This window comes from Heteronotia binoei, chromosome 5 (assembly GCF_032191835.1).
Source record: "Heteronotia binoei isolate CCM8104 ecotype False Entrance Well chromosome 5, APGP_CSIRO_Hbin_v1, whole genome shotgun sequence".
Taxonomy (NCBI): Eukaryota; Metazoa; Chordata; class Lepidosauria; order Squamata; family Gekkonidae; genus Heteronotia; species Heteronotia binoei.
Window position 1 is genome coordinate 159483804 of NC_083227.1, and position 288358 is coordinate 159772161.

Below are 288358 nucleotides of genomic sequence, written 5' to 3' on the forward strand. Positions count from 1 at the left end.
CTTTCAAGGACAACCTCTGCCAGAGCTATGGCTGACCCAAGGCCATTCCAGCAGCTGCAAGTGGAGGAGTGGGGAATCAAACCCAGTTCTCCCAGATAAGAGTCCGCCCTTTCAAGGACAACCTCTGCCAGAGCTATGGCTGACCCAAGGCCATTCCAGCAGCTGCAAGTGGAGAAGTGGGGAATCGAACCTGGTTCTCCCAGATAAGAGTCCGCACACTTAACCAGTACACCAAACCAGCTCTCCTAATGTATAACATAATTGTATCTAGAAATACTCTTTGGTTATACTATCCCATCAATATATAAGTAGCTGACTGACTGACATCCTAAATAGAGTTATGTCCTTCTAAGATTTGAAGTTAGATATTTTATTTTGGTTTTAACTGAAAATATCTTTTCATTATCCTTGAACTGTGAAGAAAGGAGGGTGTAAATGTTTTAATGAAGAACGAAATTTTCAACCGTATGTCAGATTTCAGTCTGAATCATCTGATGTGTAAGAAAAAAAGAATTCCAAGCAAATAACATGTACATACACAGACACACGTGGCTTTTTCAAATAATATCCATACAGGAAATCATTTTATTTTATGGTAGCCTTCAGAAAAGTAAAAACTAAGATGGACTTAGTAGTTTCTGATATCTTATACAGAAATACGCTTTTTAAAAAAACCCAAACAACAACAAAAGTGAAAAAAAAAGCTAAACCAGCATTTACTAGGTTAGTATCTTCGTCTAGACACTAAAACAATTGTAGCGAATTACTATTAGAATCTATATTTGGGGGAAAACGAGACTCAATTCAAATGTGCTACTAATGCCTGATGATACAACTCATTAAAAAAAACCTTATTTTAGTGTGCTTAGGGAGAGAACTATTGAAAATAAATTTGTCATTTCCATAAGCGATGACAACTAGGAGCACGCGATTTGGATCACATGCAGAAAAAGAATTCATTTTAATGCAAAAACATTGTACAAATCAATCAACACAATGCATTAGCTGCATGGTAATATATTCAGTGCATTTGACATTTTACATTAATTGGAGGTAATGAAGAAAATATTTTTGTTGTTTCTTGGATGAAGGTAAATGGGCTGGAAATTCCGATGAATTAAACAATGAGTACATTCACTGTACACCTGTTCAGACTGCCAATGACAGCTTGAGATTTTTATTAGGCACATGCCTGGCAACGCAACAAGAACAAACAGCGTTTTTTACCTTCCCAGGATAAAAGTAAACAGTACATGCATTGTCCGCGGCGTCCAGAATGACGGCAAATGCTTAACTAGCCCTCAAACACCTCTACTTAGTCATGACTTCTAGTTTTATTAATTATTTACACTTTGCTAGGTGCAAAGCGGGTGGAAATGCCTCCCTTAGCCGTTTGATCGACAATATAATTATACTGTGTTTGTGTTTTAAGCACCGTTATGTAGAATCCTAATGCCATAAGAAGGAAAATAGAAATTTTATGAGCTTTTAGCTTTGACAAGGTCATGCTGAAGCACGCCAGAGAGGTGGCATGAAAAACCATAGCCATTATCATCTGTGTCCTGTAAGTGCTGCAGCACCTCCCATTGCATTTAGATAAGGATGCAGGATTGCGTGGTAATTTTCCCTATGAGGGAATTGCTGTGAGCTCCTAATACCAGAACACATACGCACATATTGGTCAGACAAATCCAACTGATGCATCTGTTATGAATCTTCCTCTGCCTTTGCTTAGTCCCATAATCAAATTGGGGTTGGGAGACTAAGAGAGCAAGATTGTAAGCCAAAATGCCATCAAAAGAGGTTGGAGAATTGACAGGTGGGCACCTATGGCTTAAAAAGGATCTAGGACCGATGTATACAGGATTCCACTTCCAGAAATTATTGCTAAATTTACCAAAAACACTAATGGAGTAAAACAATTACACTTTTATTACAGGAAAATATAGAACACACGCATCCAAGATAATAAACTCATAAAACATACATACAGTCCTAATAAAAAATAGAGAGAAATGCATAGAGGTAACATAAGGATGGACAAGCAGGGTGATAATTACTGATCATAGTCTTCAAGGAAGGCTCCAATGGTGACAAATGAGGAAGATGGGGGAGGGGACCCTCAACTGATCAGGAATCGGGGATGTATCTAAACAGCTGGAATGGGGTACTGCTAGATGCACACCTGTGGGGAGTCAGGTCACAGGTTATAAGGACTACCTTGAGCCCTTAGGGGATGGGAGGTACAGGGGTGGATAAACAGTGATCAGCTGGTACATGACCTCAGAAAAAGGGGAGGTTCTGCAATGAACATAAGGGCTGGCCTTATGCGGTAGCCAATAGCCGGTTTATTGGGGGCACCTGATTGGATGCCCGTACCTGGCCAATGAGCAGACTTGGCCCTAGTTACCTGATTGGACTTCCAGGTAACAATGGGCCAAAGGGGGAGGCTCCAGGATGACCATTAAGGGAAAGAATGGGAGAAATTATTGGGGTGGGGGTGATTAAAGCTATCAAAACTTATCTAAAAAGGTGACAATAGGTGGCTAAATTACTACCTCAGGTAACACCCGATCCATACAAAGAATCTTGGCTCTAGGTGAAGATGTTCTTCCTCTTCTTCATTCCTCTACTGGCACCAGCCTTTGTCTTGGGTTCTGTTGGACAAAGGCTTAGGCAGCCTGACAGGATCCATGCCTAAGATAAGCTTGATGGCCTTATGCATAGATGACATCTGTTGAGTATGTGAGCCTCCTGCTTCGCTGTAATGGAGTCTGGCACTGCAGGAAGATAGCTGCTGGTGATGTTAGCCTTCGCTTATGGATTCTATGGTCAAGGCTGGAAACTGCTTGCCTGGGCAGTTCCTGGCGGCGCAACTTCTTCTGCTGCAACGGACGAGATGGTGATCGCACGGAGCGACTGGAAACCCATCTATTCTCCTGGTTAGCACTCTTCCAGAGACACGGAGTGCTGCTGCAACATTGTGGCTATTAGTACTCACATAAGTCCCTTACAGTCTGGTATACAAAACCCACATTTTCCTGGCAGATGTGTGTGAGTTGAGTCTCCAGGCACCCTGGCAACCAAACGGTTGATTACGATGTTCTGAAATTAGGGGTCTTTTTCTCACACGATGCTGAATGAAACGACTGCTGAGTGTAGAATATGTCACTTTCTGTTGTCTTAGAATAATAGAATCATAGAGTTGGAAGGGACCTCCAGGGTAATCTAGTCCAACCCCCTGCACACTGCAGGAAACTCACAAACACCTCCCCCTAAATTCACAGGATCTTCATTGTTGTCAGATGGCCATCTAGCTTCTGTTTAAAAACCTCCAAGGAAGGAGAGCCCATCACCTCCTGAGGAAGCCTGTTCCACTGAGGAACCGCTCTAACGGTCAGGAAGTTCTTCCTAATATTGAGCTGGAAACTCTTTTGATTTAATTTCAACCCACTGGTTCTGGTTCTACCTTCTGGGGCCACAGAAAACAATTCCACACCATTCTCTATATGGCAGCCCTTCACCTTCTGCAAGTACTTGAAGGGCTGCCATATAGAGAAGCTCAGCTTGGCCATCTTGTGTCTTATTTGGAAGTGGTTCCAGGGACAGAAACCTTTGTTTTAAATTATGGATTTTAAATTATGAGTATATGGCCATACTTTTATTGCCTCCAGGTGTTTTATGCAGTGCTTCCAAAATTGGGGGAGGGGCATTTATCCATTACAAATATAAATTGGTTCATACTGTGAGGCCCCCACCCCCTTCTCCAGCTAAGACACTCTTTGTTAGTGGGACCCCTCTCTTATTTTGGACTTAGTTGTTTTAATAGGCACTCCTTTTTAAAACCTAAGTGCAAGAGGATCTAAAACTTGGGAAGTCTCATAAAGTCTCCTTACAGTCGTGACATTGGAAAATACTAGAGAAGAAGGGTGTGCTGAATTATAAACTGTTTGTGCAATCTCCCCCAGGTCAGTGGCATACTGTTCTCAATAACAAAAGACTTTTCAACACTGGAGACATCATCCAATATCCTGACATGCCCAAGAAGTGTCATGCCAGCTCAAGAAAACTGCTATTTCATTAACCAGTGCTTGTTTTCTCTTGTTGCTTTTTTTTTTAACTCAGTCCAGAAAGTCATTCATTAATTTACAGTCCATTCTATTTCACGAGCTATCTTGACTCACCCAATCTCTTGTATACTTGCAGATCTGGCTCATTTCAACCTAATTAAAATTATGTAAATCAAGTAGAGGTTTTGGAGCAGCAGAGGGGTGCTGCAGGGGCTCCTACGTGGGAGGGGTGCCACAGGACAACGGGACGGTCAGCCAGGTTGACTTTTGAGAAGAAGGTTCTGGCCCGTCTTTCTGCTTTACAGGGCGGGGCTGTCGGTGCGCACATGAGGCAGGAATTGGACCAGGAGGATGCAGCTGATATAGGAGAGTTGCCTGGTGGGGAGCCCGTGGCCCATGGAGCAGTGGAGGAAGTCGGGCAGACGGTCCCGGCTGTGGCAGTGGCGATCACCCCCTCGGTGGATGTTGGTAAGCCCCCATTTCAACACCAGCCTCAGACTAGGCCTTGGAGTCCTTGGGGCCACTCACAATTGACAGTGCCCCTGAGTACATCGGGTGTGGCAGCGGCAATGCCAGGGCAGTTGGGGTCTGGGGTACAACAGTGTCAAGCTGGGCTGTCATGGGCTTGGGGTGCACCTTTTGTATCGCTGCAAGGCCAGAGTTGTGCAGGTTCCGCCGCACAGGCTTCTTTGCAATCAGCTGCTACAGTGACTTCGCAAAGGGCCTCTGCTTCACAGGCAGCACCAGGGGTGCTTCCATGGGGGGGAAGCAATGACAGTTGCTGCAGCATGGAGGGTAACCGGGTTATCCATGGGGTATGTGGAGCTATCCCCCACATCCTTATGGGTCCATACCTTTTCAAGTGCTTCCATATGGTGACACTGCATTGCCCTTGGGTGATCACCTGTTGGTGGCTACCCGGGATAAGATTTTGAGGGGTGACTACATGGACATCTTCAGTCTCCTCTTTAGAGAACTGGAAAAGAAGGATAAGGAGGACCTAGACGACAAGGAGAAGGCAAAACTAAAGCAGAGAAAGGTAGACAAGACCTGGGCAAATTGGCTGCCAGGTTTCTTGATATATGTGAGTGTGATAGCAAGGGCACAGCCTTTTCGGGCAGCAGCACTTTTCAGTATTGCGACATAGTGTACTGTGCATATATGGATTTTGTCCGTGCGGCTTGGTTGCAATACGATGAGGCCTTCAGGATGAGGGCCTCAGTCAAACCAGGGCTTCCTTGGGATCAGATTAATCAGCAGCTCTGGCTGCAGTTGATATCCCCAGCGAAGCCCAATACGGGTGATAGGGCAGATAGTGGGCATCTGGTGCATAAACAACAGAGTAGTGTAGGTGCCCGGAGTGCGACGGGCCAGTCGGTTCAACCCCGGCTGCTATGTTGGCAATTCACATCCAAGGGCGTGTGTTCCAGAAAGGCCTGTAAATTTAAACATGAGCGCCCATCATGCTGGGGGTCACACGCCTTTTCAGCCTGCAGTAAATCTAAAACCAAGGCGGGTGCCAAACGCCCCAGGGGGGGCGTAACCAGCAACTGCCTGGAAAAGGGACCCAGTCCCATACGACTGAAGGTACTTAGGCAGTTGCTGGGAAATTATCCCCTGGCAGCTGATAGGGCTTATTTACTGGAGGGCTTTACCTATGGATTTTGGATTCCATACCAGGGACCTAGAGTACCTTGTTTGGCCTCTAACCTCTGTTCAGTAGTAGGGATGAAACATACGGTGAGGGCAAAAATAGCCAAGGAGTGTGTGGAGGGGAGGGTCCTCGATCCCTTTGAGGATCCACTAGTATCCACTTTACAGGTATCCCCCTTGGGGGTGGTGCCTAAAAAAGTGCCAGGGGAATACCGTTTGATACACCACTTGTCCTACCCCAGGGGCGGATCAGTGAACGATTCCATTCCGGACGTTCTCTGTTCGGTCAGGTACACTTCATTTGACCAAGCAGTCAAAGTGGGTCGGGGTTGTAGTGTGGGGGCTGAAATGGCAAAATGTGACATTGTCAGCATTTTGCCTTTTGCCAGTACACCCAGAGGATTTTGATCTGCTGGGCTTTACCTTTGAAGGGAAGCATTATATGGACAGGGCCCTGCCCATGGGAGGCTCAGTGTCTTGTGCTGCTTTTGAGCGGTTTAGTTCCTTTATGGAATGGGCGCTTTGGGCCAGATCGGGGTTAAGTGATACTGTTCACTATCTGGATGACTACCTTTTCATTGGCCATGCGGGGTCCGGGCAATGTACCAGGCTATTGCAGTCATTTGAGGGCCTGGTGTGGGAGCTCGGGGTGCCACTGGCACACAAAAAGACAGAGGGCTCCAGCTCGGTGCTTACGTTTTTAGGCATTGAGCTGAATACCACACAGCAAGCTTCACGGCTGCCTGTGGATAAAGTGGGGTGTCTTAGAGTTCGATTAGCTTCTCTTAAGAGGCAGCGCAAGGTGTCACTACTTGAGCTCCAGCAGTTGGTGGGGCATCTCAACTTTGCGTGCAAAGTTATGGCTCTGGGGAGGGCCTTCTTGAGGTGGCTATGTGATGCCATGGGGCCCCTGCGTCTCCCTCACCATAGAGTGCAAATGACCGCAGGCATGCGGAGGGACCTAGAGGTGTGGGAAGAATTTTTGGAATCCTTCAATGGGATTTCATTTTGGCGTGATGACTTAAAGATAGAAGCGGAGCTCCAGATATCTTTGGATGCAGCGGCGCCACCGGATTCAGAGTATATTTTCGGGGACACTGGTGCGCGGAGCAGTGGCCCACAGCGTGGTTGGCTAGTGGGCTGTGTTGTGACCTCACCTTTTTGGAGTTCTTTCCCATTGTAGTAGTCATTTGGCTTTGGAGGGAGCAGCTGGCCAATCACGCGGTCCATTTCTGGTATGATAACATGGCTGTTGTACATGTTATCAACTCCTTATCATCCAAATCAGTATTGGTTATTAATTTGGTGTGAGCATTTACATTGCGATGCCTCCGGTTTGAACATTCTATTTCTTGCAAAGCATGTTCCTGGAGTGTGCAACGGGGTGGCAGACACTCTATCTCGCCAACTGATCGAGCGTTTTTGCCAGCTTGCTCCGGAAGCGGATCCGCAGCCAGTGCGAATGTCACAGGAACTTTGGCAGCTTGGAAGGCTGAAGCCAGTAGGGCAATTTGATTAGCATTGGCACCGAGTACTCGAAAAGCCTACAAAAGGGCAGACCTGCAGTTTTGGGTTTTTAGGAGTGCTGCTGGGCTTCCGGACAGCTGGCTGGTCCCTGTGGCACACATCATACAGTTTTGTATTCACCAGAAAGACAGAGGGTTAGGGCTTAAGTCAATTAGGGGTCAATTGGCAGCACTTGCCTTTATTAGTAAAGCGCAGGGCCTTTCTGAGGGCACTGGTGATTTTAGAGTTAGGAAGGTGCTGGAGGGTTGGGCAAGAGAACGGGGGCTGTGGGTGGATGCCCGGCAGCCCATATCTCCTTCAGTGCTGAAAGGGCTTTATAGGGTTGGCCTGACGTATGATCATTTTCCTCTGAGACCACTCTTTTTCACATGGCCTCTTTGGTTGCCTTTTTCAGTGCACTTTGGATCAGCGAGTTGGTGGTGCAATCGAAAAAGGACAATTCTGAATGGGCGCTGCGCGCCAGTGACATTAAATTTGTCAGGGGGCAGGTTTGGCTGATGGTACGGCAGTCCAAAACGGACCAGCATCAGAGGGGCACAGTCATTACGATCAGCCAATGTGTATCTGCAGAGTTGTGCCCAGTCAAGGCCCTGGAGCAGTATATACCGCTCAGGGGGGAGGACGATGGCCCCTTGTTTTGCCATAGTGAGGGTTCCCCTTTGGGTGGTGACAGGCAGGGCACTTGCTGAGTTGGGGTTAGGGGGTGTCAAATTTGGAACACATTTGTTCCGAATTGGAGCCGCATCCACGGCAGCAGCGATGGGTTAACCCCCCCACTGCTATACAGTGGATGGGCCGATGGCTGTCAGCAGCCTAAAAATCATATGGGCACCCGTTGGTCTTTCAGTGAGTGCGTGAGGGCAGGTTAGCAGTTATGTTGCCCATTGGCATGTTTTTTCCGGGTTGTGACTGTTTTCTGTTTTTCAGGTGCTGTGGCTCGTAGGGAGAAGCGTCGGATCCTCATCTGCAGGCACAGTATGGTGTTCTGGGCTGCCCACCAGGCCAGGAGATCACCAATTGGCACCCAGCTGGGTCTCAGCGAGTGGGCGACGGTGGAGTGGCTGGGTTGCCGTGGCCTGCATTGGCCGGGGATCATGCCACTGTTGTTCTGTAGGAGGAGGGCGCCTCCTCCGCACATCCCGGTTATCCACCTTGGTGGTAATGACCTTGGATTTATGAAAGGGAAGGCCCTTTCGTTGCAGGTGCAGGAGGATCTTCAGGCCATTAAGCGGAGATGGCCAGGGGTTATTTTGGTTTGGTCAGCAATTCCGCCACACAGGGTCTGGCGGTCCACCCTGTACCCTGGGAGGATAGAACGCGCCAGACGCAAGGCCAACTGGGCCTTGCAGAAGGCCATGGAGGGGGGCTTAAGCATATTCCTTCCTCATCTGGCCATACGGGTCGAGAATGCCGACTTGTATAGGCCGGATGGGGTTCATTTATTGGAGTTGGGCAACCGGGCCTTTTTGGACGATCTAAGGCAGGGGCTGCGGTTGGCTCTGGGCCGTCCGGTGGGCGCTAATGCTTAAGCAGTAGGCTTGGCATTGGCGGTGCCAGGATGAGGTATGGGCTACAATGTTTTCAGGGGAGCACCTATGGCTCAGCACCAGTTGGTGTGGGTGGTCTGTATGAACAGCAAATGGGCTTTATAGCTCAATGCTGGGAGCGCAGATCACGACAAAGCCTCATCGGGCCGGATCTTTCCAGAGGGATTGATGCTAGCCTAGGTGGAGGTGGAGCTTGGGCCTGGCTGGCTCAGCACCAGCCATAATATATTGGGCTCATGCTGGGGGCAGGGTGGCTCGCCCTCCCAGGACAAGGTGGGGTCATAGGGCTGACCCCAGGGCTTGTCCTGTTAGGCCTATACCCCTTGCCATTCTAGTTCGTTCAAGTTATGTTCAATAAAGTGGCCTGGTTTATCCAACACACTGTGTCAGCCTCTTCATTCTGACTGGGGCGGGGGGGGGGGGCAACTGGTTTCCTGCTGAGAACCCCTGCTGCACTTTGCAGGCTTTTCTTCCTTTCTTAGCTGACTTCTAGTTTTTTGGACCTCAGCTGCATTTGTCCCTGGAATTCCCAAGACCTCAAGCCTAGGATTTCAGGTCATATGTTCCTTCCCAATTTCTAAAACTTCCCAATTTCCTCCCTCCTGCCTTTTATGAGTGTACCCTCTTGGTGTGTGTGTATGGTTACTTAGCAAATTAATTCTCAGGTGCCTACTTTATTTTATTTTATTTACTTTATCTATTTTGTATACAATATAGCTATTTGTGTTTTTTTTTAAGTTTCTTTTTAGCTTCATAATTTTATTTTGAAGTATCCCCATTGAGACCTACCCTGGTATACCTAGATTTACAGGCCCTGTGTTATTCCTTTCTGGAACCATTTTAAAGCTAATTTCCCTAATTTCTGTAGATGAAGGATCTACAGATCTGTGCTCCTGCAAAAAGCCAAAGTTCACAGGATTCTTTGGAGGAGGAGAGGAAGAAGATTTATACTTGGTGTCTCGGAGTGACTAACAATCTCCTTCCCTTCCTCTCCTCACAAAAGACACTCTTGAGGTAGGTGGGGCTGATAGAGGTCTCCAAGAGGACAGCCTCTGCTCTTGAGAGGACAGCTGTGAGAAAACTGTGACTGACCTAAAGTTACCCAGCAGCTACATGTGGAGGAGTGGGGAATCAAACCTAGTTCTCCAGATTAGAGTCAGCCACTCTTAACTACTACACCAGATTGGCTCCTGTTGTATCTGGTACAACAGAAAATTTAAGTTATACTATAATTTACCATTAAGTATATAGATATTTTCATTCACTGAGAAAGGGAAAAGGCCATTTTAAATATTTGATTGCCTACTATACACTCAGGAACAACATGGTATTTTTTTTTAAAAAAAATTAACAAGTATGCTCTTAATGCACAGCTATCCAATTAAAAGTTGCCCTCACTGATTAGAACTGACCCTCTCTTTAATTAACTACAGCTTTAATTGGTTAATCTACCAATTAAGCTGATTAAAGATTGCAGCCCTAGACACAATTTTAGAAAAACACCTTTTCTCACATCCACCAGACCTATTCATAGCTGAAGTATTTCCATTTTTAATATCCTCAGACAAGAAACTCATTGCGCCAGGCTTCTATCTTTTGAAGACCAGCTAACAGTTCAAAATGTGAATCCATATAAACATACATACACACAAATTGAATAAAAATGCTGTGTTTACTTCAAATATTTTGGAAGAAGAGCAAAGAGAGAATAAAATATTGTTTCCCTGTGCCCACCCCTTCATTTCAGCCAAGTTGAGGGGGCTTTTCGTGTGTGTTTTTAGCGTCAAGAAAAATGCAGTCTGTGCATCCATAGCAGAACGAAGGTCAGGAGGCCATTCGGTTTACTGTTTCCAGCACTGCTGATATGAATCGCACTTGTGTGAACAGCAGCACTCACACAACAGGGTGAACCCAAAGTGGAAGGGAGGATTGTTTAGTCACAAAAGCAGTGTTGGGTTGCTTCTATTTCTACTTTGAAATAGCTTTCCAACTTGGAGGGAGCCCTACAGCTCTGCTCCCTTTATAGTGTTAATGTACTGCACTGCCAAGAAAAATAAAATACCCAGAAATGACTCGGGTTGCATCTTTGAGCATTGGGAGGCGAGGTATAACAGACTTGTGGAGCAGGAGCCCTCCATGTTTCTGCTAATAAGTCAGACTACAAAGAGCTATAGTGTTGACCTTAGGTCCTGTGAAGCTCTAGGTGATGGGAATTCCATCTATCTACAACAAGGACTGGGACCAATGGATGCACATACCAGGGCCCGTCTTTGCTTTGTTGCTGCATAAATTTATTACAGTAGTTTATTTCCTTCACAAACTTGTTGCTAAAAAAAGGAGAAAGAATGAAAATTAAACTTGTTTTCTTCCGTCTTGGCTTCCGGTTATAAAAAGACATCATTTTGAAGCTAATTGTCATTTTTGTTCTGAATTTGGTTTTCAGTTTGTGACTGGTCTTACGATAAAGGTTCTTGCAAAAATGTTGCCCTCCATTTGCTTTCTTTAAGGATTTTTACCTCACTTTCCCATAAAAAATAGCTTTGAGTCATTTCTTCAGAATGTGCATAAAAGGGGTTGGGGGGAAGGTTTAGCTTTAAAACCATAGCCTGAAAATGTACATAACCATTTTTTGTGGAACTCTCTTTTTTGGGGGGTGGGGGGATATACCTCCATTTTACCATGAAAATAAGACATTTGGGCTGATAACAGAAAGGCATTTGGGGGCGATTGGGAAGTGTCTCAAATCAGGATGGCGGAAGTCTCCACGCTGCAAGCCATCCCCATCCCATCCATGGGGCGACGCGGGCATGTTCAGATGCTTGTTGTGCACCATTCCTGTCCCCATATATTTTCAGTAGTCATGTGCATGCATGCGCTCATACGCCCATGTGCTCATGCATGCTGAACAGTTTTAATTTTTTAAAAGATGGCTGTGACTTGCTAGCTAATATTGGCCATTGTTTCACAATGAATTGCTTTTTCATGAGCCGACAATTCAAAGGTTTGCTGTGGTGTCCAAAGACCCCCACAACATCCTTTGGACACCACAGCAAGCCTTTGAATTGTCAGTTTTTATTTGGTATTCATACAGTTGTTTTTGTATTCCATACCCTACAAAAAAATGGCAGCTTTGGAAGGTGGGCATTGTGATATCACATCCCCTCTAAGCTCCTTCCCCTTCTCATACTTTGGTTTCCTCAAATGCTACTCCCAAATTCCCAGGAATTTCTCAAGCCAGAGCTAGCATCCCCAGTTCGGGACCCAATGTCAGCGCATTGAAGTTTCAACAATGAACCGCCTTGATTTTGTTTAAAACAAAGTTTCCATTTATTGATTACAGCAATGCTATTCACTACGCAGGTTCATTGATACTAATAACGAGAGGGGTGCAAGCATGAGCATTTATGGATACACATCAAAGCACAGGGGTTTTAAATCACTTCCCATAATAAAACTGGGGCTCCTCTGTGGAGAATAGCCAGTGCGCCTATCTGTTATCTCCCACCTACGTACTCTGTCTGTCCTCCCCTGCTGTGGCCTCGCTTGTCTCTGCCAGGTGCCTGAGAACCGGCTAGATGTTTTGCACTTCAAAAGACCTTTGGCATCTCCGTTCCCTCCTCCCAGCCATCCTTCACATTCCTCTACAACCCTGGGGTTAGTACAGCAAAAAGTTATAGGGTTAGTTAGCAGTAAATAAACATTTCAGGCAATAAAGTAAACTTCAATGTCGACAAGCTCACACCCAAGGACTTAACTTAAATATCCTAAATACATTCTGTTGTTTAAATTACTTGTCATGAATTACAGATGCTATCATTACTATCACAGGAACATAGGTCATTATGACATAGTGTTAACGAGACATTTAAGCTCAGCAAGCAGCACAATTTGAAGGAACATGGGCTTCACATTGCATGGACAACATTGCCAATTCTGAATGAACCTAAATTCATATATTCCCTTTCTACTATGAGACCAGGATATGTTGTTGGTTTTTTTTTAAAGGGCTCATTACCCATGCAGATCTTACCGGAGATTTTCAGAGCAGTACACCTTTAATCTTTACTTTAGATTCGGTGTCCACCTTACCCACCATTCTTTTTTTTTTCTCTTTTGTATTTATTCTGCAACTACATTTCAGCCAGTGCAGTTTTCTAGATCAGGGTGGGCTGTCACTTCTGATGCGTTGGGGTGGTGCCCTATCACAGCTGTGAGGTAGCATCCAGCAAGCGCCTTCCATTGAAATCCTTGCGGTTTGTGCATGCATTTTAGTATTCGTTCATTGAATTAAAAGGAAGAGAAAGGAATGTAGGCATGGGTATGGGGGGGGGGGACTGGGGAGAAAACTGATGTTGAAATTGATACTTTTATTTATTTATTTTTTTTGAAACTGACAAGCAGCTGCAAAGCTCCATTCCCCATACGGTTGAGAACAAGGGGATTCTCTGGCGTGTTATCAGCTACTGTGAAAAATGGGAAAGAGTCACATGATCTCAAAATAGGGGGGAACGTGTCGATTGTGCAGAATGCACAATAGAACACACTGACACTGGCATTACAAGCTGTGATCACCGGCAACGTGTGCATGTATGCATGCATGCCTGTGCAAAGTTGACTGCAACTCCACATGCTCTGCACAGAGTTGCAATTTGTGTAGGGGAGAAAACTCTGGCAGAAACTCTGGAGACCTTTTTAGATTTGTGCCAATAAATTGAAAATACAGGGGAGGAATTTTTGTGAATGCCCTTGCACAGCTGCATAGTAACGCAAATTTCCGGCACTTCCTTGCAAATTTGTGCTGTTTTCTCTTTGAGATTCTCTAATTGGATCCTGCACAGTGATCATGATCTTGACAGTTGTTTAAAGCCAGTCCTGTGCCAATTGCACTCTGTTCTCCAAGTGGATTGATCTCACGTGATTCCTAAATTCAGTGGTTTGCAGAAGGTCCATGCGGCTCAGCTGCCATTTTAATGTTATGCTTCCAGATTCTGCCCAAATGCTCCCCCCCAACTTTGTTCACTGAAGCATTAAAGGAATTTTTTCTCCCCCAAAGCTTTAGGCTTCCAGTCCCAATGGCTCTCTCTCTTTACATCTCATGTCAATTTCATTCCGCACTGACAATCCTCCCTTTTATTTGTTTGCATGAAGCACTGAAATCCTTTGTGCATGTGTGCACTAGGAATGCTGCCATTTACCTCTGTGATACCAGCAGGAAACGAAACCTCATGCAGCTCCTTTACAATGTACCTCCCTTCTTTAATTTTTCATACAGCAATCTTAGCAATAGTCTCTTATTGCTAGACTCATGTGGCATGTCAAAAATAAGAATTTAAAACAATGAGGGAAGAATGGGACCTGTACGATGATGAAGGGGGGAGGATGGTGGAAGGTGCAGAGTGGATGGAAAAATCTCAGTGTGGGTGGGGGAGTGACCTTCGAGGGATGGCAAAAGGGTGGAGGAGAAATTCAAGGGAGCCTGTACACATTTGAATCACCTTCAGCTTGGAAGCAAAACAAGAGGAAAATTGGCACAAAAATACTCTAAGAAAAGATGAGGAAACAGTAACCAGAAAGCAAACGGAGCACTGAAGGGAGGAAAATCAATGTAAAATGACAAAGAAAACCTGACAGACATGCACAGTGAAACTGAGGGAAAATGCACATGCATAATGGGCCAAGGTTGGGTGCTAAAATTCAAAGTATAATCTGGTTTCTCTGTTCGACACTAGTTGCGTATAGCATTAATCCAGCTTGCAAGTGTGTACCTGATGTGTGCAAATGTTCTAGAAATCGAGACAGTGGATGTGTCCTCATACACTGCCTAAATCAGTATTCACATATTGCTGAAGTGTATCCTCTAAGCTGAGTTCGTGTGAACTTGCTCACAGTTTTTTTAGCCTCCAGCCCACATATTTTTGTCTTGGCTCAGGAAAAACGGCCCAGAGCAAACTAATTTATGCAGTCGCTCAAAACTTTAATGCCAGTAGCTCACGAAGTAGAATTTTTGTTCACGGCTTAGAGGGAGTATTGATTGCTGGATGTCACCCAGTTATCTTTCACCTCCTGAATTTTTCTCTTTGGTCTGAGAAATACAAGAGGTATATGATTACAGTAGAACAATATCCCACTGTGTCCAGATCCACCCTAAGAGGGAGATGTGAACTCTGCCACTGCTGTTCAACTGTATGTAGCGAAGTAGCTATTGTATACTAAAAGATTAGTAAATATCATTGTCAACCAGCACACATTCTACTGAGGAGGAAGAAATAACTTTCACAGTAGAGATGTTAAATATATCAGCACTATGGACTTAAGCAACAGTACTCTCTATTTCTTAAATCCTGAAACTGTACTTTTGAAATCTTAAACAGTGAAATTACAGCACCTAACCAGCTAAAATTCCTAAGATTCCCAAATAGGTCTGAAGCAATAGAAAATCAATATAGCATTACAGTGTAGAAACAGTGTGTTTATGACTACGACACAAGGTGAAGAGAAGATGTAACAGTTGCTCGAGCCTGGATATCTGACTCAATGTTTTCTTGAGATCTTGAGATTAATAATAATAATAATAATAATAATAATAATAATAATAATAATAATAATTTTTATTTGTATCCCGCCCTCCCCGCCGAAGCAGGCTCAGGGCGGCTAACAAGACATGGTATCCCATGATTTACATAAAACAATTTTAAAATACAGTTGATACATACATTTAAAAACAGTTACATAAAAAGTTAAAACTACAATAAATTAAGGTGCTATGTTCAGTCGATATGTTTCGATGGCTAGATATCGTTCAGGGCTCCTTATATGCTTGCATAAAGAGGGTGGTTTTGCACTGGCTTCAACAAAGAAATAACTTGTCGGTACACAGATAGTTGAAATCAATCAAGATTATTTTTATGTTAGTGGGTTTTACTGCCGTATTTCATGAGTTACTTTATTAACCTTCCAATGCAACATATTTAAGGAAATATATAGCAATAACTTTAAAAACAAAATCTGAATAAATTAAAGCAGACTTGTGCAGCAGCAAAGAATGGCACATGAATCCCAGGGAACAAGATTAATGCAATCTGTAACTGAAGAGAAATTTTCAATCCCAAATGAGCATTCATAAAGGCAAATTTATACATCAGCTGATAAAGAAGAGAATAACATCAAGGACAACTGTGATTGTCTTCGTACTGACTAAAATGACATTAGCCCCAATGGAAAGCACTTCCAACTGGCATTATTTTACAGAAGTTACCTGTTTCTTTGGATATGGCTGGCATAAGAAATAAACCAAGCAACGTTCTTCCCCGCCTCCTTGCCATCTTGAACATTTTGCTTAACAGAACCAGGACCTTTTACACAACTAGAAATGCACATTTTTTTTGTTTGAGACACAACAATGGAATTTATGAATTTTTGCATTATTCAAATCTCATTGGAAAATACATCCGTTGCGTACATCAATCCAAGACCTAAAAGAAACATTTTGTTATAGCAACTTTTCAAAAGCAGTTTTCAGATAGGTTAAGAAAAGCCAGTACTGCATTGAAAGGCCAATAACTTAAGCAAATGACATTGCTGTATAAGATGGGTATTATTTCCCTTGTGACAATTTGCATAATCATGAGGTTAAGGGAATAAATTGCTGTTTATTTGTATTTAGACCATCTTGAAATTCTTTTGTGTGTGTTAGGCAGACAAAATAAAAAGTCCACCTCATTGACCTTTATTGAAGGTTTTCATACTGCCACAATTCACATGGCATTTGAGATACATTTCCATGCCTCAGGAACTGTTTTCAGAGTTCTGCAATTATTATTTCAGAATGTAACATTTTTAGCAGTTGAAACTGAGATCACTTCATTGTTATTTTATTATCTGGTTTCTAGGCAGCCCAAACTATTATCAATATAAAGATAAAAGGGGGGAAATCATAGACTTTCTAAACAGGTCAATTGGCTCAATGCTTTCGGGACTCTTCTCCGTTCTCACAGTAAATGTGCTAAAAATAGAAGAGGATGTGCATTGTATGGCAATGCAGCAAAAGGTCTGCCATTTTCATCTATGGATGCAAAAACCACACCATTCTTTTGGTGTCTGTACTGATTATATGATTATAAACTGATTATATGTAAGGGGCACATGCATAACTGCTTCTGTATAAAAAACGGTGCAGAAAACTTTCTTCTAGCATATTCACACAATAATTTCTGTTGCTCACAGAATTTGCCCACTGGGGTTTTGTTTTCTGAGTCACGCTCCTCTTATATACCATATTAACTGGCTCTCAGTCAAAGAAGTGGTCCAACTGATTCTAATACAAATACTACTATGAGTGAAAATTCCTGGATCAAATTCTGACAGTATTTCCACTACCTCTCTCTTTAGCGGTGCATTTTTTCCCTCCTGCATATTTGTTACATATTGATTTTTTCTTCCATCTCCATTTGCATTTGACTTCCAACAGCTGTCTGATGTGAGCTGAGCAAGAGTGACATCTCTGCCTCAGAGTTCACAGAGAACCAAATTACTATACCTCATGCAGATCTAAACACTGCACTGGTATATCTCCCCAATAAAATTGTAAATCAGTTTCTCCATGCCGAAAACTCCCAAATTCTTGTTAGGCTGTCAGTGGGTGAATGGATTCTCACGTTTCCTGTATATTTAATGCGATGCAACTCTGCTGTAACTAATGGCGGTCTTCTTCTTGGAAACTGAGCGGAGAAGGCATTCGTGTACATTAGGGTTTGTAGAATCTTTCGGGCTCAAGTGCCGTGTCCTACTGGAGAAAGTTTCCCTTCCAGACGTTTCGTTCTTGGCTGCGGAGAACATCCTCAGTGGCGTTGCAGCCGGAGCAGGCGCTCAGACCTTCTTGGCTGCTGTGCATTGAGTGGGGCCAGGGCTGCTGGAGAGCTGCTATTTCTAGGCTGGAGGGGGTGTGGTGAAAGGGCAATTGGCTTGTGGATGTGCCCATTGTTTGGTGGGGCTTCCTGGAAGGGTAGTGATAAGGAAACTGGCTGTTGAATGTGACCATTGTTCTGGGTTGGAAGGGGTGTGAAGATAAGGAAGATGGTTGTTGACTGTGCTGATTGTTCTGTGGAATTTGCTGGTTGTTCTGTGACTTTCTGTAATTCATGTACAGTGTGTCTTTTCCAGACAATGTTGTCTTATTAACTATTAGTTTGATTTAAAATTGCTGTGATGGTTTCTTTTTATCTATCCCATTTCAGAATATGTTCCTTGTGAATATAGGGGGCAAGGTGATGGAAAGAGTGGTGGTGAAACAACTCCAAGCTTTCTTGGATGCCACTGCTATCCTGGACCCATTCCAGTCTGGCTTTCACTTGGGCCAAATGATGACCTTGCTGGTTGCCCTCACGGATGACTTCCAGTGACATCTGAATCAAGGTGGGTCGGCACTGTTATTTCTTCTCAACCTAACAGTGGCGTTCAACACAGTCAATTACAATCTTTTGACCTACTTTCTTGCCAACATTGGAATATGGAGAATTGCTGTGAAATGGCTTTCCTCCTTCCATTATGGTCAGGGACAAAGGATCGCACTGGGGGATGAGTTGTCCCAACAACATCCACTTGAGTGTGGTGTGCTATAGGGGGAAATCCTCTCCCTGATGTTATTCAACATCTACATGCATCTCCTTGTCCAGTTGGTCCAGAGGTATGGGCTGGGTTGTCATCAGTATGCTGATGATACCCAGCTCTACCTGTTGATGGATGGCCAGCTGGACTCCATCCCAGATGCGTTGGCCAGGGTGTTACAAGCTGTGGCAGATTGGCTAAAACAGAGCTGACTGAACCTCAATACAACAAAGATGGAGGTCCTGTACCTGGGTCATGGGGATCTGTGATTGGGTGTCTGGCTCCCACTCCCACCTTTGGTGCTGGCAGTGAGGGTGAAGAGCCTATGGGTTATCTTGGATCCCTCCCTTTCTATGGAGACCCAGGTTGCCCCAGTTGTGAGTCAGTCTTTTATCATCTCAGGGACTGTCTCTTCTCATAGTGTTACACTCAACCAATCAACACTTCCTGGTTATCCCTAGTCTGAAGGACATCCAACTAGCCTCAACTAGGACCAGGGCTTTTTCAGTCCTGGCCTCAGCCTGGTGGAACAAGCTCCCTTCTGACATCAGGGCCCTGTGGGGCTTGTACAATGGAGCTGTCGTGCCAGGCTTTCAGCTGAGGCAGTGGGGGCACCCAAACTTCCATGTTCTGGCCTCCCCTGATGTCAGCTCAGCCCAGTAGCTGAGGGTCCTACACTCTATGATACTGCTCAGAAGGGTGTTTTTTTTTAAAACATGTATACCAGTATTATGGCAACTCTATTTTGGATTTTAAATATAACATTTTAAATCTTGACACTTGGATTTTAAACCTTTAGGAGAGCCAGTTTGGTGTAGTGGTTAAGTGCGCGGACTCTTATCTGGGAGAACCGGGTTTGATTCCCCACTCCTCCACTTGCACCTGCTAGCATGGCCTTGGGTCAGCCATAGCTCTGGCAGAGGTTGTCCTTGAAAGGGCAGCTGTTGGGAGAGCCCTCTCCAGCCCCACCCACCTCACAGGGTGTCTGTTGTGGGGGAGGAAGGGAAAGGAGATTGTGAGCCGCTCTGAGACTCTTTGGAGTGGAGGATGGGATATAAATCCAATATCTTCATCTACCTCATAGGGTGTCTGTTGTGGAGGAGGAAGGTAAAGGAGATTGTGAACCACTCTGAGACTCTTGGGAGTGGAGGGCGGGATAGAAATCAAATATCTTCATCTACCTCACAGGGTGTCTGTTGTGGAGGAGGAAGGTAAAGGAGATTGTGAGCCGCTCTGAGACTCTTCGGAGTGGAGGGCGGGATATAAATCCAATATCTTCATCTACCTCACAGGGTGTCTGTTGTGGGGGAGGAAGGTAAAGGAGATTGTGAGCCGCTCTGAGACTCTTCAGAGTGGAGGGCGGGATATAAATCCAATATCTTCATCTACCTCACAGGGTGTCTGTTGTGGGGGTGGAAGGGAAAGGAGATTGTGAACCACTCTGAGACTCTTGGGAGTGGAGGGCGGGATAGAAATCCAATATCTTCATCTACCTCACAGGGTGTCTGTTGTGGGGGAGGAAGGTAAAGGAGATTGTGAGCCGCTCTGAGACTCTTTGGAGCGGAGGGCGGGATATAAATCCAATATCATTATCATCATCATTATTCCGTTCCATCATGATATCATGTGATTTGCAAGCCACCTTGAAAGGAGTGCAGGATATAAATGAAAGAGAATAAATAAAACGATGTAATCCGTTGAGAAACTCTTTGCCTTGCATTTTTTTTAAAAAAATCACCATGATACACACAGCAGAATAAAGCTACAACTATTTGCATAAATCTTAAACTATAGGTGCTACGTTAGAAAAGCCTCATCCAACTCCCTCAACTCACGCAGAGGACATCTTTGCATCCGAGGGCAAGTTTGTCTCTCTGTGTTTTTGGAAGTATAATTGATTTATGCTACGTTTTCGTTTATGTCGTTCAGCAACTGCCGACTGAAAGTTACTGCGGAGCAGCCACCGGTAGTTGTGTCTCTGGCCTTTTCTTATTATCAGTCATCCTAAGTGGCGACACTATTCACAGAAGATTTACAAAGCCTATCAAGGAGTGATTACAAATCTGAAGCCTGATATGCTGCTTCTTGATGCTGGTAGAGATTTTGTTATTGATTGTAGTAAGACTTGGATAAGCCCACAGTCAATTACATGATAACCCACCAAGATTTAAGAGAGTTTAATTTAGTTTCTCCATTTTTTTTTTTTTCCATTTTGACCATTTTAGGGCTTAAGCCAATGTGGAAAATGTCTAATTGGAAACTTGTGTGAGTAATCACATGAGTTCATTGAGCTCATTGTCCCCTCTTCCTCTCAAACTACTGTAAATACCCAAAGTGTCAAGTTATATCGGTCGCATCACTGCAAAATATGCTAATCTTTGTACAGTGAGATAAATTTGAAGAACATTGTGTGGATGTGTTGTAGGAAAAGCGGAGATGAATATTATTCACTTTATCTGAATTCCATGTGTTCCTTCCTTGGTGTTATAAAAAAAATGGGTTCTTCTCTTGATTACAGAAAAAGCTTATTCATGGCTGTGTTAGAAAAAGAATTTTTCTGTAATCAAGAGAAGCCATGTTTTGATGAGATCTTATTTTATGTTCGATTTGTGGACAATATCTTTTCAGTGATCAGGAGGGAAAGGTTTGTAGATGATCTAGTGGAATGGATGGGTTTCTGCCATGAGGATATAAAATTTACCTTTAAAAAAGATTCTGACATGGTGGTCTTTCTTGACACTGTGGTTTTTCATACTGAAGTAGATACTTTGGCAATAAAGAATTATAGAAAGCCAGCTGCAAAAAAATGGATACCTACACTATGATTCATTCCACCTGCCTCATTTACGCAATAATCTGCCCTATGGGCAGCTTTTGCATTTAAAACGTAATTGCACCCTAAAGGAAGACTACTCTAGGGCAAGTAACCCACTGTCAGCTCAATCAAGTGAACATGGCTACCCGGAGGGTGTAGTACGACAAGCAAGATCAAGGGCGTTAAGACAAAACAGAGGAGAGATGTTATAAAAGCATAATAAGCAGGTAGGATAATAATAAGCAGAAGGTGTGGCTATTAGCCATAGTGTGTGTATATGTGTGTGTGTGTGTGTGTGTGTGTATATATATATATATATATATATATATATATATATATATATAATTTTTTTGGCCACTGTGTGACACAGAATGTTGGACTGGAGGGGCCATTGGCCTGATCCAACATGGCTTCCCTTATGTTCTTATGTGACACAGAGTGTTGGACTGGAGGGGCCATTGGCCTGATCCAACATGGCTTCCCTTATGTTCTTATGTGACACAGAGTGTTGGACCGGAGGGGCCACTGGCCTGATCTAACAAGGCTTCCCTTATGTTCTTATGTGACACAGAGTGTTGGACTGGATAGGCCATTGGCCTGATCCAACATGGCTTCTCTTATGTTCTTATGTGACACAGAGTGTTGGACTGGATGGGCCACTGGCCCGATCTAACATGGCTTCTCTTATGTTCTTATGTAACACAGAGTGTTGGACCGGATGGGCCACTGGCCTGATCTAACATGGCTGCTCTTATGTTCTTATGTGACACAGAGTGTTGGACTGGATGGGCCACTGGCCTGATCCAACATGGCTTCTCTTATGTTCTTATGTGACACAGAGTATTGGACTGGATGGGCCATTGGCCTGATCCAACATGGCTTCCCTTATGTTCTTATGTGACACAGAGTGTTGGACTGGATGGGCCATTGGCCTGATCCAACATGGCTTCTCTTATGTTCTTATGTGACACAGAGTGTTGGACTGGAGGGGCCACTGGCCTGATCCAACATGGCTTCCCTTATGTTCTTATGTGACACAGAGTGTTGGACTGGGTGGGCCATTGGCCTGATCCAACATGGCTTCTCTATGTTCTTAGGAAGAATGCAAAAAGTTTTTTGTTCCTTTCAGTATATAACGAGAGCATTAGAAATTAAAAAGATAGTGCTCCGACATTGCAGGCTGCTCACTTCCCCCAAAGGTTGGTTTTCGTAGGTCTCAGAACATACAAGACATTTTAGTTAAGACTCACAAGATACCCCAGAGCTGTCATGTTTGCCCTCAGGGCATTTTCGCTGTAAAGGCTGTAAAGCATGTAAATATTCCTTACCTCTAAAGTCATATACGGATCCAATTAGTAATGTGGCAATAAAAATGACTAGTTTTACAAATTGTGATTCAAAAGGAGTTATTTATGCTTTAATTTGTGGGGAATGCTCAAAAATGTATATTGGATGTTCATGTAGAGCTGTGAAAACGAGGGTCTTGGAACATATTTCCAGGGTCCGTCATCAAATTTCTGGTTTTCCTCTTTCTGGTGTTTCGCCGTTCTGCTGAGACAGGCCATGATATAGAAACATTGAGATTTTTTGTAATTCAGAAAATAGTGTTCTGTATAAAGGTGGTAATATTCAACAAACTTTATTCCAGTGTGAAGCTAGGTGGATCCATCGTTTGAATACAATTGTACCATTTGGTTTAAATCAGTGCAATGAATTGTCATGTTTTATTTAAAAACCATTTAAATATCTGTTGGCTCTGCGAGTGAAATTATGTATGCTTAGTGGAGGTCCCCTTTAAGTTGTCTGATGGGCAACAGCTGTCCTCTGCCTTTTTATAGCAGACGGTAGGATGCTTTGGTAAGCCATCTTTAAGAAGTTAAGAATGGGCATTGATAAGAGTGTGATAGAATGATACGTTAAGGTATTTGTTTTAGCTCGTGTATTTTGTTAGAAGGGGTGTTGTTTGTATGTTATTTGCTGTCATATTGTATCTTTCAGGTTTATCATTCGGCTTTCGAAAAAGCTATCCATAGTGGAACGTGGTTCAAGCTAGCGATCACGTGAGGTGACTTTTACCTCAGAAGCCGACATCGTTGGTTGGACTCCTTGTGTGTTGTAAGGAAGAAGGAGGTTTTTTGACCCATCGGGAGATGCGAATTTCTTCAGGAGTCGACATATCAGAATGGATTTTTGTGGACTGTATCTGTGTGGGATTTCCTTTGTGATGGATTTTTTATCACACGATTTGAGAGCTTTTGATACATTTGTAAATTTCCTAAGACTTGGTTTTTGTTCTTTCTGGCATAGTTGATTTTTGTCTCATCCTCTAACTGTGCAGCCACTGTTGGACTTTACCCTTCTTAGTGGTGTAGAGGCAGGAAGGGCTTCATCATTTCCCCCTCCCTTCCACCCTGTGCATTTTGCTAGAAAAAATGACCATAGGGAGTGGACTGTTTGTTCCACTTGTCTCTACAAGAGTCACATGGAACTGGCAGTGGGACAAACAGTCCACTCCCCGTGATAATTTTCATCTAGCAGGGTGGAGGTACTACTGAAGCCTCTCCTGATGTAGCACCACACTTGGGAACTAATCCCCATTTTTAAGGTGAGTCCCAGGTCACACATTAAACATGAATTCTTTGGGTTTCCTTCAATCCGACTCATGTTTACTTTGCAACCAAGATTGCATCTGCAAATTCGCGCCCAGCACAATTATTTAGAATAATTGGGGACCTGATAACATTGCCACAAGGCAAACCAAACATTAGAGAATTGGAGATTGGCTGTGAGGCATTTGCGAAATATTTTGCAGATAAAATCTCATTGCTCCGCCAAGACCTGCCTACCACCTTGGATACAGTGAGCGAAATTGAGGCTCCGGGCCTGTCTTCGGATTTGGTGCTGGACCATTTCGACCCACTCAACCTGGAGGAAGTCGATAGGATCCTCTCTGCTGCTCGCCCAACAACATGCGATCTGGATCCTTGCCCCTCTTGGCTGATTAAATCCTGCCAGAGGGAGCTTAGATGTCCTCTACGGGACATCATAAATAGATCCCTCACCGAGGGGCACTTTCCAACGCCCTTGAAAGAGGCGCTGGTTCGCCCTCTTTTAAAAAAATGTACAGCAGACCCGGCCGAATTGGCGAACTACCGGCCGGTGTCCAATTTACCATTTTTAGGTAAAATCATTGAGAGGGCAGTGGCGTTGCAGCTTCAGAGGTTCCTAGATGACGCTTCCGTCCTTGACCCGTGCCAGTCTGGGTTCCGACCGGGCCATGGGACGGAGACGGTGCTGGTCACCTTGGTAGATGACCTCCAGCGACATCTGGATCGGGGCGGCACTGCGGTACTGATGTTACTAGACCTGTCGGCGGCATTTGATACAGTCGACCATCAGTTACTAAAGTGCCGCCTCGCCGACATAGGGGTTGGGGGGTTGGCCTTGCAATGGCTTTCCTCCTTCCTCTCCGGTCGGGGACAAAGGGTGGCTATTGGGGGGGAGCGATCCCAGAGGCGCACACTTGATTGTGGGGTGCCTCAGGGGGCAGTTCTCTCCCCAATGTTATTTAACATTTATATGCGCCCCCTTGCCCAGATTGTCCGGAGGTTTGGGCTGGGTTGCCATCAATATGCTGATGACACCCAGCTCTATCTGCTAATGGACGGCCGGCCCGACTCCGCCCCGGGGAATCTGGATCGGGCTTTACAGGCTGTAGCGACGTGGCTCAGGTTGAGTGGGCTGAAATTGAATCCAGCGAAGACAGAGGTCCTTTGCGTGGATCGCGGCGCTCTAGGAGGGGAAATAGCTCTCCCAACCTTCGACGGCGCGCTATTGAAACCCGCGCGCCAGGTAAAGAGTTTGGGCATTTTACTGGAGCCTTCATTGTCAATGGAGGCCCAGATAGCAGCCACTGCCAAGTCAGCATTCTTCCATCTGAAACGGGCAAGGCAGTTGCCCCCTTCCTGGAGCGTCGCGACCTCGCAACAGTGATCCATGCAACGGTCACCTCAAGACTTGACTACTGTAATGCCCTCTACTTGGGGCTACCTCTGTGCCGGACTCGGAAGCTGCAGCTGGTGCAGAACGCGTCGGCCAGGCTATTATTGGGGTTCTCAAAATGGGAGCACATACGGCCGGGACTGCGCGAACTGCACTGGCTGCCAATTACCTACCGAGTCCAGTACAAAGTGTTGGTTATTACCTTTAAAGCCCTATATGGCCGAGGACCAGCCTACCTAAGGGACCGTCTCTCCCCATATGAACCCCAGAGGGCACTGAGGTCGATGGGCAAAAATAAATTGACTATCCCTGGGCCGAGAGAGGTCAAACTTCAAAACATCAGAACTCGGGCCTTCTCAGCCGCGGCTCCTGTACTGTGGAATCAGCTCCCGGAGGAAGTGCGGGCCCTGCGGAACCTTGACCGTTCCGCGGGGCCTGCAAGACCGCTCTTTTTAGGCAAGCCTATGCTGATATCTGCTGAGTTGCTAAGAATAAGGAGCCGCCATCTACTATACGACTATGGAACCATCTAAACTGGCAGAACCAGCGCCAAACAAGTTTACTGCTGCCAGATTTATTCTATGTAATGAATCATGTATTTTAAATATTTTAACTTAATTAACTGGTTTTTATGTTTAATTTCTTTAATTGTTAAATTTTAAAGTTTTATCCTTTGTTAAATATGTGAAATGTTGTTAGCCGCCCTGAGCCGCCTAGGCGGGGAGGGCGGGATATAAATGTAAATATAAATAAAAATAAAATAAAATAAATGTTTACCATATTGTCTAATCAGACCCTTAGAGTGTTTAAGACAGTACATAGCACATCAAAGACAGACATCTAGTCTTCTTCTTAAGTTTATCATAATGACTAAACTTATCTCATATTCATGAGCCCCAACACATTTGTGTGCAAAAATCCAGTCATTTATTTGAGGGTCTTATTTGGCCCACAACTAATCGGCACAGAACACTGAGTACTGAACATCGAACACGGAACATCGAATATTGAACATGCAACCGATGAGTGTAGCTGTAGGTCCGCTTTGTGATTTTAATGTCTATGTATATAACAAATGTTTAGATTTTTAACCATAACTTATGAAATGCTGATTTTAATGCTTAATTTTAGATTTTATGTTAGTTTTATATGTTGTAAGCCGCCCTGAGCCACCTAGTGGGAAGGGCGGGATATAAATCTTAGATAAATAAATAAATAATATCAGGATCATCTCATGTCCCAGTTATCTTTTACTATAAACAGATATTAGTAAGGGAAATAATTTTCTTTGAAGCCTGAAATGAAAAGATAAGGTAATTTAACTCAACTCCAAGAATTGTCACAAGACTTCTCCCAAAGGTACGGGAATTAAGGTAGAGATTTTACCATTCAAGTCAGTTCTTTCCATCTAAGAATTCCTCCACCTCTAAGAAGATGACGATATTGGATTTATATCCTGCCCTCCACTCCGAAGAGTCTTAGAGCGGCTCACAATCTCCTTTACCTTCCTCCCCCACAACAGACACCTTGTGAGGTGGGTGGGGCTGGAGAGGGCTCTCCCAGCAGCTGCCCTTTCAAGGACAACCTCTGCCAGAGCTATGGCTGACCCAAGGCCATGCTAACAGGTGCAAGTGGAGGAGTGGGGAATCAAACCCGGTTCTCCCAGATAAGAGACCGCACACTTAACCACTACACCAAACTGGCATGTAGGAGACAGCATGCACTCTTCGAGACTGGTATGTATAATCTAACATCTCCTTTTTCTAAATTTCCCCCTCTTTCTCTCACTACAGCCCATGTCCCACACCATCTTCCTCTCTATTGCTCTGATAAACCTCCTGCTTCTTACTATGACACCTCCCTTTGTCTCTTTCAAAATCCCTCCCAGTTCCCCTGATTCTTTGGCTCCTGCAGCCACAATCCCTCCACATTGGCTTATGTCTCCAGCACAATGCTTCCCTCTCAGATCCCCAAGTCTCTTCCTCGATCTCTCTTTTATTCTCTTTCCCTCCCTCATACAGTCCTTCCCATGTTCTTCAGAGAAATGCAAACAAACACAAAGCTCTGGTTTCAACTAGCCATGAATGAAACATAGTTGAGTGTCTTAATTATCAAAGATTTTAGAAACTGTTGAATTAGGACTAGTGTTTCCAATTTACTCACTATGACAAGCTTCTTCAGCCTCCCTTTGCTGCTCAAATGAGCGAGTCAGTGCGAAATGCAGGGTTGGGGGGAGATGTTGCTGGCAATCAACATCACTTCCAGCTAGTACGCAGAAGTGACATCACAGATGCTCTTGTATTTTACCAATTTCTATAATAAAGCTCCATGGTTTTACCATAGAGATCTTCAAAATCCTTGAGCATCCATGACATCATTTCTGGATTTAATCAGGCATGTGTCTGCCATCCCTAATTACAGTATGTCACAGAAGTGAGTACACCCCATCACATTTTGTAAATATTTAAGTATATATTTTCATGTGACAACACTGAAGAAATGACACTTGGCTACAATGTAAAGTAGTGAGTCTACAGCTTGTATAACAGTGTAAATGTACTGTCCCCTCAAAATTACGCAACGCACAGCCATTAATGTCTAAACTGCTGGCAACAAAAGTGAGTACACCCCTAAGTGATAATGTCCAAATGGGGCCCAAAGTGTCAATATTTTGTGTGGCCACCATAATTTTCCAGCACTGCCTTAACCCTCTTGGGCATAGAGTTCACCAGAGCTTCACAGGTTGCCACTGCAGTCCTCTTCCACTCCTCCATGATGACGTCACGTAGCTGGTGGATGTTAGAGACCTTGCACTTCCGTTTCAGGATGCCCCACAGATGCTCAATAGGGTTTAGGTCTGGAGACATGCTTGGCCAGTCCATCCCCTTTACCCTCAGCTTCTTTAGCTTGGCAATTTTGGAGGTTTGTTTGGGGTCGTTATCATGTTGGAATACTGCCCTGCGGCCCAGTCTCTGAAGGGAGGGGATCATGCTCTGCTAGAGTATGTCACAGTACATGTTGGCATTCATGGTTCCATCAATGAACTGTAGCTCCCCAGTGCCGGCAGCACTCACGCAGCCCCAGACCAGGACATTCCCACCACCATGCTTCACTGTAGGCAAGACACACTTGTCTTTGTACTCCTCACCTGGTTGCCGCCAAACACGCTTGACACCATCTGAACCAAATAAATTTATCTTGGTCTTATCGGATCATAGGACATGGTTCCAGAAATTCATGTCCTTAGTCTGCTTGTCTGCAGCGAACTGTTTGCAGGCTTTCTTGTGCATCATCTTTAGAAGAGGCTTCCTTCTGGGATGACAGCCCTGCAGACCAATTTGATGCAGCATGCGGTGTATGATCTGAGCACTGACAGGCTGACCCCCCCACCCCTTCAACCTCTGTAGCAATGCTGGCAGCACTGATACGTTTATTTCCCAAAGCCAACCTCTGGATATGACGCTGAGCACGGGCACTCAACTTCTTTGGTCAACCATGGCGAGGCCTGTTCTGAGTGGAACCTGCCCTGTTAAACCTCTGTATGGTCTTGGTCACCTTGCTGCAGCTCAGTTTCAGGGTCTTGGCAGTCTTCTTATAGCCTAGGCCAACTTTATGTAGAGCAACAATTTGTTTTTTCAGATCCTCAGAGAGTTCATTGCCATGAGGTGCCATGTGGAACTTCCAGTGACCAGCATGAGGGATTGAGAGCGATAAACTGCTCCCCCTTACACCTAATACCTTGTACCACTAGCGAGTCACATTACACCAGGGAGGGAAAATGGCTACTTGGGCCCCATTGGGACATTATCACTTAGGGGTGTACTCACTTTTGTTGTCAGCAGTTTAGACATTAATGGCTGTGTGTTGCGTAATTTTGAGGGGACAGCACATTTACACTGTTATACAATCTGTAGACTTATTACTTAACATTGTAGTCAAGTGTCATTTCTTCAGTGTTCTCACATGAAAAGATATACTTAAATATTTACAAAATGTGAGGAGGTGTACTTACTTCTGTAACATACTGTAGGTCATGGATTGCTGCCTTGATGTGGCGAGAAGGCTTGTGTGGTTCAGTGAGGCTGTGGGCTATGGCATGCAGGCCACCGAAGATGGACAGGCCACAGCTGAGACCCCAGAGAAAATGCGATCCACTGGAGAAGGAAATGGCAACCCACTCCAGTATCCTTGCCAAGAAAACCCCATGGACAGTAACAAAAGGCTAAAAGTATGGCACTGGAAGATGAGCCCCTCAGGTCGGAAGGTGCACAGTATGCTACTGCGGAAGGGCAGAGGTCAAGTACAAGTAACCACAAAAAGAATAAAGCGTCTGGGCCAAAGCTGAAAGGACGCTCAGCTGTGGATGTGTCTGATGGTGAAAGAACAGTCTGATGCTGCAAAGAACAATACTGCATTGGAACATGGAATGTAAGATCATAAATCAAGGTAAACTGAATGCGGTCAAACAAGAGATGGCAAGACTGAACATCGACATGTTGGGAATCAGTGAACTAAAATGGACAGGAATGGCTGAATTTAACTCAGAGGATCACTATATCTATTACTGTGGGCAAGAGTCCTGTAGAAGAAATGGTGTGGCCTTTATAGTTAACAAGAAAATGAGGAAAGCAGTAATGGGATACAATCTCAAAAATGACAGAATGATCTCGGTCTGTATCCAAGGCAAACCATTCAATACCACAGTAATCCAAGTCTATGCCCCAACCACTGACACTGAAGAGGCTGAAGTGGACCAGTTCTATGAAGATCTACAACACCTTCTAGAATTAACACCAAAAAAAAGATGTCCTCCTTATCGCAGGGGACTGGAATGTCAAAGTAGGAAGTCAAAAGGTAACCGGAACAACTGACAAGTTTGGCCTTGGAGAACAAAATGAAGCCGGGCAAAGGCTAATAGAGTTTTGTCAAGAGAACAAGCTGGACATAGCAAACACTCTCTTCCAACAAGCTAAAAGGCGACTCTATACATGGACATCACCTGATGAGCAACACAGAAATCAGATTGATTATATACTCTGCAGTCAAAAGATGGAGAAGCTCCTTACAGTCAGCAAAAACAAGGCCTGGTGCTGATGCGGCTCAGATCATGAGCTACTCATTGCAAAATTCAGGCTTAAACTGAAGAAAACTGGGGAAGCCATTAGGGCATTCAGGTTTGACCTTGATCACATCCCTTATGAATATACAGTGGAGGTGAAGAATAGGTTTAAGGAACTAGAGTTGATAGACAGAGTGCCTGAAGAACTATGGACGGAGGTTCGTGACATTGTACAGAAGGCAGCAACCAGCACCATCCCAAAGAAAAAGAAATGCAAGAAAGCAAAGTGGCTGTTTGATGTGGCTTTACAAATAGCTGAGGAAAGAAGGAAAGCGAAAGACAAAGGTGAAAAGGAAAGATTCACCCAACTGAACGCAGATTTCCAGAGAACAGCAAAGAGAGATAAGGAGGCCTCCCTGAAGGAACAGTGCAAAGCAATAGAGGAAAATAATAGAATGGGAAGGACAAGAGATCTTTTCAAGAAAATTGGAGAAATCAAGGGAATGTTTTGTGCAGATGGCCATGATAAAGGACAAAAACAGTAGGGACCTAGCAGAAGCAGAAGAGATCAGGAAGAGGTGGCAAGAATACACAGAAGAATTATACAAGAAGGATCTCAATGTTCTTGACAACCATGAAGGTGAAATCACTGGCCTCGAGCCAGATATCCTGCAGTGTGAAGATAAATGGACCTTAGAAAGCATTACTAATAACAAAGCGAGCGGAGATGACTGTATCCCAGTTGAGCTATTCAAAGTCCTAAAAGATGATGCTGTTAAAGTGATGCACACATTATGTCAACAAATTAGGAAAACAAACAGTGGCCACAGAATTGGAAAAGGTCAGTTTATATTCCAATCCCAAAGAAGGGTAATGCCAAAGAATGTTCAAACTATCGCACCATTGCACTCATTTCACATGCCAGCAAGGTCATGTTAAAGATCCTATGAGCTAGGCTTCAGCAGTATGTAGATTGGAAACTACCAGAAGTTCAAGCTGGGTTTCAGAGGAACTAAGATCAAATTGCCAACATTCGCTGGATTATGGAGAAAACACAGGAGTATCAGAAAAACGTCTATTTCTGTTTCTTTGACTACGCTAAAGCCTTTAATTGTGTGGATCACAACAAACTGTGGCAAGTCCTTAAAGAGATGGGAGTACCAGCTTGCCTCACATGTCTCCCGAGAAACCTATATAAGGATCAAGAAGCAACCGTCAGAATGGAATATGGAGCAACTGATTGGTTTAGAATAGGAAAGGGGGTTCGACAAGGATGTATATTGTCACCCTGCTTATTTAATTTATATGCAGAGTATATCATGCAAAATGCTGGCCTGGATGAAGCAGAAGCCGGAATTAAGATTGCCGGGAAAAACATCAACAACCTCAGATATGCAGATGACACCACTCTAATGGCATAAAGTGAGGAGGACCTAAAGAATCTCTTGTTGAGGGTGAAAGAGGAGAGCACAAAAGTAGGCTTGAAACTCAACATCAAAAAAACCTAAGATCATGGCATCCAGCCCCATCACATCAGCAAATAGAAGGGGAAGACATGGAAGTAGTGACAGACTTCTCATTTCTGGGATCCAAGATCACTGCGCATGGTGACTGTAGTCATGAAATTAAAAGACGTTTGCTCCTTGGGAGGACAGCTATGGCAAACCTAGGCAGTATAATAAAAAGTAGAGACATTACCCTGCCAACAAAAGTCCGTATAGTCAAAGCAATGGTATTCCCAGTAGTAAAGTATGGCTGTGAGAGTTGGACCATAAGGAAGGCCGAGCGCAGAAGAATAGATGCTTTCGAGCTGTGGTGCTGGAGAAAAATCTTGAGAGTCCCTTGGACTGCAAGAAGATCAAATCAGTCAGTCCTAAGGGAAATCAACCCAGACTGTTTCCTGGAAGGTCAGATGCTGAAGCTGAAGCTGAAATACTTTGGCCACGAAATGAGAAGGGAGCACTCAGTGGAGAAGATCCTGATGCTGGGAAAGCAGAAGGCAAAAGAAGAAGGGGACGGCAAAAAATGAGATGGCTGGACAGCCTTACTGATGTAACTAACACAAATTTGAGCAGGCTTCGGGGGATGGTGGAAGACAGGAGGGCCTGGCGTGACTTTGTCCATGGGGTCACAAAGAGTTGGACTCGACCGTATGACTGAACAACAACAAAAGTAGTTTTGAAGCACATTATTTTTTAACTTGCCAAATATTTCAAAGGCCAGTTGCTTTTTAAATTTCCTTTTGTCTTGAAGTTCATCTGTCTATGGTTGTGAACAGACGGGCACTTGATCCATAGTCACGGCTCCTGCCGCCTAGATTTAAAGTGCTCAACCACACAACAACATATGGCTCCCATCCAGCAACCAGCAGCCTAGTTTTCCTGAACCCACAGAAATTCTGGAATTTTCTGGACCTACTAGCATTATTGCAGATCAACAGATGTCTGGTTGATCTCCTGCACAATCAAGCTATCACGGAAGGTCCCTTCTGTTTCAGTGCCATTTCCCCCCACTTAGCGATATGTGCATAACTGCATGATTGCCAAGTGATCTTTTCAAATGTGTGAGTATTCTCGTGCCGAAATTCTTTTTGGGGACTGTGAGTGCAAGGGAGAGTTTCTTGCAACTGTTACAGTGATAGCCAGGCAACGTTTCACTTTTATTAAGGTTAGGTTTAGATCAAATAGTCCCTGGGCAAATAACTAAGGCAGCTATTTTGAGAAACCAGAACTACATTAAGTCAGGTGGAAAAGCCACAAAATGGTCAGAGTTAGAGGCCTCTCATGGTGGCGTGAAGAAACCTTGAGGCAGAACCACTGCAATATTAGCCCCTATTAGAAGACTGCAAAAGGTATGGCTGAAAAGGGTCAATGCCCTGGAGTGCAAAACAAAAACCAAGGGCCTACGCCTAGAATACAAGCAGGTGATGGCATATGTTATTAAATTTGGCAATGGCAGGGCCACTTGCTTCTTCTTTGATGAACTTTATCAGATCCTGAGGGGAAATGCTACCATCAAGTTCAGGCAGATGAGCCAGAGCCTTTATCAGGATTTTGCAGCGAAGAGTAGAGAGGGACTCGCAACCACCACCACTCTCCACCGTACGTGGCCACCCTGGATCTATTCTCCTTGTGTGCGGAAAATACCCCTAATTCCAGAACATCGTAATCACTCGTTTGGTTGCCAGGGTGACTGGAGATCTGACTGCCTAAACTTTTGCCCATGGAACCCAAAACAAAGGATGGTGCCAGCAGAGGAGTAACGTCTTCACCTAGAGCCAAGTATCTTTGTGTAGATCGGGTGTCACCTTAGGTAGCAATTTGGCCATCCATTGCCACCTTTTAGATATGTTTAACCCTCACCCTCACCCCAGGAGCTTCCCCCCATTCTTTCCCTTAGTGGTCATTCTGGAGCCTCCCCCTTGGCCCATTGTTACCTGGAGGTCCAATCAGGTAACCAGGGCCCAGTTCCAGTTTGGTGTAGTGGTTAAGTGTGCGGACTCTTATCTGGGAGAACCGGGTTTGATTCCCCACTCCTCCACTTGCAGCTGCTGGAATGGCCTTGGGTCAGCCATAGCTCTGGCAGAGGCTGTCCTTGAAAGGGCAGCTGCTGTGAGAGCCCTCTCCAGCCCCACCCACCTCAGGGAATGACTGACCATGATGCCTCTTACTCTTGCTCTCTGAATGGTCAGGCACCATCACATGTAAGCAGCATGCCTGGATCTAGTATCTGCCACTCTGTGCTGGTGATGCCTCGATAATAGGAGGCACATGTTCAGGCCCAGCGACAGCATTCCAAAAGCGCTCTCCATATCCATCTCACTCTCTATAACGGCTCATGAGCAGGGGAGTGAATTGAATCCAGTGGGTCTCGTTGCTTTATGGGAAAATATCACACCTATCTGCAAGCTATGTATACAAAGACTCAGGTTCCAAAAGGCCAGATCTGGGATGAATGTGCGAATGCCCACACATGTGTACTTCCCCCTAGTCTCTGGGAAACAGCCAACGGCTATAATAATGTACACTGGCAGCAATCTCCACAATTTAATTACTCATGGAGTCTAGTATTTCCTTTTTTTTTTTTTTTGTTCTGAATCTAACCCATAAACTTAACCGGGAGCTCCCAAGTTCCAATATTTCGGGACAGGGAGAAAATGTCCTCTCTGTCCACTTTCTCCACACTACACGTAATTGTATAAACCCTGTCATACCCCCGCTCTTGGTTTTCTTGTTTACAACCCTCGAAGTCCCAGCATTTTTAGCCTTTCTTCATAGGAAAAGTGCTCTTGAGTTCAGTCCATGTAGGATCGCAAGCTGAGTCACAAACACCAAACCTACTCTGGTGATACGGCAGACATCTTCCACTTCATATTATGACTCCATCAGTGAAATCCTAAGCGGAGTTACATCCTTCTTGGTCCAACGGCCAACAGCTTTAGAAGGCGATGGCTCTGTCTTGCGTTTGCACTGCATGTCACTTACCTGCAGCATGTTAATGGTTAGAATGGAAGGCAAGGTAATTTTTGCTAGCAAAACAAATGAACTTGCTACCAAACCGATGCTTCCTGAAAGACACATTCTCTTTGCATGTGCGGCTATTCACACATGCGCCCCTATGTACAAAAACGTACAGAGATTATTATCACTGCTGGTTTAGCGACAAAATCTCTGCCTTGATTTTTTTTTCTTCTATTTGCGTGTCAGCGGTGCATCGATAGAACATGACATAGAAATGAAATTAAAGAAGTAAATTACAATCAGGAACGCGAGCAATAAAATTGAATGGGGCAAGAGGCTCACGAAGGCAACGCAAAAAATGCAAAAAGTAGCACAGATTTGTAAACTGCTAGAGTTTTTGCAGAGCCGCTACGGAGCTCATAGTGAAGGTGCCACACTTTTGCATTTAGGGTTCAGGGCTTGTGTTTAAACCAATATAATGGCTATAGAAACATTTCCCAGATCAATATGGATTCCTTGCAGCCACATGTCTATTAAAAATAAAAAGGAACAGAATGCCAGCAAAGGGGGGGGGGCTTGTCCTCCACAGCTATTTCCCTGTGTCTAAATGGGGGTGGTGGGGGTGGGGGTATTTCCCCATTTTTGCTGCTCTGTGTGAAATATTCTGTTGACACGGAGCAGCAAAAAACAGGGAAATAACTCTCCTTAAATGCTGTTTCAGCATGGAAAAGCAATAGGGGGGAGAGGCAGGAAGCCTTAGTTTTCCTTCTGTAATGTACTACTACTACTACTACTACTAATAATAATAATACTTTTTATTTGTATCCCGCCCTCCCCGCCAGGGCAGGCTCAGGGCGGCTCACAGCATAAAAATATAATATACATCAACAATTATAATTATAAAATCATCATTAAAACAATTTACAAGTTATATTAAAATTAACATTAACATAGTGGTGCTATAACATTAGGTCTTCAGTAAGGTTCAGTAGCTAAAAAACATATCCGGCGGCACTTTCTTGGCTCAGCATTAGTTGAAGGCTATTTTGAAGAGGTAGGTCTTACAGGCCCTGCGGAATTGATCTAAACATCACAGGGCCCGTACCTCTTCTGGGAGTTGATTCCACAGCAGTGGAGCTGCAATGGAGAAGGCCCAATCCCGGGTGGCCTTCAATATGGCCTCCCTTGGCCCAGGGATATTCAGCTGGTTCTTTCCAGCTGACCTCAGCGCTCTCTGGGGTTCATATGGGGAGAGACGGTCCCTCAGGTAGGCAGGTCCTCAGCCATATAGACACCAAAGGGCTCCTTTTTTAAAAAAAGTCATTCCCTGTAGGTGTGGAAAGCATCTAGTTTGGCCCACAGTGACAGTGTTTTTGGTTCAATCGAAAGGTCCAACCATCTTGCATTTTTTCCCCCCTAATTAAATTTCTTGTTTCTTGTGTGCCAAAATATTACTATATTAGTATGCTTGTTCTAGTCTACTGTTTTGTTTGTGGATCTACTAGTGTGGATCTACTGTTTTCTTTGTATCATTCTTCTTTCCTGCCATGGCAAATATCAACGCAAATGTATCTTGACATGCCTCCCGTTTAAAACTACTAGAGAAGGTTTCAAACATGCAGACTCAGTTTATCGCTTTAATCTGAAATTTAAAGTTCAAAGCATTAATCTCTAATCCCCAACACACGGCCTAGTACATACCCAATTTAGCAACATACTACCAGTATTTTAGGGTAAATCCCAACAAAGCAAACAGATACTTCTCGAGTTGAAGAAGAAGAAGATATTGGATTTATATCCCGCCCTCCACTCCAAAGAGTCTCAGAGCGGCTCACAATCTCCTTTACCTTCCTCCCCCACAACAGACACCCTGTGAGGTAGATAAAGATATTGGATTTATATCCCGCTTCCACTCTGAAGAGTCTCAGAGCGGCTCACAATCTCCTTTACCTTCCTCCCCCACAACAGACACCCTGTGAGGTAGATGAAGATGTTGGATTTATATCCCGCCCTCCACTCCAAAGAGTCTCAGAGCGGCTCACAATCTCCTTTACCTTCCTCCCCCACAACAGACACCCTGTGAGGTAGATGAAGACATTGGATTTATATCCCGCCCTCCACTCCAAAGAGTCTCAGAGCGGCTCACAGTCTCCTTTACCTTCCTCCCTCACAACAGACACCCTGTGAGGTGGGTGGGGCTGAGAGGGCTCTCACAGCAGCTGCCCTTTCAAGGACAACCTCTGCCAGAGTTATGGCTGACCCAAGGCCATGCCAGCAGATGCAAGTGGAGGAGTGGGGAATCAAACCCGGTTCTCCCAGATAAGAGTCCGCACACTTAACCACTACACCAAACTGGCTCTATTCATTCTTTTCACTGGAAGATTTTGCTGCATGTCTAGGTTATACGCATCACAGGGATAAAAACGGCATTTGGATAGCTGGTACATATGATTGCCCTGATAAAATAGGAAGTTGTTGTTCAGGGCAAGAGCTTTGGGTTACCCCCGATGTTTTAGCATTCCCTTTAAAAGCAGGCGCCCATAGTGTGTAGGCTTTCTTTAAAGATTTAACAAAACAAACATTGCTTCCGATAACATGATGGCTTATATCTTCTGACAATAACGCCGCCAAACTCTCACCTTCCATTTTCATGCCGGCTTCCTTTGTTACACCAGTATTGGAAACAATTCCACATATCAATTTAACGTGGCGACACCTTCTTTTTTTTTATCAGATACGAGAGACAAGAACATGACAAAGTATAGTTCTTAGGAGACAAAGGAGCTTTTAGAAAATACTCCGTTTGGAAGCAATTACTGACTTGTTTGCTGCAGCTTAATTCCAGAGCAGGGCTGACAGCACTTATTAATTAAAGGTGTCCTTTCATCACCAACTCTTTTGTAAGGAAAGTGAGAATTAGCCCACTGTGTCTCGGGAATTACAGTTTTCTCTCATTTTGAAAACAAGGGTAATCAGTATTGCCACTTGCCTGGCTCTAAAAAAAACACCTTGTTTCCTATGCGCACTGGGAATTGTGTTGGGGCATATATACAGGGAGGTGAATATTTATGCATAGATCCCGATCCTTTTTCTGCTTCTGCATCAAGTGAACTACTGTGGCTCTTTTAAAGTGACTTTGCTCGGAGTTTTCAAAAGGACATGTTGTTTCACTCCCCCCCTCCAAACCTTGGCACATCAAGGAAAATAACATCAAGTGACGCAGGGTTCAAACGTCTTTCTAATCTTTATACAGTTCTTCAGTAATATTAAAAAGGAAGCCATAATTTATTTCGGATGAAACGGAGTTGCTCCGCTTTCTAGTAATAGGATCCTCAGGGCAAGAAAAAGGGTGGGGGAAAGGCAAGGATAAAAAGAAGAAAGGAGTACCCTTTTCTCTTACAGGGGAAACAATAAATAAATAATAGTGTTTACTCTGATTATGGTCTATTTATGATACATTGACTTATTTAGTAAATGGTGAAATGAAACTCAGCAGCCCGAGGGATTTTGAATGCGTCTGAATGCACAGCGATGTCTAAAGTTACAGTTGCAGATAATTTGAAAATTCTTGGATTCATTCCAATCACTGTTGCCCAGAGATGACAGCAAAGATTTTTTCTTTGGCACTGGATTGGCTCAATAATACAAGCTTGTATTTCTCTGGGCTCCTACCTCTTTCTCTGTCCCCCACCCCCACCCCACCAGCCTCTTCATGCCTATAATTTCCTCTGGTTTGATTCTGAAAGGCTCGCCAGCTTTCAGTAAACCTCCCCTGAAGAGACAGCTCTTTGCATATGCATACAGCTTGAAAGAAGGTCATAGCGGGTTAGGCAACAGAACCGAAATGGAAAAGTAACAGCCTTAAACTGACAGCACTTTCGATAGAATTAAACAAGAGAGCATTGTTTAGAAGTACTATCAATGGGGGAAAAATGGTCTTGCATATACACCAGCCAAGAATAGCTATATGTATGAAGGGATTGGATTGTTCTCCCAGTCCATGGAAAACCCTCCACATACGCATGCATGAACTGCACTACTCACTCTTTTTCGTTTGTTTGTTTATTATTATTTATTTATTACATTATATTTCTATCCCGCCCTCTCCGCAAGCGGACTCAGGGCGGCTCACAACATTCATTTACACAATTAAAATCAATCAATAAATAAAATCAATAAAACATCATTACAATTAAATTTTTTTTAAAGCTATTTCATGGTGAACATATGAACATATGAAGCTGCCTTATACTGAATCAGACCCTCGGTCCATCAAAGCCAGTATTGTCTTCTCAGACTGGCAGCGGCTCTCCAGGGTCTCAAGCTGAGGATTTTCACACCTATTTGCCTGGACCCTTTTTAGTTGGCGATGCCGGGGATTGAACCTGGGACCTTCTGCTTACCAAGCAGATGCTCTACCACTGAGCCACCGTCCCTCCCCTAATGCTGTATCATTACTATATTGGCGGTTCTGTTTTTCAGATGGTGATCACTGAGGACTCTAACTGATGTCAGGTGGCAGCTCTCTCTCAGTTAAATATCGAAGGCCCGTCGAAACAATTCGGTCTTACAGGCCCTGCGGAACATAGAGAGGTCCCGCAGGGCCCTTATGGTCTCCGGGAGAGCATTCCATAATTCTGGTGCTGCCACCGAGAAGGCCCTGGCTCGTGTCGAACGCAACCTGGCCTCCTTTGGTCCAGGGATGGACAGTAGATTTTTTTGTCCCTGAACGCAGTGCTCTCTGGGGAATATATGAGGAAAGGCGGTCCCGCAGATAGATAGGTTTAGGGTTGCATCCTTTCCCACATCTAGTCATTGTCAGAGCTGGCAGCAGCAATCATGCCACTAGGAAAGAACTTTATGACCTGAGACACCTGCATCATTTTTATGCATTTCTAGAGACTTTCAGATTTTTGAGAAGGGACATTTCACAGAATTTGCAGCCATGGATTTGCCTTGGCCCCTATTGTTTGCCTTGGCTCCTACTGTCCAATGAAGTCTGGGGCAGCATTGGTTAGGGCTGGAAACGTTCCGGCTGAGAGGGGTGGCAGTGTAGCTACTTCTACCGACTATAAATGCCTCTTAAGCAGGCATTTGCTGTGTGCTGCTGACCCACCCACCCTCTTTTAGTTTGGTGTAGAGTGGTGTAGAGCCAGTTTGGTGTAGTAGTTAGGAGTGATGGACCCTGTTTGATTCCACACTCCCGCACATGCAGCTGCTGGAGTGACCTTTGGTCAGACAATTCTCTCAGAGCAGTTCCCTCAAGAGCAGTTTTCTCAGTGCTCTCTCAGCCCCACCTATCTCACAGGGTATCTGTTGTGATAAGAGGGACAGAAGGAAATTGTAAGCTGCTCTGAGACTCTGAGTGCCGGGCAGGGTATAAATGCAATTCTTCTTCTTCTTCTTTGGTTGCTTATAAAAGGCCAAGCAGGAATTTTGGAGAGTTCCTCCAGATTGGGGGGATCTTTTCACAAGCTTTACTACGTTACCAAAGAAGGATATTACATTAGGGTTTGTAGAATCTTTCGAGCTCAAGTGCCGTGTTCTACTGGAGAAAGTTTTCCTTCCAGACGTTTCGTTCTCAGCTGCGGAGAACATCCTCAGTGGCGTTGCTGCTGGAGCAGGCGCTCTGACCTTCTTGGCTGCTGTATTTCTAGGCTGGAGAGGGTGTGAAATAGCAGCTCTCCAGCAGCCCTGGCCCCACTCAATGCACAGCAGCCAAGAAGGTCTGAGCGCCTGCTCCGGCTGCAACGCCACTGAGGATGTTCTCCGCAGCTGAGAACGAAACGTCTGGAAGGAAAACTTTCTCCAGTAGAACATGGCACTTGAGCCCGAAAGATTCTACAAACCCTAATGATGTTACCAGCCATGAAAACCTGAAATCTTTGATAAGGATATTACAATTTATTAGGTTTGGTCTTTGATTGTGCCATAACTAGCTAGTAGGAATAGGGTGGGTGGCTTATGATAGGTAAGGATAATTAGCAAGCACCATGAGTTATCAGGTGTGATAGAAAGTTGTACCCTGAAGAGCCCATCACACCCCTTACATCTGGGTGGGTTGGGATGGGGTGCCATTGGTGCTGAGCTTTATCGTGCATTGAGGCAGAGGTGGATGACATGATTCCTCTCACCACATTGCATGGGCTGGTGAGAATAAACAAGCCTGTAGAACGGCTGGCCAAGTTTGGAGCCGGGGTGGATCTGTCTGATAAAGGCAGCCATTGGCGGGTTGCCTACCGCAGCCCACTCTTCAGCTACACGATCATAATTTAATATGCTACAACTGGAATCAGCCATTAAATAAACTCAATAAACTAACAATGTTACTGTCTCATGCCTGTACTGTGCATGGGGTAGCATGTGCCTGAGCAAATGTTCAAGCATGTTAAAAAAGGCCCTTATTTGCAATCGACTGAAATGCGTAACTGTTCGAGTGGGTAAGCTGCAATTTTCTTCACAGGTCTAATAATACTCACAAACTGGTTCCCACATGGGAGAACCGCACAAGAGATACTAGGCAGTTCTAATTTGGGCATTGAAAATACATGTGGCTTCCACAGTCCTGAATTCTCAAGCAGTAATGCCAATAAGGACATGTCGGCTGGTTACAGACGGGCAGCTTAAGCCACCCCATGGATGGCAGGCAAGCAGATCTAAAAAGCACATCTGTCTGCCATCCACATCCTGTACTCACCCTGCCCTGGTCTGAATGGGAGCCGCCTCAGAAAGATACCACTTCTGGCGAGACGTGCATCTGGGTTTGGGCCCTCTGGTGCACGCCTCCCTGCTGGAAGGCTGGGTCTCTCGCCCATTAATGGCAGGGGAGCGGTCGCGGTGACCCCTAGCCCTAGCCAGGCCGCTGGTGGGGTACCCTTGCTGTTTATTAGAATATTGAATAAAGTGGCCCAATACTCTGTGTCTGACTCTTTATTCCGTCCTTGGGGAGCAAATATCTGAGGTGTCTCTGAGGTGCCTCCCCAGCTGTATGGACAGCCAGAAAGCACCCTAGGAGCACCTCGGGAGTGGCAGACTGGCACAAAAGTGCTCTGGATGCTCCTCCAAGACACCCGCAGCCTGGGGGTAGACTGCACACTATCTGCATGCTCCCGGGTGCTCCTTTTCCGGCCAGCTCACTTCCAGGTCGGCTTGATGACACCCTGAGCCGGCAGTGTAGACACAGCCAGTGATTCACTATTAGCCCAATACTGAAACTATTTATTTAAGGGCATTTCTGCCTTGTCTTTCTGTAACTGAGAACTCAAGGTGACTTGCGATGAACACTAAATACAATGGCAGCAAGAACTAAAAGCCATGTGACTGATGATTAAAAATAGCAATCAAAAATCAACAACTGGATTGATTATACCACTATAACCCATAAGCACCTACAAACAATTCTACGTTACAGAGCTTTCTAAATCGACAAAGTTTGTGACTTCCTGATAAACTTTGGAAGCCATATCTTGGGTGACAATTTACCCAACCTACAAAAAGTATGGATAAAATATTGTTTTGAAAGTTGAAGGTGACATACAAGTTTATATTAGAAGAGATGCTCCTTCACTTGGGGAGTAGGAGTTGATTTATACCCCGCCTTTCTCTACCTTAAGGAGTCTCAAAGTGGCTTATAATTGCCTTCCTTTCCTCTCCCCACAACCGTCATCTCGTGAGATAGATGGGGCTGAGAGAGTCACCCACAGGTTTCCAGTGGAGGAGGAGTGGGGAATCAGACCCAATTCTCCAGATGAGAGTCTCTGCTCTTAACCATTACACCACACTGGCTGCTATGAAGGGCTTTAACCATCACCTTAAATTAAACTTGGAAACAAATAGGTAGCTAACAAAATGCTCTCAAAATCAGAAAACCAATGTGAAGTGTGCAGGAGAGCCAGTTTGGTGTAGTGGTTAAGTGTGCGGACTCTTATCTGGGAGAACCGGGTTTGATTCCCCACTCCTCCACTGGCACCTGCTAGCATGGCCTTGGGTCAGCCATAGCTCTGGCAGAGGTTGTCCTTGAAAGGGCAGCTGCTGAGAGAGCCCTCTCCAGCCCCACCCACCTCACAGGGTGTCTGTTGTGGGGGAGGAAGGTAAAGGAGATTTTGAGCCGCTCTGAGACTCTTCGGAGTGGAGGGCGGGATATAAATCCAATATCTTCATCTACCTCACAGGGTGTCTGTTGTGGGGGAGGAAGGTAAAGGAGATTGTGAGCCGCTCTGAGACTCTTCGGAGTGGAGGGCGGGATATAAATCCAATATCTTCTTCTTCTTGTTTGGTAATAAATCAAACATATGAATTTTGCAGTATATGAAGTTTCTGGGTTTCAAGGGCAGCCCACCACATAGCATATCACAGTAGTCCAGCCTTGAGGTTACTGTAGTACATATCAATGTGGACATTAACCTCTGCACTAGATGTAGTTCCCATAAACAATTTTTTGTTACTACATATGGCTGTTTTTCAGTTTGTGTCTATGAGAACAAGCAGATTTTTATTTGACTCCAACAAGGACTGGCCAGCTGCATTTAAAGATGATAGTACAATATTATTCAGATCGTTTCTTTTTAGCAACCAGTGCTACTTCCATCACTTCTGGCTTTCAGTTTGGATTTGTCTTCTAAGCAGAGGCTTAGATCAGAGTTGGCTGCTTGTGGGAGCTTTAAGAAAAACATAGCTGCATGCCGCATACTGATGACACTCCACTCCGAAACTTTGGATGACTATCTCATTCAGTGGTTTCACATGTATATAAAAAACCCCACAGGTAATAGAAGTGAACTATGTAAGATCCTACGAAGTAGATCTAGAACTCCCCAAAGCAGAGGCTTTTATCTATAGCGCATGAGGAAAATAAATAAATAAACCATTCGAATACTGCTCCTTTGCCCATATTACAGGCACAACAGCAATGCTGGGTGGTCAATTGTGGCTAAGGAAGCCAAGAGAGAACCCTCAGAATAGGTTTTGAAGTACTTCCGTTATCAGTCTACAAATCTTTCACCAAAGCATCCAGGGTCATCTCTGTTCCAAAGCCAAGCATGACACCAGATTGAAAATGGTCAATAGAGTGCTGACGTTGCTCAGCAACAAGGACTCTCCTGTGGAGTAACAGCCAAAGTAACTTTAAGCTTTCATCCCAGTGCTATTGAGGCAGATAAGATTAAGAATGAAAACTACCGTATGCCTTGAATGCGCTTTTGCAAATCCTTTTTTTTTTTTTTTTGTAGTTAACTCAGATAAAATAAGCAGATATTCATTGCCTTTTATATGCAAAAGAGAGAACTATCAGGTAGTGGATCGAGCTGCTCTGGTGTGCGCCCAGGGGTCTGAAAGCACATGGACATCAGAGTACAAAGAATCTTGCCTGCTATGTTGCGTGAATTGAGAAATTTTTCTTGTGTGCAACGTATGAGGATCCTCATGAATCCACACAGCGTTTCCTACCATAAATAACAACGGAGAGCTCCTGTTTCAGCAAAGCTCCATATACAAATCTGAGTTGCTGCGGAGCACTGGATTGTGCTGCAATAATGACAATTTTAAAAAAACCAAAAGAAAACAAAGAAGATAATAGCTGAGGCAAGGGGAGGGACGGTGGCTCAGTGGTAGAGCATCTGCTTGGGAAGCAGAAGGTCCCAGGTTCAATCCCTGGCATCTCCAACTAAAAAGGGTCCAGGCAAATAGGTGTGAAAAACCTCAGCTTGAGACCCTGGAGAGCCGCTGCCAGTCTGAGGAGACAATACTGACTTTGATGGACCGAGGGTCTGATTCAGTATAAGGCAGCTTCATATGTTCATATATGAGAGCAAGTTTGGTGTAGTGGTGAAGTGTGCGGACTCTTATCTGGGAGAACCGGGTTTGATTCCCCACTCCTCCACTTGCACCTGCTAGCATGGCCTTGGGTCAGCCATAACTCTGGCAGAGGTTGTCCTTGAAAGGGCAGCTGCTGTGAGAGCCCTCTCCAGCCCCACCCACCTCACAGGGTGTTTGTTGTGAGGAAGGAAGGTAAAGGAGATTGTCAGCCACTCTGAGACTCTTCGGAGTGGAGGGTGGGATATAAATCCAATATCTTCTTCTTCTATAAGAAAGATATTTTTGTCCCTCACTGTTCCAGCAGTGATAGGGGTTGTACATCTCTACTTAGAGTTCTATATAATAGTGAGCAGTTCTATATACATGCATTTCTCCTTAGTGCTCTATTTTACTGGGCACTTTGCATGCTTTTAAAAATGAAATAGTGTGTGTGTGTGTGTGGGGGGGACATCTTCCAGTGGGTTGATTGCTGAACTTATCAGAAAATGAAAACAAAGTTGGCCCAAAACGTTGAGCAAATTGCTGAATATTGCTCTATTTCTGCTGGAAGCAAAAATGAACAAAATTGCAGGAAGAATACATGGGGGGGGGTGGGATCTTAGAAGCTCAACAATTGCCAAGATGTTTCCATTTCATCCAATATTTTATTTATTATTGTTTTCTTTAAGTGTGACATGCAGTGCACCTGGCCACTGTGCAATGGTTCCATTGCACTGTTAGCAAGTCTAAATTCTGCTTTCGGCTTTGCTCTTTGATCCTTATGCAGGCTCTGTGCGATTGATGTCAGAGGATTTTAGAAGTCAGGATGAGGGGACTGGAGCAACAAAACAGCATAGATGAAAAGTAACCTGGATCTTCAATATGAACAAATACATCTCCAGTTCCTAGGAGACTGAAAATATATGTTCTTATCGAAAATAGCCCACCACTGAAGATAAGTGCCCTCCCTGGCTCACTAACCTGCTGTGACTAGCGTTTTTTTTTTAAATAATAGTGAAGTGCACCTAGAGAAAGACAACTTGCCCAAGAAAATAGGAAAGGAGAAAAACAGAATTTTAAAACACAGGGAACTCTGCCCCCCACAGACGGAAGGAAGAGACGGACACAAGGGTTTGGGTAACTAAGGGCCACTTTCTTTATTATTAAATTAACAGCAAGGGCTATAAACATAACAGGCAGCACGGCAGGGCCAGGGGACAGAATACCCCTCCCCTGCCGCATGACGGACGAGCCACCCTGCCCCTAGGTATAGCCAAAATGCATGGCTCGTACCCGGCCAGCCTAGCAAAGGTTATGCCCTGGACTTCCAGCCCCTTCCGCATGGCTGAAGGGCGGATCAATCGATGCAAACCCGAGGCAGTCCACTTCATCACTCACCTAGACAGCACAGGCCAGGAATGATTTAGCTAGACCCCGTGCCCCAAAACTGGGGTGATATTGGTGCTCACTGAGCTGCATAACGGAAATTAGGCAAAAAACCCAGCCAACCTGAAAGTGACCAGCCTACTTAAACCAGCCACACCCTAGCCAATTCCACAATCCCTTCTACAAGCAGTGTGAGGTAGGCAAAAAAACCCACCACTTCCAACAGCCAAACAGGAAGAGATGAAAAAATTCCTACCCGGTCCCCTATAAATTAAGAGCAGCTATCGCCCACACTGCCTCAAGGGCGGGAGGGTGGGCCGAGCTGGGAGGCAGAAGCGAAGACGGCCGTTAAGGTGTGCCTGCTCCACCCTCACCACCCATAATGCCCTGCCCACTCCTCCTCCTTACGAAGGGGCAAAACGGCCCCCGGAGACAAGGCTGTGCAGCCTGCCTCTGGTTGGGAGCTGCAGTAGGATATCAAAATCCTTGGTATAGATAATAAACATGGCATACCCTTAGGACAGATGTGAATAGATGGACGTTAAAATCAGTTGAAGCGATACATTTATGAGACACAGAAATGCATTCCCATTCCATCAGAAGAACAAAGATTGTAATAAGCATGCTGTGGTCAGCGTCCATCATTAGACTTTTGGGCAAGCCTTTATACATCATCTTGTATGTTAGCCTTAATTTCATAAGGCTAGAAATTTTTGTGCTGTTGTTACTATTATAGAATTGTACTTACCTTTAAAAATACGTTTATGCATAACCAGTCATAGTCACTTCACTCTTTGAAACACAACAGGGTTGCCTTTGTGATATTGCACTTCCCTGCTATATCTGTTTTGTAACTGGCGCATTTTCCTGATATATTCAGTGTACAAGTCCTGTTCCTGCTGTAAAACCTGGACACCAGCATTTATCTGCTCCCTCTGTCAAGCAAGCAGATTTCAAAGTAACCAGTCCTTGAGTTGAAACAAAGTATGGTTTATTGATAATCCATGTGCTTCTATTGAGCCAGGTATTGGAACTGATACAGAGTAGCAGTAGAATGCATACTTAAAGGTGGCACATCAAAGGTTCTCTAAACATTGCTACAATTTCTAAACAATCCTGTATTCACGTGTGAAAATTCACACAGTAACTTCTTTATCTCCCTGCGGTTATTCTTCCTGGGCCCAGGCCTGGCCTGGGAAACTGTCCCCGGAGGCTTTATCTTCAAAGAACAAATTCCTGCATTTGTTAGTAAAAGTGAAAGGGGCGCGAAAGAGGCGCCGGCTAATTCTCTACTTTGATGTGCCTCAGCTTAGTTCAGGGTTAGTAACATTTTAAAGCATGGCAGTTATATTCAGATAAACATAGACAGTCATGGAAAGATAAAACATTGCTTGACACCCTCCACATCATTGAGAAGCGCAAGGGGAAAAGGAGCCAACTTGAGCTCACCTCTAGAAGGCTGGACAATGGGAGGCACACCAGCATAGTCCAGTGGCCACCCCCCTTTCCTTAGTCTGATGCTGCACAAATTTGGAGGCAGGAGCTGCATCACTCAGGGGGTCCCAGGCTAGGCAGCCCGGATTGAGGCCATGGAGAGGGCCAGGGGAAGGCTATTTGGTTCTCTAATCAGTCTGATTGCAGAAAGACCCTTTGGGCAGAGGAGGCAGTGAACTGTGGTGGAGGTCTCTTGGCTATGGAAATGTGATGTGGCAGCAAGGGCCTGCTGTGGAGACAGGTGGGCCTCCTCCTCTTCATCATCATTGGCCTTCTGGAGAGGCAGTGGGAATGCACATCAGTGGGCTCATGCTAGTGCCATGGTGGCAGTGACCACCCGATCCCTCTCGGAGAGAGAGAGGATTGGAGTTTGTGAATGGTGGAGGTGAGGTATGTGGATGGGTTTGGTGGCCAGGCTTGGCTTGTCAGCAGCAGTGCTGGGGGACAGGCTAAGGGAGATCTTAGTGACAGATGGGTGGCAGTAGCGTTTGACCCCTTGGTGGAATGAGGTTGCCCACCCCCTCTCAGTCAGGTGAGCACTGTGGCTATGGCCCAGCAGCAAGGGGCCAGAGGATAGTCTGCAGCAGCCAGTGGGGGCTGCAGACACTTGTCCAATTACTGTTCAAGGGTTGAGAGGCTCGTAGCTATGAGGGGGCCTGTGGGGGTATAGCCCCCTGACTTCTGGGTGAGCCCCCCTGACTGGATGCCCAAACCAGTCCCCGGGGCCTCTGCCATAGCTCCGGGGGCTGCCGCTGGCCCCACCAGCAATTTGGCCGGCTGGGGGGCAGAAGCAGTCTCAGCCTCCCCCTGGAGTTAAAGGACCAGCAGATCAGCTGTTTCGCGGGCCCTTCAACTCCAGGGGGTGTCAGCGTAGTGTTCATTGAGATTCCAGAACAAAAGAACTCTTTCTTCAGAAATAAGTTTCTTTATTGGATACACAATGTTTCTACTGGAGAAGACCATTGAAAGTGATAACATACATTGGATGGGTGCTAGCATATATTGGGGTACATCAAAGGCAGGCCTCTTTAAATCATTCTTAAAACAAAAGTTGCTTTCTCCCTCAGAGGTGTTTGATTCACACGCCTGCTATCTGTCTTTCCTGAGTCTACCCACACTCCCCCTTTCGCCTGGCGGCCTTGCCTGGCCTGGGAAACAGCGCGGTGTCTCTCTATGTGCTGCCAGCCGTTTATTGCCCCTGGCGCCCAAGGCCTCCCTCCCTTCCACTGCCTCCCTCTGACATACCTTGCATTCTACTAAAGGGTGAAGAGGTTAGTCCTGAACAAATAAACAGTATAGGCAATATGGTTAGTATCGATAGGAAGCGATTGAACACAAGCTGACAGGGGGGAGCTGGGGATTGCTTTTGCTGCAGCTCCACTGGCTGTTTTAGTGGCTGGGAAGGAAGGGAGGGTTGTGATCAGAGTAACAGGAAGAGAAAAGAAGAGTCTTCTCTTACCTCCCTGCTGCTCTTGCGGCTGCCCTCCCTTCCTCGTCATTAAAATAGCTGTGCCAGCGGGGCAGAAGCAGTGACCCACCTCCCTCCCAGTTAAAGGACCTGATGATCAGCTGTTTCATGGGCCCTTTAACTAGCAGGGGAGGGGGGTAGGGCTGCTTCTGCCTCCACCCCACGCTATTTTAATGGCAGGGAAAGAAGGGAGGGTGTTGGCAGGGGCAGGCGAGGAAGAGCTTCCCTTCCCTCCTCTCCCTGCTGCTTTCCCCGCCACCACCCTCCCTTCCTTTACAGCCGCTTGCCCCTTCCCCTCCCACCTAGCCCCCATCGCAGCAGCTTCTCCTCGCCCCTTCCGCTCCCATCCAGCCCTGATCGGCACCGCTTCTCCCCACCTCCTTTCCCGCCCTCCCAGCTCTGATCACTGCCCCTTCTCCTCGCTTCTTCCCCTCCCTTCCAGCCCCGATCGCAGCCACTTCTCCTGCCCCTTCCCCTCCCTCCCAGCCCCAGCTTCTTCCCTGACCATGGGATGGAGACTGTGTTAGTTGCCCTCATGGATGATCTCCATAGGCATCTGAATTGAGGCAAGTTGGCACTGCTGATTCTATTATATCTTAAAAGTGTTTGACACAGATGACCATCACCTATTGACTCACCACCTTGCCGATCTGGAGATTCATGGGGTAGTCTTGCAATGGTTTACCTCATTTCTCCATGGCCGGGGACAGAGGGTAGCATTGGGATGGTCAGTGCCCACAAGATACCCACTTGAATGCAGGTTCCCCAGGGGGCACTTCCTCTCCCCAATGTTATTTAACATCTATATGCCCAGATAGCACAAAGTTTTGGGCTGGGATGTCATCAATATGCCCAGATCATTGCCATCCATTTGGGCAAGAACCTGGGCAATAGGTTGGCAGTCCCCTTGCTCAGTCGAAATTGAATCTGGGCAAGTTCTCTGGCTGGGGCGGGGGGGGGCTATGGTCGGGTAATCAACTCCCAGCTCTTGATGGGGTGCCCTTAACTCTTGCTTTGGCCATCAAGAGTCTGGTTGTGATTCTGAATACTGTCTTGTCTATGAAGATCAAGAAGGTTGCCAAGCTGGTGTTTTTCCAAGTGAGCCAAGTTAGGCAACTGGCTTCCTCCCTGCTTCATCCCAACCTAGTCACAATAATCCATGCAATGGTCACTTCCAGGATAGATTACTGTAATTCACTCTACACTGGTCTACCCTTGTGCCTGACCCGGAAGCTCCAGCTGATCCAGAATGCAGTTGAGCAGGTCCTTACAGGGACCCGTCAGATGGCGTATATCCAGCTACTGCTGCATAAGCTTCACTGGTTCCCTGTGGAGCACCAGATCAGGTTCAAGTTTCTGTTTTTGACCTTTAAGGCTGTTAGCCGTCAGGGATTTCCATATCTTTGGGGTCACCTCTTTCTATATGCCCCTGGATGAGCATTACACTCTAGTAATAAGAACTTTCTGGTGGTCCCTGGCCTGAGAGAGATCTTGCTGTCCTTGACCAGGGCCAGTGGCATTTTGGCCCTGGTTCCCAACTGGGGGAACTCTCTGCCAGAGAGCATCCATGTCCTACAAGATTTGTTACCTTTCTTTAGGGCTTGCAAAGGCAGAGATATTCCACCAGGCATTTGGTTGAGAACAGCAATGGTCTGGCACTCTCATACTCCCACCTCCCCCTTTTCTCCATATCCCTTCCTCCCAGGGGGTTGGTAACCACTGAAATTATCCATCAACTTGGAGATAGTATTGTTTAGAACTGGTTTTAATATATTTTAATAGTATGTTGTGTATTTTAGCAAACTGATGTAAGCCGCCCTAAGCCCCGTTTGTAGAGAATAGGTGGTCCAGTTAAATGAAATAAGTAAAATAAATAGTGCTGTTCACCAAGGAGAATGCACCAATCAGCAACCCATTAACGTGTTGCATTGCATGCTCAGTCGCTTTGACTGGTAACAGAAACTTGGAAACAACTTCATAATTGTTCAATACAAGGGGATTAAGGGTCATTTTTTAAGCTCTTTTTCCTCCTATAACCTGTTGGCTATTGACTAATCCAGAGTTATGGCTTGCCCATACATTTCACTAATCGAGATGGACAGAATTTGGGATTCTAAAAAACCACTTCCTACACTCTGTCCATTTCCATTATAGTCAACAATTTAATCATATTATAGAGAAGAAAAGGAGGCTTTAGATGCCTCTGCTATGTTTTTTTTTTTTCCTTTAAAGTGGCGTCCAAACAGCAAAAGATGCAAGCAATTTATCCTCAAAATCTTGAGCCAAAATATTACAGTGTACTACTTACTGAGTGAGGACTTGAAAAGCTTACCCAAAATGTTGCCATAAATATGTATGTAGTTTTTATTGTTCACACTTGAATCACTAAGTAGATGCAATACTGAAAGATCTCTTAATGGATCTTCCCAGCATTTTTTTTTAAAGCAAATAGCCACAAGTTTTAAAATAACCATCATGTAAATGTAAAATAGCACTGAGGTTAAAGGAAATGGGGTTTTAACACTCTGCACACAATTGAAACCTACCCCCAATGTGGGTATTATCCCTGGAGTGGGAGGCAAAAAGGCAGGTAAAGTATGATGTATATCCCTCCCACCTTGCAGGATAAACAGCTCAGGGGGATAAATGGTTATGTTAACGTCCCTGCACAGCAGCTTATTTCCTTTAAAATTGCTGCGACTATTTGCTCAGAGATCTCCCAGCATCATGTCCAGTAATAAACATTTCCTAATAAGCATTGCTAAGTAACTGCTTGCAACTAATTTAAATGCTTCTGTTCTGTGGCGCTTTTAGGGAGGAACAATGTTCTAGCATGATTCTTAGATAATTTGGGCATAATTGCTTCCATATATATAGAATATATTTTAAAATCCAAAATTTCTGACATCCCATCTTCATTACTGTTCTTCTCTATTTTTTATGTGCTTTTAAACTCTCAACAAAATCTATGCATACAAGCAGGTTCTTTTTCAACTAGGCTATCCCTATGACCAAGAAAGGGAATTGGAGTATTATAATCTGTACAACAGAAACAAAATGTCCTTTAAGATGCAGTTTGCAAATTCACCCTTGTTTGCTGTTGGCTGTCTGTTTTTAAATAATGCACAAATCTACTTCAATACCATGGAAATTATCAACAGAGGATCAAAACCTGACGCTTCTACTAGAGCACAAATCAAAAGCTGTTGGAATCCAACAGCTGGAGTCGGTCTCATTATTTCAGTGGGCTTTGATGTGCTTTTCAGGCAGCTATCTTAGAGAATTACTTCTAGATTTGTCTATCTGCAAATTTGACATTGCTTACATATTACGGTTTCCAACAGAGATAAATACTGTAACTGAGTTCTCATTTTCATTCCACCCCCCCCCCCCCCAATATTGAAAATATCTTCTGTTAGGCACAAAAATCATATAAAAAGCAGAAGTGAAAATCAGCTCTATTTAGTAAAGGAATGTAGTGTGTTATTGACTTTTAACTGTTTATTTCAATCAGCTTATCAATCACACTTTTATGATGTGATCAGCTACCTAATTAATTTTGTACTGGTGTATTTAAGCAGAATACTGCATGTTTCAATGGGTTTTGCTCTAATCCTACACCTGCAGTCTCAGAGATTTATAAAGCTTTCTATCATAAGTTTGCACTATGCTTATAATCACTTCAGATGCTCCATTTCAGCTCTTTAGTCAGTCGAAATATAGGAGTTTTTAATTTCCAAGCACTAGAAATCTACATCTGTGGATATGTTTCTTTGGACTTTAATCAGATCAAAGTCAGTTAGAGAGTTAGATACAATATTTTGCTCAGACAGTTCTAGAGGCTAAATAAAACATGGGTCTGATATTCCTGGATTATCTGTTAACATGAACAGACGCGATCATGCTATTGTGTAATAACTACAGGCTGCCAACACTATTTTACTTTGTATCCACTATACAGTGTTAATTAGACCTAATATAGTATTCTGTACAGTTCTAATTAAATATTGCTTTTATTGTATCAATTCTTATTCATTACAAATAGAATCTGTACAGCCCATCATACACTACAACACAAGCAGTGGCTAGATGACCAGTGTTGCAACTTATAATCGTTTGTGCAGTTTGTCTTTTAAAAAAAGCTGATGCCCTCTGACATATGGACAGCAATCAAATTTCACAAAAAATATGGAAACATCAAATTCTTGTTTCATTCAATAACTATCCTGTAGTTATTGTTGTTCATTCAATAACATTCTGCAGAATGCCTGCCTTGTGTGTGTGTGTGGGGGGGGAATTGCATGTTTGAGACAAACTTTCCAGGGTAATTTCCCCCCTGAATTGTTTTATTTTATTTTATTTTTTTTATCAGAAACCCAGGCTGAAGACTCTCTTTGCAATAAACTGCAATGTGGTGCCCATGGACACATGACTGGTGTGTGGGAGTAGGCAAACTAGGCAACTGTAATAATAATAATAATAATAATAATAATAATAATAATAATAATAATAATAATAATAATAATAATAATAATAATAATAATAATAACAAGCCCCCTCCCTGCTTGTACCATCCCCGAGCCTTGGACTCGCTTCCCATCCTCAGTGCCTGCTGAACGTGGCAAGCGCTGTGGAGGGGAAGTGCTGAATATTTTTTCTTGGCTTTAAGGGGAGGGACGGTGGCTCAGTGGTAGAGCATCTGCTGGGGAAGCAGAAGGTCCCAGGTTCAATCCCTGGCATCTCCAAAAAAGGGTCCAGGCAAAGAGGTGTGAAAAAAACTCAGCTTGAGACCCTGGAGAGCCGCTGCCAGTCTGAATAGACAATACTGACTTTGATGGACCCAGGGTCTGATTCAGTATAAGGCAGCTTCATATGTAGGAGGGGTGGCGGCTCAGTGGTAGAGCATCTGCTTGGGAAGCAGAAGGTCCCAGGTTCAATCCCTGGCATCTCCAACTAAAAAGGGTCCAGGCAAATAGGTGTGAAAAACATCAGCTTGAGACCCTGGAGAGCCGCTGCCAGTCTGAATAAACAATACTGACTTTGATGGACCGAGGGTCTGATTCAGTATAAGGCAGCTTCATATGTCCATCTGTCCAAGGTGTCAGGGGAGCTTCCCCGACCCCTTAAAGCCAAGAAAGAACAGTGCTTCCAGTCTGCAACACCCACCGAACTCAGCGAGCTCTGTGGAGGGGAAGGGCTGAGTGTTTTTTCTTGGCTTTAAGGGGTCTTGGGAGCTCCCCCGACCCCTTAAAGTCAAGAAAGAACAGCACTTCCAGTCTGCAATGCCCTCCAAACTCGGTGAGTGCTGCAGAGGGGAAGTGCCAAGTGCCCGGCATGATGACATCATCTGTGGGTGATGTCATCATGCCATGTGAGTGCTGTGCATGCACACAAAACTTTTACTCAAAGGGGGTGGGATGCACATTCGGGTTCTGCCTTGGGCGACAGAACCCCATGCGCTAGGCCTGTATGGACATCATGGAACCTACTGCTGTTTCCTTCTGCCAGTCTCCACCTTCTTCTGCTTTTTCTCTATCTCACTAGTGCAACAGTTGCTTCAGAAGAGGCCAGAAAACTACAGCTTTGTGTCTGCAAAGAACATGCATTTGGAAACAACTTCCTCACTCATCTGACAATGCTTGGTCCAGAATTTCCCAGCATCTTGTGACTAGCCGCAGTCTTCAGGGCAGCTATTTTGCAGTTTGGTACATACCCTCTGACCTTTGCAGCCTATTTATGGTAGTGCCCACAGCCCAATTGCTAAGAGACAGGGGAAGGGGGCCACAGGGGGGCCATAGGAGGGGAGGCATGAGGGTGAGAGCAAGAAGCTAGAGAGGATGGGGGCCACCCTTCTCTCTCTCCCCTCCTGTGTGATTTAAACTGCATGCAAATTCCAATCCCTTTCTACCTTCCTGGAGCTCAGCCTGCAGTGATCAACTTCCAGTTCCGAAGTTCAAAAGAAGGCTGATTTGTATCTCTGTGTTCCCTCCCCATTTCCCTGCTTTCCTGTGCCCTTCCCCAACTGGGAGCATCAGGGAATGCACGTGACTTGTACACGCTGGCTGGGGGGAGACATGTCCTAGCCACCTTCCTCTCTCCTTCCTCACCCTGAAAGGACTCTCTAGCTGCCCTTGCAGCCTGTGCAATCTAGGGGCCTCTCCTCCCACCCATCCAAGAACTTACAGTTCAGGCTCATGACAGTGGAAAACAAGGCAGCATATGGAGCCCCCAGCTCTTCATGGCCAGATTAAGGGCTGCTGGGAGCAGGGGGTGGGGCTGGCTTCTTGCCTACCCACCCAACGTTTGGAATCTGCCTACCCAGCCACCCAACTTTGCTCAGAGTGCTTCAGGAGAGAGCTTGCTGGTGCCGCTATCTGCTTCATGTGCTGAGGCGATCTGATGAGGGGTTCCAGAGGGGCAGAGGGAGCCATGGCTTGTGGAGGGGGCCTGTAAAATCCACAGGGAGGCTGGACCCCCTGGGCCCAATGGGCTGCTACAGACGTGGGTGCCCACAACTTGCACAGTCCAAAAATGCTCACAGGCTCAACAAAGTTGGAAACCTCTGATGTACAGACGTTAAAGGAAGAAACTGACCCGACTACTGATCCTTCTTGATCAGGAAGGATGGGACACAAAAAAAAAAAAAAAAAAAAATAGGGAGAATCCAACCGGACCTGGCACTTATTTTGTTAATGGTGGAGGTAAGAGAAAAGGAAATGTTGCTTGCTGCTCTGAGGGCAAAGCTACAAAATAATTTTTTTCAACAAATGTGGTGTTTTCCCAATGCATATTCATCTCAGCCACACAGCAGCAGCTGCAGGGCACGTGGCTTTTAAAGCCTGCAGGAGCCCGATTTTACTCAGGACAGTGGTGTGGTTCCAACGTTCCGAGGAGGTTCCAACGTTCCCCATGGTGTTTTCCTGAGCCAACATATTCTGAGCATGTATGGCTTGAATGTTATGCAAATAACTCACCTCAGGGACTGTTTCAGCTCAGGGGAAATGTGTGTGAAAGAGAAGGGGTGCCTCTCCATGCCTTTATCCTAAGTCAAATCAACACCAGCAGGCTTTACTAGCAACAATCCCTGCAGTGTTCTATGACTGAGGTGAAAGTGGGTTGTCAAAAAACACGTGGCATAGTTTGGATCTTCATTGTTTATGCTTGGAGATTTAGAGATTTTTCCCTCTGTGCTGTTCAAGGACAAGGGAAACAGGGCTGAATGAGGAGCAGCAGGAACTTTTACAATATGGTACTTCCAACTCTCTCTGGCCGTTTTCGCACTCACGTTTTACTGGCGCCACGACCCTCCTGACGCTGGCGAATCTGCATGGATTTCGCACCAGAAGCGCCGGCGCTCCCAGAAGCGCCGGCTACTTCCGTCGCTAAGCCAGCGCAAACGGAAATCGCAAAGATGCAGGAAAACGTTTGCGCTGGCTTAGCGACGGAAGTAGCCGGCGCTTCTGGGAGCGCCGGCGCTTCTGGTGCGAAATCCATGCAGATTCGCCGGCGTCAGGATGGTCGTGGCGCCAGTAAAACGTGAGTGCGAAAACACCCTCTCTGAATTTAAGTGTATGTGAGAAGAAGAAGATGATGATAATATTGGATTTATATCCCGCCCTCCACTTTGAAGAGTCTTATAGCGGCTCACAATCTCCTTTCCCTTCCTCCCCCACAACAGACACCCTGTGAGGTAGATGAAGATATTGGATTTATATACCGCCCTCCACTCCGAAGAGTCTCAGAGCGGCTCACAATCTCCTTTACCTTCCTCCCCCACAACAGACACCCTGTGAGTAGATGAAGATATTGGATTTATATCCTGCCCTCCACTCCGAAGAGTCTCAGAGCGGCTCACAATCTCCTTTCCCTTCCTCCCACACAACAGACACCCTGTGAGATAGATGAAGATATTGGATTTATAATCCGCCCTCCACTCTGAAGAGTCTCAGAGCGGCTCACAATCTCCTTTCCCTTCCTCCCCCACAACAGACACCCTGTGAGGTAAATAAAGATATTGGATTTATATCCCGCCCTCCACTCCGAAGAGTCTCACAGTGGCTCACAATCTCCTTTACCTTCCTCCCCCACAACAGACACCCTGTGAGGTAGATGAAGATATTGGATTTATATCCTGCCCTCCACTCCGAAGAGTCTCAGAGCGGCTCACAATCTCCTTTACCTTCCTCCCCCACAACAGACACCCTGTGAGGTAGATGAAGATATTGGGTTTATATCCCGCCCTCCACTCCGAAGAGTCTCAGAGCGGCTCACAATCTCCTTTCCCTTCCTCCCCCACAACAGACACCCTGTGAGGTAGATGAAGATATTGGATTTATATCCCGCCCTCCACTCCGAAGAGTCTCAGAGCAGCTCACAATTTGACCACCCCTGTTATAGGAGATCAAATTGTCGGCTGGAGTGCGTGCAGAGTGCTCCCAGACCACACCGTGAAGTCTCCTATTGGTAGGAACGCCAGCAAGGAGAGCCAACGCACCAGTTTCTTTCAGAACAAACGGTGTATTATACAGACTATTTACGGAAGTGATGATATATACAAACACAGTCCTGAGTAACAGAATGCTTTGCCAGTCCTTCATCCACATCGAGAGAGATAAGCATGCTGACTACTCAGCTGTTATACAGTCCAGTCAGCCAATCAGCTAATTCTGCTGACTCACTGTGACTCCCTTAGAAAGTCCAGCTGTTACCAGTTCTGGTTGCATCAGCCACAGCAGTCCTGTGACTCCTGTCATGTGACACCTGTCATGTGACACCTGTCATTCTGACAGCTCATAATCTAAACATGCTTTCACAGAAGACTTCATAATAAGGTACTGACAGTTGCAGCGTTAAGAAGAATTAGGTGATGCTTATTACCTATATCAATCCTTTACCAAAGGCAATGGAGACAAAAGACAAAAAAAGAAAAGAAAAGGCACAAAGGAAAACAAGAATGAACGACTGAGAAAGTAACGTAAGTAACGCTGCTTTTTGGTGCCAATGCTGAAATTGCGAAATTTTCTGGCCAGGAGAGATTAATAGCAGATAGTTATTACGGCTGGTCACAGTTCTTTCAGCTCAATTGTAAATACTGTAAATAGCACCACTTGTTTAAATAATGTATTAAAAGCATTCAGAGCGCTTCGTCTGCATCATGCCGGTAATTCTAACAACGTCAGGCGGTTACTGATGCTGTTGTAATCAAATTCAGGCACTCATATCTGATCCGTGTCACAATTTTAAAAAAATTAGATCATCTGATCAAAGATCTTTTGTGTAATACATAGCTTGTAAAGATCATTTCTAGGCAAAATGTCTGAGCACCGCGGAGGGGCTGCACGCCAGCCAGGCATCATCCCTCCACCTCCCTTTTGGAATTTCTGAAAGGGAGGCAGAGCGATGCTGGCCAGCTGGCACACTGCCTTAGAGAGTGCCGCAGAGGCCACACATTGGCCAGGCACCCTTCCCACGCTCCTCCAGCTTTGCCTGTGTGTGTGGGGGTGGGGGGGGGTGGAAGGGTGTGGGCAGTGGGATGGGCACCATGGAGGAGGGCAGCAGGGAGCGGGGTTTTGCCTAGGGTTCCACATGCCTTAGGGCCACCCCTGTTCATTTTTAATCATAAGGCTATTTGTATGCAATTTTTTCCACTTGGATTTTACCCTTTATAGTATGAGAACTTCATAAATTCCTGCAAGACCATCTTGGGATGGGATGCTGGGGAAGCATTTCATCCTCTGTGTACATTGTCATTGGTTTGTCATCTGTTGCTATGAATTGTTTTAACCCTCTGTAGGTGTTCGGAGATACAGTCTTGCTGGTATTCCTCTTTGCATATGATTATATGAGGTTATTTTATGCTTTCCATTGTACTTTCATAACCTTATGCAATATTAATTTTGGTCAATATAGCTGTCTCAAGTCTACTTTCCCTTACAGATTACAACCAGGTAATTCCCCGATTTGTCTTTTGAGACAATGGGGGAAGCTGGAGAAAGCTGGCTGAAGAAGCATGTATCACTGAGGTGGGAGAACAGGAAAGAGACGCAATGTTGCAAGAGCCATCCAGAAACAGATGAGTTAACACTCAAGACTAAGCCAAAAGGTTGCTCCTTTCACAAGCTCACGTATCTTGATAAGGCAAAAGAGGAGGAAGCTGGGGAATCTCCGCAGTCAGATTATACATCTCTCCTAAAAATCAGTCAACACCAAGGGGAAAAAGTGAAAACAGCTGCTAGTCTCTGACCCCTTTGAACAATATTTTCTTTCTATCCTGCTGCCCAATCAACCTTTCCAGGGTCTTCAAAAGGAGAATCCAAAAATGGTTACACACCTTTGCAGCTATGAAAGTTGGCAGAGAGAGAAGAAAAAAAATAGACAACAGAGAACCTGAGCAACAAGGAAGTGGCTGCATAATTACTGACCTTCCCAACAGTTTCTGTATGAAAGAATCACAGGAGAGTAGGAAGCTTCAGAATTGCAGTGTTCAACGACACTGTTGCCATTCTACTGGCAAAGGTGCTGCAAAAAAAAGAAGAAGAAGAAATCAAAGAAAAAAAAAATCTCTAGTCACCTTGGAACACCCCTGACAAACAGAAAATGGTACCAAAGTTGATGATTGACCAGAAAAGATGAGAAAATGGGGAAAGAAGATAAGAGCAAAAAAGGTATACGTGCACCATCACATCAAAAGGATTCACAGGGAAATCCATAATTGTGGTTCACTAACCATAATGTAAGTGGACATGTGTTGGCACTCTGAAGATCTGGATGGCTGGGGAGGGGTGGGCATTGGTTCAGATAAAGGTTCAGCATTATGCCTGAACTGAAGCAGAAAGCGATGCATTCCCTTTTTTTAAAAAAAAAGAATCTCAGCTATTTCTAACTTCTACTTATCCTTCCTAGTTTATATGGCAACTCACTCACTGTCCACTCATGGGAGAGGGGGGGGGGGTTCACTATTTTTACTTACTTTGAAAGATTTAAATAAGATCCACAATGGTCAGAAGTTGTAAAATCTGGCTGAGAGAGCCCAGTATGTGACACTGCTTTCAGTTGTCAGATGATTTCTCTTCCTCACTGGCACTATTTAATATGACACTGTCTCCAAATATTATACAAGAAATGCTAGACTGGCAAAACTTAACAGTAGATACCTCCATGTCACTATGAATAAGTACAACTCTGCAGCAGAATCTTAACATGATAAAAATTGTTAAAATTTTGGTGGATGTTGCTGCTTGACAAGTACCCATATGAACATACTATGGGAGCAATGCAGACACAGAAACAACTAGCTCAGAGGTGTTAAATTCATTTGTTACAAGGGCTGGATGAGACATAAATGTTACTTCAGGCGAGGACAGTGTGTGAAGATATACACTTTATAAAAAATGATTTCAGATGCTAAATGGGAATAGTAGGCTGGATTGAATTAGGTGTGATATGCAGACAGTTGTAGGTGTGAAGATACCAGCATTGGTAATGAGACAGGAATCCTAGGTCTCAATTCGGTCCAGGAGGATTCAATCCAAGAGGATGCTAAGAATAAATGGAAATAAGTCTGAAGAATTGAGGAATGATTCATGAAAGCTCATACCTTACCACAAATTCCGTTAGTCTTGAAGGTCCTACTGGATGCTTACTCTTTCTACTGCTATTGGAAACTACAGCATTCAAAAAACAGTGGGGGAACATTTTAACCTTCCAGGACATTCAGTTGCTGACCTGAGAGTAGCTGTTCTCTTACAAAGGAATTTCAAAGGGAGATCAGAAAGAGAGACTGCTGAATTGCAGCTGATAATGAAGATCAAGACAATGCACCCTCCTGGACTGAATTGAGACCTAGGTTTCTTCTCTCATTTGCAATGCCTGCTATTGTCATTTAGTGCCTGAAAACACTTCACTTTCCACGATATAAGAACAAATGGACTAACATTCTAGCTGTAACTGAAGAAGTGAGCAGTGACTCACAAAGCTCATGCCCTGCCACGAATTTTGTTAGTCATTAAAGTGCTACTGGACTCTTGCTCCCTTCTGCTAATAAAGATTGCAAGCTGTGCTGTTAGGTTTCTTCCCCTCCTCATCTATTAGAACTGGAAGGGTGATCTCTCCAAGTGAAATGATGTGTTAATTTCAGATTGGGCAAAATCAACTCAGTGCTAGTGATGATAATGAAACATGTAAAAAAAAGTGAAGAGAGGGTTAATGTGAAGAAAGACAGCCAGTGAAGTAGGGGAGGAGAGAGGGAGAGAGAGTTGACATGCTGAACTAGAATATATAGAACCATAAATATACTTAAAATGCTTAACCATCTATTTCTACTAATTAAATCATAGAATTCAATCCAAGTGTTGTAATTCCTAATCAGTCTTTTTGAAAGAAAATAACACCCCAAATAGGCACAGAGAAATCTGATCTTTCAAAAGAAAAAAAAAAACCCTTTTCAGAATAAGCCAAAATAAGTTCCTTTTAATTTCTTTATCCCAGATATATCTCTTTCCTGTGTGTGATCAGGTCTCAAGGTAAACAGCAGAGCAGGGCAATCTTAATGTAGATTGTGCTTGTCAGAAGAATCCCCTCCCTTCCTACCTCTGAAGAAGTATGTGCATACCCAAAAGCATATAGCTGAAATAAAAAACTTTGTGTCAGACTCTGTTCATTGATACTCTTCTTGAATACTGACCACTAACCATACTGATTAATAAAAGATATATGCTTATTAACTATGGCCGAGGACCTGCCTACCTCAGGGACCGCCTCTCTCCATATGTTCCCCAAAGGGCACTGTGTTCCAGTTCACAAAATCTTTTGGAAATCCCTGGGCCTAAGGAGGCCAAACTTAAAATGACCAGGGAGCTGGCCTTCTCCATAAAAGCCCCCTAATGGTGGAATCAGCTACCAGAGGAGGTGCGGGCCCTGCGGGACTTCAATCAGTTCCGCAGGGCCTGCAAAACTGCCCTCTTCCAAGAAGCCTTTAAGATGTAACCAGAATAAATACTATGCTGCTGGATAAATAGCGCCACTGTATTGTTTTAACTTTTTATAATAATTTATATTTGTACTTATACTGTTATTGATTTTATCTGTTATTATGACATCATGATTTCGTATCATCTCCTGTAAGCCGCCCTGAGCCTGCCTTGGCGGGGAGGGCGGGGTATAAATAAAAATTTACTTACTTACTAACTCGTATTAGTGTAATAGTAGAAGGGGGGGCCAAGTAGGGGCTAGCCCAAGAGTAGCTTCCCAGGAATATCAAAGGTTGTTAGCTGGTCTTTGAAGCAGAAAGTGCCTGGGCAGATTCTCACTTCCCCACTAGAGGCGGCAAGGACATTGCCGCCGGGAAATGTAACCACCAACTGTAGAAGATAAGGGGAAGCCGTGTGAAATGTATCACATGCAAAGATAGCCTTTGTTTTGGGAATTAGGGGTAGATGTGAATGCTTTGATGTATAATGTTAAATACCAGTGACTCCAACTGCTAGCCATCAGTTCCAATGTCTTTCATGCTGAAGTAACTTTGAAGAATACAATAAATGCAACTTTGTTTCAAATAACTAAGTCTGCTCATTTTGGGAACTTCAATGAACCTTCGCTGACACTTTGTTGGTCTTAAAGGTCCCTCCCTCCCTTCCTCTCCCTTCCCCTCTCTTCTTCCCCTAAGGAGAGGAGGGGGAGAAGCTCTCAGCCAATGGAGGAAAGAGAGGCTTGGCTTTTTTCCTCTCCTGTGAGAAGCAGGAAGCAGGAAAAAATGGTTGAGGGACCTGAGAAAAAAATTATTTGTGATGCAACGGCAACAACAAAATCAGAAAAGGAAGCAGGAAAGAGCCAGTTGCTTCTGGGCCAGATACAAACCCTGCAGGGGCCGCTTCCTTCCCACGGGCCATATGTTTGACACCCCTGAACTAGCTGATGATTTTGGAAATAAAAAGAAGAATATCTTGTTTTTTTTAAGACTGAGATTTGAGGATGATAATTTTCTTTACAAGCTGATGAGAGAAAAATCTTCCCAATGAGCAATTATAACATTGTGTGAGTGGGATTCTAAAACCTGAAGTTCATATCCCATCCTGAAAGCCATCCTCAAGTGGGGATGTGTGTATGTCACACTACTAGAATATAATCTGTTAATCTGTTAATTGTGTTGTGAAGGATCCAGAATGTATTTTTTCCCACCCATGGACAGAATTCCTTCCACCTTCAGCAATAAAACATTGTTGAACAGAGGATGGTAAGAATGCTTGAATTTGGTTATGAACCTGTTCAACAGCTGACTTTAACCCATTTGACTTTTACCATTAGACTGTGAACTGATAAGAGGTATGCTAGTGACTCAAACATCTGCCAGACAAGCTTGCAACCACCTATTGGAGAGAAGCCAACTCAAAGCTGACCTGGAAATAAAGTTCTGAAGTGGCAAAAGGGATAGGAGAAAAAAAACTTGTTTCTCTTTCACTCCACTCTCAGTTTCATGGGAAAAGAAACAATGCTTTTTATCTCTGCGTTGCAAAAGGGAAAGAAGAAAAAGCTTCTTTCCTTCCTTTTTATTTCAGCCGAAACTGACTGTTTGGAGTTGGAAAGCAGAGAAGAGAGTTAGTTAATTTAGGCATAACTCTCAGCTGCATCACCATCAAATCTACTGCATCTCAGTAGGTCTGGAATGCAGCAACATTTCCAAGATGAGAGATCAGAATAACCTGATTTACAGCTGATCAGCAGGGACTTGGTTCCTGATCCCTTGAAAAGTAAAAACAAGCAAGCAACCCCCCCCCCACCCTTTTCTAAGTAAAGAGAAAAAAAAATCTCCCCAACAGTAGTTGACTAATTCCATCTCTGATGGAAATGAAATGTGAAATAAATTCCTGACTTGTATTGCTGACAACTTCATTTTCCAGAAAGTGGAGAAGGAAACAAGGGATTTGCTATCTTTGACTTGATTCTCACCAACAGGGAAGAACTGGTTGATGAGGTGGGAGTACTGGACACCCTGGGTAGTAGGGGCCATATGATTTTGGAATTTACAGCCTTGGGGAAGGGAAAAGCTGTGCATAGTCAGAGATATTGGTTGGATATCGGTTGGATCGGTTGGTTAGCGATGCTGGGTAAAATCCCATGGTCAGAAATACTTAAGGAGAAGGGAGTTCAAGAGGGGTAGGAATTCCTTAAAAGCAAAATATTGAAAGCACGATCACGATGATTCCTAAGGAAAAATGGAAGGAGCCTAAAGAAGCAAAGGTGGCTCCATAAACAGCTCTCTAAAGACTTGAGAAATAAAAAAGAACTCGTTTAGAAAATGGAAGGAGGGCCTTATAACCAAGGATGACTCTAAACAAATCACCAGTGCTTGTAGAGAAAGAGTTAGAAATCTAAAGCTCAGTATAGGCTAGCGAGAGATGCTGAAGAACAACAAAAAATGGTTCTTTTCTTATGCACAAAGTAAAAAAAAAAAAAAAAGAACAAGGACATGGTAGGCCCATTGCGAGGACAGGAAAGTGAAATTGTAACGGGCGATGAAGAAAGGGCAGAACTACTCAATTCCTACTTTTCCTCAGTCTTCTCTTGTGAGGAAAATGGTGCTCAACTTGAGTAAAACAGGACATATGATAAGGAAAGGGAGTTGCAGCCTAGAATCAGCATAACTACCTAGTTTCTTTAAATGAAACTAAGTCCTTGGGGCCAGGTGGACTACATACAAGGGTACTAAAAGAACTTGCAGGCATAATTTCTGAGTCTCTGGCCATTATTTTTGAGAATACTTGGAGGACGTGTGAGGTGCCAGAAGATTGGAGGCGAGCAAATGTTGTCCCTTCAAGAAGAGGGAAAAGGAGAATCTGGGTAACTACAGACCCATCAGCTTGATGTCTATGCTTGGAAAAGTTTTAGAACAAATAATCAGTCAGTCAGTCTTTGAGCATTTAGAAAAGATGACTGTAATTACTAAGAGCCAATGTGGGTTTCTCAAGAACAAGTCATATCACACTAACCTTATCTCATTTTTTGAGAAAGTTACTACACGGCTGGATCAGGAGAATGTTGTAGACATAGTTTATCTTGATTTCTGTAAAGCTTTTGATAAGGTTCCACATATTATCCTTGTTGGCAAGTTGGTAAAATGTGATTTGTATCCTCTTACTGTCATGTGGATTTGTAACTGGTTGACTGATCTTACCCAAAGAGTTTTTGTGAATGGTTCCTCATCCTCTTGGAGAGGAGAGACAAGTGGGGTGCCCCAAGGACCTGTCATAGGACCTGTTTTGTTTAACACCTTCATAAATGATTTGGGTGAAGGACTAGAGGGAATGCTTCTTAAATTTGCAGGTGATACCAAATTAGGTGGTGTTGCAAATATAGTAAAAGACAGAGACAGGATACAGGATGATCTTGACAGGCTGGAAAACGGGGCTAAAAAAAAATGAATTTCAATGGGGATAAATGTAAACTTCCGCATTTAGGAGAAAAAACCAAATGCGTAATTATAGGATGGGGGAGACTTGCCTTGGCAGTAGTATGTGAAAAAAGAATCTGGAGTCTTAGTGGACCATACACCGAACATGAGTCAGCAGTGTGATGTTGTGGCTAAAAAGGCCAATGTGATTTGGGGCTGCATCAACAGTATATTTTCCAGATCCAGATGCTCTGCTCTGGTTAGACCTCACCTAGAGTATTGTGTTCAGTTTTGGGCACCACAATTTAAGAAGGATATAGACAAGCTGAAATGTGTCCAGAGGAGAGCAATGAAGATGATGACGGGTCTGGAGACCAAGTCTTATGAGGAAAGGTTGAAGGAGCTGAGTATGTTTAGTCTGGAGAGAAGACAACTGAGCGGTGATATGGTCACCATTTTCAAGTACTTGAAGGGCTGTCATATAGAGGCTGGTGCAGAATTGTTTTCTGTTGCCCCAGAAGGTTGGATCAGAACCAATGGGTTGAAATTAAATCAAAAGAATTTTTGGCTAGGAAGAACTTCCTGACAGAGCAGTTCCTCGCTGAAAAAGGTTTCCTTGTGAGGTGGTGGCCTCTCCTTCCTTGGAGGTTTTTAACAGAGGCAATGCTGATTCTGTGAATTAGACAGATCATGAGAAGGAGGGCAGGAAGGGTTGCATCAGTGCTTAGTTCTTCTGGCCCCTTACGCACTCAGGGAAATGCTGATTGACACTTTGGTGTCAGTCAGCATTTTTTCTCCAAGCCAGATTGGGAAGGGATCCTGGAGGCTTTTGCCATCTTCTGTGCATGGAGCAGGGGTTACTGGGGATGGGGGAGGGGAGATATTTGTGAATTTCCTACATTGTGCAGGGGTTGGATTAGATGACCCTGGAAATCCCTTCCAACTTTATGATTTTACAATGATGGCTTCAAGTTGCCTGTTCATGCAAATACGCACACAAAAAGTTGAAAACAGCCTTGTCTGATCACTAATGGCGAATGGAAAGTTACTCAAACGGGAAGGCATTCCTGCTCTGGGAAAAGTTTTAGTGGGCTGATGGTCTGGAGCACTTACCCACACTGGGACCACACAAAACCTGGGGCAAAGTAAACAGGAGCCACTATCACAAGCTTGGGGCTCTCACCTTGCGCTTAGAGGTGAAAGTTGTTACTATCACCACTGCTATCAGACAGCAACCTCTGCCTTATGGGAGACGCAAGTCCTCACCTCAAACAAAGTGGGCAAGTGCAAGTCAGGTGGGATCCACAGTGAACTTGGCCCTCCTCCTTCATTGGTGGGGTGGGACCCAGTCTCTTTCTGGGGCTCTTTCAACCTCCTAATCTGCTCTTGAATTTATTCCTTTATGTAGATGTGCACACATTAAAGTGTGAAAGAAATTTAAACTTAACAATCATCAACATTATTTTAGTTCCTCATACTTCTGAGCAATGTCCAGTGCTCACAATATTAATGCATAATTTGGAATTACATATTCCCGTTCAGAAGACACAGTGGCAAAATGCATTCATTCCAACGGATTAAGTGTTTTACTTGTGAATTCATTGATGGTCTCCCAAATCATGCCTACTTGGATTTAGCAATATAGATACCTGTTGGCATCTCTATAAACCTAATACTACCTTAGTTCACAGTGTTTGAGGATGTTCTGATGTCATACAATTGAGGCATATGTGAGAGGCAAAATTTGTCTTGGTTTTTTTTCTTAAGAACATAAGAGAAGTCATGTTGGATCAGGTCAATGGCCCATCCAATCCAACTCTCTGTGTCACACAGTGGTCAAAAAACCCAAGTGCCATCAGAAGGTCCACCAGAGAGGCCAGGACACTAGAAGCCCTCCCACTGTCCCCCACCAAGCACCAAGAATACAGAGCATCACTGCCCCAGACAGAGAGTTTCAACGATAAACTGAGGCTAATAGCCGCTGATGGACCTCTTCTCCATATGCTTACCCAATCCCCTCTTGAAGCTGTCTATGCTTGTAGCCACCATCAACTCCTGTGGCAGTGAATTCCATGTGCTTATCATGGAATCATTTTATCAGTTCCAACCCAACTGCTCAGCAATTTCATTGAATGTCCACGAGTTCTTGTATTGTGAGAAAGGGAGAAAAATACTTCTTTCCCTACCTTCTCTATGCCTATTTGCCTGCCTGATCATGTCACCACTCAGTTGATGTTTCTCCAAGCTAAAGAACCCCAAGCGTTTTAACCTTTCTTCATAGGGAAAGTGTTCCAAACCTTTAATCATTCTAGTTGCCCTTTTCTGCACTTTTTCCAATGCTATAATATCTTTTTTGAGGTGCGGTGACCAGAATTGTACACAGAATTCCAAATGTGGCCGCATCATTGATTTATACAGGGGCATTATGATACTAGCTGATTTGTTTTCAATTCCCTTCCTAATAATTCCCAGCATGGTGTTGGCCTTTTTTATTGCAGTCTCATACTGTCCCGACATTTTCAGTGAGTTATCTACCATGACCCCAAGATCTCTCTCTTGGTCAGTCTCCTTCAGTTCACACCCCAACAACTTGTATTTATAGTTAGGATTTTTGGTCCCAATGTGCATTACTTTGTACTTGGCCATGTTGAACCTAATTGGTCACATTGATGCCCATTCGCCCAGCCTCGACAGATCCCTTTGGAGTGTCTCACAATCCTCTCTTGTTCTCACCACCCTGAACAATTTAGTGTGATCCGCAAACTTCGCCACTTCACTGTTTACTCCCAACTCCAAATCATTAAGGAACAAGTTAAAAAAATCGGAACCAGTACTGAGCCCTGCGGCACCCCACTACTTACCATCCTCCACTGTGAAAATTGCCCATTTATACTCACTTTCTTTTCTATTAATTAGCCAGTTTTTGATCCACAAGAGGACTTGCCTTTTTACTCTATGACTCTCCAGCTTACTAAGGAGCCTTTGATGAGGAACTTTATCAAAAGCTTTCTGGAAGTCAAGGTAAACAACATCTATTGGGTCGCCTTTGTCCACGTGTTTGTTCACCTCCTCAGAGTTAGTGAGACAAGATCTTCCCTTACAGAACCCATGCTGAGTCTTCCTCAATAACTTTTGTTCATCAATGTTCTCTCTTTGATAATGGTTTCCACCAACTTTCCCAATATTGAAAAACTGACTGGCCTATAATTTCCTGGATCTCCTCTAGAACCCTTTTTTAAAATGGGGTGACATTTGCTACCTTCCAGTCCTCAGGAATGGAGGCAGATTTCAATGAAAGATTATATATTTTTGTCAGGAGATCCACAATTTCACCTTTGAGTTCTTTCAGAACTCTTGGATGTATGCCATCCGGGCCTGGTGACTTATCAGTTTTTAATTTGTCTACCAGTTGTAGAACCTCTTCTCTCGTCACCTCAATCTGACTCAGGTCTTTCAACACTCCTCCCAAAATTAGCAGTTCTGGAGGGGGCAAACACTTCTCATCTTCCACAGTGAAGACGGAGGCAAAAAATGCATTCAGCTTCTCAGCCATTTCCCTGTCCTCCTTCCGTAATCCTTTTACCCCTTGGTCATCCAAGGGTCCCACTGCCTCCCTGGATGTTTTCCTGCTTCTCATGTATTTGAATAAATTTTTATTGTTGATCTTTATGTTTTCTTCAATATGCTCCTCATGGTCCCTTTTTGCCTGCCTGATCACAGACTTGCATTTGATTTGCCACAGTCTGTGTTCCCTTTTATTAACCTCACTTGGACTAGCTTTCCACTGCTTAAAGGAATCCTTCTTACCTTTTACAGCTTCCATTACTTTGTTTGTTAACCATGCAGGTTTTTTTAAAATACCTATTTGTGCCTTTCCTGACTTGTGGTATATATTTTATCTGAGCTTCTAGGATTGTAGTTTTAAATAGCCTCCAAGCTTCCCCAAGGGTTTTGACCTCTCTTACCTTTTCTTTCAGTTTGCTCTTCACATGCCTCCTCATCTCAGAGAATTTACCCCTTTTAAAGTTAAAAGTGGTTGTGTTGGTCTTTTGGGGCAACTCACTATTTATACGAATGGTGAAATCAATAACATTATGGTCACTGCTCCCAAGCGATGCAATCACTTTTACATCTCTCACCAGGTCTTGGGCATTACTTAGGACCAAATCCAGGATCACCCCACCCCTAGTTTCTTCATTAGACCTTTTTAACTCTTTAATCCTGGAATAGCCACTTTCTCATTTGGTATGCCATAGGCAAGATAGAGCAGATTTGCTAGCCAATAGGATTATTTTGCAGTATTAAAAGTTCTACCTTTTCCCTTTGGTGGATCAGTAATAATACTGAGTGGTCAGTAATAATACTCAGTAGTCAGTAATAATAAAGAACAGTGTGCAAAGGTGGGGGAGATACAGCCATGTATACATTGTGGGATACCTCCGGCAATTGCATTGATAAGGGTTTTTTTCTCCAGTTTTGAACGTAGACTGAACTTGAATTTGTCTCAAGCTGCATTCTTTCTTCTGTGTCTTCTTCCTTCTCTTTGTCCTTCTATACTCAAAGCCTTCTCTGTTATCTTGTGCTATATTTTGCTTGAGTAACCTACATGCTTTTATGTGTTAGTCCTGCACCCTCTCTCCCACCATTTTATGGACTGTGTTCATTCAGGCCCAGTGCCAGTCATACAGAATTCGTAAACTAGCATGGACTTACGTTTGTGTAAGCACAAGCAAATATCATATCATATCATATCATATCATATCATATCATATCATATCATATCATATCAATTTTATTTATATCCCGCCCTCCCCACCGAAGCAGGCTCAGGGCGGCTAACAACACAATCAATACATTAGTTTTCAAGGTATTTAAACAAGCTAATTAACACATTAATTAAAATTCTGCTAAAACTCTAAAATCAATAAATTTAATAAAATTAACATATTGGTGCTATTGTACAGATGGCGAATTTCATTAGCAGTTTCCCCCTTAGTCGGTGAAGGCCAATCGAAAGAGGGTGGTCTTGCAGGCCCTGTGGAACTGTTCGAATTCCCTCAGGGCCCGCATTTCCTCCGGAAGCTGGTTCCATAGGCGTGGAGCCATAGCAGAGAAAGCCCGATCACGGGTGCTCTGCAGCTTTACCTCTCTCGGCCCGGGGATAGTTAGCAAGTTCTTCCTAGCTGATCTCAGTGCTCTCTGGGGTTCATATGGGGAGAGACTCAATAGACATTCAGTATTAAACATAAGGTATTGGGACGACTGGGGAAGGCAATGGCAAACCACCCTGTAAAAAGTCTGCCATGAAAACATTGTGAAAGCAACATCACCCAAAAGTCGGAAACGACTGGTGCTTGCACAGGGGACTACCTTTACCTTTTTATTAGGACTTGTGAAGTTAACCCAATATGGACATTTCACCCGGTGTGACCCTGAGAAGCACGCTCCCTAGCCAGGCTACAAGGATTTCCCTGCCTAACTCCATCATAGGATTAACTGGCTGAACTCCATTTGCAGTAATAGACCCTGGATCATGCTTCTACCATGAGCTGCTGAGCCCTGCAGACAGCAACTGTGTTCCTGTCCCAAGAAGACAGCATGAAAGACAGGCTAGGTGAGCCATGTTCCTGAGATGTTCAAAAAGGACAGCATTTCTTCCTACAAACTGCCATGCAGAGGAGATGTGCAGACCAAGCACTGCGTTCCAGAAGCCAGGCAGGTCTCTTGTATCCCCCTCCCCTTATCATCTTCACTACTGGACCGTTCCTTCTACAGTCTTCAAGACAGGCAAAGTATTTACCCGATCTGTGTTTTGTCCCAATGTGTTCTATCTGTTGATGAGCAGCCAGTTCAACTCCACCCAGGAAGATCTGTCCATGGCATTGCAAGCTGTGGCTGTACTCAGGCTGAGTAGACTGAAATTAAATCTGATGAAGACAGAGGTCCTGTAGCTGAGTTGCCACGGTTCAGGACTGGAGGTCCGTTTACTGACCTTTGATGGAGCACAGCTCACGCTGGTGCCCAAGGTTAAAAGCTTAGGGGTACTCTTGGATCCCTTTCTAACAATGGAGGGCCAAGTAGTGGCCACTGCTAAGTCAGCCTTTTACCATCTGTGGATGGTAAGGCAGTTGGTCTCCTTTCTTGAATGTGACAACTTGGCAATAGTGATCCATGCAACGGTCACCTTGAGATTGGATTACTGTAATGCCCCCTACATGGGGCTGCCCTTGTCCCAAATCCAGCAACTTCAGCTAGTGCAGAATGCTGCAGCCAGGCTGCTAATGGGAATTCCTTTACAGGAACACAATCAGCCTGTGCTGAAAGAGTTGCACTGGCTACTGATAGTGTACTGGATTCGCTTCAAGGTGCTGGTCATTACTTTTAAAGCCCTATATGGCCAGGCTCCTGCGAACCTTAGGGACCGCCTTTCCCTGCACATGCCCCAGCAAGCACTTCGGTCCGGGTTTCAAAACCTGCTGGCAGTTCCCAGCATTAGAGAAGTGAGGCTCAAATCAATGAGAGCTTTGGCTTTTTCTGTTCCTGCCCCTAGCTGGTGGAATGAGTTGCCGGAGGAGGTCAGGTCAGAGCTTCCACAGTTCCGCAGGGCCTGCAAAACGGCACTCTTCCACCATGCATTTTCATGATGCTAACACCTGCAGCAACGGGACTGGCCCATAAAAATACTACCAATGGTTCACCTCATCATACTGTGGTAATCCTGGGACTTCTCAGAACAACTAACCACCACTAGAATTTAATTGCTGTCTGAAGCCATGATATTAGCACATGTAGATGTTTTAGAAATTGTTTTTTTATGTTTTTATTGTTGTCTTATCTTATTTGGTCACACTAATGTGATTGTGTGACCCTTAATTTGTGAACCGCCCTGAGCCTGCTTTTGGTGGGGAGGGTGGGATATAAATTAAATTTAAAAATAAATTAATAAATTAATAATAATAATGTGTTTATCTATCCAGTTTTCCTGCTATTATTCCTATGACTGAATGTTTGTTGGCGTGATTTTTATTTTTCTGTATGCTTGAACTATTTTTTTTAATAAATACCCATTTTAGTTTACAATCTCCTCGTTATTTGGTTTGGGTGTTGGGAGATCCACTCTGGTATACACAGGTTGTTGATCCCACTAATTTTGCCATCTTTTGCCCAACCTAATTGATTCTCCTACCTCATTTGAGGGCAATTTGACTTACATATACCAGTTGGATGGGTTAGTGTGGGGAAAATGGTTGTTCAGGTATGTGATCCTAGTAGTCACATAAAAATAGAGATAATGATGAAACACTTAATAATAAAAAAAGATATTCAAGGATTGACAGAGTACTTTAGGCTAATGTTTAATCTTCCTTCTGATTTCTGAAACATTGAAAACATTTGGGAAATGATGAATCCAGTACTAGTTCTCCTCCACAGGTCACAAGCAGCAAGTACTCCCCTTCTCTGTTTTGTACCCCCTTCTCTGTTTTTCACCGCTCCTGGCATCCATTTTGTGAAAGTGCGGAACTCCAGATGGGCTAGAGATCCTTGCCAGAAGCATTGTTAGTTTAACTTAAAATAACAGGACAATTCCATGTCTTCAATGTCTTCTATCTAAACATTATGTGACAAATGTGACTTTTTAGTCAACATGCATTATGACATATTGTGCTGCTGCAATAAGATTGCCGTTTGGGATGAGAAATGATAAGGACCTTCCCCCACCCCAAACAGAAGGTTCTGTGGCTGCAACAAGTGCTAGAAAATGGACAGTGAGCACTAATGAGCCTTCAGTGAGAATGACCTATTCAAAATGGAAGTCTTGCCGTGTGACATTTTGCTTAAGTGGGCTAACCGATGTGATATCAGTCACAGGAGTTTAAAGGTCTGACGAGATGGCAAAACATTATTAATTCAGCATTGCTTTAAATGGAAAAAGTGTGGCCACAGGGGTCTTTTGACAATTTTTAAAGGATATCAGAATAGCTAATTGTGAATTAATCCCTGAAAACCCTTTTACACTATTCAGAAGCTCCACTGAAGTTAAAATGGGAAAGATACTACCAGTTGACTAAAGTATCATTTATGCTATTACCAAGGCAAAGAACCACAGAGCCTTCTGTGGAAGACAGAAAGAATAATTACAATCAGTTCATTTCCTGCCTCTAGTAAATTATCCAAATGGGAGAATGTCTAAGATTTAATTTACGCACCACGCAAAATAAAATAAAATAAAATTACTATTCTGCCATTTTAAAACCACTTCATTTTCAGAAGAGGCTGAGACAGGTCTGTAATTAAGTCGAAAATAGAAGCTGCTTAATGACCATTATGAACTAGGGTGTTAAATGGCCATGTAAAATGAAGACTTAAGGCATCGACTGCAGCCAAATATGTGTTTTACTGAAAATAAACTGGATCAGCTGTTGGTTTTTTATTTATAAAGATATGCCTCATCAATTGATTCAATTAAGCAGTTATACCAATACCAATATTGTTGGCCAAATTCAAGTCCTGGCAAAAACTTAGAGTTCCTCAGGTGAACTTTAACAACATTTTGGATGACCAAAAGGAACTGCCTGTTCATACAGGAGCACCCCATTGAGAGGGCTCCTATTCCTGGAAACAAAATGGAGTCTGATCAGAAACAGGCCAAGGAAATATTCCATTTAAAATGGAGTAGAACCAGCAGTGAGCTTGTTCTGGTCATCACCTAAGGCATCCTCTTGACATGGCCTTCTTCTCTGCCCAAACGGAATGCATGAGGACAATGGGGTCTGCTGGTAAGTATGACTCATAACTTAATCCTCAGCTACAGATCAATGGCCCATCCCTTAGGTCCATTACTTCTACTCAGCCTTTTCTATTTACTTCTATGCTAATGCCTACCACGCTGCTCAAGGTCTTTGTCTATTACTTATTTCCTTCCTGGGTGCCGAAACCAAACCAGTTTAAACACATCAACTGCATCCTGACCCATCCTTCTAGTAATTACTGTGTAAGCAGTATTGTTACCTGGAGATCCATTCAGGTGACCAGAGTCAGCTCTGCTCATTGGCTTGAGGTAAGCACCCAATCAGGTACCCAGAAAAACCCCATCACTGCCCACCACAAGCCAACCTCCTTTTTCTGGGAGGGCATCATCCTCTCCAAAGATTATGAACATGAGAGCAAGCCACACCTCCTTGTTCAGTCTGAACACATGTAACCAGATTGCCCCCCCACCAAGTAAGGGGGCCCCTCAGACGTGGTAGTGCATGTCTCCATCTTCAAATTGTAACTGGACCTAAGCACATCTAGACCAGGTAGTATAACCCTGTTTATGTTTCACCCTTGTGTTACCCCTATCAATTTCATCTCTATTTTTCTTAAGAACTGGGTGATTGTTGCATGAATAATACCTTGTTTGAATGTGTGATTGTATTTTTATTTTCATATATACTTTCCTGGAGGACACATCCGCCCTTGATCCCTTCCAGTCTGGCTTCCATCCTGGTCATGGGGTAGAGACTGCTTTGGTAGCCCTCACGGATGACCTTCAAAGGCATCTGGATCAAGGCGGGTCAGCGCTGCTGTTGCTCTTAGATCTTACAGCAGCGTTTGACACAGTCGATTACGATCTCATGACCCACCGCCTTGCCGACATTGGAGTTCAGGGAGTTTTCCCTTACAGTGGTTTTCCACCTTTCTCTGTGGTCAGGGACAAAGGGTGGCGATTGGTGAGAAGATCTCCCAGTGTTGCCCACTGGAATGTGGCGTTCTGCAGGGAGCTATTCTCTTGCCAATGATATTTAACATCTATATGCACTTCCTTGCCCAGATTGCCAGAGGTTTGGGGCTGGGTTGTCACCAGTATGCAGATGACACCCAGCTCTATCTGTTGATGGATGGATGGCCGGACTCCACCCCAATTCATCTGACCAGGGCATTGGAAGCAGTGGCTAGTTGGTTACAGCTGAAGCTTAATCCAGTGAAGATGGAGATCCTGTGTCTGAGTCATGGTGAGCTAAGAGCGAGTATCCAACTTCCCACCCTGGATGGTGTGCCTCTCGTGCCAGCTCAGAAGGTGAGGAGTTTGGGAGTGATGCTGGATGCCACCCTTTCTATAGAGGCCCAGGTCACAGCAGTTGCATGGTCTGCCTTTTTCCATCTTCAGCAGGTCAAGCAACTAGCGCCCTATCTGGCTCCCCAGGACCTAGCCACAGCAATCCATGCAACGGTCACTTCCAGGTTGGATTACTGTAACTCGCTCTATGCAGGCTTGCCCTTGGGACTGATCCAGAAACTCCAGCGAGTGCAGAATGCAGCAGCATGATTGCTGACTGAACTGCCTGCGTGGGCAGTCAGCCGTTGCTGCACAGCCTGCACTGGCTACCAATTGAGTACCGGATCCGTTTCAAGATTTTAGTATTAATTTTTAAAGCCTTACGCAGCCTGGGACCTACATACCTACGGGACCGTCTCTCCCCATATGAGCCCTGGAGGCCTCTACAATCAGCCAATCAACATCTTCTGACCATCCCTGGCCCAAAGGACTTCCGGCTTACCTCAACCAGGGCCTTTTCAGCCCTGGCCCCAACCTGGTGGAATCAGCTCCTCAAGGAGTTACAGGCCCTTCTGGATTTATTGCTATTCCGGAGGACCTGTAAAATGGAGCTGTTCCGCTAGGCTTTTGGCTGAGGCGGACGGGTGTCCTCATACCAGCTAATTGGTCTCCCTGCACTGACCGCATCCTGTGTTCAACCTGTGAAGGATGTACATATCTGTACAATGACGCTGCCTTATTTTAATTTATTTTAATGGTCTAACTGTTTAAATTTAATTGTTTTATGATGTGATTTTAATTATTTATTATGTTGCCCGACCTGGGAAAGGACGGATTAGAAATCAGCAAAAATAAATAAATAAATAAATTCTCTAAGTAAACATTTTTATTCTAAAATATATTTAGTCTGGAGTCTCCGTCATAAAAACTGCACTTCTGTAAATTCCTCCAAGTGTAAAACTGGGCCACAACTTTATCGAATGCAAAGAGATGTGCAACATGCAGAACAATTAGTCAAACAACTGTGATACAGTGTGGGTGATATCTAAGTGGGATTCAGGGATATTTGACCTCTTCTGTACAAGCATCCCTGAACATCTGGCCAAGTTTATTCTGGCTCCAAACCTCTGAACAGACTTCAGGAAAGTTCAGCCTCCTCCTCACAAAACACTAACAGGCATTTGAAAGGAGCATGATGGTTTCCTACTTCGAATCATGAGGTTTTAGGGTCAAGCACACTGACAGCCCCAAACAACAACAACAACAACAACAAATTTTATTTGTATCCCGCCCTCCCCGCCGGAGCAGGCTCAGGGCGGCTAACAACATGGTTCAGAGTTAAATTATACAAGTAAATAAACTACATTAAACATTATCAGCATTTAGTTAAAATCTGGTTAAGCTTTAAAATTAAATTAGTTAATTTTTAAAAGTGCTAGTGCTATGTTACTTTTTCTGATGGCGGTTTCCTTCGCAATTTCCATTTTCATCAGGGAAGGCCAGTCTGAAGAGGAAGGTCTTGCAGGCCCTGCGGAACTGTTCTAGGTCCCGCAGGGCCCGCATTTCCTCTGGAAGTTGGTTCCATAGGCTCGGGGCTATAGAGGAGAAGGCCCAGTTACGGGTGCTTTGCAGCTTCACCTCTCTCGGTCCCTGCGAATGCTTCCTGTCACAGCTCCCACAGCCACAGAAGCCCCACGATAATGGTCTGAATAATATCTCCCCCATCTGTGTCTCATGTGGTTTGAAATTGATTGAGCAGACTTAATTAACATTAATAAAGGGTGGGTTATGCTCAGATATTAACACCTGTACTGAATGGGGAAACTAGTTTTTTTTGTTCAAGAAAGAGGAGACATTCTGTTGATCAATTTCAACTCAGCGCTTTTTAATTGAATACCTCCCTCCCTCTCCTGCTCTCCCTCTCTCTCCCTCAGGTGAAACTTTACATCAGCAGCAGTCCGAAAAGATTATAACTGTATTTCCCATTTAAAACATAACCATGCTCCAAACTCCATTCCCCTACTCTGGCCCACCTCAAGATCACTCTCAAGATAGATTGCTCAAGCTCTTTTGCAGCTTTTAGAAATCCCACATTAGCTATTATTACAGTACACAGGACTTGAGCAGAGGATATCTTTTTTTTTTTTAAATCTTATTTATTAAAAAAAAAGGTATTCATTATAAACAGGCAAAAGCATTGAACTTAAAATGTTTAAAATCAAATGTACATGTTTTGATATGAACAATTTCTATATAGAAGAGGAGGAGGAGATTGGATTTATACCGTGCCCTTCACGACCTGAAAGAGTCTCAGAACAGCTTATAATCTCCTTTCCCCTCCCCTCCCCACAACAGACATCCTGTGAGGTAGGTGGAACTGAGAGAGCTCTCCCAGAACTGCTCTTGAGCAGAACAGTTTTGAGAGAACTTGTGGATGACCCAAAGTCACAGCAGCAGGTGCATGTGGAGGAGTGAGGAATCAAGCTTGGTTCTCCCAGAGAAGAGTCTGCTCACTCAGGGTCTTTCCTCCCACTAGGTAAATTAGGCATTTCCCTAGGGTGCCAGGCTGGGGAGGGCACCAAGTTGGGCCCTCCCAGCACAGTGCGATAGGCAAATTCCCAAATTTTGCCACCTGCAATGGCTTCTGGCCAGCGTGCAGTTTTTGTATCACTCTCTGAGCATCCTCGATGTGGAGGAGGCTCAGAGAGCACTACAAAGACTGAGCACCAGCCAGGTGCCCTCCCCACCTGCTCTCTGATAATTCTGATAATCAGAGAGCAGGTGGAGAGGGTGCCTGGCTGGCACGCAGTCTCTGTATTGCTCTCTGAGTGTCCTCCAGGCAGAAGATGCTCAGAGAGTGCTACAGTTGTCATTGTGGATGGTGTAGGGGGTGGAGCACAGTGCCACATTGTGGTGCTGCAGATAAAAGAAGAGGGGAGGGGGCAGCCTGGGGGCAGTGTCATGGAGGGGGCAGCAGGTGCTGGGGTGCTGTGCACTCCAAGGCTCGCCCTGCACTCACTTAACCACTACACCAAACTGGTTCTCTAAAAGACAGGCAGAAACTTGAACCAAATAACAGGGTCAGAGATATTCCTGTTATTATTTGGTGGTGGCAGGAGAGCATTCCACTGAATTCTTGGAAGAATAGTAGTGGCAGCAAAGGAAGAGAGCTAGCTACAGCCCTGTGTCTAGTTGGTATATTAGTCTTAAATCTAGGTAAGTTGTCAAATCAAGAAGCAGCAGAAGGGAAGTGTACCGGAAGAAGTGGTCATATCATTAATCAGAGCAGCTATCTGTAGCTGATTAATGAGTTCTTAAGGATCCTTGCAGATTGGTGAGAATTCAAGGTTTTACAGCTTTTTCCATTCCCAAATATACACATAATAATCCATATTCACAGCTGTTTCAAAAGTAAATGTTGAATTTTAATGACACAACTGGAGTTATTACTGGTTATAATTAGTGTGAGAATTGCTGATAATCAGTCATAAAGAGCACGGCCAAGCAGCAATCAGGATTGGCTTTGTAGACAGATGGGGAGCAACATCCCAGAATATTGAAGAGCTATTGCAAGTGAAATAAGCTATTTCATAAAATCTGTCATCTGGAGTGACAGGCTTGGCTCCCACAAAGAAAAGTCTGCAGACAAGTGTGACTTTCTTATGTTCCCCCTCCCACTACAGCCCAAATACTCCTGAAAGCAGGGCTTTTTAATAGTGGGTACTCCTTTCCATATTAGGCTACACCCCCCTGATGTAGCCAATCCTCCAAGAGCTTACAGGCTCTTAGTACAGGGCCTACTGTAAGCTCCAGGAGGATTGGCTACATCAGGAAGGTGTGGCTTAATATGCAAAGGAGTTCCTGCTACAAAAAAAAGCCCTGCCTGAAAGTATAGACCTGGGGAATAGGGGACCCAATCCAGACTCTGATACCACAAGTCTTGAAAACAAAAGAAACATTGTCAGATCAACTAAGCATAGCTGCATGGAGCAGAACTGATTGGCCTCTTTAATCTTTACTTTAAAAGTGTCATCTCTCCAGGGGTGGAATTCTAGCAGGAGCTCCTTTGCATATTAGGCCATAAATCCCGATGTAGTAAATCCTCCAAGAGCTTACAAAAAAAGAGCCTTGTAAGTTCTTGGAGGATTGGCTACATCAGGGGTGTATGGCCTAATATGCAAAGGAGTTTCTCCTAGAATTTCACCCCTGCATCTTTCTATATTAGGATCCCTGAAAAGGAGAAAAACCTTACACTTGAATGAATACCTCCCAATGACCATTGTATGAGATGATTAATTGCCCATAAAACAGAGAAAATCCTCCCATAGGCCCTGAAAATTCAGAGAGGATGCATTTTACAAATTTCACTATCCCTGAGAATCCCTTTCCAATTGGGTGGAAATACAGATGTGATTAGGTATTTGCATCCGAAAATTCCTAAACCAATAATATGCATGAAAATTGCAGTTTTGGATCATTACTGTGATTTCTGGAATGGTATACACAAATCCAGGATTCCTGGGCATTATGAAATATGAAAAAAGGATGTTTATTGTGTTTGGGTGCTTACCATCAGGGGTTGCTTTTCTATGATTCACCTGATTTCTTGGGCAATGACATTTCTCCCTTCCAATTGGAATCCCTGCAAGAAATCAGGAGCACTCCCAGTAAATCACCAATGGAGATAAGCCTCCCTCCGTCCCTCTCTTTCTTTCTCTCCCCTCCCCCCCCTCTCATCACTTTAAGATTACACAAAGACCTCTGGATAATATAAGTATAAATTTTTAAACCAATGAAAACTAATTTTAAAAAAGCTGAAAAAGAACTTATACTTGCTGGCCCAGTGTTACCCTAAGTGGTTGTGAGGGTCTCCTGAGTTTGTTGGGGGGAATTAGCTAGGAGACCCCTAGGCCGGCATTTCCCATTTACCAGGTCCTGACCCGGTACCGGGACATGGCTGCCCCTATTCTGGGCCATGGAAAAAGCCACACTGTCCACGCCCTCCCTCCATCCCGTTGCTGCATCTCTCTCCCCCTTGACCTTTGCCCCACCCCAGACTGACCCTCCTCCTGCTATCCTTCTGCATCACAACGTCCGGACGCAGGCTGCTGGGGACGTCAGGGCTGCTGCTGCTTCAGCACCATCGCGGAGACCATTGGGGCTGGCCCGGCGGTGCCGTCATTGGGTACTACAGAGCCTGGACAGGGAGGCTGCACCGGGAGGACATGGAAGATGGGACCGCCCTGCTGCTTCTCCTTGTTGCTGCATTGGGGCCCCACTGGGCGCACACCATCCCCGTCCCTCACTGTTGTTGGTGAGCCCAGTGGGGCCTCAACGCAGCAATGAGGAGCAGCAGTGGGGGCAGTTCTGTCCACCACGTCCTTCTGGCGCAGCCTCCCTGGCCGGGCTCCGCAGCGCCCGATGACAGCACTGCTGGGAGAGCTGCAGCTAGCCCCAATGGTCTCTACAATGGCAGGGAGGAAGAGCGACACCCAGGCCGAGCGGCTGAAGCAGCAGTAGCCCCAACGTCCCCCGCAGCCTGCGCCCAGCCGGAGCAAAGCAGAAGGATAGCAGGAGAAGGGTTGGGTTGGGGGTGGGGCAAAGGCCGAGGGGGAGAGGGGTGCAGCAGTGGGATGTGGGGAGGGCTGAGAGACAGGCAGAGGGGTGAATGGGGAAGGGAGAAGGCACATGGGACGGAGGTGTGAGGCAATAAAGGGGAAAATATGCTGGCCAGAGGGAAGCTTTATTTACCACTCCCCCCCTCTCTGTCAGTCAGTCTTTTCCCCACCTTCCTTCCTCCCCCCCTCTTTCTGTTAGTCTTTTCCCCATCTTCTCTCTCTCTCTTTCTGTCAGTCCCTCCCTTCCTTCCTTCCTTCCTTCCTTCCTTCCTTCCTTCCTTCCTTCCTTCCTTCCTTCCTTCCTTCCTTCCTTCCTTCCTTCCTTCCTTCCTTCCTTCCTTCCTTCCTTCCTTCCTTCCTTCCTATGCAAGCGGGGGCAACAAGCAGGATCTCCACATAAGTTTACAGGGATTTTTCCCTCAGTAGAACTCTCAAGTGAACCAGACCTTAATTAATGAAATAGTTTTTTATTAAAGAAAATTAAAAGAAATAATCTCAAATTTATTAATTTTTTTAAAAAATACTCCATAAACACTCATACAAGTTCAGAAAATAAAGGTAGTAGCTTTATAGAGATTAGAAAGGAACTTATTTTACATAGGACTATATTTACCTGTTCTAGAACAGAGATTCAAGGAGAAAGGTGAGCAGAATGAATCAGTATTCCACTCAAGGAAGAAGTTGTACCCAATTTTCTGTTGGGAGTATAATTTAGTGGCTGTACAGTTAATGCACACATGCACACACAAAGAGCGAGAAAGAGAGAGAGAGAGACTCAGTCACAACAAGAGAGCCCCAGAAGAGCCAGAGTTTGTATGCATATAGCCTTTGAGCTATGACGTGATTGTTCCTAGAACAATGTGATTGTGTGAATGAAACAATGTATTTGAACCAAGGAAGCTGCATAGCTTTTCCATGGGTTGTGAATGCAATGTAACGTTCATGTGAAAATGTCCATTGTGTTTGGTGACCTCTAATAGACATAACAAGAAAACTATTACAAAGGGGTGTTATGGGATTAAAATGGTCTTGACTATAGACTCACATAGGATAAACCAGCTAAGGAAAAGGCAAGATGGGGGGATGGGTTAGTTGTACTGCCATTTCTGGAAATTAATCTTTGGCATTGATGGATTTAAAAGAGGGAAGAGAACTCCCAAAAGCAAGACCTTTGCACCTTCAGGATCAGTTTTCCCAGACAAGCCTCTGGCCAGTATTTGATGACACACATTCCATGTTATTGTAGGACCTATTTTGATCCTATTTGCAGGCCAGGTAAAAGTCTAGAGGAATGACTCTGTGAGATGCTGAAGAAGTTTGCCTGCTTTCCCAAGGTACCAGACTAGACCTTTGAGGGAGGAGAGGTCCTGGCATAACACCAGTTCCATTACTCAGGGCTGCTACTAGCTACTGGCAAGCGTCTGAGGCATCCTTGCCTTCTTGTACCCTAGGCAATTGTCTAGGTCAACTAATAGGTGGGCCAGTTCTAATTGAAAACAATGCTTTTGTGTACTAGGACCACCTTCACTGGATGCTGAAGTGAAATCACACTAAACAGAAATATTGTTTTATGGTTTTATTCATTACGTATTTTTATATTTTTATGGTTTATATCGATAGTGGTTTTTATGACTCTGTGAATGTAAGCCGCCCTGAGCCTGCTTCAGCGGGGAGGGTGGGATAAAAGACGAATAAATAAGTAAATAAGTGGCGGGGTGGAGAGAACAGTAAATTTAAAGGCCATGGCTTGGATCTAATAGACTTCTTGTAAATGGAAGAAGGGAACTTTCCACTCATTCAGCCTTCCAGCTCCAGCTCTTCAACTCATCCCTCATGCTATTTCCAGGTTCCCCAGAAACAGCATTTGGGAATCATATTGAGTTGTAACATGAGGGAGGAGGTGAAGACAGCCGGATAGAAATCCCTTCAGTCTGTAGAGGTTTACCCCAGTATCCAGTTTCCTGAATGTATTTGTTTACTTCATTTATATCCCGTTTTTCACTCCAATGGGAACACAAAATGGCTAACAACAGTCTCCCTTCCTAAATTTTATCCACACTACCCTTTAAGGTTAGGCCAAGGATGCGTGACAGGCTCAGTGTCACCTAACAAGCTTTCACTGAAGTGTGGGGAATCAAATGTGGGTCTCTCAGTCCAACCACGATACCACAGATGAGTCTGTGATATTTTGTGCAATGTTAAAAGATAATCAAGATAAGCATAGTGACCATTTGTAATTAGTGATTGAGCACATAGTTTATATGATGCATACATAGCATGCAGATGCATTCTAAAATGTTCCAGTACAATAGACATTTGCTGACAAAAATGTTTTACAAGCTCGACAGTGCAATCGGAGAAATTTGTAAGTGGTTTGTTTATACCATTTGGTGCCCAAACTCAACACAATTGTAGCAACAGATGTACTGGCATGATAACAAGTTCAATTACATTATTGTGAGATATGCAATTCATTTCTAAAACGCACACATGTAAGCTAAGAGGGAAATGAGGTGATGTCATCTGTGGTTATTTTTCACTGCAACGGTGGTTGGTCCATCAGAAGATATTACTGTATTATGCTTGATTTTCTTGCCTGCCTGAGAACTAGATGTGCACATACAGAGCCAAAGGGCTCATGGCTGAAAATTATTGGCAAAAAAAATTAGATGTAAAGAATATAATTATTTTTAAAAAATTCTTTTAAAAGGTAAAGGATCAGTCGTTTTCAACTCTGGGGAGACATTGCTTTCACAACGTTTTCACAGCAGACTTTTTATGGGGTGGTTCGCCATTGCCTTCCCCGGTCATCTACACCTTCCTCCCAGCAAGCTGGATACTCATTTTACCGACCTCGGAAGGATGGAAGGCTGAGTCAACCTGGAGCAGGCAAGGAGGAAGCACACTGCCCTCTCCACAGCCGGCGCTCGCAAAGCACTGGGTTTGCAGAGGGGGCGGGTGCTTCCTCCTTGCCTGCCTGCCTGGCTCCAGCTCTGATGCTTAAAGCAAGCGCTGGGATCGGAGGGCAGAGGGAGCGATCCTGGCACTTGCTGTAAGCATCAGAGCTGGAGCCAGGCAGGCAGGCAAGAAGGAAGCACTTTGCCCTCTCCACAGCCGGCGCTCGCAAAGTGCTGGGTTTGCGGTGGGGCCATGTGGAGCGATCCCAGCGCTTTCTGGAAAAAGCTGGAGCCAGGCAGGCAGGCGCGGGGGAAGCACCGGGATCGGAGGCGGAGGTAGCGGATCGCCCCCCCAGGAGGAAGGTGCGTCCTATCGTCCGGAGCGCCTTATGGTGTGAAAAATACGTAAGTGTGTGGGTATAGGCCATTTAATCTTATTCCATGAAAGTTACAAGGATATTCTGTTCTGTGCCTATGATGTTTAAAGAGTTAGGTATCCCATCATTTTCTTTTAATAAAGAAGTTTTCTTTTAGTAAAGAAGTAGATATTTGTGAATACTTGCCAACGAGCCATTTGCAGTTAAGTCGATTGAATGGTGTATCACAAAACCACACATCTATTTTAATTTGTTGTCACAGCAGGATGTTCTAGTTTGTAGTCTGTGGTTTTCATGCATCTATTTATCTAACAGTATTCCTAGCAAATAAATGCATGCAATTCTAGGAAGAAATAATAGTTCTGGTTTGATAATTAATTTATAATCAGGTTAAAATTTCTTTAAGGATTCTGAAAGCACACAATCTTTGTTGTTATCCACTGTCTTATTTACTCATTTATTTACTATACGACAGCTTCTATCACAGAGACCTATTTCACTGAAGGAAGATGCTTCATCATTTGACTGATACAAATAGGCATATCAAATGCTCTCTGAAGAGACTTCTGTAGTTTTAAAAATCAATATTCATCCATGCAAACCCTTTAAACAAACAGTTGCTAGCTACTTTCAAAATATGCACATACTAAACCGACAGTGGATGAGTTCTTGATAGTCACCATTTGAATACCCTAAACAGGATTATATAATAATATTGATTCTTTGTCTCTCTTGGCCATCAGTTTCAATTTGTGAACTCTAGCCTCTGAGATCCGAAGTTATTATATGTACAAGACACGAATTCATCTTTGCGCAGAGCACAGTTAATATTAAATCTTGTTTTGTTTTGCAATAGGATATATGCTTGCTACTTACAGGAAGCCTAACATTGCTTGCCATCTTGTTCCTTATTGGTTGAAATGGATTTGCCCCCACAGATGGAAGGAAGAGACAGACACAAGGGTAACTAAAAGCCATTTTCTTTATTATTAAATTAACAACAAGGGCTATAAACATAACAGACAGCACGGCAGGGCCAGGGGACGAAATACCCCTCCCCTGCTGCATGACGGGTGAGCCACCCTGCCCCTAGGTATAGTCAAAATGCATGGCTCATACCTGGCCGGTCTAGCAAAGGTTATGCCCTGGAGTTCCAGCCCCCATTTGCACAGCTGAAGGGCAGATCAATCCTTGCAAACCCGATAAATCCTTGCAAACTTCATCACTCAACTAGTCCGCACGAGCCAGGAATGATTTAGCTTGACCCCATGCCCCAAAACTGGGGTGCTATTGGTGCTCATTGAGCTGCATAATGGAAGTTAGGCAAAAAACCCCAGCCACTGCGAGGCCAAGCCTCTGCTTAGGCAGGTGCACCCGCTAAACACCTAGCGCTTCCCAAAGCCCAAGTTTTAAGTCATCCAAAAAAGCGTCGTTTCCCTTATCAGAAAGAAGGACGCCATCAATCCTGTATAAATCCGTGCAATCAGCACAGATCCCAGTATGAGGGAGAAAGTGCCCCCTCCCCCTCCCACAAGGGCTTTTTTAATTTCTAAATTGGCTTTGTGATGAGCTCTCTCAATCGCCCGTGGATCCCATGCCCCACGCCATATCTGGCATGGGATCATGGCTGACCACACAATCAAAACCTGAAGCCAACGACTCCTAATGACTTGAAAGTCATCCTTGGCCTGCAGCACAAGGGCTTTACCCTTGAGCAAGCCTAGATCATTTCCTACCAAATGTATCACCACAGCATGTGGTGGCAAAACATGAACATTTTCAAAAAGCAAGGGCAACAGGCCTGATCAATGGAGACCCCGCCATCCACGCCACTCTATGGTAGCCCACTTGCTGAGCCCCAGCTGTGACCTGGCCAAAGTCCTCCTGGCCCTATGGACAGCCCAGAACACGAAGCTGTGCCTGCATATGAGGACGCGTCTTCTCTCCCCACGGACAACAGCACCTGAGAAAAGAAGAAAACAGTGAATAATCACACCCTCAATAACCTGATGCCAGTTACTGCAGTGCCAGAGGGCGGACATAGCCTTTATAGGTCGAGGAAAGCCACCTACCAAGCTTCTGAATGGACAATGGGGAGTACCCCAGAGCCGCCACCGTAGAAGCCACCCCTATGGGGAAAGAATGAGTGCCAAACTTAACCCCTGCCAGGCCAAGCCTGGCGAGAGCTTTGACAGTCAGAGACCAAAACTGATGCTTTGTCAGGGGACTACCGTCCCCATGCTGGAACAACAGACCAGCCCCAGAACCACGGGCAGCTAGATAGCACGTTAAAGCCGCTACATGACACAGTTCCCCCTCAGAACAGGTGCCCAAACTAATAGTGTTCCCCCGCTGCAACTGGTCAGTCTTAGAACGGCGCACTATGATATATGCCACTCCATCAGCAATGCAAATGTCTCGGGCCAAAAAGGCCCTTCCAGAAACATCCCCTCTGGACTGAGCTACCAGCTCACTCACCCGGAGAGCCCAAAAAAATGCCACCAGGGAGGCAGCATGAAAGAGAAGTGTTTCATACTCCAACCAACACACCTAGCCCCAGACTGACCGTAAACCCTTAAGAATTACAGGTGAAATAGGCTGCCTGGCATCCGACCTAACCCTGGCTTCTCTGGCCCACCCTTCGAGCTTCTTTCGAATGCAGAAATCGCTAGTTAGTTCCTGTAACCACATGGCTTTACTTGCAAAAGCCAAAGCAGACCACCGGCCCCAAATGGATCGAACTGCCAGGCCCCTGCGCTGCAATGATACGCAATAGTGGAGTAAATGCTCCACTGGAAGAGGCCATTCCATACTGTAACCTACGGTGCTCCTAAACTTCTCAAACTGGCTCACTGCCCTTGTGTATGATTTTCTAGTGCTAGGAGCAATAGCGATACTGATCGCTCTGCCGGCCTCGACTCGCTAATCGTCCAAATCTCCAGGGCCATCCTTGTAGGAAGAAGATCTACATCTGGGGTGAGCTGACGAAACCTCTGCATCTGTTTGCGAGAGAGAGCGTAAGTCACCCCATTATCCACCCCAGGCACATGCCTGACAAAAAATAAAATATTCCACCGCAGGCATTGCAGTGTGAAAGCCTGAACTAACCTCATAACCCTGGGTGATTTAGAAGTGAGGGGATTGATGACATGCACCACAGCTAAATTGTGACACCAAAAGTGGACTGTGTGGTCCGCCAATTCATTTCCCCACAACCAAACGGCCACCAAGATCAAGAAGAACTCTAAGAAGGTCAAGTCCCTGGTCCACCCAGCATCTACCCATTCCGTAGGCCAGTCCTCTGCACAACAGTGTCCATGAAAATAGACACCAAATCCCAAGGACCCTGCAGCATCGGATGTAATTTGAAGCTCGGCTTCCAACCTCCAATCCTCCCTCCAAAAGGAGACACCATTAAATGAGGTCAAAAACTCCTGCCATAAGAAGAGGTCCTCCCATATGCATCCGGAAATCCTAATTCTGTGATGCGGCTGGCGTAGACCAGCCACTGCACCACACAGCCTCCTCAAGAAAGGATGGCCGGGAGCGACCACCTTACAAGCAAAGTTTAGGTGTCCCACTAACTGCTGTAACTCCTTCAAGGTTGCCTTCTGCCACAACAAAAACTGGGCAACCAACCCCTGGAGCCTCAATTTTTTCTCCCTGGGAGGTGAGAGGTTTGCTGCAAGGAATCTAGTTCAACACCTAAGAATGCCAATTGCTGGGTAGGGCCCTCTGTCTTCTCATGGGCTAGGGGGACGCCCAACTCCTCAGACTGCAAGCAGGCACACTGGCAGAGCCCAAGGGGCCGGCAAACAAAAAATCATCAATGTAATGTACCACATTGCTTAAACTAGTCCTACAGCACACACCCCATTCTAAAAAAGAGCTAAAGCTCTCGAACGCAGCTCAAGAAACAGAGCACCCTATGGGCAAGGCCCTAGTCATGTAAAACTGCCCATCAAATTGGAAACCCAGCAATTCAAAATCCAAAGGATGAACAGGGAGAAGGTGAAAGGCAGACTTTATATCGCATTTCGCCAACTCAGCACCCACCCCACAGTGCCTCAGCATGTGAACCGCTGTATCAAAACATGTGTACCGCACAGTACACAATACCTCGGGTATGGCATCATTCACTGACTCCCCACAAGGGTAAGATAAATGGTGGATCAATCTAAACTCCCCTGGGGTCTTTTTAGGCACAATGCCCAAAGGAGAGACCCGCAGAAAACTCACAGGAGGTGCAGGAAATGGACCAATCACCCTGCCCTCAGCCAATTCTTTCCCTATTTTTTGTCGAACTATATGCTCCATACCTGTAACTGACTTCAGGTTATTGGCCATAAACGGCCTTCTGGGTCCCTGACAGGGAATTCTGAAGCCAAACTTAAAACTGTTGAACAAGTAAACTCTATCCTCAATCTTAGGATAATTATGGAGCCTGGCCTCAAGCACTGTCACCCTTATTGGGCTGGGGCCCTTTTCCAAAAGGCTTATTTGTCCCACCAGAGCCCTTCCTGCGCAGCCCCCTCCTGGGTTTACCCCGCAAACAATTCGTAAAGGAGTGAGACCCTCCATACAGAGAGCACTCGTGCTTAAATGGGCAGTTTTTCCTTCCGCACACACCCAACAACCCAAACTCCCAGCAGAGCAAGCGGGGTTGAACCGCCTGCCCCGCATTACTGCGGGAACCAGAAGCAGCGGCTGTGCGCTGCACAACATGGCCGCTGTCTGACCTATCTCCAAGATTAAGTCTCACTGGAGACATAACCTGCAGCCACAACTGGGGCTGAATTTGATCCCATTGAAGGGATAGGTTCAAAGCGGCCCTCATCCTGAATTCCTCATCGTACTGAAGCCAGGCAGGGCCACTAAAGCTGATGTAGCTCTTGTATATGATATCAAAATACTGGAAAAGGGAAGTGGCCCTCCATGGATGAGACCTGGAAATTATTCCAGCGTAAATAATGAAACCGAGCACCCAATTTACCAAGGTCCTATCAACTTTACGCTGTTTGATTTTCTCCTTTTCCCTATCATCATGGTCCTTCTTATCCTTTTTCTCAAGCTCCCTGTAGAGCAGAGAAAAAAGGTCCACAAATTCACCCTTTAATATTTTATCCTTGGTGGCTGGCAACAAGTGATCCCCTAAGGGAAGAGCCAGATCACCAAAAGGTAAGGCCTTAGCAGGCATTGAAGAGTAAGATGGGCCCCAGGAATAAGGAAAACCCCATCCACCACAAGGGGTCGAGGATAGTCCAGGAAACTGGCCAGGCAGGCCTCCCCAAGACGCTAGAGGGTTAGTCGAATTAAAACCCCAAGTCAAAGGCTGAGGATTAGTAAACACTGCAGACTGGCTATTGGCCACAGCCCCAAATGTATCTGTCTGCCCCACGGCCCCCGGGGCCAAGCTACATTAGTGCATTGTATAGACTCACCCCTACCAAGCTGCACACCTAGCCGGGTGTCCACATCAGGAACTTCCACCGGGAGAGGTGACGCTCCATCCATCTCAACAGGGCTGGACCTGCTCTCAAGAGAAGACAAGCGGTTAAGAATCTCTTTTTACAACTGTTTCCTATCAGCAGCCTCGACAGCTTTGGATGAAAAGCCCTTCTTAACCCCAACCTCTGTTATATGGGGCTTTCCACAAGAACCCTCCAAAGCAGCCAACCTAGCTAATACAGACTGCTCAAAGGAGTTAGCCTCGTCCTCAGATGACATAGGCTGAGGCGCCGGACGCTTATAAGAAACTGGCCGGCAAGGCTGGGATTTTGGTGCAGGGCTCTTGCCCTTTGATTTTCCTTGCCTCTTAGGCATGGCTATGTTGGATTTTTATATATATGATGTTTCTATATGACTGGCTATTGAAGGGCCTGTAATCTCTCTAAGTAAAAGAGAATATAGGGCCAATGGATGAATTCATCTGGGAAAATTCATTTGATACTAATTAGCAGCCGGATGTGTGTGGAAGTCAGTATCCTGGTATGTGGCTGCACAATTGTACAAAAATGCTGTAAACAAGTTGATGGTCTCGGGACATCTTCTCAGGACATTTTCCCAGGACATCTTCCTAGGACATCTTCCCAGAACATTTGGTGTTTTAACGCATGTCCTAATGAGGATCTGGGAGAGAAACATGTCTATTAATCTCGTTTCGGAAGAGGATTTTGACAATGCCCTTATATGGAGCAATGCGTCCAGTGTGAAGGAATGTTGCAAAGCAGCTTGGATTCTATAGAATAACATTATGGATGTTTGTTTATACCTGTTGGAGAGGGATGAGATTGATAAGGAAGCTGTAGTGATTTCCTATAGAGGGGCTTTAAAACAGTGTTCCCTCTAAGCTGAGTTAGTGAGCTAGCTCGCAGTTTTTAGCCTCTTGCTCATACATTTTTGCTCATTTCTTCACTCATCAAAGATGGCCCCAGAGCAAACAAATTTATGCAGTAGCTCACACCTTTAATGCCAGTAGCTCACAAAAAAGATTTTTTGTTCACAAGGTTCCACAGCTTAGAGGGAAAATAGATTTAAACCAGGGGAGGGAACCTTTTTTCTGCCAATGGCCATATAGATATTTATAACATAATTCACAGGCCATAAAAAAATTATCAACTTAAAAAAACAGTGCTCCACCAAGGAAGAACGATTCAGACTGGCAAAATTAATGCAAATAATTGTTTTTCTATTTGAAGTCTTGTGGGAAGAGCCTAATCTGGCACACACATACACACACCCAGCCCGCCGCCCTAGGCAAATGCATAGATCCAGGGCTTTTTTGTAGAAAAAGTGCAGCAGAAACTCATTAGCACATTAGACCACATCCCCTAAAAATAGCATATTAGGCCACACCATCTGGGATAATAATGCAAACTGAACTGTGACAGTAACTTTTCCAGGCCCTACAGCAATTCTAGCTGGCCAGCCAGGCCCCAGGGAGGCTGCTTCACAGTTCATCTGGGCCCTGTGATCCCTGCCAGGCCCTGGGGAGGCTGCTGCACAGAGCAGCTGAGCCCTACAATCCTCGCTGGCCAGCCAGGCCCCAAGGAGGCTGCCACATGGCTCAGTTTGGCCCAGCAATCCCCGAGGGCCACACCAAGTGACCTTGAGGGCCACAAAAGGCCCTCAGGACAGAGGTTCCCCACCCCTGATTTAAACCATCCTAAAAACCTAGCTATTGCCTTAATCATTTAGCAATTTCAAATGTGAGAGCAGATAGTAAAACATCATTATTACAATGTTTGAGATGAATTCTCTCATAAAATAATAAACAAGAACTTTCTTAGTTACAGTATTCTATTTTTAAAAGTATCACATTTTTTACAGTTAGGCAATTTTTTTACACCAAATTTAAATCATCCTAAAAATCTAAATATTATCTTAATCTTTTAACAATTTTAAGTCTTATTCTTGCAAAATGTTTAAATGCTAGTGGAATACTAAATACTGAATAATAAAAAGTTATTACTGTAATCAATATCTTCACTGCCTCTGATATAATATATAAATAGTTTCAATGATCAAGGTATTATCTATTGTCATCAGTAGTCAGCTTGCCATTTCTGCTGAAATTCTTTCTGTGGTATTCTTATATCATTAGTTAATTCAGCCGAATTTAATACCGCCTGAATTCAAAATTAACCCAGACTGGTAGGTAAAGATTTTTTACTGCTTTTATCACTGAAATAAACAAGATGGGAAGTATTGTTGGAACTCAGTCCTAAAATAACTGACTGACTCCATCTTAGCAATAGTAAATGTTGTTTCTGCAATGCCATGCTGAGTCATGCTGCATCATGGCCCAGCTGTTACCTGTTACTGGGTAAGGTGAAATGAGCTCACCTGTAATTAGGCTTTGTGCTGACTCACAGAGCTGATTCAACCTCTGGTGAGCTTGCATGATTGATATGTGTATTTAGGGAAGCTCAGTGAGCTTGCTCTGTCTGTCTGTAAGGATTGTGGGTACTGTGAGACTCACTGTCTGGGTGGCAGCAAACACTGCTGGTGTTGGATCCTATGCTACTGTGCTTGGATCGTGCTGTGTATACTTACTGGTGTATACTGTTATCTACTGAAGTGTGTACTGATTACTGTGTATGACCTTGGCCTGGCAACGACTCTGAATATTGGATGCTATCCTGGTAAATATATTCTACCATTGAATATAATTATCTCTCTTGTCTATTAATTCCTGTGTTTGCCTGTCCCTCTCCTTCAGCTCTTCTGCTGCGTGCAAAATTCTCTAACAAGTATGCCTGAAGTCTGGCATATAGCACAATAATTGTTCCAATCCATAAAAAGGGGGATCTGAATTACTGTCCAGTAAAAGCTTGCTGTCCACTATAGGAAAACTTTATGCTGCAGTGGTTCTTGAAAAGTTGGGATCTTGAGTTGAAAAAAATTACATTTTGGTAAATGAACAGGCTGGTTTTAGAAAAGGAGCAAGTACAATTGATCACTGCCATACCCTCCAGTTCTCGGTTGATAAATACATGAGTTCTGTAGAAGGCATCTTGGCAACTGCTTTTATGGACCTTCGTGCTGGCAACTGCCCTCAGCATTTGATACAATCTCTGGACCACAGCTATGCAAAAAGCTGAAGAAATCTGGCATTGAACCACATCTTCTTTACTTATTCAACAACTTTACAACCACCCTTCCACCCAGGTTAGATGTAGGGAGTTAGGACAGCTATCTGAGCTGTTTATCCTAGACAAAGGAATCAAGCAGGGACGTATACTTGCACCTGTGTTGTTCAGCTAATATACAAATGACCTCAGACCCTGTCTCTTGAAGGAAGCACGTCATCTTCAACATTTTTCCAAGTAAGAAGTTCCAATCCTTCTGCATGCTGATGATGCAGTGATAATGTCTAGATCAACAGTGGGCCTCCACAAGCTGATTTTTTTTTTAGTTTTACTGTTATCATGAGGGCTTGTCTATCAATGCGACAAAATCCCAAAGGAAAAAGGGAATAATCTTCAAATGAGACATAGTTGGCCAACCTATGGAACTGGTAAAATCAATTTAAATACCTGGGAATCCACTTTGAAACATCTTTTACATGGAAAACACACTTGGATCTAGCAAGGAACACAGCCTTGAGAGTAGGGAGGACAATTGTAAAATACTTCTACTCATCAGGAGGTGAATTTGTCCCCTTGACCCTGAAGGTATTTAATGCTAAGGCCCTGAACCAATTTCTGTACAGTGAGGAAATTTGGATTCAGGACACTTCTGGGAAAAAAAAAATGATTCCATCCAGTTTGACTTTTCCCAAAGTTTATTGACTATTTTCAGAAGCGTCTTGGGCATTGTACTGAGAGCAGAACTGGGCAAATTATCGATGGAAGCCAGGGCTTGTATTAAAGCATTTCTTGTCAAAGTAAAGGTTCTAAAATCTGAGGATCTACTCTGCTTGGGGAAGGGGGGGCGTTATCCAGACAAATAAACATTACCGACAAAGGGACTAGATACTGAAAAAGAAAATGAAATGCCTAGGAATAACAAACTATAAGAATACTGAAACTAAAGACATTATAAAACAAAAAAAAAGTGTGAAAGGAAGCTGGATGCTCCATTTGGGAATTACCTTCCTGATGCAACTGCCGAAATATTGACCGTCCAAAATCTAAGAGCTTTCACTTTGGCAAGAATGAACCCTCTTCCCTCTGTGGTCTTGAAGGGCAGACGTAATAGAGTATCATGTTTAATAGAACGTGCAGATGCTCATATAATAAAATCAAAACTATAACAAAATCAAAACATATTATCATGCCCTATATTTAACAAATTGAGGGCTATTTTGGTCACTGCTTTACTTAAAGATATGGAATTGCTGAGTGTGTGAGCCTACATGTCATGGCTGCTATTGCATACAAATGATTGTGTCACCCTCTCAGTGGCAAAATTCATAGGCACAATTATCAAGTGCTAGAGAAATAATACTAAGTAAGGTCTTTTAAAATATTTTTTGATTCTGACTTCTGCTTCAGGCAATAGCCATATAAGCAGTACTAGACAGAAAGACAATAAATATTCAGTTAGTTTTCCTTTCCAGATCTCTATTGTAGGAGAGCTTTCTTTCTTCCATCTCACTGCAAATATTACTCTGGTAGCTGTCAATGTATACATAAGTAAATATTATGATGTTCTATCTATATTGTCTGGCAAGATTGCCAATAGTACAGTCTATTATGTGGGGAGGAATAGGGGAAACGCTCAAAAAGGTTCTGGAACTGCACTCCTGTGAGCTTCTGCTGAATCTGAGGCCTGGTCATACTGAACAATAACTTGTAAATTTGTCCTAAGTATGGATATCATTTTTAAGTCTAGAAAAAAATTGAAAGTATGGCCACCATTTTATTTCCTTTCCTTCTTTGATCTCTTGCCACATCTTGCTCACACCTTGTGTTATCATAAGTTTTAAAATCATTGTTTCTCCTTGTTTGATTATGTATGTAATAAGCATCTATTGTATCATTATGTATGTTGCAAGCATATATTTGTGACATTATGGTAGGATTTTAAGACTTATTCTCTTCTGTAGCATTTCCCAGATTTTATAAATAGGCTATCTCTTATTGTTTACCGTTTTCCCACACAGCTTACTTCGCAGTGACATCCCTCTTCACTGCACAGCGTCTGCTTGGATTTCCCACCAACTGCTCCGCAGAAGCAGGAAGTGCCATGGCTTTTGCATCGCTAACGTAAACTGGGTTTTAGCGATTTACATTTGCGACGCAAAAGCCCCGGCACTTCCTGCTTCTGCGAAGCAGTTGCTGGGAAATCCGAGCAGACGCTGCACGGTGAAGAGGGACGTCACTCTGAAGTAAGCCGTGTGGGAAAACGGTATATATGTCTTTTATCTTGGGTTATGTTTTTGATATAGATTTTTTTAAAAAAATTCAGAGATAGCTATGTAGTCCATCGTCAAAAGAATTTGAAGATTCTAATTTTATCAGTATTTCATTGAGATTTTTGATCCAATCCAATATTCAGACTAGCCCAACAACTTGGTAGTATAATTCGATATCAGGTGTTGCCAGTAATTTAAATCTTATTCTTGACTTCTTGTCTTTCCAAATGAACTTTTTTTTTTTGCCACTAACACGAAGTCTTTTCAGAAATTGAAATTGAAATAATCTGAAACACAAAGTTTAGTTTTGGTAGTACATTCATTTTCATAGCAGAAATTCTTCCTAGCCAGGATAACTGCAAATTGGACAATCTTTCCAGATCTTTTGTATTCTAGACCAGGTTGTCATGTATTTGTCCTTAAAAAATTTATCATTCTGTCCTGTGATAAGATATATTCCTAACTATTTGATTGTTTTTGGGTTTTTTTTAAATGATGTATGCATATTGTAGAATACTGGCATAAAATAGGGGGATAAATAATGGGTGCAGTACTAGGTTTTACAAAAGCAACATCTGAAAGCTAAAGGAAATGAAGATACTTATTCCAACATTCCTAGTTGTAGGTTGTTGCAATGTATTTGGTACATTCTTTGCTTGCAAGAAACTGGATTATACTGTCATTATACTGTGTTTCTATTGATTTAGTTCCTCATATATGCTAAAAAATGTTTCTGTTACACTATTGTAGGTTTTTTTCCCCTCCATGAACATCAAGTAAATAATAGAAACCAGATTTTGAGATTTTGTTGTTGTTGTTCAGTTACAGTTGAGTCCGACTCTTTGTGACCCCATGGACATGCCAGGCCCTCCAGTCTTCCACCATCCTCCAAAGTCTGATCAAATTTATGTTAGTCACATTAGTAACGCTGTCCAGCAATCTCATCTTTTGCTGCCCCTTCTTCTTTCGCCTTCTGTCTTTCCCAGCATCAGGATCTTCTCCAGAGAGTGCTCCCTTCTCATTTGTTGGCCAAAGTATTTGAGCTTCAGCTTCAGCATCTGACTTTTCAGGGAACAGTCAGGGTTGATTTTCCTTAGGACTGACTGACTGGATCTTCTTGCAGTCCAAGGAACTCTCAAAATTCTTCTCCAGCACCACAACTCAAAAGCATCTATTCTTCTGTGCTTCACCTTCCTTATGGTCCAGCTCTCACAGCCATACATTACTACTGTGGATACCATTGCTGTAACTATATGGACTTTTGTTGGCAGAGTGATATCTCTGCTTTTTACTATACTGTCCAGGTTTGCCATAACTGTCCTCCCAAGGAGAAAATGTCTTTTAATTTCATGGCTACAGTCACCATCTGCAGTGATCTTGGATGCCAGAAATGTGAAGTCTGTCAGTACTTCCACATCTTCCCCCTCTATTTGCCAAAGACTGATGGGACCGGATGCCATGATCTTAGTTTTTTAATGTTGAATTTCAAGCTTACTTTTGTGCTCTTCTCTTTCACCCTCAACAAGAGGTTCTTTAGGTCTCTTCACTTTCTGCCATTGCAGTAGTGTTATTTACATATCTGAGGTTGTTGATATTTTTCCCGGCAATCTTAATTCCAGCTTCTGCTTCATCCAAGCTGGCATTCTGCATGATGTACTCTGCATATAAATTAAATAAGTAGGGCGACAATATACATTCTTGTCGAACTCCTTTTCTTATTCTAAACCAATCAGATGTTCCATATCCTGTTCTGACAGTTGCTTCTTGACCCTTATACAGGTTTCTCAGGAGACATGTGAGGTGGTCTGGTACTCCCATCTCTTGAAGGACTTTGAGATTAACATTCCCTAAAATGTACATTTCTAGAGGTACTTTTTAAAATGTTTATTAGACTTTATATGCCTTCCTTTTGGACTTGGGCAATATTATCAAATTTCAAAGAACTGCCTACCTTAACTAGATATCTTCCAGTAGCTCAAACTCTAACTTGCATTTCTATTGGTCCCTTGTTATAAGAGATGTGGGCAGTAAAATGCTTTAGTTAGGTATCTAACACATATGAGGGGGGATGACTAGAATTTAACACACTGCAGAGTAAAGGCACAGGCAGGGAAGACAGCCTTCATGCTAAAAGATGGGAGGCTGAAAATTTAGCTCCTTGGGAAATAAGCATACACTTTCAAAGGTGCTTTCTATACTCCCACTGAGGTTTCCAGCATTAACACAGTATGAGAAAGTTGCAACTCTAGGAGTAAGACTAATATATGCATTATGAAAGTGCTTCATGTTAATCACTCTTCTGTCCTTGTATTAATTTATGCATAGGTTTCCCCCCTCCCCATCCCAATGTGGATGAATACCTGATAACCTGAAAAATAGTACATGAAGATATATCCCTCACACAAAATGCTATTCCTGTATTTCAAGGCTCAAAAGAACTTTACATCAGTATAAATGGTAAAGTCCTCCTTATGGCCTTATGCCAGCACAAGGTGCCTAGTAACAAATGGTGTTTGTACAGGCCAATAGGTTTGAGAATTGGACAAAAAGAACCACTTACTGGGATTATCTACAGAGCAGTGCTGTTATCAATTAACTGGGGAACTTGCTTATGGTGATCAATGGAGGTTGGAAAAGGGTGACCACAGCATTAGCTTACTAATTGATCAAACAAAATCCTGAGAAGCAGTCTAAAGGCATCCCAGTCAGAATTACTTTGTAAAAAAAATGTTTTGTGCTTGTATATATAATTTTAAATAACAGATTATAAGAGATTATGGACTGTGGTATTGTGAGTAGTGTTAACAAAGACAGACTGATTTAAACTGTTTCAAGGAAAACAATAATTCATGGAGCATTTCAGAACATCAAAAAAGCACTCATCTGTAGAAATAAAATCAAAAGTACCATTTACCATCAGTGTAATCCTATTAGTTACTTCAGGTTAACCCCATTGATTTAAAGGCTTTAGACTGGAGTAGCTCTGTATAGACTTGTGCTGTTTTATTTGTGGCACCAAGGAATGAGGTAGATCTGGATAAATTAGAAATATTTTAGAATAGAGATAAGATATCAAAGATTTCAGGTTTTCATGGCTGGTAACGTCATTAGGGTTTGTAGAATCTTTCGGGCTCAAGTGCCGTGTTCTACTGGAGAAAGTTTTCCTTCCAGACGTTTCGTTCTCAGCTGCGGAGAACATCCTCAGTGGCGTTGCAGCTGGAGCAGGTGCTTCCGAGCAGGCAGCAGCCAAGAAGGTCAGAGCACCTGCTCCGGCTGCAATGCCACTGAGGCTGTTCTCCGCAGCTGAGAAGGAAATGTCTGGAAGGAAAACTTTCTTCAGTAGAACACGGCACTTGAGCCCGAAAGATTCTACAAACCCTAAGAGAGATAAGATACTTCAGAATGGAACTGTGATGGACTGCACTTTTAAAAGCTTGGAAGTACTGGGTATACCGATAAAGGACTGTGAAGGGTTAATTCTTCACAGGGCTAGAGAACCTTCAGTGAATTGTCAGATAGAACTAAGTTATTATCTTCATTTTGCTGACTAGAGATGAGCACGAACTGGGAAAATGTGGTTCTGTTCCCGGTTGTTAGCATGCCCGATTTGCAAACCATAAGTTGTCATGAATTTTTGGAGCCAAACAAACCAGTTTGGTTTGTGATGTGGTAGAGTGCCCCCCTCCATTTTGAGGCCTTGCATCTGTGTCTCCCACTGCCCAGTGCCTGGTCAGCATGGGGACAATTCACTGCCTCATGCACTCCTGGAAGAATAGCTACTTGCTAACTTGTAATGAAGATTTCTTTTAAAGGGTAGTGTGGATTTTAAAAATCTAATTATATACATATATCTGGTGTGTTTGGTTTCTGGGCTGCTTACCAATTTTTATTCTTCCAGCAGTGTTTTGGTTATGTGTGACCTTGAAAGGAGTTGTTTTAATCTCCTTCTAATTAATGGTTACTCTCAGCTGCACTAGGAGAGTCAGCTTGGGTTGATTGGTTCTTCCGGGATGCCCATTTTTGGTTGTCATTAGCCAGCTGAGGGGGATTTATACTGCTTCCCAAAACCGCTTATTTATTATTGTTTTTCTTGGCAAAAAGCCGTCCTGCTTACCGGCTGGTGATCACGAGACTGCGTTGTTATTTTGTTTTCACCAGTCTATTCTGAAACTGCCTGCCAGCTCAATAAAGTAATATTTTTGCTTATCTTTGAGTTGTGTTGCCTTGTCTGTCACTGTAAAGAAAACACCTTGCTCTGCCTCGGTGTGAGGGGAGTATAGGTTGTTACACAACTGCCTGCCTTTCCCTTAGCACTCCTCTTTAAAATCGTGTGCTCAATATGGTTGAGGTCTACATGGTACAGACCAGCTTCAAAATTATAAATAGGGTTGCCAATACCCAGGTGGCAAACAAACAAAGTGGCAACACAGTATATGACAGACCAACATCAACACCACTGGTTGTATACAAACACTAAAGGATTTATCAAAGATTTCAGGTTTTCACGGCTGGCATCATCATTAGGGTTTGTAGAATCTTTCGGGCTCAAGTGCCGTGTTCTACTGGAGAAAGTTTTTCTTCCAGCAATCAACACAGAACAATGGTCACATTCCACAGCCAGTTTCCTTATCACCACCCTTCCAGGAAGCCCCACCAAACAATGGGTACATTCACAAACCAATTGCCCTCTCACCACACCCCCTCCAGCCTAGAAATAGCAGCTCTCCAGCAGCCCTGGCCTCACTCAATGCACAGCAGCCAAGAAGGTCAGAGCGCCTGCTCCGGCTGCAACGCCACTGAGGATGTTCTCCGCAGCTGAGAAGGAAACATCTGGGAGAAAAACTTTCTCCAGTAGAACACGGCACTTGAGCCCGAAAGAGTCTACAAACCCTGATAATAAAGGATTTATAAATCCAAATTTGAAAAGTCTCTTCTTTCCCCCCAAAGATATCTTATACACGGTAGTACAAATATTTCCAAGGGGAGTGGATTCCACAGCACAAATTTCTAACCGATTTTTTCATCAATGTTCCATGCAATTTTTACAGGAAAGTTCCTTGTGGAAATTTTCATTTAGAGGATAAATTCATAGTCCTTTTCATTGTTGTGGCAAATCCAGTCCCCTAGAATAACAGCTCCAAAGGCTCCAGTCATCTCCTTACATGCCTGTCAACTTTACGGGTCACGTTTTGCAGAGATGCTTGATCACAGAGTTATTTTGTTTTTATAAAATGCAACACTACATATTAGACCTAATAATATACAGACATACAAAATGCAAAATACAGCATGTATAATTAATGGGGGTCTAATATTAGGTAGTCTTTCAGATTATTTAATCATGTCTTGAGATCATGATTACTGGTTTTCCTCCTTGTTGTTAGTCTATTTTGGTTTTAAATTATTTGTAATTTGTTTTGTATTTATTGCCTTGTTTTAACTTGAGTTTAAGACCATTGGTCAAAGAAGCTAACAAATGAAATGACCCGGGGGTCCAATTCGGCGAGCCCCCAAAGGAGGTGCATCTATCCTTCATTATTTCCAATAGATGGAAAGCTTTTAAAACAGGGGTGGGGAACCTTTTTTCTGCCAAGGGCCATATGGATATTTATAACATCATTCGCGGGCCATACAAAATGATCAACTTAAAAAACAGTGCTCCATCAAGGGAGAATGATTCAGGCCAGCAAAATTAATGCAAATAATTGTTTTTCTATTTGAAGTCATGTGGGAAGAATCTAATCCGGCACACACACACACACACAAACAGCCTGCCGCCCTAGGCAAATGCATAGGTCCAGGGCTTTTTTGTAGAAAAAGCCCAGCAGGAACTCAGTAGCATATTAGACCACGTCCCCTAATATTAGCATATTAGATCACACACTCATTAGCATATTGGGCCACATCATCTGAGATAATCAAGTGCAAACTGAACTGTGACAGTAACTTTTCCAGACTCTGCAGCAATTCTGGCCGGCCAGCCAGGCCCCAGGGAGGCTGCCACACAGTACCTCTGGGCCCTGTGATCCCTGCCGGGCCATGGGGAGGCTGCTGCACAGTGCAGCTGGGCCCCACAATCCTTGCTGGCCTGCCAGACCCCAAGGGGGCTGCCACATGGCTCAGCTTGGTCCAGCAATCCCCGAGGGAAACACCAAGTGATCTCGAGGGCCATATCTGGCCCTCGGGACAGAGGTTTCCCACCCCTGATTTAAAAGGTGTGTGATGGACACAATTATGCTTGTCACAACCTTGCTCCTGGCTCCGTCCCCAATGTCTCCTGGCTCCACCCCAAAAGTCCCCAGATATTTCTTGAATTGGACCTGGCAACCCTAGTTGTAAAGCATTTATTAAAAAGAAAATGTTTGCAAGCATACTTTCAGCACAGCACCAGATTGAGCAAGGGATTAAAAAAAAATGGGCAAAACACAAATCCTCTGTCCTTCTCTCTACACGTGCCCTATCAGATGTTAAAGTATAGGGCAGGCTCTTTAGCTTAAGGCTAAGTTACAGTTCTCTACAGAGTCTTCATTAAGAAGAAGAAGAAGAAGAATTGCAGATTTATATCCCGCCCTTCTCCCTGAATCAGAGACTCAGAGCGGCTTACAATCTCCTATGTCTTCTCCCCTCACAACAGACACCCTGTGAGATGGGTGGGGCTGGAGAGGGCTCTCACAGCAGCTGCCCTTTCAAGGACAACCTCTGCCAGAGCTATGGCTGACCCAAGGCCATTCCAGCAGGTGCAAGTGGAGGAGCTTAACTTGAAGCTTCCTGCAGCTGTTCAGGCCAACCACATGTTCAATGGCTGCCTCCTTAGTTGGGAGTTCTGTCTGCTCTCATGGCCTCAGCACCCAAGGAAAAGAGACCTCCTTCCTGCTTCAAGGGTTTTTAAATCACCTTTCTTTTCCCCACCCTCTGACCAGGTTAGGTCAGGTCAGAAAAGTGCCTCCTAGGGCTATTTCCTGGAGATTATTCCTGAATCTGTTCTAACTTAAAATCCTCCATATCGCTGTTGAATGAAGGGGAAGAGTTTGACCCACCCATTATTTCTCCTGCTAGATTTATTAGCATTTATATGAAGGTGAGCTGATATATCTGGGATGTGATTGAGTTGACTCCCTCCCCTTCCTACCTGTTCTCTGTCCAAAGGGGGGGGGGAGTTTCAAATGCATAGTGGAGGTTTTGCTAAGGTCAAACTACCCCCACCCTCCAAAAAGCCCTTGCCAATCATCTCTACCTAGTGTGAACAATCTACCCGATACTTGCCAAACTAGCTGTCAAGCTCGACTGATTCTGATCAATAACTGATGGGTTCCTGGCCTGGCACAAGCAGGCCTGGGTAAGATCACACTGAACCAAATGTTGCTAGTTTATTATCCTTTCCTGGCCCCTCTTTGTTTTATGACTAGTAATTACTGAGATCAAAGCAATCAGCACCTTCCCATGAATCCTCTTGCGGGAGGAAGCGCCATCTGGGTGATACAAGGCCGAATGCCTAATAACGCCTGGGAATGTATGTAGTTTTGTGGCTTATGTGTGAATGCTCCCCTAATTCCCCTCCCCGCAGGAATCCCTTTGAAGTGTACCTTAAAACTTATGTATCAATGTATTGGTTTCATTCTTCTCAAGCCAAGGCTTGAGCCAAAGTAACGGTCTATCAATAAATGTAGTCTTTGTAGCAACTTCGACTCGTCATTGAATCCGTTTGCTTGACACTAGCTATGGCCTAATCAGTCAAAGACCAGCCATATATAATCTAAACATTGAAAAGCAGGATTTAAAAAGACCCCAATAGGAACCCCCAAAAATTCCTGCTTGGCTTCAGAAACCAGCAACTGGTTATGCCCACAACATGTGTGTACTGAGTGCCAGAGGCCACACAAAATAAAAGGCTGGTATATTAATTTGTGTGCAAACCAAATCTTAATATGTACAGTGCAAAAAGTACATTGTGATTAGTGAAAATAGTTCCTATACACAGTGCATAATACAGTGAAGTATGACTATTCACATCTAAGCAACTTATCAACAGAAAAAAAACCTACACTCACTATTTATTAGCCAATCATAAATTAAGGAGTATATTTAAATCACATATCTGTAACACATAAAGTATAACCCAATTAGCAGAAACAATACAAAGGAAGGATGCAATGAAAAGAGGTGAAAGAGCTCACACTAAGAGATCCAAAAATACATGTGATCCAATTTCTCATGTATAATTCTAAAAATCTTGCATGTCGTGCTTGAAGAAGTTTTTGACTCTTTATAGTCAATTTACAACAACTTCCAAAGCCATTCTGCAATGGGACTATAACAGAAAGAATTCTGAAGAAGATACCAAAATGGTATCTTAAGTAGCTGGAACACGGTCAAATTGCTATGCCTTGCTAACAGTCCTAACTCGCTGTATTATGTATTGAAGTTATTATATTTGAATGGTCATACTTCACTGTATTGTGCACTGTATACAGAGACTGTTTTCACTAATCACACTGCACTTTTTGAACTGTGTATATTAATATTTGGTTTGCACACACAATTAGTATATCAGCCTTCTCTTTTGTGTGATCTCTGGTACGCAGTATTCTGGTTTCTTGAGGTCTCCCCTGCCTTTCTTGTGTTTGTGCTACTCTCACAATCCACAAGGAAGGGTGGGTAAGTCAGTATCCAGTCACAAAAGCCTGCCTGGAAGGGACCTGTTTTGCTTACACAGCCTTTCATTGTGTTCTCCCCACCAAAGTTGCCTTGTGCCTCATTTGAAAGAGGGGGCCAGGCAAAGGATCCCACAGCTATAGCGCTATGAGTAAAAGTTCAGTAGCACCTTAAAGACTAACACAAATCATGAAAGCTCATACCCTACTACAAATTTTGTTAGTTTTTAAGGTGCCACTGGTCTTGGACTCTTTTCTACTGCTGCAGACAGACTAACATGGCTACCTGTCAGACCTTGTAACTGCTAGATGGTATAATCCTTAGATATATGCTCTTGGCATGACTAACGCCATTTTGTTTGCTAATACTAACCCTTGGATTTAGAGATGTGCATTTCAAACAGAAAGAGACCGTTGTAAAACTCATGGGAGGAATTTCTCACTTGGCACTCTCAGGCGCCTTAAGCCTTTGAAGATGGCATGCCTCAAGGTAACCAGCAGGGATCCTTCCTGGGAATGAGATAAGGAGATATGGGAACAGACAACTGTCTCTCTGAGTGTGAGAATGATTTTATTGTTATGTTACATGTATCTACAAAAAGGGGCCACTGGCCTTGGAATGTACCAAACTCAATCTGCTTCTACTCGAGACCACTTGTTCTCAAATAAATGGATTAATTTTGAACCAGAATGATTCGTTCTTATTTGATGTTCCAAGGTCTGACACTACCCATCCCCATCTATAGTGCTATGAATTTTTGAGCATATCATACACCGTTTTAAAGTGATATCCCTGACATGACTGAATACGAACTTAAGATGTCAAGTTGTCAACGTTAGATTTAATATTTTTGCTCATTTGCAGAGCATGTCCATGCAAGTTGCGTATGTGTATGGAAGTATCTCCAAAGTGAATTGGTTATTATTATCATAAATACAATACTCACAGTGTGGTAAGGAACACATATTTTCTCCAAATATGATTGAGGATATTGAGCAATACCCTTCCAAATCCTTTTCAGTTTTTAGTAAATCCCTTCTTTCCAACCAGTTTCAACCTCATCTTTATCTACAGTTCCCTTCTTATCCACAAGACCCGCGACATTGTAGTGAATACTGCTTAGGCTCTCCAAAGTGTCAAATACAAATAGACTTTTGGTATCTCAGGAGGAGCTCTAAGATTAACAGCTACCTACTGGGTGAATTAAAGTCTTGGCTGTCGTTTCTAAGCGGGCTTCCTGCACTTCAACATTCTAAGGTACTTGTATTGGCAAAGAAAATCAAAACAATATTTACAACAGTCTCCAGCAGTTTACCCACAAAACAATCTGAAAGCAGGCCAAAATGTACTTCTCCTTTATTTTCTGATTTACTACAATCATAACCTGTTATCGGAACATCCATTCAAACATCGATATTATAGAATCACAGATATGGGAAGGAGCTTCATTACACATTCAGCTAGCAAGTAACAGCAGCTTTCTCACTAGATATGTTACTTTAGCCCTGTAAGGCAGAAAGACTCACAAGATGAAGTTTTCAATAAGCAATGGATGCTAGGATTAAAAAGCAAAGCAATTGTCTCCCTGTTCATAATAGGATACGGAAATATTTTCCTGCCATATCAGTGAATATTCTTGGTATTGGTAAATACATTGAACAGACTGAAGTTATTAAAAAAAAACCTTCATCAGCAATACAATACAAGTCTATGCAATGTGAATTGTAGATCTCATTTAATTTAGGCTCAGTAATTTTCTGTACAAAAGAAAGTGGAAAGCCTGCTAATGATGCCACGGGGCTATTTTAGTACTGCATAGGCTAATGAATCTGACACTATGTCAAGGTCTAACTGTTATCATTATGTGGTATTTAACGTGTAGATGTTTACCACATATAAATAAATATATAAAAGCAGTTTTATTGCAGATACTGCTTGAAAACTTATGGGAACAGTAAAGCTTCTAGCAAGTACTCTTTAATACAGCCCTGAAAAGTCAAGTACTCATTTTCTTTCTGCCATCACTTGCAAATGGACTGCATTTGACTTTTCCATTGAGTTAATATCAACTATCTAAGTCCTGCCATCTGTACCTCTTACATTTCATTCTGAAGCAGTAGGCCGGATTATCTGTCTATACTAAGGCTGTTTTCCCACTGACCTTACTCCGGAGCGATGTCCCTCTTCACCGTGCAGCGTCTGCGCTGATTTCCCACCAACTGCTGCGCACAACCAGGAAGAGCCGCGGTTTTTGCATCGCAGATGTAAACTGGTTTTTAGCGGTTTACATCTGCGACGCAAAAGCCGCGGCACTTCCTGGTTGTGCGCCGCAGTTGGTGGGAAATCCACGCAGACGCTGCGTGGTGAAGAGGGACGTCGCTCCGGAGTAAGGTCAGTGGGGAAATGGCCTAATTGTAACATAAAGTGATTACCTCAGAAACAATAAAACTGACATTTAAATGCAATGAATGTTTGAATGGCAGCGAAAATAATGGTTATTTCTAACAAATCGCTTGGTCTATAACGGGGGTGGCCAAACCATGGCTCTTTCACACATACTGTGTGGCTCTCAAAGCCCCCACCACCCTGCTTGCTGGCTTAGAGAGGCATTTCTCTCTTTAAATTACTTCTCTAAGCTAGCTGGCAGCTTGGAGAGTGCATTTAAAGTTAAAATTGCTTTCTTTTCACCTCTCCCTCCTCCCTGCCCACCACCTATTTTCCTTCCTTTCTTCCTTCCTTCCTTCCTTCCTTGCTTCCTTCCTTCCTTCCTTCTTGTGGCTCTCAAACACATAACATTCATGTTTTGCAGCTATCAAACATCTGACATTTATTCTATGTGGCTCTTACATTAAGGAAGTTTGGCAACCCCTGGTTTATAATATCTGACGGTGGTTGGTAAATAGTGATTCCCCCTTTCAAGTTTTGATCTCAAAACCATAACAGTGCAATTATTTTGTCTGCTTTTGTGCAAATTAGTTTATGCAACAATGAAATGTGACATAAAGAACATGAATGAATGTAATAATGATCTTACATAAAACTCTGGCAGAAGGGTGGGAAGGTTTATTCTGAATTCATCCAATGGAATGAAAACCTACATTAATTCTTAATCTTGATTGACACTAACCACAGCGTTATGCCTTAACCCTGATTAAGATCCCAAAACATAAGTAGGAAACACTGCCTTAATTTGTTGAGATAAGCTCTAGAAACAAGAAGGTTCTCTATAGATTTAGAGAAAAATCTGTTCACTATCCTATAAATAACAAGGCTGGAGAAAGGCTAGGAGACCTCTCTGGCAAAGGTTTACTCAATGAGAATATACTTCATCATAGTTTGCAAACTCATTTCATTCTACAACCTCACATTCTGGTTTGTGGTCAATCCTTATACATATTTAAAAAATCATATGTAGGCTTCCTGACTGGCATAACTTAATTAGGTCTGGCTGCTTGCTCCTGTTTAGTAGCAGCCCCCCCCCCCCATGACAGCCACTGTGGCATAGTAGTTAGCATTTCAGAGCAGGGTCTGCCAGACCCAGGTTCTTGCTGTGGGAGATGACTAGGTGATTTTGGACCAGTCACAGACTTTCAGCCTAACCTACCTAACAGGGTTGTTGTGCAGATCGTAAGGGGGAGAAGAGAATGATGTAAGCTGCTTTGGTCCTCATTTTAATTTAATTTTTCAATTTATACCCTGCCCTATCCTACAAGTGGGCTCACAAGAAGCAAGTGGGCTCACCGGGGATCACAAGAAGATGTTGTGTAGTCGACCTCAGAGCCTGGTGTGTGTGGGGGTGCTCATATGTGGAGAGGCAGTCTGTCAAGTCTGATGTTTCAATAACGAGTCCTTGTTGATAAAAGTTTCAAGTTTATTGTAACATGTTGTAAGACTGGTCGACAGAGATTGAGAGAACTGGCGAGCATATACAGAGGGCAAACATTTAAGGTACAGATCAGAGGAATTCCTGAGGGGGGGGCATTCTAAGCGAGCACATTCACACATAGTTGTTACTTTATCGTTCTCAGCCCTGGCTGGCCTTGGGCACTTCCTTGGTACCCATTATCTCTGAGAAGGCACAGTAATCTTTTTCTCATAGCTAGTTGCAGAGCCTGGCTACATAACAAAAGGGGAGGAGGGGGGAAGGGAGAGGTTGAGCTAGCAGCACTTGAATACAGTATGGTTTTTACCCAGGAGTCACTTCCTGAACCAAAGTTTGAACCAGAGTTTAAATCTATACTAACAAAGCATAACTCAGACTTGACATACTGCCCCCCCTAAGCTCCCTCCATGGCGAGGGGAGGGGCCCTGATCGGGGGGAGAGGTCCCAGGGCTCCTTGAGCGGTGAGGCAGCGGTCGGCCATGGTGGAAAGGAGCCGGGAGGAGAGAGGATGCCAGCTGGACGGCCCTGGGTCTCAACGGATCAAACTGCAATGAAACACAGGGTGGATTTTACCCAGGGCTGGTGGCAAGTCCAGTTCCACAGTCACCGCATTTATTACTCTTTTCACTTTGAAGGGCCCTAGAAATTTATAAGCCAATTTCCTAGAGGGTTGGGTTAGAGGAAAGTTCTTGGTTGAGACAAATACCGAGTCCCCTACTTTAAACTCTCCCGCCGGGACATGGGATTTGTCATACTGCTTCTTGTAGGACTCCTTTGCTGCCTCTAAGTTCTCTTTAATGATTGGCCAGCTGTTGCTCGGCCCCTTCCACCACTGTTCGAAAGAGGTGGGATTGTCGGGCGTCGCCCCCCCCTTGCAGTAGCGGGAGGGGTTTCCCTTCGTAGCTGAACACTGTGAAGAAGGGGGAAGCTTTGGTGGAACTTTGCATGGTGTTGTTGTAACAGTACTCAGCGAAGGGGAGCAGTTCCACCCAATCTGATTGTCGCTGATTAACGAAGCACCTTAGGTATTGTTCAAGCACCCCGTTAACCCTCTCCGTCTGCCCGTCCGTCTGCGGGTGGTAGGTGGAGCTCAGCCCCTGCTCCATCCCTACTAACTTACAGAACTCCCGCCAGAAGGTGGCAACGAACTGCGGCCCGCGGTCGCTAATGACCTTGTCTAGAAATGAGTGTAATTTTATCACGTGATCGAAGAACAGGGCCGCTAGTTTCTTTGCAGTGGGCAGTTGGGCGCATGGAATGAAGTGCGCCTGCTTAGAAAAAGTGTCTACCACCACTAGGATGACCGTTTTCCCCCGCGAGGGGGGAAGTTCCACTATGAAATCCATGGACACTATCGACCATGGCTGCTTGGCGGTTTCAAGTGGTTGTAGCAAGCCCGGTGGTTCCCCCCCCCCGTTTCTTGGCCATTATGCAGATGGGGCAGCTGGTAACAAATTTGGACACGTCTTTGCGGAGGGAGGGCCACCAGAATTGCCTATTTGCCAGGTGTAGCGTCTTGACGTAGCCAAAGTGCCCGGCTAGCTTGGAGGAGTGACATAGCTGTAGGATTTCCCCCCTCAAGGGCTTAGGCACATAGAGTTTTTCCCCTTTGTACCACAATCCGTCTTTGGCTTTTTGGACCCCCTCCGGTCTTTCGTCTCCCTCCCTCTCGGTCTCCAAGGCGATGAGTTCAGGATTAATCCCTCCCAACTCCCTCTTCTTTTTCTGGGAGCGGGTGGTAACCATGGCCGCCACTTGGGACGGGGAAATTAATGAGTCTACCACCTCTTCCCTTTGGCTCTCGTGCTGCGGAAGCCACGAGAGCGCGTCCGCCAAAAAGTTTTTTGTTCCCAGGATGTGTTTCAGGGTGAAATCGAACTTCGAGAAAAATCCTGCCCACCGGATTTGTTTTTCACTCAATTTTCTTTTCCCCGTCAGGGCCTCTAGGTTTTTATGGTAAGTCCATAGTTCGAAAGGGAGTTTTGCCCCCTCAAGCCAAGACCTCCACGTTTTTAGGGCAAACATCACTGCAAACACCTCCTGGTCGTCTGAAAACTTGTGGGAGATATAGGCGCAGGGTCTTAGCTTCCCCTCCCCGTCCTTTTGCATGAGAATGGCTCCTACGGCCACGTCGGAGGCGTCGCATTGGATCACGAAGGCCTTTTGCTCGTCCAGGTGGCTTAGGACCGGTTCACTGATGAACAGGCGCTTCAGGTGATCGAACGCGGTCTGGCACTCCTCCGTCCAATTTAGCTTGGCCCCGGGCCATTTGGCCTCTGGTCCCTTGCCCTTTGTCTTTAGGAGATCAGTCAGGGGCAGGGCGATTTGGGCGAACCCCTCTATGAATTGCCTGTAAAAATTCGCGAATCAGAGGAAAGATTGGAGCTGTCTATGTGTCCTCGGGGGAGCCCATTCCAAGACTGCTTGGACCTTCGCCGGGTCCATGGCCAGCCCACGTTCGGACACCCGGAAGCCCAAGTAATCTAGTTCCGTCTGGTGGAACTCGCATTTAGACAATTTAGCATACAGTTGATGCTTCAGCAGGGTGCTGAGCACCTCCCTCACCAATTTCTCATGCGATTTCTCATCTTGTGAATAAATAATGATGTCATCCAGGTAAACCACCACCCCCCTTGTACAGGTAGTCCCGCAACACATCATTGATAAAGTTCATGAACACTCCCGGGGCCCCCTGCAGTCCAAACGGCATCACTAAGTACTCAAACTGTCCCATGGGAGTGTTAAAGGCCATTTTCCACTCATCCCCTTCTTTAATGCGCACTCGGAAGTAAGCGTCCCGCAAGTCCAGTTTGGTGAATATTTTTCCCCCTGCTACCGTACTCAGCAAGTCCCGGATGAGGGGGATGGGGTAGGCATTTGACATGGAGATCGCGTTAATCCCGCGAAAATCAGTACAAAGTCTCAACGAGTTGTCTTTTTTCTTCCTGAACAGGACTGGGGCGGCGTGGGGGGCCGTGGCTGGCCGGATGAACCCCCTCGCCAAGTTCTGGTCTAGGAACTTGCGCAGCTCCTTCTTTTCCGCCCACCCCATCTGATAGAGCTTCGCCTTGGGTAGGGTCTCCCTCGGGATTAGTTCTATAGCACAGTCCGTGCTCCGGTGGGGGGGCAACTGGTTGGCCTCCTTCTCACTAAAGACTTCCATGAGGTCCCGGTAGGGCTCGGGGACCGAGTGCACTTCCTCCACTGTCACACAAGCCCTTTCCTTGGCGGCCGGAGCCTTTGGTCCCCATGCCGGGTTCCAGCTGTGGGATTTGCACCCCGGGTCCAGGAACCTGATGGTTTTGGCTCTCCACCTGATCAATGGCTCGTGCTTCTCCAGCCACCCCACCCCCAACACTACCGGGTATGAGCACGAGGGAGCGATCACAAAAAACTCCTGATCCCAGTGCTCCTCGATCCCCAACGGGCAAGGTTGCGTCTCGAGCGTGCAGGGCTCTCCACACATCACCGACCCGTCCATTTGTTCAAACAGCATGGGGTGGGGTAGCGGTGAGCTCTCTAGTCCCAAAGCCTCCACCACCCTAGGGGACATCAGCTCCCGGTTACACCCCGAGTCTACTAAGGCCCGTATCTGCATGAACCTCCGTAGCTTGGGGTTCAGCAGTTTCACAGTCACAAAGTATAATTTCCCAGTCACTCTCACCGTCAGTGGCTCCCCGTTACGATCGACCTGCTGCCGGGCAGCCTTCAGGGCAGTAGGTCGGCCTAGTTTCCTGCTGGCTCTTCGATGCAGGCCAGGTCTGCCAGCTCGGCCGAGAGGAGTACCTCCTCCTCCTGCAGCTCCTCTTGCACTGACGCAGCACTGCTCTTCGCCGCATCCTTAGGGCGGCTGGACGGCTTCTTCGGGGTCGGGGCGGCGGCTTTCGGCGGGGCCGGTGTTGCTCTCGGCGGCGGGGGGTGCGGGCAGTTGGAGGCCAAGTGGTTAGGGTCTCCGCATCGAAAGCATCTGCGCGGCCCCACCGGCACCGCCGCTGCTGGCCTCTTCCCTTTGGGCGGCTCCACTCTTGGGGTTCCCCCTTTCACCTGGGTCTTCCCGGACTGGTGCTGCCGGAGCATGGCCACTCTCTTGAGGTTGTTTTCCACCTCCACCGCCAACTGAATCCACCCCACCAGGGTGGCCGGGCGGGCTTAGGTGAGGGCCCGGTCTAGGATGCTCGCGTTCAGTCCATTCGTGAACTGCTCGATTTTCATCACCTCGTTCCAACCCTGGACTTTGGCTACGTTGGCCTGAAAGTCGGCGGCGTATTCTCGGATGGGTCGGGCCCCCTGTTGCATGTCACGGAGGGCCGCCAGCGCCCGAGTCTCTTGCAGCGGGTCCTCATGCTGGGTCAGCAAGGCTTGTAGGAAGGTGTGCACGTCGTCCAGGATCGGGCTCCTGGTCTCACACAGGCCCACATACCATCTCTTGGCCGACCCCCTCAGCTTCGACCCCAGGTAGTCGACCCGGCTGAACTCGTCCGGGAAGGAATGCCCCCAGTAATGCATGAAGCTGTTCGCCTGGATCGCGAAGTAGTTCACCTCCTCCGGGTCCCCATCGAAGGTGGCATCTAGCTCTCTTCCCACATGCCGGGGTCCCACCGGAGCCCCCGCGGCCAGAGGTGCCGGTGCTTGGCGGCCGCCACGGGTTGGCTGGGGCGGCCTCTGGTTGCCGTGGGGGCCCCGGCCGGGTGCCTGGAGGTCGCTCCTCCCATGGCCCTTCCGAGTTGGATCGTCAGGTCTCGAACCTCGTCCCGCAGCCCTCTGAGGGCTCCATCGATCTCCCTCCGGACCATCGAGCGGAACAGTTGATAATCCTCCTTGTCTTGCCCCTTGGGTCGGGGCTCTTCACACTCGGCCTTTCGGGCCCCAGCTCCATCGTCCCCACTTTCTCCCACGTGGACGACGATGATGCTGTCCGCTTCCCCCGTCTCCCCGGAGCTCGGGTTGGTGGCCTCGTTCTCAGCCATCTGGATCTGCCTGATGTGGCGGTTCAGGATGGCTTCTCTGCGCAGCGGGGCTTGCTCCATTATGGTGGTCGAGGTCCTCGGCTGATACTGCCTCGGGGACAGCACTAGTTGGAATTCGGGCGGAGATTCCGCGGCCCTCCGAGGGTCCAGGACGTGCCACGGGGTAGCTCCTTCCGAGCCCACTTCAAGTGGGAGTTCTCCGTTGCCTGGAATCTGGTCAGCCATCTGGCTTTTCAAGTTGCCGGCATGGTTGAAACCCCCCAAAGGGAGTTCTCTCAAAATGTCAAGTCTGATGTTTCAATAACGAGTCCTTGTTGATAAAAGTTTCAAGTTTATTGTAACATGTTGTAAGACTGGTCGACAGAGATTGAGAGAACTGGCGAGCATATACAGAGGGCAAACATTTAAGGTACAGATCAGAGGAATTCCTGAGGGGGGGGCATTCTAAGCGAGCACATTCACACATAGTTGTTACTTTATCGTTCTCAGCCCTGGCTGGCCTTGGGCACTTCCTTGGTACCCATTATCTCTGAGAAGGCACAGTAATCTTTTTCTCATAGCTAGTTGCAGAGCCTGGCTACATAACAAAAGGGGAGGAGGGGGGAAGGGAGAGGTTGAGCTAGCAGCACTTGAATACAGTATGGCTTTTACCCAGGAGTCACTTCCTGAACCAAAGTTTGAACCAGAGTTTAAATCTATACTAACAAAGCATAACTCAGACTTGACACAGTCCTGAAGATATGCAGGTCCCAGGCCGTAAAGGGCCTTTCTCCTCACTGCAGATAAAGACTGTCCTTTTCCTGAGTAGAGGCTGCAAGGAGGGGGAAAGAGTTGGAAAGCTGAGGGGCAGATAAAAGTAAGTTGATTGTAGGCTGGAAAGGAGATAGGGTTGCCAACTCTAGGTAGGGAAATTCATGGAGATTTGAGGATTGGAGCCTGGAGAGTAAGAGGTTTGAGGTGGGGTAGGACCTCAGACAGGTACAATGCCATAGATTCCACCCTCCAGACCAGCAATTTCTTCTTGGGGAACTATTCTTGCAATCTCCAGGTGAGGCCTGAAGATCACTCAGAATTACGACTGCTCTCCATATGGCAGAGATCACTTCCCCCAAGAGAAAATGGAATGAACTTTCCCAGGATTAGAAAAATCTATTGCTGGGAGGTGGGGGGGGGGGCAACAGATATGTTCATTATCCTTGTATCCACATTCAATGGATCCATCCTTACACACACACACACACATATTTTCCCACACTGCCTCATTGCATTAACCTATGATGTCCAATCCAATTTCTGAAACCACTTTTGCTTCATATTCCCTGGGAAAGAAAATCAATTATTTTTTCATATTCCACTTAATGGCTTTGATTTTTTTTCGTTGATGCTAGTGGCTGGGGTTCAGATCAAAAGTGGCAAAACCACACATGTTTTTCTAGAACCATGTAAATGCCACAATTGCCACACACAATTGGGGCCTATGATGCACCTGTCCACTTCCCATCCAAGATTTCCCCTCCATTTTTCTTTCCCTTTGGGACTGAGCCACCCTAATCTGTTTTCTTATTTCCTGAATAACTCTGGCTGTCCCATCATATCACAGATATTTTACTGCTGACTCAGCCCAGGAACCTGAGGAAAGGGTCAAGAGCTTCCTTTAACTTAAACTGAAATGGCACTCAAGGCTTTTGGAAGTTCAAAAATAACAAGATATTTTATTCAACATACAGGGGGAAAGATCAGGTGAAATTAAGGGTAAAATTTCTGAGGTCACTCGAATACATAACTCTGAGGTAAAATCTGTAAATGCACAGGCTATAGTTCATATATTTCAGGCTAATGAGAGTTTCTTAAGCTATTAACAGTGACAAAATCTTTATGAGTGACTTTTGTTCCAGTGTTTCTCAAACACTCCAGAATTTGATATTTACTGATTCTTTTGGTTTCCAGAAGTCTGGAACACTTTATCCAGTACCCAAACCCCTTCTCTAAACTCATCAGTGTGCTTCTTGACTTTTAACTAACTCTTAAGATTTCAAAAGGCAGTCTTTAATCACATCAGACCAGGGATCTCTTCACTCTTCAGAGCTATCTCCCTGTTTTAAATATAAATATGATACAAATAAATAAATTTTGATTATGTAGGGAAATTCTTTTCTCACTAGAAGATCTAACCACTTTCCTTGGCCTGAATGGGACCCTTCACCTAACTACCCACTCTTCTTTGCCAACCTCCCAGTATTAAACTGCTCCCAGTCAGGGCTGAATTCAGACTGAATTTCTTCTCGGCATTCAGCTCTCAATTTCTTCTTTACTCAGCTAATGCTAACCAATCAGATTCCTTGGAGCAGCCTGACACTCTAGCTTCTCTGGCTCTGTGAGAAATTAATTCTTCACAGCCCATTACTTGTTTACCCAGTACTTATAAGATTTTAAAGTGCTGTCTGTCACAAGGTCCAACTCATGCTACTAGTGAATACCATAATGACATTGTCCCAGTCTTAGGCTGGAAGAAGTTTGTCATAAAGAGCCTTTCACCAACTTGTGACTTGCTGGAAGTAAACTTCTTAAACTGGAGGAAAAAATTAACCTTTTGGTTTAGTGCAATAGTTAGGGTAGTGGTAGGTTCTGCAACTCTTTCTTACAGTGGGCTTCCTTACAAGGGTAATACAGAATTAATGGGCTCAGAATAACATAAAATAACCATTATAAAAATTAATTAGCTGAGATTTATGTTACATCTATTTTGCAAGTGGCATACCACAAAACCATGTGTGTTAAATCACTATATGACTCCTTTATGGCACAAACCAATTTTCTAACTAGCTCTTACTTGCTATTTAACTACAGATCATTCATTTGTAGGCATGTATTATATAAATCAACATGATACAGCAGCTTAACGTGCAATGGCTAGTGTCTTTTACAAATGTTTCATCTAAATGGTATGCCATCAAGAGAGGCGCTAACACCCTGTCCTTTAGTTTGAAAAATAAAAAGCTACAAATAGGGATGGCATAGTAATAGATATCCACTATTGAGACAATACTGCTGTTGGCGCAGGACAGTGTTATAGCCCCTCACCTTATGTACGGCCAGGCCTTGAATTCAGCAGGAGCTCATGGGAGCGCAGCTCCTGAACCTTTCTGATGGCCTCCCTCCTCCTCCCCAACTACCTTGTCCATTGAAAAGTAGGTGCAGCTGCATAGCATAGGAGAGCAGGCATCTAGCCAACCACCAGGGGCTTTGCCATGCCCCCAGCAGCCCTCATTAACCCCTGGAGAAGCCCGTGCCACCCTTTCTCCACTTGCTATGTGATTTTGGGTGGTGGGTGATTTCCTGATCTTTTGAATTTGGAGGGGGGGTGGCCAAGGAGAGCCCCTTGCTCACCCGGGACTCTCCTATCTTGTGTCAGGTTGCTTTTGGTTGGTGGGGAGGGCGGTATATGCTAATGAGTTATGCTAATGAGCTGCACCACCTATTTTCCTACAAAACGACCCCTTTGTATGGCTCTGTCCAGTTTAATTCCCACTAGAGTGAAGAATAATTGGTTGCTGGGTGCATAGACCCTTGCACAAGCTGTTCAAAATATTATTGGGTATGAATGCAGTTTACAGGGCCTCAGAGATATGTACACTAGGATTGCAGAGAACAGCAATGTAACTGATAAGCTTTCCCTCTATGGATGGTCCCGCAGTAGATGAATAAAATAAATGAAGAGCAATTACCATAATTTGTACATGGAGAAGCCATAAAAATTGCTGTCAATCCACTGTTCTCCTGTTCTTTTCCAGTTATGGCCCTATTGGTTTTAGAAGCATAGTCTCTGTGGTGCATAGATGGTCTCAGCATCATGCTATTTGGGCACGTGCTGTTCGGTGGAGCGATGGAAAAGCAAAGCTCTGGTTTTCAACCTGGCAATGGATAGGCAGTACTAATCAATGATGTCCTGTGGTGAACAGATGAGAACTCTTCACTGATGTGTGCTGGCATACAGGCAGGGATACAGAGAGTGCTGGAAACAGAGGCAAAGATTCATATTATTGCCACCCGACTACTACCCATAGACAGTCAGGTCAGTAACTATGGTGGCCCCCCACCCCAGGTCCTGGCCCCACCACTTTAACATGAAGTCAAGGGACCCGACCCCACTACTTACAACTTCCAAGTTGGCCCAGGTCAGAGAGCAAAGTAAATAAAGACAATTATGGCAAGAGAGAGTGTGTATGTGTTCATGTGGAGCGTACATGTGACTGGGCCCACACCGTTGCTAGGCAGCTGGCTGGGGCCAGAGCTACAGCTGCTGCTGCCACTATGGTTGACTCGAGTCATCAGCAGAGAGTGGTCAGCAGCCAGGTATGCCCTTGCCCAGGCCGTGCAAAGGGGTCAATGCAGGAGCAGCTGCAGTGGCTGCAGAGTGCAGACTTGGACCCGTGGTGTCTGCCAGACACCAGGAGCTGTTTGGGGGGCCATGCATGCCCTTGTACATTCTCTCCTAGTGGCAGCACCCCATTTTGCAGCCGCAGCCCTGGCTCAGCAAACAGGGAACATGGTCAGATTAAAACAATTTTATTGGGTAATATATGGTAATTATATCCAACACTAATAAAATATTAATAAGCACTTAATACCTTCCCCATACATTACTCTTTTCCCTCCTCCCCTCCCCCCAAATCTTGACTTCCGCTGGTGCCAATTCTAATATCAAAAAGTATCTTTAACAATAAAAGAATCTTAATTATATATATATATCGCTTTGTAGAGAAATAAAAAATACGTTTCTTATGTTTTATAAAATCTCACTCAGTTATGTAGAGAAATAAAAAATACATTTCTTATGTTTTATAAAATCCCACTCATTATAATTCATCTTCTTTCTTCTTCTAAAAACCTAATTGGTATTCTCAAAAATCACCCAACGTCCTTTCACTTTCCATTCTTTCTCTATATATCTTCTGAATTTATCCCAGTCCATTTTAAATCCCTCTAAATCATAGTCTTTCAAGATTCTATCAATTTCACTCCATGACATAACTTTTACAATCCAGTCCAATTTTTCTGGTATTTTATCTTGCTTCCATAACTGTGCATATAATGTCCTACCAGCTGAAAGCAAGTACCAGATTACAGTTCTTTCGGAAATTTCTCCATTTGTAATCCCAATAAGAAAGTCTTTGGAGTTCTCTTAAATTCATATCCCAAGATTCTACAAATTTCTTGTTGAATCATTTGCCAAAACTGTTTCACTCTTTCACAAGTCCACCACATATGGTAGAAAGAACCTTCATGTTTTTTACATTTCCAACATCTATCCGGCATCTTAGCAAAGAGGGAACATGGTGACAGAGAGAAGCACACCTGGGTGGCTCAGCTCTCCCCTCCACCAGCCACCTGGCCTGCGACCGCTATTGCTTGAGCTGCTGCTGCTGCTCCTGCTCCTTGCATGGAGCCCATGGCTGACACATGGAGGAGCCTGCTGTTCCACACTGCCTTCACCACCAGACCACAGGATCAGGGCTTCACAGCGCTGTAAGCACTGGCTCCAGATGGCATGGGGCAGCAGTTTCTGCGGCCACCACTAGCCAAGCAGCTGTGGAGGAAGAGGAGTGTTGAGCTGCTTCCGCAGGAGCCCGTGAAGATGTATGGCTAGGTTAGTTCAACTGGTGGAACGAAATTTGAACCTGAAGCCTGCCATTGTGGCTTCTGGGAGGGGTCCCTCTGCTCCAGTGGCCCCTGATGCACCCTCCCCTCCATTAAGCATTTTTATTAGGCATTTTCATTTTTTTTATTTTTGTGATGTTATTTTTGTGGTTCATTTGGGCCTCACAGCCCCCACCATTTGTTCTAGTTCCTCCCCTACTTAAAATGTCCTAGCTACAGGCCCGTAGGCAACCTTGCCTAAACTGCAAGGATAAGGGAAACATTTCACTCACAAGTAATTTCAGAATTACTACCAATTATTACAGGCTAAAAAGTACTAGATTTCAGCAAAATAAGAGGCAGGAGTTAGATCCCTTCACCAACATGCTTTATTGAAAAATATATTACCATTTACTCGAGTATTCCTCTCTTCTTTGGAATATGGGGGGAGGGTAAAGTGCAGATTTACATGAGAATAACTCCATTGACTTCAGTACATTTACCCTTGTGTCAGTTACGAGATGCTCTCTGTTACAGACAGCAAGCAATTGCAGGCTAAGCCATGCTGCTTGAGAAAGAGTGAGCTAGCTGAAAAAGGACTGACAGCTCACAGAGCCCATTGTTTGTGTGGGGGGTGGATGGGGTGGAATTAACTCATACTATGACAAAAGCATTAGCTTGTCTGCTGAAACTTTGGAAGGCGTGTACCATGCTTCAAAGGTACAATTACATTTTTTTTTAAAAAAAAACTAAAAATAAAATTTAAATGTACTCAAAAATTAAAACAGCGGTGCAACAACACCAATAAAACAGCAAAGGAGCTTAAATTGATGGGGGGCCCGGTCTGGCTGTGCCCCAGAAAATCTGGACCTGGCATTGCAAGCCATAGTGAAATGATTAGGGTTTGTAGAATCTTTCGGGCTCAAGTGCCGTGTTCTACTGGAGAAAGTTTTCCTTCCAGACGTTTCGTTCTCAGCTACGGAGAACATCCTCAGTGGCGTTGCAGCCGGAGCAGGCGCTCTGACCTTCTTGGCTGCTGTGCATTGAGTGAAATGGCTCAGGCAGAGTCGACTGAAATTGAATCCAGCGAAGACAGAGGTCCTGTGTTTTAGTTGCGGTGACCTGGGTAGAGAGATCCCTTTGCCAACCTTTGATGGGATGCCACTGGTGCCAGCATCCAGGGTTAAGAGCTTAGGGGTGCTCCTGGAGCCCTCATTAACAATGGCATATGCATGATCAAATATTGACCAGAATCTTGTTTGGGAAAACTGATCCTGAAGACTGTGACTTATGTGTGTGTGTGTCTGTGTTTGAATGAATTATCTGGGCATTCACTAAACTACACTCCCAACACAAAGTTGGGTAATTCTTTCTTGAGTGGAATGCTGGTTCATTTTGCTCACCTTTCTCCTTGAATCTCTGTTCTGGAATAGGTAGTCCCATGTAAAATAAGTTTCCTTCTGAACGTGTATGAGTGTTTATAGACTGCTCTGCAATTAATAGGTTTTGATTTGATGTCGTTGATTTTCTTTAATAAAAATAATTTCATTAATTAAAGTCTGGTTCATTTGAGAGTTTTACTGAGAGAAAAATCCTCGTATACATAAACAGAGATCCTGCTTGTTGCCCCATCTTGCATTGTCTGGGTCTCCTTGCTAATTCCCCCAACAAATTCAGGAGACCCTCATAACCACTAAGGGTAACACTGTCTATCTTCCGGAAGATCAGTCACTGTAAACTGGTTAATAAGCTTCCATACTAAGAATAACTAATTCTCCACTCGAGCAGTATTTCTGTTTTCCACACAACATTTCTTTCCACTTCTTGAACAAGTGAGGTTCTGACACTTCTTTGCCAGGCTCATCGTCTCCACCCCAAGTATGATTTGCAGAAGCCACAACACAATTGCTCTGCTGCAGACAGCGCTTATTAGGCACTTTTCTCTTCAGCATCTCTCACTAGTTTTCTGCCAACCCTGCTCCCTAGCTCCAACTCCAACTGCTTCACAGCAACTCCTTCCCACAAATATTTTTTAACAGCTTAGTGTTCTATTTCACAGTAAGCAGCCTTCACCCAATCACGATGGGCTCTGTGAGCTGTCAGTCCTTTTTCAGCTAGCTCACTCTTTCTCAAGCAGCGTGGCTTACAAGCCTGCAATTGCTTGCTGTCTGTAACAGAGAGCATCTCATAACTGACACAAGGGTAAATGTACTGAAGTCAATGGGGCTATTCTCATGTAAATCTGCACTTTACCCTCCCCCCCCATATTCCAAAGAAGAGAGGCTAAGGAAAGGAGGCTGAGAAGGGTATGAGGACTTGGCAGAAGGAGCCAGAGCTTCAGATATGTGCTTATGCACATGGGTGAAAGACAAAAAAAAAAAGGATACCGCAAAGATCTGAATGATCAATCATAGGACAAGTGTGCAGTGAAGCTGGTTCAGGGTGGAGTTTCTGGTTCAGTTTCAAGGGTTGACCAACATAAAGCGAGTTAGTCTGGAGGTGACCGTCACATGGGTCACTGTGGCTAGGTCTGAACGGGACAGGGGCGGAGCCAGTTGCCAACTTTGGCAAAGATGAAAAAATGTGTTCTTGGCAATGTGCATTTCCTGGACCTCCATAGAAAGGACATCACACCTAGGCTTTTGATGGATGGCACTGGTGTTAAAGGTGCCCCATCAAGGGCCTGTGCTCCAGCTCCAGTCCCAGCCCCGTTCCCCTAATCCAGGGGTAGGGAACGTTGGCTCTCCAAATGTTTTTTTGCCTACAATTCCCATCAGCCCCAGCCAGCATGGCCAATGGCTGGAGCTGATGGGAGTTGTAGGCAAAAAAACATCTGGAGAGCCAACGTTCCCTACCCCTGCCCTAGCCACAGGACCTCTGCCTTTGATGGGTTCAGCTTCAGTCTGCTCTTTCTTAGTCAGCCCACTACACAGGGTTGGTGCCAGGCTTTTTGTTGCCCTAGGTGCCCTTCAAGGGCTCCCCACCCCAGCTCCTGCCACCCACCGTGAGCCTTTTTTTCCCCAACACGTGTCCGGGATTCTCCCCCCAGCAGGCTGGACTTCTTCACAAAGAGGTGTGGGGAGACCCACACAAGCCTCTGGGGTGCCTCCGCATCTGATGAGACCTCGGCTCACCCCTTCCCTCCCTCCCTATCTCCCATTGGAGCTGTTTGAACCATCCCCACTTCTGCTCATGGTACCTCCCTGGCAAAGTTGCAGCCCGGGGCCTTCCACCATGATGCCACCCCAGCTCCAAGCCTCACCTTGTGGTGCTCAGCTGCCTCACTCACTCTCTGGGACATCTTGACTGAACTGGGAGCTGTGTGACAGGAAGGGCCCCATGCACCCATGCCGCCACCGCTTGACAGTTTCATTTTCAGGGAAATCATCTGGCTTCTCCTTGGTCCCAGGCTGCTGCCCTCCGCCCACCTCCATGTGGGCTTAGGAGTGCTGCATCAAGAGCTGAGCAGAGCGCTGAGCAAGGCATGGCCCAAGCTGCAGTGCACCAGTGGCAGCAGTGCACCAGTGGCAGCCCAGGAGGGAGACCTTGGCCATGCCCAACCTAGGTGAAGTCCTCCAGCTGTTGGGAAATATGCTGCAGCAGCCTCGCCCTTGCCAAGCAAGCAGCCCCCTCCCATGGGAAGGAGGTCAAGGCCAGACTACTTCCCTCCCTAAGCAAAACAAGGGGGTGTGGGGAAATTCTCCTCCAGCCACCCGCCACACTATTTGGAGAGCTGAGGTTAAGGGGCTGGGTCACACCAGCCGGGGATCCTGCTACAGTCCTCTGGGGAACCAGTCAGTCATCCAGCTGCACTGTCACTGCCAGGCTCAGCCTGGCTGCCCACCAAGCCACTGCCGCTGGGTGAGGGGAAGCCTCATAGGAAGGCAGGCTGAATGAGACCGCAGGCCAGGGTAGGCCAAGGCCAGCTGGTGGCATGGCTGCATTGTGCCCACCCCAGTGCCTCTCCTCCAGTTGCAGCTTCCCACCAGGCCTGTGCTTCTTCCTCTTCTTTTCAGTTATTCTGGCCTGCAGGATCCCACCCCGGCTGGCGCCCCTGTGGCAAGATGCCACTTTAGGCAGTGGCCTGCCTTGTCTGCTTGTTGACACCAGCCCTGCCATCACAGTCTGTAACCCCTTAGGCAGATCTTGTGGGACATTGCCTGATTGGTCATCCAAGAACAGATACCCAAGCCCAATATTCTGTACCAGCTGGGCAAGGGGTCACATATAGATGCTAAACAGCATTGAGGAGTGCCTCCTGAAGAACCCCACAAAAGTGGGGCATCTAGTGGATATTTCCTCACCCTGTAGCCCTTTGTCCCTGACAGTGGAGAAAGGAGGAAAGCCATTGTAAAGTTACCCTTATTCCCATATCAGTAAGGCGGTGAATCAACAGAGCATAGTCCACTGTGTCGAACGCTGCTATGAGATCCTACAGCAGCAGCAGTGCTGGATCCAGCTGTCTACGTAAATCATCTGTTAGAGCGACCCAGGTGAAAGCCTGACTGAAAGATGTCTTGCACTGACTTGTCCTCCAGGAAATCCTGTAGCTGCTCAGCTACCACTCTCTCAATTGTCTTGCCCAGAAATGGTAAATTCGAAACTGGTTGTAATTGACTGGGTCTAAAAGACCAAGAGATGGTTTTTCCAGGAGCAGTACAACCACTGCTTCCTTGATATCCTCAAGAAATTCTCCTGTCTCCAAAGAGAGGTTAATGATCTCCTTCATTTCATTTCATCTCATCACTGGCCTTAACCAGCCAAGAGGGACATGGGTCAAGTAAGTACATGGTTGGCCTATCAGAACCCAGAACCCTGTCAACATCAGAAGAAGAGACCATGTAGAAAGAATCACACACTTAACTCAAAGATGGTCAAGGTGTCAAGTCTGTCTGTAACTCTGGCTCAGTCAGAGAGCATTCTGGGTAGAACCAAAGTGTATTCAATTGCTGCTAGCTTGTACCTTCCCTACTCCTCCCTTTCTGTAGTAGTGTCCTTGCTTTGAAATGGAAAGATGTGAAAGCCTTATATGCGCCTTCTCAGGCCTGGCCCAGAAGGGAGTCAGGAGCCTGCTACGATCAAGGCCACTCAGGCCTGAGAACGAATTGGTAACATCAATGTGTGAATGTGCCCTGCATAATCCTCCCCCCTTAGGAATTCCTTTGAAGTGTACCATATATGCAATGCCTTTACAGATTATTCTTTAGTCTTTCAATGCTGGCTTAACCTCAAGTATCAGTATCAATAAACTAGTTTCTTTGTTTCAACAACGACTCGTTATTGAATCTGCCGACTTGACACAAGGGGCCCCCAATTCACTTACTGTATCAATGCTAACAAGCAATTCCTGGCGGAGTGACATGACTTTATATGCAAAACAGCTCCTGAATGCCACTGAACTAATATCTGAATTCCTATATCTGTTTGGGTCTCTCACAGAGAGGGACGTTAAAAGACTTAATCACCCTAAACAATTGTGCTTGACATGGACTGGGGGACATGATGGAGACTGAACAGAACTCCTTCTTTGCAGCCCTCACCACCACCTCATAGGTTTTCATAGTCAGGGGGAAATCTTGTCAATGGCTTCAGTGAGACGGGAGTTCCAATCTCCTGTCAGCTCATTTAATGAGGTGCTGGAAGGCAATGGATCCCACAAAGCATTCTGGAATCCATTGGGCTTCGTGGGCAAGCAAAAGTCTGCTCCCTGCCTAGACAGGGAGGAGTGGGAATGGTCCAATCAGGCCTTCAAAATCAGGTGGTCCAACCATGGCACCTCTTCTTTCAAGGTTAGGTCCACATTTATCCCTATGCCAAACAGCAAATCCAGGGCGTGACTGGCCTGATGTGTGGGGCCTGAAACAATCTGGCTAAGTCCCGGTGCTGCCATAGAAGACACCAGGTCCAAAGCCTGAACGAAGGTGGCAGATCCATCCACATGGATGTTGAAGTCCCCAAGAATTAGTAATCATGGGAACTCCAAAGCCCACCTAACAACCGCCTCCATTAGGCCCCAGAAGTCTGTCTGCTGGTGTGCTAGGTGGTCGGTACACCAAGCAGACAGCCATACTCACCTCAGAATCCCAACACTCTCAAGTCCAGTGATCCCACCCCCACCACCTATTTCAAGACTGATGGAGGACTGAGAAGCCTAGTGGGGTCAGTTCTTTCAGGGCAACTGTCTCGCCCTCCTGGACCCAGGTCTCAGTCATGCAAGCCAGGTCGATATTCTGGGCTGCAAGATAATCTTGCAGCATTCTGGTCTTATGATTTATGGACCTGGCGTTGTACAATAGTGTTGAAAAGGAGTCGATAATTCATGCCTTCTCAACCAACATTTCTTGGGATGGGATGAAGGTTGAAAAGGGACCAAACATGTCCATATCTCTGCCCCCTTTCATACCTAGACCTTCTCCAACCACCATAGCTCCCTTTGCCCTGGACAACTGGAAGCTCCAGCCCAGAACTGGCACCCAAGATGATCTCAAAATCCATCCCCCCCATACCTCCCACTTGCCACCAACATCTAGAGCATGCCATGCTCTCAGTCTAGCAGCCCAGGACCTGAAGCAGAAGACCCACAGCCACCAGCCTCATCTTTAGAGTCACCATTGCCCTTGGAATGCCAGAGAAGGCAGGCCCAGATATCGGTGCAGGACCAGTACCATAGTGCATGGCTGGCAGCTCAGCACTGTCAAGCATGGTGGAATTCCATTGATAATTGATTGTTATAGGGTCCTGCCTAACCCTGGTCTGTGAAGTATCATGGAGGACCCAGCTTTGTTAGCTCTGTTATTCTTTCCCTCCCCCCTTCTTGCTTTATTGCCTGAAAAGGAGAAGTGGTGAGAACTGAAACTAACTTGAGAAGAAGTAATCAGCACCTTCCCATACATTCCTAGTAGGGATTACGACACATCTGGGGAAAGCAAGGACAGAGTCCTGATAACACTATGAGAATGTAGACATTTATGATAGTTTATGTGTGAGAGCTACCCCGCACCCCCATCCTTTGGAATCCTTTTGAAGTAAGCCTTAAAAGTATTGTATCAATGTATCTGCAGCCTTACTCTCAAGAATCTGTTACACAGAAAGTATCGGTCTATCAATAAACGTAGTCTTTGTATCAACTTTGACTCATCATTGAACCTGCATGCTTGACAAGCACTGGTCAACCTTTTGAGTTTGAGTTAATCACAAGATCAGAGCTGACAGCCATGTAGGCTGCTCAGCCATTGATGAGTTGCATCTGTCCCTGGATGATTCTGCAGGCTTTTCCTGATAAATGTAGCCAGAAAAGCGTGGAAGCAATTTGTCCACAATCCTTGTGCACATGTAATTGTCTTTTGCCTTGTCCTGAACCTTGGTGCTTTTGACCTCCTGGACTGCGATGACTTTTGCCTTTTGGATTTGCCCTATTGTTGGACTACTGAATACCGGTGCTTTGACACCTATACTGTGTTTTGACTATACCCTATATTTTGCCTCTGTTACCTGCCTGAACCTGGATGCCACTCTGATGAGATGAAATGTTTTCAGCTCCCTTGCAGGTGAGGTTCTTTTTTTGGACTAGCTAAGACACATAAACTGCTGCAAATTGAGGACAAGCCAACATTTCCATTCTCCTTTTTGTTGTTGTTGTTGAAACTTTTGGTTTATTTTAGTTTATTTCACATCCCCCATTTATCTTTGCATGTTAAGTTCCTTTTATATATTCCATGGATGCCAAAATAGTGTTGAAAATATATTAATTTAACAGGAAAAAAATTAGTGTGGGAAAAGAGAACGGGAGCAACAAATTGAGATCAGGAGTATTTGAAGCAAACTAAACAGCTTTTGGATTTTATCTTCATATCTATGGTACAAGAAATCATGAAAGAAAAAAAACTGGTTTTTGGAAAGAGCAGAGAAACATATATGTACATATGTCGTTTGGAAAAATCTGTGGCTATCTAGCCTTATAGGTTGGAACAGCAGGAAACTCTGCAGAAGTAATGGGATATTCTTGCATAGAAACATTTTAGATTGGTGACTCCATCATAATATACAATCTTTTTCTTTCCTAGCTAGCATCAGTGGTGTCCATTTTTCTCCCTTTCGCACACGCTCGCTTGCCTTCTCTTGGGTTGCTGACACGTAACAAGGCATCTCTTTGTGTTGATGATTCTGACCTTTATTAATTCAAGCACATTCAATATTCACTGATCTGTCAAAGATGGCATATTGTCACACTGAAATTTTGCAGCGAGTGTTTTGAAATATTCCACCAAGTGTCATACAGATTCTGCCCGCCAGCAGAAAAACATGCTCGCTTTTCAGAGCTGTGCTATATCAGCTTCAGAATACCAAATTTGATTACTTACAAATGTAAATCTAGTAGTCCACTTAAAACATAATACAAAAAAAACAGCCAGTCTATTTATTTTCCTAAACAAGCTAGTTTTGAAAGCAGATTTCCTGCTTTGGAGTTTGTCTATAGGAAATCTGTCCTATTATACCGGGGTGTCAAACTCATTTAGTTATGAGGGCTGAATCTGACATAAATGAGACCTTGTCGGGCTAGGCCAGGTCAGGCCAGGTCATGTTGTACTTATTTAAGATCAGGTAGCAGAGATATAAACTTAATAAAGGACACAAGCACAATTAAAGAAGCTGGAAGCAGATTTATTGCATGTGGCCATTGGCTGTCACAATACACGGTTAATTAAACGCAGTATTATGAAAAGCAGTCAAACAGAAATAAAGAATGGTCCAATAAATATATGGAACAATGGGTTGAGTGGGTTACAACCTTAAATACATTGCTAAAATACTAAAGTAAAAGCAGTTAGGTTTAAGCTGCTAAAATATTAAAACACCATAATACACAGTTAAAGATTTTTTTTTAAAAAAACTTAAACCATGCTTAAATCATTAATACCCATTGATCTTAAAGGTGTTTTCTTTGTATTTCTCCCATGGGACCCAGGGAACTGGGCAAAGGAAGTTCTGGCTCTTTCCTTCCTTCCCCAGAGAAACCACAGCCAACAGAAGGAAGAGAGACTTGGCTCAGTAGCTCTGTTGTGCAATTGAGAGAACCCGGCAAAGCAAGCTCTTCCTCCCCCACTTCTTCCCTAAGGGAGGAGCCTCAGCAAATGGAGAAAATAGAGACTTTGCTCTGGAGCTCCTGCGAGATTGAGCAAGCCCGACGAAGCAAACTGTGATGAAGAAGAGAGGGAGAAGGAAGCAAATGACAGCCATTCACTCAGGGCCCGATAGGAGCCCTCTGGGGGCCTGATTCAGCCCCCCGGCTGCGTGTTCGACACCCCTGATATTATAGAATATAACAGAATGTGGGTTTTAAAAATAATCCACACAGATTCAAAACTCAACAAGCAGATGGATCTGTTTTCATATAACGGATCTAAGCAAATTTTATTTTTTTTAAAAAAAATTAATTACTTCAATAAACGGAGATGCTGAATGTAATATAAATATGGCACCCGGGGGGGGGGGGGACATTTGTTCATTCATTCATTCATTTCATTCATTACCATCCAAGAGTGGCCAATATAAGGACATAAGTTAAACACAAATAAAACATATAAAAGCAATTTTAAAAATCTTTTACAAATGTGTAAACATATTTTTTTTTAAAAAAAAAATAAAGTTAATATTGGATGGCTGTAAATTTGTGGTTCCTATGAGTGTTAAGCAATAAAACTGAAAATTAATTAGATGTGTTTACCAAAGTCAGCTAGATTAGATCAATTCCAACTTTCTACATTGAAATATAGAATTCTAAATGCGAACGTTGCAAAGATGATCTTTTTTCAAACTAATTCTGAACATCTGCTTGCCTATTCACAGATTAAAACAAATTTCCCCCCCTCTGAGTTCATTTGTATCCTCAACTTTACCAGGCAAACCCAAGAAAAAAAAAGTAGTTGAGACTACTCTTGGTAAAAAGTGTTTTTATCAGAAAAGAGGAAATTTGACGTTTTTACTTTCATGGACCTTGCCATTGATCTGCTATTTACTACAGATAATTCTCTGAGACATCTTTTTATTTACAAGTCCATCTCTGAGCTAAACTAGACATAATCCATAGGAGATCCATAAATGTGTCCCCCACAGGCTAGATAGATAGATAGATAGATAGATAGATAGATAGATAGATAGATAGATAGATAGATAGATAGATAGATAGATAGATAGATAGATAGATAGATAGATAGAAAATAAAACAGAGGAGTATCAATGGAGAGGGAAATTAAGAGTCATGGTGTTGGAAGAAACCATACACAAATTTGTAGTAAGCACACACATCCTGGAACGTGTATTATACCTTTCTCTGTCAAATAACACATCCAGTGGAAGCAATTCAGATCAGGAAAATGGCACAAAAGAAAGGTTTAAACAAACACTATGGGTGGGATCACACAAGAGATTTGGTGCAACAGTATCCTGGCACTGAAAAAGTCGGTTCTATTTGATTTGTGCCCCGGCATTCACAATGCCTTTTCTGCCCTGCTGCCAGGAAAGGCACCAAGCACCCATGTGCAAGAGGAGCATTCGTACTGCTCATGTGTGTGGATGGGGGCAAGCAGTGCCAGCCCATGGGTACGTAGTGCCACAGGCAGGCTTCCTGCCCACCCCCCCCACCATGGCTGCCCTCCTTCCCTTACTGTGCCCCCCCGCCTAGGCTAATCCTTACCCCCCCCCCGCTGCCCACCTTCCCTTCATGGCACTGCAAGCCAGCGCCGCACTCTGTCACTGCCCCCTCCAGCTGATACTTACTCCCCTGCCACCCTCCTTCCCTTAGTGGCGCTGCAAGCCAGTGCTGTGCTCCATCACCCCCTGCTGAATTGTTCAGGGTGGTGAGAACCAGAGAGGATTGTGAAGCACTCCAAAGGGATCTGTTGAGGCGGGTGAGTGGGCATCAACGTGGCAGATGAGGTTCAATGTGGCCAAATGCAAAGTAATGCACATTGGGGCCAAGAATTCCAGCTACAAATACAAGTTGATGGGGTGTGAACTGGAAGAGACTGACCAAGAGAGAGATCTTGGGGTCATGGTAGATAACTCACTGAAAATGTCAAGACAGTGTGCGTTTGCAATAAAAAAGGCCAACGCCATGCTGGGAATTATTAGGAAGGGTATTGAAAACAAATCAGCCAGTATCATACTGCCCCTGTATAAATTGATGCTGCAGTCTCATTTGGAATGCTGTGTACAATTCTGGTCACCGCACCTCAAAAAGGATATTATAGCATTGGGAAAAGTCCAGAAAAGGGCAACTAGAATGATTAAAGGGTCGGAACACTTTCCCTTTGAAGAAAGGTCAAAACCCTTGGGGCTCTTTAGCTTGGAGAAACGTCGACTGCGGATACAAGATAATGCATGGGATGGAGAAAGTAGAGAAAGAAGTACTTTTCTCCCTTTGTCACAATACAAGAACTCGTGGGCATTCGATGAAATTGCTGAGCAGTCAGGTTAAAATGGATAAAAGGAAGTACTTCTTCACCCAAAGGGTGATTAACATATGGAATTCACTGCCACAGGAGGTGGTGGTGGCTACAAGCATAGCCAGCTTCAAGAGGGGGTTAGATAAAAATATGGAGCAGAGGTCCATCAGTGGCTATTAGCCACAGTGTGTATATAGGAGAGCCAGTTTGGTGTAGTGGTTAAGTGTGTGGACTCTTATCTGGGAGAACTGGGTTTGATTCCCCACTCCTCCACTTGCACCTGTTGGAATGGCCTTGGGTCAACCATAGCTCTGGCAGAGGTTGTCCTTGAAAGGGCAGCTGCTGTGAGAGCCCTCTCAGCCCCACCCACCTCACAGGGTGTCTGTTGTGGGGGAGGAAGGTAAAGGAGATTGTGAGCCACTCTGAGACTCTTTGGAGTGGAGGGCGGGATATAAATCCAATATCTTCTTCTTCTTCTTCTATATATATGTGTGTGTGTTTATATATATATATATATATATATATATATATATATATATATATATATATATATATATATATATATATATATATATATATATATATATACATACTTTTTTTTGGCCACTGTGTGACACAGAGTGTTGGACTGGATTGGCCATTGGCCTGATCCAACATGGCTTCTCTTATGTTCTTATGATCCTTACCCCCCTCCCTCACTGCTATCCTCCTCCCCCGCTTCGCTCCTTCCTTCCGCTCTTTCCCCCTTCCCTTCAGCATCCTCCTTCTCTTCACTCTCCTTCCCTTCACTCCATCACCCCCCTGCTGATCCTTAACCCCCCCCCCCCATGCCGAGCCGAGCTACAGTTGGTCCTTACTGGCTTTGATGCAGGTGGTGCAGCCGCATCGAAGCCTGTAAGGACCGGCAGGGGGGGGGGGGCAGTGACGGAGCATGGCACTGGCTTGCAGCGCTGCAGAGGTAAGGAGGAAAGTGGTAGCGGCGGGGAAGAGGGAGGCAGGCAAGCAAACTAGGCATTTGCCATGGGCACCGGGAAAGGGGGGGGGCAATTTGGCACTCCCACCTCCCAGTGCCCTAGGTTTGCCTAGTGGGTGAGCCAGCCCTGGGGGCAGGTGTATAGCATGCCCAGCCATTCAGATGATCAGGAAACATGTCCTATATAATGTATGATTTAGAGCTTTGCTACTGGGAAGTTGCACCCTATGGCTCTTCCCAATACATTAAAAGAGCCAGTTTAGTGTAGTGGTTAAGTGTGCGGACTCTTATCTGGGAGAACCAGGTTTGATTCCCCACTCCTCCACTTGCACCTGCTGGAATGGCCTTGGGTCAGCCATAGATCTGGCAGAGGTTGTCCTTGAAAGGGCAGCTGCTGTGAGAGCCCTCTCAGCCCCACCCACCTCACAGGGTGTCTGTTGTGGGGGAGGGAGATAAAGGAGATTGTGAGCCGCTCTGATACTCTTGAGTGGAGGGCGGAATATAAATCCAATGTCTTCTTCTTCTTAAAAAAAAAAACAATTAGAAAGGCCTCTAGGACTTTCAGTATCCTATCTACCTTTGTATCAACCTATGACATTCTAGTTTCTTATGTCATAACTATTTTGATTATTTTCATTTGTTGGCTACTCTTTACATCGTTTGCTATGAACATCAATGGATAGCTTTAATCCTCTCTCTCTCTCTCTCTCGGCTTGGCTTCACGAACGAAGATTTAAGAAGGGTGCAATAGCCCACGTTTGCTGCAGGCTCGCTGGTGGCTGACAAGACCAATGTGGGACAGGCAGGTCCGGCCACAGCGGCTGCAGGGAAAAGTCTGATTTAGGGTTGGTCCTGTAGCAGTGCGTTCTCAAAGGAAGAGACAGCCTGGTGGATGGTGTGCCTCCATGCTTTGCGATCTGAGGCTAGGTCAGACCACTGGTGATGGTTGATGTGACAGGTGCTAAGGGATTTCTTCAAGGAGTCCTTGTACCTCTTCTTTGGTGCCCCTCTATTTCGATGGCCGGTGGAGAGTTCGCCATACAGGGCAATCTTGCGTCTTCAACAGCAGTGCCTCGATGCTGGTAACCTCCGCCCTCTTGAGGACTTCAGTGTTGGTCACAAAGTCACTCCAGTGGATGTTGAGGATGGTGCGAAGGCAGCGCTGATGAAAGCGCTCAAGGAGTTGCAGGTGATGACGGTATAAAACCCACGATTCGGAGCCGTAGATGAGGGTTGTCATCGCAACCGCTTTGTAAACATTGATCTTTGTGCCTTTTTTCAGATGCTTGTTGCTCCACACTCTTTTGTGCAGTCGGCCAAAGGCACGGTTTGCCTTTGCCAGCCTGTTGTCAATCTCCTTGTCGATCTTGGCATCTGAGGAGATGATGCACCCCAGGTAGCTGAACTGCTGGACTGTCTTCAGAACTGATTCACCCACAGTGATGCAGGGAGGGTGATAATCTTCCTGGGGTGCAGGCTGGTGGAGAACTTCTGTCTTCTTCAGACTAACTTCTAGGCCCAATAGCTTGGCAGCCTCTGCAAATAGCTTTAATTAAGCAGCAGGTTAATCAACACCAACTTTAAATGATGGGGAAACATTAATCAGTAAAGCTCAGAACGGAAGGAATTTTATTAATTAAACTCTGGAAATGTTATTTTAAGAGAAAGTATTAAAGATGGTCTTTCGTTCTAAAAACAGTTTCATTGGTCTATCAAGATCACAGATGTTTGTATTCTGTTTGGCAAAGATTCTTGGTGACATTGTCTTCCACTCACTGGTGTGAATGCCATTTAAATTTCTCACAGGCTACTTTTACGGAGGAGAAAACCTACCCTTTAATAAGCTGCGGAGGGGCTTGCCTCACTTGACGAACAAATGTAAAAGTGCACAGATTCTTAGGAGGCAGACAGACAACACCCTTGGGAGAATGTCCTGGGAATTAGTCTCAATACATTGGTTAGTCTGAAGTCCAACTGAAACTGCTCAGCATTAATCAATCAATAGGGAATCTGCCTTAGCAATCTGTCTGCTTTCAGCATATAAATATGCTGCTTTGTTTTGTTAGATTCTAATATTATATCTCCCATTTGCTTACTTATCTTGTCTTTTACTCCTGACATCTGTCCCCTTTTAGCTATGCCTGAGTTTAAAAAACAAACAAATTTGCAAATCAAATGTTTCCTCCCACAGATTTTTTTGTTTTTTTTGAATTGGGAAAAAATCGCGGCTCATGCTGATCAATATGTGTCATTCTGCATGTTGTGATCAAATAGTGATTAGGTGCAAATTGTTTAGTTTAATTTGCTTTGAAAAGCTGCATTTGCACTGATAAAGGGTGGAAACAGTTCAGAGATGAGGCACAGGGAATGTTTGGTATAAAATATTGATACTACAGTGGAGAGATAAGCTTGGTATTTAATTTGTCTTAATATTTCTATTAGAGAAAATTTAACAGCTTTTATCTAGTGGAGCAATTACAGCCTTTTCAAGGAAGAGATAAGATTTCTCTTTCAGCTGTGCCCTCTTTAAACTCTTCATATACTTGTTCCCCAGTGCATATATTCTCAGTAGATAAAGCCACTCCATCCTACCCAATGCAACTAGGGTTACCAAGTCTCCAGCTTCCTGGAGCGGGAGACTTTCGCGCGTGCAAAGCGCGGTGTGATGATGTCACCCGGAATTGACATCATCAAAATGGCAGCACCCCATGCGGGGCTGCTCTAGGCATTTCTGGGAAGTGATCAAGTTACTCGTTTTGTACACAGCTTACCTCGCAGTTACAATCCTGTTCCCTCCGCAGCGTCCAGCGTCCAATCCTGTTCCCTCCGCAGCGTCCAGTACGGAGTGATCAAGTTACTCGTTACCATTTTTATATCACTTTTGACTGGCTACATCAGGGGTGAACGGCATAACATACAAAGGAGTTGCTGCTACAAAAAAAGCCTTGATGCTCCCAATTCAATAAATATCTGGGGACTATGGGGGTGGAGTCCATAGCAAGGTTGTGACAAGCATAATTGAACTCAAAAGGGAGTTCTGGTAGGGTTCCCAAGTCTGACAGAAAATATCTGGGGACTTTGGAGGTAGAGCCAGGAGACTTTCACATTCCCTAAAATGAATAAGTAAAAAAACAGCAGTGCAGTTCCTCTGAATACAGTCTTCTACCGTTTTCGCTTACCTCGCAGTCACAATCCTGTTCCCTTCGCAGCATCCGGTCAGATTTCCCACCATCTGTGCTGGAGTTACAGGAAGTGCCATGGCTTTTGCATAGCAAACGTAAACCACTAAAACCCAGTTTACATTTGCTATGCAGAAGCTGCGGCACTTCCTGTAACTCCGGCGCAGATGGTGGGAAATCCGACTGGACGCTGCGGAGGGAACAGGATTGTAACTGCGAGGTAAGCTGTGTACAAAAATGGTATTCATTTCCTCACCCAACCAGCTGCACCTCCTCTGTTGAAAGAAGGTGCAATCCTGCACTTGTGTGGTCTCACTAGGGTAATTTACTCACAAGTTGCTGAAGTTCCAAGTTCTAAAGAATAACACAAGGAAACGAAAGGTTCTATTTTACCCTTTCTTGTGCAAACAGCCTCTGAGAAGATTATAAAACCAACAGTTTCTGGGCTCCTTCCCTTCCCCCAAGCATGTTGTTCAGCAGGCTTACCCCACCCCCAGCCTGGTCTAAGGTTTAAAGGCAAATGCACCTTTCTAGGAAAAAAAAGCTGTTCCCAGTGTCTTCTTAAGCCTTCAAGGTATGAAGGCACATGGGGTCTGTTGGGGCAGGACTTCCCCCCACCGGCCAGCTGACTGGGGGTGGGAAGGAGCCTGCAAAAGCAGGGGAATCCTTGCTGGGACCTGGGGATTGGCAAGCCTATGGGAACTGGATCCTGTAGACAACATTCTTTTTCTCCATTGAGAGAGATTAGGATTCCAACTAGCTGTCCCAAAACTGAAATAGAAATATGCTCACATATGTGGTTTAGGGCATCGCTATATATTTCTGAAAATCCCTGGTCCAAAGGAGGCGAAGTTAAAAACAAGGGAGCAGGGCCTTTTCGATAATGGCTCCCCAATGGTGGAATCAGCTGCCAGAGGAGGTGCGGGCCCTACGGGATCTTAATCAGTTCCATAGGGCCTGTAAAACCGCCCTCTTCCAACTTGCCTTTTAAGGTGGAACCTTGGCAATAATATCAAGCCAATTTTATATATGTACTGAAATTGTAGCACCATTAAGTTATACTGGTTTTTAGATTATTTATTTAACTTAAATTAATTTAATTCATGAATTGTATTTTAATTGTTATTATTCTGATTTCATTGTTATATCATGGCTTGTACCATGTCTTGTAAGGCGCCCTGGGGAGGGTGGGGTATTATTATTATTATTATTATTATTATTATTATTATTATTATTATTATTATTATTATTATTATTATTATTATTATATTTCTGATGACTATGTCGATCTCCAGACTTTTACAAAGATGGCTTTTGTATACATTTTAGCAGCAGGGAAGAAACTGGAAAAGGAAGTGTGTTCCATCTCCCAACACAGTGAAAACAACAAAAAGAATATACCTATATTTCCCCAAGCAAGAGGGACTAATCATTTCCTTGCAATTTGTTTTCAATATCTCCTTAATTATTTTCTGGCTCTGAAGGAGTTTATCAAGGCAGCATTTCTTTTTTAAAAAAATCCTTCAACTGTTTTCCCCATTATGTAAGAGGTTGTTACCTTCTCTGTCCACTGTCCACAGCATTCACGACCAAGCTGTAGTTATACCCAAGGCTTCTCCCCTCTCCGTTTTGGAGACGTTTCTACAATGGCATGGCTGGAGCACAGCAACTGCAATCAGAAACAGCACCAGCAACTGATTGTCTTTTATTTAAAAGGAACCAGCAGCACATGATAATTGAAGTAAGTAAGTAAGTAAGTAAGTAAAATTTTATTTGTATCCCGCCCTCCCCGCCTAGGCAAGCTCAGGGCGGCTAACAACATTTCATACATATACAGTAATAAATATAAAACTTTAAATTTAACAATGAAAACTTTAAACATCATTTAAAAACCAGTTAATATATTTAAAATTCATAATTTGAATTGATCTGGCAGCAATGGTGGCGTTCTGACGCTAGTTTCTGCCAGTGTGAATAGTTCCATGATGACATAGGTCCTTAAAACAGGACCGTGTTGGTGGGTCCTTAATTAACAACAATTCAGCAGTCGATATATGCTCGTTTAAATAATTGAACCATGCATGTATAGCTTTCAGAAACCAAAAATACTGCCCTGTCAACAGACAAGCAAAAATGGGATTCACTAGTTATTACTTTGAGAAATTTGGGAGAGTTGGACTACATGTTCCTATTTTATTCCCCTCCTCGTAAGCTCTCCAGGTCTTTCTCAAGCTAAAAGCATTGATGTGGTATGACTCTTCTATTAGGCCTGGAAACATACCAGCAGGATAAGTAATAGGTTCACAGTGCCATGACCCTGAGTGATATCCCTGACAGGATAACATCACTGAAGTGACATTATCACGCCAGGGACATTGCGCATCGATGCTCTGGTTTTGGGACAAAACTCTATGGTTGGCGCTTAATTTTACCAAAGAGTTTACCTCAAATGCAGAGGATTGCTGCACAATGCCTGCTGGTGCAAGTTAACCCTATCAAGATGAGTAGTCATGTTAGTCTGTCTGTAGCAGTAAAAAGAGCAAGGGTCTAGCAGCACCTTAAAGGCTAACAAAATTTGTGGCAGGGTTTGAGCTTTCATGAGTCACTGCTCACATATTCAGATAACAAGCCGAAATCTAATCTCTCTCGGCTTGACTTCGCGAACGAAGATTTAAGAAAGGTGCAGTAGTCCACGTCTGCTGCAGGCTCGCTGGTGGCTGACAAGACCAATGCGGGACAGGAAGGTCCGGCCACAGTGGCTGCAGGGAAAAGTCTGATTTGGGGTTGGTGCTGTAGCAGTACGATTCTTCCTCAATCTCCTTTTGTCCTCAAGACCAGCTATGCGTGCGTTCTCAAAGGAAGAGACAGCCTGGTGGATGGTGTGCCTCCATGCTTTGCGATCTGAGGCTAGGTCAGACCACTGGTGATGGTTGATGCGACAGGTGCCAAGGTAATGAAATGAAATCTAATACAACCCAAAGAAGGTGGGAGGAAGGTCTGATCCGAGAATTGGGATGTCTCCTGCTCTGGATAGGGTTGTGCACACACCCCTTTAAGGAGCAGGTTCATAGCTTGGGGAGTGCTCCTGAATCCAGGTCTCTGTCAGATGAACAGGTGGCAGCGGTGGCCAGGGGCGCCTTTCACTAACTTTGGAGTGAAAGCTTTTGCCACTGTGGTGCATGCCCTGATAACATCTCAATTAGATTACTGCAATGAGTTGTATATGGGGATGGCCTTGAAGACTGTTTAGAAGTTGCAGATGGTATGCAGCTAGAATATTGACAACAATCGTAATCTTGCAGCCTGCAGCGTAGCTGCTAGGCTGCTTAGAGCTGTTTGCCCTCCAGGGCGGGAGAGTTGGACTGCGCGCTGTTTGGGCGCGCTTTTCAGGGGGCGGGGTTTAGCCGAGTCAACGGCTAGCTCCCCGTCCCTCTCTTCAGTCCCTCGATGATCGGCAGCGTGTTCGGGAGGCTCTTGATGAGCGTGGGCGTTTTGCTGAGGCTGTTTGTGCTGCGCGTTTTGGAGCGAGTTGGGGCTTCTTGTTCTCCTCGCGAGGAGCGGCGGCGGCAGCTTCATCGCGCATCGGATCGACGCTTGCTGTCTGGCTGAGTTGTGGCTGGGGGGCTGGAACGAGTTAGGGCTCTTTGTGCTCCTCGCGAGGAGCGGCGGCGGCAGCTTCATTTTGAGGCTGATCGACGCTGGCTGGCTTGTTGTTCTGGCTGGGGTTATTTTGAGGGCTGAGTGCTTGATCGGTGGAGGGCCAATTTGAAGCCTAGCCTGGCTGGCTGAGCTGTTCTGGGGGTAGGGTGTTTCACCTGTTGAGGGTTATTCTGAAGCCTAGCCTGTATGTGCAGGAGCCTAGTAGCCCTGAGTTTTAAAGCTGCAGTACTGCAGTTCAGGTTACTCAGAATTTGAGTTAGATCCTGGCGGAAGCTTGGGCTAGGTGAGGGGTTAAAGGTGGCTTTAGTTTTCATTTGAGGTAGTGTCAGTTGAAACCCCCTCAACACCCTTAGTTATAGTAGAGTAGCATTTGGCTGTGTTAGTTGGGGGCTGTCGCTAGGCAGTTCGGGCGGCCATTGCTTGGGTTTATATATTAAAAAAAAAAAAAAAGTGGGCTGAAAGACAGTTGGGCGGCCATTTTGAGGTGCCGGTAGCTGGTACTGTTGCTGGGCAGTTTGGGCGGCCATTTTAGGTTCCTAGTGAGAGGGACAGAGAGACGGTTGGGCGGCCATTCTGAGGGACCCTTCTTATTAGGCAGGCGGGCAAAATGTCTGGGGGTAAAGGTTCAGGCAAGTCCAAGGGTAAGAAGCCTGCACCCAGACCGTCTAAAGCTCCTGCCAGGAGGCCACTGCCTCCATCATCTTCTTCGGATGAGGAGGGTGAAGGGGCGGTGGATTATAATATTTTGAGTAGGCTGCAGGCCTTAGAGCGGGCGGCGGGTGTTCCTTCCTTAAGCGGGGGGGGCGATGTTAGGCAATCCAAAAAGGCAAGGCACGCTAATATTCTTACCAGGTTGTCCATTCTTGAGGGCAGGTCTGGTGGAGTTGTGCCTGGCAAGGATGCTGGTTCCGGTGGCCCCGATGCAGGTGCGGTGGAGGAGGCGCGGACGTCGGGCATTGGTTTGCCGGTGGTGCCAGTTGGACTTGGAGGTAGGTCTGGTGAGGGTTTGCAAGTTGGGTCTGGGCAGGTTTGGCCATGGGGAACATGGGGACCTGCTGCAGTAGCCGGGCAGGGCGCCTCAGGGATAGGCTTAGGTGTGACTACTCCTCCGGGGGTGGGGCTGGTGCAGAATTGGCATTGGCCAGGGGGGCAGGGCACACCTTGTGTGCATCCAGGTACAGGGCAGATGAGCTTATCTGGGCCCATTTTGGGAGCACCATCGCAGTATGGGATGGTGCCTTTTACAGACTTGCCTTTTGGGGAAGTTGCTCTGCCACTCGGGGACCATTTGCTCCCTGCCACAAGGGAAAAAATTTTAAAGGGAGAATATGTGGACATATTTTCTCTTCTTTATCGAGAAATGGAAAAGAAAGACAAAGAGGAATTAGATGAAAAGGAGAAGGAGAAGCTGCGGAAGCGAAAGGTGGACAGAACATGGGCTAATTGGTTGCCTGGGTTCTGCATTTATGCCGGGGTAATTGCCAGGGCGCAGCCGTGGCGGGCGGCATCCTTGTTTCAATACTTGGACATAATTTATAAGGGCTATACTGCCTTTAGTGGATCAGCCTGGTTACAGTATGACCAGGAATTTAGAATGAGGGCTGCCCTATATCCGACCCTCCAGTGGGATCGGATTCACCAGCAGCTTTGGCTGCAGGTTATGTCTCCGGCTAGGCCTAACCTGAGTGACCGATCAGATAGTGGTCACTTAGTGAGCAGGGCGTCCTCATCCACTTCGTCGAGCTCTCCCCGCGGTACAGCGGGGCAGGCGGTTCAACCCCGCTTGCTCTGCCCGGACTTTGGATCCCTGGGGGTGTGTAATAGAAAGGCGTGCCAGTTCAAGCACGCCTGCCCCTTGTGTGGTGGATCCCACGCCTTTGACAGCTGCCCTAGAGCCCGGGGGCACAGGAATCAAAAGAAGCCCGGCGGGGGCGGAGGAGCTTTTCCAGCCAAGAAAGGGCCCCAGCCCGATAAGGGTGGGACCGCTTAAGCGATGGCTAGCTAAGTATCCTAGGAGGGCGGACGCTTCGTACCTGTTGGAGGGTTTTAAGTTAGGGTTTAGGATCCCTTTTCAGGGACCTCGAGTTGCGTTTATGTCTAGAAATCTTAAGTCTGTTAAAGGTTTGGAACAGGTCGTTAGAGACAAGATCGCTAAGGAGTTGGCAGAGGGAAGGATCCTTGGTCCTTTTCCACAGCCTCCAGTGCCTACTTTGAGGGTCTCGCCGTTAGGTGTGGTGCCCAAAAAGACGCCTGGTGAATTTCGTTTGATTCACCATTTGTCTTTTCCTAGGGGGCAGTCAGTGAATGATGGGATCCCAGAGCATTTATGCTCTGTCAGGTATACTAGCTTTGACCAGGCTATCGCAGTGGTGAGGCATTGTGGGGTGGGGGCTGAGTTGGCGAAATGCGATATTAAGTCGGCGTTCCGCCTTTTGCCTGTCCACCCCGGTGACTTTGATCTCTTAGGATTCTCTTTTGAGGGCCAATTTTACATGGATAGAGCATTGCCAATGGGCTGCTCTGTGTCATGTTCCGCTTTTGAGCGTTTTAGCACGTTTTTAGAATGGGCTGTGCGTAAGAAAGTGGGGTTGCAGGACGTTGTTCATTATTTGGACGACTACCTGTTTGTGGGGCCAGTAGGGACAGGGCAGTGTGGCCAGCTGCTGGCTGGTTTCGCCGAGCTCACTACTGAACTTGGGGTACCCTTAGCACCGGAAAAAACGGAAGGTCCAACCCAGAGGTTGACCTTCCTGGGGATTGAGATTGACACGATTGATCAGTTGTCTAGGGTGCCTTTGCAGAAAGTGGAGGAGCTGAGGGCTAGGATTAATGCATTTCTTCTTAGGAAGAAGGTCACTTTGCTGGAACTGCAGCAATTGGTGGGGCACCTTAACTTTGCTTGCAAGGTGGTTGCTCCTGGCAGGGCTTTTCTTAGGAGACTTTGTGATGCTATGGCAGGGTTGCGCTTGCCCCAGCATAGAACTAGGGTTACCTGCAGCATGAGGGATGATCTGAGGGTTTGGCAGGAATTCTTGGAGTCGTTCAACGGGGTCTCCTTTTGGAGGGAGGACTTGTTGCTTGAGGCCGAGCTCCAGGTCATGTCTGATGCTGCAGGATCTTTAGGCTTTGGAGTTTATTTTCGCGGACATTGGTGCGCGGATGTGTGGCCTGATTCCTGGACGCAGGTAGGGGTGAACCGAGATCTTACATTCCTCGAGTTCTTTCCCATCTTAGTTGCGGTTTGGCTGTGGGGGAAGGATATGGCCAATCACACTGTCTATTTTTGGTGTGATAACATGGCAGTAGTCCACGTCATTAATTCCCTTTCATCCAAATCGCAGAGGGTAATGAGGTTGGTGAGGGCCTTCACTCTGCGCTGCTTGCGGCTTAATATATTGTTTTTAGCCAGGCATGTTCCTGGGGTGAGCAACGGGGTGGCTGATGCTCTATCTCGTAAACAGATGGAGAGGTTTCGTCAGCTGGCCCCGGAGGCAGACGGAGAGCCGGTGCCAATGCCCCAGGAGCTATGGCAGATTGGAGAGCCGAAGCCTGCAGAGCGATAGGTCTAGCCATTGCGCCCAGCACTCGGAAGTCTTACGAGCGGGCCGTGCGGCAGTTTGAGGACTTTCGGGCTGAGGTAGGGTATCGCAGGGTTTGGCCCCTCCCAGTGGAGGAATTGCTCCATTACTGTGTGTCGTTACGAGGTAAGGGGTTGGCCGTGCGATCTATTAGGGGGTGCCTGTCTGCATTGGCTTTTGCAAGTAAGGCACTTGGTTATAGGGAGGATACAGCAGACTTTCGTATTCGAAAGATGCTGGAGGGGTGGGCTAGAGAGGCCGGACCCAGGGCTGACACGCGGAATCCGGTGTCTCCGTCGATTCTGCGGGGGTTAAAGAGGGTATAGGGCGTGGTGTGTGCCTCGCCTTTCGAGGCATGTTTATTTCATGCCGCATCCTTGTTAGCCTTTTTTGGGGCGCTTAGAGTGAGTGAGCTGGTAGCTCAATCTAGAAACGATGTTTCTGGTAGGGCTTTGCAGCTGAGGGACCTGAGGTTGTTGGGGCCTAAGGCGGTCATTACTGTCCGTCGCTCGAAGACGGATCAGCTGCAGCGGGGTGCCGTGCTCGAGCTGGGTAGTTGTTCAGAGCTCGAGTTGTGTCCAGTTAATGCGTTGGCTGCTTATTTGGCAGTGCGCGGGCCCAAGGACGGATTTTTGTTTATACACATGGATGGTAAGCCATTAACGAAGCACCAGTTTTGGGCGGTTACGTCCAGGGCGTTGGGTGAGTTAGGGTTATCAGGGGTGCGGTTTGGTACCCACTCCTTTAGAATTGGGGCGGCCTCGACAGCGGCTGCTATGGGGTTGCCTTCCACCTCTATTCAGAGGTTGGGGCGTTGGCGTTCTTCAGCCTATAAGGTGTACATACGCCCCTTTTGCGGGCATTGAGCACATTGGATTGTGTGCAGGAGTTGGTTCTGTTTGTGTTTAATGGTTTTTCTCTTTTTAGATGCTGCTGTTCCTGGCCAGAGGAGCCGGTGCCGAGTTCTCATCTGCGGCCATAGCTACGTGTTTTGGGCTGGTCTTCAAGCACGGAGAACTGCGGTCGGCTCTCAGCTGGGACTCAGCAAGCATGCGGTCATCGAATGGCAGGGGCGCCGGGGCCTCCAGTGGCCAGGCTTGCTGCCGTTGTTATTCAAAGATAGAGCGGGTCCTCCTCCACAGGTCTTAATGGTTCACCTGGGAGGTAATGATCTGGGGTTATTGAAGGGTAAGGCCTTGGTGTGGCAAGCCCGGGATGACTTCCAGCGCATCAGGGAGCGATGGCCAGAGACCACGATAGTTTGGTCAGCCATGCTGCCCCGCCAAGTGTGGCGTCATGCTGTGGACCCTGCAGCCTTAGAAAGGGCTAGGTATAAAGCCAATAAAGAAATTAAAAAATTACTTGCAAAGGGTTTGGGCCACTATTTACCCCATCCGGATATTTCAGCGAGATGTCCTGACCTCTACAGAGGGGATGGGGTGCATCTCTCGGAAAAGGGTAACGTGCTTTTTCTGAGAGATTTGCAGCAAGGGTTGCGGGTGGCTTTGGGCCTCCCGGTGGGTACTAAGCCCTAAGTAGAGACTTGGCCTTATTAGTGGCAGGTTTTAGGGGTTTAGGACACTATGCGGCTAGGGGAGGACTGTGAAGCATCCCCCACTTTGGGGGAAAATTTGGGGTCTGGCATGATCGGCCTTGGGGTTTGGAGACCCGGGTTGGAGAATGCAGACTGTCCAGGAGGCTCGGCTAGAGGGTGCCTTTCCGCCGAGACGTGCGTCTGGGTTTGGGCCCTCTGGTGCGGGCCTCCCCGCTGGGCCTGCCTGGAGGGAGCTGAACAGCTCAGCTCCGGAAGGGGGGCTGGGTCCTCGCCCGTTAATGGCAGGGGAGCGGTCGCGGTGACCCCTAGCCCTGGCCAGGCCGCTGGTGGGGGTTCCCTTGCTGTTCATGTTGTAAGTTAATAAAGTGGCCCAATTTCAATCCAATATATCGTGTCCGACTCGTTATTCCGACCTTGGTGGGCAATCGTAATCTTGCAGCCTGCAGCGTAGCTGCTAGGCTGCTTAGAGCTGTTTGCCCTCCAGGGCGGGAGAGTTGGACTGCGCGCTGTTTGGGCGCGCTTTTCAGGGGGCGGGGTTTAGCCGAGTCAACGGCTAGCTCCCCGTCCCTCTCTTCAGTCCCTCGATGATCGGCCCTCCCACCCGCCCTGTCTGCTATGTGGGCATCGCTGGTTGCCTCATTCGGGGAGCCGGGTAGGAATTTTTTACGCCCCAGCTGATTGGCTGGTGCTGGGGTGTGTTTTTCGCCTACCCTGAATAGCAGTGCAGTGGATTGTGGAATTGGCTCTGGGATGGTGCCTTTAAATAGGCGGTCACTTTAGTTGGCAGGTTTTAGGGGTTTAGGACACTATGCGGCTAGGGGAGGACTGTGAAGCATCCCCCACTTTGGGGGAAAATTTGGGGTCTGGCATGATCGGCCTTGGGGTTTGGAGACCCGGGTTGGAGAATGCAGACTGTCCAGGAGGCTCGGCTAGAGGGTGCCTTTCCGCCGAGACGTGCGTCTGGGTTTGGGCCCTCTGGTGCGGGCCTCCCCGCTGGGCCTGCCTGGAGGGAGCTGAACAGCTCAGCTCCGGAAGGGGGGCTGGGTCCTCGCCCGTTAATGGCAGGGGAGCGGTCGCGGTGACCCCTAGCCCTGGCCAGGCCGCTGGTGGGGGTTCCCTTGCTGTTCATGTTGTAAGTTAATAAAGTGGCCCAATTTCAATCCAATATATCGTGTCCGACTCGTTATTCCGACCTTGGTGGGCAATAAGGTATAGGGACCACATCACTCCACTCTTGTTCCAACTATGCTAGCTCTCAATTTGCTTCTAGGCCCAGGTCAAGGTGCTGGTATTGATCTTCAAAGCCCTACATGGCCATACCTTATACCATAAGAACCTACCTGTACACTGTGGTCATCTTTAGAGGTCCTTCTCTGGATGTTCTCACCATCTGAGACCACATGGGTGGAAATCTGAACAAACACATTCTTGTTTGTGACTCTCTCCCCAGAGAGGTTTGTGTGTCTCCCTCTATTGTTGTCTTCCATCCGCTGGTGAAAATGGTTTGTTTGGTGTAAACCCCCTCCCTCCCAAATAACTGTTATTGGTTCTCTTCTCGTGTTGTATTAGGTATGTTTGTGTTTATATATTTATCAACTTGTTTATTGTATATATCCTGTATTTAAAACGATTTATCTAATGTTGAAATGAAAGTTTAAAAGTTTGAATGCTTTGATATCAATTGCTTTGGGGCTTTATTTGGGTGAAAAGACAGGCTAGCAAAATTTTAATTGATTGATTAATTAAATATTGTGTTCATACTTCACAGGAGGAAGTTTCCAAACCCCTCTCTAGGACACTAAGAGTCCATGAGCAGATTTTCTGTGAATTGGAAATGAGCACATTCATTAGGCTCTAATCCATATGCACATTAAGTATACAATATCAATGATGTATGTAGCCATGGAGAAACAAGACCTGGGAGTCCTAAGTCACAATCACAGAACAAGCATCACTCTTATCTGTATTTCCCTAGAGGTAGTAAATTAATTATGTGAAACAAGAAATAAATTCATTTGAGCGTTTTACTGGAAAAAATCAAACTACAATATCTCCTTGGGAAACCTTCTGCTTCCATAAAGAATCTGGCAACAAAACAAAACAAAACCTAACGACTCTCATCTAAGCTATGATTTGTTCATCAACTAGAGGAAACAAACTCGAATATTTCTAAATCTTGGTAGACTGTAACGTGCTACCCTTTTCTTTTAGACGTTCAACTTGTCTATTTATTCTGGAGCTGTTCTGGGTGTTTTCAAAGCCATCTGGACTATATCTAAGGTGTTGCCAAGTCTAGCAACTGGGAAAGCTGACTGAAATGCTAACCGTTAAGATGCCCTTGTGAAGCAGCAACCCCAAAAAAGCACATTTCTCTATGATGTATTACACTTATTGAAACAAGTACTGCTAACATTAAGACGAATGAGGCAGAATTCTTATGTTCCTTGTGATGACCTGCCACAGAAGAACAACATAAAATCAACCATGGAAACAAGGCCATGGGTAGCCAGATGACTAAATGTAATAAGCCTCCATGTTCAGAAACAGTATGGGCGTTTTCCCACAGAGCTTACCTCGGAGCGACGTCCCTCTTCACCGCGCAGCGTCTGCGCGGATTTCCCACCAACTGCTTCGCATGACCAGGAAGAGCCGCGGCTTTTGCGTCGCTAACGTAAACTGGTTTTTAGCGGTTTACATCTGTGACGCAAAAGGTCCGGCACTTCCAGGTTATGCGGAGCAGTTGTTGGGAAATCCGCGCAGACGCTGCGCGGTGAAGAGGGACGTCGCTCCGAGGTAAGCTTTGTGGGAAAACGCCCTATATTTATGAATCCATTTGCAGATGGGCAATTATAGGACAGGGCTGCTGCCATCATTGCCTACTTGTAGATTTTTAAGAGAAATCTGGGAGACAGAATATAGGACCAGTTAGATCTATGCTTTAAAATTTTGTGTCATTCTAAATGGCAACTAATTTTGCCCCTCATGCTCAAATATGCATTGGTCTGGCTCATGTCTTGTTTGCCAAAGTCAGTCTGTACATGGCTTTGCAGCATGTTGTTTCACTGTATTCCTTCCTAAGTGCAGAACAGTGCAATAGATTTTCATTGTTTGGCAAGCTTTCAAGTTGTCTGACGGAACAGGACAAACCAGGTAACACATCCGATAATTGTGTTCAAGGTTCAACTGCTGAACACGTTCAACACAAAATATGTGGTATCCCTACTCATATGTAAGATGGGCAAATAAAGCTGAATTTTAAAAAGCTGACAGCATCAAATAGTGTGGTCCATTTTAATTGTTAAGAACATAAGAGAAGCCATGTTGGATCTGGCCAATGGCCCATCCAGTCCAACACTCTGTGTTACACAGTGGCCAAAAATTTTATATTATATTATATTATATTATATTATATTATATTATATTATATTATATTATATTATATTATATTATATTATATTATATTATATTATATTATATTATATTATATTATATTATATTATATTATATTATATATATACACACACACAAGCTGACAGCATCAAATAGTGTGGTCCATTTTAATAGTTAAGAACATAAGAGAAGCCATGTTGGATCAGGCCAATGGCCCATCCAGTCCAACAAAATTTATATATATAACTACATCTAGTATAACTATATATATATATAGTTATACTAGATGTAGTTATACTAGATGTCTGCTGTCCCTAATGTTTTAAATGGTTTAAATGTCTTAAAATTTTAAATGTAGTAATTATTTTAACTGTTTTTATGCTTAAATTCTATTTATGTCAAATTTTTATGTTGTGAGCCGCCCTGAGCCACTTGTTGGGAAGGGCGGGATATAAATCATAAAATAAATAAATATATATATATATATATATATATATATATATATATATATATATATATATATATATATATATGTACACACACACACACACACACATATATATATATATATACACTGTGGCTAATAGCCACTGATGGACTTCTGCTCCATATTTTTATCTAACCCCCTCTTGAAGCTGGCTATGCTTGTAGTTGCTACCACCTCCTGTGGCAGTGAATTCCACATGTTAGTCACTCTTTGGGTGAAAAAGTACCTCCTTTTATCCATTCTAACCCGACTGCTAAGTAATTTCATGGAACGCCCATGAGTTCTTGTATTGTGAGAAAGGGAGAAAAGTACTTCTTTCTCTACCTTCTCCATCCCGTGCATAATCTTGTAAACCTCTATCATGTAACCCAGCAGTCGACGTTTCTCCAAGCTAAAGAGCCCGAAGCGTTTTAACCTTTCTTCATAGGGAAGAATTGTTGTGGAATTGCACTGAATAATAGCTTTTGTGGTGAATATAACATTGATCCAAACAGCATTATTCTCACTCTCAATTGGCTTGATTGACTTGATGATGCAGTCACATAACCAAGCCAAATGACTATGGGAGATCTTGACATCACCACATTCACTTCATAGTCCCTTGTCAGTTGAGATCACCTGTGTGACATTTCCTAGAAATAAGATGCTTCAAGCAAAAAAAAAAAAAAAATGATGATGAAAATCAGCAGAGTAGGAAAAAAATAGCACCAAATACTATTGAAAAGAGAAAACATTCCTATAATTTAGGACATTCCTTATTGATTCTCCTGAAATCATTTCCATTCTGATACAGAAACAACCAAACATCTGACAGAGCTCTATTGACAATTCAAGTTAATTTTCTTAAAGCATGAATGACTTGAAGGAAAAAAAAATATTATGGTTACCAGTGTTTTATCACTTCATAATGATTCATGTTAGGATGAAGGACTAGAATGAACTCTCACTATGCTGAACCATATTCAGTAGGCTCACATCTCTGACATTCAAGCACATTGCACACCATACTTCCTTTACACAATGAACACTCGATAATGACCACTTCAAATCAATCCAGACGCAGCTGCTACCAAGTAACAAGCTGTTCTTCTGTATCTGTCTATAGTCAGACACCAGTTATTGTTCCTCTTGCTTTACTAATGACATTTGCTGTGGTACAGCTTTTAGAAACATATTACCCCTCATAATGTCTATTGCCCCCCCAGGCGGAATAAAGAGACATACACCAGATTGGATTGAAGGGCCACTTTATTAACTCAACGGCAAGGGCAAACATGGGGAACAGGTAAAGCCAGGGGTCAACGCGACCACCTCCTAAACCTGGAACTGGGCGAGCCCCCTGAGCCCCGGGTATGAGCCAAGTAAATGGCTCAGACCCGGCCGGCCCGGCAACATGATCACCGCACCTGAGCTCCGCCATCCCCACAGCCTAACAGCCTAGGATGCGGACACTCACAGCGTGCCGGGATCCCAAGACTTCCTGGAGCAACCTTGGGCCATACAGCTTGCAGTTCCCCAGGGAAGCCGTGCACCAAAACGGCGCGCTGCAACGGGAGCTCACCAATCCCCAAAACATAATCCCAACACAAACTGCCAGTGACCAACCTATAACAGCTCCGCCATTCCAATTGCCAGCACCAGACATCAGCAGTGCAAGGTAGGCAAAAACACCCCCAGACCAGGCCAATGCGTCTGAGGGCGAAAAATTCCTACCCGGCCCCCTAAAACGAGCGACCAGCCTCTGCCTGTACTGCTTGACGGGTGGGCGGGCGGGCCGACAACGAAAAAGAACTGCGTGTTTGGGGGCGGGAGCAGCCTTATAAGGCCGCTCCTCGCCCCCGCCTAAAGAACAAACCATGCCTCTTATCCTCACGGGGAGGCAATGGGCGGCCCCCAGCCTCAGCGGTCTGTGGACCGTCCGGCTGGGAAAGGGCCGAATTGTGAAATATGACCAATCCACTGCACCATGCTTTTTGGCAGATTCTATGAATTTCTGACATGGAGACCAGCATCCTTGGATATTTTCCAAGTGAGAAAGTTGTTTCCCTCCTTCAGAATTATTCACTCAATTCACATGCATCCTAATTTGCTCGTTTGACAGCTAGTGGAGGTAAGCTCTACACCCACTCTGATTGGATTGTTTACTCTTTTTTACGGGATCTTGTTTTCACCAGTGCTCTGCTAGTAACAGAAGCGGAGGAGGAGGAGATGATTGGATTTATATCTGCCCTTCACTACCTGAAGGAGTTTCAGAGAGGTTTACAATCTCTTTTCCCTCCCCCCCCCGACAAGACACCCTGTGAGGTAGGTGGAGCTGAGAGAGCACTGACAGAAACTGCTCTTGAGAGGAACAGCTCTGATAGAACTTGTGACTGACTCAAGGTCAGTTCAGCAGTTTCATGTGGAAGAGTGGGGAATCAAACTTGATTCTCCCAGAAAAGAGTCCACACATGTAACCACTACACCAAACTGGCTTTCATAGTATAACTATCCTCTTGGACACTGAGTCTTCTAGCCACTCTTCGTAACAAGTTCACTCCTTCCTACCCTTGTTCAGGTTATATCTGCATGTATATATTTCAGTCAACTGAACGTAATGCTTGAAGCACCTACAAAGTGGATTGTAGTTCATGAAATAAATCTAGTGGCACCTTTAAGACCAACAAGGCTTTATTCAAAATATGAGCTTCTGTGTGCATGGGGGGAACGGTGGCTCAGTGGTAGAGCATCTGCTTGGGAAGCAGAAGGTCCCAGGTTCAATCCCTGGCATCTCCAAAAAAGGGTCCAGGCAAAGAGGTGTGAAAAACCTCAGCTTGAGACCCTGGAGAGCCGCTGCCAGTCTGAGAAGACAATACTGACTTTGATGGACCCAGGGTCTGATTCAGTATAAGGCAGCTTCATATGTAGGAGGGATGGTGGCTCAGTGGTAGAGCATCTGCTTGGGAAGCAGAAGGTCCCAGGTTCAATCCCTGGCATCTCCAAAAAAGGGTCCAGGCAAATAGGTGTGAAAAACCTCAGCTTGAGACCCTGGAGAGCCGCTGCCAGTCTGAGAAGACAATTCTGACTTTGATGGACCGAGGGTCTGATTCAGTATAAGGCAGCTTCATATGTTCATATGTTCAAGTACACTTTTTCAGATAAAATAAAACGGAAGGAAGTTTATGCCAGAATAAAAGTGTAAGCGCTTAGACTACAAGACAATTGTTTAGGCTGCAGAAAATCAATCTGACTATGCCACAGGACCTTAGTTGACAGCCACGTTGTAATTGAGTTAAAAAAAATCTAACCCATTTTGCTTTCACTGTCATTTTGCTTTCACTTTTGATGCAATTTTTCATGTTGTTGTTGCTGTAATATTTAATTGGAAAATCTGGGCTCCTTTTCTCCCCGAAAGGATTTCTTCTTGCTTATTCAGTCTTATCATCTTCCAAGCTTTGAGTCACTTCACACATTCACTGGGGTGGATCCTACCACTCCGTTTAGCAAAGTATGAAGCATTCCTCCAGGTTAAGAAGGGTTCTTCCAACTTCAGGGCCACCTTCTCCTTAGACTGGAGGAAGACTCCTTGGAGGATGATTGGATCCATCTCACTTATCCCGTGTGTTTCATTTTTTCTGTGCGTCTTTCCCACATTATTTGTTGTGTATGAATTTATACACCATTTATACATTTTTGCTTTGTATTTTTGCCTCGTGTATTGCATTGTTCTGTAGTCTTATCTGTCATTCATGATTTGTTCATATTTCCTGTTTCTCAACTTCTAAACCTCTTCAAAATTAGCTTCATCTCTCTGATTTAAAGGAGCTAAAGCAATCATAAAAACTGAGAACCACCTTCCCACATATTAATAAAAGCCTAGTAGTCGAAGAAAGCATAACTTTAAACCCAGTCCTGCCTGCACATTGTATCATAGCCATAGTGCCATAGGGGAGGGACAGTGGCTCAGTGGTAGAGCATCTGCTTGGGAAGCAGAAGGTCCCAGGTTCAATCCCCGGCATCTCCAATTGAAAGGGTCCAGGCAAATAGGAGAGAAAAACCTCAGCTTGAGACCCTGGAGAGACACAGGGAGGGGCTGCAGCTCAGTGGTAGAGCATCTGCTTGGGAAGCAGAAGGTCCCAGGTTCAATCCCCGGCATCTCCAACTAAAAAGGGTCCAGGCAAATAGGTGTGAAAAACCTCAGCTTGAGACCCTGGAGAGACACAGGGAGGGACGGTGGCTCAGTGGTAGAGCATCTGCTTGGGAAGCAGAAGGTCCCAGGTTCAATCCCCGGCATCTCCAACTAAAAAGGGTCCAGGCAAATAGGTGTGAAAAACCTCAGCTTGAGACCCTGGAGAGACACAGGGAGGGACGGTGGCTCAGTGGTAGAGCATCTGCTTGGGAAGCAGAAGGTCTCAGGTTCAATCCCCGGCATCTCCAAAAAAGGGTCCAGGCAAAGAGGTGTGGAAAACCTCAGCTTGAGACCCTGGAGAGCCACTGCCAGTCTGAGTAGACAATACTGACTTTGATGGGCCGAGGGTCTGATTCAGTAGAAGGCAGCTTCATGTGTACATAAAGGACAATGAAAAAATGGTGGTTATTGTAAGTACACTTTCAAGAATGCCAAGTCTCCCTTTGTCTCTTCACAAAACATAGTGCACCTTGTGTACCATGTAACAGTGAAATACAACTTGTAGATTCCACTTAATTCCCATGCACCTGCTGCCTTATTTGGATCGTAACTGAAATTCACATGAAAAAAAGTTCTTCACATCCCCATCTAGTTTTTCTAACAGGGAACAATACTTTTTTTTTTTTGGGGGGGGGGGGGTGCTATTTGACCTGCTTGGAAAACCCATGAGTGTACACATGGAATGCCCCAACAGGCCAAACAGCATGCTCCCAGGATTACTGCAGGTCAGGAAAATATTACAGAAGACTAAAGACCCTTTAAAAGAACCTGTAAACTACATGTGATTGCAGCCCCAGATCCAATCTATATAGTTTGTAATGTGTGAAAAGATGCTGTTTTTGTTTGTTTGTTTGTTTAGCTACAGAGGCAGAGGCTAGCTTTCTAAAACAGGCATCGCAGATGCTGGGAAGTGAGAAACTGGGAAAAGGAACAGAGGGTTTTGTCTTTCCTTGTATTCTGTTCTTGTACTTTTTCCCATTGACAAGGGACCTTGAAAAGCTAAACGCAAGAAGTTCAACAAGGGATAATTCCAAACTCTTCCTAGATAATAATTCCCATTAGAGCAGGGGCGTCAAACTCATTTGTTATGAGGGCCAGATCTGACATAAGTGAGATCTTGCTGAGTCAGGCCATGTGTGTAATAAAACATAATGCCAGGTAGCAGAGATATAAACTTTACAGGGCATAGACAAACACAACTAAAGGTTTTTTTTTTTAAACTTAAAATGGAACATGCTTAAAACATTACCATGCTTGTAATATTTTAACAGTTTCTGATAACTGACCTCTCTTGCTCTGAATTATTGCATCAAAATCTGGAGACAATGTCTGTACTGTAGCAATCTTGACTATGCTTTTAAGATGCATATCTGTAAAGTGCAAGCCTACTTTATATTTATTGAAATGGCTGGGCATTGTGAGCTTTTGCACATAAATGCTTTGTTTGCTGGTCCAGAACATGTGAAGGCACCATAGACTGAGGGGTATGTGTTTATCTAGAAAACTATAATCTTCCCCAGAAAAAATAACTGCAACTTCTATGAGGCAGTGCAAGTACAGAGAGACAGCAAGTATAGTGGTCACTATCAGCCTACTATCTGAGAAGCCTGGGTTCAAAATCTGCAGTCCACACAGGAAATGTGCTGGACACACATTCTCAGCCTAATCCATCTCACTGTGGATTGTGATTAATCCTCATCTAAACTGTTCCCATTGAAAAAGACTGGATCAGGGCCAGTGTTCCCTCTAAGCTGAGTTAGTGTGAGTTAGCTCACTGATTTTTAAGCTTCCAGCTCACACATTTTTGTCTTAGTTCAGGAAGGATGACCCCAGAGCATACTAATTTATGCAGTAGCTCACAACTATAATGCCAGTAGCTCACAAAGTAGAATTTTTGCTCACAAGACTCTGCAGCTTAGAGGGAACATTGATCAGGGCATTAATACAGTGAAAAGGGGAGGGAACCCAGTTGCACCCAATTGCACCCAGGAGAACCCTAACAAAATGAGCTTAACAACATACACACACACACAGAGAGAGAGAGAGTGGGAGAGAGAGAGAGAGAGAGAGAGAGAGAGAGAATAGCAAGGTAAAAAGCTCATACCTTGAACAAAACTGTGTTAAAGCTCTAAGGGGTGTTTTTCCCATTTCTCCAGTGGAATTGAGGCAGCAGAGCAAAGCAGCCTCTGCTCTTCCCCTCTTCCCCCTCCCTTTCCACCAAGGGAGGAGAAGGGAGGAGAAGCCTCAGCCAATGAAGGGGCTTCGCTCTGTAGCTCTGCTGTTTGATTAAGAGAGCCAGATTGTATTAATTGCAAAGCAGAACTACAGAGCGAAGCCTGTCCATTGGCCGAGGCTCCTTCTTTGTCCTCCTCCCTTGGGAAAAAAAGGGAGGGGGGAAGCGGGAAAGAGCCAGAGGCTGCTTGGCTTGGATGCATTGCAGGGAAAAGCACAAAAATGGCAACTGAAGAAGCAGGCGAGAAACACAAAAATGGTGACTAAAGAAAGCAGGGGAGGGAGAAGAAAGCAAACGAGGGCCATTTGCTGGTGGGCCTGATTGGAGCCCTTTGGGGGACGGATTAGGCCTGTGGGCCACATAAACTGACACCCCTGCAATGGAGCGTTCCAATATGAGTAGCCATGACACTGAATGGAACAGTTTACATGGTCTAGTGCATTACAGATTTTGGTGGAAGGGGTACTTATTGGATCCATAGTGTCATTACGGAAGCATGCACTGCAATGCGTCAAATACATATAGGATGGTCATTGTGTGCACATCCTCACACATGTACTTCGCAGAAATCCACAGCGGATCACAAAACAGCAGGCAGAAAGGAACATCTGATGAAGCAAAACGTTAGAACTAATGCATGATGGAATGAATGGCATTAATTCAACGTTAGGTTCAATGAGACCTTGGAAAACAAAGCTGTTCTACTCTGATCAGTTGGGACCCCATATGTTGGAGAAGAGACCGCATAACGCTAGAATCCCAGTGTGACCAAGCCCATCAGAAGCAAAGGAAATGTCTTTTTTATATATTATATATTTGATAGAATAGCATACTTCAACTGTGGGTGGGGGAACAAAAGCGAGAAGGAGGAGAAGTAGCTTCCACTCCTGGGGAAAATGAGAAATAAGCTGAGCCTGCAGCTGACATGAACAAAATCTTGTTCTTCCTCTTTTGAAATGCCACAGGAGTAACAAAGGGAAGAGACTACTTTCATGCAAGCAAAACAGAAGTGTAGCATTTGCTGCAATATGATAGCGCCATGCCATCTCCCCCGGGAGAATGTTCTCTTCACTCTCCAATATGAGTTCAGACTTCAAAACATGTTTATGTGCTTGTACATTAAACAGAAGAGATTTACCTCACCGTCCAAAAGTAAATATCACTTCGCGCTAGACCCGCAAGATGCACCTCCTTTTTTGGTTGCTCACAGATTGCTTTTTAACTGTCAGAAAAACTTGCCGGTCACATTTGTGGTAAGAATAGCATTTGAAATCACTGAGCGGGGGGGTCACCGGTTTCTCCAAGCTATTGCACCAGAGGTGTTCGCTGGTGAAATGAGGAATCCTCTGATAGTGCTCAGATTATGTCCGATCGACATTAAGATGGGGTTCCAGCGATGAGAAAATCATCTAAAAATATAAAGCAAACAAATAGATAAGCTTCTTTAAAATGGTATTTCTCAAAGCTGTGGTGAAGGGACTTTGGGGAGCTTCAGATGGCCTGTGAAGCCTTTATAAGAGGAGGAAATAGCCCTTCTTATGTATGTAAGTGGTGTCAAGTTGTAAACAACTTCTGGGAGCCCTAGCAAGGGGCTTTCAGGAGACGTGAGAAGCAGAAGTTATTCGCCATTATCTTCCTCTGCACAGCCTTCCTCAGTGGTCAACCACCCATTGAGATGCACAGCAGCCAAGAAGGTCAGAGCGCCTGCTCCGGCTGCAACGCCACTGAGGATGTTCTCTGCAGCTGAGAATGAAACGTCTGGAAGGAAATCTTTCTCCAGTAGAACATGGCACTTGAGCCCAAAAGATTCTGCTTGCAGCTGTAACCAATAAAAGTTGTGGCCATTTTTATTCCACATTTATTCCAAAAATTATATGTCTGCATTTTATCGGGATGAAGGATGGTGGATGGGATCCCTAATCTCGCTACACCTCCCGCTCCCGGATGGGCACTGCAGCTGAAAGTGCATATGCATTTGCGTGCGTTTGTGCACATGTATGCATGCGAGGCTTCTTTAACACAGTAAAACGGAGGTTTTTGCCTGACAGGGAAGTGTGAGCATCATTATGTCCAGGCAAAATCAGTACAGCTGGTTAAACATGCCAAGATCACCATGCCTCCCAAACAAGTCCTCCTCACAGTCTGGTCTGTGCCCAAGGCATCTATAAATATACTGAGCTCACCCTGCTATCCACATATCAAGAATCTTGCGCTCGAGTAATTGATAGAGATGCATAAGAAATATTTCTTCTAAGGATATGCATCCATGAGCCCCGTGAGCCTGTTCTAAACAGGGAGAAACTGACACAGATTCACTCAGATACCCATCAGGATAATAGGATACGAAATAAAGGTAGAGTAGACCATGAGTGAAAGGCAGAGCTGTTCTTCCTTCCCTCTCCCCTCCTCCCACCCCAGGAGCATGTAAAACAAGTAGTATCCCTTGAGGGATCAGCAGTCAGTCCTGTTGCTGAGAAAAAGAAGGGCATTTGAGGGCAGAGCTCCTTCAGCCACTGTGGGTCTGCATGAGGTGAACGCAGCACCCGCCAACAAAAAGTGTTAGCACAGGATCCCAGCAGGGAACGTTTGGGAGCTTACAGAGTGCAAAGAGCTTTCGTTTCGATAGCTTGCCTGTCAGATGGCTTTTTGCAAGTGCTCAGGGCTCTCAAATAAATATAAGAGAATACTTTCAAAGAGTAAACACAGACACGATAGACATAAAACACATTTTTTTTAAAAAAAATGTAAATAATTAAAACAATGCAATTTAAAGAAAAATAAACCTTCACAAAGACATCCTAGCCAGCATCCCTAAATCTTTGTCGTCTAGAGTAACATGTTCACAGTAGTAGATTACATTATTTCTTCATAAAACTGTTCTGTCATCCCGGCCCCCCCCCCCCTCCTCCATTGAGGTTGCTGGTTCGGGCCGAGATATAAACATGATGAATTGGGGAGCAGGGAAAACAAAGCAAAGGAAGTTCATTTTGATGGCAAATGCATTTTGACTCAGGAAGCTAGCTGGACAGCGACCCGGCTAAATGATGTTTCAGATTGGATGAAGACAAGATATAACTCAAAGTAGAAGATGGGTTCTTATGGAAGAATTTGGCAATTGCATCAAGCTGCTATGGGCAATTTGCAAGCATTTTTAAAGAAAGAAGCATGTCACATGAACACATGAAACTAACATACTGAATAGAAGAAGAAGAAGATGAAGAAGATATTGGATTTATATTCTGCCCTCCACTCCGAAGAGTCTCAGAGTGGCTCACAATCTCCTTTACCTTCCTCCCCCACAACAGACACCCTGTGAGGTGGGTGGGGCTGGAGAGGGCTCTCACAGCAGCTGCCCTTTCAAGGACAACCTCTGCCAGAGCTATAGTTGACCCAAGGCCATTCCAGCAGGTGCAAGTGGAGGAGTGGGGAATCAAACTCGGTTCTCCCAGATAAGAGTCCGCACACTTAACCACTACACCAAACTGGCTCTCCAGGTAGGGATGGACACAAACCAGAAAAATGCAGTTCACAGCCAAACCATGAACTGAATCAAACTAGGAGGTTCATCTGTGAACTGAACCAGTTCATGGCCTCAAAAACCCCAGTGAAAGGGAACACAGTCCCTTTAAATGAGGTTTACAAAAAGCCAAAAAAAACCAGCTGAGCCATGAGAAACAGGCTGCTCCCCATGGCTCAGCTGCTTTTGCAGTTTTTGCCGGGAACAGAAGGCTGGGGGTTAAAAGGACTGCAAGTCCCTTTAAATCCCTGCTTTTCTGCTGTATCCATGAACCACCACAAACCGCTTTGGAAGTTCATGACAGTAGACATGTCATGAACTTCAGTTTGCGAACCATGAATAGGGCAAAATTCATGCTGAATTTTGCTTCATGGTTTGATTTGTGCCCATCCCTAATACTGAAGCATACCATTGGTCTGTCAAGATCAGTATTGTCTACTCAGACTGACAGAGGCTCTCCAGGGTCTCAGTCATAGGCATTTCATGTAATAAACTACCTGGTCTTAAGAACATAAGAGAAGCTATGCTGGATCAGGCCAATGGCCCCTCCAGTCCAACACTCTGTGTCACATAAGAACATAAGAGAAGCCATGTTGGATCAGGCCAATGGCCCCTCCAGTCCAACACTCTGTGTCACATAAGAACAGAAGAGAAGCCCTGTTGGATCAGGCCAATGGCCCCTCCAGTCCAACACTCTGTGTCACATAAGAACAGAAGAGAAGCCCTGTTGGATCAGGCCAATGGCCCCTCCAATCCAACACTCTGGTCACATAAGAGAAGCCATGATGGATCAGGCCAATGGCCCATCCAGTCTAACCTTCTGTGTCACACAGTGGCCAAATATATATATATATATATATATATATATATATATATATATATATATATATATATATATACACATACATACACATACAGGGGGGCATTATGATACTGGCTGCTTTGTTTTCAATCCCTATATATATATATATATATATATATATATATATATATATACACATACATATATATATATATATACATATATATATATATATACACATACACACACACACACTGTGGCTAATAGCCATTGATGGACCTCTGCTCCATATTTTTATCTAACCCCCTCTTGAAGCTGGCTATACTTGTAGCTGCTACCATCTCCTATGGCAGTGAATTCCACATGTTAATCACCCTTTGGGTGAAGAAGTACTTCCTTTTATCTGTTCTAACCCAACTGCTCAGCAATTTCATCGAATGACCACGAGTTCTTGTATTGTGAGAAAGGGAGAAAAGGACTTCTTTCTCTACTTTCTCCATCCCATGCATTATCTTGTAAACCTCTATCATGTCACCCCGCAGTCGACGTTTCTCCAAGCTTAAAGAGCCCCAAGCGTTTTAACCTTTCTTCATAGGGAAAGTGTTCCAACCCTCTAATCGTTCTTGTTGCCCTTTTCTGGACTTTTTCCAATGCTATAATATCCTTTTTGAGGTGCGGTGACCAGAATTGCACACACTATTCCAAATGAGCCCGCACCATCGATTTATACAGGGGGGCATTATGATACTGGCTGCTTTGTTTTCAATCCCCTTCCTAATAATTCCCAGTATGGCGTTGGCCTTTTTTATTGCAATCGCACACTCTCTTGACATTTTCAGTGAGTTATCTACCACAACCCCAAGATCTCTCTCTTGGTCAGTCTCTGCCAGTTCACACCCCATCAACTTGTATTTGTAGCTGGGATACTTGGCCCCAATGTGCATTACTTTGCACTTGGCCACATTGAACCTCATCTGCCACGTTGACACCCACTCACCCAGCCTCAACAGATCCCTTTGGAGTTCCTCACAATCCTCTCTGGTTCTCACCACCCTGACCGATTTAGTGTCATCCGCAAACTTAGCCACTTCACTGCTTACTCTCAACTCCAAATCATTTACGAACAAGTTAAAGAGCATGAGACCCAGTACTGAGCCCTCCGTCTTTAAAACTGAGCTGTTGGGGAATGAATCCAGGACCTTCTTCTTGCCAAGCAGATGATCTGTCATTGAGCCACTCCTGCTCCTTATTTCCTGAGAAGTCATCTCATTTTACATGAAGAAAGCCAACACAAATAAAAGACACATGTACAGGAACAGATGTTATGCCTGCAGAAGTACATTGCTTAAAATGACATCTGTATGCAAAGAATACCCCACATCTCATAACTTTTTGCAATTTCTATCACTTCACATGGGGATACCACATGGAAAGTACCCCTATTGTTATTAGTATCATCTAATGACATACTAAGATGATAGATCAGGAAAAGCTTGATAATCATGAATTACTTGGTACTCTTTATATATATTTTTTTCTGGTGGAACAAGGAAATTCTCATTTTTATTTCATTCCTGGTCAAAGTAACTTTTGGCTGGGAATACAAAAATGCAAAGATACTCTGTTTTAAGATTTTTATGACCTTTAATAGAAACCTCTGATATGTGTCTGAGTTGATAAATACCAATACCAATACATAGAGAGGGGTGGGATGACCTAGTTCTATTACTAAAGAGTTTTGAAACAGAACTCCATGGGGGCCTGTGAGAGATGACAAAGCTTCTTCTATTCGTTCTAGGCATACTCAAAATGTCTATTATACATGTGCCTCTCTGCACACATCTGCTATCTTTTGGATTCAACTAGGAGTGGTACTTTGCTGTCTTGTGCTGCCTAGGGCAGAAGATGCATGCCCTCTGCAATCACAGGAAGTTCTGAAGTAACTGGAGGAGGCAGAATGTTATATGCATCAGTTGCTTCACTGCAGACCCTTTCATTGTAATTTTGATAGAAGTCTGTCTTGTATTACCAATCGTCCCAGTGTTTCTTGTACTGAATTTTCAAGTGAAGGATTTGGGGCTTGAGGGATAAAGGGTCCACAAAGTGTCACTCAGCTCTGGACTTTTGCCTGATAAGACAGGGATGATGAAGCTACACAAAACAGGATGGGGAAAATAATGCCGCGTATGCAGGGCAAGACATCCATAACTTAACAGGGGCACTATGAGCCACTTTGTTAAAAAAGCTGAAGGAACTGAGCGAAAGTGTTTGGAACATAAAACCAGGTGAGAAAGTTGTCTGTTTTCAGCCTTGGGTTGAGCTTAATTAAAGCAAAGGGAGTGGGAAGGCGCTACGCCTTTGAAAGAGTCCAAATCCATTTATATACCTGCAGGAGCATACTGCACTTAGAATCCTGGTGAGCACAGCACCCCAAGCACTTAGCCAAAGCCATTTTTTTAAAACCGACAAAAAGCAAACTCATGTAGAAAAGTGGTCCATCTATTAAAGCTCGTGACTGTAAAACATTTCTAATAATATTAGCACTAAATGTAGTGGCCTGAATAGCCACACCAAATTGCTGCCTGTCACTACAACAATCTAAACAGGATTTTAAATACCTTTTTTACAAATGAAAAAGGGAAGGTATGGGTTGTTTTTTTTAAAAAAAATATGCGATTCATTGCTACTTTCCTCAATTTATTTATAATATCTATTCCAGCTCTCCACTGAGGCAGTTCACAGTGCAGGGAAATAGCTCAGGCAATAAAACACTGTAATAATCAAACAGCCAGTAATAACCAGAACTACTTGCAGTAGTATAAAACCCATATACATAATTTAAATCAAAAGCACTAAAAGCAGTATAACCATCATAATAAACAAGACACAGATAAACAAACCAAATGGGAGAAACAATTAAAAGCTTGCTAAGAAGTAACCGCGTGAGGCAAAAGGGGGAAATTATATAGCTGGAGGTACTACCCCTGAAAGGGCCCTATCCTTTGGGTTGGCTCCTATAGGAGGTAGGAATGGATGGAAAGCAGCACTTCTGCTGATTTCTCCTCCTACTGCAGACCTCTGACTTTCTCCTCGTGCAGTTCCTGGAGGTACCTATCCCTTAGGAGCAGAATTTGTTCTGCAGCAAGAGGAGAGAGGTACGGAAGCAATGACTTGCAAACAAAGATACCCCTCCAGCCTAGAAATAGCAGCTCTCCAGCAGCCCTGGCCCCACTCAATGCACAGCAGCCAAGAAGGTCTGAGCGCCTGCTCCGGCTGCAACGCCACTGAGGATGTTCTCCGCAGCTGAGAACGAAACGTCTGGAAGGAAAACTTTCTCCAGTAGAACACGGCACTTGATCCCGAAAGATTCTACAAACCCTAAAGATACTCCTGTCAATAGAACTGACCTCTGTATCCAAGCCTTTGTGACTAAGAGCCCATCTCTGAAGGCAGAAGTACATCTGAATTATTTTACCTAATTATTTCATTATAGCTACCTTTCATTTATATGATTTCTAAGCTATTAACTAGTCTCCCACCACACAATCTTCTGGAGAAGCATACACATTTTATTAATCAGTGTAACACGATAACAAAATGGGCAGCCATGCTAGTCTGCACTAGGAAAGAACAAGAGTCCAGTACTGATAAACATAAACTTGTGCTCATGTTCCCTCTTCCAATCTATGAGAAAACTACATGGGTTGCAGAGTTACTGCGCTTCAGACGGCGGGAGAATGGCTTATCGATAAACCAAAAGACAAACACATGTACACACAGATCTCTCTGTTCCAAAGTGTTCATCGGTATTTCTCTCCAAGAATCAGGTCCATTAAAAGAGATTATATACAGCTTTGATAGTATATCAAGTGTGGTACAATTAATTCTTAATTGGCTAATTAATTTTGATCTCAAAACTTTGCTCCAATCCCAGTGGGCTATTTCCCCCGTGAGTTACATGAGCTGGTGCCCGGTGTCTTTTTAATAATATTCTGGAGCAAAAAAATATTTTTGTATATGTTCTGTAAACTCTCTTCCATTCAAAGACAGATATAGCCAGGTCAGAGGCTCATTACTATGGAAACATGGATCTTATCCTGGGATGACTTAGGTTGGTAACATCTGCTCTTTGGCTCCCTTCCTAGGAATGTACCCAAGGAGCTTCCTTTTGTCTGCTCAACACTTTCCTTGAACTAGTGGCTCTGACCTTTCCCCTACTTAAGAGATTTTCTTAAGAAAAATAAGAATCTGAATGTCAAATGCAGATTTAATATAAAATAAGAACATAAGAGAAGCCATGTTGGATCAGGCCAATGGCCCATCCAGTCCAACACTCTGTGTCACACAGTGTCCAAAAAAAAAAAATTATAAACACACACACACACACACATACATACATACATACATATATACACACACACACACACACACACACTGTGGCTAATAGCCACTGATGGACCTCTGCTCCATATTTTTATCTAACCCCCTCTTGAAGGTGGCTATGCTTGTGGCCGCCACCACCTCCTGTGGCAGTGAATTCCACATGTTAATCACCCTTTGGGTGAAGAAGTACTTCCTTTTATTCGTTTTAACCTGACTGCTCAGCAATTTCATCAAATGCCCACAAGTTCTTATATTGTGAGAAAGGGAGAAAAGTACTTCTTTCTCTACCTTCTCCATCCCACGCATTATCTTGTAAACCTCTATCATGTCACTCCGCAGTCGACGTTTCTCCAAGCTAAAGAGCGCAAGCATTTTAACCTTTCTTCATAGGGAAAGTGTTCCAACCCTTTAATCATTCTAGTTGCCCTTTTCTGGACTTTTCCCAATGCTATAATATCCTTTTTGAGGTGCGGTGACCAGAATTGCACACCTCATCTGCCACGTTGACGCCCACTCACCCAGCCTCAACAGATCCCTTTGGAGTGCCTCACAATCCTCTCTGGTTCTCACCACCAAAGCTTGTACCAAATGTACCAAAGCTTAATCAATATATATATGATTGTACCAAAGCTTAATCAATTAATATATGCCTTCTTGACTTTGCCGAGGCCTTCTGAGGCTCAGGAAGCCTTGGTGAAGTCCGGGGTCATGGCAGAGAGTGTGCTCAGAGCCCGGCTCTGAGTGTGCCCGCTGCCTTCCTGACTTTGCGGAGGCCTCCCGAGGCTCAGGAAGCCTCAGCAAAGTCGGGGTGTGTGTTGTTGTCTGGCAGGGGGTTCGGCCTGGGTTGCAAGAACCCCTAGCACCAAGCTTGGATATATCAATCCCAGGCCACATAGGGCTTTAAAGGCCATCACCAGCATCTTGAAGCAAACCCGGTACATGACATCCTTGTCAAATACTGGCCATCTTTGAAAAATCCCACCCCATATCTACCAGCTCCCATCTGAACTGAAAAAAAAATGTGTTCAGCAAGCATCCTGCTTCAAGTAAAGATTGCCCCCAGCACCACTGCACCCCCCAGCCACCTACATTTAATATGCCACTATCCACAGAGAGAGATAGTTTGGAGAGCCAGACTGGAGAGCCAGTTTGGTGTAGTGGTTAAGTGTGCGGACTTTTATCTGGGAGAACTGGGTTTGATTCCCCACTCCTCCACTTGCACCTGCTGGCATGGCCTTGGGGCAGCCATAGCTCTGGCAGGAGTTGTCCTTGAAAGGGCAGCTGCTGTGAGAGCCCTCTCCAGCCCCACCCACTTCACAGGGTGTCTGTTGTGGGGGAGGAAGGGAAAGGAGATTGTGAGCTGCTCTGAGACTCTTCGGAGTGGAGAGCGGGATATAAATCCAATATGTTCTTCTTCTTCACAGAGAAACCATACAGCAGTCCAGTCTTAACACATTGATGTTAATGCTGAGCAAAAGACGTTTTTCCATGCCAGCACTGCTCCTTAGATGCTGGTAAGACTGGGCTGTGTGAAAAGACTGGGCCCTGGCTAAGAACCCTAGGCAAAGAGCAGTCCAAGAGCACTTGTGCTCACACTCCTCAGCTCTTGCTACTTGCAGAAGCCTGTGCTTTCAGAGCAGTATACATCATACCTAATGAGAAGCAGGAGAAACCAAACAAATTCTCCACACTGGCTTCAGTCCAAATTCCTTCTTTCCCATCATCCTATTATAGATACCCCTCCTTTCCAGGTAGTCTAGTATGTGAATCCCTTTGTAGTAAACACATATGGAGTGAAATCCATACACTGTGGAGAAGATTCTCAACTGTACTACCAAAATCCACCAAGTGTTTCCATGTGAAATCCTCAAATAGGGCCTAATTTTCAGATCCAAATTCAGCAAGACTTCCACCATTAAACCAACAATCACATCCTGAAACGCAGATATTTGTGTTGCAGATCTTAACATTAGCCAAGGACGAGGGCTGCTATGTCATTTTCCTTCTTATACGAAGGCCTGTTTCATATCATATTCCTTGTCTCTTGTTAATGACAGACACACATTATGAATTTGAGGAGCTCTGGCAGTTGTGACTTTCCTCAGGTCATTTGTAACTCGATCTCCTCTGAGTTATGAGCCTCGCCAGCCACAGAGTAACTATGATCGACTGCCAGTAATGAGACAAAAAGTTATTCACTTCATGCCCTAGAAAATTGTCCTGCCCCTAGTGAATCCTTGACATTTACCGTCGAAACCCCAAACAAAACTAGAAGAAACTAACATGCTGCCGGAAACCGTTAGCTATGTTTTAATGCTGACAACATTTCAAACACCACCACCCCCCCCCCCCGCCCAGTCTTTTTCTACATAAAACCAGAATGGGTTAGACCTCACATTTCACAGTTTGTAGCCTCAGTGCTGATTCAGATGCATGCTTACCAATCAGAACTAAACCCCATACATACAAATGCACATATAGCAACTGAACCATGCTAACACACACCTAATAGATCTTCTCAGACCTTCCAGTATGGTTGCTGTTACTCCCATAACTGCTGTCATGCTAGTTAAGACAACAGCATCTAAGCTGAAGAGATGAGACGTTAGGTTGTGTTTATTCAACGCTGAATGTGTTGGCTAGGTCCTCTGGAAGTACATAACCTGTCTACTTGCTAACTGAAGCATTATCTCAAACCCATGTAGGTTGAAAGTTGTAGATTGTGAGTGCCTTAGGAGCAATCGCCATGATAGCAGCAAGAGCCGTGGGCTCTCAGCGTTATCAACTTTACACCACATGCTGTGATTACAGAGCAATGCTGATGAAATAAAATATTTGCTTATCAGCTGAAACTTATCAATTGCAAAATGACCAAACCCCACCCCGACAGACCCTTTGATGATGCCGCAATTCATATGATTCTGGAAGCATTTTCTTTCCAAACACTCTAGACTGTATGACTGCACTGCTCAACATCTTCTGAACCTTTCTAGAATAAGAGCAGCAGCAAAAATAATAATAATAAAGCCTCTTTCTCTGGATGTTTTCACATTCCCTCTTTTCTCCTTTCCACTCCGCAAGGAGAAGGACCGATCCATTTTGGTCTGCCAAAACTCGGCGCTAGAGAGCAAGCGGTTCAGTTGAGAAGAGAGTCGACTGTCCATTTCAGATACACCATGGAGGACCCACTGTAGCTCCAGAAACTTGCCCGGCAACGAGAACTTTGTATGTCTGCCTCACTGACCAGCCACAGGACACTTCTAACCATATTTGTATGGTTAACACAGTGGTTGCAAGATAGTAAAAGAGGTAAAGTGGAATGTCTCCATATGTTCAGACCTAAAGCATGAATATATAGTCAACTGTGGTGAGGGGTCTGCTGTTTATGACTCGGGTTGTAAAAACAGTAATCAAGCAGTAAGGCATATAGTCAAGTTAGTGGCTGTAGACGTGAAATTAGAAAATTATAATGATTTCACATTGTATAATTGTAAGTAAATGAGTATAATCTTCTCAGTTTTGTCATTCTCGTTACTTCATTTATTTATTTATTTATATTAAGATTTATACCCCGCCCTTCTCACCTAAGTGTCTCAGGGCGGCTTACAACATAATAATTCAAACACTTCAGTTTAAAACATTTAAAATACAGTTAAACCATAAATTAATAAAAACAAGATAGAATAAAACCGGCGGTCTATAGCTACATTTTGTTCCATCCAAGATATTTTTTCATAGTCAGTTCATAGTCATTCATGAAACATCAGTGGAAACACTAACCCCAAACCCCTTTTCTTTCCAGTGTTGAGGACCTATAAGTTAAGGCTGCTTTGCTGATTACATGGAACAATGAAACAGAAACACAAGTGAATCATGCTCTTTTTTTTCCATGTTTCTGGGTAATGTCAATGTAGACAGCTGAACATTTCCCAAAGAGAGCAATGCAAGCCTGCCTCTTCACATATTAAACTAGCCCTGCTCACAACCCATGTACACTGGATTTTTCTTTATATGTGCATGCATTGATATTCTTGTTACGGTTCTAGGGAAAAAGCCCAAAGGAAAAAAGCCCAAAGAAAAAACCCCACAGAAATAAATGCTCACAGGGAAAAAAACCCCTATGGAAACATGCCCACATGGAAATAAACTCACATGGAAAGAAGCCAACACAGGAAAAAGCTCATACTGAAAGAAGCCCACATAGGAAGAAGCCCACATGGAAAGAAGCCCACGTGGAATAGGGTTACAAAGTCCAATTCAAGAAATATCTGGGAACTTTGGGGGTGGAGCTAAGAGACTTTGGGGGTGGAGCCAGGAGCAAGGTTGTGACAAGCACAATTGAACTCCAAAGGGAGTTCTGGCCGTCACATCTAAAGGGACCACGCTCCTTTTAAATGCCTTCCCTCCATAGGAAATAATGAAGGGCACCTTCTTTGGGGGTTCATACAATTGGATCCCCAGGTCCTATCCTCTTGAGACTTGAAGGGTACTTTGGAGAGAGACACTGGATGCTATGCTGCAAATCTGGTGCATCTACCTCAAAAAACAGCCCCCCCCCCCAGAGACTGAGATACCCATGGATCAATTCTCCATTATACCATTTTTTTTATTAATTCCAACTATGTTTATTGATTTCTTCCTTCCAGATACTTGCCCTTTTTAGATCTATGAGGTCTTAACTATTTCTGCTATTTAAGAAAGAGAAGCTATCACAGAGCAGGCAGTAATTTGCCTAACCCCAAAATCATGCATTCCTGAAAAGTATAGGCAACTGATACTTCATGATTCTGGTGTGGAAAAAACCAGACAGAATTCTGGTTTTAGGTGATAGAGATCTTATGCTTGAATTAAACAAAGATACCATCTATGGAGATGGCACCTTTGATAAAGTGCCAAATATGTTTTACTGACTGTACACATGGCATGCTAAGGTGGGTAATCCATATCCACCATGTATTTACATTTTATAAATCTGGACCGGGCGTTGCAAGCCGTGGCAGGTTGGATTAAGCTGAGTGGGTTGAAGCTGAACCCAGCGAAGACAGAGGTCCTTTGCGTAGGTCGCGGCGGGCTGGGAGGGGAGATCCCTCTACCAGCCTTTGACGGTGCGTCACTGATACCAGTGCGCAGGGTCAAGAGCTTGGGAGTGCTACTGGAGCCTTCCTTGACAATGGAGGCACAGATAGCAGCCACTGCTAAATCCGCCTTTTTCCATCTCAGAAGGGCGAGGCAGTTGGCCCCCTTCCTGGAACGTAGCGACCTGGCAACAGTGATCCATGCAACGGTCACCTCGAGATTAGACTACTGTAATGCCCTCTACATGGGGCTGCCCCTGTGCCAAACTCGGAAGCTGCAGCTAGTGCAGAATGCGGTGGCCAGGCTGTTAGTGGGACTACCTCGGTGGGAACACATGCAGCCTAGGCTGAGAGAGCTGCACTGGCTTCCAATTGTGTTCCGGGTTCGCTGCAAGGTGCTGGTTATTACCTTTAAAGCCCTATATGGCCGAGAACCTGCCTACCTTAGGGACCGTCTCTCTCCATATGTTCCCCAGAGAGCACTGAGATCTAGTTCCCAAAATCTCCTAAAAATTCCTGGACCAAGGGAGGCCAAACTGAAAACAATGAGGGAGCAGGCCTTCTCAATAATGGCTTCCCACTGGTGGAATCAGCTACCGGAGGAAGTGCGAGCCCTGCGGGACTTTAACAAGTTCCACAGGGCTTGTAAAACTGCCCTCTTTCAACCAGCCTATAAGGTGGAACCCTGAAAGTGTCATCTGGCCATCTTGATATATATATTACTGTACTGTAGCACCTCTAATCTATTGTGGGTTTTAAATTATTTATGTAACTGTCTTTTAACTGTATTTTATTAACTGCATTTTATCACGAATTGTATTTATTGTAATCATGGTACACACCATGTCTTGTGAGCCGCCCTGAGCCTGCCTCAGCGGGGAGGGTGGGATATAAATAAAAGATTATTATTATTATTATTATTATTATTATTATTATTATTATTATTATTATTATTATTATTATCATTATTATTATTATTATTATTATTATTATTATTATTAATTATTATTATTATTTACTTCAAAAAAAGAACATGGGCACCTATAATAGAATGTTTGAAATAATTAAGCTATTGATTCCAGATCTGTCACCTCAAAAGGTTTTAGTGGATTTTGAGGAGGCTTGTATGAATGCAATGAGGATTGCCTTTCCACACGCTGAGGTTAAAGGGTGTTATTTTCACCTGTGTCAGAGTCTCATTCGGAAAATCAACAGTGTTGACTTGAAGACCAAATATGAAACTAATATGAACATACAAATTACACTGAAATCTCTTGCTGCATTAGCCTTTGTCCCAATCAATGATGTGAGAACTGTTTTTGATGAGTTTGCTACTACCTTTCCAGATGAAGACAGCTACAATGCAGTGCTCATGTACTTCTTTTCAACATATATTGAGGGTGCAGAAGGTCCTCAGTTTCCTATAAGAATATGGAATCATCATGATGCAACCCTTGGAACAGGCACCAAAGACTATAAACTGTTCGTATAAACAATTTTATTAGTAACATATGGTAGTAGAACTATATCTACAACTTATAAAAAGCTTAAGATAGAAAAAAAAAACATCATTCTACCCCACATCTTACTTTTCTCCCACCCCTCCCCCCAATACTTGACCCCCGCCAGTGTTATTTTTTTTGAAAAAAAACAGATATTAAAGGTACCTTTAATTATCAAGAAAAAACAAAAATTGATAAAGAAAAAGATCCCCCCTTCAAAAGTTATATTCTTGTCTTAAAAGTCTTAATCATCAAAAATTGTCCAATGTCCTTTTATTTTCCACTCTTTTTCTACATATCTTCAGAATTTCTTCCACTCCCGATTAAAAAGTTCTAAATCGCAGTCTCTTAGTTTTCTTGTTAATTTGTCCATTTCACTCCATGACATAACTTTTATAGTCCAATCCCATTTTTCTGGTATTTTTTCTTGCTTCCACAACTGCGCATACAATGTCCTAGCAGCTGAGAGCAAGTACCATATTAAAGTTCTATCTTCTTTTGGAAATTTTTCCATTTGTAATCCCAGCAGAAATGTCTCTGTTAAATTCATATCCCAGGATCTTAGATATCTCTTGTTGAATCATCTGCCAAAACATTTTAGCTCTTTCACAAGTCCACCACATATGGTAGAAAGAACCTTCATGCTTTTTACATTTCCAGCACCTATCTGGCATCTTATTGTTCATCTTTGCTAATTTTTTTGGAGTCATATACCATCTATACATCATCTTAAAACAGTTCTCTTTAATACTATGACATGTTGCGAGTTTCATAGAGTTTTTCCACAGATATTCCCAAGATTCCATCTTTATTTCTTTATTTACATTAATTGCCCATTTTATCATTTGAGATTTCACTACTTCATCTTCTGTAGTCCATTGTAAAAGTAATTTGTACACTTTTGAAATTAATTTCTCCTTATCTCCAAGCAGAACTCTTTCCATTTCTGTTTGCTCTTTCCTTATTCCTTTAGCTTTGATATCATTCTCCATCAAGCTTTTTATTTGTTGCATTTGAAACCAATCATATTTATAATTCAATTCTTCTGCAGTTTTCAGTTCTATTTTCCCACTTTGTATTTTTAGTAGTTGGTTGTATGATAGTTGTTTTTCCTTAACTGTTTTGGCCGTTAACTTTATCACTTCAGCCGGCACTATCCACAAAGGTCTTCTCTCATCGCCATATTTCTTGTACTTTATCCACACATTTAGTAAGCTGCTCCTTATATAATGGTGAGAGAAAAGACCGTCCATCTTCTTTTTCCCATAATACAAGTAGGCATGCCAGCCGAATTTTTTTCCATGGCCTTCTAACACTAGAAGTTTTTTATTTAATAGCGTTATCCATTATTTCAACCATACTAAACAAATTGCTTCATGATACAGTTTCAAATCTGGTAATTGAAATCCACCTCTCTCTTTTGCATCTATCAGGACTTTCATTTTAATTCTAGGTTTCCTCCCGGTCCACACAAATTCCGAAATTTTTCTTCTCCATTTATCAAATTGCTTAGCATCTTTCACAATGGGGATGGTTTGAAACAAATATATAATCCTTGGTAAGATATTCATTTTTACTGCAGCTATTCTGCCCAACAATGACAAATTGAGCTTGTTCCACTTTAGCATATCTTCTTCTATTTTACGCCATAGCTTTTCATAGTTGTTCCTAAACAGATCAATATTTTTCATTGTTATCTCTACCCCTAGGTATTTTACCTTAGAGGTAACTTCACAACCCGTTAGTCTTTGTAGTTCTTGTTGTCTATTTTTCTGCATATTCTTACATAATTTTTTTTATTTTTCTTTGTTTATGTAAAGTCCCGCCAACTCTCCAAACTCTTGTATTGTCGTTAGCAACAACGGTGTAGCTTGTAAGGGATTTTCATTTATAAACATTATATCATCCGCAAATGCTCTATATTTATAGGTATACCCTTTTATTTGTAGTCCTTCTAAATCTTTTTCATCTTGGATCTGCATCAGTAAAATTTCAAGAGTCATTATGAACAACAATGGCGAAAGCGGGCAGCCTTGTCTAGTGCCTTTACTAATTTTCATTTCGTCTGTAAGATCTGCATTGATGCACAACCTTGCCCTTTGTTCAAAATATATTGCCTTTATCATTCTTATAAAACTTTCTCCAAGCTCCATTTTTTCCATCACTGCAAACATGAAGTCCCGATGTAAATTGTCAAATGCTTTTTCTGCATCCGCAAAGAATAGTGCTACTTCCTTTTCTGGATGTCTTTCATAATATTCTACAATATTTACAACAGTTCTAATATTGTCTCTTATTTGTCTTTTGGGAAGAAAACCAGCTTGGTCCTCCTTTATAAAATTTATCAGATATTGCTTAAGTCGTTCCACCAGAATTCTTGCAAATATTTTATAATCATTGTTCAAAAGTGAAATTGGTCTATAATTTTTCACATTTGTGACGTCTCTTTCTTCTTTAGGTATCAAAGAAATAACAGCTTCCTTCCATGTATTTGGTACCTTCCCTTTAGCTCTTATTACATTCATCAGCTTCTGTAATTTTGGTATTAATTCATCTTTAAAAATTTTAAAATATTTAGCTGTATAACCGTCTGGCCCGGGAGCTTTATCATTCTTCATCACATTAATTGCTGCTTCAATTTCTATTTTTTCAATTGGGTCATTCAAAATTTTTCTCATATTTTCAGTTAAAGGCTCAATTTTTATTTTCTGTAGATATTCATCTATCTTTTTTCTCTTTACTTCAGCACCTTTAAACAGCTTGGCATAATACTTAAAAAATTCTCTTTTTATTCCCTCTTGAGTAACTACATCTCTTCTATCTATCACAATTCTACTAATTATTTTGTTTTCCCTCTTTTTTTTCAGCTGCCACGCCAAGTATTTCCCCGTCTTATTTGCTCCTTCAAACTATTTCTGCTGAAGCCTTTTCAAATTCCATTCCACTTCTTTGTTTAGTAAATGTCTTAATTGAGTTTGCAATATTGAGATTTCCCTTAGAATCTTCTTTTTCCCTGGTCTTTTCCTCAGCTCTCCTTCTTTTTTCTTTATTTCATTTTGAATGTCCAATAATTGTTTTTCTTTTTCTCTTTTATCTTTGTTGTTCAAAGTAATCAACAACCCTCTCATTACTGCTTTATAAGTATCCCAGACCATCTGGAAGTCAATATCTTCTTTATCATTCACTTGGAAAAATTCCTTAGTTTCTTTTCCTAGGAAAGTCACTGTTTCTTTATTCTGTAGCAAATCTTCATTCAGTCTCCATCTTCTCAGTCTTTTGGACAATTTTGTAATCCACATTATTGGGTTATGGTCAGCACCAATTTTAGGCAAAATATCTATCTTCCTTGTTGTAAGGCCTAAGTCTCTGGTTCCCCACAGCATGTCAATTCTAGAAAAGGTCTTATGTCTTGCAGAAAAAAAAGTATAGTCCCGCACTTCACGATAAAACTTTCTCCATATGTCTACCAAATTTTCCTGTTTGACTAGTTCAAAAAAAGACTTTGGCAATTTCCCTTCTTTCCCACTATTTTTTTTCCCTCCGGATCTATCCAATGAGTTCTCAACTGTTCCATTAAAATCTCCCATTAAGAGTATTTGATCGTAGGTCAACTCATCTAGTTGTTGTATAATGTCTTTTAAAAAAGCATCTTTTGCACCGTTAGGTGCATATAGTCCCAATAACAGCGTTTTTTTTCCCATTTGATGTTATTTCCACTGCTACAAATCTTCCATCTTTATCTTTAAACACCAGTTTTGGCTCCAAGTCCTGTTTAATATAAAAAACTACTCCCCTTTTTTTCTGTTCAGCTAATGAAAAAAATTCCCTTCCCAATTGTTTGTTCCATAAAAATTTATAATCCTTTTGTTTGATGTGGACTTCTTGCAAACAAATTATATTACAATTTTGCTTCTTAATCCAATGAAAAGTTGCCCTTCTTTTTTGTGGTGAATTTAGTCCATTAACATTCCAAGACAATAATTTGTAATCCATCATGGTGCAAATTCTTTATTTTCTTCAAAAAATCTCCTCAACTCTCTGGCATTTGTAATTGTTACTCTCTTCCCCTGAAGTTCAAAGCTCAAACCCTCGGGGATTATCCATCTGTACCTTGTGCCATTGTCTTTCAATTTTTCTGTCAACTTTTTATATGTTCTCCTGTCATTTATCACTTCTTTGGGTAGCTCCTTCATAATTCTCACTCTGCTACCTCTTACTATCAATGACTGTTCAAAGTTTTTCTTCATAATCCTTCCCACCATTTCCTTTGTCATAAATCTTACAACAACATCTCTTGGTAAGTTGTTTTTTTTGGCAAAAAGCGAATTAACTCTATACATGTGATCATACATGCTCTTAGTCTTGTCAGGGTCTTCTTCTAAGAATTCTGCAATTATGTTTATCATATATCCTTTCAGATCATCATTCTCTTGCTCAGGTACTCCTCTCAAGCGTATCTGATTTTCCATTAATTTGCAGTCGTGGATCGTCACTTTTTCTTGGACTTTCAGCAAGGTGGTATCATGTATTTTAACTTTCTCCTCCACTTCCTGTACTTTCTTGTCTATTTTCCCAATTTGGTCTTTGAGCTCATCCACTTCTTTTTTAATTACTGTGACAAGTTCTTCCTTCATTTCTTCCATCATTTTCTTAACTCCTTTCATAATCCTGGCTTCCATAGCCTCCATTTGGTCCTGCATTTTTTCTAATGAGAGGGCTCTTGTTCGGGGCTGCCTGGGCTCTGACATTTAAGCAAGGAGCAGGGAGATAAAATAGAAATACCAAAAATTTCCGTCTCACAATTTACAAATTTGGCTACCAAGTTCAAAAGGTCTAAATTTTCTCTCTTATTTAAACTTTGTTCTGTTTTCTTCTGAGCTTCCCAGGCCCAGATATAGATTTTTAAAAAAAATTTCCCCTTTAAAAAAATGACGAAATTTTTGACTTCACCAATTTGAAATCTGACAGTCAGGTTCAATAAAGCAGAGCTTGCCCTTTCCAGCAAGCCTAATTTCGCTGGTTTCTGAGCCTCCAAAGCCAAGATATTTATCAAAAAAGTCTTCAAAAATTCCAAAATGGCGGCCGCGATTTTTTCCCCTTTAAATTTTTTTTCCACTTTTAAAGTCACCTCAGGAGCCCACCAGTAATGTAGTCAATAGTTCTTGTCCTCTTACCCTTTTTCCCGTCGATTCTGTCAATTTTTAAAGTCCCAAATCTTTTTAAAACAATGTTTTAAATTGGATCTCCCAGCAATGGCTGCCGATGTTTCTCTATGATGTAGAGCAGGCTTTTTCCTTTACTGCTTCCTGTCTCTGTCACCTTCAACTCTCATGGAAATCTCACGATACTTGACGCACTTCCTGTCTTGCTCAGAAGAGTTGCAGAACTGTTCCAGTATATTCCAATGCAACGTGGCTGTTTACTTTTCACAAACCGCAAACCGCAAGTAGACAAAACTATGTTCTCTTTTCAAATTTTAGCAGTTTTTAACACTGTCTTTTGTATTAAAACAGTCCAAACTTCTCCATTTCCTTCTTCTAATTGCAAGCTTTATATTTTCCCCTTCTTCCCACCATTAATATGTCCCTTTAGTCTGTAAATAGTCTGTAAATAGCTCCGGAGTGAAAAGAGAGCTTCTGTACCTTTTTTTCTTCACTTATCCAAGTTCCACTGGTCTTCCAAAGCTTTAGTTGTTTAGAAATGTCCCAGAAGGTTAGGATCCTGACGAGCTTATGCCAAATCAATGACTCTGAAAGATCTTGCAGACAATAACTATGCAAACTTCTGAGACCCCTCAAAGCCTCAAAGGAACCCTCTACAGGGCTCCTTTTCAGCCAAGGTAAATCTCTTCCAAAGTTTTTAGTGCAAGTCTTGGACCTTTCTCTCACTGAGAAAGGTAGGCAGTGGGCTTTGATTTGCCCTCCACTACCCCGAGCAAGACCTTCAGCTTGCTCCCGATGTGAGAGACAACTCAGCTCACCATTTTCCTCCCCGGAAGTCCTAAAGACTATAAACTGTGGGATTTCACAATGCTCTTAATTCTTTGTTCCATTTCAGTCATCCTAGTGTGTGGTCTCTGTTCAATGGATTGCAGAAGGACCTGGCTTGTCACAAACTAACTTTGGCTAATGCACGGGCAGGTTGCCTAGAGGTAGAAAAGAGGAACTATGAGGCACTATATTACCTGGTTGCCACTTCAGTGTAGCATTATGAGCAAGTGGAAGATAAACTTAGTTGCTTAAAGAGATTGGCTAATTTGCAGTGAAGAATTATATCTGAGTTATTATTGCTGTTGTTAAATAATTGTTGCTTTTGCTATTAGGGTTACATAGTCTTTTGTCATGGTCGCTGGGTGTACCACAATGTATTACCATTAAAAAGTTTGACACATTGTAAATTAATAAAATTGAAGGATTTAATTTTATTTAAATATATTTCTATGTAGAGTTTAATTTCTATTGTTTTTCCTTCTTAATAAAGTTCATTGATAACAAAATAGTCACTTTTTGTTGCATGTGAATATGACTTATTTTAATCCTAAAATAACAACAAAATGTTATTAATGATTATCCACAATTATAAACATCTATGGTGCTTTATATATTTTTCTATGGGGGCTTTTTTTCATGGGGTTTTTTTTTTCTATGTGGGCTTCTTTCCATGAGGGTTTATTACCATGTGTGCATTTTTCCTTGTGGGCATGTTTCCATGTGGGCTTTTTTCCTGTGAGCATTTATGTCCGTGGGTTTTTTTTCTTTGGGCTTTTTTCGGGCGTTTTCGTGCAGAGCTTACCCCGGAGCGACATCCCTCTTCACTGCGCAGCGTCTGCGCGGATTTCGCACCAACTGCTCCACAGAACCAGGAAGAGCCGCGAAGAGCCGCGGCTTTTGCGTCGCTAACGTAAACTGGTTTTTAGCGGTTTACATTTGCGATGCAAAAGGCTCGGCACTTTGCGGCTCTTCCTGGTTCTGCGGAGCAGTTGGTGCGAAATCCATGCAGACGCTGCGCGGTGAAGAGGGACGTCGCTCCGGGGTAAGCTCTGTGCGAAAACACTCTTTTCCTTTGGGCTTTCTCTGGTTACCCTTGTTACATTCAATGCATGTACAGCTGAATATGTGACTGAAATCACACATTTGTCCAAGTACTCATCCCTAGCTTCATTTGTAAAGTGAACATATGTTAGTTCTTTGTTATAAAACAGATGCGTGTGTTTGCATACATGGAAGTATGCGTGTTCACTATAAAATGTGAACAGGACTATCATGGAGCTGAGAAATGCAAGTTTAACTTCCTTACTTTCCTATAAACCTGCAATGTCTCTTTCAACCTGCATGCTTCTAACAACACAAACTGCTGTAATGCCCCTGGATAAATCGATGGTGCAGCCTCTTTTGACTTTCGTCACTGTATAATTCTGGTCACTGCATCTCAAAAAAGATATTATAGCATTGGAAAAAGTGCAGAAAAGGGCAACTAGAATGATTAAAGGGTTGGAACACTTTCCCTATGAAGAAAGGTTAAGAAGACGACGAAGAAATTAGATTTATATTCCGCCCTCCATTCAGAGTCTCAGAGCAGCTCACAATCTCCTTTATCTTCCTCCCCCACAACAGACACCCTGTGAGGTGGGTGGGGCTGTGAGGAGTCTCACAGCATCTGCCCTTTCAAGGACAACCTCTGCCAGACCTATGGCTGACCCAAGGTCATTTTAGTAGGTGCAAGTGGAGGAGTGAGGAATCAAACTCGGTTCTCCCAGATAAGAGTCCGCACACTTAACCACTACACCAAACTGGCTCTTAAAACGCTTAGGGCTCTTTAGCTTGGAGAAACATCGACTGCAGGATGACATGATAGAGGTTTACAAGATTATGCATGGGACAGAGAAGGTAGAGAAAGAAGTACTTTTCTCCCTTTCTCACAATACAAGAACTCGTGGGCATTCGATGAAATTGCTGAGCAGTCGGGTTAGAACTGATAAAAGGAAGTACTTCTTCACCCAAAGGGTGATTAACATGTGGAATTCACTGCCACAGGAGGTGGTGGAGGCTACAAACATAGACAGCTTCAAGAGGGGGATGGAAAAGCATCTGGAGCAGAGGTCCACCAGTGGCTATTAGCCACAGTTTATTGTTGGAACTCTCTGTCTGGGGCAGTGATGCTCTGTATTCTTGTGCTTGGGTGGGGGGGGCACAGTGGCAGGGCTTGTAGCCCCACTGGTGGACCTCTTGATGGCACTTGGGTTTTTTGGCCACTGTATGACGCAGAGTGTTGGACTGGGTGGGCCATTGGCTTGATCCAACATGGCTTTTCTTATGCTCTTATGTTCTTATGCTGTTCTCTCTAAAATTAAGCCAGAAAAAAGCTTTATATGATGTATGGTCATTACAACCTGGTTTGGGATGAGGAGATAAGGGCAGGTAGTCAAATTTCAAATCTGTTTGTTTGCTTTAACTCCTAACTAGCTTACACCAGGAATTTTTGTTTTACCACAGAACAAAAAATATTCCTGATTTTCAGCAACTTAACAAACCTGATCCACCCAAGGTCCTTTTGGTGTAGAAAAAAAAAGTTACACTGGATTTGAGCATGTGGCCTTTTTTGGCTGATGATATTAACACAAGGAAGTCAGTAGCTAAGATTTTCTGTACAAGTTGCACAGTATACTTGAGCAGTGAGAAATTGCCATCCACTGGCAGAGTCTTCCTCGCTTTCACCTCCCCAGGCAGAAAATGTCACTTTATTGGCCAGATTCATCAAAAGAGAAGCTAGGGTAGATAAGCTGTCCTGTCAATAGGAAAGACAAGAGGGCGACTCACAAGAGACTTGTGGGGAGGGGGTATTCCCCTACCTTTGCTTTCCCTCCCTCGTTCCCTTTCTGTTTTTTCATCTTTGGAAGGCTTCTGCTTCGGCACCTCGGGAGTTCCACCCTGTATCCTTTTGGGTAATCCGGGTGGGCTCTGTGGGGCCCCATGAAGTGGATAGCCATTCATCTGCATCCCCACACATTTCTCAAGCCATGGTTCTGCTGCCTTCTCTGTTGCTGGTGGCAGCATGGGAAGGCAGGTCCATTTCATCAGTTCCTGCGCTGGTGGTCATGAGGGACAGCTCTCACCTCTGTGGCTTCCCTCATGGTCCCGGCGGCTTCCCCTACAGTCCTGATAGTGACAGCAGGAATGGCCCTCATTGCCACAGCTTCTCCCATAGTCCTGGCAGTGGTGATGGGGACAGTCCGCACCATAACAGCTTGCTCCATGGTCCAGGCCGCAGCAGTGGGGATGACCTTTAGTTTGGAGGCTTCCTTCACAGCAGCAGCAGGTTCCCCCATGGTCCTCACCCCAGCAGCTTGGGGAGACACAGTCACAGCTGCATACGCTAGGCTCCATCTGACCTTTAAGTTTTGGCTGCATCTTTTATTTCACTCTGATCAGAACTCTTTCACCTTTCTGATGCTGATGGACCATCATGCATCCAAATGGTTGACCCTGATCCAAAAGAAAATCACATCCATAGGAATTTCCTTGGATGCATTTTACCTATCCTCTGCTCCTGCGGTATTTCAATCCATCAAACGCAGATTACTAGACATCCAGTTGCAACGTCAAACTGAGGCAGCTCGGAAAACTTGCTCCCCAAGCTATCTGGGCCTATCCCAGACTCCTGGGCTTTTAGCTCCCTATTTCCTCTTTTTAACTGATCCTCACCAAAGAAGAGCACTCATTCTGGCTAGATTTAATGCACTATCATCGGCCATCCTCTCCGGAAGATACCACAGAATCCCCTGCAATCTTAGACGATGCCCTTGTAGCCAAGGAGTCATCGAAACGGTCCCTCATGTTCTTCTGGACTGCCCTTTCTATAGCAGCCCACGAGCAAAATACCTAGATGCTCTGCTCTCTGACCATCGATGCCTTTCTGATAATGCCAAGGTCCGCTTTTTACTCCACGGGAAACACAACTTTGTCACTACTCACGTTGCTTGTTTTTTACAGGTTGCGATCCGAATCAGAGAGGCTTTTACTCATGCATAGCCCACAGCTGCTTATGGTAAGTGTGCTCTCTGTGTGTGTTCAGGGAATGCTCTTTCACTTTGGGGGGAATTTAAAGACCCCCCCCCATGTATTTTTTTTTAAGTTTCAGATTTTTCTGCAAATCTGGGGAGTCCCCCAAGTGTGCAGAAGAATCCGTTTAGCTTACATACACACACACACAATGTGAGGATTTAGATATCTGCATAAAGGGGGGAAGTTGGCTATTAGATATATAGATATGGGACCTTTCCTTCGTTAAGCAAATATCTCCACATTTAAAAATGCAATAGATTTTACCCAAAGTCTTCTTCGCATCTGATGAAGTGAGCAGTGACTCCTGGAAGCTCATTAAAAGGTAAAGGTAGTCTCCTGTGCAAGTATCAGTCATTTCCAACTCTGAGGTGATGTCGCATCACAAAGTTTTCATGGCAGACTTTTTACAGGGTTGCCTTCCCCAGTCATCTACACTTTACCCCCAGCAAGCTTTTTTACTGACCTCGGAAGGATGGAAGGCTTGAACTCATTGTGGAATTGAGTGGGGCTTCCTAGGAAAGCTCATACCCCACCACAAATTTTGTTAGTCTTGAAGGTGCAACTGGACACTTACTTTTTTGTACTGAAGAATAGCTAAGCTTGTAGAATAGGACTTCCTGACCTCTTCTTTCATCTATATCCCACAGAATGCACAGTAACTCTGCTTCTAGAGGCCCAGACACCCTTAAGAACAGCACAGGAGATATGCATTGGGAAGAGGGAACCTGACAAAAAAATCAATCTGCTCCACCATTAATGGAACTGCTGTTAGATCACAGTAGTACTGTGTGAGCCTACCATAATTATGGAACACAACTTTCTATGCCCTGACTAGAGATTCATACCCTGTAACATTTGATATTAGTTTTTGCTCCAGTACCCCAAATAAAGAGATGAGACTGCAGCACGGGTTTAACTAGTTTTTTTAAAATTATTTATTTAAAACTAGTTTATTTAAATTATTTATTGAAATTAGTCATCAATTGATTACTCTAATACTTAACTGAGAGTGAGCTGCCCTATGCAGCCTATCCATGACTGCCTTTTTTCTGGCAAATCCACCAGGCCCAATTAAAACTTTAGAACCATAAACTTGAACATCACAAAGAAGGCGAAAAAGGCCCCATCCAATTGCCAATCAAGGAGGAAGCCCCCAAAATTCCTGCTAGGCTGTGATATTCTAGGCAGTGTGGATGGTTTGGCAGAAGGTGCCAAAAAGCTGTAACAAGAAGGTGAGACAACAATATATCAACTCTCCCTTCTTCCTTCCCCATTGGATGGCTTTTTTTTTTTTTTGCTTTTCTCTGCCAATCCAGTCGAGCTTTATTCTCTCCATTCCAGTGACTCATGTATCTATTCCCTTCAATGGGTCCCACAGGAGCCGCAGTAAAGGAAAAGAAACATGGGAAAACTCTTTATGATTTCCGTGCATGGATGGTTAAATACAAGCCGCTGTTGGTATAGTAACACAACTTATCGATGCTAATATTCTGAACCTTGATTATATGAGTAGCGGCTGACACCAAATGAGGCCCTATATGATACAACAAACTATGGTCTTTGAGGATCTGTTCAGTACTTTGGTTATTCCAAACAGCTGATTAAATGCAACCAAAGAATTTAGGAACTAATAAAAGGTATTTCAGTTCATTTTTTTGTTAAGTACTAGGACTACACACTGCTGAGAAAATGTTCTGAAGGAATGGTAGGGCAGAAGCAAATTACTCTCTCGTACATGTTAGCAAGGAACATTAGGTGAAAATGGTCTCTTGGCATAAGCAAGATGTAAGTAGTTTTAAAAAGTCAGAGATAAACCCATGCCAGACTAAACGGATGAGAATGTTATTATGGTACAAAAAAAGGTCAATTTATTTCAATAACCTCTTTAATTTGATGATGTAGAAGTGTAATGATAATGATGTCGTGACATCATTTAGCCCTAAAGTTGAAGGGTATTCTTAATTTTAGATAAGGGAGCCAAGCAGAGTAATTTATAGCGCTTTGCCAAGCAGGGCAAACAGGTTAGTTCCTATAGGATTGGATGATCTTAGCAAACGCTACATAAAAGGGATTATTATACTGGCATTCAGAAATCTCTTCCCATTTCCATTAAAATCATGATATTTTGAGGGCTTTATAACTTCTATCCTTTTCATTTGCATGCTGTTGAAACCTGACATTAAAGTTCCTGGGTCAAATGCATTTTTTTTTTTTTAATGCTGCTCTGAATACCATACATCTCTTTAGATTTCTTTCTTCTAAAGATAGAAAACGATAACCTGCAGACTTCCATTTGTTCTGCAGCAAAGAAATGGTTCAAAGCAGATTAGGAAAGGGGAAATTAGGAATTGTTTAGGCCTTTAAAAAAAAGTTTGCCAAGATTACAAGGTATTGTAGCAATTAATGTACATTAGCCACATAAACATATTTTAGGGTCCATGTTTTATGCTTGGCTATAGGTCAGTGGCAGCCTGAACTTCAAACGGCCTTTGCCAGATCTTAATATAATGTCTAGCATTGTTTAATATCTCTCTGATTGTCTGAATAGAACTACTATATTATAGAGATGTTACTAACCCTGAACTAAGCTTGGGCACATCAAAGGAGAAAAGTAGAGACAGCCCTTTCGCGCCTCTTTTGCTTTCACTAACAGATGCAGGAATTTACTCTTTGAAGATAAAGCCTCCAGGGACAGTTTCCCAGGCCAGTCCTGGACCCGGGAAGAATAACCACAGGGGAGATAAGGAAGTTACTGTGTGAACTTTCACACGTGAATGCAGGATTGTTTAGAATTTGTAGCAATGTTTAGAGAACCTTTGATGTGCCATCTTTAAGTATGCATTCTACTGTTACTTTGTATCAGTTCCAATACCTAGCTCAACAGAGCCACATGGATTATCAATAAACCATACTTTGTTTCAATTCAAGGACTGGTTATTTTGAAAATTGCATGCTTGACATATTAGGCATTTCATTTTAATTATAAGATCTGGCAGTGTAATAATGTACAGTTACTTTATATAACGCTGCCTCGACTACTCTCACTTTTTACAGTCATATTCCTTGCTATGCAGACTCTTTTTCATTATGCTTTAAAAGAATTTAATCACATCTTGCCAGATTAGAAGTTCTGAAACTTTTTTAACCAAATACCAATGGTAAGAGTCTCCTGTTTTTAAAGACACTCACCCAGCTCTACAATGAGTCCAAGATGGAGTAAATAGCGACCAGGTGACATCCAGTGCTGATGGTTCCCTGCACATGCATTGCACATTCCCAGGTGTCTGAACATAGGGAAGGGCACACACACTGAACTGGCAGGGTGAACCCACCAATCTGTTCCAGCCTCCCCCACCCGCTCTGCATTCCATAGTGTGCATATACGAAAAAATAAAATAAAAACAAAAGCTCAAGCTGTACTAAGGAGATGGAATGCTGCAATGGTGTGAATGCTCAACAGCTGCCCTTGCGCAATATGCGGGCACCTTGCACTGCAGTGTGTGATCGTAATTCTCTACTCTGGATTGAACCAGAGAGCTATGCCCCATCTCCAACGCGCCAGGAGCTGCCAGTCTGACTGCAGCCATTGTTTGAACTTCAAAGATGTTTTTAAAGGCAAATCAGAATTTTAAAAACTCTACACTATAATTGTATCCTTCAGAATTATGTGATTAAATTCAAACATCTAGTTTATCGTTTTGCAGTGATTAAAAACCTGCTTGCAATCCCCGGGCCAAAGGAGGCCCGACTTAAGTCGACCAGAGACAGGGCCTTTTCAATCACAGCCCCTTGCTGGTGGAACCAGCTATCGGAAGAGGTGGAACCTTGGGCAGTTCCGCAGGGCATGTAAGACAGTCCTCTTCCGGTTGGCATACAATTGATCGGTACTTGAAAATTTTGAATAGAAGGCTATAGTATGGTATTTTGGTAAATGGCTTTGTTTTACTGTTTTACTGTTTTTACTGGTTTATTGTTTAAATGTTATAAATTGATGTATTTTAAAACTTAATCCTATGTTAGAACTTTTGTGTTGTGAGCCGCCCAGAGCTGCTTTGGTGGGAAGGGCGGGATATAAACTAAATAAAATGAAAATGAAATGAAAAATAAAAATGTGTAGGAGTCAATGACACAGGTCACCCAGATCATACAAGTTCTATTCATCCACTGATGATTTCAGTGTTGGTGAGGACAGGAACCAGAATATTTGGGTGCCTTAAGTGACTGGGCGCTGCAAAGTGGGGACAAGTCATATGGAAGGGTTGGTTGGTTTGTTTTTAGTAGCTATCACCAGGGCTTTTTTGAGCCAAAATGCACCGGAATGCTGTTCTGGCTGACATGGGCAGTGTTCCGGCTGCCTTAGCCAGCATTCTGGCTCAGCCCAGGCAGCTGGCCAGTGGGGTTCTAGGGCCCAGCTGCGCTTGTATGGCGCCCTCTCAAAGACCTGCTGGCTGGCGGAGGTCAGGGGGCTCAGCTGCCCTTGCGTGGTGTTTTCCCAATGCCCGCTGGTCGATGGGGATCAGGGGACCCTGCCATGCTTACGTGGAGTACTCCCAGTGCCCTGCTGGCCGGTGGGAGTCAGGGAGTCCAGCTGCACTTATGCAGTGTTTTCTCAATGCCCCACTGGCTGGTGGGGGTCAGGGGGCCCAACTGTCCTTCCGTGGCATCCTCCCAGCTCCCCGATGGCCTGCTAGGCTCAGGGGACCAAGCCACACTTCCGCTGAGCCCTCCCAGCTTCCTGATGGCCAGCTGGGCTTAGGGGGCTGAGCCACACTTCCACAGTGTCCTCCTAGCTTCCCAATGTACGGATGGGCACAGGGGCTTGAGACACACTGCGCAGCATCCTCCTGGGGCCTGGCTGGCTGGGAGGCTTTCAGGGCCAAGCTGCAGCAGCAGGATTATTGCTGGCTGGGGTTCCCCTCTGTGGAAAAGTCAGCATTGCACTTCAGGTAACTTTGTTGATGCACCTCCACCCCACCTGCATGAAAACCTTACTTGCTCCCATCCCCTTTCTTTCTTTCTTTCTTTCTTTCTTTCTTTCTTTCTTTCTTTCTTTCTTTCTTTCTTTCTTTCTTTCTTTCTTTCTTTCTTTCTTTCTTTCTCTCCCTTCCTTCCTCCCTTCTCTCAAACATTTTTTTTTTGAGCCAGACATCTAATGTCTATTCTATGTGGCTCTTATATTAAGCAAATTTGGCCACCCCTGTGCTAAGGGTTCTTTTGGATCACAGCCAGTGCCTCCCAAGTGATTGCTAAGATGTCAGCCCAGATACTGCATCTCCTTACGATACAGCACATGTGCATATATGAATACTGTCAAAAAAGAAATGTGGCCACAACTGAATTTCTGGGGTGCCAGCATCCATTGCAAGGAAGGAACAGCGCAATCCTAAGCAGATCTATTCAGAATTTTGTTGAACTCAAGTTGTGATTATTTCTAGGAAGGTTAGATTCATGTCCAGTAGCACCTTAGAGACCAACATGATTTTTGGGATATAAGCTTTGAGAATCAAAGCTGGGAGGTTTATACATCAAAAACATTGTTGGTCTCGAAGATGCCAATGGGCTTAAGTCTAGCTGTTCTCCTGCAGACCAATACAGCTACCCTCTGAAACTATCCTAAAATGTGAATTATGGACACAATGAGAATATGGAGAAATTATCTCAGTGGATTGCACTGAAATCTTCTGAAATAACTTGTTAACTTTTGGGAGGACTGTTTAGATTTGTATGTTTGTATGGCACAGTTCTAGAGGAACATGGAAATACTGAAGAATTCTGTTTCCTGAGAAACAGAGGGAGGGAGGGGTGGCAGGTGGGTGGTAGCCAGCTACCACCAGTTCGACTTGCACTTGGTGATCCCAGCTGGTGTGGCCTAATATGCTAATGAGTGTGTGGCCTAATATGCTAATGCGTTAACATGCTAATGTCAGGGGGTGTGGTCTAATATGCTAATGAGTTCCTGCTGGGCTTTTTCTACAAAAAAAAGCCCTGGCTATCACGTTATCTAGATCATCAAACAGTCGGTCCTGGAACATTTAGAAAGAATGGAAGTGATTACTAAGAGCCAGCATGGGTTTCTCAAGAACAAGTCATGTCAAACTAACTTGATCTCGTTTATTGAGAAAGTGACTACCTTTTTTTAAGAAAGTGATTGGATCAGGGGAATGCTGTAGTCATTGTTTATCTTGATTTCAGTAAGGCTTTTGTGCTTAAAACAATTTTATTTAGTAACATATGGTAACAATATCTATTTCTTGCATCGTTAATAACTTCTTTTTATCTATCCCATATATTACTTTCTAACCACCCCTCCCCTGGTTACTTGACCCTCGCCGGTGTTATTTACTTAAAATACTAACATTTAAAGGTACCCTTAACTAATAAAAACAAAGATTAATATTCTTCTTCCTTCTAAGACTTAATCATTATCACAAATTGCCCAATGTCCTTTTATTTTCCACTCTTTTTCTACATATCTTCTAAACTTTTTCCACTCCATCTTAAAAACTTCTAAGTCACAGTCTCTTAAAAGTCTTGTTAATTTGTCCATTTCACTCCATGTCATAACTTTCACAATCCGGTACCATTTTTCTGGAATTTTTTCTTGCTTCCACAACTGCGCATACAGTGTCCCAGTAGCTGAAAGCAAGTACCAGATTATAGTTCTATCTTCTTTTGGAAATTTTTCCATTTGTAATCCCAACAGAAAAGTTCCTGCAACTTTCTTAAATTCGTATCCCAAGATCCTAGAAATTTCTTGTTGAATCATCTGCCAATACTTTTTTGCTCTTTCACAAGTCCACCACATATGGTAGAAAGAACCTTCATGCTTTTTACATTTCCAACATCTATCTGGCATCTTATTGTTCATCTTTGCCAACTTTTTAGGAGTCATTTACCATCTGTACATTATTTTAAAACAGTTCTTTTTAATACTATGACATGTTGAAAGCTTTATAGAATTCTTCCACAAATATTCCCAAGTTTCCATCTGTATTTCTTTATTTACATTAATTGCCCACTTAATCATTTGAGATTTCACTACTTCCGTAGACCATTTTAAAAGTAATTTATATAATTTTGAAATTAATTTTTCATTGTCTCCAAGCAGAACTTTTCCCATTTCTGTTTGATCACTTCTTATTCCTTCAGTTTTAATATCATTTTCCACCAAGCTCTTGATTTGTTGCATTTGGAACCAACCATATTTATTATTCAACTCTTCAGCAGTTTTCAATTCTATTTTGCCACTTTGTATTTTCAATAGTTGATGTATGACAACCACTTTTCTTCACCCGTCTCAGCTGTTATTTTTATTACTTCTGCTGGCACTATCCATAACGATTTTCTCTCATCCCCATACTTCTTATATTTCATCCAAGTATTTAGCAAATTATTTCTTATATAATGGTGAGAGAAAAAACCATCCATCTTTTTTTCCCATAGTACATATAAGCGTGCCAGCCAAATTTATTTCTATGACTTTCCAGCGCTAAAAGTTTTTTGTTTAACAGCGTCACCCATTCTTTTATTCACACTAGACAAACTGCTTCATGATATAATTTTAAATCTGGTAATTGGAATCCTCCTCTCTCTTTTGCATCTGTTAAGATTTTCATTTTGATCCTTGGTTTCTTCCCAGTCCACACAAACTCTGAAATTTTCCTTTGCCATTTATTAAATTGTTTACTGTCTTTCACAATCAGAATAGTTTGAAACAAATACATTATTCCTGGCAAAATATTCATCTTAATTGCAGCTATTCTGCCAAGCAATGACAAATTACGTTTATTCCATTTTATCATATCTTCATCCATTTTACGCAATAGCTTCTCATAATTGTTTTTAAACAAGTCAATATTCTTCATTGTTATCTCCACACCCAAATATATTACCTTAGAGGTAACTTCACATTCCGTTATCTTCTGCATTTCCTTTTGTTTGCTTACTTGCATATTTTTACGTAGAAGTTTTGATTTTTCTTTATTAATACACAGTTCCACCAATTCCCCATATTCTTGTATTTTAGCTAACAACAAAGGCGTGACTTGCATGGGATTTTCATTTATAAACATTATATCATCTGCAAATGCTCTATATTTGTAAGTAAATCCTTTTACTTTTAATCCTTCTATTTCTTTATCTTTTTGGATTTGCATCTGTAAGATTTCAAGAGTCATTATACACAGCAGTGGGGAAAGCGGACAGCCTTGTCTTGTACCTTTGCTAATTATCATGTCTTCTGTAAGATCTGCATTTATACATAGCCTTGCACGTTGTTCAGTATATATTGCTTTTATCATAAAGTTTTCCCCCAACTCCATTTTCTCCATTACTGCAAACATAAAGTCCCAATTTAAATTATCAAATGCTTTCTCTGCATCCGCAAAGAATAATGCTACTTTCTTTTCTGGATGTCTTTCATAATATTCTACAATATTTACAAGAGTTCTAATATTGTCTCTTATTTGCCTTTTGGGGATAAACCCCGCTTGATCTTCCTTTATAAAATTTGTCAAATATTGTTTAAGCCGTTCTGCCAAGATTTTTGTATATATTTTATAGTCATTATTTAATAGTGAGATTGGTCTATAATTTTTTACATTCGTGACATCTCTATCTTCCTTTGGAATCAACGAAATAACAGCTTCCTTCCATGTATTTGGTATTTTCCCTTTTATTCTTATCATATTCATCAATTTCTGAAGTTCCGTATTAACTCCTCTTTGAAGGTTAGCTGTATATCCATCTGACCCAGGTGCTTTTCCATTTTTCATTGCATTAATTGCTGCTTCAATTTCTATTTTTTCAATTGGATCATTCAAGACTTTTCCCATATTTTCTGTTAAGGGTGCTTTTTTAATATTTTGTAAATACTCTTCCATCTTTTCTTTCTTTATTTTACCACCCTTAAATAATTTGGCATAATACTTAAAGAATTCTCTTTTTATTCCTTCTTGATCTACCACCTCTCTTCCCTCCACCCCAATTTTATTAATAATTTTACTTTCTTTCTTTTTCTTCAATTGCCAGGCCAAATATTTTCCAGGTTTATTTGCTCCCTCGAAAGATTTCTGCTGAAACCTTTTCAGATTCCATTCCAGTTCTTTATTTAACAAACGTCTCATTTGTGTTTGTAATATTGTAATCTCCCTCATAATTTTCTTTTTCCCTGGCCTTTTTCTCGTTCCCCTTCTTTTTTCTTTATTTCATTTTGAATGTTCAGCATCTGTTTTTCTTTTGCTCTCTTGTCTTTATTATTCAATGTAATCAATATTCCTCTCATTACTGCTTTATAAGCATCCCACACTGTCTGAAATTTTATATCTTCTTTATCGTTTATTTGGAAGAAAGCTTTAGTTTCATTTTCTAGAGATATCACTATTTCTTTATTCTGTAGTAATTCTTCATTCAATCTCCATCTTCTCAACGTTTTAGACAATTGTATTGGGTTATGATCAGCCCCTATTTTATGTAAAATCTCTATTTTCTTTGTTATAAGGCCTAAATCTTTAGTACCCCACAACATGTCAATTCTGGAAAAAGTTTTATGTCTTGCTGAAAAAAAAGTATAGTCCCGCACTTCAGGATTAAATTTCCTCACATATCCTCCAAGTTTTCTTGTTTGACCAATTCAAAAAAAAGACTTTGGCAATTTTCCTTCCTTATTATTTTTTCTCCCAGACCTATCCAGTGTGTTCTTAATTGTTCCATTAAAGTCCCCCATTATAAAAACTTGATCATATGTCACTTCATCAAATTGTTGTATAATGTCTTTTAAAAAAGCATCCTTTGCTCCATTTGGTGCATACAGTCCCAGTAACAACGGGTTTTTTGCATTTAATATTATTTCTACCGCTACAAATCTTCCATCTTTATCTTTAAACACTAGTTTTGGGTCTAATTTTTTGTTTAATATAAAACATCACTCCCCTTTTCTTCTGTTCAGCCAATGAATGAAATTCTAGTCCCAATTGTTTATTCCATAAAATGTTTTAATCCTTTTGTTTGATATGTACTTTTTGTAAACAAACTATATTACAATTTTGCTTTTTAATCCAATGAAACGTTGCCTTTCTTTTTTGTGGTGAATTTAGTCCATTTACAATCCAAGATAATAATTTGTAATCCATCATGGTGCAAATTCTTTATGTTCTTCATAAAATCCACACAGTTCCTGTGTGCTTGTAATTGTAATCCTTTTTCCTTGTAGCTCAAAGCTCAAACCTTCAGGTATTATCCATCTATACCTCATTTCATTGTCCCGTAATTTTTCTGCCAATTTCTTATATGCTCTTCTGTCATTTATCACTTGTCTTGGCAACTCCTTCATAATTCTTACTCTGCTGCCTCCCACTATCCATGTCTTTTCAAAGTTTTTATTCATGATTTTTCCCACCATTTCTTTTGCCATGTATCTTATAACCACATCTCTTGGTAGATTTTTTTTTTTTTTTTGCATATAGTGAGTTTACTCTATACATATAGTCATACATGTTTCTAGTCCCTTCAGGATCTTCCTCCAAAAATTCTGCAATTATTTTTATTATATATTCTTTCAAATCAGTTTCTTCATCCTCAGGTACTCCTCTCAGATGTAACTGGGTCTCCATCAATTTGCAGTCATGAATTGCCACTTTTTCTTGTATTTTTAACAAGGTGGAATCATATACTTTCACTCTCCCTTCCACCTCTTGCACTTTTTTTGATGTCACCACAGTCTCATTTCTGAGATCCTCTATATCTTTTTTTAGCTCTTCAATATCTTTTCTAATTTCTTTTTTTGGAGGAAGCAGTTATCATCTCCCTCATCCCTTTCATTATTATGGCTTCCATTGCATCTAATTGGTCCTGCATTTTCTCCAGTTAAGCAGTCCTTGCATGGGTTTGCTTATGGTCTGACATGTAAAAACACCGAAAATTTTGACCTCACCAAATTAAATTTCAACTATCAGATTTAAAAGAGTGAGGCTTGCTCTTTTCAATAAGCCTAATTTTGCCGTCCTCAGAGCCTCCTGGGCTCAGATATTAATTTTTATTTTTTTTATTTTTTCCAAAATGGCGGTCACGACTTTCTGCCTCACTTTATTTTTTTCCCTTTTTCCTCTAGAGGCTTCTAAAATAGTTATTAACAGTAATGTCCAATAGTATTTACCTTATAATCTTCACCTCTGTCAGCGCCACCAATTTTTAATGTCCCAAACACTTTTAATGTCCCAAACAATTTTATTTAATTTTTAGCCTCCTAGAGTAGAGGACTTCCGGGGTTGGAAAATGCCAAGCTGAACTGCTTCTCAGAAGGGGAGCAGGCTGGAACTTCTGTTCGGGGTAGTGGAGGAAGAAGAAGATATTGGATTTATATCCCGCCCTCCACTCCAAGGACAACCTCTGCCAGAGCTATGGCTGACCCAACGCCATGCCAGCAGGTGCAAGTGGAGGAGTGGGGAATCAAACCCGGTTCTCCCAGATAAGAGTCCGCATACTTAACCACTACACCAAACTGGCTCTCCAGGCAATCTAATGCCTACTGCCTACTTTTCTCAGTCAGAGATCAGTCCAGGATATGCACAGGAAACTTTGAAGAGATTTACCTTGGCTCAAAGGGAGTCCTGGGGGGGGGGGGGGCTCCTTTGAGGGATCTCCGGAGATGAGTTGCATTTTCATCATCTGCAGAAGTTTCCAGAGTCATTTATTTGACATAAGTTCGACAGAATCCTAATCTTTGATACTGATAAACATCTAAAGGTATACAAGACCGGTGTTGATCTGGATAACTACAGAAAAAGGTACAGACGGCTATTTCATTCTGGGACTAATTAAAGTTAAACAAAATAAAATCAGAAGGTGGGAAATTGAAATCTAGAAAGCTTGGAAGAAGAAGGGGTGAAATTTGGACTTTGTAAATTTAAAGGACTGTGCTAAAAAGTGGAAAGGAATTTATTGTTTTGTCTACTTGCAGTTTTGGAGAAAAAGCCCCATGTCATAGACTTGCAGCTCCCACAGCCAACACAGGAAATACGTCAAGCATCGTGAGATCTCTCTACCAGCGGAAACGGGATTTGGTGGCAAGCAAAGCAGGAAGTATTGGATGGAAAAGGGAAATCATTGATTTCAGTAAGGCTTTTGATAAGGTTCCACATACTCTCCTTGTTGACAAGTTGGTAAAATATGGTTTTACCAAGTTGGTAAAATATGGTTTTACCAACTTGTCTTCAAAGGTAAAAATTTAATAATGTACCTTTGAAGGTTTGTAAGTATTTTCTAAAATTGTTGTACTATATCAATGCATTTTTATGAATGATGTTTAAAGTTTATAATTGTTTATGCAGCTTGTAGAAGCTCTGAGTGAAACAGAGATAATAGCACAACTCTGTCGCGTTCTGATGCCTTGCGGCATTCCATCAATCTACTCTTCTTCCCACCAAGGAAGACTGGAGCATTGTACTCTGTTTGAATATCGACCTTTTTCACCATAGCACGGATCTTCAGTTTAAGAGACTTCATGTTTAAGTATTCAAGTACTATGGGCATGGGCGTGGTCAGTGTTCTGTCACTTTAATTGTGATTACTTTCACTTTTGATATGTTTACTCTTGTTAAAAGACTTTTTGTAAGTTGCAGTAAAATTCCGTTTATTGTTGAGGCTGGTTCTCGAGGAGGTTTTTGTACCTTTAGCCTGCTCCATATATCTGCACTTCTCTGTTGTGTTGCCAAGCCTCCAGGTGGGGCCTGGAGATCTTCCACTTTTACAACTGATCTCCAGCTGGCAGAGATCAGCAACCCTGGAGAAAATGGCTGCTTTGAAGGGTGGATTCTATGGCATTGGAACATGCTAAGACCTCTCCCCTCTGTCAAGTCTCCAAATTCAATAACGAGTCATTGTTGAAACAAAGTTGCTAGTTTATTGATAAGGATGTACTTGGGTAGATTCAAATTGAAAGACTAAAGATCATACAGTACAATGCCATCATATAAGGTACACTTCGAAGGGATTCTTAAGGGAGGGGCACTATGCAGGGCACATTCACACATTGATGTTACAATTTCTTTCTCAGGCCGACTTTGGCCTTGAGCATCTCTTGGCTCCAACCTCCCCAGATGCCCAGCCTGAGAAGGCACAGATTATAGCTTCCCATATTCCCATTTCAAAGCAAGGCTACATAACAAAGGAAAAGGAGGGGGGGGTTAAGGAGAGGTTTAGCTAGCAGCATTGGAATACAGAAAGGCTTTACCCAGACGGCTCTTGGCTTGAACCAAAGTACAGTACAGACTTGACCAAGGTTTTACAGAGACTTGACACCCTCCCCATCCCCAAAGCTATTTTCCAACACAGACCTGGCAACCCTCGAGTAGCTGTTGTCAGGTTGCTGGGGCCAAGTTCTGCATAGTTATTCAGCCCTGCCTGATTTACAGCTCCCTTTGCTCTCAGGCATCTTCTACCTCTCGAGGGAATTCTCTGCAGCAAGTATTTAGATTTCAGCTCTGTCCCCATTTTCTAAGGTCCTTCCTCTGCCTCCTTTGCTGATTAAACAAAGTCTTTTTTATACGTAGAAGGGAAATTGAAAAATCTAACTTTTGATTGGCTCCTATGAAAGTTTGCTAAAGAGGTGGCAGTGAGGGTGGGAAGCCCCCTGTGGGTCAAGTCTGCCCGCGAGTACTTTTAGAAATCTGTTTTAAAAGTTACTGCATGGCCTAAATCTGAGACTAAATAGTTGCCGGCATATAATTGACAGCTGACTCTGGAGAAATCAGCTAAAATCCTTAGGGGGAGCTGGGAAAGGACTTTGGAGGAAAGAAAAGGCAAAGCCTAAAAATGGATCTTAATGTAAAGCAGAGAGCAGTGGTGAATATAACTGTAACGAATTGGGCTGCATCCATTGTTCGTATGTCCAGGGCTGGCTTAAGCCGGGAATGTTTTTTTTAAGGGGGGGGCGCAAGTGGGTAACTTTGCTTAGGGCACCAAAAAGCCTAGCACCGGCTTTGCTTGGGTGCATCAATGTTCATGCTGGTTCTTGTGGTCATGAACTTGGGGCCACAAACCATGAATCATCCAAAGTTTGTCACAACCTTTAGTGAGCCAGTTCATGCCGATCCCTAGTCCATCCTCCCAAACGTCTATTTTCCCCAGGGAAACTGATCCCTGTAGTATGGAGATGAGCTATAATCCCAGGGGATCCCCAGGTCTCACCTGGAGGCTGGTATCCCTAGAGGAGAATGATGTTATAGGTGTCAATTGTTCCATTCTGGTGGCCTTGCTGGCTTCTTGTGACAAGTTACACCATCTCTCTAACTTCCAAGAATAACAAGGTCATAGGAGGTTTTGGAAGACCAGTGTCATTTGGTCAGAGGCAGGGCTGGCTCACCCACTAGGCAAATTAGGCAGGGCAGGGGGCACCAAATTGGCCCTCCCACCTCCTCATGCCCTAAACAGATCTCTACTTTGCCTCTTCCTCTGCCCACCCACGCCTTCCCTTCCTCCATAGCTTACCTGCCCTGCCATCCTCTTCCTCCAATCGCCTCTTCTTCCCCTCAGTAGCTTGCCTGCCGTCCTCTTCCTCCATCCACTCGCCCTTCCCCTCTCAGTAGCTTGCCTGCCCTGCCTCCTCCCTGCCATCCATCCTCTTTCTTTGCCCACCAGCCCTTTCCCCCCCCCTCAGTAGCTCACCTGCTCCGCTTACTACCTGCCATCTGTCCTCTTCCTCTGACCGACCACCCCTTCCTCCTCTAAGTAGCTCGCCTTCTGTCCTCTTCCTTCGCCTACCCCTTCCGCCCTCAGTAGCTCACTCACCCTGCCTCCTTCCTGCCATCCATCCTCTTCCTCCGACCACCCATTCCCTCCCCCTTCAGTAGCTTGCCACCATCTTCTTCCTCTGCCTGCCCCTTCCCCTCCTCCATAGCTTGCCCACCCCACCTCTTCCCTGTCACTTGTCCGCCCTGCGGCACCACGGAAGAAGGCAGTGGGCTGTGAATCCGCCTGTGGTAGCAGGTGCCCTAGGGACAACCCTGATCAGAGGTCAGGTTTCCAGAAGTCAATCAAAGTACCGTCAGCAGGTTTAGCATCAGATGAACACATTGTGTTCACACCCAAAAGCTTCTCTCAGGAGCAGGCCTCATTTTGGGCAGGAGCTCACAGGCGTGAAGCTCTGTAACCTCTAAATTTTATTGTGCTCTTTCTTTCTTACCCCCACCCCATACTTGCTTCCAGGCTCCGTTGTTCAAACCCCCTGTGAGAATGTTGCGGAACTCTAAGTTTTGACAGACTTTCTAATATTTTCCCCACAAAAAGAAAAAAAAGGGGGAAATAACCAAAACATATAAAGCAGATAGATGAAAATCTCCATGCCACTGTAGTCACATGGTTAGAAAGTAATTTAAGGAGTTGGGAGTAAGGTTGGATTATGACAATTATAATTCAAGAAGCATTTTAAGGTAGATGCTGAGCTGATATAATTTAGTACACCTTTTGGTGATGTCAGGGGTATGTGGCATATGCAAATGAGTTATGCAAATCATCTGTGCTAACGACCTCCAGCACCTCTTTTTCTATGAAATGACCCCTGCTCAAGAGACTTTATAGCCACATGCCATGATGTCATGTGGACAACCAGCTTCTCGGGAACAATCCAGCGAAGATTCAACTCCGCTATCAGCAAGTAGCTTGCATTGAGCAGCGGGCCGTGCACTATACCACCTGGCCTGTAAATCCTCTCTCAAACTTCTATGGCATTCCAAGGGTGCTGGTGACCCCAGAGAACTAGGGGCTGGTGATTGGCCTTTATCTGCTGAATTACAGGTGAAGGTGATTCTGAGCCAACTCTTGGCTGCAAGTCAGAGAATGCCTACATCTTATTTCCCTGCTGGCCAGCTTCTGTTCACTGTGGAATGGCGATACAGGACCTCTCCTCTTCTGAGGAGTTCTCACAGTTCCTGAGCTCTGGCTGGTCCATGAGAGTGTCCTTATTAAGGACTAAAAATGTAAATATAAATACAGAAAATTATAAATAAAGGATCAGGCAGGCAAGAGAAAATGTTCAGAAGCTTGTGGCTAAGGGGACTCAACCAGATGTTTTGAGATGCGTACAAAGGAATATGACTTCTCTGCATCCCATTTATGGTTTCCACACCGTATTTGTTGTGTGATTCATTGCTGCATATTACCCATTTTTGTTGCTGTTGACTTTTTGATATTTAACAAAACACTTCCATTGCCACAACTGCACTTACAGAAGAGTCAGAGTGATTTCCCTCCCACCTTCCTCTTCTTCAGACCATGTATTCACGTGGATATTAATCCATGAAGGTCCCATAGTTACAATCAAATTTACTGAGGTCAGAAGGGGATGCTGGGGCACGAGGAAACTGTGGAAGATCTGCAACAACCTGCACCTTCATCTGGCACATGGATCCAATCCAACCTCAGAAAGGGTTTTATTTAAAAAAAAAATGTTTTGGAATACTGGTAACTGAGACAAATTTCTGACAGTAAGCTAGTTCCATTACATGTTAAATGCCTTGTGCACTCCCGAAACTCATTTGTAATCATTATCCTTCACATTGACATCTTGTGTGGGTTGTATTTAATCAATCAATTAACATCTGGTGGTTAGGTGTTTTCAGAAGTAAGGTATTGGTATCTATTTGTAAATAATTCAAATAAGAAATAGCAGACATCAGAATCTGCTGTTACCTATATACCAAAACCTGTGATTCAGAACCATTTGATCATATCTCATACTGTGGCTTCAGTTCTATGACTTGGAAATAGCTATATGCCTTATACCATTTTTCCTTGGCAAAAGGATTAAAGGAAGGATAAAGTATGTTAAGTGTTTTATATGTCGATATTCTTATTTTTATTTAGCATTTTCAGCGTAAAGGGTCCTCAAAATGACTTACAAGTAAATCATAATAAAATATCATATAACAGCTCATGAAGAAACACTAAATACTGGCAGTTTTTTTTGGAAAAAGAAATAATGCAAGCTCCCATAAAGCTGGCAAAATAGAAAATACCTCTCCTGAAGACTGTAATGAAGTTGAAGTGGCAAATTACTCTAAGAGTATTTCCACAGCATTGGGGCCACAACCCAGAAAGTTCTATTTCTAGTAAATGTTAATGTTTCCTCAGAAAGCAATAGCACTTATAGAGAGATCTCTCAGGCACATTGTTACCCATATGGAGTTCTTTTCAATTTGGAATTTATTGTATTTTATCAAGATTTCCTTTTTAAAAAAATAATGCTTTTAGCACAGAGATTATTTTCTTAGCACCGAAGTTATTATGAAGTTTACCGAGGACAAGTATTGATTTCAGTGCTGCCTTGCAGATGTGTTTGCAATGCAACACAGATGCGTGAAAGCAGTGTGCATTAATATAATGCTATCTACTTCTGTAATTTAGAGGTGAATGGACAGAGAAGGATTAGTAATTTTATTGAAACTGAAAGCATAACGTTTCTTCCATCATCCACCTCCTATGTTTCTGTACTGTATATTGTGACTACAGTTATGTGTGCGTGTGTTTTAACAAAAAACCTTAATGAGATATTGGCTGCTGATTATTTCTAGATTTATGGCATTGTCCCACCATTTCTTACTGGTACTAGCTACCCATTGCTACTTGCAGTAAGTATTCTAGAAATAGCTTTATAGGCTTTTTGTATCTTACATTGACTATATACTGAGATGGGTAGCTGGATTGGCCTATAACAATAGAACAAAGTTTTAGTCCAGTGGAATTGTACCCTCAGGGATGGAATTCTAGCAGGAGCGCCTTTGCATATTAGGCCACACACCCCTGATGTAGCCAATCCTCCAAAGCTCTTTTTTGTAAGCTCTTGAAGGATTGGCTACATCAGGGGTTTGTGGTCTAATATGCAAAGCAGCTTCTGCTAGAATTCCACCCCTGGGTACCTTTAGGACCAACAGTTTAATTCTGCATATAAGTTTTCGTGTGCAAAAGCTTATACCCAGAATTAAACTTTGCTGGTCATAAATGTACCACAGCAGCAAGGATTTTAATAGCACAATGCTGGAAACAACAAGAGGTGCCAAAAAGACAAGACTTAATTGAGAAACTATTTGAGACAGCAAAACTGGACTCACTCTCTCTTTTATTGAAAGGCAAATCTATGCAAGATTCAAAAAACCTTTGGAAACCATTTTATATATGGTTTGATACACTGGTTTGAACTTATGATTTATATGTGACTCAACTTATAGAAATTATCATCAAATATTAAGATATTAATGTTAGACGAATAGAAAGCAATTTGTGACTTACAATTAGGGTTTCCAAGTCCAATTCAAGAAATATCTGGGAACTTCGGGGGTGGAGCCAGGAGACTTTGGGGGTGGAACCAGGAGACATGAGGGGTGGAGCCAAGATCAAGGCTGTGACAAGCATCACTGAACTCCAAAGGGAGTTCCGGCTGTCACATTTAAAGGGACGGCACACCTTTTCAATTCCTTCCTTCCATAGGAAATAATGAAGGATAGGGGCACCTTCTTTTGGGGCTTATAGAATTGGACCCCCTGGTCCAATCTTTTTGAAACTTGGGGGGCATTTAGGGCAGAGGCACTAGATGCTGTACTGAAAATTTTGTGCCTCTACCCCAAAAAACAGCCCCCCCAGAGCCCCAGATACCCACGGATCAATTCTCCCTGAAGCGGGGGGAGGGCCTCCAAACCGGGGGATCCCCTGCCCCCACCTGGGGATTGGCAACCCTACTTACAATTAGTAATTTTTGTTTCTCTTTTATGCATGTAAGATCGTTTTATGCTTTATATTTGTAATATAAACATGTAACAGCTTTTCCCCCTATATCCCTCTCCCCAACCCATTCCCCAACACCCTTGAAACCTAATAAAGCATTTAAAACAAGTAAATGTACCAGGGCTCTTTTTCTAGCAGGAGCTCCTCTGCATATTAGGCCACACACCCCTGATGTAGCCAATTCTCTTGGAGCTTGCAGTAGGCCCTGTACTATGAGCCCTCTACGCTCTTGGAGAATTGACTACATCAGGAAGGTGTGGCCTAATATGAAGAGGAGCTCCTGCTAGAAAAAGAGCCCTGAAATGTACCATGTGACTATATACTATTCTGAATTTAGGGAAGGTGCTTTATTAAGGTTGCCATTTCAAGGTTGAGAAATATTAAGGTTGCCATTTCAAGGTTGAGAAATATTAAGGTTGCCATTTCAAGGTTGAGATTTGGTGGGTAGAGCCTGAAGAGGGCAAAGTTTGAAAAGGGGAGAGACTTCAATGGCATATAATGCCATAGACTTCACCTTCTGGAGCAGCCATTTTCTCCAAATTAACTGATCTCTATCACCTGCAAATCAGTTGTAATAGCAGGAGATCTCCAGCCAGTTGCAACCAACTGCAGCCTTTGCCCACTGATGCTCAGTTGATCAGTGGGTGGAAACTGGGGCCAAGGGGGGGCAATTATGCTGAGGAGAAAAAGAGGCCTTATTTTTCTTTTTAATCTCCTCCAAGGCCTTATTGTGTGTTTTTTTTTAATGGCCATACAGTTTCTGATGATTTATAGAGCTACCTGGAAGTGAGAGGAGTGGCTCTAGCAGTCACTAGATTGTCACTTCCAGGTAGTTCTAATAATCCTGAGGAATTCCATTGTCAGAACTGCCTGTAAGTATTTCAATTTTCTTTTCAGGTTTTCTCTTCAGGGTGCTGCTTCCTCAACCACTTGTAAGGCACTGTGGCTGAAATAAAGTGAGTTCAACCAGCTCTGAATCAACCAAGATTGCAAGAAGAAGCAGGCACAGAGGAACACAGGCAAAACCGCAACGATATACAATCTGGCCATGACTAACCATGCCCCCCTAGCAGGCAATAGTTACTCCTATTGGCTCACTCCAGAATCCTTCATTTGCATCTTTTCTTACAAGTTGTTACATGCCTAGCATCTTGATTGGCCATTTCTTCCAGTCTTCAGGATCCTGGTTTGCAAGGAGTGCCTGCCTCAAGTTCAGGCAACAAAAACCCAGTAAAACACAATACATAACAGTGGAGAGATTTATCTCCATCGTACGACATTGTGCTAGTCACTCTGTAAAAAACTTGAGAGCCTGACGACTGTTCAAACTTTCCCCTCCTGGACGAAGATGACATCACATTGAAATTTGTAGAATATGCTGCTATCCACGTCGAGGGTCGTTTGGAATGTCCACTCCATCTGGAATATATGAAATATGGACTTTGTATTTGCCTAGCACTTTGTTCTGTTTCAATCAATTTATAGCCCTCTGGCTACTTGAAGGAACGTTTTTCCTATAAAAATGTTGACAATTCGTTCATGAGCTTCATACTAAAAAATTTTGTATAATTAATTCTAATGGGTGTATGAGAGTTATTAGTAATTTTTTTCATGGATTTTGTTTCTTGTTTGTAATTGCTTCCTTGTTCGTAATTCTCTTTTGTATTACTCACAAATGTTGCACAGCTGAATGAAAGCATTGTAGGTACATTCTACAGTAAACGAACAATTGATATTAGGCATGTTCCACGTAGGCCTCAGCAGTGTTCTACACAGACTTCACACCAGAGTCAGAATATATTCTTCACCAGTCAAACCACCGTTTGAACTTAAATTTCAAGCAGCAGCTTCAAACACCCCAAAACAAAAAATACCCATTTTCTGTCCTGTGTCTGAAGACGTAGGCATGCACACAAATGTTTATACCTTGAATAAAACTTTGTTGGTCTTAAAGGTGCCACAGGATTCAAACTTTGTTTTGCTGCTTGAAACTGACATGACTACCTACCTGTAATGTTCCCTCTAAGCTGCCAAGTCTGATGAGCAAAAATTCTACTTTGTGAGCTACTGACATTAAAGTTGTGAGCTACTCGCCATGCATGCCCCACCCCCCCCTGGTGCCCCTTCCCCCCACCGCCACATTTGCCCTTGCCACTGCCTGCCTCTCTGCTGCCCTCCTCTGCCTTGCTGTCCAGCCTGACAGCCTTCCAGGAGTGCTGCAGGTGGGTGATAGGGGTAGGGAAGGAGCACCAGAGCACTGGGTGCCCAATGCATTTGGAGGTACTCAGAGCCTGCTCTCCCTTGCACCTCTGAGAGCACACACTGCCACCTCCCCTCAGCTTTCCTAGGTCTGTGTGGGTCCGTGCGTCTGCCAGAAGCATAGACCTGGGAAGGCTGAACTGGGGTATGTATGTGTGTGTGTGCATGCGCTTGAATCCTGACCTCCCTTGCCTGGCACCGGCCCTGCTTACAGCTTTGTGTAGAAAGTGTCATAAGGCTATTAGGGTAGAGGTTTGTATGTTCATGCATGTCTCTTCTTTGGTATACCACCATGCCACCCCAAACTAAATCCACACTCCTATCTATTATCCTATTCCTATCTATGCTAATACCTTTTATAATGCCAATAAAGGAAATGGTTGATGATGATCCACACTGTTACATTTACTGGGGGTCTGGAATCACCAGTAAAGGCTGCCTCTGTACCTTTGCAGAGGGCAGACTTTCCCAACTCCCATTCCTGTGTGTGTGTGTGTGTTTGTGTGCTGCGAGTAGCTTGGCAATTGGGAAGGTTTTTGAACACAACCTGGTCTCTTTTATTTAGTACAGTTTAACAAACATGAGCATGTTACATGGCAAAAATGGCCCCACTGGTGGACCTCCTGATGGCACCTGGGTTTTTTTTGGCCACTGCGTGACACAGAGTGTTGGAATGGATGGGCCATTGGCCTGATCCAACAGGGCTTCTCTTCTGTTCTTATGTGACACAGAGTGTTGGACTGGATGGGCCATTGGCCTGATCCAAGATGGCTTCTCTTATGTTCTTCTGTGACACAGAGTGTTGGACTGGATGGGCCATTGGCCTGATCCAACATGGCTTCTCTTATGTTCTTATGACTATCATAAACATAGGCTATAGCAGATCAAGGAAAACAAGAGGAAAACCACAATCTCTAGTCTAACTTTAATCTTTTTTATCTCTGCATCCCTCCTCTGGACACATAGGGGAAAAAATGCTTATCCAGGCTCCCAATGCTGAACCCAATCCCAGATGTTTAAACGAAGGATATTTATTTCTAACCCTTCCCACCCTAGCTCAGTGGAAATTCTTTACCAATCCAGAGTTTGGGCACCTCCTGCCTTCATGGGACTGCATCCTCTTAACTCTAACCACCACGCAGCTCATGTCTAACCAGGCCCATAGCTACAGCAGGACATTTTGGGGCCCCGCCCCCCCTTAATTAAAAGCCATGCCCCACAAAAAGCCATGCCAGAAACCTTTTAAAAATTATTAAGTCATGCCAGCTGGCAGGTGAGCAAGCAGCTGGCTCTCTATCAGTGGTTCATGTGCAGAGTGCAAAACAGAGAACTGCTTGAAAGTAGACTCTGGGAAGAAATTGAGCCACACACCAGCACCTAGTATAAAAGTAGTGTATTTACAGACTACAATACAATACAATACAACTAGTACGGTGAATAACATTAAATTGAGTGACAAAGTGCTATGCCAGGAACCAACTCTCGACAGAGAGAAATACTGTCTGGCACAGTAGTCCTTATATATACAGCTCAGCCAATCATGGCAGTCCACACAATTGCTGACTCCAGCAGGTGCTCTTCCCTGGTTACAGTCCAGCCAGAACCGGCTCACTCCCAAGTTTGATCTGACCTGACCTGTCAGATGCTGTCATTGTAGATCCACCTGCTGCTCCATGCTTCTGTCATGCTGTAGACGGAGGACTCTATATACTGACACTCTCTACCTGCTAGCCAAGCACCAGGGCAGCAGTGGAGAATCTATGACCATCCCCATACTCTGCAGAATCTCTGCTCTACAAAGTCCAGTTCTGGGGGGAGGGGAAGGTGGAAATAAAGCAAATGTGTGAAAACTTAGGCTGGGTCCAAACCGGCAGCTTGGGGCAGCAGCCGCCCATTCTGAAGTAAGCCAGCAGAGGAGAAAATACAGACTGTGCATGCTCTGGAGGAGCAGTCAGACTGCTCAAGCGCTTGAGCAGCAGTTCCCAGGTGCTCCCCAGCCATTCTGATGTCTGGGAAAGGCAGCAGGAAAGCACTATGGGGATTTGCTACCACTTAGGAAGTGGTAGCTTTTTCAGATGCTTCAACTGCTCTGGAAGACAGGGTGCATACAGGAGTCAGTTGATCTCCAGATGTTCACATCTGAACATTTTTAAAATCCATCTGGGGGCCTTTCCTGTGTCACCTCAGACTGTCTGTCTGTACCCAGCCTTCCTCCAACTACAGTCCCTGCCCATCTCACACTTCCATTAACCTTCCTCCTTTCCTTCCCCAAGCACTTCAGAATAGGAATATCAAACCAGACTCTCTTTTGAAGTAATCTCTGTGTAAACAAGGACCACACCAAACCACCTGTCTTTAATTATGTTGTAGTTTTCTTGATCCTTACTATTCTGGGATTTGCTTGTATGGTGACATGAATAATTCTAATTTAGACAGACCATTGGGAACATCCCTTGACTTAACAGGACAGAAGTGAAAGCAGCTATATCTGCCTCATACCTCTCATCCTGAACCAATCTACCTTAGTAAGTGAGATGGTATCTAGTTGTGGTCAGTTCTTGAACTAGCAGCGTACTCTGTGATCCAGTAAACGATACTACTGCCCCAGATTTAAACTGTCTTCCAGTTACACCAGTTTCCTATGGAACTGTCACACAGGTGATAAAGAGGGTGGGAACTAATAGCTCATTTTCCATCCATTTGTTTCTTTGTTTATAGTCCACCTTTCTTGCTGAGACTCAGCACACATTACAGGATATAAACCAGAGGTGGGGAACATCTGTCCCGAGGGCTGTTTATGGCTCTCGAGATCACTTGGTCTGGCTGTCGGAATTGCTGGGCCGAGCCGAACCACGTGGTGGCCTCTACAAAAAAAGCCCTGGACCTAGGCATTTGCCTAGGGTGGTGGGGCGGGTGTGTGTGTGCCAAATTAGTCTCTCCCCACATGACTTCAAATAGAAAAACAATTATTTATATTAATTTTGCTGGCCTGAATCATTCTCCCTCAGTGGAGCACTATTTTTTAAGTTGATATTTTTGTACGGCCTGCGAATGATGTTATAAATATCCAAATGGCCCTTGGCAGAAAAAAGGTTCCCCACCCCTGATATAAAGCATCAAGACAACATTAAAATGAACATAAAAATGAACAATGTGCCAGGACTAGGATTACAGAATTAGAGAACAATGCAAACAAACTTTCTAAAGCAAAGTGTACTATAAACAATGCAAACGGTGGATTACAAGGTATAAGACAAGTCAATGCAATAAAGCAGGTGATGTCTGCAATAATCACTACAGTGTATTATCATCCTGTTCTTTTATAAAGGTGTTCCTTTTGGACTGTTCTATTCTATTACAGTTCTAATTATTTTAGAATGTGCTCCTGAACATTAGTGTTTTGCGCATTCTGAAATGAATCCTTGGGTACGGTCACACTCACCATTAAATCCATCTGCAACGCGCCTCTATTATAATCCGCACAACCAATTTTCCGATCAGACAACAGCCAGGCTCCCATTCTATCCCATGTGGGTCCCGTCGCTGGTCGATCAGAGTGCTCTATTGGACCTTGTTTCATGAGACGTCAATCTGCATTAGCGCAGGCGCAGTGATGCCCGCTATCTGTAGCGCGTTGCTTTTAAATGGGTCGGATCACTAACAGTTTTGCTAGTCCATTGGCACTACTTTTCCAGCATGAGCACTACATGTGCAGAAAAAAACCCAGGAATTCAAATCAGTTCACATCTAGTTCACATCTACTTTCAAAAGTGAGTTTTGTTTCTGGACATAGGGGCGGGTAAACAATTTATCAAGCCAACATTTGCTTGCTCATTCACTGGCGCAGTGATATCACTTGCAGGGGGCTTTGGGAGGGAAGCAGTGGTGTGCCTCCGATGAGTCGCCAACGATGGAGCGTTCAAACAGAGAAATTCCGCTAAGGAACCATCAGAAGAATTTTGTTCCGGATTTAAAGCAGTATCAAATTAGTCCGCGCCTCAGTCGTCTCAACGCGGGACTCGAATGAGCTAACCACCATTAGCAGATGCTGACATTTGGACAACTGCTTAAAATCCGACATGCTTCCGGACTTCCGGATGCCCGTAGCGGGATTTTATGAACGTCTGACCTCACCCCTTGAATCCTGAATATTATTTTGCACCACTTCTACTGAAATCTGACATGGGACCCCTGCAGAGTTCATGCTTTTTGTAGTGATTTTCAGTTCTGTAACCTTGGTAAGATTGCCATTTACTGTGAAACTGCTTAAAGCATGGCATTTTCCATATACATCAAAATTATCTCTAATAGTTTCTGAGTGACTTTGCTACATGCTCTCTGACAGCCATTTTCTCACCCTTTAATCTGACATTTTCACACTCTCTCTTCCTCCACAGAGCAAAAATAGAAAACAAAATCATTGAAACAGCAGCCATTAGAGAAAGAGTTGACTGAAACAATGAACACCTCGTTATTCTTTCAAATTTGTTGGTGTCATGAATAATGACACCATTAAGTTAACGTGAATTCATTTCTACAATAAGTATACTTTGGAACAAGAAAAGTAGTCCCCCACCCCCATCTTATGTATGGCATTTTAACTAGCATTTTAAGCAAGTGTCTTGATTCCTTCTCTTGTGATTTGAAACAAGTCTTCCCATTTCTTTGCAATGTGAAGCAAGATCAGTACATAATCTCTTGCTCCATCTGTAGTCACAAAATTCAGACTAACTATACAGACACTCCAATGCTGTAGCAATTACTCAGGCCTCAGAACAGCAGCTCGCAAAAGTTAATAATTCAAGTAGCTCATTGGTAGACATCTGCATGTTATTTCTCCCCATTCAGTTGGAAAGAGAATACATTTTCAAATCCACTAGTGCATGAAATTTCTTTGTTGGATTAGGATATAGTTTGCCAACTCTTGTTAACTACACCTTAATATAACCCCATTTATGCTTTGCCCTGAGGATACACAAACTCCCTCAAAGTCCTAGGTGAAGTGTTGGGCATCTCCCTCATTCTTTCACTTCCTGTATTGAAGTCTAATGGCAGAAATCTGTGTAGCAATTTGAAGAGTTGGGTTACAGAGAAGTGGTATTGGCTTGCTTTGGTAGACAGACATGTAGCGACTCTGTAAACTGTAACTACTCTTACGTTTCCCAGTGTTAGAAATGAAAAAACAAAATCTCAGAGGAAAAAATGCATTGGAAAAAGTAAAGGATGTTTGGGTTCTAATGCAACTCACAGCAGTGCAAAAAAAAAAGAAAAGAAAAGTGAATATCAGAAGCTTGGACTCACAATAGGAGTCCAGTGTCAAGCAATGTACATCTTGCCTTTAATAATATAATGCTAACTGAATGTATCTGTGAAGCTTCATGAATGTTACTAACCCTTATTGACTTGGGTCAAACTAGGCACTTCAAAGCAGGGAGTATTTAGGGGGTAGTTTGCGCCTCTTTTGCATCTCTCGCTTTTACTAACAAATGCAGGAATTTCGCTCTTTGAAGATAAGCGCCTCCAGGGACAGGTTCCCAGGCCTGATCCCAGGGAAGGAAACCACAGAAGAGATAAGGAATGACAGTGTAAAGATTCACACGTGAATACAGCATCGTTTAGAGAATGTAGCTTTGTTTAGAAAACCCTTTGATGTGCCATCTTTAAGTATGCCTTTCGCTGTTACTGTGTATCAGTTCCAATCCTCAGCTCAATCTTGGATTATCAATAAATCATACTTTGTTTCAAATCAAGGATCTAATTGCTTGACATCCAGTGAACGGAGCTGAGATGTTTAGTTTGTATTAGAATTCAAAAATAGTTGTAGCTCATGCAATTGTATGTGTGTTTAGAACTTTTAAAGCTGCTACTGCGATTTACAGTGATATTTTTTGTAGGATAATTTATTCTCCATACAAATTAAAATGACTTTAGGAATAGTCCTTGGCCATGATCATACACACTACATAATGCACTTTCAATCCGCTTTGCGACTGGATTTTACTGTGTGAACTGACAAAATCCAGTTGGATTTTGAAAGTGGATTGAAAGTGTATTATTTAGTGTCTGGGACCAAGGCCCTTGTTAGAATTGCAGAAACTAGCTGCTGTCCAGTGAATCTGTTATTAGAGTGTGTCGAATGGGAGGGAGGGGGGAAAGTTTTCTGAATATCTTTTCTCTTGCTTCCCACCAAAATCAGTATTGGATTCAATCAGTATTGAAATCTATCTGGGAAGAACTGTAGCTCACTTACAGAATGCATAATATATATGCAGAGCATCCCAAATTCTGAAGATACCTTGGTAGTGGCAGACAATAATTTGATTCAGTTATGAAAGTTTGGGATCTGGTGATGTGCTGACTGCTGAGGCAATCATTCGATGTATGACATTCCTGAGGAGGACAACTTGTCACATAGACATGGCTACATTTTAAAAAGTCAGAACTTTTGGTAGAGCGAAACCTTTGGTCTTGGTGCATGGCTGCTCTCTTTTCCTTAGCTGCAGAATTGGAAGGGTTAAATTGTTTTCACCCTCCCCCTTTATCCCCAATCCAGTCACTTGAAAAGATTTACAGAGGTTAAAGGTTTATGGAATTCTGTGATCTCTGTGAAATTCAGACTGACTATGAAATCAGTTGGATTTATATACTATCTAGAATCTTAGAATCATAGAGTTGGAAGGAACTTCCGGGGCCAACTAGTCCAACCCCCTGCACAATGCAGGAAACCCACAAATACCTACCCCAAATTCACAGGATCTTCATCGCTGTCAGATGACCATCTAGCCTCTGTTTAAAAACCTCCAAAGAAGGAGAGCCCACCAACTCCCAAGGGAGTCTATTCCACTGAGGAATCACTCAAACGGCCAGGAAGTTCTTCCTCATGTTGAGCCAGAAACTCTTTTGATTTAATTTCAACCCATTGGTTTTGGTCCTACCTTCCGGGACCACAGAAAACAATTCAACCCCATCCTCTATATGACAGCCCTTCAAGTACTTGAAGATGGTGATCATATCACCTCTCAGCCACCTCCTCTCCAGGCTAAACATCCCCAGCTCCTTCAACCTTTCCTCATAGGACTTGGTCTCCAGACCCCTCACCATCTTTGTCGCCCTCCTCTGGACCCATTCCAGCTTGTCTACATCCTTCTTAAAATGTGGTGCCCAAAACTGAACACAATACTCCAGATGAGGTCTTACCAGAGCAGAGTAAAGTGATACCATCACATCACGTGATCTGGACTCTATACTTCTGTTGATACAGCCCAAAATTGCATTTGCCTTTTAAGCCACCGCATCACACTGTTGACTCATGTTCAGTGTATGATCCACTAAGACCTCTATATCCTTTTTGCACATACTACTGCTAAGACAAGTCTCTCCCATCCTATAACTATGCATGGGATTTTTCCTGCCGAATTGCAGAACTGTCAAGGTCATCCTGTATCCTATTTCTGTCTTCTACTGTATTTGCAACCCCTCCCAATTTAGTATCAATGGCAAATTTAATAAGCATTCCCTCTATTCCTTCATCTAAATTGTTTATAAAGATGTTGAACAAAAAAAGGTCCCAGGAGAGATCCTTGAGGCACTCCACTTGTCACTCCTCTCCAAGAGGATGAGGAACCATTCAAAGCACTCTTTGGGTGCAATCTGTCAACCAGTTACAGATCCACCTAATGGTAACAGGATCCAAACCACATTTTACTAACTTGTCAACAAGGACAGTATGTGGAACTTTATGAAAAACCTTACTCAATGACTACAGCATTCCCCTGATCCAGCAAGGTAGTCACTTTCTCAAAAAAAGAGATCAAGTTAGTTTGACATGACTTGTTCTTGAGAAACCCATGCTGGCTCTTAGTAATCACATCCATTCTTTCTAAATGTTCCAGGACCGACCGACTAATGATCTAGGTAACGTGATGGTCAGGGCTTTTTTTTGTAGAAAAAGCTCAGCAGGGATTTATTAGCATATTAGACCACACACCCTGATATTAGCATATTGACACATTAGCATATTAGGCCACACACTCATTAGCATATTAGGCCACACCAGCTGGGATCACCAAGTGCAAGTCGAACTGGTGGTAGCTGGCTACCACCCACCTGCCACCCCTCCCTCCCTCTGTTTCTCAGGAAACAGAATTCTTCAGTATTTCCATGTTCCTCTAGAACTGTGCCATATAAACATACACATCTAAACAGTCCCTCCCAAAAGTTAACAAGTTATTTCAGAAGATTTCAGTGCAATCCACTGAGATAATTTCTCCATATTCTCATTGTGTCCATAATTCACATTTTAGGATAGTTTCAGAGGGTAGCTGTATTGGTCTGCAGGAGAACAGCTAGACTCAAGTCCATTGGCATCTTCGAGACCAACAATATTTTTGAGGTATAAACCTCCCAGCTTTGATTCTCAAAGCTTATATCCCAAAACTCTTGTTGGTCTCTAAGGTGCTACTGGACATGAATCTAACCTTCCTAGAAATAATCACAACTTGAGTTCAAGAAAATTCTGAATAGATCTGCTTAGGATTGCGCTGTTCCTTCCTTGCAATGGATGCTGGCACCCCAGCAATTCAGTTGTGGCCACATTTCTTTTTTGACAGTATTCATATATGCACATGTGCTGTATCATAAAAAGATGCAGCATCTGGGCTGACATCTTAGCAATCACTTGGAAGGCACTGGCTGTGATCCAAAAGAACCCTTAGCACAGGGGTGGCCAAATTTGCAAAGCTTCAGAATTCTTAGGCATTGAATCAACACTGATTACAAGAAATCACACGGCTATACGTAATAGATTACAGTATTCTTTAAAGTTACGGACATCCTATTAAAAAGGTACAAGAGTGCAAACAATTGTATATTCAATATTTAATGCATGGCAATTTAAAGGAAACAGGAAAGGTCCCAATCATTATTTAAACCATTTGTCGTTAAGGTTTGAAGTGTAAAAATCCAGCGCATTTCTTGTCTAAGAAGCCATTTGTTCATATCTGTTTTTCCTTGTAGCCAATTAGGAAACCTTTCAATAACAAAAAATCTCAGGAACTCGCTATCATGTGCAAATTTTTGAAAACGATCAGCTTTGCTCTCCTAGGAAAATTTTAATGATGCACCTTGGAAGGTTTGTAAGGATTTTCTAAAATTGTTGAAATATATCAATGCATTTTTATGGAAGATGTTTAAAGTTTATAATTGTCTATGCAGCTTGTTGAAGCTCTGAGTGAAACAGAGATAATAGAGCAACTCTGTCGCCTTCTGATGCCTTGCTGCATTCCATCAATCTGCTCTTCTTCCCACCAAGGAAGACTGGAGCGTTGTACTCCGTTTGAATATCGACCTTTTCCACCATAGCCCGCATCTTCAGTTTAAGAGACTTCACGTTTACATATTCAAGTACTATGGGTACGGGCGTGGTCAGTGTTCTGTTACTTTAATTGTGATTCATTTCACTTTTGACATGTTTACTCTTGTTAAAAGACTTTTTGTAAGTTGCACATCAATTTTGTTTATTGTCGAGGCTGGTTCTCGCCGAGTTTTTTGTACCTTTACCCTGCCCCACCTGGAGTCTGGCAACCCTAAGCTAGTCTCAAAGCAAAATCCATGAAGGAAGTCCTGGGAAGAGGAGATCCTCTGCCATCAGAACTCTGGTAGACAAGTCCTCACAAGACCATAACTTTTAATTGATTGGGGGGGGGGGGCGGGGAGAGAGAGAACTTTCCTATACCCAGTTCTGCATTTTTTCTATTGCTTGCGTCAAGTTGGTGTTGAATATTAAGGAATATTGTTTGTTTGGATCTGAGGAAAACAAGTGGAGAAAGACCTCACAGGAGCTTTCTTTGCTTTCTATCTAACAACACACAAACGAGGGAGAGGGTATCACAACTAGTGCAATTGCTGTCTTCTCTCTTGCTTCTCCCCCTAACATTTTATCACTCCACTATCCAGCGCTGCTGCCATCATTCTCCCATGCACGCACTTGCTGGGCTCTTTCATTTGTCCATTTCTCTTCCCACCCTCACTCGCCCTTGCCCCCCTCCTATTCCGTTCCCCTCAACCACCTGCCTTCATCTGGGTCTAATGTCAAGAAATCTCACACTCTTCTGCCACTTCCCTTCTGCCACTTCCCTTCCCTTCTGCCACTCTGGGGCTTAGGTGAAATTTACTTTGTCCTTTACTGTCACTCTGACTCAGAGACAGAGCACCAGAAGGAGAGAGAGGAAAAGCAAACAAAAAGGGCTAGAAAGTGCTTGCAGTTTGGATACTCCAAAATAAAATTATGGGGAGGGGGGAGAGAGAGAAATTGTAGACACAAATTGATGAACCTTTGAGAAGGAAGGGGCAGGTACTTGATGGACGAGTCAGTCACAGATCCCAACACTAAAGGAAGGAGCCCCTTGACTAAGGCAGCAAGCACCCAAGATGAATTCTAGGACATTCATTTGCACAAATGCCTATTCCATCCCCGTCCCCCAACCTCGCTTCCCAAGGAGGAGAGTGGGGTGCAGAGCTACAGTCCAGGGAGGAGCACCCCAACTGCTGCTTGGCCCCTGGGGCACGGAGCATACAGCTAGCTGGGCAGCTTGCCCGCAGCATTTGCATAATAGGGGGAAGAGAAGCAGCAGAGAAGGCACAGCGGCAGAGAAGAGGGCGTCAACCGGGCAGCCACAGAGCAGATCAGCCCCGCAATGCTTCTCCAGGCTGCAGCAGCCGGCAGCCAGTGCAATCAGCCGCAGTCCACAGCTCTTGGGCCGTGCCAGGCTCCTTCAAGCAGGCTCTGGCGGGAAACAAACAAACTGCTGCAAAGGCTGCATGCACAAACATGCCTGCTCCACCCTCTCGGGCGACACAGGAGCCAAATCACAGCTGGATCAGGGACAGCAGGCACACAACAGTGGCTGACTCTGGGTGCAAGTATATCGGGTGAGTAGGTGGCTGCCTTTGGACTGAGCCCACTGCCCTTTGGCCAGGTTCTGCACTAGGCATCCACCTACCACACCTACTCCCATGCACCCAAGTCTCAGTTTCTTGGACTGACTGACTTTAAAATTTGTGTATTTGCTGAAGAGCAATAACTTAAGCTGCACATGCCTATATGCTCCATTTTAATATTGGTCCTGATAGAGGACCTATACATTTGCCACAAGGGACAAGGAGGAATCCAATGTGGCCTTCAGGTCAGGAAAATAGTGTGTGTGTGTGTGGGGGGGGGCTTAACTCATTCCTTGTAGCTTTAATCAAACTCAAGTCCCATATGCTGGCTATTTAAAAGGAAGGCGGGGATATGTGTGGATGCTGATTCACAAAACTCTAAATCTGGGACTTCAGAAGAGCAGTTGTGTGACATTTACAAGTTCTAATAGACTGAGCCAAGCCGAAGAGATAGCTGCACATTTCCATTTGAAATTAGCTGAAACTGGGGTATGTTTGTATGCACATATGTACTGACCATATGGTGACTTGCCTGCCTGGTGCGAAGGTAGTGGACATTATGCGTGTTGTAGATAGGCTGATAGACAGTGCTGGGGAGGAGCCAGTGGTCGTGGTGCATGTTGGCACCAACAATGTGGGGAAATGCAGTCGTGAGGTCCTGGAGGAATAACTTAGAATGCTAAGCAGGAGACTTAAGGTAAGGACCTCCAAGGTAGCCTTCTCAGAAGTGCTACCTGTTCCACGTGCAGGGCTGGAGAGACAGGCACAAATTAGAAGTCTCAATGTGTGGATGAGACGATGGTGTAGAGAGGAAAGGTTTAAGTTTGTTAGGCACTGGGATGCTTTCTGGAACAAGCGGGAGCTGTACAAAGGAGACAGTCTCCACTTGTCCTCAGATTTTAGTTTATTTATTTATGTTTTATATCCCGCCCTTCCCACCAAGTGGCTCAGGGCGGCTCACAGCATAATGGAATCAAGGGCGGCTCACAGATGGAATCAAGCTGCTGGCGCTTAAAATCAAAAAGGTGGAGGAGAAGTTTTTAAACTAAATCTTGGGGGAAAGCCAACAGGAGATGAAATGTCTCTGTTTCGGGAGGACTCATCTCAAAGAGATGAAGGGTTAGCTGCTACTTTTCTACCGGGTAATGGATCAGAGTTGTCCACTGATATGGTGACAAACAGTATGGACTGTCTGTCAAAGTCTTGAGGCAGCAGGAGGAAGGTTGTGGGCCTAACTTGCCTGGGAAATTATAGATGTTTGTATACAAATGCTAGAAGTGTTCGAAGTAAAATTGGTGAGTTGGAATGTTTAGTGTTGTGGAAAAACATAGACATTGTGAGAATTTCAGAAACTTGGTGGAATGAGGAGAATCAGTGGGACACAGTGATTCCTGAATATAAGTTAAATCGGAACAATAGAAGAAGAAGAAGATGAAGAAGATATTGGATTTATATCCCGCCCTCCACTCCGAAGAGTCTCAGAGCGGCTCACAATCTCCTTTACCTTCCTCCCCCACAACAGACACCCTGTGAGGTGGGTGGGGCTGGAGAGGGCTCTCACAGCAGCTGCCCTTTCAAGGACAACCTCTGCCAGAGCTATGGCTGACCCAAGGCCATGCTAGCAGGTGCAAGTGGAGGAGTGGGGAATCAAACCCGGTTCTCCCAGATAAGAGTCCGCACACTTAACCACTACACCAAACTGGCTCTCCAGGGAGGGAAGGGTTGGAGGTGGGGTGGCTCTGTATGTCAGAGAGGGTGTACAGTCCAGTAAGACTGAGGTCAAAGAATTAGATTCCCTTCTAGAAATGCTTTGGGTTGAAATAGAGGGCCCAAAAGGAAATTTAACTATGGGAGTTTGTTATCGCCCACCAAATCAAAAGATAGAGGATGATTATAATATGATGGAAGGATTAAAGAAAGCAGTTAAACGTAAAAACTGTGTCGTAATTGGTGATTTTAACTACCCGCAGATTGATTGGGTCAATATGTGTTCAGGTCGAGAGAAAGAGATTGAGTTTCTAGATGCTCTCAATGACTGTGCTATGGAGCAGATGGTCACAGAACCTACCAGGGGTGGGGCGATCCTGGATTTGGTCCTAAGTAATGCCCAAGACCTGGTGAGAGATGTAAAAGTGATTGCACCGCTTGGGAGCAGTGACCATAACGTTATTGATTTCACCATTTGTATAAATAGGGAGTTATCCCAAAAGACCAGTGCAACCACGTTTAACTTTAAAAGGGGTAAATTCTCTGAGATGAGGAGGCATGTGAAGAGGAAACTGAAAGGAAAGGTAAATACAGTTAAAACCCTTGGGAAGCTTGGAGGCTATTTAAAACTACAATCCTAGAAGCTCAGATAAAATATATACCACAAGTTAGGAAAGGCACAAGCAGGCATAGGAAAAGGCCTGCATGGCTAACAAACAAAGTAATGGAAGCTGTAAAAGGTAAGAAAGACTCCTTTAAGCAGTGGAAAGCTAGTCCAAGTGAGATTAATAAAAGGGAACACAGGCTATGGCAAATCAAATGCAAGACTGTGATCAGGCAGGCAAAAAGGGACTATGAGGAGCATATTGGAAAAAACAAAAAGACCAACAATAAAAATGTCTTCAAATATATTAGAAGCAGGAAACCAGCCAGGGACACAGTGGGGCCCTCGGATAACCAAGGGGTCAAAGGAATACTGAAGGAGGATAGGAAAATGGCTGCGAAGCTGAATGCATTTTTTGCCTCAGTCTTCACTGTGGAAGATGAGAAGTGTTTGCCCACTCCAGAACCACTAATTTTGGAAGGGGTGTTGAAAGACCTGAGTCAAATTGAGGTGACAAGAGAGGAGGTGCTACAAGTGATTGACGAATTAAAAACTAATAAGTCACCAGGTCCGGATGGCATACATCCAAGAGTTCTGAAAGAACTCAAAGTTGAACTTGTGAATCTCCTGACAAAAATATGTAATCTTTCATTGAAATCTGCCTCCGTTCCTGAGGACTGGAAGGTAGCAAATGTCACCCCCATCTTTAAAAAGGGTTCCAGAGGAGACCCGGGAAATTACAGGCCAGTCAGTCTGACTTCAATACTGGCAAAGTTGGTAGAAAGCATTATCAAGGACAGAATGAGTAGGCACATTGATGAACACAAGTTATTAAGGAATACTCAGCATTGGTTCTGTAAGGGAAGATCTTGCCTCACTAACCTGTTACAGTTCTTTGAGAGGGTGAACAAATATGTGGACAAAGGGGACCCAATAGATGTTGTTTACCTTGACTTCCAGAAAGCTTTTGATAAAGTTCCTCATCAAAGGCTCCTTAGTAAGCTCAAGAGTCATGGAGTAAAATGACAGGTCCTCTTGTGGATCAAAAACTGGCTAATTAATAGGAAGCAGAGAGTGAGTATAAATGGGCAGTCTTCACAGTGGAGGACGGTAAGCAGTGGGGTGCCGCAGGGCTCAGTACTGGGTCCTGTGCTCTTTAACTTGTTCATTAATGATCTGGAATTGGGAGTAAGCAGTGAAGTGGCCAAGTTTGCAGATGACACTAAATTGTTCAGGGTGGTGAGAACCAGAGAGGATTGTGAGGCACTCCAAAGGGATCTGTTGAGGCTGGGTGAGTGGGCATCAACGTGGCAGATGAGGTTCAATGTGGCCAAGTGCAAAGTAATGCACATTGGGGCCAAGAATCCCAGCTACAAATATAAGTTGATGAGTTGTGAACTGGCAGAGACTGACCAAGAGAGAGATCTTGAGGTCTTGGTAGATAACTCACTGAAAATGTCAAGACAGTGTGAAATTGCAATTAAAAAAGGCCAATGCCATGCTGGGAATTATTAGGAAGGGAATTGAAAACAAATCAGCCAGTATCATAATGCCACTGTATAAATCGATGGTAGGGTTTCATTTGAAATACTGTGTGCAATTCTTGTCACTGCATCTCAAAAAGGATATTATAGCAATGGAAAAAGTGCAGAACAGGGCAACAAGAATGATTAAAGGTTTGGAACACTTTCCCTATGAAGAAAGGTTAAAATGCTTGGGCCTCTTTAGTTTGGAGAAATGTCAACTGCGGGGTGACATGATAGAGGTTTACAAGATTATGCATGGAATGGAGAAAGTAGAGAACGAAGTACTTTTCTCCCTTTCTCACAATACAAGGACTTGTGGGCATTCAATGAAATTGCTGAGCAGTCAGGTTAAAACGGATAAAAGGAAGTACTTCTTCACCCAAAGGGTGATTAACATGTGAAATTCAGAGTGTTGGACTGGATGGGCCATTGGCCTGATCCAACATGGCTTCTCTTATCTTCTTATGTTCTTATAATAGTACAAATTAGAATTTTAAAGTTCTCCTGGACTCTCCTGGATTACCTGGCAAGCAGCTTAAAAAGTCCACGGGAGCAAGATGTTGACTTTTGTTTTGTGTTTCTCTTTGCTTCTACTAGCCCAAAGTATATTCACCACAATAAAGATTTAAAATCCCATTAAGAGCATAATTTGCCTTTCATTATGCCATCGGCAAAATATGTCCCAATCTCAGTCTCTGTCTCAGTTATAGTCTCACTATTTATCCAAACGACCTTACAGTTGTAAGAAGTTGGTCCACCTTAATATCTATCCCAGTTTCAGCCTCACTATTATTCAGTACAATAAAAATTTAAAGTCTCACTAAGACCGCAATTTGCCTTTCATTCTGCCATCAACAGAGTGTCTGTCCCAGCCTCAGTCTCAGTCCAATTTCTCACTCACCTTACTCTGCCCTCACGTCCGTCTTCTCCACATGGCATCCTTCCAATTTACCACTATTTGCGTTGGGGCTGCAGAAAACATTGCGGTTTTCGCACAGCAAATGGAAACTTGTTTTTAGCGGTTTCTGTTTGCTGCGTGAAAACCGCGATATTTGCTGCAGCCCTGGTGCAAATAGTGGGAAATCGGGGCTGATTCCACACTCGCCTTGGTCTGTGGCAGGCTTCCATTTCCACTTGGAGCAAGCAGGTGATTTCGCACCATTTGCTCCATGCTGCCATTTTGCACAGGACAAACCCGCGAATTGCCCCGCTGCAGTATAAACCTGTTTTTTCAGGTTTACACTGCGGCAGGGAAAATCGTGGGTTTGCCCCACGCAAAATGGCGGTGTGGAGCAACTGGCACGAAATTGCCAGCTTGCTCCACGCAGTAACGGAAGTCTGCCCCGGACCAAGATGAGCGCGGAATCAAACCAAAAGGATACCACATGAGGGTGGAGTGAGGTGAGTGCAAAATCTCACTATTAATCCAGTCTCACTATTAATCCAGACGACTTTATATTTGTAACAAGTCAGTCCGCCTAAAAAATCTATGTAGAGTCTATGTGTCACTTCCTCTTCTCTCCACCACAGTCATAGTTTACAATTTATCCCTGCTAATCTCCAGAAAAATCTAAGGAATTCATCAAAATCCACTTCTGGAAAAGTGAACTTGTACCATCAAAGTCAGAGAAAGAAATAAAAAGTAAAAAGACACTCTTCAGAGCAGTTGTGGCCGCTGCAGCTGCAGCCAACTCCACCCCACCCCCCTTTTCTCCATTCAAGCTTCCCAGTTTCCAGCTGAGTAAAGCTAAAGCCCTTCACTTAAAATACTTGCCATTTTATCCTATTTTTATGATGTAATCCATTTATACTCCCGTGGGATTTGTTAAAAAGCCACTTTTCAGGGAGGGTAAAAGCTGCACCCCGAGGGACTGCTAAAAACCACCCCCTCCTCCTTTCAGCCACCAGCAATCTGGAATCACCACTCTTCCACTTGTCTAGTAGGCATTCAGCTCAATTATTTATTACAGTCATGTAGCTGTACATATATCCAAATTGTAATTCCTTACTTTTAAGTAGAAATTCGCTTAAGCATTTCTTTTCCAAGTCCAGAGGTCACGACTGATTGCCAAGATGGCGATTATGCGCCTCGGCACAGAGGAGGTTGGGATGTCTCGAATCCAGCCACCACAGTCTTCTCAACTCCCCAACAAACTCTCTTCACTTCAGTGGCACCTTGCCTGGTGCCTCCTGGGGGGGGGGGGGTCAAGTCATCTGAGCCCCCCGACAGCACACAATTCAGGTGACTGTTGGAGAGCTCTCAACGACATGCTTGATCTCATCCTCATTGCACCACTTCCATTCTTAAGTTTCCTGCATTCTTCCATCCAAATGAAACTCAAAATACTTTACTCTTGGAACATCTCATCACTTAGAAGCTGAGTGTGTACAACAACATTGTTCATGTGCCCAGATCCATTTTCTATAAAATGCTCTCTTGGCCCAACACAAATCTGCTATTTATTACTTTGCTTAGGCATTCAATTATTACTCCACTGAGCTTTTCATATGGTTCTCAGGCAGTCTCCCATCTAGACAGCTTACTGGGACAAGCTTGCTTAGCTTTAGAAGTTGAACTTGATCATGTACCTTCAGACAATTCTCTGGGCTTTTCTTTTTCACTTGAGAGAACTTAAGAACCAATTTGGAAATTTCTGGGAGGGCAGCTTCAGAGATAATAATTAAAAAAAAAAAACAGGTATGCATATAAATGCTGGGCATACTTTAGTGACTACAATCTATTGGAGTAAGCTTCCAAGTTGCACCCAGGTAGTTACAACATAATTTTCATCTTACCAGTCTACTTCACACACAAACACGCATACATGCACACACACTCAAGAAAGCTGCCTGTGCCCAATCCAGGTTGATTATCCTTGGTCAATTATTTTTATTTTACCGCTACTGCAAATCAAGAGAGACACAATGATAGTCTGAACTATACAAATCTCAGTGCTTTAATATATTGGCGATATATAAAATAACTAACATTAGCAATAGATCAGTTGTTTTTTTTGTCTAGCACTGGCAAACAAAGCTAATTAGTGTCAACAAATTACTTCAGAAAAGCCTTTTTTTGTTATTTGCTGGGTCAAAACCTATAATTAATGTATTTTGTGTGCTTCTTCTACCATGATAATTGATACAATACATAATGCAAAAGGGCCAATTCTTTCACAAATGCAATTAAAATTAAACCATTATTCCCATACAACAAAATCTGATGGATATTTCAAAGCTAAAAAAATCTTTTTAAAAATCAGTTCCATGTGATAAATTGAAAACAGTGGAAATGATTGAATAATAATTTGCCTTGTTTATAATGACTTTTATTAGACTTACACGTTTCTCATAGAAATTCTGAGTTGATCTCTGCAAAGGCTTTACAATAAATTTGCAAAACTGAAACCAATGTATTAAATGCACACGATTTGTAATTTTTGTGCAGAGGCAGTTTTCTTGAGTATGTATGTATGTGTGTGAAGTAGACTGGTAAGATGGAAATTATGTTGCAACTACCTTGGTGCATCTGGGAAGCTTACTCCAATTTAGGGTTGATAGGCCCCAATGGGGTGGGGGATCCCCTGCTTGTGACCGTGCCCCCTGCTGCTGTTCAGCTGGCTGTCAGACATGTAACTTAACCTTACTTATAGTGAATAGATGTAACTACTTGACATGACTAACTCCATTTTTATAAACTGCTATGACCCCTGCATTCTACTAACCCTGAGAACAGAGACTTGCATTTCAAACCAAAGCAATTGCTAACCGCAAGGGGAGGAATTTCTCACTTGGTACAAAGAACATCTGGAGCCTTTGAAGTTAACATGCCCAAGGTAACCAGCAGGGTTCCTTCCCTGGGAAGGAGATAAGGGAGTATGGGAAGCATCAACTGTCTCCAAGAGTGTGAGAATGGTTTTATTGTTATGTTCCCCAGTAATGTACAAAAGCCCAAGGGTTAGCCTTGGAAAGTATCAAACTCAATCTGCTTCTATACCAGACTGCTTGTTCTCAAATAAATGGATTAATTTTGAAACATCACGATTCGTCCTTGCTTGAAGTTCCACATCTGACACTGGCAGGTGGGGTACTTAATGGCAATGGAGGGAGGCCCCAGTCATCATCACATTGCCGGCAATGCCTGGGTAACATGGCTCCTACCACAGACTTTTTGCCTAAACACCAATGCCCCTGCATCTCCAGCAACACAGTGGCATCATCATATGTGGTACGTGCTGGAAGTGACCTCACTGCATCACAGGTGACATCATTGTGATGCCAGACTATGCCTTCCCCTGCTGCCTACAGGTCCCCACTCCCACCAATTGCTGAGGGGACCTGACAACCCTATTTCAATTGCATCCTTATGAAAATAAACACATGGGAAGAGGAAGCAAGTCACCACATGGGATCAAGGTAGGGCAGCATCCCAAACATGCAGAACTAGGAGGCAGTGTAGCGAGTATCCCTACTGAGTGGTTTGTGTTGGTTGGTGATATGAACAGTATTGTCAGCAGGAGCCAAATGGTCTTGTCATATCTAGCCTCTTTCTGCCCTGTAACCAATGTCTTCTCCTGGAAGTTATCAAAATATATATCTGTACAAACAGAATGACAAAAGTGCTATAATATTAATGTTGATGCACTGTATTTCTTAATTGTGTCACAAATAGTAGCTTAGTCATTTTTACAAAACCCCTAAAAGTAGATCAGACTCTTGTGTTAGGGAAGAGCTGAAAACTAGTGGTCTAAGGTGTTTTGGAGGTCATAAATTCATACGGTTGCCATGTTAGAAGCAACTTGACGGCACATGACACATAGGCATTAACAAAACAAGAGAGCCTTATCCTGTAATACAGAGGACAATCATATAGAGCATATATTCTCCTTTTGTAAGTTTTGCAGCCAAAATACTAGAAACAATCCTAAACAAGTCTACTCAGAATCCCATTCAGGTTTCTTTAAAGAGAAAGTGTTTTGGGAATCCACTGGCTTAGAAATGGAAAACAAAACAAAAACAAAAATCAAAGCGTCCTTCAAACATCAGCCTTATGGAGACTTCCAGTTTCGGCGACTCGTCGTTAGGAGCAGCTCAGACCGGCGCGTCCAGAGCCGCTTCTAAATCTGATAGCAGAGGGGTCTCCCCCTGAGGGGAGACTCAATTCTGGGGCCTAGGAAGGAAGGCAAGCAGCTCGAGCGGTTGAACGGGGGTGACAGCGGCAGCTGCCCCCCCGGTCCCAGCTCGCTCCAAGCCTCGCTATCCCGATTGCCATTTTTAAATGGCACGAGGGTTGACTGCCGGACTTTTCCTTCTCTTCTTTTAAATTAAGAGACTCTGCATTAGTGGGACAAGCTGCATCACTACTATGAAGACTGTAAGCTTTCTTTCTTTTTACTACTGAATCCCGAGGCATTGTTTTTGACAAGCAGGAAAAGCAGAGAGTTGGGGTTGAAGCGGAACTTAGAGGCAAAGGTAGAGAAGGGAGGGGGGGAACTCTCTCTTCTTCTTTTTTGAGGCTTCCAAAAGTTTCTGCCTAACCTGGTGATCTCTATGATTTCTGCATGAGAAATATGAATCACACTAATTTCTAAATATAGAAGAGACGATGGCTGAATTAAATTGATCTGTTTTAAACTTCTTTCTGGAGAAAGATTTGACTTTGGGAAAGTTGCTTGCAAGTATATATGGATGAGAAGGACAGCTGGCTTAAGAAGTAATTTGAAGCTTATGTTGAAGTGCTCTGAACAAATTTATGTGAGCTCCAATTAAACACTTAAATCCTGGTGGGCTTTGTATATTGGATTATAAAATATAACCTGATTGTTGGTTGAAGGAAAAATACCTGTGCAAATTTTCAAAGTGGATTACAATTCTCTGATGGTGGATGTTATGGATATAACCCTTTAATTTTGTTTTTACTTTTTATATGGTTTGAATATTTTTGGCTTTTGATTCATTTTCCCCCTTTTCCTCTTTTTTATATACCATACTGAGAGTCCTTCTTATTTTTTGTTACTACCTTTTTGGGAAGATCTGGTTCAACTTGTGCTTTTCTTTTTCTCTTGGGTTGCTTGTTTAATTTTTGATCACACCTGTGGATTATAAATGGGGCATTCAGCCCTGGATTACAAATTTACATCTTGAAGCAATCGGATGAGCCTGCTGTGACTTGGATTTTAATCGAGCTATCATTGTTAGAAGAGCTGTTACAGTGAATTGTTTCTGTCTTAGTGAGTTGAACTGTTTTAGCTAAGTGGCACTAAGGATGTTGTACTAAAAAGATTTTGTCGACTACTAGTCTTATCATTGTTTGGGGTCTGGTAAATTATTGACAGAAGCTAGAAGGTGGTTTTTTTCTTCTTCTTCTTTTTAAATTATTTTATAATACTGGTTCTGCCTGGTAGAGATTAGCTTATTTACTATAAACAGGAATACTGAGTTCCAAAACAAATCCTTAAGAGGCAGCATATGGATCTTGTGCCTGTGAGTGCAATTATATTAATGATGGAAAATAAAGCTGTGATTGGCTTTAAAGAAACAATAAAAAAAAAGATAATCAAGAAGGTAAACCACCAATACCTTCACCCAGCTCCTTATCTGGTCCAGGAAAATTTACAACCATGCAGGGAGATATGAAAGAGATGCAAAATACTCTACTAACCATCATAGCACAGCTGACTAGTAAAGTAGATAATATAGGAGAGCAGATGGCAGAGATCAAACAAGAGCTTTTAGAGAACAGCAAACAGACAGCAGAGACCAGTAAAGCCTTAAAGGCATTAGATGCCCAGGTGACAGATCACTCAAAAGGTGGAACAACTGGGAAAAGAACAGAACATACATGATTCCAGACTCTTGCAACTGGAAATAGAAAGAGCTGCCTATATGCTGAGGTTCCAAAACATACCAGAAGAGAAAACTGAAGATTTACAGAAAATATTAAGTGAAGCCTTGGCTGAAATTTTACAGGTGACTCCTCAAAGGATGGAAGAAGAGTTTGATCAAGTCAGACGAGTGCCGTCAAGCTTTATGAGACGGAATAAATTGCCCAGTGAAGTTCACTTGAAACTTACAAGAAAGAGGACCAGGGATGACATTTTGAAGCAAGCAAGAGACAAACCAATGATGATAGCTGGAAATATGGTTAAAATTTTAAGAGAGGTACCATGGCCAGTGAGACAAAAGAGGAGAGAATACCAAGCTTCCTGAGAGAAAGAGAAATACCCTATACATGACTAATGCCGGAAGGCCTCCTTTTTACTTATGAAGAGAACAGGTACAGGATAAACTCCATTTTCAAGGCCCAGAATTTTCTGGATAGAGTGAAGGGAAAACAGGGGAAGAAAAAGAAGAATGATGAAGAGGAAGAAGAAAGTTCTGGTGAAGAGAATCCAAATGAACCAAATGAACCACGGAAATACTCTACAAGACTGCAGATTGAAAAAGATAAAAAAGATAGTGATAAGAAAAATCCAATAATTTCTATTGATGTGAATGAACTCAATTCTCCTGTTAAAAGTAGGAAGACCTTTAGATATTTGACAAAATTGGAAATGGATATAATTTGTTTACAAGAAATTCATATTTTAACTAAAGACCAGCACCTTTTGAAAAATAAGAAACTTGATAGTTTATTTACAGCAACAGACATGAATAAAAAGAAAAGGGGAGTGGCAATATATATTAAGGATAAATTTAACCCACAATTACAGTACACCTCTAAAGATGGAACTCCATGAGCTGTGTCTTGGCTATCTCTTTCTTAAAGGTATAAGACACAGTGATACAGTAAAGATTCAATGATATAGTAAATATTCATATATGGTGTTCCATTCGATCCTCAGGGAAATATGTTGCTTCTGGGATGATTTAAATACTTTAAAAATGTTTTAGTTACTTCATTCATGTATCATCAAAGGGGGTGGAGCTGCGGTTATTTAGTACATGTACAAAATAGAGCCAAGTTCACCTTTTAACTTTATCATATTTAAAGTACATCTAAGTGGAAGTATTACATATGGTTCAGCCCACAATAACTTTTACAGCCAGCACAGGAGTCTCTTTAAAAAAGGAAAAGCCGGGCACCGTTCTGATGGCTCCGTCACACCACGACGAATACACCTATGTCTATTTTTAAGCCAGTGGCCCCCGGAGCACCTGTAAGGAGGAAAGCTACAGCGAGGATTCAAAAACCTAGCACTGATTTTTTTTTAGAGTTTCCGATGAAGACGTTCCATCTGTGGACAAGCAAAAGTCTTGTTCTGCGATGGACACCGCCGGTTATTACATATAAGCTTTTTTTCTTTATTTTCACTTTACAGTGAAAAGTACTTTTGCTTGTCCACAGGTGGAACGTCTTCATTGGACACTCCCACATATTTTTGCAGGATGGTATGAATTGATGTCTGAACACCGGACAAGTCCACGAGACAAATTTTCTAAAAAAAAAATCACAAACACACAAAATGAGAAAAGGAGCCTAAACAGAAACCACACAACCTTTACACATCTTTCCCATGTTGTTCTACCCACCTTAAACGTATCCTGTTGTGGGAGATTCATGGAGTCACAACTCTCACCACCCTGGAAACATCTACTCCGCTTCGATGTACAGATTTCTGCCCCATCTTTCATTTTCTCAGGCGAAGCAAAAAGGCACTTTGCAAGAACTGGCTCTACATTTTCCTTGTCAGAATCGGTGCTAGGTTTTTGAATCCTTGCTGTAGCTTTCCTCCTTACAGGTGTTCCGGGGGCCACTGGCTTAAAAACAGATATAGATGCATTCGCCATGGTGCTACGGAGCCGTCAGAACGGTGCCTGGCTTTCCCTTTTTAAAAGAGAATCCTGTGCTGACCGCCCCCCCCACTCCCCACTCAACCCCATTGGTGCATTTGAACAACGACAACTCTCCTATTGGTGGTGGGTTGCAGAGCTGAATTCACAGAGGGGCCTATGTCAGGGGGTTGTGGTATCGCTAGCGACGAGCGTATTACAGCTTAGCGCATCAAAAGTCAGAGTAACAAGGTTGCCTAATATTATACATTGTGACTACGTATTATATTTTATTTGGTTATATACCATGACCCGCTAAGACACGTGTAATCAAAACACTTAATTGCATGGATGCTTTAGAAACTACCGCAAAGGCCCCAATTTGTGTGGCTTTGTATTAAAACTGCAACGTATCTTCTAGATCGTCTTCCGTGTATTCACAGTATGTGTTATAACGTATAAAAGCACTATATGTTCTAGAATACAGGTACCACCGTAAACAAAGGAAATAAAATCTCGCAGCCACCTTTAAAAAGTATTTATTTCAACACTATTTGGTTATGATCCGTTATATTTTTGAAGCTGCAAAGTTTGTTCCTGGTGTTATATATACCGCTCATAATCTCTCCCGTTCCTCACAAATTGTTAGGATCGTTCTTTTGTTTCAGACAGTTGATGTTTGTGTTCTGTGATGAGTTAAAAAATTGTTTACAAATCTCTGTTGGAGAGGCCCGGACAGGACACAGAAGGCAGGATTCATGCACATACGTTCAAAAGGAAAGAGGACAGTCTCGCAGAACTTAGCATCTGCGCAACTTACACAAACACACACACGGGCAAAAACGGCTGTGGATATATGTCCTGTGAAAAGCTATGAGCTTATACCATACATCGTTGTTGAGTACAGCGCTGTTCATATGGAAATTTATTAGTAAAAATCCGGTCTGAACTATCTCTTTTTTCAGAAAGGCTGGGGTAAAGTGTTCCCACATGAATTCTCTTCTAGCCGGGGATACTAAGTTGGCTTAGGAAGGCCCAGCTGCACCCTAAGAACGGCGAAACCTGTTTTCTGCATAAGGCGCAGTTGTACTTTTGCCACAACACGATGGTGTGTGGGGTGGGGGTGTCTAGCCCCCGTGGAATTAAAGCCTTGTAAACAGTTTATACATTGTTCTACTTCTCCCCGTGTTCTGATAAGTGTGTCCTACCTGGGCTTGTACTTATTGAACTTAGTGCTAGAACGGTTGAAAGCCTCTTTGAAAATATTAAAAAAATGTTGAAGGAAAAGTTGCGAGTGTGGCTTCTGACATAAATCAATTAACAAATGTAATTGGGGGGGAAATGTCAATCCCCAATCAGTGCATTTGCCCCCATAACTGTGATGCCCCAGGAAAAGATGCATCTGAATGCCAAACCTACAGTCTCCTCAGAAACTAATTATGCATCTGATGCCTCTGATAAATACTGCAAAAAAGTAGCAAAATCTAATCTTTCGACCAAACCGGGTTTGCTTAACTATTTGAAGCTACAGATGAAGAGTTCCAGACAGTCATCCAGTCAATAATCATCTTTGTAAATTCTCACTTTTAATCTTAACTTTTATCTCAGCTCTACAGTTTATGACAATTGTACCTTACAATAATGCTGAGAATCTGCTTGTTAAAATGTAAACCATTTATATAATGATCTCTCTCTCTCTCTCTCTGTTCTCTGTTTTCCTTTCTGTATTCTTATCATTCTTTTTTAAAAGACACATTATTGTCGTTTTAAGCAATAATTTTGATATATAATGATACAGTTCAAAACCGTATGGCTATATAGTTGTGACCACACACACTGGTCATTTTTCCAATTAAAGGGGGAGAAGTCAACATTAATACAAAATTAAAAATTGAAGCAATAATACCATTTATAATATGCAGGTAGTCACAATAATTTGCAGTGTTATAAGCAAATATTATTAAGGTAGTGTTATGAATGCCTAACTGCTTAATACATTATGTATTATACATTGTGTAAAAATAAAATTTCTTTGTTGGGTGATTCATATTGTGGCTGGCACCCACACCTATCAGACCACAGAGCTAATTTTTTTTTTAAAAAATGTTCATTGCGTTGAAGTGTGAGGGAAACTAATTACTTAAAACATGTAACAAACAGACACAGCACTGCACAGCTTTTTTTGCACACCCCCAAATGCTGTGCATTAGGGATGTCTTGATGATGAAAATTGTCGAGTTGTATGCTGACAGTGGATCTTAAAAGCTTTGTTGCATTAAAGATGGTTCTTCACCCTCCTTAATATACCTGTTTGGAGGGGGGGGGACTCAGAAAATATATCGCAGCTTGACCGTGTCATGAGATCCTATTTTCCCCAGTTCTCTCTGTTTATCCTGTCCGGTCTAAGCTGTGACAGCTTTAATAATATCCATAATTTGTTAAGATTCTTGTTGATGGTCGTCTAACACAGGTGAGTGCCCAGCTACATTTGAGATATATACATTTGCACCCCCATACGGAATAAAAAGGCATACACAAGAATTGGGAAAATGGGCAACTTTATTAACATAAACACAACATGGCAAGGTAAACTAAAGTGGGACAAGCCCTGAGGTCAACACCGGACCTCGCCAAGTCCCACGAAAGGGCGAGCCAGCCTACCCCCGGTCCCAGCCACAGTAATGTGGCTAGAACGGGGCCGGCAGACCACACATGCCCTCACCTTGACCCTGCCCCGATCACCAGAAGGGGGCGACCAAGGGGAGGCATGAAACCCGATCTGTATTCATGACTTTGAGCCGTGAAGCCCATCTGCCTTCCTACGGATCGCCTGCCCAACACAGGTGCTTAGGCCTGGGTGCTCACCGGCAAGGTCTGAACCCCTTGCTGCTTCTGCCAAGTGACCGAATTACCTACCTACCTAACAACCACACCACTGCTCGCAGTACAAGGTAGGCGAAAAACACACCACCAACGGCCAATCAGGTGATGCGAAAAAATTCCTACCTGGCCCCTAATCAGGTGACTGGTGAAACCTATACTACTGCAGGGTGGGTGGGTGGGCCAAAAACTCCCCGGGACTGCGTGGGGAGAGGCGGGGCCGAGGCTATTTATAGCCTCAGCCCCAGCCCGCGCCAAATTCCCGGATGCCCGGGAAGCAGCCCTTTGATCCGTCGGGGCTGCAAAGCGCGGCCCCGCAGCCGCAGCCGCTTTTTGCGGCGCAGCCAGGGTGGGGCCAGATTCTGTACCTCCCACCCATAAAACCACCGACCTAGAGCACCTGACCTTTCAGGACCATTTGCGGGTCAAATACTTTTGTCTCACAAATAGCAATATATAAGACCGATCAACTTAGAAGCCAGTTATCAAAACATCATGAAACTGAAATCCTGTACCTTAATTGTTTGTTTTTCTTAAACCTGTGTTCCAAAGCCCCCTTGGAAGCAATCACTTTCCCAGACACGGTCCTGCGAGAACTCTTTTTGCAAGTTTGTGCTTCTTTGTTTTGGCTGCCAGAGTTAGATTCTCCAGTCTGGAGACTGGCAACCTCCCTGAGTGCTTGCAGAGAACAAGAGACAATCTTCATAATCGCCTGAGAAAAAGCTGCTGAAGATGCTAGAAAAATAGGCTTTAATGTTATTAAGAAACTATAGGTGTTTGCAATTAATAATTAATGGGGCAGTGTTATTGGAATGGGTTGCAGAACCAGTCATGCATGTCTTTGCAACGGTTTCCCCTGTAAAACACACTGAGAACATAAGAACATAAGAGAAGCCATGTTAGATCAGGCCTATGGCCCATCCAATCCAACACTCCGTGTCACACAGTGGCCAATATATGTGTGTGTATACACACACACACACACACACATATAGACTGTGGCTAATAGCCACTGATGGACCTCTGCTCCATATTTTTATTCAATCCCTTCTTAAAGCTGGCTATGCTTGTAGCTACCACCGCCTCCTGTGGCAGTGAATTCCACACGTTAATCACCCTTTGGGTGAAGAAGTACTTCATTTTATCCGTTTTAACCTGACTGCTCAGCAATTTCATTGAATGCCCATGAGTTCTTGTATTGTGAGAAAGGGAGAAAAGTACTTCTTTCTCTACTTTCTCCATTCCATGCATAATCTTGTAAACCTCTACCATGTCACCCCGCAGTTGACATTTCTCCAAGCTAAAGAGCCCCAAGCGTTTTAACCTTTCTTCATAGGGAAAGTGTTCCAAACCTTTAATCATTCCAGTTGCCCTTTTCTACACTTTTTTTTCAATGCTATAATACCCTTTTTGAGGTGCAGTGACCAGAACTGTGCACAGTATTCCAAATGAGCCCGCACCATTGATTTATACAGGGGGGCATTATGATACTGGCTGCTTTGTTTTCAATCCCCTTCCTAATAATTCCCAGCATGACGTTGGCCTTTTTTATTGCAATCGCACACTGTCTTGACGTTTTTCAGTGAGTTGTCTACCACGACTCCAAGATCTCTCTCTTGGTCAGACTCTGCCAGTTCACACCCCATCAACTTGTATTTGTAGCCGGGATTCTTGGCCCCGATGTGCATTACTTTGCACTTGGCCACATTGGACCTCATCTGCCATGTTGATGCCCACTCACCCAGTCTCAACAGATCCCTTTGGAGTGCCTCACAATCCTCTCTGGTTCTCACCACCCTGAACAATTTAGTGTCATCTGGAAACTTGGCCACTTCGCTGCTTACTCCCGACTCCAGATCATTAATGAACAAGTTAAAGAGCATGAGTTGTATCGACAAGCAACCTGATGCAACCTGCTGTTAAAGGGACATGTTACACGTATAAGGTTAGCCATGTTCAGTTTTAAAGCCATCATCTTATCCATTGGGTATGTCTCCTCTCCAAACTATGTCCACTTAGAACTGTTGCATCTCCACAGTTCTCTAAATAGCGTGTGTTACAAAACACGCTTCCCCCAAACAATATGAAGCCTGCTACACCAGTGGCTGACCCCCCTTTTTTCCCCTTAGGAAACATCCGGCATTCCTTGGGTGGCGGATCCCTAGCCTCCCATCGGGGACTATTGCATCACTCCCCCATAGGAAAACATATGGCATTCATTTTTGTGTGCGCGGGTGTGTGTGTGGGAGGGGCAGCTGTCACTTTGGAATGCGGCTTGATGAAGATAGGGCACCCCTATCTACTACTTACAAAATATCAAAATGTTGATGATGTAAAGCTAAGAGATAATAATATGTGACAATCCATGTATTTTAAGAAAGTATAGCAGATGCAAGATTTGTATTTTTGAAAGTATTCTCTATGCAGATTAAGATCGATTTGTAACTTTTATTTCTTATCCCTTCTTTATCCCCTATCCCCAATTCTTAAAATTAATTAAAAAAAACTTTTAAAACAAACATCAGCCTTATGGGTCATAGAATTTGCCCCCACCAATTAATCCAAGTAATGGATTAAATTACCAATTAAATCGATGGCAAGTTGGGTCCTTTTAACAATATCCCTCAGTGTTTATTATTTATTTATTTTATTTATTTTATTCGATTTATATCCCGCCCTACCCCACCGAGGCGGGCTCAGGGCAGTGTTGTGTCTGCTTATATAGTTTCTTTAAAAAATCCAAAACACTTAGTAACATTACCCATGCATACTGCAATTTCATAATCACTCTAGTTCTTTGCCAGTTCCATCATTATACCACATACAGTTCAGCGAAGAGAACTGTATGACATACAAAATCCATGAACTTCCTCTAGAGAGAAGATTGTGAACTATCAGACAGTGACTATCATGCCTCTGTTCTTGTCTAAGAGACAGATGAGCTCAAGAACCAGCCAATAATCAGACTGCAAAAATCCCAAGATGCAAGTGCTTGTCCACATACTTGACTTTTAGGCGCTGGGAATATTGTTCAGATGAAAGGTGCTAAACGTGATTGAGGGTGAATTTGGACTCCCTTTGTACGGTCTTACTAGAGAAAAATATTAGCACTTAAGTTAGACTGATGCATACAAACCGGTGTTTTTAAAGCCTGCTGCTACATTATATGAATAACTCACTGCAGTTTTGTAAGTAACAATACACATGTGGTATAGGTTGCAGAAGGCTTCGACCTCTCCTGTTGTACATTAGTTCAGTCACTGATGGTGACAGGATAGCCACTAAACAAGATGGATCATTTCTCTTTCATAGTACTCCTGAAGAATGCTTATAATTTCCTTACTATGCATTTCCTTACAATGCTCCGAAAATGAATGTGAATTGAACATTTTAATACAGTCTTGGGGCAAATATTTGTGTTTCGGTTCTGAATTATCCTTTCTAAAGGAGCTATGACCACCCCATACAAGGTGGATACTCCTGGAGAGTTCAATCGTGCCTGAATAAATGCCTCCTGTCAAAATTATTAATACATCTCTGACTGAGAAAAGCTTTTCCAAGACCCCAGAAGGAGGCAGTGATTAGACCAGGGGTATCAAATGTGCGACCCATGGGCTGGATCAGGCCCCCCAGAGGGCTTCTATCAGGCCCACAAGTCTGCTTCCTTCTCCCTCTCTCTGTCTTTCTTCTGCATTACAGCTTGCTTTGCCAGGATTTCTCAATCGCACAGGAGCTACAGAGCAAAGCCTCTATTTTCTCCATTGGCTCAGGTTCCTCTCTCGAGGAGGAGGTGGGGGGGGGAGATCTTTCTTTGATACTGACCACAATATTGTAAGAGTGCCATACTTTAAGCACATTTTATTTTAGGGATTTTTTTACAAAAAAAAATCCCATTTCATTGTGCTTGTGTCCTTGATAAAGTTTATCTCTCTGCTACCTGGCATTATATTTATGACACACATGGCCAGACCCGACAAGGTGTCATTTATGTCAGATCTGGCCCTCATAACAAATGAGTTTGACACCCCTGGGTCAGATATTTCTCATGAAACCTTCTCCGAAGAGTGCATGGACAACAACAGGCTAACTGCTTTGTTGTCATTAAGCCTCCGTTTTGTTGGCTTTTCTTTTTCCCTACTGTTAGTGGCCAGGCAAGCTATACTGCTGGTCACAGAGGCCCTGACAAAAAAGTTCCATGCCATCTCCCAAACAAGTGCCAAAGGTTGACATAGAAAGGACAATCTCTGACATACCTGCTTTGATCTCAATGTACTCACTTGAGACAAGGAGTCACAGAGGGAGAAAAAAAATTCTCCCTACTGCTTATCCCATTAAGAAGAACTGCTTCTAAATTAATCAAGACATTCAGGCATATTCCTTTTAACAAGAACCAGATTCATGCAAGCATTTTTAACTAAAAGTTTTCCCACCCCCTGCATATACCCAGTACATGGAAATTCAGGATTTCTTCTTATAATTTCTGCTTATTGCGGTAACTACCTCCAAAACCTTCCTACCAGAAGACTTTAATTCTTTTCCTTATGTGCAAATATTACTAGGAACTGAAACTCTCTCTTTCTTATCTTCTTGCAAATCAGAAAAAAAGATTAGTTAACCTGGATTCCCCTCCTTTTCAAACCTGAGAACAAAGTTTCTGTTCATTATTAATTCAATTCTGGAATCCTTAAGAGGGCAAGATCTACCTGTAGCGATGGGCATTTTTCACATTTTTTTGTGAACCATGAACCATACCACAAACTGATATGTTGGTTTGTGAAGCAAACTGTTTTGTATTGGTTTGTGACCCTTACCTTCTACTTGCTGCCACTTTTGGTGGGGAGCAGAAAGCAGGGGTGAAATGGCTCAAAACAAAAAGTGGTAGTGAGCAAAAAGCAGGGGATTAAATGCTCTGAGATATTCAAACCTTTGCTTTCTGCTTCCTGCCACTTTTTTGTGAGGAGCAAAAAGAGGGCTTTAAATGGCTCTGAGCCATTTAAATCAAACAGCTGAGCGTAGGAGAACAGAAAGCAGGGGTTTAAATGGGTTGGAGTCATTTAAAAACCCACTTTTTGCTCCTGGCCACTCAGCTGTTTTTCATGAGGAGCAGAAAAGAGGGGTTTAAATGGCTCCATTTAAATCTCTGCTTTCTGCTCTTCATGAATCACCATGAATTACCTTAAAATTCATGGAAGTTCTGGACAGCTCTTCAGTTCGCAAACATTACTTTATAAATCACAAATAGACCAAAAGTTGTGAACTTCAGTTTGTGAGCCAATTCATGTTCATCCCTATCTACCTGAAATGTCTGTTTCTGCTTCTGTCATTCCCTGTGACCTACAGAAGCTTTTATATATAGTGTTTTTATACCGCATATCCATGAAACCTACCCAAGTGGGTTTACAAAACAAAAACATCATAAAAAATTAAAATGTTAAAAAGTTGTTAAAACCTAGCATAAAATAACCAAGCAGAGTATTAAAAACTTAGATAACTAAGCATCTTAAAATGAATACTAGTTTTCAGACTAAAACACATATCTAAAATGGTGGCAAAACCACTTATTTAAATGCCTGGGTAAACAGAAAAGTTTTGTCCTGGTGAAAAGAGAGTAAAGCACATGCCAGGTGAGGCTCAAGGAGAAGGATATTCATCTCATGAGATGCCACTATTGAAAAAAATCCTGTCCCTGGTTACCATCTACCTCACCCCTGAAGGTAGGAACACAGAGGATAGGGCTTGTGAGGCGGATCTTAACTGGTGGAATTAACTCTTATACCAGGATGGGAGATGGTAGTTTTTCAAGTACCCTATCCCCAAGCCATTTAGGGCTTTAAAGTCACTTTGAATTGAGTTTGGAAATAAATGCACAGCCAGTGCAGATCTTTTGGCGCTGGAGTGATATGAACCCTTTATCCCACTCCTAACAATAGCCTGGCTTTTGTGTTTTGAATGCATTTGAAGTTGCTGGGTCATTTAAGAATGTAGCTCCACATACAGCACATTACAGTAATTTACTCTGAATGTAATCAGAGCATATCGTTAGCCAAATTGCTGGCATCTCTTCTTTTCGATGGGGGAATTAGCAAGAGGTAGACCATAGGTAGAGCTATTTTGAAGCAGGATTCTTACACCAATAATACGAAGGTCCAGTATCAGAAGGAAACTCCCGAGTTAAAATATTTTAGATAATTTACTTAGAAAAATATCTAGGAATACAAGCAGACATATGCAATCACAATACACACAATCAAGAGGGTAAGGAAATCAGGGGTGAGGAATAGAGACTTTTAGGAATTACAGAGAAGTAATATTTACCTAATTCAGATGTGCAGAAGTCCAGGTAAAAATTAAAGTTGGAGACACGCACAGTCATCGTGCCACATCTAAGAGGCCCATTACTTAGAGTAACAGGGGAACAACCTGTATATGTGTTCACAGATTAAATTGAGGTATGGTTTTCTCTCATGTTTTATAGTATTTGGAGGGGCAGAGACCAGAGCCATGATGACTCTTAATGGAAGTTGATGGGTCTTTCCTGAGTACCTGAATAGATTCCCAGTTCAAGACAAAAGAGGAGAATGACCCTTAATGTTTGTCAGGAAGAGCCATGATGGGCTTAATGTTTGATAGCAATTTGGTTTTGATACTCTGAGGAGTAGTCAGGAGAGAAACAAGATGCTTGTGCAACATTGTCTGTATAGGCTTCCCAACCCTCCCGCCCTGGCGGGGGACCCCCGAATTTTCAGCCTCCTCCCCCGCTCTTAAAAAATCTGGGGGCGGGGGAGAGAGAACATACCTGTAGGCATCATGTTGTTTTACAGCTTTGGATCCATTTTTAAAATGTGTCCCTTTAAGGCTGCACAGGAAAGAGGAAACAGGAACGGCCCCTCCCTTTCTTTTCCTGTGCAGCCTTGCTTTCGTTTTCACAGCGAGCAAATTCTGCTGGAAGAAGACCAAGTACGGTAAGTATTTATGTGTGTGTGAGAGAGAGAGAGGGAGGGGGCAGGGAGGGGGGATTCCCTGGTATGGAGGCCCTCCCCCCTTTAGAAAGCATGGGGGGAGGGAAATGTCTACTAGGCACTCTATTATTCCCTATGGAGAATGATTCCCATAGAGAATAATAGGGAATTGATCCATGGGTATTGGGGGCTCTGGGGGGGGGCTATTTTTGAGGTAAAGGCACCAGATTTTTAGTATAGCAGCTAGTGCCTCTCCCCAAAATACCCCCCAAGTTTCAAAAATATTGGACCAGAGGGTCCAATTCTATGAGCCCCAAAAGATGGTGCCCCAATCCTTAATTATTTCCTATGGAAGAAAGGCATTTAAAAAGGTGTGCGGTCCCTTTAAATGTGATGGCCAGAACTCCCTTGGAGTTCAACGATGCTTCTCACAGCCTTGTTCCTGGCTCCACCCCCAGTGTCTCCTGGCTCCACCCCCAATGACTCCTGGCTCCGCCCCAAAGTCCCCAGATTTTTCTTTAATTGGACTTGGCAACCCTATGTCTGTATTAGCATAGAGGTAAGACAAAAGATGCTTAGCTGGAGCAGGAAGGTAGAAAAGATTAGCCATTAGTTGCTAGTCAGAGATTAAGGCATAAGCAATACTTTTACCTGCGAACCCATTGTTCTTCTACATTCCATCATGGGTGGAGGGAGGAGGTGGAGACAAGAGTTTGCGTGGAGGATGCCTATGTTGTAACCTTATGCATTCACAACAAGCCCAGACAAGTCCTCTGGCCCTTGCAGAGAATGTATCTACTTGACCTGTTTTTCTGACAGGCAACTTCCTGTTCAGGTCAAGAAAATAGGGACCCCACTGCTTATGGGGTGCTCCCATAAAGGTAGGCAGTGCCTCCTGGTTACAATATATCACCATGGCTAGATCATGCTTTTTGATGAACAGCTGCATCTGGTGTGTCAGCTGAAGCCGATAAAACGTACCACAGAGGAGAACTGAGCCTCCAACCCACTCCCAAACTATAACCTAGCTATGCTAATCCATGCTATTGTAATCTGTTGGCTGGTTACAAGTTCTATGTAGGGCTTTCATTGAAGGTGACCTGAATGATTTAATTAGTGGAGACATTCGTGAATACAGCATCTCCCTTTTTTTTATCCAAACAGGCCACTTAGAATATATGAACACCTACCACGGTAACTTTCATTGACTGCCTATTTGCTTCCGGGTTCGATTTAAACTGTTGGTTCTTACTTTTAAAATCCTTTGCAACCTAGGACCTACTTTTGAATTCCAAATGGGGGGGAAGCGGGGGGGGGGGGGGGAAGCAGGATATAAATAAATAAATGCACACATATCCAGGACCATATATTTCCTTATAAGAACCTATGCAATGGTTCTTTGAATTGCTTCTGTCCTCGATGTCTTCTTGCCGTTTGCTCCTTAAGTCTTGAGAGGGCTGATCTAAGATCAGCTTTATGGAACATGGTATACTCAAGGATGTGTATCTTGTATCTTCATGTTATTCAGGAGGGCTTTTCTACCTGTGACATATTGTTAACTACCATATTTTAATTAATAAAAAACGTTCAGAAATGCATGATTCATACCACACCTGAGACATACAGAAAAGAACAGACACAATATAGAATCCAAGCTTTGTGAACCTCAGCAGGAAGCAGTGGTCCATCAACTGCCACTCAAGGTCTGTTGTGTTCCATTGGCTGAGGACTGAGGCACAGCTTTGCATAGGAGAGAAAGAAGGCCTCCCTCAATTGGCTGACAGAAGGAGAAGGGAAACTGCCAAAGAAAGCCTCCCTCGATTGGCATTGCTTCGCAGAGGAGATACAGAAAGCTTTCCCTTGATTGTCTGAGAAAGGAAGGAGGAAAACAACCACAGAAAGCCTTCCCCCAATTGGCTGAGGGCTCCTGGGTCTTCCTGGTGAATGTGTAAAAGGAAGAGAAGCGAGCAGAATCACTCTGTTTGGAGCTGCTCTACTTTTGTTTTCCTGTTAGTTTAAAGATGTTGGTTGAAATACAACAGATGGTTACGTTCAGCAGTTCCAGGAGTAAATTGCCCCAATCAGTAAATTGCTCCAGGAAGTAAATTGCCCCAGTGAGAACACAAAAGTGTGCTTGCAAACTGTGTTTATTTTGGCTGCTTTGTGAGAATGTGTGTGTGCGCATGTTCAGTTCCATCTATTAGAAGTGCAGCCAGCTGTTGGGAGATGAGGACATGAAGACTGCATTCAGGGGGACTGCATTGCTGTATTTATATTTATTTGCAGGGATGGAAAAGTCTCCTGGCTTTACCCTCAAAGTCCCCAAGTATTTTCTGAGTTAGATTGGGCAGCCCTACAACCAAGTTTGCTTCTGTCAGTAAAAGCCAGGGGGACGAGGCCCTTTCCTATTTCAGCCTTTGAGCTAGAACTCATTTGGGCCAGTCCTGACTAGCTCCAGGTTGGGAAATTCCTGGAGACCTTGTGCTGGAGTCTATGCAGGCCTGGCCCGAGCCCTTCTGGCATCCTAGGCAGCACAGCTACGCCCGCCCCTGATTCCCTGTGCCGCCACCTACTCATGAGTAGGTGGCAGACGCTACTTGCGAGTGGCCCCATGCCTGCTGGCCCAAAGGCAGGCGCCCCCCTTGCGGCAAGGAGGCCCAGCCATACCGGTCCGAGGTCTGTGCATGTTTTGAAGAGACCTCTGGAGGAAGTTTCTTCCCCCTCCTTTCCAGAAAGGAGGGTAGAGAAATTTCCTCCAGAGGTCTCTTTAAGATATACACAGACCTCGGAGCCAGTATGCTGGGCATCCTTGTAGTGAGCTTCTCAAGGCCGGGCGGGAGCTGGCTGAGGCGGTGGCAGGGTGATCTTCGGGGATGGGGTGGGTGGTTGCAGGGTGAGCTTCGGGGGACAGGAGGAAGAGAGCTGGCTGCGCCCGCAGTAGAGCAGGGCCAATGTCAGGGGTGGGGCGAGCAGGGGCACGGCGATCTTTTGGGGTGGTGGGTGGGAGGGAGGGAGCCAGTATGCTAGGCGTCCTCGTAGCAAGCTTCTCAAGGCTGGGCAGGAGCTGGTTGCGGCAGTGGCAGGGTGATCTTTGGGGATGGGGTGGGTGGTGGCAGGGTGAGCTTCGAGGGGCAGGAGGAAAAGAGCTGGCTCTGCCAGTGGTAGGACAAAGCAAATGTCAGGGACAGAGCAAGCAGTGGTGGGGTGAGCTTCTGGGGTGGCAGGCGGGAGGGAGCTGGTGGCGGTGGCAGCAGGGGGGAGAGAGGCAAATTAGGCCATTGTCTTGGGCACCAGGAGGGAGCCCAATTTGGCACCCTCTTGCTCCTGGTGCTCTAGGCATCTGCCTAGTCTGCCTAGTGGGCGAGCCAGCCCTGAGTTTATGGAAACCAGACTTTGGGAAGGGGAGAGGCCCAGCTGAATATAATGCCAAAGAGTCCACCCTCCAAAGCAGTTATTTTCTCTAGGGGGAAAGAGATCTCTTGTCTGGAGTTCAATTGTGATACCAGAAGATCTTCAGCCTCCACCTGGAGGTTTCCTACCCTAAGCTTGGCAGCACCCTCAGGGTGACTTGATGCCACCTGACTGACATGACTTAACTAGGCCTGGCTGCTCAGAAAATATCAAAAAACAAACAAACACTGTGATATACTGGCTAATGACATTTAGTAGAACATTTTTAAAAAGTCATATAAATCCTTTTAAACACATTATAAAGAAACACAGCTCTACAAGATTACAAAGAAAAGTCCATTCAATTATATAGGTTCATTTCAACAAAAGTCTTCCTCAGGAGTATTTCTATTTTATTCAAAGTTATCAGTTCTTATTACAATTCAGTGTTAATATTGGGAGCAAGCCAGTCCTGAACCTCTTCTCTAAACTGATGCAAAAACCTTCTGAATTTGTCTGGCAATACGCTCTATCCAAAAAGCTTGAAAATTAACTCTACTTAAAGAGAACTATTCTAGGTAACTCCATGAGCTGTGTCTTGGCTATCTCTTTCTTAAAGGTATAAGACACAGTGATATAGCAAATATTCATATATGGTGTTCCATTCGATCCTCAGGGAAATATGTTGCTTCTGGGGTGATTTTCAAACGTTTTAAATACTTTAAAAATGTTTTAGTTACTTCATTCATGTATCGTCAAAGGGGGTGGAGCTGCGGTTATTTAGTACATGTACAAAATGGAGCCAAGTTCACCTTTTAACTTTATCATATTTAAAGTACATCTACGTGGAAGTATGACATATGGTTCAGCCCACAATCACTTTGACAGCCACTGTGACGTGACAGTCAGTGCTTCAGGGCACAATATGCCAGACCCAGGCTCCTACTGTGAAAGCTGGCTGGGTGATTTCAGACCAGTCGCAGACTTTCAACCTAACCTACCTCACAGCGTTGGGCAGATTAAAAGGGGGAGAGGAAAATTATGTAAACTGCTTTGGTCCCCACTGCAAATAAAGACTGGGATGGGGGAGGAGATGGAAAGCTGAAGTCAGAGGGGCAGATAAAGGTAGGTTGATGGTTGGCTGGGAAGGAGAGCTGGTTACCAACTCCAGGTTGGGAATTTCTTGGAGTTTTGAGGGGTAGAGCCTGGAGAGGGTTGGGTTTGAGGAAGAGTGGGAACTCAGACAGGTACAATACCATAGACTCCACCCCTGAACCAGCCATTTCCTCCTGGGGAACCATTGTTGCCAGTCTCCAGGTGAGGCCTGGAGATCACTCAGAGCTACAACTGCTTTCCAGAAGGGTAGATATTTCCTGGAATGTTGCAGGTTGAGCCCACTGTAGAAATTATGACTACTTTTTTTCAGCAGATCAATGATATAATTTTAGTCGAAGAAACCTGGTTGACTGATGAATTGTGAGTGGATGATTATCACTCATCTAAACTAGCAGCTACACCAGGAGCAGGTCCTGGAAGGCTCAAAGGAGAGTTGGGCATTCTAATATCCACCTCGCTAAGTATAAGATGCACTCTCCTACCACCTCTGAACCAACAGGTTGTGGCAGTACTTCTAAAATTTGGATCTGAAGTAATGCTGGTGGTTAATGTATACCTCCCACTTGGACATATAGACATATGAAGCTGCCTTATACTGAATCAGACCCTTGGTCCATCAAAGTCAGTATTGTCTACTCGGACTGGCAGCGGCTCTCCAGGGTCTCAAGCTGAGGTTTTTCACACCTATTTGCCTGGACCCTTTTTTGGAGATGCCAGGGATTGAACCTGGGACCTTCTGCTTACCAAGCAGATGTTCTACCACTGAGCCACCGTCCCTCCCCTAAACAACAAAGGAAACACTTCAACAAAGGAAAGCAAATATGACAATACTCTGGGCTGATCTGGAACACTATTTGAAAGATCTTATAGTCAATAACTCTGTCAACAAAGTCCTTATAGGTGGTGACTTTAATGCCAGACTGGGCCCTGATGATCACCTCCTTCATGCCAAATTTAAACTGCCAAGAGCCGAAGAGGATGATGAAGAGTTCCATACTCACTTTCCCCATTCCTTTAAAGATGACGCGGCAAACTATGCTGGTTCCTGCCTTGCTACCATGGTTAAAAGATTAAATCTTTTCATTCTTAATGGAGCCACTGCTGGGGGACAACCCTGGGGAAGTTAAATTCATGACCGGAACAAGGCATAGTATGATTGACTTTATTTTAGTTAGTAAAACACTACTGCCCTTAGTTAAGAATCTGCGGATGCTCCCTGAGCTGGGGGGGGGGGACCATCTACCTCTCTTGCTCCATCTGGCATTAGTAGGTCATCAGTATCATCTCATGATCCAGCCTGGTATGTCTATTACTCCCTCAAAGAAACAGGGATGCTGTGTCAAGTGGTCTGACCAACTGGAACAAAGATCTAAAGCAACTTTAGTAGGAGAAAATGCTATAGAGTATCGAGCTGCCATGAAGGAATTATCTCCAGGTTGTGATCCAACAATCCCTTTTGAAAATCCAGTTCGGCTATTAAACCCTTTATGGACTAATGAAGCCAGTCCATAACTGAAAAAATTACGAAGGCATTCAATGAGGTGGTTTGATAAGGACTGCGTGGAGGCAAAAAAGGCTCTTCTTTCACCATATAAGGCCTTTAAAGCTGCCTCTCTAGCCAATATATCAGCACTACACCTCTCACTGGTGGATAAAAAGAGAACTTATAAAATGATAGCAGCACAAAAGAAGAAAGCCGACATAAAGGCAACATGGGCTCAATTAATACAAGCAGCAAAAGATAAAAACTCTTCGATCTTTTGGAAACTGATTTCAAAATTTTCATATAAGGATTTCTCTCCCATAGATTCCTTAATTACAGCTGACAGTTGGGAGGTATACTTTCGGAAGCTATATAACGAGGGCCCTTCTGAATCTTCTGTCCAGTGGCCTCCTAACCTCCCAGAATGACCCCCTGTTTCTGTGGTTGAAATCAAGTCATTGACCAATCAACTTAAGAGAGAAAAAGCTCCTGGAATTGACAATATCCCACCTGAACTTCTAAAAATAATATTGATTGGTGGGCTCCTCCTTTGGCCTTACTATTCACATATATTGACTCCACAGGGCACGTCCCAGAGGAATGGAGACAGGCAAAATAGTTCCATTCTTCAAGAAAGGGAGGAGGGACGAACCAGCCAACTACAGACCGATCAGTCTGCTGTGTATAGTAGGAAAACTCTATGCAAGCCATCTATTAGACAAATTTAAATCTTGGATAGAGCATAATAATTTACTGGCTGAAGAGCAGGCCAGATTCAGAGACGGTCGATCTATTTTGGGGCAAAGCTTGATAATGCAACATCTGATAGATAAATATGCAGCCAGTTCTACCGTTTCTTTGCATGCCGCGTTCATTGACCTAAGGACAGCTTTTGACTCCATATCTAGGAAAAAAACTTTGGGAGAAGTTAGAAACTACAACTATCAACCAAAGGCTTCTTCATTTAATGCAAGCATTATACGTTAACACATCTATTAGAGTCAGATGCAATAGGAATGGGCACCTTACCAACTCCATTCCAACAGCAAAAGGGGTGAAGCAAGGATGTGTCCTGGAACCTTATTATTCATCTTTTATATCAACTGTGTGATCAGTAGCCTAAACATTTCCTATCACCCCCCCCCACACACACACACACACACACCCTAGCTAATAGAAAGGTCCCTGCACTCCTATATGCCAATGACACAGTACTCCTCTCTAGAACACCTGTGGGGCTCAGAAGAGCACTTCAGGCATTTAGTCTCTTCTGTGATGAGAATCAGCTGGTAATTAATTACCAAAAACCAAAAATCATGTCTTTTGGGAAGAGAACTAAAAAGAGGGTCTGGTTTATCAAGGGGCACAGGATTGAGCAGGTAGAGAGATTTAAATATCTCGTTGTGGTATTACAGTCTTCAGGTTCATGGGATGCCCACCATGAGCATGTGGCTACAGTCGGCCAAAAATCAGCCCTGGCCTTAATATCATTTTTCCAAACTAGAGGAGGGCAATTTGTTCCCGCTGCACTCAAGCTATACCAGGCTAAAACCCTAGCCCAGCTCTTATACAGAACAATATTAGGCCCGTCATCCTCTTGCTTTGCTCCCCTGGAATTAATGCAATCAAAGTTTATAAGAGCACTTTTACGACTCCTCAGATGTGTTTCCAATGCAAGTTTACGCTTGGAATCTGGCTTGATTAAAATAGAAGCCAGGGTAACCCTAGCCTCTATTAATTTTTGGCTTATGCCAAATTATTGCCCCCAAGGATAGCCATCATTAGTCCTTCAGGATGGCTTTCAATATTGGTTAACAGCAGTCTACAATAAATTGATGAGAAGAAGATGACTGCAGATTTATACCCTGCCCTTCTCTCTAAATCAGAGATTCAGAGCGGCTTACAATCTCCTATATCTTCTCCCCCCACAACAGACACCCTGTGAGGTGTAGGGTGGCCAGACCGTCCCGGGCACCCGGGAAAGTCCCGGTTCTGGCCCCCTATTCCCGCCTCCCAGGCTGGCTATACCGGGACCATTAGAGGTCCCGGTTTAGCAAGCCAGAGAGCCGGTGGGCCGCACGTGCGGGCGGGGAAGGTGGCGGTGGCGGAGGCTGGGGAGGCGGCGGAGAGGCCAGAAGGAGGGAGGGAGGGAGGAGGGAGGGAGGAAGGAGGGAGGGAAGGAAGGGAGGAGGGAGGGAGGGAGGGAGGGAAGGAAGAAAGGAAGGAAGGAAGGAAGGAAGGAAGGAAGGAAGGAGGGAGGGAGGGAGGGAAGGAAGGAAGGAGGGAGGGAAGGAAGGGAGGGAGGAGGGAGGGAGGGAAGGAAGGAAGGGAGGAGGGAGGGAGGGAAGGAAGGGAGGAGGGAGGGAGGGAAGGAGGGAAGGAAAAAAGGAAAGAAGGGAGGAGGGAGGGAGGGAAGGAGGGAAGGAAGGAAGGAAGGAGGGAGGGAAGGAGGAAGGAGGGAGGGAGGGAAGGGAGGAGGGAGGGAGGGAAGGAGGGAAGGAAGGAAGGAAGGAAGGAAGGAAGGAGGGAGGGAGGGAGGGAAGGAAGGAGGGAAGGAAGGAAGGGAGGAGGGAGGGAAGGAAGGGAGGAGGGAGGGAGGGAAGGAAGGAAGGAAGGAAGGAAGGAAGGAAGGAAGGAAGGAAGGAAGGAAGGAAGGAAGGCCGCCCCTTCTCGCCAGCCACCCCCCCCCGCTTTTGGCCCCCTCCCTCCCTGCCTGCCCTGCTTACCTGCTTCCAGGGCGGGTGGAGGCTCGCGCGCAGGGCCCGGTGGCGGCGGAGAGGCCGGGGAGGCGGCGGAGAGGCCTGGGAGGCGGCGGAGAGGCCGGGGAGGCGGCGGAGAGGCCGGGGAGGCGGCGGAGAGGCCGGCGCTGGTCGCTGGAGGCCCTCGCTGGAGGCCCTCGCTGGAGGCCGGCGCTGGTCGCTGGAGGCATTGGTCCCATCATTGTGGGACCCAGGGGGCCGGCGCAGCGGCACGCTGAAGCAGCCTGTCGGTCACTTCCAGGTTCCTGTCCTGCATCTCGACCTGTGTTATTAGTGACAGGCTGCTTCGGCGTGCTGCTGCGCCGGCCCCCTGGGTCCCACAACGATGGGACCAATGCCACAGGGACGGGCTCGAAACACTCTATAACCCCTCAAAAGAACAGCAGTCTAGCTCGCTTCCCCCAAGCCCTGCTGCCATAAGCCTCAAGGGGGCTCATTTTGCGGCATCTCCCGGCGGGAGGGTGGCACCCACACGGGACACATATCAAATGAAAGAGGGGGCGCAGTGCTATCAGAAACAGCCGGCGGAGGGAGTCGGGAGACCACCCCACTGGGAGATCCACACCCCGAAAGTGATGAAGGTGGCGCAGATAGAGCCAACAGAGCAAACGGGACAAAATAAATAGGCTGCATTATGCAGCACAGTCTCACTGGAATCTCACTGGAATCTGACTGGCTTCTCAGCGTGGGTCTTCTCTCTAGTCTTCTCACTTTGAAAAAAGTAAAAAAAGTAGTCTTCTCACTTTGAAAAAAGTAAAAAAACAGTTTTATTTAACTTTATTTCCCCCTTTCCCTCTCTATAAATAATCTTGGTGTTTCCGGCGGTGATATTTGGGGGATTTTTGGGGACGTCACAGGAAGTGCTGTGAAGTCACTTCCTGTTTCCGGCAGTGGTATTTGGGGGGAATGATGTCATTTGGGGGAAATGATGTCACAGGAAGTGATGTCACTTCCTGCTTCCGGCAGGTGGTGCGGGGGAAATGATGTCACAGGAAGTGATGTCACTTCCTGTTTCTAGCAGGTGGCGCGGGGGGTGATGTCACTGGAAGTGATGTCACTTCCTGTTTCCGGTGGTGGCATGATGTCACCGGAAGTGCCGTCACCGGAAGTGCCGTCACCGGAAGTGCCGTCACCGGAAGTGACGTCACTTCCTGTTTCCGGTGGCTCGCGCGCACGCACCCCTACCTTCCCCCCCAAAAGGTGTCCCTGGCTGGCCTTCAGACATTATGGCCACCCTAGTGGGAGGAGCAGAGAGGGCTCTCACAGCAGCTGCCCTTTCTTTCGGGAATGGGGAATAAGAAGGAAAAAAGGAATAAAGATTAGAAATCAGTCTTCATCTGCATAGAGAGTACTTTCAAATAATACAAATCTACATCTGCAATACTTTCTTAAAATACATAGATTGTCATATTGTTGTCTCTAAACGGTGCAACATCAACATTTTAGTATTTAGTGTTATAAATCTTTTTGTTAAAATAACTATTGAATTTGACATTTCCAGTAAAAGCAATTTTATAACACAGAATACAGGAAAAGGGAGATATAAGTTCACACCAGAGAATCTTGAGTATCTAACCAGGCATAGAATTTCAACCAATATTTTCATGCTTCTTCCTTAAATTTCCCAGCCAACAGCTGGCATAAAAAGTCCAGCTCTGCTGTTTCCAGAATTTTTCCCAAGTCCATTCTCATGGGGATTTCCTGCGATTTCCATCTCTGTGCCAAGAGAATCCTGGCTGCTGTATTGCCATGTGCCAACAAATGTCTCATTTCTTTGGAATAGTCCTCAGGAAATATATTCAATAAAAATAGTTCTGGTTTGAATTGAATCTGTGTCTTCATAATCTTCTGTAGTAATCCATGAGCCATTTTCCAATAGTCCTTCACCATCTCACATGTCCACCACATATGGTAGAAAGAACCCACCTGTTTAGCACATTTCCAGCATTTGTTAGACATATTAGTATACATCTTACACAATTTCTGTGGAGTCATATTCCATCTATAGAACATCTTATACAGATTTTCTTTAAAAGTTACTGATCTGGTTTATTTAATATTGAACTTCCACAATCTCTCCCATTCTTCTAATATAATACTATGATGCAAATTTTTTGCCCATTGAAACATACAATCTTTTACAACTTCATCTTGCATCTTCATCTGTAGTAGGTATGCATATAATTTAGAGATTAGCTTTTCTTTTTTGTTTCAAACAATTTTTATTAGTAACATATGGTAATATATTCAATTTCTTACATCCTTAATAACTTTTTCTTCTATCCCATATATTACTTTCTACCTACCCCTCCCCCCGTTACTTGACCCCCACCGGTGTACTATACTTAAAACATTATTATTAAATGTACCCTTAATTAATAAGAACCAAAATTCATATCCTCCTCCCTCTTATACTTAGTAATTATCAAAAATTGTCCAATGCCCTTTTATTTTCCACTCTTTTTCTACGTATCTTCTAAACTTCTTCCACTCCATCTTAAATACTTCTAGATAATAGTCTCTTAAGGTTCTTGTTAACTTGTCCATTTCACTCCATGTCATAACTTTTACAATCCAATCCCATTTCTCTGGTATTTTTTCTTGCTTCCACAACTGCGCATACAGTGTCCTAGCAGCTGAGAGCAAGTACCAGATTAAAGTCCTATCTTCTTTTGGAAATTTTTCCATTTGTAAGCCCAACAGAAAAGTCCCTGCAACTTTGTTAAATTTGTATCCCAAGATCTTAGAAATCTCTTGTTGAATCATCTGCCAATACATTTTTGCTCTTTCACAAGTCCACCACATATGGTAGAAAGAACCTTCATGTTTTTTTACATTTCCAACATCTGTCTGGCATCTTGTTATTCATCTTTGCCAACTTTTTAGGAGTCATATACCATCTATACATCATCTTAAAACAGTTTTCTTTGATACTCTGACATGTTGAGAGTTTCATAGAGTTCTTCCACAAATATTCCCAAGTATCCATCTGTATTCTACTAAGGATCTATATACTACTAGGGAAAAGGCCCATTATGAGGAAAAATACAGTGGGCTCTAGACAGAGGCTCTGGGCAAGTGCCTCCCCTTGTTGTCTTCCCACCCACCCGTGGTGGCTGTTTTCTGTAAAGGAATTGATCTAACTTCAGCTTTCTATCTCCTCGTCCCTTCCTGCAGCCTCTACCTAGGAAAAGTACAGTCTTTCTCTGCAGTGTGGACCAAAGCAGCTTACAGCATTCTCCTCTCTCCCTTTTCCTCTGCAAAACAACCCTGTGATATAGGTTAGACAGAAGCCTGTGACTGCTCTGAAATTACAGTATGGACCAAAGCAGGAGGGGTAACCTCACCAGGGTGTAATGACATGGAGTCTATCCTGCAAAGCAGCCATTTTCTCCAGGGGAAGTGATCTCAGCCACCTGGAGAGCAGCTGTAATTCTGAGTGATAGCCAGCCTCCACCTGGAGATTGGCAATAATGGTTCCCCAGGATGAAATGGCTGGTTTGAAGGGTGAAGTGTATGGAGTGTACCTGTCTGAGGTCCCACCCCTCCTCCACCCTCTCCAGGCTTCACCCCTCAAATCTCCAGGAATTTCCCAACCTGCAGTTGTCAACCCTATTTCCTTCCCTTTATCTGTCCCTCTGACTTCAGCTTTCCATCTCCTCCCCCCTCCCTGCAGCCTCTACCTAGGAAAAGGACAGTCTTTCTCCACAGTGGGGAGGGGGGAACCAAAGCAGCTTACATCATTCTCCTCTCCCCCTTTTGATCTGGACAACAACTCTGTGAGGTAGGTTAGGATGAAAGTCTATGACTGATCTGAAATCACTTAGTCAGCTTCCACAGCAAGAACCTGAATTTGGCACACTCTGCTCTGAAGCACTGACTGCCATGTCACACTTGCTGTCATAGGGGGACTGCTACTGAGCAGGAGCAAGCAGCCAGGCATATGGTAGCCAGCCTCCAGGTGGAGCCTAAAAATCTCTTGGAATCACTCCAGATAACAGATCTGTCTCCCCTTGGAGAAAATAACTGCTTAGGAGGGTGGACTCTTATGGCATTATATTCAGCTGAGGCCTCTCCTCTCCCCAAACCCTACCTCCCTCAAAGTCCACCACAAAGTCTCCAATAATTCCCCACCAGCCTAGAACTGGCATCACTAGTCACGACGGGTCCCCATAAATTCTCCCTCAAAGGCTCTTAATTACACCTTTCAGATCAACACTGTTTCTCTGATAATGTTGTTGGTCTTAAGCACAGGACTTCATTCTCTCTCTCTCTTTCCCTCCCTCCATCTCTCTGTCTGTATCTAGTCTGCTGCCACAAGATGCTATTTCCCCCCTGTCTCTGGCTGTTTCCCTTCCAGAGGTGGAGAGGGAGGAGTCCTCAGTCAACTGAGAGAATACTCTCTCTGGCTCTTTCTCTCCTCCTCCCTCCCTCAAACAATTGAGGAAAGGCTTTCTCTTCTCTGTGAAGCAGTAGCTCATTCCTTGTCTGTCCTGGGGCTGGAGGGTGGGGGTTGCTCTCCATTGAGATTGAATGACAGGTAGCTCAGCCAATGGGAGAGTAGATGAACCATGGCCACTCTGGAGAATTATATTATAGAAGAGATGCAGTTTCTTTCTGATTCAATATGATAAAGTAGTTATCATTAAATAGGATTAATGGTTTCCTGTACCTAATTACATTTTTTTGCAGGGGAGACATACATTGACAACTTAGAGACTATTAACTGTCAGCATTTTTCATAAGCAACATGCATGAATCAAATATTCTAATGTGTAAACTAACAAATCTACAGTCAGGTGTGGCTGACTAAAACCATCTAAATGAATACTTTTATTTTGATTGCAGGGTCCATTCACCCTCCTCCTTTCCAACTTTACTTTATTCTGTCTTTTAAAGAAGCATAAGCCTTATCTGTCAACTTGGAAGCTCTTACTGTCAGTAAGCAGAAAGAAAGCACTTCACATAGTAAGAGGATTGTCATATGGCAATAGATTTTGCTGTCAAACACTAAAAAGTACTGCCACTCAGTGTCAAAGTAATAACAGCAAAACAATTATAAAAAAAAAAAATTCATGAAGTCCAAGCTATGCATTCAAAGTAAGACATAGGCCCTGAAGTAGGTAACTAAAACTATCTATAAGTGTACTGCAGTACTGGTTTTGGTTCTCATTCTAAATCTGGATTTCCCAAATAGTTGTCATTCAAGAACCTACAACTTCACTGGGCTCATATTGTTACGATGATCTATAAAATGCTCCCTTTTTTCCATTGGAATAAGCAGTTTTATTTAGTCATTCTCCCTTAGTTATTTATACTAATACAAGGCTATAACCCAAGCAGGACACTGATTTTCTCTGCCCTCAAATTCCTCCACCCACTCTAGTCTTTTACGAGTTATAAACACCAAGGCAGTACATGGATATTATGCTAGAGAAGTGAGTGCTGCATGTCCACTAAAGACCATCTGACTTCCAAGCAAACTGGACAAAGAGATAAAAGTCTATGGGCCCTTGAACAAGGCATTCTAATTTCAGAGGGGAAAAAAGGGTTCCACCCACACACAAAAGGAAACAAATGAGAACAGCAGTTCTCTGCAGGTAGCTGGAAAGGAGCACTCCTCTATGAGAAATGCCATTTCCTGGAAAATCAAGGGAATCAAAGAAAAATACAAATACATACTTTATTGGTAGTAAGTACCTGAACTAAACAAACCACAAACACCGAACCCCCCCCCCCCCCAATGAACAGGGTTTTTAAAAATTCACTGTTTAATAAAATAAAAAAGATATGCTAGAATGTTTTCTGTATGCACTTTCATGCTCCATTTATTTAATATATTGTGCTTGCATTAAGACTATGTATGTGGAATGTTATTGAAGTAATCTACCTCCTTAAGCACATGCAAGTGCCCACTACATTCTCTGCTTACAGTTCATTGTTAACTGTCTATCATATTTTGTTATATTTTCCCCTGGAGATCTCTAATATATTTAATGATCTTATGCTAAAGGTAAATCCTGTGTCAACACACACTAAAATGGGAAACAAATGCTATAATTTATGTGACCAGTGTCCACAATAGATATGTAAAATTCCTTACAACGTGGGATTCCAAAAAGATACCATATTTCTATCATCAAGCTTTTACAGTGAATAACTTGACATAAACCTTACTCTTTTTTTTTTTTGCGGTAATGTCAAATTTATTTTAAAGATTACTAGCAGAGTGGCTTCTAGATAAAAATGATTCTTAAGTCTATACTTACTGCTCCTCCCTCCTTCAGATGCAATGTCTATACATCTCTACTTAAATGCTGTATTTTTCTAACTGGATTTTATTTCTCTATGAGAAATTTCAGGTGTTCCAAACAACTTATGAAAATTGAGGCACAACTTGCTTGCATTATTATTAAGCATGCTGAAAACTTCACACCAAATACCTTCAGCAAATGAATATACTTTCTTCAGCACCCACACCTTCATCATGAGTGCATTCTCCTAACATATCTCGCTATCTCCTCCCCACCACTGCTGTTGCATAGTAGCTGTAGTTATAGGTATAGTTTCTTTATTCTTTGTAGTTTCATTTACACTTGCATCATACAGAAATCAATTTTCCACCTGGATTATGATTGGGGTTGCTCATTACAGAGCATAGGTCGATCACTTTGCCCCTATTTGCATCTGCATAGTAGAAAGATCGCTATAACTATTTTGAACCACACCACAGAGTATATAATTATCAATGGAAAATTGAGGTAGGAATAGACTGAGAGAATTTACTGAGATATTACTCAGTGTTTTGCACTGTCACATGTATGACTATCTGCTCATTGGACAGAAGTCTTTGGTGTGTGCTCGGTGCAAGGAGCTTCTGGTCCTCAGAGAACGAGTTCATTGTCAGTCAGTTAGGCACTTGGAAAAGACTCCTGGGGACTTGTTAGATTCATTCCACTCTGAACATGGTAGCCCCACTGCTGCCAGGGAGCATGAGGGTCAAGAGGGAACAGGGCACTGTGCTGAGGATAAGGGGAATGAACCCTCAGAAGGGGCCTCTTCTTCAGTTGGTGAGCGGGTATCCTTTTGTGCCAAGGAACAATCCCTGGGCAGGGAGGAGGGGGGGGGTCTTGATAGTTGGTGATTCGATGCTTAGACAAGTAGACAGCTGGATGGCAAAACCACATACTGATCATATGGTGACTTGTCTGGCTGGTGTGAAGGTAGCAGACATTACCCATCTTCCAGATAGGCTGATAGACAGTGCTGGGGAGGAGCCAGTGGTCAAGGTACATGTCAGCACCAATAATGTGGGGAAAGGCAATCATGAGGTCCTGGAGGAAAAATCTAGGCTGTGTCAGAACTTGTAACTCTCCTATATGCTGTTAGCCTAACTGACTCCATATTGTAACCAGATACTAACTCAATGTGCTCTTAGCTAGGCCACTAACCAGACCGCTATGCATTTCAAACAAACTGTGATCACTGAAGGGTGGCAGATAGCCTCTGGCCAACATCTGCAGGTGCCCTTTGAAGCCGGCCGGCCAGGACATCTCAGCAGGACTCCATCCTCCCTTGCTAATAACAGACCCTGGGAAACAGACAATTGTCTCTAGCCGTGTGAAAGATCGTTTTATTGTTGCTGCCACAACCACATAAAAATATAACCAATGCTAACTTCGTTATCAGTGTTATTCTGTGCCTTCAGTACTGTAGTTCTCAATAAACGTCTATACTTTTGTAACGAAGTCCTGGGCCTCGATTGAAGTTCTTCGGCTGCTAGGCAGGAGACTCAAGGCCAGGGTCTCCAAGGTCTTCTCAGAAGTGCTACCTGTTCCACGCACAGGGCCGGAGAGACAGACACAAATTAGAAGTCTCAATGGATGAGAAGATGGTGCAGGGAAGGGTTCATTAGCCACTGGGATGCTTTTTGGAACAAGTGGGAGCTGTACGAAAGAGACGATCTCCACTTGTCCCCAGAAGGAACCAAGCTCCTGGCGCTTAACATCAAAAAGGTGGCAGAGCAGTTTTAAAACTGAATCATGGGGGAAAGTTGACAGATTAAATGTCTCTGGTTTGGGATGACACATCTCAAAGAGATGATGGGTTAGCTGTTACTTTTCTACCAGGCAATGGATTAAAGTGGTTCACTGAGATGGTGACAAACAGTATGGACTGCCTGGCAAAGTCTCGAGACAGCAGGATGTAGGTTGTGGGCCTAATTTGCCTGGGAAATTCTGCCTTCGGGGTAGAATCTTTAAAAAAGGGTTTCAGAGGAGATGCAGGAAATTACAGGCCAGTCAGTCTTTCAATACCAGGAAAGTTGATGGAAACCGTTATTAAAGACAGAATTAGTAGACACATTGCTGAACAAAAGTTATTGAAGAAGACTCAGCATGGGAAGATCTTGTCTCACTAACCTGTTAGAGTTCTTTGAGGGGGTGAGCAAACATGTGGACAAAGGGGACCCAATAGATGTTGTTTACCTTGACTTCCAGAAAGCTTTTGATAAAGTTCCTCATCAAAGGCCTCGTAGAAAGCTCAATAGTCATGGGGTAATAGGACAAGTCCTCTTCTGGGTTAAAAACTGGCTAATTAATAGGAAACAGAGAGTGAGTATAAATGAGCAATTTTCACAGTGGAGGGTAGTAAGCAGTGGGGTACTGCAGAGCTCAGTACTGAGTCCGATGCTTTTAAACTTGTTATTTAATGATTTGGAGTTGGGAGTAAGCAGTGAAGTGGCTAAATTTGTGGATGACACTACATTGTTCAAGCTGCTGAGAACCAGAGAGGATCGTGGGGGGGGGGAAGGAGTGGCTTTGACCCATTCCCGGATTGGAAGCTATTACCCAGCTCTTACTCAGCCTGCATAAAAAGTAAATATTTTTATCCCCTATAACATCAACATTTAAAGTTTAAAAGATGGCTCTGAAGGAGGGGGGGGGGGAAGGCAAACATAAAGAAGAAAGAATGCAGCCTTTAACAGACAGGCACTCCAAATAGATCTGTTGAGGCTGGGTGAGTGGGCGTCAGCTTGGCAAATGAAGTTCAACATGGCCAAGTGCAAAGTAATGCATATTGGGGCCAAAAAATACAAGTTGATGGGGTGTGAACTGGAGGAGACTGGTCAAGAGAGAGATCTTGGAGTTGTGGTAGAAAAGTCACTGAAAATGCCGAGACAGTGTGCGACTGCAATAAAAAAGCCCAACACCATGCTGGGAATTATTAGGAAGGGAATTGAAAACAAATCAGCCAGTATCATAATGCCCTTGTATAAATCGAAGGTGCATCCTCATTTGGAATACTGTGTACAATTCTGGTCATTGCACCTCAAAAAAGATATTATTTCAATGAAAAAAGTGCAGAAAAGCACAACTAGAATGATTAAAGGGTTGGAACACTTTCTGTATGAAGAAAGGTTAAAATGCTTGGGGTTCTTTAGCTTGGAGAAATGTTGACTAAGGGATGACATGACAGAGGTTTACAAGATTATGCATGGGATAGAGAAAGCAGAGAAAGAAGTACTTTTCTCCCTTTCTAACATTATGAGAACTTGTGGACAGTCGATGAAATTACTGAGCAGTTGAGTTAGTACTGATAACAGGAAGTACTTCTTCAACCAAAAGGTGATAAACACATGGGCCGATTTCGCACTCACCCTACGCTGCTCTGATGTTCCTCTTTTCAGCGTGGTGTCCTTCCAATTTTCCACTATCTGCCCCGGGGATTCACCTTGCATCGCCTTTTTTGTGAGGGAAAGAGAAACTGCTAAAAACCAGTTTCTCTTTTCCACGCAAAAACGGCAACACAAGCTGAAGCCCTGGGGCAGATAGTGAAAAATCGGAAGGATGCTGTGCTGAAAAGAGGAACGTCAGAGCGGCGTAGGGTGAGTGTGAAATCGGTCATGGAATTCATTGCCACATGAGGTGGTGGTGGCTGCAGCCATAGACAACTTCAAGAGGGCATTGGATAAATATATGGAGCAGAGGTCCATCAGTGCTATTAGCCACAGGGTATTGTTGGAACTCTCTGTCTGGGGCAGTGATGCTTTTTTCTTGGTACTTGGGGGGGGGGGGCACAATGGGAGGGCTTCTAGTGTCCTCATCCCACTGATGGACCTTCTGATGGCACTTGGGTTTTTTGGCCACTTTGTAACAGAAAGCGTTGGACTGGATGGGCCATTGGCCTGATCCAACAAGACTTCTCTTGTGTTCTTATACATTCTCCATCAACCTGAAAAAAGTCCCACGGTTGCATGGATATCTGAATTTGCTAAAAACAAAACAAGGTACTAAAACTTTCCCACGTTATAGAAACATTGCATGTAGCTTTAAAAAAAGAATGCCCACAATGCTCTTAGTGGCTGTTGGGAGTTGCTAGACAACTGCAGGGATGGGAAGCAATACTCCCTCTAAGCTGTGGAGTCTTGTGAGGTGATGGCATTAAAGTGGTGATCAAGCTCTTTGGCTACTGCGCACATTCATTTGCTCTGGGGAAGCAGACCACATGGAAAATGGAGGAAAGATCAGAGAGGCATGCTTAGATGCCTCCTGCCATCTTCCTCAGCCTGCCTGCTGCAGCAGACGGGCTGGGGAAAGCTGGAGAGATCAGGGAAGCTGAGCCTTCCCCAGCTTCTCCACCACAACGAGCAAACCGGGGAAAGCTGGAGAGATAGGGGAGGAAATATACATGAGAGAGATATTGAGAAATATGAGATGCATCACAAGTCCTTGTGGATCCCCCCATTTGTCATTTAAATGATCTGCTTATTGCCTGCTACTGATAGCTGCATAGTTATGGAGACCTATTTGCATGATTCATCATGACCAAACCACGAGACTTTATATAAGCAAGATACTTGAACAGAGCAAACAAATCTATTTGATTGTGTGGCAAAATTTCTCCCCGACTGGTGTAGCTGGAGTAATGCTTTCACAGTTTGTTTGTGCTTGTGTATTTTTACTCATATTTTTTTATAATAGCTACAGTTAAGAACAATGTCGTCCCCCTCTTCTACCCCCCAGGAGGGGTAGATGCAGGAGGAAATAAACTACAGCTGTGTAGCAATACATATGAATACAATAATTGCAGGTCCAGACAGGTCAGCAGTCATTAATGCTGTTGTATCAGACTGGCTCAAGTGCATTTATTATGCTTTAGAGGGTTGGAGGGGGAATTGTGATTTTATTGTTCTTTGATATTTTAAATTATGTATTACATAAGCAACCTTGAGCCATGGGGAAAGCATGATAGTTTCCACAAATAAATAAATAAATTAGTAAGACACCATATTTCCCCCCAAGAGTGTTTATTCCTACATGATTATAATTTTTTTATTTTTATATTTTATTTATGCTGTTTATAGCTCATCTTTCTCACTGAAACTCAAGATGGATTACAATTCTATGTTCAAACCATTGACAGCACTGACAGTGTGAGTGACTTCATAAATAGAGACTCCCAAGAGCACGTGTGCAGATTAGGGCTGTCAAAAAAAAAAAAATCGGTAATATCCAGATTCGGAAATATTCAGAAATAATTTTTTCGATATTCCAGATATTACCGAATATTGGTATTCGGATATATCTGAATATACAGAGATATTCGGATATATTCAGTATTCAGCTCCATTATACCCTATGGGCCATTGAAGTCAAAGGCAAAATAGGGTGTATTGGAAGTCGCCTGGAGGGGAGGGGGTTTGAGGAAGAGCCCCCAAATTTGCAGGAAACCTGCAGGGGTCTCTCCCATACAAAACCCCCAAGTCCTAAAAAGATTGGGCCAGGGGGTCCCATTCCATTAGATCCTATATCCCACCATTATACCCTACGGGCCATTGAACTCAATGGCAACATAGGGTACACTCAAAGGCTGCTGGGGGATAGGGAGTTTGAGGGAGAGCCCCCAAAGTCACAGGGTACTCTCCCCTACACCACCAAGTCCCAAAATGATTGGGCTAGTGAGTGCCTGTCTGTGGGCTCCCCAAAAGGGCCATTGTTACCAATGCTGGGAAAAGCCCAATTAGCCACTTCCTCTATAATTGCTGTGGGAAAAGTGGCTCTGGCCAGAAGGGGGCTTGAGGGGGAGCCCTCAAAACTGCAGGGCAGCTTCACAGGACTCCCCCACATGCAACCCCCATGGCTTAAAAAGACTGCACCTATCTGTGGGCACCCCAAAATGAACACTGTTCCTAATGGTGAGAAAAAAGCAATTAGCCACTTCCCCCCACTGTAATTATCTCGGGGAAAGTGGCTCTGGGGAGCTGGGGGTTTTGGGGAGAGCCCCCAAAACTGCTGTGCAGCTTCAGGGAACTATCCCACACAAAACTTACAAGGCCAAAAAAAATTGGACCACAGGGTCCAATTCCTGGGGCACCCAAAGCCAAACCTAACTTCAAATCAGAGAATCCTTATAGAGGGACCCCAATGCACTAAATCCATCTATCTACTCTATGCACCCTGGCACCAATATAAACTCAGTTGCCAACTTCAGTGCCGCACAAAACACGATCTGAACATGGACTGCTCTACAGACCTGGCTCCAGCAAACCGAAATACCAGCTCTCCAACCCTGCCCCAAACAATACGGAGAGCGTTAGCCAAGCACACCAACCATGCTGGTTCTGGGCCTCTTACCCAGATGCCAGCTTCCCTGTCTCAGAGCACACAATCTACAGATGCCAGCTCTCCATCTCTGCCCCAAACAACGCAGGGAGAGTTGGTCAAGCACAACAAGCATACTGGGTCTGGGTCTCTCACCCAGATGCCAGCTTCCCTGCCACAAAACACACAATCTACAGATGCCAGCTCTCCAGCTCTGCCCCCAAACAACACAACTTTCAAACAACAAAAACAGTGGACCACACCTAGCCCCACATCTGTATCCGACACAAAGCAAGAAGCATTTAGACTTACCTTGAGCGATGGATGGTTGGCTGGTCTAGGCTCTTTGGCATTACCCAGGGTGCACCACGAGGGGGTGTGCCAGAGTTGAACCCCAAATGTGGGAGATATCTGGGAGGGCCTCAGAGAGTGAGAGAGAGGGAACCTTTCCCTCTCTCTCAGCAGCAACACACACCAGCCATCACTGTCCCATTAGGGGAACTTTAGCCAAGGTGTGGCTGCCCTCCTCATCACAGCCCCCCACCCATCTTTCAGCTCCAATGAAGAAGAAACAGAAGGAAAAGAAGAAATGGAAGAAAAGAATAGAAAGAAGACATTGGATTTCCCTCCTGCCCTTCACTCTTGGTCTCAGAGCAGCTTACAAGTCACACAGTCTCTCTTACCTCTTCCCCTCCACAGCAGACACCCTGGGTTGGCCTGAGAGTCCTCTCACAGAAGCCACCCTTTCAAAGAAAGCTCTGAGAACCATAGCTGACCAAGGCCACTCCAGCAGCTGTTCTGCAAGCAGAGGAGTGGGGAATTACACCAGGTCCAAAAAGATAACACCCCATACACTTCACCATAACAGCCAGGAAGCCCGCTAATACAATGTGGCACTCTGACTGCAGCTGGTGGTTTTTCTTAGCCATTTCACAAATTCTATTGGCTATGATGAGCTGGGGATTGGGAAAATGTTCTTTTACTGCTCTGCTGACTTCATGCAGCATTCTTTCTGAGTCAGGTAGTGTCAGAACTTGAAGAACTTCAAACAAGGCCCAGTACTTCGTTACAAAGTATAGGTGTTTATTGAGAACTAAGTTCATGGAGGCACAGAATAACTCTGATAATGGGTTTAGCATTGGTTACAATTTTTATGCGGTTGTTACAGAAACAATCGAGTTGGTTCTCACACTTCCAGAGACACTGGTCTGTTCCCAGAGTCTGTTATCAGCAGAGGGAGGAAGGAGTCCTGCTGCGATGTCCTGGGCGGTTGCCTTCAAAGGACACCTGCAGGCTATTCCCAGGGGCTATCTGTCATTCCTCCGACAGTTACAGTTTGTTTGAAATGCAAAGCACTTTGGTTAGAGGTCTAGCTATGAGTATACAGGGTTAGTATCAGCACACAAGATGGAGTCAGTTAGGCTAACATTGCTAAGCTTGGCAAGCAGGGAAAGTACAAGTTCTGACAGGTAGGCAGTATGGGAGAAATGTTGGGGCCGAGCCATTTTCCTGCCAATCTGTTGACCAATTACTGGGCTCTGGGTTGGGGCTCTTTCTGGGTTCTAATTTTAATTTAGGGAGGAGCGTTTCCCTGACTTTTCAGACTAGACTTAGAGAGAATGCAGGCACAACCAGGTGCTCACCTCATACACCCTCAAAGTCCGTGTCGGGGCAGCAGAACAGTGGCATGTTGACCTTCAAGAAGACCAGCATTGCCACTGTGGTGGGATTGAGGCTTTCACGTTGCGGGCTGACAATGTCACTCGCATGGGAAAAAACGCTCTTTCTCTCAATGCTTGTTGGTGGGCACGAGAGGAACACCTGGGCCACAGCAGAGAGGTCCGGCCAGACCGTCTCCTTCAAGATCCAGTAATCCAAAGGACAAGTGTGCTGCGGCTCGCAGGGCTCCTTGAGGTATGCCCTGACCTGCGCAGCACCCGTGTCCACGCTCATGGGCCCAACACTCCTGGAGCGGCTAGCAATCCACCTGAAGAGTGACATCTCTGCAGTCTTCGTGGTGGGAGCCTAGTGGGAAATGCCGCCTAGCGAGGGAGGTGGGGGATGAGCAGCAGCTGCAAAAGCAAAGCAACTGCTTTCACCCCTCACTTCCTCAGCTCCTGCTGACCTTGCCCTCTTGGCCCGCCTCTGCTCAACCTCCTGGGAGAGCTCGTCTTACCATTGATTGAGCTTGCTGACCCACTCAGCGACCTTGCCCTTACTGCGTGGGTCACACATGGTCATCAGCATGTAGATCTTCTGCTTCGTGATTGCCCCAGAACATTGCTCAAGTCTGCTTTGCAGACGTCTCACAAGCGCACACACCGCTGGAAGGAAGTCTTCACGGTCTTCACATCACACCACAAACTAGGCCAGTATCTCATGGGCCATGTGGACCATGGGAATGACCAGTGCAATGCTCACAGTGTCAGATGGGAGCATCTCCACGAAGGTTTTGAAGGGCTCAAGAACCCCCACAGTTTGAGAGATGGTCAACCAGTCCTCCTGGTTGAGCTGGCTCTCCTCTGAAATGACCCCACTCTCATCGATCAGGGCATCCAGGGCTGCTCTTAGCTCCACCAAGTGCTCCATCATGGCACAGGTAGTGTTCCAGCGAGTGCTTATATCCCCCATCAAGCAGTGATCCGGCGAGCCAATCAGCGCCTGTTTCTCCTCTGGCAAATGAGGGTAGTTATTGCTATGGAAGAAGTGACTCATGATGTGTTGGCATTTCTGGAGCAGAAGCCGATACTCGTGGGTCGCCGCAATGTAATCAGTATCCTTTCAGAATGACTGACCCAAGGCATCTGTCACCACGTTGTGGATCAAGTGGGCTGTGCAGGGAATACATGCCATGCCCACATGCTTGGTCATCACGATCATGTTCGTGCCACCATCTGTCACCATGCAGCCCACGATGACCCCACTGCCTACCCAATCCTCTATCGACCTTGTAATGGGGGCACTGATGTTGTCCTCCGTGTGTGGCCTGTTGATTAGTTTGGCATGCAGCAAGGCCTTGCAATAGCCGGCCTGGGGGCCCTGACCCTGCCTACCGCTTCCACCAACCCCACCCACCCCCCTGGCTTGCGACCAGTGTGCAGTCAGGGACAGGTACCCTTCATGCGAACTGTGGAAAGTCCACAGATATGAGGTGAAGTGAACAGTTGCCCTGGCAGCATGGGACAAATGCTCCCTCACCACAGACTTCATTGCCCTGAAAAGTTTTGGCATAATGCTTCCTCTCATCATGGTATGACAAGGAACCTTGTACCAGGGGGCAAAGAAATGGAGCATCCCCCACAAGCCATTACTCTCTATGAAGGAGAAGGGACGTCCTTCGGTGATCATCTCAGCAACATGCCAATTAATCACCGCACTAATGCGCTTCTTCCCCACCCTTGTTGGCATGCTAAAGCCACCCCCACCAAGCATCTCAGTCAAAGTTGCCTGGCGCTCCCTCCTTATCATGGAATTCCCTGGGAGAGCACTGGAGGTGGATGCAGCAGGAGGACTCATCTCCTCACTGGGTGGCATAGCCTACTTGGGCAACCCACCGGCAGCATGTCTCTCCCCTCGAAGAAGCTCCACCGCATGGTGTTTCTTCAAGTGGTTTCGCATTACCGCTGTTGAGAGATGGGCAAGATCCCTCCCACGACTGATGCGGTCCCTACGAAGCTGGCACTGTGCAAAGTGGGGATCCTCTGTGATCTGGAAATGCTTCCAGACATTGGAGGAGAATGGGTGCCCACACTTATGGGAAAGTAGGGTCACCAGAGCCGCCTCCTGTGAGGGGCTCAGGGAAGGAACGTTGTGCCTTGGGATGGCAGGAGGAAATGGGCATTGGGGAGGAGGGAGTGGAGATGGAAGCACCTGGGGGTGCCTCTCCATCTCTTCTTCCTCCACCTCCTTTGGCAGCATTTTGTCCATCCCCAGAAGGCCTGCTGGAGTCCAGAGAAACTGGAGAAGTGGGTTCGTCGGTGGCCACTGTCTCCTCCAGCTCCATCATAACCCTCCGCGTCCTTGGGGTGATGCTGCGAGACAGAAAACTGTCACTCAGCCCCAGCCCCAAAGGCGACCACTCTTGCTCCCCCTCCTCCCGCTGCTGAGGCTGAGCAACAACAGCTGGAGGAGTGAGTGCCTGAGCAACAGACCCCTGCCCATTGCTAGCACTTACAGGCACCTCTGCTAGGGCAACCCCAAAGGCAGCCACGGGGAAGAGGCAGGGCCTCTTCCTAGCACCACTGAAACTAGAGGGTGCAGTGGTGAAAGGCCCTTCAGGAGCAGTCCCACACACAGGTGTGGGAGTCCTCCCCCTCTCCTCCACCCCTCTGGTCTTCTCCTTTGCTTTTCCCCCAGGGCCCCTCTGAGTTCCCTTCCTGCCACTCATCTCTCTCCTTGGCCAAGCTCTGTCTAGACTGAGGAATATTGTTTGGGGTGTTCAGATCACCTAACCACCTGCTACACTATGCAACCTGACCAATTAGAACCTGACTCCTTTTTAATTACCCTACTCCCACCAAAGCTTTTTTTAAAAAAGATGTCCTAACCTATCCTATTAAAAAATTCCTTTTTTGTTTTTGAGCTGGTAGTAGTGGTTTAAACTAGGGGAACCTGACCGTATCTGGCTGAATGTTTTAAAAGGCTTCCTCAAGATGGACAAGTAATCCTTTTTGTTGTTGTTCAGTCGCGCAGTAGAGTCTGACTCTTTGCGACCCCATGGACAAAGTCATGCCAGGCCCTCCTGTCTTCCACCATCCTCCGAAGTCTGCTCAAATTCGTGTTTGTTATATCAGTAACGCTGTCCAGCCATCTCCTCTTTTGCCGTCCCCTTCTTCTTTTGCCTTCTGTCTTTCCCAGCATCAGGATCTTCTCCAGTGAGTGCTCCCTTCTCATTTGGTGGCCAAAGTATTTGAGCTTCAGCTTCAGCATCTGACCTTCCAGGGAACAGTCTGGGTTGATTTCCCTTAGGACTGACTGGATCTTCTTCGAAGTTCAGACTTTTATTGGCATAAGTGTATCTTCTTGCAGTCCAAGAGACTCTCAAGGTTCACCATAGCTGTCCTCCCAAGAAGCAAATGTCTTTTAATTTCATGGCTACAGTCACCATCTGCAGTCATCTTGGATTCCAGAACTATGAAGTCTGTCACTACTTCCATGTCTTCCCCTTCTATTTGCCAAGGTGTGATGAGGCCGGATGTCATGATCTTAGTTTTTTTGATGTTGAGTTTCAAGCCTACTTTAGTGCTCTCACCCTCAACAAGAGGTTCTTTAGGTCCTCCTCACTTTCTGCCATTAGAGTGGTATCATCTGCATATCTGAGGTTGTTGATGTTTTCCCCGGCAATCTTAATTACGGCTTCTGCTTCATCCAGGCCAGCATTCTGCATGATGTACTCTGCATATAAATTAAATAAGCAGGGTGACAATATACATCCTTGTCGAACTCCTTTTCCTATTCTAAACCATCAGTTGTTCCATATGCTGTTCTGACCATTGCTTCTTAACCTTCATACAGCTTTCTCAGGAGACATGTGAGGTGGTCTGGTACTCCCTCTCTTTAAGGTCACAGTTTGTTGTGATCCAAACAATCATAGGCTTTAGCATAGTCAATTAAACAGAAATAGACGTTTTTTCTGATACTCCTGTGCTTTCTCCATAATCCAGTGAATGTTGGCAATTTGATTACCCCTCTGAAACCCAGCTTGAACTTCTGGTGGTTCCCGATCTACATACTGCTGAGGCCTAGCTTGTAGGATCTTTAACATGACCTTGCTGGCATGTGAAATGAGTGCAATGGTGCGATAGTTTGAACATTCAAGGATTCAGGAGCAGGAACACCACCAGGCCACAGAGAGCAGAGCACTGTGCCAAAAGCAGCAGAAGCTCACCACCTCAGTCTCTCTATGCCAACAGGAGCAGCAATGGAGTGCAGAAGCGCATTAGTGCGGTGATTTATTTAAATAAATACCCTCTCTCTGCCCATGGACAGAACAGACCAGTTTGAAAATAAATTGTTCTGTTCTCTGATTGGCTTGAAACAGAAGACAGAAACAGGATACAGAATGACCTTGACAGGCTGGAAAACTGGGCTAAAAATCAATAAAATGAATTTTAAATGGGATAAATGTGACGTTCTACATTTAGGTAGGAAAAATCCAATGCATGGTTATAGGATGGGGGAGACTTGTCTTAGCAGTAGTATGTGCAAAAAGGATCTAGGAGTCTTAGTGGATAATACGCTGATCATGAGTCAACAGTGTGATGTGGTGGCTAAAAAGGCAAATGCAATTTTGGGCTGTATCAACAGAAGTATAGTGTCCAGATCACGTGATGTGATGGTATCTCTTTACTCTGCTCTGGTAAGACCTCACTTGGAGTATTGTGTTCAGTTTTGGGCACCACATTTTAAAAAGGATGTAGACAAGCTGGAACAGGTCCAGAGGAGGGCAACAAAGATGGTGAGGGGTCTGGAGACCGAGTTTATGAGGAAAGGTTGAAGGAGCTTGGGATGTTAAACCTGGAGAGGAGGCGACTGAGAAGTGATACTTGAAGGGCTGTCATCTTGAGGATGGTGTGGAATTGTTTTCTGTGGCCCCAGAAGGTAGGACCAGAACCAATGGGTTGAAATTAAATCAGAAGAGTTTCCAGCTCAACATTAGGAAGAACTTCCTGACAGAGCAATTCCTCAGTGGAACAGGCTTCCTCGGGAGGTGGTGGGTTCTCCTTCCTTGGAGGTTTTTAAACAGAGGCTAGATGGCCATCTGACAGCAATCAATATCCTGTGAATTTGGGGGGAAGTATTTGTGAGTTTCCTCCAACTCCATGATTCTATAAATTGCAGTTACTTTCTCCCCCCTACTTTGCACAACAAAAACAGCCCTGCAGGGTCCTGCAAAGCCATGCATTTGCAATCTGCAAAAATGCATGGCTCTGATTGGTCAGAGGCCTCCTCCCCCTCCCTCTCCCTCCTCACTCTCACCCCAGCCAGAGGCAGGGAAAGGCAAGGGAAAGGCGGGAAAGGCAATCACAGACTGCGTTTTGCCTTTCCCCATTGTTTTCTATGGACGGCTAGGGTTTGCTGAATATTTCCGAATAATACCATAATTATGCAAAAATCAGGTGGAGTAGCAGTAGGTTAAAGGTGGGGTTTTCCCCTTCCCCCTCCTTTTTATTTATTTTATTTTATATATATATTGTATTGTTGTTTGTATCTAAGATGTATCTGTTTTGAAAAAAATGGAGTAATACTGGAAAAATAAAAAAAATGAGTTTTTTAAAAAAATCAGGTATTTGGAGTTTTAAAACAGGCTCAGATGCCTATACAGAATCCCTATTTCTGAAATTTACTGAAAAGGTTTCTATTCGGTAAATATTCGGTAAACCCTTTACTGAATAGACAGCCCTAGTGCAGATATGGAAAGCTGCCTAGAATAATTGCTGTTAAATGATGAGCTCTATAACTGAAACACACCATCACGATGGAAAGTGAACCAACCAGTTTTTGATCATGTCTAACTTCTACCCCCTGCTTGTTCAGATGTTCCACAATCACTGCCAGTTACATTCTCAATAGGACTACAGTAGCAGTGAAAAACACTGCTATTTGGATGTTAAAGACCAAGAGCTAGGATGTGTTTTAACTATTTATTCCTGGCCTTTTTAATAAGGAATTTGTGAGGCACAGTAATAAAGACAGCTTAATTTGACAACCTATATGAAACAGGAGAGCTCATGGGTATGAGTATGGCATATGACTTAGAACACTTTGTGAGAGCTTTAACTAATACATATATTGAAAACAAAGTTTTAAACCACCACGGCGCTCCGTCTGCCCCGATCTCAGCCTGGAGACTGAGGTAGGGGGAGGATGGTGCTCCTGCTATTGCAGCAAGCCCCACCCCTTCAAAAACCCAACCAAATGGGCCGCGAAAGCCCTCCCTTTCCTCCCAGGGAGGCAAAGGCATTCCACCAGCCTAGCAGCATGCTGCTAGCTGCTAGAAATGAAACGGATCTAGCACGGCTTCACATTTCTATTTGTCCTGGGCTTCTCTTGAAAGGGCCAACCGTCTCTGAAAGTGGGCAGAAGCAGCAGTCCAGCTGCAGCCACACCAGTGTGGGAATTGCAGTCACGCCTGCATTGGACTTCAGGAAGTCCTGCAAATGAAGAAAGAACCTTTGGGGAGGAATGGTGGCTCAGTGGTAGAGCATCTGCTTGGGAAGCAGAAGGCCCCAGGTTCAATCCCTGGCATCTCCAAAAAAAGGGTCCAGGCAAATAGGTGTGAAAAACCTCAGCTTGAGACCCGGGAGAGCTGCTGCCAGTCTGAGAAGACAATACTGACTTTGATGGACCAAGGGTCTGATTCAGTATAAGGCAGCTTCATATGTTCATATGTTCATGTTCAACCTTGTCCATTGTAAAATGGGCTGTAAAATATTTCTAAGTTAACATGTGAAAAATACCGTGGTTTAAGACTTTGTTTTTCGAATATATGTACGTTAAAGCTCTCACAGAGTGTTCTAAGTCGTATACCTTAATTTGACTACCAAACTTAATTTGACTACCTAGTACAAATTTCAGAAACAGAATAATAAAAAATAAACAGTCCGTGTGCTATGCAACCTTGACTGTTGCTATACTGGATAAAACCTCTGCCCTTCTAAGCCTTTGCCTATAAATTCGTCTTTTCAATGTATGAATGAATAATTTACACCACTGCGTACCTTATCTGAATCTGGTATAGCTATTAATACGTCTAAAATGAATGGAGGAAGTCTAAAAGGTGAATTCAACATGGGGGGGGGGATCTGTCATTGCAGGAAACAGAAGGTCACATTCTAAGGACTTCGATAAATTCATATACAAATGCAAAATTCAGATATTTTGGTTTACAGTGTTTTCTAGTGATCTGTAAGATTCTTGCCAACTTGGTTATCAACCCGATTGGATGGCACCCCAGCAGGCGGCATGGAAAAAATTACAGCATCAAAGTTCTTGTTGACAAATGTTTCTGTAAATGCTAATAGACTCCTGAGCCAGTTCTTATTTTGCGTTGGTGAGCAAGAAGAAAATGAGCGCATGCAAGGGCTTCTAATGAGAGACGAGGCGAGTCAAGAAACAGCAATCACTCTGCAGAAGAAATGATGATGAAGTTTCCTATGTTACCCATTACTCCTTTGCCAGATGTTTGTAATATAAAATGTAGAAGGAAGGATATGATTATTCATATTTAATGTGCATTTTGCCAACGAACATATTGCATGCATAGTATGTGAGAAATGCAGAATGTCGGTCCGGTATGTTTTTTTCTTTTGCTTCAATACAGCTTTTCGCATATCCTTAGCTGCAACATTGTAGCCAACATAGCTATACCTAGTTTTGTATAAGTATCCTCTTTGCTTTTCCAGATATTCAATTACGTCTTTTAAAAAACAGTGGGGAAAGCATGCATAATTCTGAATAAAAACAATTGCTTTGCTTCAGGTTAAATCATGTCACCTGCTGTGATACAATTAGAATCAATTTTGCTACTGAGCACAGCTAGAGTCTTAATAAAAGGTCAATAGGGAGACTCAGAAAGATGCTTAATTTGCTAGACAGCGAATGCCTTCCTTCCAGCTGCTAAACACACACACACATGCGCGCACATGAATGTAAAATTGGCCAGAGTTCTCAAAAGCCTTTCAGACAAGAAAAGGCTGGAGGATTTTAAGACCTTTGAGGATCAAGAATTATAAAAGGGAGATACTTGATGGACTTCAGAACAGATTTGCTTGCAAGCATGAAATGTCTATTTGCCTTGTTAAAACGGTAATCCTACTCCTTATGTTATACAAAACCCCATAAAATTACCCACCCAAGATGTCTCAGGCTGCAACACAACCAAAAATATCTTTCTCTGTGCTGTGACTTACATCAACAATATCTGATACCAAAACTCCAATGGAACATTCCTTTAAGCACCTGGCATTCATTCAATAAAAACACAATCACAGCCCCACTCAATTTTACTACTTTTTCCAACGATGTATAACATCATAAATGATGCCAACAAACCTCCATTGATCTAATTTGGACAATTCAAAAGTTCTGGCCAACCTGATGCACCATGGAATGACCAAACCTACCATAAACTGGGCCCAGAATATGTTTCTAATATGCTGTTCCTCAATCACTGTTTTGTGGAAGGGTGAGACACAGTGAAGTTAGAGATAAGAGCCTTCAGATCCTTAACTTTTTTTGTTTTTCAGCCTGTGCGAAACACAGCAGGGGTTTGGATCTGGGTCTGTCCTGGCTGGTGCATGCTTGCTGGATGGAACTGCGAATCCCATTGCAGGAGATTATCAAAAGATCCTCGACTGAAGGAACCTTTCCCGTGCCCCTTAAAGAGGCAGTGGTTCACCCTCTCCTCAAAAAACCATCTTTGGACCTGGCCATATTGGCAAACCATCGACTGGTGTCAAACTTGCCCTTTTTGGGTAGAGTCATCGAGAGGGCAGTGGCAGCACAGTTACAGGGGGGTTTGGATGATTTTTCCATGCAAAGCCCATTTCAGTCTGGCTTCCATCCAGGCCATGAGACAGAGATGGTACTGGTCACTCTCATGGATGATCTTTTGAGACATCTGGATCGGGGCCGCTCGGCAGTGCTGTTGTTGTTAGAGCTGTCAGCTGCAGTTAACAGTCAACCATCAGCTACTGTCCTGCAGCCTAGGGATTCAGGGGTCTGCCCTTCAATGCCCTTCAATGGCTTACCTCTTTTCTCCAAGGCCAGGGACAAAGGGTGGCAATAGGGGAGCAATTGTCCCAGAGACACCCACTTGTATGTGGTGTGCCTCAGGGGGCGGTTGTATGTGGTGTGCCTCAGGGGGCGGTTGTCTCTCTGATGTTGTTTAAAATCTATATGCACCCCCTTGTGCAGATTGTCCTGAGATATGGGCTGGGTTGTCACCAATATGCAGATGCAGCTCTATCTATTGATGGGAGGCTGGTCCTGCTGTGCCCTGGAAGATCTGGACCTTGCATTGCAAGCTGTAGTGAAATGGCTTAAGCAGAGTCGACTGAAATGGAATCCAGTGACAGAGGTCTTGTGTCGTAGTCATGGCAGCCTGGGTAGAGAGATCCCTTTTCCAGCCTTTGATGAGACGCCACTGGTGCCAGCATTGAAGGTCAAGAGCTTAGAGGTGCTCATGGAGCCTTTCTTAACAATGGAGGCCCAGGTAGTAGCCACTGCCGAATCTGCATTTTTTTTCATCTTAGGCGGATAAGGCAGTTGGTTCCGTACCTAAAGCGTAACAACTTGGCAACAGTGATCCATGCAACGGTCACTTTGAGAATAGACTACTATAACACTATCTACATGGGGCTGTCCTTGACTCAACTCCGGAGGCTGCAACTGGTGCAAAACACAACAGCCAGGTTGTTATTGGAGCTACCTGTATGGGAGCTACATCCAACCTGAGCTGGAAAAGTTATGCTGGTTGCCTGTGGCGTTCCAGATTCATTTCAAGGTGCTAGACATAACCTTTATGACCTGGGACCTGTCTACCTTTGGGACCTCCTCTCCCCATATGCGCCCCAGAGAGCACTATGTTCAGGGTCCCAAAATCTCCTTCAGATTCCCAGACTGAAAGAAGTTCAATTGTCCACCACTAGAACCAGAGCATTTTGGGCAATAGCCCCCACTCTGAGGAATGCCCTCCCCAAAAATATCAGGGCCCTGCAAGATCTGCCACAGTTCCACTGGGCCTGTGAGGCAAAACTGTTTAAGCTTGCCTTCAACAGTTAAGGGGAGGTAGCTAATGTCCCACAGCACTGACAATCCCACTGGACAAATATAGATATTCAGAAACATCAATGTGCATCTTGAATGTTACGGTTAAAATGTGTGCAATTGATATTACTGTGTATTGGTTTTAATATTGCATGTTGTTTTTAACTGTTGTTAGCCGCCCTGAACCCGTGAGGGGAGGCCGGAGGGCGGAATACAAATTTGATAAAATAAAATAAATTTAGCAGCCCACCTTCAGCTGATCTGAGAGTGGTTTCTAATCAACTCCCATAAATGTCTGTGTTTGGGGAAGGCTGAGGCACAATAAAACCATGATGCTGGCTGCAGCCTCATGCCACTTGTGGTGAAGAAACAGAAGTTACATTGATAGCTCTAGGAATCATTGAAAACTCTATGGTTTGACTGAAAGTCATTTTTTACCAGAATGATATGATGCTGCAACTAGCATTACTTTTTTCTCCTGCTTTTTTTCTCCCCCACTTTCCCCCCAATGCTGTCTCAGTTGTATTTTTAAAAAACTATCTTTGGCATCTAACAATACAAGATTGCCCACAAATGTGCATATGGAACCCCAAAATGACCTTTTACGACTCATCTTTTGCCATATAGCCTCAGAATTTATCTGCTCATTATTATTGCTTCACTTTACCTCAAAAGAAATCATGAATTCAAATAGCAATCTAAGGGTCTTTAAATGCTATTTTTGCAAGTGAAGGGAGGGGACAAGAGAGTAATCCATTCTACCTCAATCCCAACTGTCACATGTGGATTTGAAGGTCATATGAACATATGAAGCACACCTTCAGTCCATCAAAGTCAGTATTGTTTACTCAGACTGGTAGTAGCTCTCCAGGGTCTCAAGCTGAGGTTTTTTCACACCTAATTGCCTGGACCCTTTTTAGTTGGAGATACCGGGGATTGAATCTAGGACCTTCTGCTTACCAAGCAGATGTTCTACCAGTGAGCCACCATTCCTCTACCACTGAGCCACCGAATTTTTCAAACAGCTGGGAAGTTAATCTTAACCACATGGAATGCTGACTCTTCATGCACAGTTGTAACAATATGGACTCCATTTTGATAGCTAAGTCATTGTATCAGGCAATGTGCGTCTTATTTATTTAATTTAAACCCCAGTTTTCTTCCCAGTGGGGACCCAAAGTGACTTCTGTTATTCTCTTGTTTGCACAACCCAGTAAATTAGTCGGAAGAAAATACATATTAAATCAGAAGGCTTCCAGTTTCCTGCTGATGGAGGTGGCTGCTTGTTTCGAGCTCTCCGTGAGATTTTATCTTTTTATTTCTTTAACCAATATCTCTTTTTTTCTTGCATGAGCTGGTGGGAGATTCTCAAGTTTAAACATCTGCTTTGGTACATTTTGCTGCTTAGGCAGCAGTAAACACTATTTGAATTTGAAAACTACCTAATGGCCTCTGGCAAGTGACCAAAAGACTTTGAAGAGCCTGGCTTATCACCAGAGTGTAAGCAAACCAAAACAGAAGGGTTTTTTTTAGTTTAAAGACAAAGTTTGACAGACAAAATTTGGAATATACCTTTGAAACTGCAAATCACTTCCTTCCCCTTCTGGAACTGTCTGAATTATCAGAGGAAAAGGAGATTACTTTACCTCTCCGGCTAGAAAGTAAGTCTGTAGCCGACCCTGGGGCGTGGCAGGCCGAGAGGCAGCAACCAAGTCTGCAAACTGAAAGGGAAGCCCCAACACAAATGAGCTGTAATCAACTGGACAAATTGCAAGAACTGTTGAGTGCATTTTTAAGGATATTGAAGGAATTACAACTCAACTTAATTCTCTCATGGCAGCCGTTGACCTCCACAGTTAATAAATATCAACAGTTCTCTGTAAGAACACCAACAACTCAAAATACTCTTAATCAACAGAATGTTGGGCAAATTGGAAGCATTCCAGGGATGGTAGAAAAATATGATAAATGTGAAAACCAACAGCACCTGATTCTTCAGCCATATAAAAATGTATGACTATTACAGCTACAAAGGATTGTTGCCAATTTGGGGGAATAAATTTCAGGCCAAGAGACGGCTCGAGCTGCTTGGGGATCAATCTATTTATTAGCAGTCGGGCTTCTTGGCCATTGGAATCAAGTAAAGAAAGTCTTACTCCCATTCTCTTCCTCTAAACTCCCCTCATTGCTTCTTAGGCAGAAGTTGAGGCTGAATCTAAGAGATGTTTTTTACAGCATGGGCTTTTAAAGATAATATAGTGTGAGAGCTTTACCGCAGAAGGACCTGTGCCAAACTGCCAACAAGCAGAGAAAACAGTGACAACAAGGAGGTTCAGAAAACCCCTGCTCCCACACATACAGACTTGATTGATTGGACGAAGTCTGTAGCAACATCAAAGCTGAACTTTCAGCACCAGAATTTTTAAAGGGACCAGGTAGAACAACATTCTGCCAATCTAATGCACAATTATTTAGGAAACTCTAGAGAGACTGAACTTTTGCAATCCTTTGGATACCTACCATCGATAGAACAGCAAGCAATCATTGAAAGGATGCACTATATGAAACAAAAATTACAGGCATCTAAAAAAAAATCTTCCGTGGAGGAATTGCCCATGGAAGTGGCCTTCTCTAATTTAGAGAAGTACAAAATAGCGGATCCTGATTCCTGTGAGCTGCCACAACAGGACAAGAATTCCATCAGCAACCTAAATACAAAGGGGGCACAGAAAAATGGCTGTATTTTGTATGACTCTAATAGGGACCTGGAGAAAATCAATAAGGGCATTTGACAATTAAATGTTTTATCTTGGAACGTTGAGGGGGTGGGGGAATAAACTTAATGACTCTGACTCCTTAACTTTCCAATGCAATTTTGATATTCTGAGCTTGCAGGAAATGTGGGTGCAGGATCCCAGCTCTCCAATTAACCAGGGATACTGGACCTTTCCCATTCCAGCAATTAAAATTCACTCTAAAGGCCAGGCCAGTGGGGGCCTGGTGACCTTTATTATGGTTGATTTGAAAGCAGATGTACAAATTCTGGAAAGTAACTGTCCAAGATATATCCAGGCCCTTTTAATTCAGGGGCAACAAATAGATTCCCTTTTGTTTTTAAATGTTTATAGTCCTCCTAAGCTATCAGCACAGAATAAGAAGACTTTTTGGGAGCTTTTGTCGGATGCTCTTGATACCCTGACCAGTCATTTCCCTAACGCTCAACTTGTTTTCCAGCTGGTGTTAAGACCTTGATTGCAGAATATGAACATAAACATATGAAGCTGCCTTATACTGAATCAGACCCTCGGTCCATCAAATTCAGTATTGTCTTCTCAGACTGGCAGTGGCTCTCCAGGGTCTCAAGCTGAGGTTTTTCACACCTATTTGCCTGGACCCTTTTTTTTTTGGAGATGCCAGGGATTGAACCTGGGACCTTCTGCTTCCCAAGCAGATGCTCTACCACTGAGCCACCGTCCCTCCCCAAATAAGCTTGTTTGCTTGACCGATCTTCCCATGATACGGTTGTTAACAAATCTGGTTTACGTTTTTTGGAGTTGCTTTCTCTGTATAATTTGTGCATTTTGCATGGCACCCAATTTTGCATAGGTACCTTCACCTATCTATCTCCATACTGGGCTAGCACAATTGATTATATCGCCGTTTCTCCTACCTTGTTATATCATGTGGACTGCTTTCAAATATGTAATAGGATTGAGAGTGATCACTGCCCCTTGAAACTTATTTTTTAATTTTAAGCAGGATATTTATCTGAGTCCTACTCCTGACCTTTCCCGGGGCTAGGAGAATTAAGTGGTCAGATCAACAATTTGCAAACCTGGCTCAGGTTCTGGCAAGTGATGCCCTGTGGTCCCGACATCAGGCACTACTGCAGTCAAGTAGGGATACTATCAACCTTTTTGACAAAATTGTCAGATCTTTGAAACGGGTGATTTCTACCAACAGATCTTTAAAAACCAATAACCCGTATAGTAGGGGGTGGTTTGATCTGGAGTGTAAATTGGCTAGGGAAGAGCTAAGCAACTTTACACGCCTGACTCGCCACTGGAAAGATGAAGCATCTGTATCAAATATCAATTAGATCCAAATATAAAAATCTTTTTAAACAGAAAAAAACATGATTATGCTGAATGCCTATGGCATGAAAAGAGAAAAGAGAGACGCAGTTTTGGTAACTTGTCTCCTTTGGGTTTGGCAAAATCCCTTTCGAACTTAAAGCTCAGATCTCAGGAAAGGACTGGTATACACATTTTAGTAAAATCTTTGGTACATCTTCACCCCTACTTCAAATTGATGGATCACCGAGGCAGATTTCCTCCTCTGAACTTTTTGCATTAGCTAGTTGATCTCCAGTTACTGAATCTGAGGTCAAAGGCCTTATTATTTCTTTAGCTTCAGGAAAATCTCCAGGGGAGGAGTTTATCCCTCCAGAATTATTTAAATCTTTTCCAGACTGGTGGTCACTAATAGTTGCTAAGGTTTTTACCCAGATTAATGAAACTGGCATATTTCCCTTTGGGTGAAAATTGAGTATTGTTGTGCCTATTCACAAGAAGGGTGTCAGAACAGACCCCCCCCCCCAAAATTATCGCCCAGTAAGTCTGTTGAACATCACTGCAAAACTTTACAGTAAATATATCTTGCATAAATTGGAGGATTGGGAAACCTTTAATTATATGATACTCCCTAACCAAGCTGGCTTTAGAAAGTGTCAAAGTACAGTTGTTCAATGTCAAAATCTTTATCAACTAGCCTTCTTGGGCATTAATGGCCCAACCAAAGTCTTCTTTGTAGCATTTGTAGATCTTGCTTCTGCATTTGATTATAGATAGAAACCGTCTTTGGCAGAAGTTATCTAGCACAAACATCGATAAACGTTTGTTGTTCCTTCTTCGAGAACTTCAAGATTTTACTATACCAAGAGTGGATGTCTTGTGGATCCAGCGAGAAAACCATTTTTAAGTAAGGCAGTTCCCCACCTCCTTTATGGCATAGAAGTCTGGGGATGGAAGGAGCATATTATTTCCAGACTGGAAACAATACAAAATCTGTTCATTAGAAGACTTCTTGCTCTACCCAAGGGAACCCTTGCAGCCCTAATGAGGACGGAACTGGGCCTGCCCTCCATCAGAGCTCATGTTCATCTAGCGTTGCTTAAATTCTGGAATAAACATAACAGCACCAACATATTTAGCAAACAATGTCATCAGTTAATGACACGTAAGCATACACCCTGAGCTGCTTGTTTGGTACTCTATTCCAGATGATCTATTAGGGGCTTTGATTAATCATTCCAATTTATGAAACTGAGTCTATGGATGTGATGCCCATTTGGACAGTTCTACAATTGCCTAGTCCAGATCTTCCCCTCAGTTTAAGCTATTTAAAAGAGACCACGTTAGGTCCCCTTACTCAGTGAACATCTCATTTCAGATTCTCAGAAAGGCATTCACATCTCTGTGTTTCTAGTAAATGCCAATGGCTCTTCTTAAGGGAAAATATCTTCAAATCCCAATGGCTCAGCGTTTTTGTATCTGTGGAGCTACAGTTTTAGGGGATTTAATCCATTATATTTTATTTTGGCCCATGTACAAAGAGGCTAGAGCCAAATTTATTGATAATCTGTTCTCAGGGCGTAAATTTTCTTCTGACACCGATAAATTGGTCTTTTTGTTATCTGATACGGATCCATTTGTTGCTTATAAAGTGTCTCTTTTTGGCTTGGCTGCTAGAAAAATCAGAGTCAATACTTCCTCCTTAGATTAGTTGACTTTATTTTAGACGTCTATAATTTTATAGCATATTGATATTTACCATAAATGGGTTCATTAGATTTACAACATTTTTAACTTAACTGTTTAGATATTGTCTCAGCATTACGGTGTTAAAATATCTTAGCAGTTTAAACCTAAATGTTTGTATTTTAGCATTTTAGTAATGCATTTAAGGCTGTAATTGTTGCATTATACCCCATGTAATTTGGGCAGACTTTGGAGGATGGTGGAAGATATGAGGGACTGGCATGATTTTGTCCATGGGGTCGCAAAGAGTCGGACTCCACTGTGCGACTTAACAACAACAAACCCCATGTAACCCATTGGTCTGTTTATTGGACCGTTTTTATTTCTGTCTGATTTCTTTTTTATGATATTGTGTTTAATCTTATATTGTGATGGCCAATGGCCACGCACAATAAATCTTTTCTACTTGCAGTAAATTAAGCTAGGTTGAAAGTATGGGATTAGCCCAAAGTCACCCAACATGTTTCCATGGCAGAGTGGGAAATTCAGAACTAGGCATTCCATATTCTAGTCCTATACTCTAACCAGGGGTGTCAAACTGATTTGTTATGAGGGCTGGATTTGACATAAATGAGGCCTTGTTGGGTTGGGCCATGTCAAGTTGGGCTGCGTCAGGCAAGGCCAAGCCATATGTGTACCTATTTAAGATTAGTTAGCAGAGATATAAGCTTTATAAAGGACAGAGACAAACACAATTATATATAAACCTTAAAACATGTTTAAAATGTTAGCACTTGTTGGTATTAAAGGTACTTTCTTTGTATCTTTCCCATGGGATAAAGAGAACTGGGCAAAGGGAGCTCTGGCACCTTCCTTCCTTCCCTAGGGGACCAGAAAAGGGAAGGAAGAGAGGCTTGGCTCAGTAGCTCTGCTGTGTGATTGAGAAAGCCTGGAAAAACAAGCTGTGCATTCCAAGGAAGGGGCCTCAGACAATGGAGAAAAAAGAACTCTGTGGCTCCTGTGCAATTAAGCTCCTTGCAAAGTAAGCTGTTATGCAGAAGGAAGCAAGAGAGAGGGAGAAGGAAGCAGATGACAGCCAGTTGCTCAGGGGCCTGATAGGAGCCCTCTTGGAGTCTGATTCATCCCCTGGGCCACATGTTTGACACCCCTGACTCTATGCACTACACCACACTGGCATTTGTGATCCCATCTTTTGCCCTTCAGTTCATGCACTGGAGTCAATGTCTGAAATGGCTCTTCTTTGGGAGTTAACATTCCCATATCATTCATCCTTTTTTTTTATTCACCTGTAACATTTTTATTCCAACTGACAATGTTCTTCCCTCTTGTCCCGCCCAGCCCGGGCGAGGACTACGCAAGGGGGACCCCCCGGCGCCTGCCAGCCACTCCCGGCCCCCGCCGCCGCCCTGAGAACCTCCCACACCTTCCCAAGCCCCCGCGGCGGCCCCACCCCTCACCTGGGCTGACGGAGTGCCAACAGCCACCCGAACGGCACCTCTCAGCCACCGCGCCCATCTCCGGGTCCGAGGAGCCTGGCCAGAGCGAGATGTCGGGGAGCAGGAGGGAGAAGCTGAGCCCAGCGCTGGGCAGAGAGGAGGAGAGCCGCCTGACCCGTGGTGGCGAGAGACGCCACACCCCAGCACGCTGCAGAAGTCCGAGACACCCGAGGCATGCCCAGGCAGACCAGCCCCTCTCCCGGGCGTCTGGGGCTTTGAAGGGGGGGAGGAGCCAGAGAGGGGCAGAACCCAGGAGGGGGGAGGACTGAGACGGGGGGATAAAGGGAGGGAAGGAGGAGGTCGGGGAGGAAGCTGGCAAGTGCACAGTGGGGCTGCCTCCTGAGAGAGAGAAAGGAGTCCATGCACAGCCAGAGGGGAACGGGGAGCCTGAGGTGAAGTAACCTGGCTCCCACCCCTGTTTCTGAGACCTCCGGGGAATGCCCCAGAGTGCCCGGGAGGGGCGACGGCGGCACCGGGAGACCGGGAGAGGTACCCAGAGCGTGACACCTCTATTGTCTGGAGAAGTCTGGATAAGAGGAGATTGAGGGAGGACATGATTGCTCTCTTTAAGTATTTGAAAGGCTGTCATTTAGAAGAGGGCAAGAAGCTGTTCCACTTGGCAGCTGAGGATAGGACCCAAAGTAATGGGCTTACATTACAAACAGAAAGGTACCAGCTGGATATTAGGGAATTTGTTGTTTTTTTTGGGGGGGGGGTTACAATCAGAGTAGTTCAGAGGTGAACCAGCTGTCTAGGAAAGTGGTTAGCTCCCCTTCATTGGCAGTCTTCAAAACACGGTTGGATGATTATTTGTTAGAGATGCTTTAGACTGATCCTGCAAGGAGCAGGGGGTTGGACTAGATGGTCTGTATGGCCCCTTCCAACTCTATGATTCTGTGATACTATGATTTGCATATTCTGGATATTGAACTCAATTATAAGGTGGAAAGGTTTATATAATATAGTTCATAAAAAAGATGTTACCATTCTCTCATAATTCTAAGGCTTGGGATAACTTGATGAAACTGATCAGTGGTAGGAACAGAAGAAGCATAGGATGTACTACCCCAGATTAAGCAGAGGTGACTGATGGAATCCACTGTCACAGTATGCATTTATGGCATATATAATAGAAAGTGTTCAGAAAAATGTATGAATAAATGGTTTATTAATGATTATCAGCCAGAATAACTAACTGAAACAAATGGACTAAATAAAATCTCTCTCTTTGTACCAAACACTGGGGAAATTTTAATTGAACAATAATTACCTATTGGCAAGCTCTTTTGAAGGATCTGGATGGCCACAGTTAGGATGCTGGACTTTGACAGGTATTTAGTCTAATTAACAGATTCAATTTAAAATGTAAACAAATCCCCAAACTGCAATATTCTTTATACAACTATTTCTTCACTATGTGGAAGTCAATTTCAGCTCTTCAATTTGAGTCCAAACTATAAAAGAAGAAACATCAGGGTGAAACTATAAACACTATTCTATCAAAGCATTTATTGCAAGAAAACAATAGAGTGATGAAAAAAACTCCATGGCCTCTACTTCTAAGTGGTCTCTACTTCTGGTTTCAAACAATTTTATTAGCAACATTACATCATTAATAATTACTTTTTTTATCTGTCCCATATATTACTTTCTACCCACCCCTCCCCCCGTTACTTGACCCCCGCTGGTGTTATATACTTAAAAGCTTAATATTAAAGGTACCCTTAATTAATAAGAACCAAAATTAATATCCTCCTCCCTCTTATACTTAGTCATTATCAAAAATTGTCCAGTGTCCTTTTATTTTCCACTCTTTTTCTATGTATCTTCTGAACTTTTCCCACTCCATCTTAAATGCTTCTAAATCATAGTCTCTTAAGGTTCTTGTTAACTTGACCATTTTACTCCATGTCATAACTTTTACAATCCAATCCCATTTCTCTGGTATTTTTTCTTAAGTGGTCTCTACTTCTGAACAGTCTATAATGAGAAATATAAGTGTGCACACAAGCACTTTAACATTTTAAAGCCTCTAAACAGACTGCAATAAAATACACAAGAGCGCACGCAGGCACTTTAACATAACCTGTTTTCCCAAACAGTCTGCTCTTAAATGAATCCAAACAGTCTGCAGTAGAATAAATCGGAGTGCACACAGGCACTTTTTTATGGGTTGCACTTGAAATCTTCACATCAAACAAATTATTCCACTTCACAGTCATGCACACTCTGTCCATTATAGTTTCAATGAGGTGTTAGACTAAAGAATAAGTTCATCCACAAAAAAGCCAGTCCACGTTAGCCGGTGTCAAATGTTTCGTTGCCTTTATCAAGACTGATGGCTTTTAAGTGGAACCCAAAAATCCTGTCACTTCCTCACAAGGCTCTAGCTCATTCTTTGTAAAGTCAGAGTGGGTTCTCAATTTCTACTGTGCTTCAATTTGAGTTCAGCAGCACCTTAGAGACCAACAAGATTTTCAGGGTATAAGTTAGGGGTGGCCAAACTGGCTTAACGTAAGAGCCGTATAGAATAAATGTCAGATATTTGAGAGCCACATGACACTCTAGGTCTCTGTGGTGCAGGAGAAGAACGTGCAAGCCTGCCTATTTCCCCCCTTTTCCCCACTTCACACATGGTGGAAATAGTTGCCTATCTATGAGTCAGCACTCAGAGGCTGACTGAGGTCCCAATGCTATGCATGTTAATTGAGAGTAAGCCTGCATTAAGTTCCTCCTAAACCTCCAGGAACCCACAATATGTGTGAAAGAACTGCATGTGACTTCCGAGCCACAGTTTGGCCACCTCTGGTATAAGCTTTCCAGAGTTAAAACTCCCTTCATCAGATGCAAACTTTGACTTTCAAAAACTTATACCACAAGAATCTTGTTCACTGTAAGATACTACTGACCTCAAGTTCAATAGTATCTTACAGTGAACAAGAATGTTGTGGCATAAGCTTTTGAGAGTTGGTCTGCAGTTTCCCAGCTGCAAAACTGCAGACCAACATGGCAACCCTATGAAACTAATGTCAACTCCTAGAACTAGTTAAACTGACATCTATTGCTTTAACAAGTAATGGGATTTGAATTTGACTTATTTTGGTTATTTGACATAGGGCATTTTCGCACTCACCTTCAGCCGGCGCGACCCCCCTCTTCACCGCGCAGGATCTGCGCGGATTTCGCACTAAACGCCGCGGAGCAGCGGGAAGAGCCGGAAACTCCCGGCGCAAAAGCCGCTCAAACGGAAACCGCCAAAAAGCAGTTTCCGTTTGAGCAGCTTTTGCGCCGGGAGTTTCCGGCTGTTCCGGTGCTCCGCGGCGTTTAGTGCGAAATCCGCACAGATCCTGCGCGGTGAAGAGGGGGGGTCGCGCCGGCTGAAGGTGAGTGCGAAAACGTCCATAAACAGTGTACCACATACTCAAAGACAGATGCTGCTGAAGAACTGAGAGGAAGAAGAGAAGAATAAGCAGAGCAATTAAGGTGGATGTGAACTGCTGAACTCTGATTTCTGTAAAAGCCTACATTAATGCAGCATGCACTGTTCAACACATTCCTTGAGCACATAAATGGCAATATCCTTTTTATGGTTACTTATAATGTCTGCATGAAGACCTAAAAAGATTTATACCACCATATTCTGCCGTAACTGGACCTTGACTATTTTACAAATTATAAAGTGTGAAATTCCCAATTATCTAGGTTATTAACTTGATTATTTATTTGGAGAGGACATGGCAATTTTAAAAGTATTTATCCATTACTTTATTTATTGGCACCATGCATGTGTATTTTTTTTTTAAATTCAGAAATGTTTCACACGATTGATGTGTTCAGTCACTTCATGAAGGCTGCAGTTACTCAATGCAAGTATTTCCATTAAATGCTGTACGTGTGCAAAAATTTCACACTTATTTCAGCGGCATACTAAGATATAATTTAAGTTCCTAACCCTTAGGAATCCAATGAATTTCAGTTTGTTTCTGCAACTTCTTCAACTTCTTTAGCTTGGAGAAACGTCGACTGCGGGGTGACATGAGAGAGGTTTACAAGATAATGCATGGGATGGAGAAAATAGAGAAAGAAGTCCTTTTCTCCCTTTCTCACAATACAAGAACGCGTGGGCATTCGATGAAATTGCTGAGCAGACAGGTTAAAACGGATAAAAGGAAGTCCTTCTTCACCCAAAGGGTGATTAACATGTGGAATTCACTGCCACAGGAGGTGGTGGCGGCCACAAGTATAGCCACCTTCGAGAAGGGTTTAGATAAAAATATGGAGCACAGGTCCATCAGTGGCTATTAGCCACAGTGTATGTGTGTATATAAAATTTTTTGCCACTGTGTGACACAGAGTGTTGGACTTGATGGGCCGTTGGCCTGATCCAACATGGCTTCTCTTATGTTCTTATGTTCTCTTATGTTCTTATTTTTTGGCCCCAAAGCTGCCCACCAGCTAAATTGATTCCTTAGGAAGCAACACCAAGAACTAAAATGTTAGAACTTTTATTTGCCTTCACCATGTCCCCTCATCAGAGATATTTAGTGGTGGGATTCTTTATATTTTGTAGTAAATAATTTCATTTTGTCGAGTGTAGGTGTGCGTTGTAACCAGATTCATGCACCCAAAGTGCCATCTGTCTGACTGTCTGTTTGTCCATCAATTTATGATAGCAAATATTTTGCCATCTGTTCAGTGCAATTCACATATCATATTAATGATGTTTATTATGATTAGGGATGGACACAAACTGAACCACCAAGCAAAATTCATCATAAATTTCACCCTGTCAGTGGTTCACGAATAGATGTTTGTGATGGGTCCACCATCACAAACTTCCATGAACTTTTAAATCAGTTCGTGGCTATTCATGTCAATTTCTGGATAGAGCAGATACAGGGGTTTAAAGGGGCTCTGAGTTTCTGTTCCCTGCAAACTCTGCAAAAACAGCTGAGTGGTGGGGAGGCACTCAGAAGGCACTGCAGAAGATGGCCCCCAAACAGTTGTACAATGGTGAGCTGTTTTGGGCTGTTCAGCTGTTTTGGGCTATCTTGTGCAGTCCCTTTAAACTTTAAAGGGAACTGTACAAGGCACCCCAAAATGTCCGAGTGGTGGAGAGCAGGCTGCTCCCTGTCACTCAGCTTTTTGCAGGCTTTGTACAAATCCCATTTAAAGAAACTGCAGTCCTGTTCAACTGGATTTGCAGGACCACAGATCATGAACCGGTTCGGTCCATAAACAAACCTGCTAGTTCAGTTTGTGCTTTGGTTCATGGTTTGGCCACAAACCATGAACTGACATGAACCACATTTTTGCAGTTCATGCCCATCCCTGATTGTGGTCTTAACAAAGGAAATACTGTAACTCAGAGGCAAAGCAACTGCTTTCCTCTCTCATGGTCTCAGGTTCAATCCTGTACATTTTTATTTATTTATTTATTTATTTGGTGACTTCTATCCCGCCCTTCCCACAAGTGGCTCAGGGCGGCTTACAACAACAATAAAACAATAAAACAGTAAAATCAGAGCAAGTTATTACCTCTAAAATCAGACAATTAAAACCTAAAAACCTTAAAATTAAACATTAAACTATACAGTATAAACACAAAAATCTGGTAGCTACATTATCTCATCAGGCATAGGCTAACCGGAAGAGGGGTGTCTTACAGGCCCTGCGGAACTGAGCAAGGTCCCGCAGGGCCCTCGCCTCTTCCGGTAGCTGGTTCCACCACATAGGGGCCATTGTGGAAAAGGCCCTGTCTCTAGTTGCCTTGAGACGCACTTCCTTGGGCCCGGGGATGATGAGCAGATTTTGAGTGCCAGACCTCAGTGCTCTCTGGGGAACGTGTGGGGAGAGACGGTCCCTCAGGTAGGCAGGTCCCAGGCCATATAGGGCTTTAAAGGTGATGACCAGCACCTTGTATCGGACTCGGTATATTATTGGAAGCCAGTGCAGAGCCCGAAGGCCCGGCCGGATGTGCCCCCACCTTGGGAGGCCCAGTAACAGCCGGGCCGCGGCATTCTGCACTAGCTGCAATTTCCAGGTCCGGCACAGGGGCAGCCCCATGTAGAGGGCATTGCAGTAATCCAACCTCGAGGTGACCGTGGCATGGATCACTGTTGCTAGGTCGTCGGGGGCCAGGAAGGGGGCCAACTGCCTTGCCCGTCTCCATCTAAACATCTCCAGCTAAAAAGTAGGCAATGTGAAACCTGCGCCTACTTGGGCCTACTTCCTGTTAGAGCTGACCTTTGTCAACCAATTGTCTGTATAAGGTGGCCTCAAGCATGTTGGTGTGAACTGATATAAATTTTGGGTTGAATAATTCCATCTAATTCAAATAAAATTAACTCTCACTTTTAGATAAGAATCAACAAGTCTACTTTCTTGGTGAAGCTGAAACACTGTGAACTTTTAAGGGGGTTTAAATGGCAGACATCTTTTCCAGAGGGGGATAGGGGAGAGATATGGGGGTTTCCTAGTTTATTTTTGTTGTTAATTGAAAATGCATTTAACCATTATTGTAAGCTGCCTCAAACCATGAAGAAAGATGAGATATAAATGTTTAATAAATTAATAAAATTGATAGTCACTTTCCCAAAACTATCTATGTCAGTGCTGAGTGAACATTTGAACTTGCAACTTCCCTCATCAGGAAAATAAGAAGTACTCTGGTCTGACCATTATTCTGGGTCTTCACTATCTATTTTAACTTGCCTGGGCATCTTCCTTCAGTATCTCATTGCCTGCTAGAAACATTATCTAAATTGAGCACCCATCTTCCTAAACAGGGTTATCCCAATTGACAGTGTGATGCAGTAGCTAAAAAGGCAAATGTGATTTTGGACTGTATCAACAGAAGTATAGTGTCCAGACTTCTGGTTTCGGCGACCTAAGGTAGAAAGTGACCTGGGCTAGCTCCCGCAAGTCGCTTTCTAATCGGGCAGTTGAGGGGGTCCCCGTGCTGGGGGACTTGACTTTCAGGCCCTGGAAGGGTCTGGGAAGGCTGGCAGCTTGATGGCATGGAGCAGGATTAACAGCGGCGGCTGTTTCCCGAGCCCGCTGTTGTAGCAAGCCTCGCTGACTCGATTGCCATTTTAAATGGCCGTAGGGTTGAACACCGGTTTCTTTTCCTTTTAATTTTAACTTCAAACCTAAACGTCTATATGGAGTGCAGGTTGTGGATCAGCGGACTGTAAGTTCTTTCCAATACTTCTATTCATCGCTACTTTTGGTGGAGGGATGAGATCTTATGAATGAATGTCTAATTGGAATGGAGATAAGGTGACTATAAAGGAGGAACAGGGGCAGGGGAAATATCCAGTCCCCTTTCTCACTCTGGAGGCTTCCAAAAGTTTTCCTGCCTAGGAAAACCTTATAATACTCTGAACCTGTTCCAAGAAGATGAAGATTCCCACCACTTTCTATATAAAAATCTGCTAACCGACATATATTAAACTTTCACACAATTTTTGGCTGACATCCTCATATTTAAATCTGACCTAGTATGAATGCATCTGTAAGCTCGGTTTCATTTTGATTTTATCTCCAATGTTTAAATTTTTATATTCTGTGTATTTTCATTTGCAACTGTTATTCCATTAAAGATTTGGTATGGTACTAATATATTAAAATGAGCTGACTTGCTTCTATAAACAATGCATGCTGTGAAGTTCCTGCAGAAGCACAAGGTCTGACTGAGTTATAGAGCCACAGAGACTATACTCGGCTGTGAAATCTGTGAAGACCAATTCTTAGTGTCGCAACTTCCTGGTCTAAAAATCAGAGAGGTATATAAAATTAAACTGAAAGACAAAGAGATATATGTTGAAAATAACTTTGTTGGTTTCAAAGGTTTTAATAGTTTGGAAGAAAAATCTGTGATGATGATGGAGAACATGCTTTTTGAATAAAACTTTGCTGGTCTTAAAGGTATGGACTGAGCATTTTAACTAGAGGATTATAAAAAGGAGTTGTTTTGGACTCAACTCAAATTTTTGGCTGTCTTTTTCTTTTTTTTCTTTGCTTTTCTTTTGGTAGACTATATTCCTGGATATATGGGTCTTTTTTTGTTTTCTTTTTCTTTTTGTAATAGATTATACAGCTCTGGATCCTTTTTAAAATCTGATTGGATTATAACTGTTTTGGACGTGATTTGGGGTATTTTTTATTTGGTTTCCTGGCTCCTGGCTCTTTTTTTTGAGGATTTCTGATTATCTGATTGGATTACAATTGGTCTTTTATAGTGGACATAGTGAGGAACATTTTCTAATTGGGCTGGACTGCCCTGGATTACAATTTATAGCTTCCTTTTTTGGATTTCCTGGTTGAATTGAGTTGGGCTTAGCTGCCCTGGATTACAGTTTATAGCTTCTTTTGCTGGATTCCTTGGCCGAACTGAATTGACAGAACTACCTGTTGTGATTTGAGAACATAACATATAACAGTAGGTGGCATATTGTGATAGACGATACACGTAACTGGCTCTTTTTTGCAAAATAGGGATTGTTTATTATATTTGTAATCTTTATTTGGGGTTTTTGAAAATTGTTGAAGATAGCTGGAAGGCACTGTTCCCAAACAAATTAACATAGTTTCAAAATATTGATACTACTTGTGGGAAGCTAGGTTTGTTGATAGAAAGAGGAATACTTTGTTCCACAACAATTGGGAGAAGTGCAACATTTTAACTATTTTGGTTAAAGCTATACCATATTAGAGAAAACTAACAGTAAAATGGCATCTGGGTTCAAAGAAGGTCCAAAGAAAAGAGATAACAAAGATAATAGAGAAGCTAGAACTATGACCCCTTCACCCAGTTTTTTACCTGGACCAAGGAGGCTCACAAACATGACCACGACCATGTAGGGAGACATGAAAGAAATGCAAAATGCTCTCATATCAGCTATAGCACAATTGACAAAGTGGATAATATAGTAGAGCAGATGACAGAGATTAAACAAGAACTACAAGAGAACAGAAAGCAAGCAGAAGAGATCAATAAAGCTTTAAAAGCTTTAGATGCCCAAGTGACAGACAATACCCAAAAGGTGGAAAAGCTGGAAAAAGACCAAAAGTTATTTGATACTAGATTTCTTCAATTAGAAATTGACAGAGCAGCCTATATGCTCAGATTCCAAAATGTTCCAGAGGAAAAATCTGAAGATTTGCAGAAAATGTTAAGCCAATTGCTTGCAGAAATCTTACAAGTGCTACCAGAGAAAACAGAAGAGATTGATCAAGTGAAGAGGATGCCATCAAGTTTTACCAGGAAGAATAAATTGCCAAGCAAAATACATTTGAAACTTACAAAAAAGAAGACTAGAGATAATATTTTGAGGCAAACAAGAGACAAGACGGTGGTGATGGCAGGAAATACGGTTAACATATTGAGAGAGATTCCATGGCCAGTGAGGCAGAAGAGAAGAGAATATCAAGCTTTGACAAACTTTCTAAGAAAAAGAGAAAATACCATATACTTGGTTAATGCCAGAAGGTCTTCTCTTCACCTATGAAGGTAACAACTTGAGAGAAAAACACAAGGCAACTTGATAGAAAAATACACAAAAATATTATAAAACAAAAAGCTTTACAGTTCCCAACAAGTTTTTTGAGACTAGTTAAAGAATTGGTCTTAGTAGATGTGTGGTGAACAAGATACCTAAAATCAAGAGACTTCACCTATTACTCTGCCAGTCACCAGTCATGGTCAAGAACTGATATGTGCTGGATTTCAGCAGATTTGATTAAAGACTTAGTTGAGGTAGAAATTGAGTCAAGAGTGATTTCAGACCACAATCCAATAACAATAAAACTTAAAGGACCTCAGATGAGAAGGTCGTGGAGGTTGAATACTCAAATTTTGAAAGACAAAACCTTCCTACAAGAAACCAAAATAGAAGTGGAATCTTATTTTAAACAGAATTTAACTCAAGATGAGAAGATTCAAGTTGTATGGGATACAGCTAAAGCATACTTTAGAGGGCTTGCAATTAGATTTAATGCCAAGAAAAAGAAAGAGAAGGCTGAAAATTTTCAAAAATGACACAGACAGAAAAGAATCTAAAGGCGCAACCAATAAAACAGGAGTTCCAAGAAAGTATTAAAAAAATACAACATCAACTTAATTTATTGTTGGTAGAAGAGATGGAGAAAAAGTTAAGACATGCTAAACAAAATTATTTTGAATTTGCTAATAAACCAGGAAGATGTTTGGCATATAAACTGAGAAAGGAAAGTGCTAAAAGAATAAAGAGGGATGAAAATAATAAAGAGAAATTCCAAAGACAGGAAATAAGTCAAATTGTGGAACAATTTTATAAAAAATTACATGGAACCAAACAAGTTCAAGAGGAGCATTTAGCAAAATATCTTGAGAAACATAATCTCAACAAATTTTCAGAGGAACAGCGGAAAATCTTAAACGAACCGTTAATGATAAGAGAACTAGGAGACGCAATAGCGGAGCAAAAGAATGCTAAATCACCGGGTCCAGATGGTCTCCCAGCGGAATATTACAAAGCATTTGAAGATTGCTTATTGAAGCCATTTAAACAATTCATGGAAGTGATATAAAAAGAAGTGGAAATTCCAAATTCATGGCAAGAAGCAACAATATCTTTTTTTTTTTTAACCATTTGGAATGCTTTATTGAGTTAAGAAGTGCGATACAGATATAACAAACGAAAACCATGAGTATGCATCAAATATCAAAACATGACACCAGGAAACATTACAGAGTGCAGTTACGAAAGTAATTGACAGGACATCAATATAGCGTGGTATGAGGCATTGGGGATTCTATTATCAGCATAAACTTTATCAATGAAGGGTCGCCATTTTTCTATAAAATTCGAGGAAGCAGTTTGTTGGGAACGATGAGGGCCTAAGTCATAAGTGAGCTTATCCAGTGCAAAATAATCCCACAATTTTAACCACCAAGTTTGTCGTGAGGGGGGAGAGTGTTGTTTCCAAACTAGAGCTATTGCAAATTTAGCAGCCACAAACATGAGCGAGATCAATTCCTCTGCAAATTCGGGGATATTTGAGTTATCTAGAAGATTTAAAAGGGCAAATTCGGGCGTAAATGGAGGAGAGTATGATGTGAGTTCTTGTACTTCTTGATAGATTTGTCTCCAAAAGCTATTTATGATTGGACAATGCCACCAGGAGTGGAGAAAAGTACCCCTCTGTCCACAGTTCTTGAAACAGAGGGGTGAGATGGAAGACGAGTGCGCTAGCCGCACTGGGGTCCGGTACCATCGTGTGAGGACTTTAAGAGCTTGAAGTTGGACATTCATTGCTTTCATTTTATATATGGAAGAACCCCAGATGGCTCGCCATTGCTCCTCAGTTAGTTCTATCTGCAAATCTCGAGCCCAGGCACCTTGATAGGAGTGCGGCTTTGCATTAAGGGGGCTGAGTAGCAATTGATATATTTTTGAGATCAGTCCTTTGATCGGGATTGAATCACCGAATAGGATCTTTTCAAAGCCAGCAGGGTGGACGCGCAGAGGGGGACTGAAGGAATGTGTATCTAATAAATGTTTAAGTTGAAGGTATTCAAACCAGGGTAGTCGGAGGTCAGAGTCAGCCTCCAGAGTCACTTTATCTTTCAGTACCCCCTTAAGAAGAACATCAGCAAATCGGGTCAGTCCTAGACGTTTCCATTGCATAAACGAGTCTTTACTCAGCGCCGGAGCGAACCAGGGCTGTCTAACAAAAGTGGTTAAGGAGGAGGTCGGGGGAGCTAACATTACGGTGTTTACGCCAAACCTGCAGCATGGAGGCCAAAAAAGGGTTCGGAGAAGAAGAAGTTTTGACGCGCTTAGACACACACCAGAGTTCCTCCTGGAAAGAGGGGGCCCTGAGATAAAAATCCTCGATCGACTTCCAGTCCGCCACGTAGGAGGACCTATAATATTTCACCAAATTAGTGAGGATAATAGCATCATGGTAGTTTGAAATATCTGGGACAGCTAATCCACCCAGCGAAATAGGCCGTCTACTTGAGGCAAAATTGAGCCTTGGCTTCCGATGCTGCCACACAAATTCATTTATTTGGGATTGCCATTTATGCAGCAGAGAGGCTGGAACACACAGAGGGACCGCCCGTAAATAGAACACAATCTTAGGTAGAATTAATGATTTAATTAGATAGATGCGCTCCAAAAGGGTGAAAAATTTTTTCCCCGAGTGGGATAGGAGAGAATTGATAGATTTGGAAATTTCTGTCTGGTTAACGGTTGGGAGAGTAGTGAAGTCTAACGGGATGTGAACACCAAGGTGTTTCCAAGATTTTTTAACCCATTTGTATCGGTAGTGCTTGCTGATAAAAGAAATAGAGGTAGAAGATAGAGTAATGGGGTGCAAGAGAGATTTATCAAAGTTTATGGTGAGGCCTGAGGCGATAGCGAAGTCCGAAAGATGAGAGTGAGTTGCTGGAAGTGACGAGGAAGGGTTGCTAAAATACAAGGTTATATCATCTGCGAAGAGACTAACTTTAAAAGCTTCGGTCCCCACGAGAATACCATAGATGCGAGCATCATTCCTGATTTTGATGGCCAACGGCTCAATTGCAAGAGCGAATAGTAGGGGCGAGAGAGGGCAGCCTTGCCGTGTGCCTCTAGACAGACTGAAAATAGCTGAGTTTAAGTTGTTAATCCGAAGTAGTGCTGAAGGAGAGAGATAGAGGGAGTCAATAAGAGTACGAAATTTGGGACCAAAATTCATTCTTTCTAGTAAGGAGTGCAGGTAGAGAGGTTCGACCGAGTCAAAGGCCTTCTCTATGTCTATAGATAGGATACAGGCATCCTGAACAGCTTTGGTTTTGCAATGATGAATCAAATTCAGTGTTTTTTGGGTGACATCAGTTAAGTCACGACCAGGGATAAAACCCGACTGATCAGAGGCAATATAATTTGCCATAAAACTATTCAGTCGCCTTGTTAAGATGCTAGTAAAAAGTTTGTAGTCGGTGTTTAAAAGAGATATCGGTCGGTAAGACTTGGGGTCTAATTCATCTCTCTCTTTTTTGTGTAAAACAATAATTTTGGCAAGACTCCAAGACTGAGGGACTGAGCCAGAATCGAGAATATAGTTAAAAAGAGATAGTAAGTAGGAAGATAATGTAGAAGTATAAGCTTTATAAAATTCAGAAGTGAAGCCATCCAGACCCGGCGATTTGTTTGTGCGCAATGATTTGATGGCTTCAGCAAGTTCCAGCTCATCAATGGGGCGGTCAAGACACTTTCTGTGGGCTTCTAGCAAAGTGGGGAGTGTAGTAACGGATTGAAAAAACTCAGAGATCGCTCCAGGTGGTGGGTTCTTGGATTGGTATAGAGAAGAGTAGAATTGACTAAAAATATCTAAAATAGACTTTGAAGAAGTGCATACAATGCCTTCGCGATTTCTGAGACCCTTCACATTCAGGTTGGTGGCTTGCTGTTTGGCTTTCCACGCTAGAAGCCTATGAAATTTTGGGCCCCGATAACAAAAGGCTTGTTTGGTAAATAGCAGATTACGTTTGATTTTTTGAGTATCCAGGGCCTCTAACCTTTTCCTTTCTTCTTGCAAGTGCTGAAATGTTTTTTTGTTGCAAGTGCGTTTATGTTGGAGTTCAAGATCTTTGATTTTCGCAGTCAAGAGGTTAATAAGATGTTGTTTTTTTCTTTTTTTGGGTGGCAGCCAATGCAATAATTTTGCCTCTTAGGAAGGCTTTGCACGCATCCCAGACTGTTTGGGGAGGGATGTCATCAGAAAGATTGTGGCTAAAAAATTCCTTAATTTCCTGTTCGATTAGGTTGAAAAGTTCTTTATCTAATATTAAATAATTGTCAAGTCTCCAGGAAAAGCTACAGTCATATTGTACAGTTTTCTTAATAGAGCAGGTAACTGGCGCGTGATCAGACCAGAGTTTTGGTTCAATTGAGGCATCTACAAGAGCATTACAAAGAGAATCAGAAATAAAGATATAATCAATGCGCGTGTGAGTTTGATGCTGCGAAGAAAAGTAGGTAAAGTCCAGCTCATTTTGATGGAGAAACCTCCAGGAGTCTGTAAGCCCCATTTCTGACATTATTTTATGCAAGCCTGAGGGGGAAAAGCCTCGTCTGGGTGGGGAGTGGAGAGGTGAATGTTCCGATTTTCTGTCTAGCCGAGTGTCCATAAGGAAATTAAAGTCAGCTCCGATAATTAAAGGGCCTTCCTGAAAAGCTTTTAATTTGTTCATAATCTCCCGGATAAATTCTAGTTGTCCCGAATTAGGCGCATAAATGGCAGCTAGGGTTGTGATTTCGTCATTGAGTCTACCCTTAACAAAAAGAAATCTACCACGTTCATCTATCTCAGAGGCCAAGCAAGAAAATTGAACTGAACGTGAGAGTAAAATGGCAACCCCCCTGGCATGAGAGGAACCAGAGGCTGTGAAAGACACAGGAAAATGGGCAGAGCGGAATAGGGGATTAATGTCATTTCGTAAGTGTGTCTCTTGTAGAAAGATAATGTCTAGAGCACGTTTCTTTAACCCTGTGAGGATGCGTCTAGATTTGATTTTGCTATTAAGCCCTCGACAGTTCAGCGAAAAGATTTTTAGGTCTGGGGCCATTTAGGTCAAAGGACGGAGACAATAGACAATTACAATGTAAGATCCATAGCAGGGCAATGCAGTATGAGACCTCATGACTATGAAAAAGGATGGTTTGTATGTGAGTGAATGTAGGACAATGTCCCAATCTATGATTACTGCGGGAATATAATGGGATATTGGAAAGGTACTAATTGCTATAGCAGGGCTAAATAGTAATATTAGTTTAAGCCAACTTGATGGGCCTTTGAGAAAGAAAAATGACGAGCACAGGCGAAAAAGGGCCACTGATCCAAAAAGCAAGCCCATAAAGCATGAAGGCATATACATTTTGTTCCTAGGACAAATGAACTGCATCAGTGTCAAGTCAAACAAACAAGAACTAGAAAAAAGGCAAAGAAACCTGTACAGAACTAATAGACAATCATGTGGTATCCCTAGTTGAACAGCAGATGGCGTACTAGAGTAGCAACATAAGTGGTAACCAGCATATCTAACACTATAATACAAGTAACAGCAATAAGTGTACCGCATCCCCACCCCCTCCCCCCTTCCCCTTTCTCTGTCCCCTCTGTATATAAATGATGGTCAAAGATAGATTGGAAAGATGTCTGCAGGGGGACAGAACTCCCATCGGATACATTAAATAACAGAACCAGTAACCAGCACATGGGGAAAACCCGTGGGTCCCAGGAAACCACCCGAGACCGGGGACCTTGTACCCTTCCACTACACATTCCCCTCATTCTTGAGAGCTGGAGAGCCAAG